We start from the raw sequence: 288,358 nt of genomic DNA on the forward strand, positions 1-288,358 counted from the left end.
TTTTCCACATAATCAAAACACATAATAATACAAGTCAATATTTTGTTAAAAAACCCTGAACCTACAATGTACAAAATAAGTTATTCATAAATATTAAAAATATTAAGATCAGTGTGATATAAAAGAGTAATCATTAATCTGGAGCAAGGTGCCTGGTTTTAGAACGATACTTATTTATGCGTGCGCCTGCAACCAAAAAACTGGCAACATGAAATGCTACTTTTAAATTGGGAAGAAGTTGCAGGAACATCATAGCTGGTTTTACCTGCGTAAAACCCAGATTGCACAATATAGGAAGCAAGTATTTTTTTCTAATCTCAGTATAATGGCCGCAGAACAAGATAAAATGAGTCGTATCCTGGGTAGAAAAGTGATCACAATCACATGGTACGGCATTTTCAGGTCTAATCCAGGTTTTAAGATTACCCAGGATAAAGGGAATCAGATCCAGACGAAATCTCGTTAGAAGGCAACGGTGGTATGGTTTAGTTGCCAAAAAAAGATATGGTTCCATACCTGGGACAGATGTTAACATGCAATGTTTCCTAACCGTAGATTTATTTAACTCTATAGCTTCCCTCTCCAAAACATAGAAATTTATCAGGATGTTTTTAACTGTTTTTATATCTTCCTGATTTATCAAATGTGGAGAAGAAAAAAGTTCAGGTCGGCCAGCTAAAGTTAAGTGCGTCTGTACGTATTTTAGCCACGGGATGTTATGAGCTCTGTCCAGGGCTAAACAATCTTTTAAGATAGTGTGATTTAATGTAAGCTCCTGGTTGAGCCAAATTTTCAGCCAACCAATAACTGGGGCTAATTTTAAAATGTCGGTAATGTAGCCCAGTCCAAGCTCTGTGTGTGTTATATAGGTGGAGGTCGATTGAGGGACAGAAAGCAGAGTTCTCAGAAATTTATTTTCTACTTTCTGGATTTTATCATGATTAGTGTACCCCCAAATAACAGAGCCGTATTGGGCAACCGACAAACATTTAGATTTGTAGACCTTTATAATGCTTTCCATGGGGCGTGCTCCAAGTTTTTTAGCAAAACCAAGCAACCCAGCGGCCGCTCTTGCCACAGCGTTGCTTTTAACGGAGTGCTGGGGGCCCCACGTGCCCTTTTCATCAAAGGTCACTCCTAAATAGGGAAAAGATGGAACTCTCCTAACCTCTTTACCAGCACAGAAAAATGTTTTCAACTTTCTTTTCCTGCCTGCGGCTCCTGCAATCATTACATGAGATTTTTCTGCATTGGTTTTCATGTCCAACGAGGACATGAAATCCCCAAAAGCTAAAAGAAGTTTGTTTAATGCCACTCCAGAGCGTGCCAAGAGGACAGCATCATCCGCGTACAGGAGGACAGGTATCTTTGTCTCTCCTGCGCGCGGGATGTCGGTGTGGGAAGCTGCCAGGACTGCCTCAATATCATTTATGTAAAGAGTAAAGAGAAGGGGGGCAAGGATACACCCTTGCCTGACCCCCCTCTCTGACTTAAAGTGGCAAGTACATCTTCCTTCCCTGGTCACTCTGACCGAGGTCTTAAGATCTCTATGTAACTCGGCCAGATACCTAACCAAAGGAGCATCAATGCCCATGGTCAAAAGGACCCCCCACAGCTTAGCCCTGTTGACCAGGTCAAAAGCTGAGGAGAGGTCCATGAAGGCCATGTACAGAGAGCCCCCCTTGGCAATTACATATTTATTTATGATCAGTTCTAAATTTAGGCACTGATCTAAAGTTCCTCTTTTGGCTCTAAAACCATATTGTGCATTTGATAGGGCACCCTTCCCTTCTAAAAGCTGAGTCAGTCTTCCTAAAAGGACTCTCCCCAGGATTTTGACACTGGAATCAATGAGAGAAATTGGCCTATAACAGGTCGGGTCTGTTCTCTGTCCTTTTTTAAAAATCGGTATTATGGTGGACTTAGCCCAGCTAGTAGGAAAAGTAAAATCCCTTGTAGCGTTAAAAATATTTGTGAGAATTTTGGCGCTTAGTTCAGGGGCACTCTTAAAGAAATCAGCAGGAACCCCGTCGGGGCCCGGTGCCTTTTTAGAGAGTGTGTCATTTATCGCTTTCTTCACCTCCTCTATGTTAAAAGGAGAGATGGTGGTTTCTGGTTGTGTGAATTGCATTCCACATCCTTGAGTGATATCGGGGCAGCTATAAATGTTACTGAAATGTGTGACCCACTGTTCATCAGGTATGGTGCAGTCTGCTCTCTGCTTCTCTAATCCCACAAAAAATGGATGGTTTATTATCGCCCAAAATCTAGCACTATCTCTCTGAATATCAGGCGACAATAAGTCATTCCAGGCCTCCTTTTTAATCTCGGATTTCCTCATCCTGATAGCATAACTGTATTGTTTCCTCAGTGATGCTATCAGTTCTTTGTCTCTTGGTTTATTTTTTAAAGCTTTCAAGAGGATTGAGTGAGCCTTGGAACAATTTGAATCAAACCATTTGGGGCCCTTATGTATATAAGGCTTGTTCTTTACGGTCAGGTCTAAGTTGACCTGACGGCAAATAACATTGAACGCCTCTATCAATGTAGTTACAGAGTTATTAATATCCAAGCAGATTGCGACCTCCCCCTCAACTTTGGCCAGGGTATCCTGTAGAAAGGTAATTGGGGTTACTTGGTCCCATTTCAGTTTACGATTCTGGTCTCTCGGGACTAAATCTGTCACACATAAAGCTTCAATCACTCTCTTTCCCAAAACTCCCCGTGATACAGTCTCTAAAATTACAGGGTTATGATCACTAAAAGCTGAAGTTTCTACCTTGTAATTAAGCACTTCAGACAGAATACTGGACGATAAAAAAATATAATCCACAATTGTGCCTGTGTTGTTACCCACGTATGTTGGTAACCTCGAGCCTATATGGCTACTATATGATTCATAAAGATTAAAAATTGCTAGGAGCGATTCCAAAGCCTCTCCATGTGGTGAGTGTTCAAAATGTGGAGTAGAGGAGTAGGGGGAAAAATCCTCATGTTCCACACGGCAATCCATATTACATGGGTGGATGTTGTAGTCACCCAAAAGGATCACCTCAAACCCATGAACACTATTCTCACTGTGGGTAGACAGGAATTCCTCTAAAGTTACCAGATGCTCATTCAAGATTTGACTGACGGGAGAATTATAAAAATTAACGACTAATATAGGCTGTGAGTTTGGTGTAGTTAGTTCAACCGCTAAGATATTTATTGAATTAGTTTTAATCTGTCTTGGCTTTCCTTGAATATCTAGGGAGATGTATATAGCCAAGCCCCCCTTTGCCCTTCCTGAGTTGCTAGGTACTGCCGGTACAAAGAAATGGGAAAAGCCGTCCAGAACAAGTCTGTCTGACGTTTCCCAAGTTTCTTGGAAAGCAAGAATGTCATTAGATCTAATAATCTCCAACCAGTTCTTATCGTTGAATTTGGCTCTGATGCCAGCTACATTCCAACTCATAATTCTGCAGACCCTAATACCTGTAAGTTTTGGATCTAATGATCTAAGAGCAAGCGAAGGACCCTCACCAATAGTATCTTTTCTGGGAGAGAGTCAATCGTTTTGATCCATGAAGGATAATGGGGCATAGCGATTAAACAATTGAAGGGGTTCTACAAAAGGATTGTGCTGTGGTAAGAGGGGATGATGGGCTACTGCATTATGCCTTATGTCCTGCCCCCATCTGAGATTTGAGTTCCAAGCTCTATCCCACCCTGGTGCGGGAGTCCTTGGGTGGGTAACGTTCTGCTGTTCACCGTAAAAGAACTTTAGGGTTAGGGGTACAACAGTACCCTGTCTGCGTTGGGGAGGAAATAGGTTAGCAAGTATATTAGGCAGGACGTCTTGATTTGAGAGGCTCACTGCCACACAGTCCCCTTTAAACTTTTTCGGCCGGTTTCCCAGCCAGGGGACCCTAGTTGCTGACTTAATTACGCTTGCCAAATGGTACTTTCCCCCTGGAGCTAACCGCATGTTACTGGTTAACCAGTGCAGAGCCTTGCTTGTGAGAGAGGTAGGGCTTTCCACTGTTCCCCCTTCCAAAGGAGGGACATTCGCTAACACTAGGACCACTGGTGTGGCCTCGACTAAAAATTGAAGGGGGTCCGTTGAGTGAGCAATAACTGGGGGGAAGCTAACAGAGGGGGTACTATCTGTTGGGATGTTAACTAACAGAGGACCCTCGCTGATAGTGGTCGCTGATGTTGATGGTTGGGGCGGTAAGTTCTCATCAGGCGACTGGTTCCCTGCGCCATCGCTTACAACCTCTCTGGCCACAATTCCCTCTGTATTATTGCTCAAGTTTGTAACTAACGTAGTTATGTTTTCTATCCCACCTGCAACCGTAGTGTGGAGTCCCCCCAATCTCTTAATCTCGGCTTGCAGTTTGTCAATTTTTGATGTTAAAGGTTTAACAATGGCATTAATTTTCAACTCAAGAAAGTCAGCAATCCTTTCAAAAAAAGCGTCCTCAAAAGTATGATTATGTTTATCTTCCACAATGTTTACTTGCTTTGACTTTGGGGTAAGAGCCCTCTTCCTTCTTGCCCCCGGGCGTGGACCACCCTGCTTGGGTGGGTTTTTAGTACATAATCGTCTTGGCCTTGTAGCACGCCCTTTGGGTGTCTGCTCGTCAGAAGAAACTCGAGTCTGTTTCTCCTGATCAGAGTCAATGTCACTCTCAACCTCTACGTTGGAAACCTCAGAGGCCGGGACTACGTTAACAGGTGTGCCGCTTAATCCTTGGGAAATAGGGCCACTAGTTATGTTCTCCTGATGAGCTTCCTGCAAAATAGTGTCATCAATCAGAATAGATGCAGTGGGGGACAGACAACGTAGATCAGGGGATTGGCTCAACCCCAGAGAATTTCTCCTCTGCGTGTTTATTTTTTTCACGGTTTGGACAAGGTAGTTGTCAAGAGTGTTTTGTGGGGCTTCCTTCGATTTCGTAGACATCTTTGCAATGTACACTCAAACTCACTTTTTATACGATTTTAGTGGTTAATAGGAGAGACTTAGAGCCAAAAGTCTTACTTGCGGTGATGATTCCTGCAGCGTTTCTGGCCCTGCCTCTGCCTCCTCCTGCCGATGAGGGCCGTAGAGGGCCCGCCCTTTGCCCGGGCTTAGCCCCGGGCGTCCCGCGACGCGGGGGTGTCGGGGAATTTGTAGCGCCTCCTGGCGCGTTCTCCCCGCGTCCCTGGTCACGTGCTGTGCGCCGCCGCGTGGCCTGCCGGGTGTTGTGGTCCCCGAAGCGGCGGCGCGGTCTTTGTAAGTTTGGTGACTCTTGGCGGTGGCAGCTGAGACCTGCTGCGGACTCTCAGCGGTGGCGGCGGTAAGTTTAGCTGTCTCCCCCGCTCTGCCGGGGTGTCGGGGAATTTGTAGCGTCTCCTGGCGCGTTCTCCCCGCGTCCCTGGTCACGTGCTGTGCGCCGCCGCGTGGCCTGCCGGGTGTTGTGGTCCCCGGAGCGGCGGCGCGGTCTTTGTAAGTTTGGTGACTCTTGGCGGTGGCGGCTGGGACCTGCTGCGGACTCTCAGCGGTGGCGGCGGTAAGTTTAGCTGTCTCCCCCGCTCTGCCGGGGTGTCGGGGAATTTATAGCGCCTCCTGGCGCGTTCTCCCCGCGTCCCTGGTCACGTGCTGTGCGCCGCCGCGTGGCCTGCCGGGTGTTGTGGTCCCCGGAGCGGCGGCGCGGTCTTTGTAAGTTTGGTGACTCTTGGCGGTGGCGGCTGGGACCTGCTGCGGACTCTCAGCGGTGGCGGCGGTAAGTTTAGCTGTCTCCCCCGCTCTGCCGGGGTGTCGGGGAATTTGTAGCGCCTCCTGGCGTGTTCTCCCCGCGTCCCTGGTCACGTGCTGTGCGCCGCCGCGTGGCCTGCCGGGTGTTGTGGTCCCCGGAGCGGCGGCGCGGTCTTTGTAAGTTTGGTGACTCTTGGCGGTGGCGGCTGGGACCTGCTGCGGACTCTTAGCGGTGGCGGCGGTAAGTTTAGCTGTCTCCCCCGCTCTGCCGGGGTGTCGGGGAATTTATAGCGCCTCCTGGCGCGTTCTCCCCGCGTCCCTGGTCACGTGCTGTGCGCCGCCGCGTGGCCTGCCGGGTGTTGTGGTCCCCGGAGCGGCGGCGCGGTCTTTGTAAGTTTGGTGACTCTTGGCGGTGGCGGCTGGGACCTGCTGCGGACTCTCAGCGGTGGCGGCGGTAAGTTTAGGAGTCAATGGATATGTGGTCATCATCCTCCTCAAAGTCAACGTCCTCATGATCTTGATCCTCCTCTTGGGCATGATTTGCTGCCGACATCACTGCCTGGAGGATCAGGGGATTCTCCCCTCTGATTCCCCGTCGACCAGCACTGGTTGTCGGTCTGTCATCCTCTCCCTCAGCATCATCTGAAACACAGAGGTTGCAACCATATTAGTGATTAACCAGGTATTACATGTACTGCAACACCAGAGTTGTATTAACTGTACTTTGCATCAGCAGATGAGGATCATGTGATCTGGTTAGGGTACTACCACAAATGACCGCTCACACCATAGCACTGAGGTGTTACATGGAGATGTACATAATACTAGCAAACTCACCAGCTCCAGCCAAAACTCTCTATCCCTTTACGTTCACCCCTGGTGTATCCTGCTGCACCTGTCTCCTCATAGTTATTGTAGACATAGCTGTCGAGGGTAGAAACAACATTCTCAATGATCTGTCTCACCAATTGACAGACAGCCATATGTGATACTCCTGGTTTGTATTTCATTTTGTAAACAACAACTGTTGATTCCATGCAGAAGGGGATCTCGATCTGTCATGGCTTTATCTAAGCTGGTGACACACCTCATGCCCGATTTACCTGAAGGACAGGTGCGCGATGGTTTCACAGCTGCAGCCAGGATGTCATGCATCCCCCGGTATGGTGTCCGCTGCAGTGGTCTCATCCTGTCAGCACCTGTGATGAGAAATACATGTCCATATTTTAGTACAACGGATTGTAGCTATGAGCCAACATGTCATTCTCATTGACCATTTGCGGATAATCAAGGACGATGTGCAGCATGTTTACCTCATTGACTTTACATGTGGGCACCTGCTCACAAGCAGCATTTGCCAGCTGTTACATCCATGCAGCACTGACATAAATAAGATGACACATCAACTAACAAACTTGTATGAGAAGGTTACTGATATTTCAAGGAAGGGGATAAATGACCCAGACTCGTCTGCATCACACTGATTACACCTTTACCATTGAGACTAACTTTTTTCCTGGGTGTAATATTGTCTGTTTACAAGTCAGAAAGGAGTTCATGTGTGAGATGTGCAGTTGTCAGGGACATGTTGTTGCCCATTTGTGCTTCCTTACCCATGAGGTCACACAGCTCGTTTTTGAATTAGAGAACACAGATTATTTATGTCCATCCTTTGAGTGTTCTCTGTTCCCAAACTCCATTTCCAACGTCATGGTACTACTTACATGACAACGGATGGTGTCTTGTGCAGCAGACATCCAAACCTCATATGTCAAACACTCACCTATACATGTGAATACGATAGAAGGGAGACAAGCAGAAAACAACATTTGGTTATGATCACACATTGCAGATGAGGTGAGAAGCTCTGAGGCTTCCTGCCTGCACTGGATTATCGTGTTGCTCTTCAGCCAATTCATTTTGCAGGTGTAACTGCATAAAGAGTCACCTTAGCAGCCCCTACACCCATCTCAAAGGTACACAACTGACACCAGTGTGTGCCTCAGCCATACCTCATTCATTTAGATTTAACCATGGACATTTTGCAAGGGATTTATCCTATCATTGAATTGAAAGCCTGTTGTGTTTTGGTCAGTTCATATGACACATTGTTCTATTGTATTTCCATTCTGCACACTCTTGGCATACATTTTGTGTCAGCCTCTCATTTGCCTTCAGGGTCTGATCGGCCATGTGTTCAAATGCCCTATGTGAGCATATTGTGATGCAGGACAACAGTGTTGTTCAAAACATAAGGTGGAGGTGAAAGGCACAATTAATGATGCACTCAATTTCAGGCACAGAGGATGAGCACAAGCAGTTGTGGGCACCACCGTTGCCGAAGTGTGTCATACATAATGTAATGAGTGATCCCACATATAACTTAGAATGGGCCCACTACCTTGATGCTACCTATATCACAATCACATGCCTACGAAACCAGAGATACCACATTGGTACTGGCGCTTCACTGCTAATATTTGTCAATTGCTACTTTATATTTTTAACTTTATTTAGCATTTCCATATATCATTGCACATTTTCAGTCAATATGAACAGTTATTGAATTAGCAGGGTTGTGTATGTATGGCAGCAGTTCTTGGCCTATGTTTTTAATAGGGGGGAGTGATTAGCCTTTTCTGATGCAAAGGATTCTGGGACTTGTGGTGCTACGTAGAGGGTGACACATGAGTCTCTGAATGACTACATTTTTATATACACTTTGGAAAAGTTCCATAATCACAATGACAGAGTAACACAGACAATCTTTTCATGCACTTTTTCTTTTCATTCCATTTACCTGGTACCACGTAGCGGACGTCACTGACAGGCAGCCCATGGACCAAGTGGGGGTGTATTGTTGTGAGGATATCCTCCTCCAGTGGGGTGAGACGGATGTGGGGTCCAGGGCATGCAGCAGGGAGGATCCTGCTTAATTCGATCCTGGAGTATTTCTCCTTCACCCTCTGCCTTTCGCCCTGCCACTTTGTTTTGTATGTCCTGTACTGTGCGCCTCTCCTCCCCCAAGGGTAACACAGCAGTGGCTATCTGCTGCCATAGGTCTGCCTTCTGTGTACCACTGGTGCAGTAGGGTGGAAGTCCATATAGTCGCTTGTGGTGTCTGACTATGAACTCCACAAGCATGGTGGTCTCCTCTGCTGTAAAGTTCCTTTTTCTCCTCATTTCCATTTTCTGTGGCACTGTGAGCGTTGTAGGCACAAACTCTCTCTGGCCAAACCTGTTCCTTCAATGTGTGCTGCTTTTATGTGTTTTGTGGTGCTGGTCAATTAGTATTAATTGGCTTCAGCTGGAGCGTGGTGGGGATGGTAGGCACTGGCAACATTCACCATGGCAAAATGGAGCTGTTGGCTGGGATTGGCTGCAGTGTGTCAGCTGATCCATGGTGGGGGATGGTAGGCACTTGGACAGGTGTTTACCCTTGGCTAACATGACCAACTGCCAAAATTAGTATCTTCCGGCCCGGAATCGGATTTTCCGGCCCGGAATCGTAAATTACGGCACTAAGCCGTAAATTACGGTCCGGAATCGTAAATTACGGTCCGGAATCGTAAATTCCGCCGCAGAGCCGTAAATTTCGGCCCGGTGGCGGAAATACGGCCCGGGTGCGGACGTAAAGTTAGTAGTCTGTCACGGGGTCAAGACCTGCCCCGTAATGGGCTCTCGCTCTCGATTACAGGACTGGTCGGGGCCCTTTAAGGACGGCCTGGACTTTCCTGACTGGAGCTCTGCCCCTGTGACGACGAGTTCCACAAGCCTATCAGGAGCGCGCACTGGGAGGCAAAAGGAGGACCCGGAAGACACGGAGCCATAGACGGTGCGGCGCGAGTTGCAGGAGGAGAAACCAAGTCGTAGTGAAGCCAACCACCTCGGAGGTCCGGACGGAGAGTACACCGGAGAGGGGAGAACCGCCATTGGTACAACGACCCACGAAGAGGCAGAAGTCAGGGACGCCACTGATCGAGGGAACGTTCCGGAGGCATCAACCCAGGAGGAGCCAGGAGGCCAACGTCCCCACGCTTCGCCCAGCCACGCGCAGGAAGACGCGTGGCTCCCACAGGTACGGGAACGCTTGCGTGCCTTACTCACTTTTAACCGGGCGGGAACGGGGTAGCAGAGGGAGGAGGGAGGGAAAGGACCGGGCACTTGTCTTTTGAGCACGAACACCCTGCACTGCTCGGGTAGAGCGCTCCAACATCAGGTGAAGGTCGCTTACCTCCTCACGAGTGTTACCCTCACGCCCCCTTCGCATTTCATTTGTAGTATTGAGCTGTGCCCTAACAGCCGCGTTTCTTTTCCTTTCATGTTGGGTTCGAGCGATACTGGCAGAAGAGGAGGAATACCCACCTATAACGCAGGCCTACCCCTATCAAGAGGATCTCTGTCCCGTGGACCCGGATTGTGCACAAGCAGCCTGTTAACTCTGTGAAACCCTTTAATAAACCTAAGAAACTATACTTCAGAGTTGGCTCCTTCCCTCCTTGTTAACCCCAAAGGTTACAAGTGCGAGCCAGCCAGGAGTATCCGTCTGCCAAGATGGAGGCCTTACTAAATCAGATGAACGAAGGGCAGTACAAACTTGAGTGGGCTACCGGACAGTCTACTGAACAGGCTGACAATGACCGCGCCACCTTTACTGCTGCCATTCAGCAACAGGCGGACCATCTAACTAAACTGGCTGAAGGACAAACCTAACTGTTAGCCACCCTAGGTCAACATTGTGCTGCAGCTCCCCCAGGAGCCATGGTCCCCTTACAAAAATATGTGGCCGGAGACGACCCCATCTCCTTCTTTTTGAATTTCGAGAGGGCTGCTTGAGCCAGTGCCTGGCCAGGAGAGAGATGGCCTTTCTATTTGGCCCCCTTTTAACGGGGGAGGCACAAGCAGCATATCAATTGGCTAACAAAGACGGGACAGCTGCCTACGGTCATGTAAAACAAATTGTCCTGGTTAGACTCGGGGTCGACGATGAAAGTCATAGAATTGCGATTCCGGCAAGAAAGAGGACAACCCAATGATATCCCAAAGACTTTGTTCTATAAACTAAAGGATGCAGCCGACCATTGGCTGAAGCCACAAGACGGTAACCTGGAAGAGGTAATGAACAAAATATACTTAGAACAGTTCCTTGAAGCCCTTCCCTTTGGAACTCAAAGATGGCTTAGACAGCATACAGGGCTAACCCTGGACCATGCCATCGAGATGGCTAATTCCTATGCTCGGGCTCAAGCCCGACCTGCCTTTCGGGAAACCGAAAAAACCAACCAGAGCAAAATACCCGGAAAAATCAACAAGAAACCTATAACGGGCATACCTGAACCCCTCCTGAAACCACGGCTAGTAAAACCTGAACCTCCAATACTGACCGGTCCACAGTGCTGCAAATGCGGCGAGTGGGGACATATCGCCAGGTTCTGTCGAAAAAGAGAAGGAGGAAGAACCGATGGAGGTCGGCTATATCCCCCGCGCCATCATGTACGCGCAAGAAACAGGTCCAGCCTTTTATGTAAGTGTCCTACTGGATGGCCAGAAAACCCGGGCTTTGTTGGATTCAGGGTGTCGACATTCCGTGGTTAGGGAAATCTCCCTGTCTGACTCCTCAACATTGCTGACACGCACAGTTAGGATAAAATGTGTGCATGGGGACATACGTACGTATCCTCTAGCTAGCGTGAACGTTGTTACAGAAAGGGGTACCATCGTGAAATGTGAGGTAGCGGTACTCCCAACCCCAAGGTTACCTGAAGCCCTCATAATAGGGACCGACATCAAGCTATTCTCCACTCTCATGTCAGAAGCCCTACAAAAAAAACAGAAAACAAGACAGAAGTATACCCAATCTCTTGGTGGAAGAGCCATGGGCTTCCGACTCCAACTTTCGTGCGGCCCAATTGAATGATGCTTCTTTATCACAAGCCTGGAAAAACGCCCATGAGAACAAGGACCGAGATGGTTTACTTTTCCCTTGTTTTATAGAGAAAAAAGGACTCCTGTATAGATTAGGGGATAAGAACGACACCCCCCAGTTGATCGTGCCCACTGTATTTCGTGACCAAGTCATGTTCTTCGCACATGCACACCTATTGGCGGGTCACTCAGGGGCTGAAAAAAACGCGCGTTCCATCACCCAACACTTCTATTGGCCTGGTGTATACGCCCAAGTAAAGAAGTATTGCCAGGAATGCCAGATTTGCCAAAAACGTAATCCTTACCTTCCACCAGAAGTCCCTCTTGTTCCCCTCCCTATTATAGGCAAACCTTTTGAAAGGATCGGGTGGATATAATAGGCCCTCTCCCCAAGTCTCATCGGGGTTATCAATACGTAATGGTTGTCGTGGACTACGCTACACGTTATCCTGAGGCGTTCCCTCTATGAGCAGCCACTACCAATGCCATTTCCCAGAAACTGATTGACCTATTCGCTAGAATGGGCTTCCCCAAGGACCTTATTACCGACCAGGGAACCCCCTTTGTTTCTTGTCTTATGAAACAAGTCAGTGTCCTCTTAAACATAAAACACCTGCGTACCTCGGTGTACCATCCACAAACCAATGGGTTGGTTGAACGCTATAATGGCCTGATAAAAACCACGTTAAAAAATTTGTTGACAGGAGACGGGAAACAATGGGACCAATTGCTTCCCCTAGCCCTTTTTGTCTTAAGAAGCCAATATCAGAGTAGTTTGGGGGCCTCACCCTTCGAACTCCTTTTTGGAAGAAAGCCCCGCACACTATTGGAGATCACTAGAGACAGCTGGGAAAGGGAAAGGGCCCTAGAGGCCCAGGAATTGTTGGATTATTCCCAACAATTGAAAAGCTGATTGTCTAAACTAAGAACTCTATCCTTTGACACCCTGGAGAAAGCACAGGTAAAACAGAAAACCTTCTACGATAAGGGGAAAAAGTGGAGAGAATTGTCCATAGGCGATTGGGCCCTTGTTCTTCTCCCCACCTCTACCCACAAATTCGCAAGGAGTGGCAGGGGCCTTTCCCAGTGATAAGATAAATAGGAAGAACCACCTATACTCTTCAACTGTCTCCCACCAGAACCCAAATATACCGCATCAATATATTGAAGAAGTGGTTGGGTCCACCACCCAAAACTCCCGCGTCTGTATCCCTCGCCACGACAACCCCACATACTATAGAGCAAACGGTGGTGAACACTGATCTTCCTGAAACAAGGAAGAAGGAACTGTTGAACGTATTGTTCAAACATCCAGCTATTTTCTCTGACCAACCTGGCAGGACGACTTAAGCTCAACACTGTATACCCACCCCAGAAGGTGTCACTGTTAAACAGAAACCCTACAGGGTTCCCGAGGCCCGCAGGTTGTTAATGAGGACTGAAGTGAGGAAAATGTTGGAAGCCAGTATCATTGTACCATCCAAAAGTAACTGGTCGTCCCCGGTGGTTCTAGTACCAAAACCCGATGGGAGTACTAGATTTTGCATCGATTTTCGGGCCGTCAACAAGGTGTCCAAACAAGACGGGTATCCGTTACCAAGGGTAGATGAGCTGATTGAGCGCCTTGGTGAGGCTCAATACATAACAACCATTGATCTCACCAAGGGCTATTGGCAGGTGCCCCTTTCCCCCCAAGATCAGGAAAAAACGGCCTTCACAACACCAGACGGTCTGTTTCACTTCACAGTGTTGCCGTTTGGCTTGCATGGAGCACCTGCGACGTTTCAACGTCTTATGGACTCTCTCCTTGCCCCCTATACCCGGTTTGCGGCTGCTTATTTGGACGACATCGTCGTCCATAGCCCCGACTAGGAGACACACTTGAATCACCTAGAACTGATATTGAAGGCCCTGGAGGACTCAGGATTACACATTAATTCCAAAAAGTCCCGCATAGCGTTTACACGGGTTAAATATCTAGGGTATGTCCTGGGTAACGGTCAGCTATACCCTCAACAAGAAAAAGTGAAAGCCATTCAGTCACAAACCTTTCCAACCACCAGGAGGGATCTGCGGGCCTTTCTCGGCCTTGTCGGTTACTACCGACGGTACATACCCCACTTCGCGTCTATCTCTGCCCTGTTGACGGACTTGCTTAAGAAAACAGCTAGTTCCCGACATTTCAGAGAACCCTCCCCTCAGGCCTGTGCAGCCTTCCAAACCCTTAAAGATGTCCTGTCCTCGGCTCCTGTATTGGTGACACCTGACTTTGACAAGCCTTTCTATTTACAAACCGATGAATCAGGTGTCGGACTGGGAGCTGTGTTATCGCAGTTAGATAAGGAAGGCAGAGAAAAACCCATCTTGTACCTGAGTAGGAATCTATTCCCTAGAGAGGTGGCATACCCCACCATAGAAAAAGAATGCCTTGCGGTGAAGTGGACATTGAAAAACTCCGGTATTACCTAGAGGGCCGCCATTTAATCCTGTTTACGGACCATGCCCCCTTAACCTGGCTTCACCAGAACAAAGGTAAGAACGACCGCGTGTTGCGTTGGTTCCTTTCACTGCAACCCTACGAGTTCGAGGTACATCATAGGAAGGGAACCCACCAGACGAATGCTGACTTTCTATCACGCTATCCACTTTCCCCTGAACGGGAAAAGTCGGGGGGAAATGTGTCACGGGGTCAAGACCTGCCCCGTAACGGGCTCTCGCTCTCGATTACAAGACTGGTCGGGGCCCTTTAAGGACGGCCTGGACTTTCCTGACTGGAGCTCCGCCCCTGTTATGACGGGTTCCACTAGCCTATCAGGAGCGCGCACTGGGAGGCAAAAGGAGGACCCGGAAGACGCGAAGCCGTGGACGGCACAGCGCGAGTTGCAGGAGGAGAAACCGAGTTGTAGTGAAGCTGACCACCTCGGAGGTCCGGACGGAGAGTACACCGGAGAGGGGAGAACCGCCATTGGTACAACGACCCACGAAGAGGCAGAAGTCATGGACGCCACTGATCGAGGGAACGTTCCGGAGGCATCAACCCAGGAGGAGCCAGGAGGCCAACGTCCCCACGCTTCGCCCAGCCACGCGCAGGAAGACGCGTGGCTCCCCCAGGTACGGGAACGCTTGCATGCCTTACTCACTTTTAACCGGGCAGGAACGGGGTAGCAGAGGGAGGAGGGAGGGAAAGGACCGGGCACTTGTCTTTTGAGCATGAACACCCTGCACTGCTCGGGTAGAGTGCTCCAGCATCAGGTGAAGGTCGCTTACCTCCTCACGAGTGTTACCCTCACGCCCCCTTCCCATATCATTTGTAGTATTGAGCTGTGCCCTAACAGCCGCATTTCTTTTCCTTTCATGTTGGGTTCGAGCGATACTGGCAGAAGAGGAGGAATACCCACCTATAACACAGGCCTACCCCTATCAAGAGGATCTCTGTCCCGTGGACCCGGATTGTGCACAAGCAGCCTGTTAACTCTGTGAAACCCTTTAATAAACCTAAGAAACTACACTTCAGTGTTGGATTCTTCCCTCCTTGTCAACCCCAAAGGTTACATAGTCGTAAGTCTGTTCTGTGAATACCGAAAGTAGTAAGTTCATTCTGTGAATCCCGAAAGTAGTAAGTTCATTCTGTAAATACCAGAAGTAGTAAGTGCATTCTGTGAATACCAAATGGTAGTACATTTAGGATTTAGTCTAAAGTTCATTCTGTGAATCGGGCCCTTAGTTCCCACATTGTGCAAAACCTTATCTCTTTTCTCTATAAAACTTCCATCCATAATGTTTTAAACTGCGGACGGTAGTGTGAGTGGTGTGAGTGGTGTTAGTGGTGCTAGTGCAGAGGAAGCTGAGCAGGAAGGTGCTCTAAACATTTCAGAACATTGCAGAAATGCACTTACTTCAAAATTAGCAGAATATGGAGTCCCAGCATTAGGTGGGACTGGTACCTTGATGATTGAGGCACCCGAGGCATTCAGGACAGAGGTGTTCCGTTCTTGGGTTAAGTTTCCACCTGTTGATGCACACACACATACGTTTCATATACCACATGAAGAATATTCTCCATAAGAGGACGTACAAGTCCTGTTAACTTACCAAGAGCATATAAATTAGTTTAAAGGTGCCCTCTCATATACCCCAGAAAAAGTGAGACTTGGTCCGCTCAGTAGAAACGGAGCAACTTGACCAGTCCTAGCTGCTTACACACCATATCCAGAGATTGACACACTGACATTAGCAGACTTACATTCACTTCACAAAGAAATTAATGAAGTTATTCAGAAAACTTACACAGTTTGTTATACGAACACTCACACTTCAACCTACAAGGGTCATCCAAGCAGGTCAATTACAAGGGACAGCAACTAAAAACACCCCACACACGCTAAACGTGATTATGGGAACAATGTCTACTAAACATGAACAAAAGCCATTTTGGACAGCACAGAAAATAGCACAGCTTGAGGCAGTGTTTCCACACACAGGTCCGCAAGAAAAACACAGAATACTGACAATCTGCTTGCTAAGTGAGATAGCTCGCCTGATAGAATATTGTTCCACTTGGAGTACAGTTTTTGCTGCTATCTATAACAGAACACATGGTACCCCCTCAATTGCAGTCATACCAGAAGTATAGAAAACGAATACAGAATGTGTATGGAGCAGAAGCAGCCCTGGATTTAGGGATGAAATTGATAAGCAATTTCGACCAGGTATCGACAATTTTGTTCAACAACATAAAAGGGGAGGTAGCAGCTGTGGCTATACGCCAATGCCTGAGGGAACACACACACTGATTCTTCTAAAAAGAAATGGGATTATAAACAATAAAAGAACAAGTGGAATGCATCACAATCACGGGGTAGATCTCCTCAACAGGAAGGAGCCCTCTGACAGGAAATATAACCTTAAAACTGTGATAATTTTAAAAAACCTGACAGGTACCAGGATACTATTACATGTTCCTCTCCTTCCTTTCAGGGTCCATCAAAAAACTCTGAGAGGGAAGGACGGTCAGGAAGGCGATCAGAAGAGAGAGCAAAGCTAAGAAACGCACATCACACTTCAGACTATATTATCAAAAAAAGAAGATAAACCAAAAAGTAAACCTCAATTTAAAAAGTAGTACGTAGCCAGCCTTAAAATAAGAAATGCCCATGAGGCTGTGAACTCAACTACGGAACGTACGGTAATGGGCTCTGGTGATGCTAGACAGCGCAGCAGTAGTAACAGTAGCGGCCAGAACCTTTTGGAATTTCTGGTAACAGCAGTGTTGAAAGAACATATCACATTGGAAACACCTGATATTAGAGTAAGTGTCCCACATCAGTTATATGAAATAACACTCTAAATGGAGGGGGACATATCCAGGAAAGTGAAAGGTCTTTTTTGGGAGAACCTAACATGTGGATTGAAGGGAAGATCATTCCAGAGTCCTGAGGCTGCTACACCGAATGCTCTTCCACCTGTCCTGGTCTTCTTAAATGTTGTGGTGGTTACCAGATTTGCGCTTGATGAACGGAGATTCCTCTTAGGAGTGTACCAGGTAAATTTCTCCTGCATGGACATTGGACCTAGGCCATGTACTGCTCTAAACACAATACAGAGGGACTTGAATTGAATTCTCTCATTGATGGGTAACCAGTGAATCCTTTAAAGCTAAAGTCGTTGAGGACCTGCGCTGCCTATTTAATGCCAATTTGGCTGCTATAGATTGGATCCTTTGTAGCTTCAGTAACACTGATTGTGGTGCTTTCAAATACAAAGAGTTAAAATAATCCAACCTGCTCAATAATATACTCCTCACTACTAGAGATCTAGTAGCAACGGGCAGTAGTGGAAGGATCTGGCGTTATGCTTTTATCAAGGAGAAACAGATTCTAACTGTTTTGTTGACTTGTGACTCCAGTTGAAGATTATCATCCATTAAAACCCCCAAGTTACGCACTGTTCTAGCTGGGATCAGTGGTTTATCGGGGTGAGTCTAATCTCGTAGGGAAAAGGCTTCGCAATCTTGGCCGCAGAGCAGTATACTATCTCCGTTTTATCTCCATTAAATTGTGAGGAGATTTCCTGAGCCAGTTGGAGGTATTGTGCATGCACTCCTAGAATTTATCTAGGGATACTGCTTGATTTCATTCCAGAGAGAACACCAGTTGTGTGTCATCTGCATAATTGACTAGATCAATGCCAAAGGACTTGATAATTGGGATCAGAGGGCGCAAATAGATATTAACCCCTTCAGCGCTAATGACAAGGGTAACTCGTCATGGACTTTCCATTGATTTCAATGGAAAGTCAATGAGAGAGTTGGGCATGCCTTAGCGTCCAAGTGGTTAAATAAGATTGGGCTTATTGCTGAGCCCTGTGGCACCCCGTGTCGCACAGGGGTCTTTGGTGATGTAAATGGTGGAATAGTTACCGCCTGTTGCCTGCCCGTCAGATATGATTACAGCCACTTCAGTACCCGTCCTTTCACTCCAATGTCCTCTAGTCTTTTCAGCAGGATACTGTGATTCACCGTATCGAATGCAGCCAACATATCCAAAAGCACTATTATGGATGAATTACCATTGTCTACTCGCATTCTCATGTTATCAAGTACCGTCACTAGGGCCATTTCTGTTCCATGCCCTGGTTGAAAAACAAAATTGAGCCTTGTCTAACATGTGGTTTTCTTCTAAATAAAGGGACAGGGATTTACTAACTGCCCGCTCCAGAATTTTTACTGGGTACGACAAAAGGGAAATTGGTCTGAAACTCGATGGACATTTAGAATCCAGTGACGGTTTCATGAGCAGCGGAGTCACCACTGCCTGCTTCCAGACTCCTGGAACAGTTCCCTTTTCTAGTGATTGGCAGCAAATCTGCCGCAACCAGGGGAATAGTTCTAACTGAAACACTTTCCATATCCCCTGCGGAAGGGGACCCAAAGGGGGCCAGAAGATACACTTTGAGCTAAGTTATTAAATATATCCTCAGTGGGAATTTGAATGCACTCTAAAGCAGGCGGTTGATGGCTGTTGAATGCCTCTGCCTGTTGCTCTACTGCTAGTATCGTAGGTCGTACCTTTTCCTCATCCAGACTGCTATTGTTGTTGGAGTTTAAGCCACCAACAATCTTATTGATCTTTTCATCAAAGTAGACAGCGATGTCATCCCAGAGTTTTTGTGTAGCATTAACCTTCTTGCTCATACATGCTGGATTAGATAGGTCCTCTGTAATGTTAAAGAGCGTTTTTTGTACTATTAGGTGCCTGCAAGATGGTTTTGTAAAGTAATATAACAATCGTGGGAGAGCTACCATCTTGGAGATGGCTATTCTGCACATCACAGAGAGAGGCAGAGAAACCGAGAATGAAACCTGGGACCGTAGTGCTCTAATCGCTCTCACCACGTTGCCTTCTATGAGATCTTATGGGGACCTGTATATCTGTATACCCAGGTATTTGAAAGTATGTGGGACGGCTGCCAGAGTGAGCTGTCCAAACTTGCCAGTTTCAATGTGTTTTATCGGGTAGATAAAACATGCATGTAATTTCTTCTCGTTTATGGCAAGCCCAAATATACGTTCAAAGTACTGAAAAATGCTCAGTATGGGTTCTAGGTTGTCTGTCAGGTCCTGTAGGTATAGACTGATGTAATCAGTGTCTGCTGACAATACATGCATCGTGTTTCCTATCCGGATCCCCTTTGCCGCTGCCTCCTGTCGGAGTTTGATCGCAAGAGGTTCTAGGGCCAGTACAAATAGTAGCTGGGAAAGGGGGCAACCCTGCTGTGTTCCTCTGGCCATTGGGTAGGATCGTGAGATATGGGAACCAGTGCGGACTCGTGCTCTAGGGGCCATATATAAAATCTTGTCCAAGCTCGTAAATCCCAGTGGGGTGCCAAATTTGTCCATGTCTGCTACCATGTATTCCCAATTTAAGGTGCCAAAGGCTTGACGCAGATCAAAGGAAATACATCCAGCCTCTTGGAAAACCCCGGGATGGCTTCAATGAAATAGTCTAGGTGCCTCATGTTAAGGGAAGTACTACGGGCTAGGATAAAGCCGCACTGATCGGTATGAATTAATTCTTGGGAGATAAGAAAGTAATCGACGGGCCAAGACTTTACTGAGGATTTTATATTCCGGTGCTAAGAGGGATAACGGACGGTATCCCTACATGTCACGTAGGTCTCTGCATGGTTTTGGAAGGGAGGTGACTAAAGCCTGCATGGTGGATAAATGGAGGTTACGGGCCTCATGGGATGATTGGTAGAGGCGTTCCAGGTGAGGCGTTAATTTATCTGTAAAGGTCTGAAAGAACTCGGCCGGTAGTCCGTCCAGGCCCAGAGTTTTATTGCGGGGCCATTACAGCGGAGAGAGCCTCATTTACTGCTTCACGGCAGAATAGCGAATAGCGATCCCAGTGGTTGGAGGAGCAAGGCGCAAGGGGCTGTGTAACGAGCAACGACGAGCTAGCCGCCGCTGTAACCCGCTGCTGTAACTCGCTGTGGAGAAGTGGGGCCATGGAGCCGAACCGAACCTAACCGTCCTACCGTCTCACCGATCAGCCGCGACCCAGACGTGATTCTACCGCGACCCAGGCAGCAGGTGACGGGCAGCAGTTTTTCGGTACTAGCGTCTGCACCGGCATTGGATCAGGAGATACCGAGCCTCCTCCCTGCAGAAGCCGCTTCCTCCCGCCTACACCACAAACGCCGGCATCAGAGGACAAGGAGGTGAGGCCGACTTTGAGCGAGGGGAAGGACCAAGGCACGAGCGCGGCTGCCGATAGAGGCAGCCGCAAAGTAAGAGCCTTGGGGGTTGTCTAGGCAGACCTGACCAGGTCCGATCTTGCCTGCAGCTCCCCCTGAGTGCCCCGCTCGCACCCAGTCCCCAGCTCTCTTGAGTGCCTATCTGTGCTTGCCTGTTGCCCATTGTACCCATTAGAACCCCCCACAGCCTTTTGTCAGCCTTTTGTCAGCCTTTTGTCAGCAGGGGAGGGGGAGTTTTGTTAACATCTATTCCCGCCACTCAAACCTTCAAGGAAGCCAAGGTACCCCACGAGACACTAGATCTCGTTAACAGCCCAGTGGGGGGTACAGGCTGCCAAATAGCCTCACAGGATCCGCAGAACATTTTTGGAATTAACCAAACTGACCTCAATGGTCACATCTGATGCGCAGCTACACAAGAGCTTGCCTCCTTGCCACGCACTACCTGCAATTGCCGCATGCCACATACCAGGAAAATTGCCGCATATCTCTACTTCCGACTGTACTGCTCACTTTTGCCCCACCACATCTCAAAAAATAAGCGATTGCCTGGAGGTTGCCTGGAGGGAGTAAAGAGAAACCGAGAGTGTGTCTACCCCGGTGATATCCGGCATTTCGACAGACCTCCCCCCGGCGAATATATGGTTCAAAGGAGCAACAAGGAGCATTAGGGGGAATATCGAAGAAAGGGGCAAGAAGAACTTGAGTCCCCCTACCCGCCCAGTGAAAGTGAACTACAAGGGAAATCATCTGAGCCCGGATTTGCCCCTGCAATCACAATTGCAACTTTCACCGGTCACCAGCAACCAGTAACTTTTTGCATCAGTCCACCACGTTGACAAACTGCACGACGACTAGGGGGAAGCCCTTTTGGAACGATCTCTCGGGGCCCAAGTCTGAACCAAAAGCAAATATCGAGCAGGGCACTCTGCCCAACAGAGAACAGAGAACAGAGAACCGGTGAGCGCAGCTGCCATTAGAGGCAGTTGCAAAGTAAGAGCGGGGGGTTTGGGGGCTTGGCTGGTCCGACTAGGTCTGATTTTGCCGATGGTCTCCCCCTGTGTGCTCCGCTCGCTCTCGTTCTTGCTTCCACTCAGTCGGTCCCTACTAAAGGCTACAGACGCTGAAAGAAAACGCCGGACCCACTCAAAACTGACCGATTTGAAAGAAAACGCCGAACCCACCCAAAACTGAGGGCTTTACATCTTTAAGTTGTTACAACCACTTCCGCACCTTGAAGACACCCTTGCTGCATCCTCGACTAATTACAACTTTACTAAGCTCTTACTAGAATGCGTACTAGGAGCTGTCTTCAACTGCAACCCACACACCGTCCACATAAGTCTGCCAAGCGTCAGAAATCAAAGCTGCTGTATTCCCAGGTGGCAGGCCGTGGCCACCAGTCTCCCTCCCGATCACCACAACCGGAACAAACTGAAGAGGCTGCTGAAAATTTCTCAAGCGGCTCAATGGAAATCTTCAAGGACGGAAACAAGCCAATCAGCCTCTCTGTGCAAATGACGCAAACGGCCTGTCCTTCGCATCTACCAAAAGTTAAAAATAGTGGAACTGCTGATATCAGAGATCATTTTCCCCGGATCGACCAGTCAAACAACGTTGCTTCCCAATCTTCACGAAAGAAGAATGTGAACACACAACAGCAATCAACAAACTTATCAGTTCTCCCCAATTCAATGTCTCTCTACCCTGAAATAACTATTACCCGCAAGTCCAACAAACATATCGGGTAGTCAATCCCCCCTTTCAAAATCACTACCCCTTCCCCCAGAAGAATTTCCTACGCATTCAAGTATGAGGAAAACGTCTAATGTGACTCCACCCATGTCAACGCCTGCTTTCTTTGTTCCCTCACCTGTTAATGCCCTTGTCATTGCTACTGACTTAGAGAAAGAAATCCCACCTTCCCAGCTGGGAAAAGAGAAGTATAATGTTAAAGCCACGGCACGTATCTCAGCTGACTCTACAATTTGGATTTCATCGTCAGATTCCTTGACTCAACCATCAAAGCTCTCATCCCAACAAAGTTTACTACTGCATGAAAATATGACACATTTGATAAAGGATGCCTCAAACGACTACATTCAAAAACGCAGCCTTGACTTCCTATCACAAACATCTACCCCAATTCCTAATAGGGTACCTCATTTTTCTCCTCTCAGCAATATTGCCTCACCTGAGGCGGTGTCGAAAGCAAGTCCACCCATAGTGTCAACTGCAAACGTCAGCAATGTTAAAACTGGAATTAAAGACTACTGTTCCAATTATGATCCTAACAAAAATCCTCAAAAATATCAACCTAATCTACCTACCAACTCGTCCTTCGCTTGCAACCATCCCACTGAAAAAAATCCCGATTCGGCAGGTTTTAGACAAAGGTCTTCCCAAGCAAGCCCAGGAATGCCTAAAGTTGAATTGCTTCTCGCAGTCACCAATCAAGCATTGCACTCCATGGCTAATGCTACCCATACGCATGCCGACAAACTGGAGACACAGATAGCTATTCTTCAACTATTGGCAGACTCTATAATGGGTATAGACTCTAAACTGGAACAGCTAAACGCATTGATACGAAGAGTCCAAAATGACGCGGGCCAAAATTACACCTCCGCATCACATTTAAGTCAGGAACTGCCCGAAAATATAATCCCGTATCCAAATCACACTCAGATCAACTGCCCTTGTGAGCCTTTATTAAAAAAACTTGAGTCCCTGCCTGAAATAATGTCTACTTTAATAGAAGATTTAAGGGTAAAGTCTCAAACTACATCGCAGAAAACAAATTTCTCGACCCAACCTCAAACCCAAGAAACTTCTCGAACGCCAAAATTAAATCTCATTAACCCAGCCAACCCAGTCAGCTCAGGTGATAATTATAATAACCTGAAACTAGATCAACAATGACTTACTAGTACAATAAATACCCAGCTTGATCAACCATCTACCACAATAAATTCCTCTACGCCTCTAATTGAGTCCAAACAAATTCTGAAGGAAGGAACCACGATGTCCAGAAAGAACAAGAAAAAATTGAAGAAATTAAACAAAGAAAAAAAAAAGAGCAATGTATTACTGCAATGGCTCGGAACAAACAAGAGGGATCATATTACAAATCAGGCAGAGGAGCCAGAAAAATCAATTGACCCGCAAAAAGATTCCTCTGAAAATCCGAAACCATCTCTAAATTTCACGCAGAAATTATTAGATTCAAAGGAGGATAAAGCATCTAATAATAGCAGTAATAATAAAAAATCTGGTATTAATCACTCCATACAAAATGATAAGTCTATTAAATTCGTGATCAAAAACCCTTCCGCCGCCACCGACGGAAAAAGCATATCTACTACTGAAGACCCAGGACAAATAAAAAGAACTTTTATTAGAGAAATTACATTACCAAGAAGAGACGAAAAACTAGAGGATGCTCGACCAGACAACAAGACACCCCTCACCCAGGAACTAGTTACGAGCAATTTGTCTATAAACAACTGCTGCACGTTTCTAAAGCAAACTACTCAAGACAATCCAGAGCATCTAGACGATGAAAAGCTCAAAACAGATCGATTAACATGTAGCTCGACCTGGACACAACCGCACAAAGCCAATAGCAATAATCAAGAGTCTCGCCCAACACAGTTAGAGTGCAAAAAAGTACTTCTATACCCGGAATATGAATCTCAGGGCCAATGGGATATCCTAAACAGGGGAAATTTTTTAAAGCTATGCCAACATCTTCCAGGCTTAGAAAATGTCAACACACAGCGGACATTGAAACAGTGGCCTTTATAGACCCTGTTATGGGCCATAAGTCCACCTTGGTAACCTTTTTCAACTCAGAACTGGCTGCAACTTTATTTAGGAATACAAAGCAACTGAGCGAATGGGGCATTCAAGCTAGCCTTCATACTACCATTAACTATCCGACCTTTTTAAAAAAACACCCCTGAACCCCTATTGACCAACAACATTAGCCCTGACTTAAATCTGGAAGAGAGCAAGCAACAGCTACCCCCGATGTTACTCGGCCACAGACAGGAATCAAAAGCAGCACCCTGGATTGACACTCCGCTTCAAGTAACAGCCACAACAGCAGGCGGCCCACGTAAATGTGTATTTAAATCAAACAAATCCCAAGACTGGTCCTGGCTTTCCAAGGCCTTAGGGTAGTAGTGTACAGACAATTCAGCATGAAAACGAACCAAAGTATGATACAGCCGGTTGCTTAAACATTTGCTCCTGGAACATCCGGGGCCTAACAAAAGAGAAAATAGGCCGATTAACCACGAAACTTCGGAATTCAAACGATGTCTTTGCCATTCAAGAAACCTGGGCCCTGGAGAACACCATCTGGGAAGACTTCACTGTAGCCGAATCCTTTGCTATCCCATCTACAGCAGGTGGCCATGCATCTGGAGGCGTGCTGATCGCCGTAAAGAATACATTGGTTGCAAAATTATAGACACTTTACAACGGCGAAGGCAACTACATTTTCCTCAGCATTGAGATTAAGAGTCAGGTTAAGGGGAAAATAAAGCAAAAAATAATTCTTGGCTGTGTCTACCTACATCCCGCAAAAATTCGTCGAGAGACTACTTTAATCAACTTGCTTCCTATAATAAATAAACTTGAAGCTTTATTCCCAAATGATCTGTGGCTGATAACGGGTGACTTCAACTCCAATTTAATGGATATTGACCCCACCCAATCCTCCCAAATATCACTAGTAAATGAAGAGTGGGCAATCCCGGAGATAAAGTCCCAATTTCAACGGAAGGAGGCCAATGGAACAATGTTAGCAACAAAGTTAAATCAATCAGGCCTCCGCATTCTCATCGGAAGGTTAGCCTCTGATCAACCAGCTGCATATACCCATATATCCTCATCCCGCATGGCGACTTTAGACTACATATGGATATCCTTCACTGCCTTCCATCTGGCACAACAGCTCTCGATAATACCATTCTTAGACAGCGATCATGCCATTCTAGTATGCAAGATTGCCCTTAGGCAGCAACACCGCCCGATAACTCCCCTGATTGGAAGGGAATCACACCTTCAGAATGTAAGGAAATTAAGATGTCTGAAGGGAATCGTGAAGCAATTGAAGCGGAAGTTGACAGTCTTCTCTCCGAACAGCGTCTGGATGGCACTGATTACCTGACAGGATTTTCCTGGGAGACAAGGCTAAGCGAATTCAGAGACCAATTAGCATTAAAACTTCCAGATAGCCCTCCGAAGGACCTCTCGGTCCCAACTACTTTGTTAGAGCAAAAACAACTTATAATCTCCGCAAAGAGTAAATTAAATAAGTTGCAACGAGTCCATGCGAGCAACAAAAGTGAATATAAATCCCTGAGGAGTGACATATCTGCCGCCAGAAAAAATTACAGAAAGGCCAGACTCGCCCTAAAAAGACAGGAAGAAGAGCTCCGTTGGGCGACAGCCTTTGAGATAATTAAAACCAAGGACCAAAGAAAATTTGGGAATTGGGTAAATGAGGCTACTAAAGCCACTAAACCACCCACTGCAGCTAATATCTCCCCCGCAGACTGGGAGAATTACGTCAAAATATTATATACAGCACCGTATACATCAAATAACAGCAGTAGTACCCAACCTACGCCCGATCAGCTCATCACTGAGGATGGCACAACCGCCACCATCACGATAACCACAGAAGAAATAGTAGAAGTCATAAAGAAAATGCGCTCTAGCGGTGCACCCGGACCCAACGGGATCCCTACGCAAGTACTCAAAGCCTCCGCTCAAAAATGGGCTGCGATACTGACCCCCCTCTTTAAAGATGCAATACTGGGAAACACAATCCCGCCCTCTTGGGAAGGATCATTCCTTGCACCTTTTCATAAAAAAGGCTCGCGTTCCAATCCCGATAACTATCGAATGATAGCCCTGCTTGATGTGGATGGGAAAGCCTACGCAAGTATACTTTTAAAAGAACTTACAAAATGGGTGGAAATGAAAAACGTAATCCCTTTTAGCCAAACCGGCTTCCGTAAAGGTTGCCACATCGAGGACAACTTGATCTCCATAGCCCACCTGATGGAAACAACACTAGCTGCAAAAGGCAAATCAATGTATATGGGATTCATCGACTTTCGTAAAGCATTCGACAGCGTTAGTCGGCCTAAATTGTGGGAAAAACTGGCAAGATGGGGCATCCCACGGGCACTACTATACGCAGATGATACCATTCTTCTAGACCAAACCCAGGTGGGCCTCCAAAGACTGCTCAATTACCTCGCCCAGTATTGTAAAAACAATATGCTAGGGATAAACGTTAGTAAAACCAAAACGATGGCAATCTCACCTGCGAATGGAAAAAAGACCAAGTGGTATATAGAAGGGAAACCATTGGAGACTGTCACCGCATATAAATATCTGGGCGTCTGGATTGACCATAAAGGGAGATGCTCGGTGCATACAACAGAGATGCAGGCAGTGGCTCGCAGTTTAGAGGGGGCCTTCATGAGAACGAAGAGTGCTCTGCATTCCCAAGATTTTGTCCCTTTGATAAAATTAATCAACGCAAAATTCCTGTCCACAATCTCCTTTGGCGCAATAATCTTCAAAGACAAAATGAACAACTGGCTAGATAGAGCACTATCATCATGCTATCGCCGGGTCTTCCGATTGCCAAATTCGATCTCCCATGCCCAAATCCGGAAAGAATTTTCCTTATCCTCTATGCGCTGGATTATGGGAGCAAGATACGTCTCATACTGTCTGAAAGCGAAACAAGCTAACCCCCACTCGCTGAAGGGTTGCATATGGCTCCTGCTTAGCAACCCAACTACACCATGGAATAAGTATCTGACATTCTGCCTCAATTCCCTTGAAGCGAGGAACATATGGTCCTCTCCCTTGCCCGATGAAACGAAAGCAAAGCTTTTTACCAAGCAAGCCAAAATTCTATCAAATCAATCGGACATGCAACAGGTTCTCCAACTTTATCACGGTCCCTGGGCTGCCAAACTATATGCCCCAAAAACATCACCATCTTATCTCGCATCAGCAATGAAGCCGTATATCAAACATCAATTAATGAGATTTCGCTTTGGCTTAATTCCGTTGAAGGCATACAAGTTTGGCCAAGGATACATGAAAGAAGCGTCCTCACAGTGTTGTTTCTGCAATCAGGGAGAGGAAAGCCTAATCCACATTCTGTGCATTTGCCATCACCAACGGGCGCAAAGAATATTTTGGCTGAGACCAATTTGGCTTTTTCTAGGCATCAGGACTTGTCAAGAAGCGCTCGAGGCCTGTATGAGGGAAGACTCGCCACAATTGGCGACTCGCTTTGTAAAATTCATCACAGAAATTAACTCCTCGATTCAATCATCCGAGCAAGTTTGAATTTTCACCTCCCTATGTGCCAGTCCCTTGGCTTTTCTGCTTTCCCTTCCCTTTACCCAATCCATTATTTTTATTGTCTTTTTTAACAGATTTGAATTCTTCTTTTCTATTTAAAATGTCATTTTCTAGATGTGCATATTGCAATGATTTTAACAATTGCGCAATAAAAAAATGTACTTACTTTACTTTACTTTATTGCGGGGGAGCGAACAGATAGCCTGCCTGAATTCAGCCTGGGTGATTGGAACGGATAGGTCCTCTCAGGCAGCCATCGTTAGCTTAGGGTAAATTAGGTTAACTGGGAAGGCTGCCATGGGCTCCGCTATTGCATTATGTGGGGCACGGTATAGTATTTCATAGTATTTACTGAAGGCCAGATTTATCTTGTGTTGTGTGTGTACCATGGTGCCGCCCTGCAAGGCGACTTTATGCATAGGGGTTGGGGAGGGTACGTCCTGTATCAGCCGTGTGAGCAATGTTCCAGCTCTATCTGCCTCTGTATGTTTATGTTGTGTGAATGAATGGTAATCTTATACATGGAACCACTTTCTATGACTTAATTAGACCTGATTTTTCGGTCCAACATTAGACATAGGAACACATAGAAATACTACGTTCCCTACAAGCTGACATGATAGCTTCCAAACACTTAAACACACGTATATACACCACAAATTTGGTGATCCATGTAATCGCGGGTCAATCAGGACACAAGTACCTAACCTTCAATAAAGATGAACGGGTACCAGTTGCATACAAATCTCATTTGTACACAAACACTGAAATGCGTTTTGCATCCACGGGAAAAAATATTGGCATACAGACTGCTGTAGTAAGAGAAAGAGCACTGGGTCTGGTGAGTCGCATAATTGTCATGACTCTAGTACCAATCTTAGAGGCTGTTACAAAAGCAAGCATTCCAAGTGCAAAAGCATTGCATCCACGGTGTGTACAATGGGCTAATTCTCTCACTGAAGCAGATGTAGACTACAAGTTTGATTCTACATTAAAAACACAAGCATTCCTGCAGTATGAACAAGAATATCCTATCTCGAATGAAATAATGCCTTTAGATCAGTATGAACACATAATTTACACTGACGGACCTGCTCAACCTGCCGTAGGAAGTAAACAGCAATACAGCGCTGCATGTGCGATTGTGAAGGGACATATGCAGGATGGCAAGTTCCGTCCTAGCAGTACGCAGACACAGTCTCTAAGAGATTGCACGGAACAACTGGCAGAGCTACAAGCCCTAATACTGGCATTAGAAAATACGGATCAGGATTTCTCCACACTTATTATGTGCGATTCATTTAACTGTGTCCAATCATACAATGAGTATCTTCACTATTGGGGCCAAAATGGGCTTAGAGGTTCCAAAGGTTGCACAATTAAGCACAAGATGCTTTAAGAACAAGTGGCTGAGCTGAAAACAGGCTTGCCACAGGCTCACATGATTCATATGCTGAGTCCTCAGCATTTTGGTGTGCACATTCAAGGGAATCTTCATATCATCCCAAGGGAAATTGTGGAGAGGAAACACTGAGACTTAAAGCAATCCTTAACAGTGAGGGTATTAGGTTTGGGTGGCGGTTGGGTCAATCACTTATATGGGGTCCACAAGGCACTTAATAACATGCCAAGAAGTTCCCTCGGATGCTGTACTACTTATTAGGTCCTGTTTAGGACTAGAATGTGGGTACCCAACCTCGATTGTGGCAGCCCAGTGGTAGATGGAAAAGCATTTGACATCAATTATTATTTGGCTGTTTTACAGGAACTCACTGAATTCCGGACCCTACAAAGCAATGTCCAAGTAAAACCCACCTCTACTGGGGAAGTAAAAGCTATTTCGGCAAGACCTGCCTGCGTCCCAAAAATCCGGGACCTGGTCAGAGAACAGATTGTGGACAAAACAAATTTGGGCTATCTTACAGAGCGCCTGTCCTGGCTGTTGAAGGAACAAGAACAGTTCTTCTTCCGAACCTTTCCGGCAAGAAAGAAAAGAGATTTGTCTCCATTGATCTGATCAAACTACGCTATGTGGCCGATACTGAATAGCAGGCCGCGTAGGCTCCTGGGTAGCTGCTGATCTCCTCTCACTACCATTACGGAAGTTCAGACAGAAAGATTAATAACGTTTGAAGATTCTGTACAAAGTAATGGAGTTACCAACAACAGAATGGAACTCGTGCCTGATGAAAATGAACAGCAACAAAATATAACTGAAACATAGATCTTAATTCAGCCTACTACCGACATCTATGTGAATATGTCTCGAAATGAGTCATCTGTCAATTCTAAAAAACATGCTGAGCTACCAAAGATAGATCGAACTGCATCTGGCTACTTCATCGATTTTGATACTTTCTTATTGGATCCAAGTGAACCTGAGTCACTGCCAGCTGCTGTTCCCCACAAAGAAAAAATATATGAGCTCAACATTGGGCTGAAAAATACTTACTTTGTTTCACACTGGTTACAGCTATGGATTACAATTGGTCTACTTTTCCTCGTCCTTTGGATACGTCTAGAAACTGTCCTTTTCCTGCTATTGAATGGACATTTTCTCCCAGAATGCTCCGCAGTACAACATGTGAATTTGGTCCTGAAACTACATACATCATCTTATCGTGAACAAAGAGACTTGTCCATAGTGAACATTACAGCAATTCCAGTTCCTGAAGGAATAGTTTGGAATGGGGTTGCATAAGATGTATATGAACCAACTGAACTTTTAAAAATACTACACTTATTTAAAATTTCCTTAAGTGATATCATCACCTCCAGTACTTTCTCTGAGGATTAGGACTTTGAGACTGTAAAAATTATGCTGTCTGATTTAGAACAATCTGCTGCACTCTCCAGTAATGATTTTTGGAAAACAAACAGGCCCCTGAAATTAGGATACAACCCTGACAGGAAAAATACTTGTTTGGATAACAGTAACACCGGGCAGAGTGTATTTTACTTAGAATGGCATATTAACTCTAGGCAAACAGAACAAGCATTGAAAATGCAATAGGTCTCGCCTTTGATTAAGTTAAAGCCATTTGCTTTGCTAATGGTATTGTATTCTAGCTTTGCAGTATTTAGTGTATATTTGTGCATATATTTGCTCTCCCCTTGCCCCTTCTATCTGCCTTATGTAATCCTCACTATACGAAATTAACACATACTAGTCTTCTATTTATTCACCTCCAAAATCTGAAACACTGCTCATTTCCTACTAACGCTAAGCTTTAAACTACTACACAGCTAACAAAACAATTCTAACTAGATACAACTACAACAGTTCACAAATATACACTAAATAATGCAAAGCTAGAATACAATACCATTAGCAAAGCAAATGGCTTTAACTTAATCAAAGGCGATCCCTATTGCATTTTCAATGCTGGTTTTCTTTCTTTTCTTTCTCTTCCCCATATGCTCTGCTGGTCTCCGTCCATATTTTTGTCTGTCTCCTTCAACGGACTTGGGTCACTTCATAGCCCTTAACTCCCACCACTCTGCCCTGCAATTTTCTTAAGGCATTTTATAAGCTTTTGTTTTTAGTACTGCAGACTGAGGAGGTCAGTCTAAAACTAATCAACTTTGAGTTGCAGGCAAATTGCCAGGCCATCCGCTATAGTGGCTGCCCCCACCTAAGCTGCTAAAAAAAAGTGCATGCCTGGGTGGAGGGGGAAATGTCAATGAGCCCTCCTTATGTTGGAGTCTCATCCTGGTCGGGAGCTATTTGGAGCTGAACACCTTGATGCCAATGCAATGAAGGGAAACAAAGGCACTCAGCTTGTTACAAGCACTTACGAGAAACTATGTCAGGTTTTTGTCTTTGTTTGACCCCTAATACATATGCTTGAACTGTAAGAATGTCAGATGCATCTGTAATGGGAAAGATACGCATAATAAAGCAAGTAGCAGCTACTATTTTTTTAACTTAATTTCTGTTATAGCACAACCCATGCAACTCAAGGATGTTGGAGCGCTTTACATCACACGATATGAAAAGACAATAAAGCATACATGTCTAAATCAATGTACAGGAAATGTTACATAAGATAATGAGGGTTACAAGGAGTAGGAATCACATCATCCATACTCGTAGGCATCTTATGCAAAAAGTTCTTGGTCTGGGCAAACACAAAGTCAGGATTTAAAACATTGGGTTGTCTGTACTAATTAAAACATTACTACTCATATGCCCACCTTTTAGCAACCACAGAATAATCAGAACTAATTGTGAAAAAAAGCAATAACGTTCTAACACTATACCTTGAAGTTTGCATACAGCTTCTTGATGCTGGTTTATAGCTCACTGTGCTATATTAGAAGGACTGCAGCATACTTTTTTCAATGAACAAAGGGATCTCTTCGACAAAAGCAGTAATTCACTGATCTTTTATCATATAAATCTAATTTGTGATATTCATATTACAGGTTGTGCTTTGCAGCAGGAGCATTCACCATACAGGGCAGCTCATTTGTTCTAGCTGACCTGTGCTGCACAGTCCGAGACCAAAAGTGGGCACAGGCCCATCTCATCCTGCTAGCTTTGCCCTCTCTCTCTGGGGTCTCACTGTCACACAGCGACTTCTCTATCCTGATGAGTGGGGTGTTTGAGGTAATGGGCGCAGCTAAAATTCAAACGGTCACTGGTAGTCAAGGTGATCCTTATATAGAACCCATGTGTTAAAACATCTCTATCTACAACCAAGTGCTATGAAACACCCAACCACAAATGAGAAAAAAGAAAAAAGTTTTAAACCATTTATGCACAAATTCAGAACCATTGAGCAAACCACGAGGTGCAACAGCATGCAATGCCTGAAATGGCTATATCCATACTGAGGCACTGCAACTCAAAATAACTTGCTGGCAAATCAGGTACATTTCAGAGTGAAAGTTGGCATTTTCCTGCTGTAGCCAGTTAAAGCCTGCAACCTGTCTCTGGGTCACATACCTGGTAATAGCGGACAGCTGGGCTTTGTGTATTTCTCCTACACAGCCTAGGTGTGCATGTATGGGCCATCACTGGCACGATGGGAAGGCGGAGCTGGGCGCAGCTCTACTTTCACTTGACTAGGCTGTGTCCTGCCGCCACACAAACTGCATATCCCCAGTAGTTAGTCTGATATCAGGAAACCTATGCGCTTCTCCCACTTCAAAGGAGGCACCAGGGATACATATTGGACCTCTTCAGTACACCTCTGGACCTATGGCCAAGAAGGGCAGCGGTGCTGCTGAAAAAACTTCCACTCTGCTGGACTGCTACTCTGAAGGATTGCTGCCCTGTTATGCTGACCTACTACCCTCTTGCCTGTGGATGAAGGACTGAGCCTGCATCTGTTGAACCCAGGAGTGACTCCAAGGGCTAGTTGGCTGGCCTCCTGACTAGAGCCTCAGGGACAGAAGGCTCCCAATAACTTTGAACCCAGCATCTGGACTTTGCCATCTGTGAGTCCTACCCAGCCAAGTGGTGCCACTCCAGTCCTGGACCCTTGGAAATGAGCCTGAAGGTGCCCTGCTAGCCCATCTGTGGGTGCAACAAAACGGACGCATCTCCTTTGCCGCACGGCACAACCCTAAGCAGAACTGATGCGTTGCCTCTGTTCTGAGGATTCTCCCAGCGTAAGGACTATGCTTCAACCTTGCAATCCGCATCGGAAACGCTGCTACGTGATGCTATCCTGACGTAGACCTTCGCATCACATGTCTCGTATCGACAGCTGACTCGACAACGCAGGTTCTTGCATCACAGCTCCTCATAATCACTGCATCACCTCAGCTACACGACCCATCTTTGACGCAGAACATTTCAACACTCCGCAGTCAGGATTTAAGGTACTCTTGTTCAGCGGGCCCAACTGGGTCCCTGTAGACGGCCTGCGCTCCATCACGGTATGCCTGAACTTGTGATTATGTCCCGGTCCGACGTGACCGGATGCCTACAGCAACTTATTTGTGCTCTTTGGCACTATTTTCATTGAAATCATCACAACTGCATATCTCCGGTTCTACTGATTGGATTTGTGTCATTTTAGTCTTGTTTTATTTACTAAATTCTACCCTACGTTTCCAAGTTGGTGTAGGATTTTTCTTGTGTGGTGTTTTTCCTTTATTACTGTTTGAAGAGCTGCAGCAAAACTATACACATTTTCTCGAAGTGAAGCCCGACTGCTCTGTGCCAAGGTATCAGAGGGTTGAGTACAGGTTAATTTGTGGGGTTTGCTTGTGCCCCACCCTGAATAGGATTGTCGTTCCTGCTGGAGTAGGGGTTCCAGCTCCCTCAACCAGTAACCCATATTTCTAACAGGTATCAGCAGGGAAGGTATAGACGTATGGTCACTCGGGAAAACCACCCTGTCCCAGGATTCTAATGTAGCTCTGATTACCAGGAAAGAGTATGGTTCCCAAGGTAGGGCTATGCTCCTTAGCTAGTTTTGAACCTTCCAAATATGGATGTCTGCAATAGAATGGTCTATTAAACACTTGTATTTCTCTGAAGTTGGTCTGTGCTGCTCTACAATATACAGGAGTTTCGCCGCAATAGATCAGTGCATTAAGTATGGAACTTACAATCCACTCTGCGCTGGTGCAAGGTATGCTTGTCTTTTCAGTAAGTGGCCTTCGTCCCACTCCAAATTAAATTATACATTAGTTTCTACTGTTTGTCCACCATGCCCGGAGGGGGCTCCAGTTACATTACCTGCATTGTATAAAAGATTTTTTGGACCAGTGTCATCTTGATTAATGTGATTCAACCCATCCAGGAGAGCTGGCCAATCTGCCAGGTTTGTAAATCTGTACGAGGTTATTAATAGGTCATTGTAATTCTGTTAGACCGTTTTCTCAGTTGTAGGGCATACTTTCCAGGTAATTTACATGGTGTTGATTCCAAGAGAAGGGGTATGGTCTCTGTAGGCCATATTGAATGTCTCAGGTGAATTAAGGTCCAGAGTCTGTGATTTTTTTATATTTATTTTGAACCCCGAAACTTTGCCAAAGGTTTCTAGCTCATATAGGAGTACCAGGAGGAAGGTCAGTGAGTTAGTTAACATAAACATGGTCCTCTACTTACAATCCGTAAATAAAAAAGCACTTCATTCACTCTCACTCTGGGACTGGGATGTAAGTAGCCGCTCATTACGGAGGCCCTGTATTTGGGGTCAACACCTCCTGTAGAAAATGCCAGAAAACCAGTTCCAAAGCATTTTTGGCACCTATAGATAGCAAGAAGGCTGGCAGCTCAGATGGTACAGTCTTGCAGAGAATGTGTAGGGTCCATTTTGTGTTATCATTGCAATCTCTCTCCAAGATAGAAACGGTTTAATCAGGGTTGATTAGTCCCTGCATATAGGGGCCATAAAGATATTGGCATCCACATTAAGGAGAGAGATGGGACAATATGAGGTGCACTGTACATGGTCTTGGTCTAGTTTCTGAATCACCATGATAACGGCTTCCTTCATTGTGGGCCAGAGGGCACCTGTAACTGCAAATGAATTATGCAAGAAGTTCCATATTTGTGCAAATAGGGAGCAAAATAGGTTATAGATCAAAGTGGCGAAGCCATCTGGGCCGGGGACTTTGCCAAGGCGTAATTTGGCTATACCGGAAAGGACTTCGTCCAGTCCAATATCCTTTTCTATTGTGGTGGCCTGTTTGTTGTGCAGTAAATGTCTGGGTCTCTACAGCATCTAGGTAAGTGTTAATATCATATTAAGAGAAATTCCACTGAACATAAGTTTGTGTAAAATTGTTGAAAAGCTTCAGTATTCCTGTCATTTTCGTAGAACACTTCCCCTTGTCAATAGTAATTTGTTCTATAGTTCCCCTCGGACTCTTGGCTCTCATTCTTACCAGCGCCCCCCCCCCCCCAATTATTGTAGAGAGCAGAACATACTCCTCACTGTCCATAGCTAAGGATTTGAGTTCCTGTTTGGTTTGTATATGCTAGCACCATATTATTTATGAGCCTGCGAGTCTATGCTGACCCTCTAATTCCTTCGACTACTCCTCCAGCTTCAACCTTTTATCCAGTCTCTCCACATTAGGTTTTGCCACAAGTAAGATCAGTTCCTCCCATATCACGGACTAAAAGGTATCCCAGAGGACAGCAACGTGGGACACCGAACAACTCATTCTCCTGTAGAACATCAGCAATTCTATTCCTAATTGGTACGCGCATGTTCTTGCTTTTCAGGAGGTTGTCTTTTAATTGCCACATCTGGTTAAGTGCAGGGGTATGGTGGTCCTGCAATGATATTGTGATGGTAATTGGTCAGACAAGGAGGAGACCCATGATGTCTAAGTGTCATGTTTTTGAGTCTCTGCAAAGTGTCCACGCAGTAGTCTAACCTTGCGAAAGTTGATGTGACGCATAGAAGAAAATGCAGTCCCTCCATATAGGATTTCGTGTTCTCATCGATTCCCGCCTTGGATAGAGCTACCGAATGTCCAACCTACTGGGCGTAGCAATCTAGAGAGGGTTCAATTAGCACATTCAGATCCTCCTACCACAGGACTTAAAAATCCAGCCAGGCCATGGTTTGTGCTAGGGATTCTCTCAGGAACCCCTCCTGGTTGTCATTGGGGCATAGGTAGAAGTCAGCCTGAAAATGTGGGTTACCATAGAAATCTGCACTGCCAGCAGGCTCTGGTGTTTCAGCAGGAGTGTATAGATCCTTCCCCTTAAATGTGTTTGGCAATAAAATAACCCCCCTCTTTTTATTGGGACTGGAAGAGAGAAACTGTCAGAAGAACCAGCTGGATATTCGTCACTTCCAGTCTTGCTTCAGGAGATGCTTCTCTTGTAAGATCCATATCACATTTTTACTACAGCATGTTCCGGAAGAATAAATGTTAAGCTGGGACATTAAGTCCCTGAACACTGAGGCTCATCATTTTCACCACTGTGGACTTTCACTGGGATTTTGATGACTAAGTAGGTCGGTGGTCATTCCAAGTGTGTCCTCCACTGTTCACAATTCCTCTGTCTGCCCGACACCACCATTCCGCCATGCTACTTATAAACCTGTTAGTGCATCCGCATTTCCTTTTTCATATGGGTGGCAGTGTCGTGCTGAGGCCAGCTAACCGTTTGTAGCATGGGGCTGCAAGCCTCCATTTGTTCAATGTTTTCTCGGGCAAGAGAGGTGTCATATGTTTCAATCCTTGCTCTCCACTTTGTCGTCTTATACCTTTTCTAGGATTGCCTTCCTTTTGTGTTGCATTTCTTCTTACAACAGTTTGAGTGACGATTTTGAGGAAGGATCCATGTTCCATCTCCCTGGACGGCATTTCCAGATCTTGGACGTGCAGGAGAGGTGACCTCTTGAGATTTCAGCAGCTTCAGCACAGTTATGGCCTCTGGTGGAGTGTGAATAGTGTGGGTATCTCCATTCCAGTTAAATATCAAGCAGAAGGGGTGGCCCCAGCGATGGAGTAGAGAAAACTGTACAGTTGGAACAGTGAAATCTTTATAACAATTTCACAATAAGCTACAGAATCTAGAAGAGCTTTTGCCAGAGACGACCTTTCTTGCACATTGATCCTTTTAAAATAGATTTCAATCAAAAACCCCATTATTAGAATTGCCAGTGGGAAAATATTCCTGGCCCAGATGGATTAAAAAACTAAATGTATAAAAACGTTCAAGGCTTCATATCACATAATTTGGTTACATTGTAGACTCATATTTAGCAGACAGGATGGAATGTATTTTACGTTTATTCCTGAAACCAAAGAAAATCCCTAAACAATGTATCTTCCTCGACACTGAGTAGAAGACTAACATATGTGCTGCTTGTGAAAAAGATAAACCAATTACTGAAATGGGACCAGAAACTATGTTCATTAATTTGAGAATGAATCTGGTTAATATGACTGTTTTTTTCTCAATACCTTTTTCTATTTCAAATTATTACATGTTTAACAAAGGGATTATTTAATTGAGCTAAATGTGATTATTACCAAATTTATCTGGGCCAGTAAAACAAGTAGAATCAGATGTTGTAACATATCCCACACTGTATTAAATGGGGGCTATGCCCCAACACATTTTGAAAACTATTATATTGTTAGTTCAACCGGTTATCTAAAACAATTGATAATAACTAGATCCACCCTAACATGGACACAAGCATATAAGACGCGATGACTTGGCAAGAGGTGCTAACTGGCATCCATTTCAATATGGCCAGTACCACCGCAATTTTTTAAAGAAATTCCGATTTAAAATGAAACATAACTGCATTATGATATTTAGGGCCATCACCAAATCACATACTATCCCATCACTACAGGAGGTAATCCCCGTATGGGAGAAACCAAATATAAACTCAGAAGTAGAAGAAGGAAGCAAGTTTTGGCAACTACAAGGGCATTTCATTTTTAGGGTGATTTAATGAAGGGGTCAGAGTACAAATCAATTTCACAGACACAAGAACAATTCATTCTACCAGCCAAGGGTATTTATTTTGAATAATTTGCAGTTAAGGGATTGGTTTAGTGGTAAAATATTTGAATGCATGGCTGTTTGTCAAAAAGGAAGATTAAAAGGATTACTCAGTAAGGTGTGGATATCTTCACTCTTTAAAATAAGGATAGAGGAAGAAGAGTCATTTAGGGAGATTCCGGATAAGTGGAAAGCAGTACTCATAAAATCAAATGAAGGGCAAAGTCAATGGTGTTTGAAAATGAAGAAGTTAACTAGGGGATCAAATTAACTTGTACCTTATTTTACCCTATTTAGGTGCTAGTACACAGCGGTTAAATTTCAGGAACGGTTTCCAGAGGCTGATCCAAAATGTCCCAATTTAGTGCTAAGGGTTCATGGGAATACTTATTTGTGGAAAGTCAGAAGGTCCAAGAAATAGGACTAGAAGAGCAAAACTACTTAACAGCTTTAATGTGGCAAAAATTAGTGATAGTAAAGAAAACTGCTATAATTGGTCTTCTTTCAAAGTACAAAGAAAAGTCAAGTTTTAAAGAGAATATAGGGGCGTGGCTAAGATGGCGGCAGAGTAGGACGTGTCCTGCTGTCCCTCCGGCGCAGTTTGTTCTCCGCTTTGAGTATCAACCCGCCTGGTGCCCATCCACGCCGGTGCGGGAGAGTGGAGGTTGCCTGCGGACCCAGCGCTCCAGTGGAGGGGTTATTTTGGTGGTGGAGGCCATTGATTTTTTTTTTTTTTTAAACTCTTTATTCGTGACTGGATCAGATATTACATTTTGTAACACATTTCTTTTAACATACTGTCAGTCTTTTCCGTTTTCTGAAACATAACTTTGGCGCAGTGCTCCATACATCAAATCGTACATCACGGTTCGTGAAATTCCAGATATCAAACCAGAGTATCATATATCACTTATTACATGTCAGTAGGATACTGTATCGCCCAACCATTCCCCGTTCCCTCCCACCTCCCCCCACCCCGTTCCCGTCTTCTGGTCATTCCCTTGTACAGTTTCATAACGCTCGTCTAATAGTGATGTGACGGTGTAAATGGACAGTACAGGGCATAGGTGTGGTCACCAGTGTATCTAGGCAGTCGGCCTCACACATCTCCTCCCCCCATCTCCAAGGAGCACTCAGGTACCCTCCTCCCCGGGCAAACTCAGGTCCTCATCCTCCAACTCCAATAGCATGCGATCCCAATCCTGTGCTACAGGGTATTTCCGGTGGCCCTTCTCCTCCTCCCTACGCAAATCCGTTGCCTCCGCCTTCCCCCACTTCAGCATATCGGATCTCCACACCTCTATGGCTGGGGGCCTAAGGGACTTCCATCTCATAGTGAGGGTCCGGAGTGCCAACAAGAGGGCTAGGTCTGTAAATTTCAGCTGTGCCCTACAGGCCTTGGGTCTCTTCCTATTCCCTATCAGGCAGGGTAAAGCGCCCACCGGGACCTGCATACCCGTTATGGTGTGAAGTGCGTGCCGGATTGTCTCCCAATATGTGCGCAGTCTCGGGCACGCCCACAGCATGTGGACAATATCAGCGTCATCACCCTGACACCTAGGGCAGCAGAGGGAGACGGTGGGAAATATCCTATGCAATCTTTGTGGAGTGAGGTAAGCCCTATGTAGCACCATGGCTTGTATAAATTTGAATTTAGCATTCCTGGACACTCTCCTGGGATGTCCGAGGATGATCTTCCATTCCCCGTCTGTAATTCCCTCTCCTGTGTCCGTGCTCCAGGCCTCCCTAAGTGGGGTGAGGGATCCAGCTGCGTGTTCTCTAATGCCCACATATAACCATTTTACTAAATGACCACCCGACCCCATATAGTGGAGAAGATGGACCAATTCGTGTTGTGGTGGTTTAGTACGTTGTGTAGCCCAAGTGCGCCTCACAAAATGGGAGACCGTGGCGTGTAGAAGATACAACCGTTGCGGGGCTCCTGTGGATTGTGTAAAGGTGGCATGGTCTAGCAAATTGTCGTCCCCAAATAAGTCTCCAACCCTGTCTACCCCAGCATCTATCCAGGGTTGTAATCTACGTCTCGTCAGGGGTCCCTGTGGAGTTGGTAGGCCCAGTAGAGGAATGTTGTCTGCATAAGGAGGGGTCCCTGCCGTGTATTTAAGTGCATTCCGCCAGCACTTCAATGCCACGAGCAATAAGGGGTGGCAGTCTCTCGGAGTCTTGGCCGCAGGCAGCAGGAGGGAATGGAGAGCCCCTCGCGCCAGCTCTTGTGGTGTGAAAGCAATCTCGTGAAGGTTTCTGCCCGCCACCCACCTAGCCAGCCACTGTAGTTGGCTAGCGTAGTAGTAGCCACGTAAATCAGGCACTCCCAGGCCCCCTTGTCTGGTAGACAGTTGTAGTTTCTTGAGGCTTATCCGTCTCCTCCCCGAACCCCAAACCAGGGTGATCAATAACGAGTTCAACATGGTAAAAATGGGTTGTGGCAGAAGGACCGGTAGATTCACAAAATAATACAGGATTCGGGGAAGCAGGACCATCTTTGAAAGTGCCACCCGGCCCATGACGGACAGAGGCAGAGACGTCCAGAAGTTCACACTACCGCGGAGGCCAGTAATTGCTCTCCGCACATTACCCTCAATTTGGTCGTCAGGGTTCCGATAAACATTAATGCCGAGGTACTTGAAGGTAGTCGGGGCCACCTGGATCTCGTGCTCCCCAAACTGTATGTGGGTGGGTAGTTGCCCGTCGCGGAAAAAGAACCCCAGTGATTTCACGGGGTTAATCGCCAGGCCCGATATCCGTTCGAACCGCTCAAAGGTATGCGCCAGGAGGGTATGGTCGCCCTGCAGGTCTCGTAGGAACAGCAATATGTCATCAGCGTAGACGGAAACCAGATTATGGGTGTCCCCAACCCGGATTCCCGTCCCCGCCGCCCTAGTCCGGAGTGCAATTGCTAGGGGTTCTAGCGTAAGGACAAATAACAGCGGTGACAGTGGGCAACCCTGTCGGGTGCCCCTGTGTACGCCATAACTGTCCGACGTGTGTCGGCCGGTGCGTGCCCGGGCCGTTGGGTTGGTATATAGTAGACGAACCCATTTGATTAGGGTGTCAGGAAGACCAAAGCAACGTAAAACTTCAAACATAAAGTCCCAGGTCAGGGAGTCAAACGCCTGCCGCAGATCTAGGGTTATACATCCCGCCTGCGGCAAGTCCGGGGGGGTCGTGGACATGAGGGCATGGAGACGTCTCGTATTTTGAGAGGTGCTCCTCTCCGGGAGGAAGCCACACTGATCCGAGTGGATCAGGCCAGGGAGGTGGGCTTGTAGTCTCAGGGCTATAATTTTACTAAGGATTTTATACTCCGAGGGGAGCATAGACAGAGGCCTATAGTTACTCCCGTCCAGTGCATCCCTGCCGGGCTTCGGGATCGAGATGACCAAGGCCTGCATAGTCGAAGCCGGTAGGTGGCCAGTCTCGTACGCTGTTTTGTAGATCTTTTCTAGAATAGGGGCTAGCGTATCACAGTAAGTTTGGTAAAACTCACCCGGCAGACCGTCCATGCCTGGGGTCTTGCCTCGGTTTAAAGAGTGGATGGCTATTTTAATTTCTTGCTGTGTAACAGGCCCCGCTAGGATCGTCTGGATATCTCGGGGGAGGACCGGGATCGGAAGCTCATCCAGGAATTCTAACATGGCATCTCTAGTATCAGTATGGGGTGGGGCGTACAGTCTCTCCAAATGGGCCTTAAACACATTATTGATCTCTATCTGCATATTTACCTGCCTGCCCGTGTCGTCTCTGACACTCGTGATTACCGGGGTCTCAGGGGTGTCTCTAATCAGGCGAGCCAGCAGTGCACCCGACCTGTCCGCCTCCGCCTGTTGCCGTCGCAAGTATTCTCTGTAGTCCATTACCCTTAGGGTCTCCAAGAGCTCTGCATGCTCAATATTGCACAATTGGAGATCCCCCCTACGTTCAGGGTCCGTCCCCACTGCGGTCTCAAGCATTGCCAGCCTGTCCTCAGTCGTACGGAGTCTATCATATACCTCCTGCCTGGCGCCCACCAGCCGGCCAATCGCAGCACCCCTCACCACCGCCTTCATAGCGTCCCACACAACCAGATTCGAGGACGCAGAGTCCCAGTTATCCCCGAAGTAGTCTGCTAGCGTGTTCTCCATGTGGGCACGGAACGGGCCATCCTCAAGTAGTGATGGGTTGAGCCTCCAGGTGGGCACCGGAGAGGGGATCCTGCCCCAGTTCAAGTCTAGTGTTAGCGGCCTATGATCCGAAAAAGTCTTGGCGAGGTAGGCCGAGGACGAGCATTGTGCCATCAGGGACCTGGTGCAAACAAATCTGTCCAGGCGTGTATGCAAGTTATGTAGTGGGGAATAGTATGAATACTCCTTGTGTGTCGGGTACAGTGTACGCCACATATCTGCCAACCCCCACCCTTGCAGCCATATTCGAAAGGAGTCAGACAATTTGTGAACCCCTGCCCCTTGAAGCGGAGGGTGCGATCTGTCCAGCCCCGTGTCCAGTATCATATTCCAGTCCCCACCCAGGATCCAGGGGGTGTCCGCCCAGTCTGCTAAGGCCCTACTCACAATTGGGAGGAATCTGTCCTGGTCGTGATTTGGGGCGTAAATACTGCCCAGGACTACCAACACCCCATCCAGTGTGCCCTTAACCAGAAGGTATCGCCCTTGGACATCTGTCTTCCTATCTACTTCCACGAAAGGGACACCATAACGCACCCAGATCGTAGCTCCTCTAGAGAAGGCAGAATATGTTGTGGAAAAGACAGTCCCCCTCCATTTCTTCCGCAGGGTGTGTACTTCGGGCTGCGTCAGATGGGACTCCTGGAGGAACACAATGTGTGCTCCCTGGCGGAGCAGGAAGGCGTGCACTCTGTGTCGTTTCTGTATCGCCCCTAATCCTCTCGCATTCCACGTAACCAGCCTATACTTCTCTTTCGTGTCAGCCATAATCAGATACCGATGTTCGAGTAGACAACAAAATATAGTGCAGTGTGTGCAGTCGCCACGGTGACCAGAAGACGGTTCCCTCCCATCCCCAAACCCCAACTCTGGAGGCGCAGCCTCGGAACCCAGCTGTGCCGAACATGAAACAGAACAACAAAAGCAAACAATGAACCATGCATACGCTCTTGGGGGGTCTGCTGCACTTAAGCCACATCCAATGGACCATGTCAATCGGTGTCGCCTGCTCAACGGCGCCGCCGGGAGGGACATTGCTTATAATCAGTCACTGTTACCGGCCTTCACTTGGGAGGGGGGGCCCCCCTTTCAATCCCGCAGAACCAGTGAGGTATGTCTCGCCTGCTCAACGGCGCCGCCGGGAGGGACATTGCTTATAATCAGTCACTGTTACCGGCCTTCACTTGGGAGGGGGGGCCCCCCTTTCAATCCCGCAGAACCAGTGAGGTATGTCAGTGATAATTCAGGGTGGTGGCCTAGTTCAGTTCACCCTGTAGGGGGCAGCAGACAGGATCATAACATTGCAAGAGCACTCATTTACTGCAAAACAACATGCATGGCTCCTGTTCTCAGGGTCCCTCGCACCCCACTCCCTCTCCTCCTCCCCCCCCCCCCCACGGAGCCTCATGAAGGTTACAAGAGTAAAAAGGATACCAGGGGGACTCAGCGAGTCAGAGTACATTCACAGCAGCCGTTATTCCAAGGCAGTGTCTAAGATTTCATCCGCCGCTCGGGGCGTCACATTCGGGAAAAGTACCAAGCTGTTCTCAGAATCCGAATGTACAGTGCTGTCCTCCGTGTCCGTATTCACTTGTTCTCGGTCTTCTCTGAAGGAACCCACCATCGCAATGGCATCCACTTGACCCTGTTTTTGCTCGTGGGCCGGAGGCCTCCGACCCCTCGATTCCGAGCCTCCCAGATCCGCTCCGCCAGTCTTCGGGGCCGCTCCGTCTCCAGCTCCACTGGACATCGAGCCCGGAGTCTGGGTCACATCTCGTTCGATGTCCATCACTTCCAGCCACTCTTCCGCGTCTGTAGGGCTGTCAAAGAAGTGGGTCTTATTGTCATGGATTACTTTGAGTCGCGCCGGGAACAGTAGGGCGTAGCGGAGCCTGGCTTTCTGGAGTTTCCTCTTAATCTCATAGTATGAGGACCGCTGTTTCTGCACTAGATTGGTGTAATCCGGGTAAAGTGAGATGCGTTTGTTTTCATATTCTATGACAGCTTTTAGCCGGGCCTGTCGAAGTAACGTGTCCCTATCCCGGTAATTGAGGATCCTCACAATCAGGAGCCGGGGCGGTCGGCCCGGGCTCGGCTGACCCGTAGGAATCCTGTGTGCCCTCTCCACACAAAAGTACGGGGACAGGCCGTCCGTAGCAACATGCTCCCGGAACCAGGCCTCCATGAATTCCGCTGCGTGGGGCTCCTCACAACTTTCCGGCAGGCCTATGACGCGGATATTATTTCGTCTATTGCGTCCTTCCGCATCTTCCACCCTGTCCAAAAGAGTCTGTACCTGACGCTGGATACGCTGAATAGAATCTGTGTGCTCAGCCACCGTCGGGGTAAGATCCGTCAGCGCCAGACACTGGTCCTTGACTTTGTCCGACAACTTGGAGTGATCGGCTTTAAGCAGGGAAAGATTTGAGGTAAGGGTACCCAGTTGCATCTCCATCGCAGTTCTGGAATCCCTAATTTCTTTTAGGATTAGGTCTAGTTTGTCACCCTGTTGGATAGTAGCCGCAGTCCCGGGCGCGGGATCGCCGGGGGTCTCATCCGAGACATTGTCGGTAGGAGTACCATCTTTAATATCGGCCGCTTTTACCCCCCTCCGCCCCATACTGTTCGTCGTAGGGCAACCTCCTAATCGCCTTGCAAGGTGCAGGGGTCAGTATCTCAGCCCTGTCCGTTGGCACTGACCAGTCTCAACAGTCGGGCTGCGTCGCTGTAGCCCTCACGTTTGTAGGCGCGAATATGCAGGGGGCCAGGGGGGGGGGGGGGGGCAGCCGCTGTTCGGTGGCCTGCTGTGTAGGCCCGGTTCAAGTTCAGCCCACAAAGCTCCTCACAAGTCGCGGACCTGTGCTCAGTCCGCTGCCCCAGCCGACGCAGCAGAATCAACAGGGCGTCGCAAGCTCAGTCCTCCAGCAAGCGCCCTCCTCGTAGATGGAGAGGGGGTGGGGGGGAGCCCAGGGAGGGGGCCGCCGGTGTAGCGCAGCGCCAGCCTCCGTGTCCCCAGAACCCTCCAGAAAAGATGGCTGCCTCGTCTCCAAATTTACATCCAGGAGGCCCTCGGGCCAGGGGGGAGGGCAGGGGGTCAGTCAAGGGGGGGGCCGCCAAAGGTGTAGGGTCGGCTTCCCCAATCCCGCCAGATGCAGGGTCGCCCCTCGTACCTCAATGAGCAGGCGGGTCCTCCGCGAAGTAGCAAGAGGCGACGCCACGGCCCGGCCGCCGTCCGCGGCCGAATCCGGAGTAGTCCGTTCCTCTATCGGGCTCCGCCGGTCTTTCCTCGTAGTTCTCAATCGCCTCGGGGGCCCTCCGTGCAGTCGGATCTCCGCAGGTAGTTCCGGTCACCGCGGAGCAGCTTCCAGCCCCACGTAGGCCGCACCAGATCTCGGGCAGGTCCGGCCGGCCGCAAACTTGAGGCCCCGGCTTTCGACCAGGGACTAGGCCGCAACAGCGCCCGGACTCGCCGCACCGCCCCCTTGCCTGCCGGATGCTCCAAACTCGGCTCAAAGCTCCCGGGAGGGCAGTGCATTCATGAGCGTCCTTTCCTGGGCGATGTTCAGCTCCGTAGCGGCCGTCGCAGGATAATGGCTTCCCGGCAGCACCGGAGCTCTAACGACCTCCGACCGCCATCGTGGCCAGCTAGCCACGCCCCCGGTGGAGGCCATTGATGTGCCCTGTCCTGCCCCGGCCTCGCTGCAGCCCGGCCGGGAATCTTGAGAGACGCCGACGGTGGGGGACCCTCCTGCTGGAGAGCCGGGGATTGCGCAGTGGTAGCGATCAGGCGCTGTGGTGAAATATCGGCCTCCCCGGTGTTGGGTAGATCAGAGCACTGTGTCCCCTGCCTCGCCCTGTGGAGGAGGTCGGTCAGAAGGAGGCTGCGGGACTACCTCCGGGCCGCCATTTTGTGAGGCGAGCGACCCGGGCCTACGGTTGCGCGGCAGACCCAACGGGCATTCGGCAGCTGTGGTGATTGCAGTGAGAAGAGGCGCCCGGGGTCGGAGCCCGCACCGAGGGAGGAGAGGTGACGCTGTGGTGTGCAGGCGGCAGGTGAGGAGCACAGTGGGCTGTGTGTGGCGGATCACGGTCCGCGCATCGGCAGACGGTGAGCGTAAGGGTGGTGGAGGAGTGCAGAGCCCGGAGCACGGAGGGAGCTGCTCGGCTGGCAGGGGTGATTCCTGGGCAGCTGCGGCTTGTGGGGCTGGTTGCGTGGCCCGGTTAAAGACTGCTTACGGGTGCTGAGAGCTGAGGAGCAAGGCACTGCTGATGAGACTGGGCTCCATTCTTGTGCTCCCTTGACGCCACTATATCTGCGCTGCTGCCTAAGGTTTCTCTGTCTGTGCAGTCTGCCTAACCAATACTACGGACTCACCGGCTTGGCCGCTGTTGGGGGCATTGAAGGCTGCTCTGCAGGTGGGGCAGGCCCGTGGTCGGCCCGTGTGTCGGAGGGGGCCGCCCATCCGTAGTGAGGCCTAGCGGTGGTGTGACTGCCCTGTACTCAAGGCCTATATCTGGTCTGCGCACTGGAGGCATGGAGCTCTGGTTGGTCCCCCTGACCGGTGGTGGAGTGCTGTATCCCCCCCACGCCCTGTGGGGGCTGAGAATGTGAGCGAGGCTGACCCTGGGAGAGGCCCTGCCAGCGGAGTGATAACTGGCCCATGCTGCTGCACCGAGGCCTGTGAAGCTGGGGCCGCTGGGTGCTTGGGGCCTGCTTGCTGATCTACTAAGCTGCTTAGCGGAGGTATTGCCCTGGCCTCTCTGGAGTGCTCTCCTCCTTCTGACACCTGCTTGCTGAGGCCCTGGGTGGCGGCTGTGCTGTTGAGGCAAGCAGTGGACTCCTAGAGGTACTTTCTAAGAGTTGGTGGCGTCCCTACCTTGCTGCTGCGTTTTGGAGCATCGGTGCTGCCGGGGGTGCCATGGCGGACTACAGGAACCTTAAGGGAGCTGAGGCTGGGGCCTCCCTTTAAACGGGCCCTGGTGGGAGTGTGCCTCTCGCCCATGAGTTGAGTCCAAGGAGCTACATCCTCAGGAGTGGGGGGGGGGGGGGCGAAAGTCCGCTGCCTTCTTCTTCCTCTGGGCTGGAGGCTTGGTTTTGATCTGCCCTTGACTGTGCTGGCCCTCTCCTGGTGGCGGCGGTCCGCGACGTTCAAGGCGGGCTGCTGCTGGGTAGATGTGACACTGCCTGTCCTTCGAGCGCGAAGTAAATCAGCCCTCTTCCGCCCCCTACGCTTTGGAGATCTCGGTGGAGCTGGACTGGTGTCTGAGGGCAGAGGAGCTGACACTCGGCTGGGGCCCGGCCCGGTGGCTGCGCTTGCTGCATAGCCCTAACTGCTTGGTCGCAGATTCCCTCAAGGGGCATGATGGCGGCGGCCAGAAATGGGAAGGACAAGCCCCCGAAAGACATGCCCCAGAAAGTGGCTGGGCAGCCTGCCTCGCCGGCTGCTGATAAGTCCCCGCAGCCTGATGATAACGATGCACCGGCAACCAAAGCCTTCATGATAGAGTGCTTTACTGCCATCAAGGAGAATATCTCAGAATTGCGCTCTCAGCTCGCGTCTGATCTGAGGGAGGTGAGGCGCGATGTGGACGCTGTGGGGGAGCGGGTGGCGACGCTGGAGGAACACGATCTGGGAACGGCGGAGGATATACATCAACTCCAGCAAGATGTGATTCGCCTGACAGAGCAGAACTTGGACCTTCAGGCACATGCTGAGGACTTAGAGAATAGATCTCGACAAAATAATATCCGGATCCGGGCTGTTCCGTGGAAAGGCGAGGGGGCGGGTCTCCACGAATACGTGGGAGCCCATTTTCGTCAGATCCTGGACGAGGAGGACCTGCAAGATATTCAAATGGACCGGATCCACCGTGTAGGTCTGCCACGGGGGCCCAAAGCCCCTCCCCCAACATATTGGCGTGTGTGCATGACTTTCAGTTCAAAGAAAGGATTCTGCGGAAAGCACGCAATCTCAACCCCCTCCAATTCCGCGACCACCATCCTGCGTTTTTCCAAGACCTAGCGGCCTCCACGCTTGTCAAACGCAGGGAATTCAAGCCCATCACTAACCACCTAAGGGAGCAGGGCATTCCCTATTCGTGGGGGCACCCGTTCAGGCATATTTTTAAATTTAAGGGCAAGCTGATTCAGGTCCGCTCCCTGGAGTCGGCCCTAGACATTTTGGGACTGGCACGGACCGCTCCCTTGTCTGGAGAAGATAAGTCTCCCAGCAGACAGCGTAGACGCTCCGCGGAGTGGCAACGGGTCGGTAAGCCTGCTTCCGGAGGGCTTAGCTTGGCACTCACTGGGCCAGTAGCTGGCGCCGGAGGAGACTGTTTACTTGATGCAGATTCCTACTTGATGCAGATTGGTGACACTCTTATGTCCTTGGTTGGAGATGAGTCCTGTATCAGGAATTGGGTGAGTGGGAGGTTGGAGCCATGTTCCCCTGCTATTGGGCCTGTTTAACGGACTGTCGTTTGCTCTTTTCTACTGTGAATGTTGAGTCTTGTGTTTTTGGGGTTTACTTGTGCGGGGGTAGGGGGTGGGAGGGGGTGGGGAATGGGAGTTGGGGGGTTTGGGGTTGTTTTTGGGACTCCACATCAGCTTTCGGGGGAACTAGCCGAGGATTCAGGGGACAGTTGGGGCAAAGTGGTACCATAGAAGCTTCAGAATAGGAATGTGCATAGGCGATCTGTCCCACTTATTGACATGCTGAATAGGGAGCTGAAGGTAGTGAGCCTCAAAGTCAGAGGCCTCAATAGCCCAGTGAAACGCGCTATTTTATCCCTACTGGAAAGTGCGGAGAGAAGTGTGTGCCTGCTACAAGAGACCCATCTCCTCTCTAAAGATATCCGGCGCATGGCAGACAAGCGCTTCCCGCTTCAGCTGTGGTCTTCGGGGCCTAATAAAAAGAACAGGGTGGCCATTCTTTTTAGTGCGCGCGCACATTGTAAAATTATCTCCCAAGTGGTGGACATTAAAGGTAGATTTCTGGCTGTGCGTGTGCAATGGGGTGAGGCACAGTTCACTGTTGGGTCCATTTATGCTCAAATACTAACCAGGAGTCCTTCTTGCATGCAGCGCTTTCGCAGGTACTGGCGTCACTGGACGCCCTGATTCTGGTGGGTTGTGATCTGAACATTGTAATGGAGGCAGGGGTTGACAGATCGGAGCAGCGGTCCCACCAGACAGGGGCAATGTCACGGGGGGGAAGCAGTGGCTGTTGGAGGGAGGGTTGCACGATGTATGGTGCGTTCAGCATCCCCAGGAGCACGACTAAACCTTCTATTCAGCAGCCCATAAGACTTATTCGCGCTTGGATCATGCGCTTCTTTCTGTAGTCTTTACTTCTAGCGGTGCTAGGCCGCCGCCGGCGGACTGGCGCCTTTGCGACTCCCTGCTCCACTCAGACTCGGTGGTGGCAAAGATCCGAGATACTATCGTTCATTACCTTGCTGAAAATGAGGTGGGGGAAACGCCTCTCTTATCGGTCTGGGAGGCACTGAAATTGGTAGTAAGGGGTGAATTTATAGCGATTGCAGCGACATACTCCCATCTGCGCAAGGAGAAACGAGCTGAGTTAGAGGGGAGGTTAGTGGCCTGGAGGTGATTCATAAGAGGACTGGGGCGCCGAGGGTTTGGAGGGAGTTAGAGGTGAAGCGGCACATGTTGAAACACCTTTACATGGATAGATAGAGCTATGCATGCCTTATTACGCCTGCGACACAAGTTCTATCAAGATAAAGCGGGGCGGATGCTTGCGCACAGGCTACGGGCGCGCACTCAATTGACCACTATACACACCGTTAGGGGCCCGCAAGCGACGGAGCACACCACAGATGCTGCCATTGTAGACACTTTTCGCCAATTTTATCAGACCCTATATCAGAAGGAGGGAGTGTCCTCTAAGGGAGTGGCGGACTATCTCGAATCATGCGGAGTTACACCCCTCCATCGGGAATCGGCGGAGGCTTTAGACTCGGCGATCCACATTGAGGAAGTCATCTCGGCTATTGCAAAACTGAAGGTGGCGAAATCACCTGGGCCAGATGGCTTTTCTGCTATCTTCTACAAAACTTTCTGTATGGAGCTGGCTCCGCTCTTGACCCGCCTTTTTTATTATTTTCTTGATGTGGGAGCGGTGGCTCCGTCCATGGCAGAGGCGGCTATCACGGTCAACAAACCAGGGAAAGACTCCAAAGAGTGCGGATCGTATAGGCCGATTTCGCTGCTCAACATTGACGCCAAGTTATTTGCGGGTGTGCTGGCGGCTAGGCTTAGACCGTTGATGGACGGAATCATCCAGCCTGATCAAGCGGGATTTATTCCTATACGGCAAGGAGGAGATAACACTAAACGGTTGCTTCACCTCATGGATTTAGTCCATCGCTCTCGGACGCAGGCTTTCCTGCTCGCCATAGATGGGGAGAAAGCCTTCGACCGTGTAGATTGGGACTACTTGTTCACTGTGTTGAGGGCTTTTGGGGTGGGGGATAATTTCCTACGGTGGATTCAGTGCCTCTATGCAGCCCCCAAGGCGGCTGTGCGTGTAAAATGGCTGCAGACATGCTCTTTTCCCCATTACGAGGGGAAAGCGACAGGGGTGCCCCCTCTCCCCATTGCTTTTTGCGCTCTATATGGAGCCCTTTGCTCAGCGCGTTCGGTCTAAAGTGGACATCACCGGGATCAAATTTGGGGCTGTTATGCATAAGATCAGTCTGTATGCGATTATGTCATTCTCGCACTCACCCACCCCCACTACTCTTTGCGGAGCCTCTCGAAGGAGCTATCGGAGTTCCAGAAAGTGGCGGGCTTCAAAGTTAACTTCTCCAAATCGCAAATTCTTAACCTTTCCATCCCTGAGGCAGACGTCCTGGACCTGAGGCAGGACTTTGAGTTCCAGTGGGCACAATCTGACATCCCGTACTTGGGTGTCCGATTGGCCCCTTCTATTGCTAAAACCGTGTCCTTGAACTATAAAGTGCTGGTAGATCAGAGCCCTCTCGGATTGGTCCCGTCTTAAGTTGGCCTGGTACAGGAGACTAGCGGTTCTGAAAATGACTGTACTCCCCCGCATACTGTACCTTTTTCAAATGCTACCGTTGAATCCTCCGCAGGGCACTCTACGGAACCTGCAGGGGCTCCTCAATAGGTTCTTATGGAACAATAAACGGCCGCGACAGGCATTGTCCATAGCGGTCACCCCGAAGACGGCTGGGGGCCTGGCTTTCCTCTGCTGACAGCCTACTTTCAAGCATCCAGCCTTAGGTATATAGTCGAATGGAATAGGCCCATGTCTAGTAAAAATTGGAACTTTATGGACCAGACTGTGGCAAGTTACAATATCTGGCGGGAGTTGTGGCTGCAACGCAAGCACAGAGCCTGGGGCCTTTACTCTTCCCCGGTGACGTCCCCGACCCTCAAGGCATGGGATCAGCTGGCGCAACGCAAAGGGTGGACTACGTTCCCCTCCCCAATGACGCCTATCGTCGATATCCCGGACTTCCCGCCGGGCCGTGCGTCCTCGGTCTTCCATCGCTGGAGAGAGGAAGGCTGTAAGAGGGAGGGTTCCCTCTTTGACTTAGATGGCTTGATTCCGTTCACCCGGCTACGCACGGAGTTCTTCCAGTTGCCGATGGCGGATGCTTTTCACTACTCGCAGGTGGCATATTAGGTCACCCAACCAGCCAACGTTGTCTCCATGTCCCGGCCATTGACGGTGTTTGAAAAATGGTTGGTCTGCAAGAAGGACGAACAGAGACTCATCTCGGAGCTATATGCGATGATTGTGAGTGAGCCCAGGAGGCAGCGTACACCTGCGCAGGTTCAATGGAAACGGAGTTGGGACGTCTGTTGACGAAAAAAGAGTGGGAGCACGTTTTCTACTGCGCACAGCACACGGCCTCTAATGCCGTGGGCACCGAATCAGCCTAATAAGGAGCAGCATATTGGAGCTACACTCCGGCGAACGTTAGAGCATGGGATGCCACCAAGTCGGGCCTCTGCTGGCGGGAGTGTGGTCTGTCAGGGACACTGGCGCATTTGTTATGGCACTGCCCGAAGCTGGGGAGGTATTGGACCACGATCTTGGATGAATTGGATGCTGCGTTTCAGATTACATTCCCTCGGTTGCCGGAGAATACTCTGTTGGGGCTTCCCTACCCTAAGTTTTTTTCCCCTGCGCTCACTGAAGGGTAGGCAGATTGCGCTGGCTCTGTTAGCTGCGAGGCAGGTGGTCCTGGCGCACTGGGGTTCCCAGACTGTGCCTGACCCTCGAGATTGGTTTCAAAGACTCTGGCACATTTTAGCGATGGAATGACTCTCGATGGGAATGGATGGGAAGGGTTCGAATACGCTAAACTTTGGGGCCCGTTCCTACAGCTCTTATCCAAAGACCTCTGAGAAGTAACTTGCTCGAAGTATTTACAGATCTTGCAACTCATTCCTTTAGAATCAGAAGGGGTTAAGCCTGTGGACTGAATTTTACCTGGTAGAGCTGGTGGATCCTGTGAAGTAAGCAGCGCAGATAGAAGCTGATGCGGGGTGGGGTGGGAATGGGAGGGGGGCTGTTTTGTGGGGGAGGAGGGTGGGAGAGGGGTTCTGATTTTTCTTTCTTGTTCGCTACTTGATAAAAGGCGGAGGTCATAGTACAGGTGGGGCTGCTCCTCAAGTTCGTAGGAATACGCTGGGTCGTCCTCCGGGATGTAGGCCCAGACGCTGTGTCATTGCACTGAGTTTACGCCCTGCCGGCAAGATGATGTAGGCAGCTGGGCTGTGTACCATACTACATTCCCACATAATAAAAATGATTGACTCTAAAGAGAATATACTGTATATTGCAAACTAAGTAGTGAGAAATCTGATTGACAAGAAACAGAAGGATAAATATCTACCTTCTATTCAGAAATGGTACATAGAAACTAAAATATTGATGAGTTGGGGTAAACTTATCATAAGCGCTTGAATTTTAATACAAAAGGAAAAACAATACCAAAAATGTATTGAACAATGAAGGCTAATTAACTGTTTTACAAGGACATCAATCATAAATGTATTGATAGACGCTCCAACCATAGCAGAAATGTAATTATTTTGTACTGTGGTAGTAAGCAAGTTAGTATTTTGTGTTCTAACTCAACTTTATGAGAACAATTAAAAACAAAATAATAATGACAAATGAATATTTCACTCTAAGGACCAGTTTAGATACCAGCTCAGGAGATGACAAATCCTGCAATGTTGAGATGAAAGTGCACAAATGCACATGTATGTGTCTTGCCACCATTGTGGTACTGACAATCGAAGCTAAGCATGAACAGCTTTAGAAACAATTTGCCATATGGCCACAAAGTGGATACCCACACAATGAGAATAAATACGCTTGACAAAAATAAGGAACAGCAAAGTCTCCGAAGCACTAATCTTTTGCTAGGCCTGACACACAAGAGGTAGACAAGGTAGCGCATATGTAGTTTTTATAGTCAATGAACCAAAACTGAGATTTCTTTTGAATATCTTTGCTGAAACATGCAGGCAAGGTTTGGGCAAACTGTGGCTGAAGCATTATCGAGTTTTCATTCATGTCAGTCATGCAGTTTGTGACTTGGACAACCAATACGTTTATTTTGCTATTAAAAAAAGTAATTTACTTCCAGCAGACTTTTCTTCAGAGTAATCCAATCACAAAATGCCAGTGCCTAATAACAGAACAAATAAATGTAGTGCTACCCTATTTACGTGGTGATGTAAGAAGTTGTTGTCTTCTTGGTCCACAGTTCCTAGTTTTTTTAAACCTTTGTTAAGTTAAAGAACTATGCATCCAGTTGGATGAGGTGGGAGTTTATCTAGGGCATGCACCCTTCATGCATATGCCCTTTTTAATGATAATAAAACCTTTCCTTTTTGCCATTAGGTCTGTTTAATTTTTGTAGGCTGGTGGCCAGGTACTCAGTCAGTCAGTCAAAATACTCTTTATTCGATTTTTGTTAAAATCATAAAAGACATAAAGCAAACACAAATACAATTACTTTAAAACATCACTCGATCTCATTACAAAAAGTTTTCTGCTCAATGATTACATTTCATCAGGTTGTTTCTCAAAAGTACAAATCTATTTACAAATTTAAGAATTAATCTTTAAGAACAAATTTGAGTTTAAGACAGGTCTATCTGGGGTAATCTTTTTTTCCTAGATCTAAATGCAGCAGTTAAATAGCAAGCAACGCTAAACATGGTGTAGGTATCTGCTAACATTTGGAGAAAGATTGAGCCTGGCCTTATTTGAGAAAAGCCCGCCGCTTTCAAGACAGGGAATAAATATTTTTTCCTTTCGCTACTATAAAAGTCACAAAAAAATATAAAATGAAGAGTGTCTTGAACTGAAAATTGATCACATCCGCATGGCGGACCATCATCAGGTTTTGACCACACCGGAAAATTTCCTAGAGAGTAATGGATTAAGTTCATCCTGAATTTAGTTAAGAGGAGTCTATGAAGAGGATTAGTCACAATTTTTAAATATGGTTCCATGGTGGGCGAAGTCGTTAGAACAATATGTGCCCTCACCATGGGTTTCCTCAATTCCAATTCTTCTCTATCCATACAAACCCTCTCCAGAAACATCTGCTTAATCAATCTGACATCCTCCCTCCTGATGCTAGATGGGTCATTAAAAAGTTCCGGTCTCCCCAACATTAGTAATGTAGATTTAATATATTTTAGCCAGGGAATTCTCATGGCGTTATCCCTTGCAATGACGTCCTTAAGAATGGCATGGTTTAACGTCAGCTCGGGGTTCAGCCATGTTTTGACCCAGAAAAGGAGGGGGGCTAATTTTAGTTTGTCAGAGATATATGGTAAACCTATTTCCTCATGAATAGAGAAAGTGGGTGTGGAATCAGGGACAGATAAAATATTCCTAATGATACCATTTTCTATCCTCTGTAGCTTTGCCGTCTCTACATAGCCCCAAATCGCAGATCCATACATAGCGATTGGAACGCACTTGCTGTTGTATATTTTAATCAGCGCCTCCATTGGTTTGGCTCCCAGTCTTTTTGTAAAGGCCAACAGGGCTGATGAGGATCGTGCTAAGCTAAGACTTTTTGCTTTGATCTGGGGGGCCCAGGACCCTCGTTGGTCAAAGAGGACTCCCAGGTAAGGAAAGACTGGAACCCTAGAAAGAATCTCCCCTTTGCAAATAAAAGTTTTTTTCTGCAACATATTCACTTTGCGACCAATAATCATGGTGTGGGACTTGGCGACGTTGATTTTCAAGTCTAGATTCTCCATGAAGGAACCAAAACGGTCCAGAAGAATCTGTAGGCTAATCCCTGTACGTGCTATCAGGACGGCATCGTCCGCGTATAGGAGGGCTGGGATCTGAGCTCCTCCTACACGGGGAACATCAGCCAATCCTGTTTCTAGGTGTTTCCCCAGGCCATTTATATAAATAGTAAAAAGAAGGGGGGCCAGGATACAACCCTGGCGCACCCCTTTTTCAGATTTAAAACTTTCCGTGCACCTTCCATCCCTGGTGACTCTTATTTTTGCCTTAAGATCTTGGTGTAACCTTGCCATAAATGCCACCAAAGACTCCTCTATACCTAGCTCTAGTAGAATAGTCCATAACTTACTTCTATTCACCAGGTCGAAGGCCGAGGAGAGGTCCATAAAGGCCAAATAAACTGACCCCTCCCCGACCACCGTATACCTGGAGACTAGAAGGTGGAGATTGGAACATTGTTCCAATGTCCCCCTATTCTCGCGAAAGCCATATTGAATATTCGAGAGTCCCCCATTCAATTCTAAATTTTCCCTTAGTTGGACCAAAAGGACTCTACCTAAGATTTTAAAAGTAGAGTCGATAAGGGAGATTGGGCGATAACACCCGGGGTCCTCCCGATTTCCCTTCTTAAAGATGGGAACTATTATGGATGTTGCCCATGTTTGAGGTAGGAATCCTTCGGCTGCTGCTCTAAACACTCTGGTCAGTACTTTACTCCATATTACTGGGCAAAATTTAAACAAGTCTGCCGGGACACCATCAGGGCCAGGTGCCTTATTTTTTGTCGTGTCCATAATGGCTTTTAGGACTTGCTCTTCCGTAAATACCACTGTGGCTGCGCAATGGGCCGCCACAGTAGTAATTGGGCAGACTAATGGTTCACCCCCATAAATAGAGCTAAAATGCTGTACCCATCTCTCATCGGGAATTACACAATCTGTGTTCAGATTGTTCTCCCCTATAAAAAAGGGGTGGTTAATGATTTCCCACAACTGTTTACTGTTTTTTAGAACATCTACATTAAGTAGATCGTTCCATGCATTGTTCTTGATCTCATCCTTCCTTGCCCTCACGTTGGCTTTGTAGGCCCGTCTCAAATGAGAGATTAACTCTTTATCCCTTTCCTTGGCCTTAAGGGCCAGTTTCAATTCTCTATGTGACCTTGAGCATTTGCTATCAAACCATTTGTGGGGCATTGTGGGGTACTTTGATTTGGGTTTTGTAAGATCCCTGACAGTTTGTGCACAGATACAATTAAAAGCTGTAACAACCTGAAGGTTCGAGGCAGTTTGGTCAAGACAAGTTTCTATTGGTCCCTCAATTTTGGGGAGTAAGGTTTCCATAAACCGTTCCTCCATAGCCATACCCCATCTAAGCCGTCTGCCCTGATCACTGGGCACCGCCAAGGCGCAAACCCGGGGCTGATCCACCTGTCTGCGCCATAAGTCACTCCAGTGTATTACAGTTGACAGAGGGTTATGATCGCTATGGGGTGAGACAGTAACCTTATAGTCACTTGTCTTTGAGATTAAGCCTATGGACATAAATATGTAATCAATTATCGTCCCCTTAATTGTGCCTTTAAAGGTGGGGACCTTCTCATTAGAAGCAGTTTTGTATGATTCGTAAATATTAAAATTAGCACACAATAGGTCAAGTGACTCCCCCATTTTGGTATGTTCAAAGTGAGGAATGCAGACTCCAGCCGGAGAATCTACATCTAGTGATTGGCAGGGCAATTGACATTTGTGGCTATTAAAATCACCCATTAAAAAAATTTCGAAAGGAGTATGTGAATTTTGACTGTATTTATTTATCAAGTTCTCCAAACAATGCACATGTTCAAATTCATTTGGTCCACCCCAGGCATTGTAAAAATTAATTACTAGTATGGTACAGCTTGGGGAGGCTATCCATTCTATCGCTAAAATGTTTGGGGAACCTGAATTCAAAAGATTAAAAGTTCCTGCTAAGTCCAAAGAAAAAAATGTAATAAGCCCCCCTTTTGCTCTCCCCGCGTTACTGGTACTAGCGGGTATTATGAAACTTAGGAAGCCATCTAGGGAAAAAGAAAGTGAAGTGTCCCATGTTTCTTGCAGAGCTATGACCTTATGTTTAGAAATATGTTGTATCCAAGTAGGGTCCGATCTTTTAGCTCTTATTCCTGCAACGTTCCAGGTCATAAATGAGCATGATAGGGAAGTTACCCTCTCAGGCATAGCTATTGTAGGCGCTGTTAAAAGTGTGGGTAGTCAACCGTTAATGTTCAGATCACTTAAAGGATTAAAACGATTAACCAAATCCATAATAGGGCCTGTGTTATGGTACGTTGGTAAGTTTCCACAGTATCCCCATCTCGTGTAACCTGCGCCACCATCAGAATTATATACCTGATTGTAACCATCATGTGGACGCAAGAAGGGAGCAGGGAGAGAGCTAGCCTCTACCCGTGGAGGCAAACTAAATCTCAGTGACTCATTCCCCCCTGGGTAGGATGACTGAGTTCTTGGATAAAAAAAGGTCAAATCCACAACGCCAATCCCACCAATGCTAATATTCCATCCAGGTTTCGTAATTAACCCTACTACCCTTGGGTCTTGAAAATTAATTATAATACACTCACCCCCCTGCTTTTTATAAGTGTTCCCAATCCAATTGACCCTTCTGACCCCAATGATCAAGCCATCCACATCTCCTGGCAGGGGTCTATTTACCCGCAGCCAATGCATGGCTTTATTTTTTAGCATATCATATGTTTCCCTTTGGCCATCTGGTAGGGGAGGAACATTGGTGAGAATGGCCACATATGGATAGGAATCAGGGGTAAGTTGGACCGGGGGAATCCGAGTTAAAGGTTTATTAGCATAAGGTTTTGGTGGGCGGCGTTCTGGGGCAGCAACACTCGCGGGAACACTATTTCCCACAGGCATACTAGCATTGTTTCCACTGGCTGTGTGATTACCATTTCCTACATGGCCACCCTTATTTACTAACTGAGAGACAGGCGGCCCATTTAATCCATCAATAGTTATAGCGGGGTTTTTATCTGTATCAATCAATGTACCCTGCACATGGTCCATAGTAGATGGTAAAGGTGGACACTTTTTCTGAACCACAGGGGCACAGTTTTTTATACTATCCTTAGTGCTGTTGGCCGTTGTGCTAGTGCAGTTGGTATTAGTACGCCCAGGGCCACTATTGTTTACCGATGTTCGGGGTACTGCTAATTTTTTTTTATTATTATCCAGTCCCTGTTTCTGCTGAGTAGAAACCCCACTTGCTTTAGCGGGAAACAACTCGACCCCCGTAACACCCAAATCCTGCTCAACTGGGTTATTTTGTCGCCCATTCTCATCCAATTTGTTCTGAGCCTTAATTAATGATTTTACTGAGAAAAAATTATCCAAACTAGCTTGTTCAAAATGGTCAAGTTGTTTTGCTAACTTCTCCAGTTTAGTTTCAAGGGGACTTAAGAGGGAGCGTATAAGTTTTTCCAAATCCAATAAATGATCCGGATGAATCCTCATTTTCCCTGGAGATGCTATGGCAATGGGGATTATTTCTGTTATTGGTGATGCCGGAATCTGGGGATTTTCTACGTCTATTAGGGTAACCAATTCCTCCCCCCTTGTTACCCCATTCTGTTGTTCAGCTAGTGCATGGGTTATGGGTGTTTTGATGGCCAATTTCCTAATCTTCCTTGCTGGGTTAGGGACTATGGATTTTTTTAAAGTTGTAACCCTCTTCCTCTTTGAGCATACTTTGGGCTTAACAGCGTGTACTTGAACAATTACTTTTGGTGTAACATTTTGTCCTATACGCGCAGCATTAGAAGCCTTTAAATGCTCTGATGATAGGGCGGTAACCACTGTATCTATAGGAGAGGCGCCCAACAGCTCATTACATACAGATATATCATACAGTGTTTCTTGTGTAAGTGGCAATACTGTAGAAGATAACGGGGTGACTAGTGCAGGGAAACTTTGTCCTATGTGTTTTTCAAGGGGATTTTTCATCAATTCGATCGATAACCTTCGTCCAGCGCGTCTTTCCGCCAAGGCAATTTCCCTGTCAATATCTTGGGGCAAACGCTTAAAATACGAATCCAGAGGCCCCATCACCGCGGTTTCAGCATCACCCATGGAAGTCAATAAGGCAGAGGTATTTAAGGTATTCGCCATAGTTTTCAACCCCCTGCTGTCCTCGAATGACTAGCTGATCCTGGAAAACAATTAAGTGCTGAATTGTAATCAAACACAAGCCTGTAAATGGAAAAGGGGTGGCCCAGCCCGGCCTCCTGCGGCCCCGGACGGCCACAGACGGTCCCGCCCTTGTCCCGGGCTTCTCCCGGCGCCCTCCCGCGCGCTCCCGCGCCGCGGGGGAAGCTGCACCTAATATAGGGAGTGGGTGTTTATGGGGCGTGTCCAGCAGGGAGAGGGAGAGCGTCCAGGTGCAGGGAATGATGGCAGCACAGGGACTCCTGGGCAATGGAGTCCCTGATCCTCACCTGGCGCTCGCAGCCCTCTTCCCGAGTTTCCAGCAGCTTCCCTTGTCCACACGCAGTAATGGTGCGCCCAGTCACACAGGCGAAGCGGGACCCGCGGAGCGGGTACCGCGAGGTAAATCAGCAGAACAAAGCAGACAAATCCAAACAGGACAAATCCAAACATTAATTGTAATCGCCCTAATTATCCATACCTCTTACAGAATTTCATCTTATATCAAGTCCACAAGGGCACGTTTATCCGTGGACAAAGATCTCCCTTCAATCCAGGTAAAAGAAGAAGAGCATGGAAGTGAAAAAATTAGGCATGGCTGTCAGCATGACTACCAACAGAGTACACAACTTCCAGATGCTTCGTAGATGCACTTTTAAGAGAAACATTTTAAACCAAAACTAAGTGCCATCCAAATAAAAACACAAAACTAAATCCAGAATTGTGTCAAAATAATTACTCTATGTGTTCCACCCAGAGCGATCAATTTTAAAGCCGAATGGAGCTAGATGAGACGTTCCAATATCCTGACAACACAATTCATTCTTCACTGGTTTGATGGTCAACCAGGAAAAAGGAACCTGGAAAGGAAATATTCAAAGTAGCATATGTTTTAAACTGATTTGTCATTTATACAAAGTAAAGACATCTACACAAAACTGTTGAGGAACTAACCAAGTAAATGAAGCAGCGTACACACCTAATCTGTATGCATATTATCTGCATATGTATATATATATGATGATTTATTAGTTGAGGTAAAGATGAGCATGTGAGAATGTTATGTAATGTTGTTCCTGAATCAATTTGCCTGTAACATGACTTTAGTGCCCTGTTGTGAAAAAGGTGGGGCATATGATCAGACTAATGCACTCTGCTGCACGCAATCCATTGTACAATTTGATTCAGCTCTTAACATACATGAATAACTTTATAATATTGCCAAATTGAAAGGACTGAACAGGGTTAATTTATTTTTTACTTAAGACAGTGGAAAATGTTATTTTCTTATTATCAAGGCCTGTGGTGGTAGCCGAGAAATGTTTTCCTTTGGCTAAGCAAATTTCATAATACTTGTACCAGAGAATCAAGACACAACAAGCATTGGAAATGCAATAGGTCTCGCAGCATTAGAGTTAGTGCTTTTAGAATTGTTTATGGTTTTTTTTTGTAAATCTTTAGCATTTTTGTTTCCTGTAGCCAATGCTAAAGAATTACAAATAAAAAAAGCCATAAACAAATCTAAAAGCTCTAACTCAAATGCTCCGAGACCTATTGCACTGTGTGAGGGTGAGGGGTTGAGGGTGAGTGAGGGTGAGTGAGGGTGAGTGAGGGGTTGAGGGTGAGTGAGAGTGAGGGTGAGTGAGGGTGAGGGTGAGTGAGTTAGGGTGAGGGGTTGAGGGTGGGTGAGGGTGAGGGGTTGAGGGTGAGTGAGGATGAGTGAGGGTGAGTGAGGGGTTGAGGGTGAGTGAGGGTGAGTGAGGGTGAGTGAGGGTGAGTGAGGGTGAAGAGTGGTATACAATTACAATAGGGTGTGGCTACACCCAATGTTTAGCCCAGGTACCACCTTGCGGGCCTAGCAGCAGTGCGCATGGAGGACTGCATTGCCCCCAGCGCGATGGTTCATATGGCAGCAGGAGTGGAGCAATATGCGGGAGGGTAGGTTAATGATGTGTGAGGATAGGAGGGTTGAAGTGTTTTGTCTGGGGCTGGCTCAATGGTTGTTAGAAAATTGCAATTCGTGAGGGGCAGGCTAAGCTCGGAGGGCGGACAGGATCACAGAAGACGCAAGTTAGTCAATGGGGCCCGCTAGGCAACCGTAGGCTATAGTGGGGACCATAGGGGAAGTGATGTGGCCTATGCACAGAGCTGCCGACTTGGGAGTGGCTCAACATCCTGTGATCCTGCGCAGATGATTTACTCTTCTCGGAGTAAAACAAACCAGGTATTTGGCATGGGGTGACGCACCGAGTATCAGGAAGAAGGTTTCAATGGGGAGTCGGGTTAAAGGGTAGACAAAGGCGCACGAGGGGCGAGCGCGAGTGGCGGGGGGCTGCTGCAGGAGCCTCAGCTTAGGAGTTGTCTCCCAGAGTACTGACGAAGAGGAATTTGGCCTGGAGAGACACAACGGGGGGAGGGTGGGGGGCATAAAACGCTTCAATTTCGGAGGCAGGTTAGAGGGAGAAAAAGCACAGGAGTGGGAGCGAAGAGAGTGGAGGGGTATGGGGGGCCTCGTTTTGGTGGCTTAAGGAAGGGCAGCAAAGCGTCTAATTACAAGGTTAAGGCGGGGAACCAGGCTGCGCACGAGGAGGCTCGTGCAGATAAGAATGGAGTGGGTCGGTCGGGTTACAGTACATTGGGTGTTCCCCCACATGGGGGATGGGGGGGCGTTGCGCCCCCACCCCCATGTCACATGACCGGGGTCTGCTGGAGCAGGTAGGAGCCCTTTAAACTCCAGCAGTTTCATTAGCTGGATGCCTGCTAGGTGAGTCACCGTTGAGGGGGCGGGCCCTTAAGGAGGATGAGATCTGGGGGGAGGGGAGAGAGATGTACGTGAGAGAGAGAGAAGGCACACGAGGCAGAGAGACACCAATCACACGCACTCGATGAATCCTGATGAGTGGCGCTAAGTTTCCAAGGCGTTTCTTGCGACAGAGCAGCTCTGCAGGGGCCCCTGGCAGGGGCCCGGGACAGAGACTCACTCCCTCCAGCCCGCAGTGAATAACAAGCGTTGCAGTGAAAATAACGCGCTTATGTTATGCGCGCCTTGCTGTTCAGAAGTAAATAAGTTGTAAGTAAATGGGATGCACTGACCCCATTCTGCAATTTAAAATCCTGTAAGAGATGGTCTCACACTGCCGCTGAAAATGGACCCTAAAAAGGGACTAATGTCTTAAAGAAATGTCTTAAACTCTTTTAACCTAATAAATAATGGTTCCGCTGTCACCTCTGGTAGAAACCTCTGAGCTAAGAAATCACAAATGTTAAATGCAACTACGGCGATGTGCTGCGACTTAAGGAGGGGTAATTTTATGCGCTTACCTATTCGCCAACTAGTGGTTCTGCACTCGTGGCTGCTGGCCTGCGACTCCGTGTCTGCTGTTGGGAGTCGAATAAGCGTGTGATGCAAGGGGGCGTGTTTAGATCCGGAAACGGCGTTGCGCGAGTGCTGTGTATAATAAAGTTATGTGCGTAAGAGATAGTGTAAGCCACGATAAAAACAATAATGAATAAAAAAGAGAAGTGACATATGTTGTTAATCGGACGCTGTGTGCGCTGGGCAAAATAATAATAAAATAAAAACAAGACGGAGGGAAGAGAGGGGAGGGGGGAGGAGAAATGCGACACGGCGGGAAGGGGAGGGGGCGGAGCGGGTAAAATAAACAAGACGGAGGGAAGAGAGGGGAGGGGGGAGGAGAAATGCGACACGGCGGGAAGGGGAGGGGGCGGAGCGGGTAAACAAAGACGGACGTGCACGCGCTTTTAAGCTCAATGCGCATGCGCATTGAGCTTAAAAGTCACGGGCACTGCAAGGAATCGCCACGATTCCTTGCAGTGTGGATAAAGAGTGGATAAGTCCCAATACTCTCGCCTTGCTCGATGCGCATGCGCATCGACAGGCGAGACCTAAAAATTATGTAATCATAAATGCAATGACTAGTGAATGATGAATTTAAATATTTTATTATTTTTTCATTGATATTATTTTATCTTTTTTGCATAGAAAATATTTTTTATATAAATAACGTATAAAAATTAATATACAATCTCAATAAGATAGTGTGAACCACATGCATGCTCTTCCTAAGACAATGGATACAATTCTGATTGAAAACATGATTTTATATTTCTGATAGCACAATTCATGATTTTATATTTCTAATAACACAATTGCCTCGATTATAATTCATTTGCATGCAACTCACTTAGACTTATTATCAATTTACTCTAAATGTACAGAGACTGGTGGCTTGTTGAAAAACCAACGCATTTCAGCTAGGCCTTCATCAGGACTCCGTCATAGTGTTTACTAAACGAAAGGTATATGAACATAATTATCGTCTAGAGTTTAGAAGCCCTTTCAAATAATCAAAAACATTTGTTAAAACCTAGGATAACCACTTTAATAAAGGGATACAGTCAAAGGTTTCTTTCCTTGAGTTAGTACATGAAAATAACTGAATTTAACAAATAATTATAATAAAACATTGAATTTCCAAAATAGCCTAAACAAAAGATGACAAGCTGTTAATATGAGAGAAAAAGAGAAAAAGAAAAGAGGCAATCCCAAAATGTGGATTCATGCATGTTACAACTGCAAGTATTATCAATGGTTATAACCAAACTTCCCAACATGAAGACATATAGTAGACAAAGCAGATGGAAGCTTCCTACTCTTATTAGTATGCCTTTACATGCTTTAAATAGTGTCAAATATACTGAAAGTATTATTTTTCTACAGTCTGCCTCGTAGATGTCAAGATGTGACTGGTTTCAAGTAGTATTACGAAATTGAATATTTCTATCCTGAATATACAATGACTGTATTGAAAAACATAAGAATGAGAGGGTCAGAGTTATGACCTGGTGGTGCACCACCGCGTTGTTGGTTACAATGCAATGAAATGCAAATTCTACTGAATCTAATGATTAGTACCTTATCTTAAAATCTTCTCTTCAAACCTATGGATTAATAGCGATTCAATATAGCGAAGATCCTAATCAGAAAGATATATAGTAGATTTATAACCTGGAAAACAACATAATACTTAAGAAGATGAATGGGTCTCAAATATTAGGAAAAGAAAATGAACAGACAATTAGAAATGATTCTCTATCCTTTCTGAATCAATGAAACCCATTAGGTACATTACTACGAAGCCGTCAAGTTGTAATACTTATTTTTACCTCTCTACATTTTTTAGCTCATCTTGTGGTGAGGACCCTTTGTGTCAATTACTGACACGATCGATCAGGAGATCATGATCGACTGTGTCAAAGGCAGCAGACAAATCCAGGAGTACCAGAGCCTGGGTGGTGTTTTGATCGGCTCCCTTGTAGTGTAGTTCCTATATTCCCAATAGGCTCTGCGCACTGGAATAATATATCTTATATATTAGACGTAGGACTGAGGTCAACTAGGTCTCTATCGAATATACTAAACTTAATTGTGTGTGCCAGCTAACTCAGAGGTCATTAGACACGTTCTCGAATTCACAAGAAGGGATCAGTTTTTGACAACCACATAAACATTACAACTTTGTTTCCCAAGAATAAGAATATATCTCTCAGAGTCGCGGAAACAATAGATAAGTATTTCACTCAGTCAATCGTGCATGCTTCGTTTCTACAGAGTTGCAGAGAAATAGAGAGACAGGCGTTTTCAATAAAATGTTTATTGAACAGTCTTCTTTCTCATGCAAGAGAAGTGAACTGCTACACTCGTTATGCAGACTGCAAAGTATAATGCGTACAGCGGGAATAGTATTATAAAATAATACTGTAAGAGCATTGTATGGTTTCTAAGCCATATAAAAATACATACATAAATACACAGACTAAAATACTCAACTGGTGCTTCTAAAATACGCCTACCCCAATGTACCTAACTTAAGTCTAGTAGTAGAAGAAGTAAGTATTGTGTAGCATAGGTTTTAGTTGTCTTTGCCAAGAATCTACCAAAGGTTTCTCTAGGTTCTAATCAGCTCTATACCTTAGGTAGAATGAAGGAGGTCTGGTAGCTCTCTCTCGGGACTCGATTTCCCAATACCCCGCAAGGGGAGCTTGGAAACACTGGAGCTGGATTCTCTGCAGGAGAAGGGCCGCTTACTGATCAGTGCATCAGCTGGAGAGTCTGCTTCCTTCTGCACTTGCTGCAACGAGCTGCGTCGGGCAAGTAGATAGTTGAACTGCTCCAAACCACCGTAGTTTGCTATAGCAAGTGAAGGTATATTACCTTGAAGGTGTTTAGGAATGCCATAGTTTGGCGTAAAGTCGAGCATAAGAACGTCATAATGAACCCCTTGGGAATAGTTGTTCATTGTAAAGTAACTGAGTTCTTGGAGAATTCAATATTCAAGCAAGGGGAAGTTCCCTGACTGCTTAAGCCGATTTTTCATGAAATCGATGTGATGTTTGGTATGGGTGGAAGTTGCCATGCCTGTATTTGGGTAGAATGGGCTATGCCTCAATAAGGGCTTGATGTCTATGCCTATATAAGGGCAATGTGAATTGTACCTATATAAGGGCATGAATCGGGAACATTTACTCGGAGCCTAAAACGCCACACAACACCCTTCCTGAGTTCATCCATGACTGCAAGGATGACCAGCTCCGTAGAGTGTGCTGGGCTAAATCCTCTTTGCTGAGAGTCAAGAAATTGTGAATGTTCAATAAAAGAACTGAGGCAGTTAGCTACATGAGCTTCTAAAATCTTACTAAGTAGGGAAGTAACGAAATAGGGCGGAAGTTGCTCAATATCAGAGGCTCGGCGTTGGGTTTCTTCAGGATGGGAACAATTCCAGCGAGTTTGAAAATATCAGGGACAATGCCTTGTCTGAGAGAATTGTTGAGGAGTTATTAAAATAAGCTTGCACCTACACCTGCAAAGAAAAATATGCACACTATTACCAAACAGATATACTCTACATCATTTATTTCCCAATTGTCTGAACAGGGTTTCGACTTATAGAAAGACGCCATTGACACAAAATCTGTCTGGGGGACTAAAGAGTGGCAATCTCAGGGAACTGAGGCCTTATTTAGGGCGTGCCTCATACCAGATCAGAGTATCTTCCTGAACGACACAGTGCAACAGACTTCCTCTCTTAGACTAGCCAAGGTCCAGGATTTAAACACACTGCGGATTACCTTGCTTTCACACTTTGATGGTTAATAATAATAATCCACATTTGTAAAGCGCACAATCACCCGTAAGGGTCTCTAGGCGCTGGGGGCCGTCGGGAAGATTAAGCGAGCTATTGCCCAGAGTCACATGGTGCTGGGCTAACCTGCCGCCGGAGCCGGGGATCGAACCCTGATCCCCAGATTCCAGCGTCAGTCGCCCTGGCCGCGGCGCCACACCTCTCCCACTAAGGTTGGCAAAATTATGCATCATGCAGTGATGATACATTAGATACTATCTTACATACTTAACAATTCATCAGATCCCAATTGGAAGGGATGGTTGGTTTGTCCTATTGACACAAATAGGTGTCAGTCAAGATTAAGGGGTACCACTGAAAGGTTTAGTATCCATAAGCCTGACCAAAGCTACATACAACAATAACACACAGGGGTGGTGACATCTTACAGTGTTGGGAAGTTATGCCTAGAGTGGCTAAAAACCTCAACACTATCCATGGTGAAACAACACTTGTCCCTACTCTCAGAGTTGAACATGTCCCGGTGTCTGAAAATTACACCGGGACACCTTCAGCATATTTCTGAGCAGCGCCGCTTCTTGGCAGTCGGGAGGCAGCCACTCTGTTAAAAGAGTGGGGGGACACCGTGTACCTGCGTGTACCCCCGACTCGTGTCCTGCTCACAAAGCAGAAGTGTTTAAAGAACTGAAAACTGAGGAAAGCCTGAAAGCAGGTGGGGGGATGGGCTGGCGCGGACAACTCTAAGGAAGCCACCACAAATCAGAGCTCTTCATTCTGGCAAGGCAGTTGTCACATTGTTCACACAATAGGAGGCGAGGGGAGGGCTGACTTTGAGAGGAACTGTTTTAGGACTGCACTCCCCCAAAAGTGTATTTCGGGGTGGTTGATTGAACGCTAACCCTTTGCTATTGAAAGACTCTGCTTAGAAACAAATCAGCTGAAAGGCTTGTTAACTTGCTTGCTTGCGGAAACTGGGTTGCATTCGGCCGCTCTGGGCAACTCTGGCACTTGGAGCTTTGCTACAGAGGAGGCACAACGACAAAAGAGGAAGGGCAATCATGCGGATCCGGACAGGTAGGGCCTGCTTTAATCAAATGCTCATTTTCTTCCCGTGAGGAATTAGTTAGAAGTTGGCACTGCTGGACACTGCTTTCTCAGTGAATGAGTACGAAATAGATTTTAAAACATTCTGCCTCAAAAGTGATCAGTCTGGAAATGGTACTTGGGAAATTTTGGAGGAAGGTGTGAGGTTTGTTGTTTGTCTAGTGAGGTTAAAAGCAAAATATCTGGGGCTAAGGCTGAAGTGTCCTATTCTGTTACTGCACAACGACGGGGCTTCACTGGTGGCTTATCACTTCAGTACAGTGGTGAAGGTAACTCTCAAGCAATGTAGGACAGGTCACAGGTAGTTTGAAGCGTACTGTTTACATATAGGTGCGGCATTGGATGTTTGGCATCTGGTGCACCGAGAGTCAGCAGTGTGAAGGTGGGCAGCTGGAAGTCTCAGTGCTTAATTTAGATCTTGGCAGAGGGGAATACTCAGTCACAAACGTGACAGAGATCCCGTCCGCTGTATTACGATCCCATTATATCCTATAGAGATCAGAATACGGTGGGCAGGATCTCAGCCACAACTGTGTCAGAGTATTCCACCCACAGAGATATAAATAAACCCCATATTGTTTCCAGGATGCTGTGTTGAGATGCGTACCCCAATGAGAGGAAGCGCGGACTCTGCCCTGTGGTGCACAATGGGTCAGGACTCCCCTCCTCCCAGGACCTCAGCTATCAATGGTTCTGCACTGTTTATTCGCTCACCATGCCATCCCAGTTTAGACCCAGTCATATGCAAATCAGCCCTGACCCTGCTCCTCATGGGAACAGTCACAGCCTAAACTGCCAAGCCAGGTCCTCCCTGGACCAGAAATAAGCATCCTGCGACCGGTTTCAAAGATTCACTCCTCATCAGCCAGGCTAGCTTGATTTTAATGAGCCTGGGACCCACTTCTGGCATACTCAACACATTTAGGGCGAGAAAGCAAAAGACACACAAATGATGGACGGACTGCGGGACAAGTCAAACCTTCACCCCCAGTCAAGAGATCTGGGTTAAATCCATCATTCTTTTGCTGAGGATCAAAACATTGCTTCATCCTGTCAGTATTTGAACCTGTCACAAACGGATTACCCTGCTAAAAATATTTGCAGCATTGCCCACAGAACGACATCACCAGTGCTGGCCTCCCCGCCAGACACGTTGCGGTGTTTTGGCCTCGTGGAAACAAACGGGAAAGTGTCTTCCCCTCCCACGCTTTATCTGATCCGGGATAGGAGTGTTTGTGGCATGTTTCTGTCCGGGCTTTCCTCAGTCCACGTGCTTGCCTCGGTGTCTGATGGCTGGTGCCCCTCCTGGGCGGTGAGCGATGCGGAGTATATAAGGAGTCCCCTGCACTCACACACAGAGAGAGCCCGGCCCCTCTGCTGTCAGACACGCTGCCTGCTGCTGAAGGAAGGACAGGCACGCTCCCCCCACACGGTTCCCGGGCTGCTGTAAGTCCCTGGAGGTACGCCTCCCGTCGCATGAACTTTTTAACTTTAGTTTGAAACGGGAGGACGCATTTTTTCTAGTATTAACGATATTCCTAGGCTGAGTGCGAGCGCCTTATTTATATACCTTTTTTTTTTTTTACCTATAATGGATCGCTTTTCTTTAATTGTAATCATTGCCGTTAGGAATTTAGGTAATTGTGTTCGTTTTCTGTGAGATTTTAGGTATGTAAGAAAAGTATGAGAGAGGTCGTGTAAACTTTTACGTTGCTCCAGGCAAGTGAAAGAGAGCCGTGGAGATCTAATACCAGCAATATCCAGATCCTCGAGGGTCAACTGTGGCGCAGAAGAGAGAGAGGAGGAAAGGCGGGGTGCGCTTTGTTAAGCACACGGCCCACCATCCCCCTCTTAAAGAATTACCCGTCAGTGCCAGTTCCTCAAACTGCTCACAGAGCAAGTTCCTCATCCAAATCCCTCCAGTGCATGTTTCCCATGCAGCCCACCGATGCTAGCGCCTCACGCGAGGAGCTAGCGCCATATCGTTCACTGACCGGTAGAACCAGCGTCTCGCACAGCTCCGCAGTGCCATTCGCTCATACTGCCGACAGGATTCCTGTAGTGGGCATTAATGGAAGTCCCTTACGCATCCCGTCAATTTCACCCTCTCAGACTTCTCCCCAGTTCCATTTTATGACACAAACCCACAGGGCTAGCAAATACTGCCCATCATTGTCAGATTTTCACAGAGACCCAATGGTTCAGCTCTTCATACTGCCCACCAGTGTCTTCTTCTCACACTGATTCCCAGTTTCAGTTTTTATTGTTCACCAGTGCCAGCTTCTCACGCTGAATCCCAGGTTCAGCTTTTATTGTTCGCCAGTGTCATCTTCTCACACTGACCCCCAGTTTCGGCTTTTATTGTTCACCAGTACCAGATTCTCATACTGACCCCCAGCTCTAGTTACTCATACTGCCCACCAGTATCAGCTTCTCACAATGACCCCCAGTTTCAGATTGTATTGTTCACCAGTGTCAGCTTCTCACACTGACCCCCAGTTTCAGATGTTATTGTTCACCAGTGTCATCTTCTCACACTGACCCCCAGTTTCAGCTTTTATTGTTCACCAGTGCCAGCTTTTCACACTGACCCTCTGCTCCAGCTACTCATACTCCTCACCAGTGTCAGCTTTTCACACTCACACACAGCTCCAGCTCCCCACACTTCCCACCAGTGTCATTTTCTCACACTGGTGAACAGTTCCAGCTTCTCATACTGCCCACCAGTGTCATTTCCATACGCTGGTCACATACCCAGCTCTAACTGCCCACCAGTGTCAGCTTCTCACACTGACCCCCGTCTCAGATTTTATTGTTTACCAGTGCCAGCTTCTCACGCTGACCCCAGTTTCAGCTTTTATTGTTCACCAGTGTCAGCTTCTCACGCTGACCCGTTTCAGATTTTATTATTCACCAGTGTCATCTTCTCACACTGACGACCAGTTTCAGCTTTTTTTGCTCTCCAGCATCAGCTTCTCACACTGCCCCCCCAGTTTCAGATGTTATTGTTCACCAGTGTCAGCTCCCCACACTGAACCCCCGTTTCAGCTTTTATTGTTTACCAGTGCCAGCTTCTCACACTGACCCTCTGCTCCAGCTACTCATACTCCTCACCAGTGTCAGCTTTTCACTCTCACACACAGCTCCAGCTCCTCACACTTCCCACCAGTGTCATTTTCTCACACTGGTCCACAGTTTCAGCTTCTCATACTGCCCACCAGTGTCATTTCCATACACTGGCCACATACCCAGCTCTAATTGCCCACCAGTGCCAGCTTCTGACACTGACCCCCAGCTCTAATTACTCATACTGCCCACCAGTGTCATCTTCTCACGCTGACCCCCAGTTTCAGCTTTTATTGTTCACCAGTGTCAGCTTCTCACGCTGACCCCAGTTTCAGCTTTTATTATTCACCAGTGTCATCTTCTCACACTGACCCCCAGTTTCAGATTTGGTTGTTCACCAGTGTCATCTTCTCACACTGACCACCAGTTTCAGCTTTTATTGTTCACCAGTGTCATCTTCTCACACTGACCACCAGTTTCAGCTTTTATTGTTCACCTGCATCAGCTTTTCACACTGACCCCCAGTTTCAGATTTTATTGTTCACCAGTGTCAGTTTACCACACCTACCCCCAGTTTCAGCTTTTATTGTTCACCAGTGCCAGCTTCTCACACTGACTCCCAGTTTCAGATTTTATTGTTCACCAGTGTCAGCTTCCCACACCTACCCCCAGTTTCAGCTTTTATTGTTCACCAGTGCCAGCTTCTCACACTGACTCCCAGTTTCAGCTTTTATTGGTCACCAGTGTCATCTTCTCACACTGACCCCCAGTTTCAGCTTTTATTGTTCACCAGTGTCATCTTCTCACACTGACCCCCAGTTTCAGCTATTATTGTTCACAAGTGTCAGCATCTCACACTGACCCTCTGCTCCAGATTCTCATACTCCTCACCGGTGTCAGCTTTTCACACTCACGCAGAGCTCCAGCTCCTCACACTTCCCACCAGTCTCATTTTCTCACACTGATCCACAGTGCCAGCTTCTCACACTGACCACCAGCTCTAGTTACTCATACTGCCCGCAGTGCCAGCTTCTCACACTGACCCCCTGCTCCAGCTACTCATACTGCTCACTCATGCACAGGTAAGAGCGAGGGATGCCGCCCCCAAAACTCGTGCCACCTGGGGCAGACCGCCCCCCTTGCTACTCCACTGTAACAATGTCAGATTCTCATACTATTGCTCTGCTCATTATACTAACTCCTAGTGTCACCTTCTCACGCCCACCTCCTGCTCTTCATACTGCCCACCAGTATCATTTTCTTACAATGATCCTCAGTTCCAGCTTATTGTCCACCCATGCCAGTTTCTCACACTGACCCCCCAGCTCATTACTCATACTCCCTTACCCCGTCAGCTTCTCACACTCACGCCCAGCAGCAGCTCCTCTCACTTCCCACCAGTGCCAGCTTCTCACACTGACCCCCAGTTCCATGTCCTTATACTGCCCACTAGTGTCATCTTCTTACTCTGACCCCCTGTGCCAGCCTCTCATACTGCCCGCTAGTGCCAGCTTCAAACACTCACGTCCAGCTCTCCATGTTTGCTACTCAGGTGTGGACCTGGGATCCCTGAGAGTTATTTGATGAAGTACAGCTTGTGACCCATTGGATGAGGAGGGATAATGCCATTTCTGCTGTACCTACGCGTGAGTGGCACTCCTGGCCCTTGTTCTTTCTTTACATTGTGGTGCTTGCAATACTGGGCTGATGATTCTGAATAAACTACAAAAGAAAAATGAAAAGAAGAAAACAGGAGTGGATTAATAAATTACAGGTGGCAAAGCACAAGTTGAGATCCTGGAGACAGAGTTATATTTGAATTATTCTGCAGTAGGTCCCAGTGTAGTTCAAGTGGACCTTGCTTCTAATCACACATTGTATTACATTCATAATCATAGCAAGGAGAAACATTGAATTTACTGAGCCTGTGTAATCTTAGCCATTCACGTTGTAATCAAGGAAATAGATCTTTCACTCCTGTAATATGGACATCTGATCCTAACATCATCCTTGCAAAATATTTTCAGCAAGATTTCAATACTATCAAATGCTGTATGCAACCACGAAGCACCACAGCATCATTTAAAAAATGTTGACTGCAGCTGCATGATCCACTTCTGGTGCAAGATTTGCGACATCGATCAATGCTGCAAAGAAGCCATGTTTGCAGATCTGGGCTGTCATTGGAGAGCCTGATGGCTAGTGACAGATATAGACGTGGTTGCTTTCTTTGAATCACTTAACACCTGGCTAGACGTCAATCACTTGTCACTGCACACTTGCTAGCAATGTAACAGAAAGGCCCTTTGTGGGAAACAGTGTTTCCTGATGGCAAATAACTAGACTGCAACCCCACTGAAAGGTACTTTCAAATTCTATCCCAAAAAACAATGATCTTGGTCAACCCAGTCACCTTCTGTCAACGCCCAATGAGTGGGAAATGGTTTAGTATGTCAGACCCGGTGTTGGTATTGAATACGTTAATAGATGGGACTGGGACCTTTTCAGGCCAATTTGATTAGGGCCGGAGACAGTTATATAAAAATCAAAGATACCCCCAACGAGCTTTTCCATTACAACTCACAATTTAAAATAAACTTAACGAACGATTCAGGCAAATCATCAACTGTCCCAACAGTATTAATTGCAAAGAATAATTCTGAATATTGAAGGATTTGCTGTCACCTGTGATACAAGTTGGTAAATCAAGGCAAACATTTATAGGTGTTTTTTGAGAAAGAATATTTATGTTATGTTATGTTACGTTATGGTGCGCTACGTTACATTATGTTAAGTTACTTTACGTTATTCTGATTAGTATAGCGACTAGTCACCAGAGAGGGTATCCAGGCGCTTGAGCAGGTGTGTAGTTGTGTGGTACCCAAGGTGCTTATAGGAAGAGCCAGGTCTTCATCTTCTTGCAGATCTCGAGAAGTGAGGAGGCGGCTCTGATGTGTTGAGGGAGGTCGTTCCATGTCTTGAGTGTGAGTTAGGAGAATGAGCGCCCTTCAGTTTTTCTTTTGCAAATGCAGGGAAAGTGTGAGAGTGAGAGTGAGACAGAGCGTAGGTGTCTGGTGAGTTGGTGAAAGTGTATGTGGCTTTTCAGGTATTCTGGTCCTGTGTTGTATATGGCTTTTTATCTGTGTGATAGGGGTTTGAATTGTCTGAGCTTGTTAATCCGAAGGTGCAGTGTGATGTGTGTGAGGCATGGGAGTATGAATCTTGCAGCAGTGTTCTGGATGGTCTGGAGTCTGTCTAGGAGTTATTTGGAGATTCTGACATAAAGAGTGTTGCCATACTCCAGCCTGCTGGTGATGAGTGCTTGCGTGGTGGTCTGTCTGGTGTTCTGAGGCAACCATTTCAAGATCTTTTAGAGCATGCGCAGGCTGTGGAAGCATAACGTGAACACTGTATTGACTTGAGCCGAAATGTTGAGCTTCTCATCTAGTATGATCCTTAGATTACTTGAGTGGTATGTGGGTGTTGGTCCTAACTCCAATGGCTCACAGGTGGGGTCCCAAGGGAAGGTCTTGTTGCTGAAGACCAGTAATTACATCTTGTCAGAGTTGTGCTCCAGGCAGTTGTTTCACATTGAGTCCGCTACCATGGTCATGCAGTTAGTGAAGTTGGTTCTGGTAGAGGTTGTCTTGTCCATCAGGGAGAGGTTGAGATGGGTGTCATCAGCATAGGAGATGACGGTGATGCCTTGTGATCAGATGATGTTGGTGAGCAGTGTCTTATATATGTTGAAAAGGGTGGGGCTACGGGACAATCCCTGTGGGACTCCGCATATCAGTTCCTTGGTCTGTAATCTGAAGGATGGCAGTCTGACCATTTGGGCTCTTCCTGTGAGGATGGAACAGGTCCATTTGAGAACCGATACTTGTATGTCAGTCTTGTAGAGTCTTCTGATGAAGGTATTATGAGAGACAGCATCAAAGGCCACGGAAAGGTCAAGCAGGATGAGGGCCACTGTTTCTCCTCAGTCCAGGATGATTTGAATATCGTCGGTGGCTGCAATAACTTGTGTTTCGGTGCTGTGGTTCTTTCTGAATACTGATTGTTGTCTAGAAGATGGTGAAGTACGAGGTGGGGTTTGAGTTGCTTGTTGGTAGCCTTCTCAATCACTTTAGCTGGATAGGGGAGCAGGGTGATGGGTCCGAAACTGCTCAATTCATTCTGGTCGGCTGTGGGTTTCTTGAGGAGGACATTGATTTCTGTAAGTTTCCATTCATCCGGAAAAGTGGCAGACATTATGGAGGTGTTGATGATGTCAATCAGGGTGGTATGACTAGTGATATTCCCAGGTTGAAGAAATGATGAGGGCATGGGTACTGTTGGGGCCCCTGAGTGAATGGTTCGCATGATTGCCGTTTCTGCCATTTCTGGCAAGGGTTGTCCATTCAGTCAGGTGGCCATCTTGGTTGGTAGTGGTTAGATTAGCAATAAGTTCTCTGGGGTAGAGTTGGTGTGCGAAGTTGCTGTATATGTTTGCAATTTTGCTATGGGAGAAGTTGGATAGGTTGTCACAGAGTTGTTGGAGGCAGCGATGTTGTTGACAGTGGCTGAGATAAAAACCTTAATCAAGAATATCTCCTTGCAGTTGTTGGAGCTTCCTTTGATGCAGTCCAGTTGTGATATTTTCTTGGTGTCTTATATGCTGATGATCGGGTCTGAGTGCAGCCTTGTAGGTAGTTTTGTCTGTGGTGTTGTGGCTGGCTCTTCATTTTCTTTCTAGCTTTTTACAGTGCCATGTGGTGTCTCAGAGGTCTTCTGTATAGCAGCAGGAGTGCTTGTTTGATCTACTATGCTTGTTGGGTTTGATGCAGTTCTTGATCCAGTTGTTGATCTCCTTATCAAGCTTGTCTGTGGGGCTAGGTTGATCCGTGCTGTGGGTGCTGAGCCAGTCTGCTTCTGTGATTTTATTTTAGCTATATGTCCTCACTGCCATCTCCTTACCAGATGAACCGATAACTGTTTTATAGCAAAAACTATATAACCTCTACCTCTTCTTATTTATCGATATAGATAGGATATAAGCTAAGCCTTATCCACCTTTTATTGTTAATTGCACATGCGTTTGGAATATATATATTTATGCACCCCCTCATAGCCATAAGTCTTTCTACCTCATATCTGTTTGGTTCTATAATTGTTATTGTACTGCCAATTTGTAACCGATCTCGATGTTAAGCGCTCTGATACCCTTGGGTCTTGTTCGCGCTATATAAAACACTATAATAAATAAATAAATAAATATAGCTTGGAATGCTGTACCTGAAGGGGGTATTGACTTGAGGCATGTTGAATTAGAAGTGGATTATGGAGTTGTCACTCCATGTGAGCGGTGTGTTGGAGTTGTATTTGGTGCTGTCACCTGTGGTGAAGATGGGGTCCAGTGTGTATCATGCAGTATGTATTGGTTCTGAGATGAGCAGGGTGAATCCAATGTTGCTCAAGCTTTCAAGGAGTGCTGTGGAGCAGAGGTCGTTTCGATCTTCCAGCTGAAAGTTGAGGTCACCAAGGAGAATGCAGGCTCTAGAGTCGATGGTGAGCCCCGCAACAAAGTCCTCCTCCTGGCATGTGAAGGTTGGCCTGTTGAGCAATTCTCTAGCCCAATGGGATTGCCTTTGCCATATTGGGAGTCAATGAGGGGTTGAGCCAGGTTTATGTGATGAAGAGGATGTTGGGTACATTGATGCTCAGCAGGTTTCAGTTGTGTGTTTGTTGAATGATCATATGTTGATAAGCATGCATGCAAGTGGGTTGTGACATGCGGGTTTACTGTGGCATGTGGTGTAGGCGTTGTTGGTGCTTGTTTGACATTTGTGTTGGGAGGGAGTGTTGTGGGCTTTGTTAGTATTTGTGCAGGGGGTGTGGGTGGATGGCTGCTGGAGAGCCCGCAGTGGGTGCATCTAAACACTCCTACCATGGTGTGAGGCATGGCACAGCAGCAGTTGGAGAAACGGCGTCCAGAGGAGTGCTGCAAAGTATCACTGTGTGTTGATCGGACCAGGGTTCCTGGCGCTGGGCATGGTCCAGGTGTGGGCAGGTGCTGACAGGCTAGCTTTTGGGGTGCCTTCAGCACGCCAGTGGCGTGTCCGCTGCGTTTCCATGTTGCAGCTGCCATTAGGTAGGTCCTGGGAGTGGGAAGGAGTGTAGGGTGCTGTGAAGTCGTTTTCTGTGTTAATGGGTGATGGCAAATAAAGTCCTCTTGCTCAGCGTCTCCTTTTAAACATTGTTTTGGTGGGAAAACCAGTAATGTCACTTCCTGCCCAGATAGATAATGGGAGATCCATTTATGTCACTTCCTGTGCTGTTGCGTGATGGGAAATTAAGTTCTCTTGTTTGGCTTCTACTTTTAAAGATTGTTTTGGTGGGCAAACCAGTAATATCTCTTCTTTTCCAGATGGATGATGCAAAATTCCATTTAACGAACAAGATTTAGCAACATAGATGATATTACAGCATGTATTAGAAAGCTCAGTTATGTAACTGGATGTGCATAATTTTGAGTGGATTAACAGAATATATTTAAACCACTTTTCACGTAGAAATATTTGCCCTACAGTAGTTCACGTAGTTGCAATCAATTTCTATTCTAATGCCACATAGAATTAATGCTACCTAATGTTAAGTGGGGGCTCAAGGTGGAATCAACAGGTAGAGTCATTTTGGGGTCACTTTTATTGTGAGTTGGGGAGCTGAATGGTGTGAAAATAGGTGAAGTAGGTAAGTTGTAGTTCTCTTTCTTCACCTATGGTAATCTGTCCTTTATTGGGACCATTCTCTGTCTGTGAACTATCAACCCAAAACAACCTTAAAATAGTTGTGGGTCTCCTCAGGACACAGACCAGGTAGTGGAAGAATTGCTTCCTAAGAGCTCCGTTATGACATCTCAAGTGATGGCCATTCTCATTCCATACACCCCTGGTCATTTAGGGATCTTAAATGGAGGTGCGACTTTCACTTGTGTGCCCTCAATGTAGCTGTAGCTCTTGTAAATGTTTCTATATGCCTGCTATGTTTGAATGGGTCTCCAGTCTATATACAGAAGCTCCAATTCTCCCCTCGTGCTGCACTTTTGGGGCACGGACCCACTGCAAGTGATGATAACCGAATCTTCTGTATTTAGGCTGGAGACCCTCAGTAGGGAGCATTGGAGCTCCAGGAGACAGAGACACTGAATGACAATTGACTGTCGAAATGCCCTATAAATTGAAATTTGCTAAATCTGTATATTGTTCATGGCTTAATGTGCCCCCCCCCAACCCGGCTCCACCATCCCACTGCTCTTAACTGCACGGGCCGCGGCTGTACACAAACACTACACAGATTCCTGGCCTGACTGAATTTGTCCTGTTTTTCATATCCATACAATATCAACCGCTGTTAAACAATATATTGGCCAAACCAATTTTCACTAACCAAACCCAACCGGCTGATGAAAATCTGAGAACTGCATGGAAAGGAGACCCAGATTATAGAGAGCGAGGGTGCCATGCAGATGGAAGAAGTGCGCTATACGGATGGTAATGACTCATCATAACTAACGTAACATAACATATAACATACCATTACATAACAAAACATAAAAATATAGTAAAATGGTCATTACACATTCCTTTCAATCCATGCAAGCTGATAACTACACAGCTCCTGTTTGCCTGGTTCATGGAGGGGAAAGCAGCCTCCTCTGGGCTTTACCACTAGCCAATACTCTGCTCAGGTTCAAGAGCAAAGGAAAACAACTCCCAGATCAGGAAAACTATAGAAATAAACTAGGCAGGGCCTGCACCATAACTCTTCCCAACCATGGCGGAGCAGATAGCTTATGGGAAAGCGAATGGTTGCCTACCTCACAAAAGCAGGAGGCATCCTTCTCAGTTGATCTGTAATATGATATGTATGCGCTATCAGTCATGCGTAGTATTGACTTTAGGCTTGTGCAAAAAAGTATTACGACGGTCAAATTTGTAAAGTTTGTAAAATTTCACAAATGTTATTTGTGTGAAGTTTCGCACAATTTTTAGTCTCGAAGAAGGAGTTTGAGGAGAGAAAATCTCAACGGAGACTCGTTCAAATAGAAAATATTGCAGGAGACATTTTCTCTTCAGCCAGTCCACTTGCCAGTATCTTGTGTGACTTTTGAGCACGAGGTGTGCCCTTGCATTTAATTTGTTGTGAGATACGATGAATTTAGTTTCGTGAAATTTCATAATTTGTAATGATTTTTGTAAACTGTTTTTTTAAAAAAATGTAAATTTCTTCCATACCCCTTCACGTGCACATTAACCAAGTGCACATCAAACCACCTCTGCACTTTCATATCCATCAGCATATTGCCTCCAAACAATCCACATGCTTATTCCATCCATTGTAGCAGATGACATCACGCTTTCTCTTGCACCCCACTATATGGTTTGCAAGGTAGCAGCATCCAACACAAGGTGCTCGAGTGCCTCTGCAGAATCACCGTATTTGTGTGCCATTGCCTTTGGAAAATGTAAGCGTGCACTTGAACGAAATTACAAAAATAAACATACACTCATTAACTCTTAAATTAGACAAGAGTGCAAGATAGTAAAAGAGTAAATCAGTCCAAATTATGTAATTTCATATATAGATTCACGACTTACAGAAAGATCTACTCGAATGTAAAGACTGTGAAATCTTGACTTTCAATAACTATCTCAACGTAAATATTTTGACATATTTTAAATTGCACTTGCAAAATCTAGAAAACCTCACTTCCCATCTACTGTATTAATGCGTTATATTTAGTGTTGTATGTTTAGCCCCAATTAGGGTGGAAGTGGTAGGTAATGGGCGTCATTGATTATTTTGTAGAGAGATATTTATGTAAATTTTAGATTTCGCGCTCTATATTTCTGATTCAGTATTATTCCTTCTATTGTTTCAGTCTATGCTCCACCAGCTATTTATTTAAATTTATATATTAGCGCACAGCTACCCACAAGGGTTTCCCGGCGCTATACGAAACAGAAGAAGTTAGAGAGACCTATTGGCTGAAAAGCAGTGTTTTAAGAGTCTACGGAATAGAAGAAGGTTTGATTGCACATGGAGAGGCAGAGGCAGGGCATTCCATAAGGTGGGGCCCAAGTAGGCAAATGAGCGTCCTCCCATTCGAGCAAGTCTAACTTTAGGGACATGGAATTTCTCTTGGGTGGAAGACCGGAGGGTGCGGGAAGGACATAGGGACTTGCTAGATGTTGTAAGTAACGGGGAGACTTCGCATGCTTGATACGAAACATGTAAGTCAGAGCCTTGAACTTGACCCGTTTCTCCATTGGAAGCCAGTGGAGGTCTACCAGCAGCCCGGACGTCGGGGGAATTTTTGGTGCTCGGCAGAGCAGTCTAGCAGCCGAGTTTTGTACTCATTGCAGTTTGCGTGTTACCTCTTTGTTGGCACCCAAATACAGAATATTCCCGTAATCCAGCCTAGATGTTACAAGGGCTTGAATTACGGTACGCTGGGCGTCAAGTGGAAGCATCCACACAATCTTCCTCAACCATTTTAAGATGGTGAAGCAAGTGGCAGCAACCTTGGTGGCTTGTTGCTGCATAGAGAGAGTGTCATCGATAATGAAGCCGAGGTTACGTACTTGGGTAGAGGGTTGAGCGAACAAGCCCATTTCTGGCGGCCAATGTTGAGGGCCCCAGAGACCACGATCTTTGCCCAGAATCAGGACCTCAGTTTTATCGCCATTAAGTTTTAACAAGTTGGCGTTCATCCAGGCCACAACTTTACTAAGGCTAGATCAGAGTGCGGATGGCTCAGAGGTTTTTTCGGCTGAGAGGGAGAAGATAATCTGGGTATCATCCGCATATGAAAAAAGCGACTGCCCAGATTCTTCAACCAGAACTGCCAGAGGTCTGACGTAAATGTTGAACAACAGGGGGCTGATAATAGAACCTTGGGGGACCCCGTATGGTGAAGAGTGAGGCTTGGATTTGGAGGTGGATGAAAAGACCTGAAAGGTGCGGTCCGAAAGAAAAGAACTAAGCCAGTTCAGAGCCGTCCCAGTGACACCAGAGGATTGGAGGGCCTTTAAGAGTACGCTATGAGAGACCGTATCAAAGGCCGCACTCAGGTCAAGCAGTACCAAGGCCATGGTTCTGCCCGCATCAATGTTGCTTCGAAGCATTTCAGTAATCCCAAGGAGGGTGGACTCAGTGGAGTGACCAGTCCTAAAACCAGACTGGGAAGGGTGCAACAGCCCATTGGTTTCAATACACTTTGATAAATTCCCGTTAATATGTCTCTCGAATCTTTGAGAGGGCGGGCAGAAGTGAAATTGGACTGAAATTAGATGGGAGAGCAGGGTCAGAGTCCATTTTGTTAAATAATGGGACAACCATTGCATGTTTCCAGTCTGGGGGAACTGTGGAAGTCGTTAAGGATGTGTTGAGAAGTTGAAGGATGTGGTTAAGTGCAGGTGGTTTAATTTTCTGTAAAACCGCAATGGGCAATAAATCACATGGGGATCCTGACTTAATTTGACTGAGGTGTTGTGTGATTGTTACAATATCCAGGAGTGGCCAGGTGTCAAGAGTGATCATGTGTGATTGAACAGTGCAGGTTTCGGGCACTGAGGCAAAGTAATCCATGCTAGCATTAGGTAGGGGAGAGGAAGGGAGGATGGTGCTAGCCAAATTGGAATAGATCGTTTCCACTTTATTAATGAAGAATTGGGCAAGATTCTCACATTGAGTCGTGTTTAGACTGGGATGGGGTTGCATTGTAGCAGAGCTAGGTAGATCTTTGACCATGTTGAATAAGGTTTTAGGACAATTTTTGGCCTGGATGATGGATGTGGAAACATATGTGGCATGTGCCAACCTATAATGAGAATGATAAGCCCGTTTGTTAGTGAGATAGGCAATTTTGGCATCAGGTGCATAGGTCTTTCGCCGTCGACGCTCCGAATTTTTACATTGGGTTTTTGCCATTTTTATATCATCGGTGAACCACGGGGCGGGTGGGCAATGACTGTTGAACTTTCTAACTGAGGTTGGAAGGCAGGTATCAAGAACTAGTTGAATCCACTCTTGAAATGCTACCTGGTCCAGCGCCACATTGTTTTGGAAAGTAGGAGCATTATTGGACAAGAATAGATCACTTGGTGAGGTCAAGAATTTTCCAGTTCGTAGAAGGTAAAGCAGCGATATGACTATTCACCTGTGCGAGGCGAGGGACTTTAAGACTGAAACCCACTAAGAAGTGGTCAGACCAGCACAGCGGAGTGGCTGGTGGGCAATGAAGGGAAGGTAGATTTGAAAAAATGGGGTCAAGGAGGTGACCAGCTTTGTGTGTGGGCCCTCTGTTATGAAGTAAAATGTTCATAGCCCCGAAGTCAGAGACAAAAGTGCTACAGGTGGTACAGTTGGAATCCTCAAGGTGGAGATTAAGATCACCTATAATAGTAAAATTAGCTGAGTGGAGCAGTAGAGGGGAGACGTGGTCAGGGAAATTCATTGCCCAAGAGCCAGCAGGGCCTGGGGTGCGGTATACCAGCAACCCAGAGAGAGTGAAGTGAGGAGTCAGAGTTAATTTAAAAACTGCAGCTTCACAAACGGGAATCAGTACTACATCGAACTTACAGCCAAATGTGTATTTAAAAATGATGGCAATCCCTCCTCCCAACCTATCTTCTCTGTCCTTCCTGACGATAGCATAATTAGATGGCAAAGCTCTAGCTACGTCGGGTCCAGAGTAGCTGTTAAGCCAAGTCTCCGTTAGGAAGATAGCTTCAGGTTGTGAGTCCACAAGGATATCGAAAATATCTGCCTGATGTTTAGAGAGAGAGCGGCAGTTAATACTGAAGAAAGAGAAGTTGTTGGGGAGAGATAGCTTAGGTTTCTTCACATTTTGTGCTTGCTGGTGGGCTATGGTATCAGGTGAGTTAGCATTACCTGGCTCATCTAGGTGGGGTTTAAATTTGAAGTTGCATCCCGGGCAGGCGGAGGAATTATCATCTGTGTCAAGGCGAGCACAGTTAGGAAGGAAATTTGTGCGGTATTTCAGTAGCTGGGTGGAAGAGAACTGTATCTTACCGCTACTGCGAGAGGCAGGGGTTTGGGCCCCAGGTCCAAGCCTGGCGCGGACGGGCGCAGACGGGCTTGCCTTCTAGTTCCCTAGGCTGCTTTTGAAGGGCCCTCCTCGGGAAGGGAACGCAACCACTAGAGCGTCCCTTGCCTGAAAATGGCGGTTGCGAGTGGCACAACCACTTGGGTTGGGGAATCAGTGTGCCGAGTTGCCCTGTGACTTCCCTCCACTCAAACAGTCCGCTCTTGACTGCGGTGGACCGGGGGGGTCACAGGTAACAGCGCACGATCCCTCACAAGCAGCGAGGTAAGAGCAGAGCCAAAAATGTGTACAAAGGCAGTTGAGTATTTTAAAAATCAAGGAGAACCTTTCCCTCAAATTAAAAACAATGCATTATACCTTCCTAAACAATATGTTAAAAACTAGATAAATCAGAATTTAGCAATAGCAATAGGCAGCTCACAACAATTAGTTGTTTCAAGGGTGAAATTTGACGCGCGAGTCCCGCAGCCTCCCTTTGAAGGGCCCGCCTCGGGAAGGGAACGCAACCAGTAGAACGTCCCTTGCCTGAAAATGGCAGTAGCGAGTGGCACAACCCAGAAGTGGGTTGGGGAATTAGTGTGCCGAGTTGCCCTGTGACTTCCCTCCACTCAAACAGTCTGCTCTTGACTGCGGTGGACCGGGGGGGTCACAGGTAACAGCGCACGATCCCTCACAAGCAGCGAGGTAAGAGCAAAGCAAAAAATGTGTACAAAGGCAGTCGAGTATTTTAAAAATGTGTAAAAAGGCAGTTGAGTATTTTAAAAATATGTACAAAGGCAGTCGAGTATTTTAAAAATCAAGGAGCACCTTTCCCTGAAATTAAAAACATTGCATTATACCTTCCTAAACAATATGTTAAAAACTAGATAAAGCAGAATTCAGCAGCAGCAATAGGCAGCTCACAACGATGAGCTGTTTCCAGGGTGAAATCCCACTTATGATAAGACCAGTGGATGGCACTTATAAGGAGAAACAGCAACAATCTGAATCCAGTCTGAAAGGAAACAACACTGTCAGTCTAAACCTGTCCTCATTAACTCAGAGATCATGCCTTGGCTAGATGGGGGCATTGATGCCCCCTTGAGGACGAAGTGGGACATTGTATCTCAGATAGTGCCCTTGCAGTCAAACATAGTTGAGATTAGGAAACTGATCCTAATTTTGGAAAGAATTATACTAAAATGTATTTTTTTTATTTCACATATTTTATTTAAAACATTTTTTACATGACCATCTTGACGGATCTGTTACAGCAGTGGTTACCAAACTTTTGACTCCTGAGGACCCCCACTAAATCACTACTGGAAGCCGGGGACCCCCAAGCAATTTGTACAATTTAAATTTCTTTTTAAAAACGCCTTTTGAAGCAGAGGCAATTTCAAGAGGGAGACAGCCTGAATTGGGTCTATTGGCATGGGTATGTATGCATACAGCAGTGTATTATTTAATGGTACAAGTCTCCTGCTCTCAGCCATAGCAGCACCTCTACATTCTCATTCCAGAGCCTTGGAATGGTGACCCTTCCTTACAGCAACAGGTTGAATGATTGTGAATTATTAGCATTTTTACCTATTCACAGTTTAAGAAGGTCTAAAATATTATACAGTTATGAAGCATTTTATAATAAAGACATGCCCCAAGGAGCAACGAATATTGTGAAAATTCTAACAAGATAATGCACAAAGCGTTGAGTCCAGTGTACAGAGCAAATTCTGGTTCTATATTAGGAGTTCATCATGGAAGTGCAAGAGATGGCAGGAAGGTATCTGCACAGGAGGCATATTGTTTCAGCAAGATCATGGAACAATGCTATGCCAATTACCATAAACCCATTAGACATAATCTTTAGTCACAGACAGCAGAACAACATTTTACCACCAAGGGGTGAACAGTGCAGTTAAGGCATATTTCAGAGAGGCTTCGCGTGGCACCTGACATGACCCTCTCCTGTTAGGATGCCCACTGCCCCGTCCCTTGCCAACAACAAACTACAAAGGCTACACAGAATAAGAGCTTGATATGTCCGAATATGAAAGCTTGATAGCACACATAATTCACCCAAAGGCTTGCGGAAAGTGAGCAATCAGACAGCAGCACGAGAATCCTACTGCTGATCCTGGCTGCATCTATTTTTACCTGCCTGCCTAGTAACGGTAACCTATACACATGTGCCTTTCAACGCTTTATTGCTTTTATTGTATTGTCTGTATTTTCATTGTTGTGTCTGTGACTGATGTTGTCTGTTTACCCCCGCTGCCTGTACGTGGTCCGTGCACCTTTTTCTTCCCTCTGTTCCCCTCGCTGTCCCCGTGCTTTCTCTGCCCGGTCTTTCCTTCTGTACCCCTCGCTGCCCCGTGTTTCTGCCCGGTTTTCCCATCTGTTCCCCTCGCTGCCCCCGTGCCTCTCTGCCCTCTGTTCTTAGCTACTTAGATATTTCTGTGTTCTGTATTTTGCCTCTGAGCCACTCGTTTTTTATGCCCGTCTGCCCTCTGTGCCACTCATTTTCCCTCGTTTTTGTGCCCCTTTTGCCTTCTGTTCCACTCGTTATATGTGCCCTTCTGCCTTCTGTTCCACTCATTTTTCCCTCGTTTATTGTGCCCTTCTGCCTTCTGTTCCACTCCTTTTTCCCTTGGTTTTTGTGCCTTTCTGCCCTCTGTTCCACTTGTTTTTCCCTTGTTTTTTGTGCCTTTCTGCCCTCTGTGCCACTCGTTTTTCCCTTGTTTTTTGTACCCTTCTGCCCTCTGTGCCACTCGTTTTTCCCTCGTTTTTTGTGCCCTTCTGCCCTCTGTGCCATTCATTTTTCCCTCGTTTTTTTGTGCCTTTCTGTCCTCTGTTCCACTCGTTTTTCCCTTGTTTTTTGTACCCTTCTGCACTCTGTTCCACTTGTTTTTGTGCCTTTCTGCTCTCTCTTCCACTCGTTTTTTGTGCCCTTCTGCCTTCTGTTCCGCTCGTTTTTCCCTCGTTTTTTGTGCCTTTCTGCCCTCTGTTCCACTCGTTTTTTGTGCCTTTCTGCCCTCTGTTCCACTCGTTTTTCCCTCATTTTTTGTGCCTTTCTGCCCTCTGTTCCACTCGTTTTCCCCTCATTTTTCGTGCCTTTCTGCCCTCTGTGCCACTCGTTTTTCCCTCATTTGTTGTGCCCTTGTGCCCTGTTCCACTCATTTTTTGTGCCTTTCTGCCCTCTGTTCCACTTGTTTTTTGTACCTTTCTGCCCTCTGTGCCACTGGTTTTTCCATCGTTTTTTGTACCTTTCTGCCCTCTGTGCCACTGGTTTTTCCCTCGTTTTTTGTGCCTTTCTGCCCTCTGTTCCACTCGTTTTTCCCTAGTTTTTTGTGCCCTTCTGCCCTCTGTTCCACTCATGTTTTTTTGCCCTTCTGCCTTCTGAGCCACTCGTTTTTCCCTTGTTTTTGTGCCCCTTTTGCCTTCTGTTCCACTTGTTTCCCCAGCTGTTGTGCCCCCTGCGGCCCCGCCACCCTGACTGCCTACTGCCCAATCGCTGCCACCGCCTCCCGATTGTATTGTTGTGGTCTCGCCGTCCCTGCACCAACATTCCAGTCCTGCAGACCCCCCGGGAATGTCTCACGGACCCCTGGGGGTCCGCGGACCACAGTTTGGGAAACGCTGTGTTACAGGGTTAGCAGTGTTTTTTCAGGCACGTTTTATACTTTGATATGTAGGGAAGTGCAAGTCCCAAATGTTTAGCTAACCCCACCTGACGGTAGTTGGAGGAGAAGAAGAGAAAGAGAAAGAATAAAAAGAGAAAGGGTGAGAAAGGGGATAGATACAAGGGGGGGAGGGAGACAGGCAGCGAGAATTACATTTCTTAACTATTCCGTGTGGCCTCTGTTACATATGACATCCTGTGGGGTGATTGGCATTGATGAAGGATGCGTGCTATCGGTACCTTATTACTAAAATGTCTTTGATGATGGAAAATATCAGACAAAACAGTGCTATTTTGACAGACTGTCAGTGTTTGAAAACTTTGAGCACTTTTCATTTCATGTTAGGCATCGCTTTGCACAAAAGAGGAACAGTGCACCATGCTTAGCATTGTATTCTGCATGAAGTACAAAGATGGAGCCAGCCTTTGCGAATATGCATTAAACATGTAGCATCTTGTAACAGGATTTGTAGCAAACACTATGCTGTCAATGTATAATTAACATAACATAGAGAGGTGCTCCGTTCTGAAGGTAGAAACAACTTGAAATGTCAGTGGGACTACACACATTTCCAGTCACAAACCATTGATACACGCCATTAAAAATTGCAATTTGACAATTTGGGAAGAGTCTCAAAGCCCTTCGAACAGTTAGAAACATTTCACTGACTCATGAAGGGGCTTTGGAACATTGTTAAAGGCCCTATTGCGGTCGCAAACGTTGTGATTTCTCGCAGGCGCGCAACACCCAGAGGGCTAAAAGGGCATCAGCACCTGACCCCTCCCCCCCCATCATGTGTCTCAGCACGGGCTGCTGCAGTTCGAACTGCTGTGGGCTCGGCTGGGAGGTGTCTGGAGTCTTGTCTCTGCCACGCCCTAGTTTTTCACAGGTCTTTAAAGACCATTTGCATATTTACTCACCTTAGTTAACTAGTTACCCGAGGCTTAGTTTTCTTCTGGTTCCAGTACCTCATGGGCCCCCACTCTGCCTAATCCTTACATTTGGATTTTACATTTACTGCCATAGTCTGAGAACGCATTTCATGAAAAGAAATTTAAAGTAGGGTGGGCAAAAGGAAAATGCCAGCCATGTGTTGTTTAAAGAGCCCACAAAGGCCTCGTATTGACACTAAATAGGGTTATAAATAAAAAAAGTATGTATTCATTTGTAATGTGACTTTTCTCTCATTGTTCCCTTTAATTATCAGTCATGGACCATTCAGGCAGCCCTAGAACACAATTAAAAGTGATTTCTAATTATATTTGCTGTTTGAAGTATACACAGATAAGTGCTGAAAATACAGCTTAGGTGACTGCTTATTTTTGTACTGTCTGGGACATCAAAATAATGAGGTGGCAACCCTAATCATAAGACTGGAAGTTTGTTGCAGGATCAGAACATTATTTATTTCCTCCACCCCCGATCCCTGATTAACGCCATAATAGCAATAGTTTAACTTGTACCTGAAACCCTACGCCGCCGTCAATAAACATGCTGAGTTACCTCAAGTGTCTGGGAATGCACGCTACATTCAGACAACTCACTCCTCCTTCTCGCCCTTCTCTTTCACACTCACCCTGCCCTCACAGCGATCACAATGCACTCACACTGATCACCATGCGCTCACACCATTCACCCGCTCACCCTGCACTCAGTGATCATTCTACACTCACAATGCACTTTTGCTGTTCACCCTGTACCTCATCCTGAAGTCTCACGAGCACGGTACTCACCCAGACCCAGCACTGGCCTGAGCTGGGCATAGCAATTCAAACAGTTTGCAAGTTTTCAGTAAACGTCAGCCACCTCAAGTCCCCTGAACGTCCTTCACTTACAAGAGGAGCTCAGGTTTCCTGATTCTGTGGGAAAATTCAACACAATGGGAGGCCAGAAAAGTTTTGGTTTGGAAATAGTTGTTGTGTCTGTAACTGAGATCCTAATGCATTTTCCAGACTCCAGTGCTTGACTGGAGCAGCTGTAGGAGGGGCTTTCAGATCCAGTTCCCAAGTTTGAAGCAACTGTGGATTTCACTGACTGAGCCTTTGTTGATCTAGGTGGCATGGCCAACCGGCTAATTTAGTTCAGTGGGTTAATGCACCGGCCGTAAATCTTTCTATGCAGTGCTTAGTACTGCTGCTGAATGTGGACGTGGTCTAGTCTTGATTCTGTTTGAAGCTGTGACCCTCAACCCTTTATCTCACTCTTGTGGGTTCTTTCCCTCTGTCACTGGTTTTGCATCCTTCACTTCCCAATACCTTCCACCTCAGCTGCTTTTCTCTCTTTTGAAGGTGAAAAACAAGTTCTTGTGCCCAAAAATTGGCGCCGGTGGGCCCCACCTGCAGCCACGGGCTCGAATTATGCTCTTTTTGTATGTAAACTCTAGATCAGAGGTTTGAAAGGCAACAGGGCTGACAGGGGCTCTCAGCTGTCAGATGTGCTGAGTCCTAAGTTTTTCACAACCTTGGAAGAGGAAGTTCTTGCACCTTTTTCATACCATCCCCTCTCACCAGAACCGGAAATGACGTGATGGCCAGGCATGCAGGGGCACAGTAGCTGATCATGGCAGGAGGGTCTTTGGAGTTAGTGATTGCAAATGTGATGCATACGTCTTTTTTTGATTTCCATTCCATCTGTTATCGGAGTCTATACGATTGTGACATTATTTATTATATACACCTGGGACTGCAATTCCTGTATAAAAGCCTGTATCTGGTTTTCTTATTACAGGTGACTTGTGACGTATCTAGTCACCTGTAATAATGAAATGATGTAGCTGCTCCACTGTAATAATTTATTAAAGGTGAGATCTGAGTCACATTTATGTTTTTAATTAAATTAGGTGAGCATGATACATACATACATCTATATTCCTATGTGAGAACCAGTGTATGAAATTGTTTTATTTTTATTTGTTGGGCTAATAACGCAGTTAAGCGTAGTTCTGCCTCGAAGTAATGAGACTTTCTGCCAAAGTACGCGTGGAAATGTACCGTGCGCTGAACAGTAAGGTTCAGTTCCTTGAACAGATGGTGCAGTATTGTGGGATGTTATGTACCTTGTGGTCGACACGCATTCACAGTTTCACCTTTAGAGATTGCGGTCATCGTCTTCACTACTGCTTGTCGCAGGGGATGTTCGCGCCTCTAGGCGCTATGTCGTAAAGGTGCATTAAAATACCGAAAGGACCGACCACCTCCCTGTTGATGGAGAGTCAGCGTTAAAAAAAAAGAAGCGGAAATCTGCAATGTTGTCTGGAATACGATTTATGCGCAGCCCTGTTCTGAGCCCCTCAAACAGACAGAAAGTCTATCTGCAAAATCTATTAGGAGACGTCGGTGGTGTGCGAGAGGGGGGCTGGGTTACCTTCGCCTTGAAGAGTGAACCCAAGGGGTCAGCAGCGCTGGATGCATTTCTCATTAAAAGATTATTTCCTGGGACAGGAAACATTAGCTGTTCCTTCCACTTCTTCAATGTAAGTTCCAGGCCTCATTTTTAGAAAAAATAAATAAATGTGCTTAGTGGGTGGAACAAATATTTCCTGCCCGTGTTGAAGCCTATAATGTATATATATATATATATTAAAGTAAACCCGCCTGGCAATAGCACGGGTCACAAGAGGGGGAGGTCTCACTGCAGACAGTCTCCTACCAGAGGTCAGAGGTCACATCTGTGCAACTTTTACTCTGTGTGTCCACTGTGAGTTCAGCTGGTGGTGTCACCAGTACTCGGTATTTCCATCTCCTGGGCATCTGTTCCATTGCCTCTGTACTACGTGTTAACAGTGTAAGATCTCGCCGGATGCAACGTCATCACAATCACGTCATGCGCGATTGCGTTATCGTTTCACAGCAGTGATGTATTGTATATAAAGCGCTCTCCATTATAGTACTGTAGCATTTATCAAACGCCATTGCGGGGTGCCAGGCACATTTTCAAGGAAAGAGGTGGAGGGGAGGGCATACTGCGTTGGCAAGATGAGCAAAAACTTTAAAAGGCCCGGATCGCTACACCTACCCCTGCTAGGCTTAAGACAGATTGAGTGCGGCTTTGGGCACCATCACTCTTTTATGGTCCCAAAAATGGACGAGCACCAGCTGGGTGGGCTATCTCTAATCAGGACAGGGCGCACATTCTAGTCAGACTGTCACCCTCTACCAGTACTTAATTTGTCACATTATAAGTGCCATGGCCCTCGTTAGAAGGCCACTGCGGCTTGCACTATCCATTGCTCCTTCCAGCCAATGATATGACCTACACAACTATCAACCATCATATTCCTACAGGTGTGACAATTCAGACTATTCCAGGCCACCCAAAGCTATAAGAATGGCTGGGTGGGAAGTACTACTCAATGTTAACGTATATTAAAATGTTAAACAACTGTTGTTAACTTATTTCGAAATTAGTCAAACAGCGCCTCAATGTGGTGGACTATAGCAAGTGCTCGTGGTGTCAATTAAATACCGATGCCGAGCACCGGAAACCCTCGGATCAAATTAAGCACTGCCCTCCACATGCAAGGGTAAGAGTCGAAGCCCATATTTAGTTGTGCTGTGGCAGCTCTAGAATGAATCGGCCTATCTGGAGCTGCCCTCCTGTTCTCGCCTCTCCATGCAACCCTTCAATGAAGCCCAATACTTTCATTACACCCAGAGACCCTTGCTCTTTCTACTTTACATGACATGTCAACATCCTGCCCTTCAGGAACTTCTCCCCAACATTTGCTTCGTTATTAGTAGTGAATAGCATTTTAGGGTAAAATGGAGTTGCTTCCACTTTTTCAGCTAGGACAGGAGCCTGCCATGGATTCTCCTTTGGCTCAATCTTACCCCACCACTTCTTTGACCTGCAAGCCTTGTGAAAAGCAGCTTTTATAAGCTTCTTGGTGCGTTAACCTTCATTCTGCTGTCCTCTGCCTGCTCTCTCCCTATTAACTCTGCCATCACTTGTAACAAGTGGTCTTTGATGCAGAACAAAACTAACCAACAGGTGTCATTTCCTGTTGTAGATTATCTCTGAATGTGGCTGTAGCCAGCAAAGTGCTGATTGAGTCTGCTGGGTACTGCGGCCCACATCTGCCCTGGCAGAGGGAAGCCCTTGTCTGTCTTATTCATCCAAGAACTCTGTAGAAACATTTATGGAAAAATCAAAAAATACCCTGCTGCTTCAAGGCTGGTCCCAATCTCTGGGTCAAGCCTTCCTGAATCCTGGGCACTTGGTAGCACCTTGCTGACCATCACCATTGCCAAAATGCCACCCCAACCTGCTTCTATCGGTCTTGGAAGTGGCAGTGCTAAACACACACAATCTAACCTAACCCTGGGTTTACTTCGCCTTTGTTTTATTTCTGGCGGACTCACTGATGCCATGGCCCAGTTACAGCCTCTGCAGGTGGCTGTAAGGATGCTGGTACCGTGTCAGCTGTGATGATTTCTCCTGTGACAGCTCAGGGTCAGAAAGGCAGGGCAGTGCGAGTGAGTGAGGTCTGTATCCTGTGGCAGTCGAGGATGGACTGTGGCTGAGGGAGTCGCAGTGATGTTTGTATCTTGTTTCAGCGATTGATGCATTGCCCTCGTGGGAGCCCCAGTATTCACATCACCCCGCAGCAGGAGTGTGTATTGTGTCTTTGGCTGTTTCGGTGCTGTCTTCATTCCCCATCAGGGGTGTGTAATGTATCCCTAACAGTCCCAGCAATGTCTTCATGCCTTGAGAGGCGAGTGTGTTTTAACCCTCGGTAGCCCAAATAACGCCCCTATCATGCGACAGCCGTGGGTGTATTACACCTGTTGTAAGCCCATTGACGCTACCTCCAAGGGCTATTTTCCGGGTGCAGCTGTGGGTGCACTGTGCCCTGATCAGCAGCAGTGATGTCATCATTCTAGCACAGACGTGGATGCGTTGTACTTAATGTGCACCTGGGTAATTATCCCATGTATGATTAGCACATAGGCAGATACAACCCTAAATGGAATTTTACAAATTTTATAGAGAAATGTTATCTTTTCATATGCTGATGTGTTATTTGATGTGCATTTTTTAAAGGAAAATATTAATAGTTGTAAGTTCATGTATATTGTGTGTAATTTATAAGGGTTATTTCCTTTTTGTGTATCTGATGTGTTTTGTGTTATTCTTTTATGATCCTAAGTTATGGAAATAAATTTCTTTGATTTGTTTCAGATGTATGTGGTGCTTATTCCTATTCTAGTAATCAAGGTTTGGCTTAAGTTATTTAAGCGAGCACAGTTTGATGTAGTTTGTTTCATTTTTTTATATATTAAATTGACAACAATTTATGGACATTTTCAAAGATTTAATTCTATTTCTTTAAAGGCTTTGCCAATTTTCTGACCAAAATTTGAAAACATTTCCACAGAGCAGTCGACCGCTTTTAAGTCATGTGTGCCATCTAAAGCCTCCTTAACTTTTAAGCAGGGCCTTTTCTCCGCCACTGGAGTCTGGTTTAGAATGCCCAGGGCGGGCGCTGATGCTGTGTCTGTCACTTGCCCAAACTCCCTGAGGTTAATTGCAGCAGGCATGGGGCCATCGAGATAAGACAGAGAGAGAAACAAAGAAGTAGGAGGTAGGTGGAAAGACACAGAGAGAGAAGAGAACGAGGAGAGAGAGAGAGAGAGAGAGAGAAGAGAACGAGGAGAGAGAGAGAGAGAGAGAGAGAGAGAGAGAGAGAGAGAAGACAACTTAAAGAGAGAGAGAGAGAAAAGAGGAAGAGATCAGGGTTGTTGGAGCATGTTTGCCAGGCTCCTAAGTCTGGTCCTGTTTTAAACCAGCCTCCTAGGACATCAGGTTTCATTTCTCACATTACATCTATGGGTTTCAAAGTGTTAGCAGGCAAAGAGCAGTTGGCTTAAAGGTCAGGATTGGCTGAAGGAGGCATACACAAGCTGTTATGACATAATGCCGAACTTCACATCTCATCAGGTCATATTTACAATAATATGGCTCACCCTGCATTTCTCAGTGCTCTAGTGTTAAATTTGGCTGCCTAGCCCCAACGTTGGCACCCTTGCGGGTTCCTTCGTTGAGGGAATGATTATGCGCAGAACGGTGTCCCTTCCAGCACATATACAATCCAGAATGGCGATTTATAACTGCTGTGTGTGATGCATTGTACATTAAGTGGCTTAATGCCTTCTTGTAAATAAGGTGAAGCTCCTATTGCCACAGGAATGTTGTTCAAAGTGAAGTTCCTGCGTTGATAGGGGCTTGTAAATATACCCCTTAGTCTAGGGTGACCAGACGTCCCGGTTTTCCTCGGACGGTCCTGGTTTTTGGAGCAGTGTCCCGACACTTTGCTCCAAATTAAAGAAAAGTCCTGGTTTTTAGGCAGTGCCCGGGTTAAACAGATACATGTCCCAGTTTTTAAATAGTGTCTCGGTGCACCTCCATTACTTCTCACTAGTGCTGAGGCAGGTCTCTATTGGGCTCTTCATTTTTGCCCTCACAGTGAAAAAAATGATCTTACTGCTGCAGCAGTGCCACCCTTCACAGCCTCCAAAGAGAACTGTTATAGTTCTTTCACAATATCTTCATTCCAGAACTGAAGCATTTTCAATGTTATGTACAACAAAGCCAATGTTGTTGCTTATTTAGCTTATGCAGCTAACAACAATTGACAAAGCCAATAGTCCTGGCCTATTTTAGGTGTAATGTTACTTGTTGTATTATATATCTGGATACAATGACACAAGCAGCAAATTTATTGGGTGAGCGCTATGCTAAGCACAGATGTTTTTAGCTTATGTGTTTTAAGCCACGTCCTTAATTACATTGACCACGCCCCTTGAGAGATCCTCCTCAACCGCATTTTTTTCAACCCACTTAAAGCCCTGGGTACTTCTGTCAGTCCTACTTCTATGTCTATGACCTGTCCCGGTTTTTTGTTTTGAGAATCTGGTCACCCTACCTAAGTCCCACCACAAATCTTCGGAATCCTGTACTCACTGAAAAGCACTCATTTACCAAGCCTATTTAACCTTTTTTCCCATTGAGGCTTGTAGCATTACACCAGCACCTACAAGTCACTTTGAAAAAAGGTTGTTTGTAATGGAGTGAAAATTACTAAACAGATTCCAATTCACACTATCTGAGACCTCAATCTATCTAATTCACCATTTGTTTTTAGCTTTTTCATAAAGCAGTGAATCTTTGGTAAGAAAATAATGTAACACAACACAACACAGCATGATTCATTTTGAAGGTACCTCTTCTATTGTTCAAATGAATGGAAATTCTATAAATAATATGTGTACATTTAGAACCACAACTCAATTTTTAGAAAAACAAACTTTCTCAGCCAACCTACCTTTAATGGACATGAGGCGGTTTTAAAATGTAACTAAAGCATCTTGTGGTAGCGCATTGTCATTTACAGATTGCAAATTTTCATTGACATGGCCACTAAATTTGAACAGTCATACAGTTTTATTGATCAAACTCTATAGCACACAAAAATGTGTGGAAATCAAGTTTTTTTCAGAATATTTATCATTTGTGCATTGCCAGGTAAAGTGTCTTGATTTGTTTTGATTGCATTACAATCTGTTTCCACCACACTTCAGAATAACCAAAAAAGTGCTTCGTTTTTGCTCTCCTAACCGCTGAATGCATACATTTCATTTACATGTATTTACATTTTGTTGTGTTGCAAAAAAATTACATCCTAAAGATTTCCTTACACACTCCATGTAGTCCAGCAAGATTGTCACATATTTTACTTTAAAAACTCCTCTCACTTTGCTGTCAGAAAATAAAAGTACCAAAAAACAAAGGGGGGGGGGGTTGTAGCTCTTGAACAGCACGGCTGAGCCTAATTCCAACAAAAACGACAGAAATGCCAATACTGGTACGCAATAGTTACCTTACAACCATTGCATTGAAATAAAACAATGCCACCATATAACGTCTTTTTCCATTTGACTTAATCAACATTTATTATAGACTTCACATAAATAAATCACCCACAAAGTACATCCAATTTAAAAGTTTTGAAAACGACCAAGCTCCCCTTACCCACACACTTTCTTATGATCCATCTTTTCACCCATCCAAACTTCTCTTTTGCAAACCCTTCATGCACCCTCTCTGCCAATCACTTCTGTTCAATCATACATTCATTACACTTCCCTCACATACCAGCACACCCATACCCATATCTCAATATAACAAATTTATACAAATACAAGATTCAGCCATATACACAATGGCCAACCAGACAAAAAATCTCAAAATACAGCGCTTTCAATTTTTAACATCAATTTGTATACTTGATTGGCCCAACAAAAAAGGTCATTTTTTTGTGGGGCCAATCAACTATACAAATTTTCAAAACTTTTAAATTGGATGTACTTTGTTGGTGTTTTATTTATGTGAAGTCTATAATAAATTTTGATTAAGTCAAACGGAAAAAGAGGTTTTGTGGTGGCATTGTTTTATTACAATGCACCGTTTGTAAGGTACGAATTGCGTACCAGTATTGGCATTTCTGTCATTATGAAGCATCAATCTGATGTTAAAAGAATCAGCAGAATTTTGTTAGAAGACATAGCATGACATTTGATCTCTGTCTTTGAAGCGCCAAATGTGATAAGATAAACCCAGAATTTAAAGTCATATTTATTTATTGCTTGGACTTACCAACCAGAAATCAGCTAGCAACGAACAGTTTGGGAAATGCTGTAATAGAGACATTATTGATGCATTTTCTAAGTCTTCCTTTCCAAACCCAGGGACCTGAGAGAAGAGATTTCAAAGATTAAGCATAACTATGGGAAGCCATTCAAGTCAAAATTATAGCTAAACAAAATAAGATATCTAGTGAAATGAATTAAACATAGCAAAAGTAATTTAATACACACCAGAATCAATATAACATATTTAAAAACAAATGTGATACATGGCAGAGTCAATATACAATGTAACCCAACACAACAGAAGGAATATATTACTCAGTGAACAAATATGAATAACTTGCAGGCTAAATTCAACAAAACATATACTAAAATGTTTTAACCATCCTAAAATGTATCTGACACTTATTTAAAAGAATATAGAAAACACTGATGTGAATTAGACTAGCACTAAAAATAATTGACAGTGGCTGAAGTGACTGACTCGTGTTAAGAGGAATTTAATACATGTTCAAATGAGTATGATGCACTGAAATAAACATAACATTCAATTAAATAAATATGCCACATTTTACAATAGACATAGTGCATTTTGAAATGTATATAATACAAGTTGCAAAGAATATGGCAGACTTTGAAATGAGCATTACACCTATTGTAATGAATGTGGTATGATTTGAAATATATATGACCTATATTGTAATTAATCTGACTCCTATTCAAATGAATATGACACACTTTAAACTGACCAAACCACACATGAATATTAATACAAGACATGCTGAAATAAGCATAAGCCACATTGAAATGAATGCAACACATGTTCACATGAATATGAAATTCCCTGAAATAAGTGGGACACATGTTATAATCATTGTGGCCTACGCCAAAATGTAATGTTGCATGCCCTGAAATGAATATGGAATGCATTGAGATGAAAATGGCACTCTGAAATTAGCATGGCATGTGCTGAATCAATATCATCTACACCTAAATGAACATGGCATGCGATGAAAGTAATATGACCACATGGAAATAAATATGACATTCATTGAACTAAGAATGGTTTGTTGACGTGCTAAAATGAATAAGGCCAGTATCAAAATGAATATGATGTGCATTAAAATTAATCAAACAGCCAAATCCTTTAAGTTAATTTGAAATCCTGTGAGATAAATGTGAGATACAATGAAACGAAAAAGGCACATGTTAAAATAAATATGACCCGTGCCTTAATGAATATGGCATGCATTGAAAAGACGATGAGGTGCTCTGAAACAAATGTGACATGTTGAAATTTACTTACATGTACTAAAATGGATATGACATACCCTGAAAATAAAATGCAACACACTGACATACAATATAAAGAATATGAGTGTGCCAACAATAGAAGAACAACCTATCTGGCGACGACGACCAGGGTAGTCTAACTAGAATCCAACAATTGTCCAGTGGGGCTCATTTAGAACTCTGAAGTTTAATGAAATCATTCAGTACCTATTAAATAATGACAAAACGTTCATGACGCTTTCCTTTTTTTTAGATCCTTGAAATGCTTTATAGGAACCTGGTGCAATATATATAGTTTAATAATAGTGCAGATGATGCAGTGCTCAAATGGTGAAAACATATATAAATGTACAAACATACACATGGAAACTGTGAAGAATCCCCGGTTTTAAGATCATTGTAAACAGTTAGAATAACTATCTGTCTGCCACGAAGAATTCAATCCTAAAACAAACAGGAGAGGGTGTTGATGTTTTGACCCATTTTAATTTTCTGGTCCCATCAGGACCAAATGTCATCTGACTAACGCGCTTGTAACAAAAGAGAAAAGTAAACCATTGTCCATCATTTAAAACGAACTAGCCAACAAATTCATCAAAAACCACACTCTGTATTGAATTCTGGAGGAGATATTGTATACAGACAGATACGCATTCCAACTGTTGAGAATGATCTTACAACTGGGGATTCTGTACAGTTTGTCAGTGTATGTTGTGTGTGTGTATATATATTACCTATATCTATTACCTACTGGCGGTCGCCAGTAGGTAGTTATAGTTAGGACCAAAGTTTCCATAGGAAAAATGTGTTTTGCCAATAACTTTGGCGCAGTTTCAAGAATCTTTGCGAAATTTTCACAAAGCTTCCCCTTTTAGGTTCAGCTGCTGTGTTGAAAGTTTCGGGGTGAATCGGCAAGCAGGGCACGAGAAAAAAGGGGGTCCCAAAACACGTTTTCCCCATGTTATGTCTATGGGGTGTTTTCATTTTTATAACACACTACAGCCAGAGCTGCTGAACGGAATTACACAAAATTTGCCAGAAAGCTAGATGTTGGTCCAGAAAGCGTGCTTTTTATGACTTAGTGTAAATCTGTTCAGCAGTTTCAGAGATATTTAAGGTTAAAAATATAGATCTCTGTGGACGCGAGGATCCTTCTAAAATTTAATTGGCTGCCAACACTTCAACCAGGAAGTGTTGGCAGCCATTTTATGTCCCACAATAATTATTTAAAAAAAGAATAGGGGCCAGGGTAGGGACACCCTGAGCCCCTGGCTGTGGGGTCTCTCCCAGAGACCCCACCACGGCTAAAAAGCATTAAAAAAACAAATATCGGAAAATACGCGCAGGCAGATCCACTAATGCTTCAGTGATTTTAGAAAAAAGACAACACTGACCCGCTTTCAGTTTAGTTGACCCCCGGGTGGGCATGTCCAAAGGGCATTGGGCTCTGAAAAAGGAGCGGGGCATAAATGTGGCCCCCCTCCTGGAGCTCAAAGTAGCCCCGGGGGCCTCCACCTTTCCGGAGCTTTATGACAAATCTGTGCGGGGGCTGCGTGGACCCCCCACTCCCCTGAGGATCACCACCCCTGGGGGCTTCATTTTAATATAGTGTGGGAGTGCACAGACACCACACTGCCCCCAGGACCGCCACCTCCTGTGGGCTTCAATAAGATTCAATGTAGGGGGCCTCATGGACCCCTTGAAGCTGTGGGGACCGCCACCTCCCCGGAATATTAATTTAATACATTGTGGGGGGCCTCATGGACCCCCCACCCCACACACACAGTCCTGGGAACCCCCACTTCCTCAGGGCTTTCATTTAGTACATTGCAGGGAGCCCGCATTGCCCTGCCCCAGCCCTAGAGACCACCACCTTCCCGGAGCAAATACCATAAAATAATGATGGGGGTCCTTTGAGGACCCTGATCCCAGAGACCACCACCTCCTGGGGCAAAACAATGGAAGGGGCAATGCGGCCACCTCCAAGAGCCAATAATGGGCCAGGAGACTGCCACCCCCCAGGGCCGGCTCCTGCAATGTCCCCGGTACCCAACCCCTGGACATTGCAGTTTGCTATGGCTTGCTCCTGCCAAGCCATAGCAACAGTGCTCAGCTTTGAGCAAGCACAAGCATTTTGCTCTCACTTCTTCAAAGTGGAGCACACTTTGCTTTTACACACAGGGAGCTGCATGTTAGCAGCTCCTTATGTGTAAAAGCAATGCTGGCTCCCGCAAGAGGCGGCGAGCTGGCAGGGACCGTAGGGGCCTTCAGGCTCACCCCACAGTCCCCATCTTTGGCGAGTGGGTGCACTGGGTGGGAGCAGAAGACCCATATTAAAGACCGGGCCCCTGAGGATGGGGTCCCTGGGACCGAAAGCGGACCGAAAGGGGGTCACACAACCTCCCTCCTTTGTTAGATAAAAATAAATAATTAAAAAGGGCTGGCCTCGGGGGATGGAACCCCGTGGCCAAAATCGGCCCAGGGAAGAGGGGCCATGCGGCCCCCCTTTCTTTCATGTAAAAAAAACAATAAAAAAAAAAGAAACGCCGGGTCCCGGGGGATGAGGTCCCCAGGGCGGTAATCGGCCCAGGGAGGGGGGCAGCGTGTACCCCCTTTCCCATTCCATTAAAGACTGACCCCTGGGAATGGGGTCCCCGGGGTCGAAATCGGCCCAAGGAACGGGGGGCATGCACCCCTCCTTCCCTAAGTAGCACATCTGTATGTAATGTATGAATCACAAAATTGATAAAGTTTGTTTAGGAAAAAACTGACTACAGACAAATATCTCAGATATGATACAATTGGGTTCAAGTTTGTCTGAGCCAACTTTTCAATGTCATTGGCAACTATGTGGCTAGTTTACTTAGAGTGATGGTGAATGGTGATAGGTGCTGGCCAGGATCAGACTCCCCACCTGGATCAACACCACCTGCTAGTCAGTCCCTCTAGGATGTTATAGTTGATGATACTTCCAACCCTATCCTACAAAGTCTCCAGTTGCAAGTTAGGGGCTGGTGAGCTGCTGGTGGAAATCAAAACATAGTCCGTCATTTACAAGTCCATTACGCTGGGGGTACATCACTTTTTAGACTCACCGGTAGCACAGTTTGCCTGTCCATATTTAAAAGGTAACGTAAAGTCACCCTGCTTGTCTTTTCATGGCCTTGTAGTTATGGGCCCCATTAACGCATTACCCTGCGTGAAAGGGGTATTCCATGGGTGTTGCTGCAGGTGTTCCCACGCAACATCCATAGAGCCTGACACATTCCCCTTCCTGCACATAAACAATCATCCCTGCAACACAGGCACCCTTGCACCAAGGTGCAAGTGTGACTGCATTGGCACACGGCTGCTGTTTGTGCGCGATGCAGGGGAGAAGGACAGGAATGCGCTGTATCTTGTAGATACGGTGCATTCCTACCCTTTTATTTTGACGGACAGCAGGAAGGCATGCTTCACTGCAGTGCATCAAAATATAGTAAATAATGCCATAGTTTATTTGCAGTTAAATCCCAGACCTGGCACTTCAGATCAATGAAGCATTTTTTACAATCCTATGCTGTTTTGCCATTGAAGTACCTCACATTAATACTGTCTGATATTGTTTGCCACATTTAGTCCATACCTTCCCACTGGTCTCGGCCATCAATTGTCTTATGAGGTGTGACTTCTCGCTGACCACTTCCTCAGCAAGTACCTAGAGCTCAAACCCTTTCAATTTAATCTTCCTGGGCCTTGCTGAAGCCATGGTGGTGTTCTGGGTATTTTTGTTGACTAAATGGGTTTTGTAGAGAGAGGATGCTACTGGATCCTCTTCTTCAGCGCAACTGATTTCATAAAAAGGAGGCACATAGTGCCTTTTTTATTTTTGCTTTAGATGTAGAAAGAGCATATCAACGTTTGTACATCGTAAGACACGACATTCTGAAAAAGCCTTCATGTGTTTTTGGCCACTCTTTATGATGTTTAACTTTCGTTGTAAGTTTCTATGCATCCACAATAATAGATGGCCCAGTAACACCAGCCCCAGCATTTCTAGGCCTGATATTTCCAGCTCTAAAAATGTCCAGGCCCAGAATTGCCCCAGGTAATAAAAGGCCTGGTAATTTCAATTCCATCACATCTAGGAAAATGTGTAATTCACATTATTGTGTGCTGGATTACTGGCACGCAATGGTAAATCTAGATGGGATATTACCACACCCATTTATCGCAAAACCTGTGATGAGGACCTGGGTATCTTTACCAAATTTAAAGTGTTTATAGACTTGCTGTGCATGCATAGGCAGAGAGTAAATTGCAACACATGGACACACAGTGAGGGCTTTGGGGCAGATGTGCATACTACACAACGAGTATGTGACATACGGAAATACAGCATAGTCAGAATGTTTGAGGAGTTTGGGTGCATGCAGTCTGGGGAGATTGAGTAATAAGGTAATAAGGGGGGAATGTGAGGAGCTTGGTGACACAAACAGTATAGAGATCTGGGCATCCGAATAGACAGTTTGAAGAACTTGTGGCTCACGTTCATCTAGGGGTCCATTTACAAGTCAGGCAGAGTGGAATCACATCATGGTCTCGCGCGTTCATGTTATTCTGCCCGATTACACGTTTTTCCACAAGCGGTTTTACATCAGTGCAGTATATCACCTGATTTCGCCAGTTGTGAAATTACTGTGCAATATGACCAGGCTCAAATTCAGTATGTAGTTTAATTATACGCAGAAAAAAAGCATGTTCTTGGTAATACAAGATGTGGGAAGGTTAGAAAGAACTGTGCACATTCCTCCAAAGTCTTCTTCCTGCTCAGAGCAGATGGTAACCGTTCCAACACCGCCATAACCCCCAGAAATTGTGACAGCACCGAATCATGACATACAAACATCAAGGTCAACACTTAAAATCATGTGCCACACAAACATTCAGTGTTGCACCTATTCCAAAAGACACTGCATAAATACAGTGCAACCACTTTGCACAGGTTAACCCCTGCATGTGGGCTTGTGGCCTGCATGGCTAGCCATTTCCACACTCCTCCCCTTTCTTCACGATGACATCAGCTACAGGGTGGGAAATGTGATCAAATGAGCTGATGCAACAGTGACTGCAGTTGGGTAGAGATGGTCGTAGATTTTAGGAGACTGAAGCAGTTGTCAACTCCAGGGCACAGGAGTCTTTGACTACTGTGAACCTGATGCATGTTGTGCACTGCTGACTGGCACAGAGGCAGACTAGCTGACTGTAGCTTGGGTGGGTATTGCAGGGAGTTGAAGGTGGGGTGGCATGTGAGCAGCACTGGAGGTAAAAGTGGTAGTGATTGTTTCATGACATGACACTAGCAACTCAGGACATGCAATGCTGTGACTTTATGCCATGAGAAATGTCTTACTTTAAGCTACATCTAAACAATGTTTCTTCTGCTTCCACTTTGAGATGCAATGCCCAACATTTCAATGGACTGCCACCTGCATGCACTGTCTCCTCTTTTTGTCATGAGTGATATCTTCCACAACAGTACAATGTTGGCGTGCATTCCTGTGCCTTATATTTCAAAGGAGCATTTCATATATGCCTCCCAAGCGTTGCACTGGGGCATGCCATTTGTCTCTCACGCAGTTATAGTAGAATAATGATGCAAGATTGCCCAGTGCTAGATATGTAGTTACATCTAGCAGGCATATCACAAATATTATAAGTGGGTATTAGTGTTCCCTAATGCACATGTCATATGTACCTGGAGTGTGTTAGTGCAACTGCACTCAAAGTGCTGGTATGCCAGGCTTTGATATCAGTGCTGAAATTCCTCCTGCTTCAGCCCTATCCTATATGACCTCAGTGCTGATCAGGCTTCATATGTTGTGACTCTGCTCCTCCCTGGGAGTCAGGTTAAACTCTGCTCCAGTTCCTGCCTGAGTTGCAAGGCTCTGAGATCTGATTCTTAGAGGTCATTGACACGAGGTTCAAAGTTTTAAAACCTTTCCTTGCAATCTTTCACCATCCAGGTGTGAAAGGAGACTGCATTGACCTTATGCGTTACCTGCTGCCAGATCTTTCCTCTCACCTGGGCCATGAACGTTTGCAGCAACTAGCCAGGGCTCCTTTTTCACAGCCTGCAGTTCAGGCACACTGAGAACGTGTTCATGTGGTCAGAGGCCCTGGTAGACAGTTACCCGGTTTGCAGAAGTGGATAGCTGTTTCATGGGTAGAAATGGATTAAAACTCCTTATAATGGCTGCAAGGAGATATTCTATTTGGAGCTAGTCTCCACAAATGATGGATGCCTCCAGGATGGTGCTCAGGTATATCAGTGATGTAAGGACTATAGAATCACAATTATGTTTAGAGAAGAAATGCAAAGTGAAGCAAAGAGCAATGCTTTGTAAAAACTGCCCTCACCCACGACGAGTTGTGGCATGGTTCATCATAGGGCTGCTACAACACCTCTGCGCAGATCAACGCTGGAGGTGGAGCAATAAGGTAGAGAAGACAATTCAAACACACACAAAAGGAAAAGGATCCCAGAAATGATAAGTGCAGATGGAAAATCTAAAACTAACTAAGGGATATCCTCGTAATAATTGTATTCCTGTATACCCTTGTTAGGGTTAAAAGGTATCTCCCTACCAAAGGATGGTGGTGAGGTGAGAGTATTAAGCACCCTTCACCCCTCCATTCTGCGAAATGGTTGACATGTTTCTGCCGGATTGCGTGTCTCTCCCGGCTTTCGTCAGGACTGTCGGAACCCTCTGCTAAATCCCTTTCAATCTGTATTCAAGTTGTATTACTAATTACTCCAGCGTTACTAGTTACAGGAGGAGAGGTCGCCCTCTCCTCCCGTGCCATGTCTAGCAGTTCATTAATATAAACTCAATCCTAACAGGAGTGTGATTACGGTACCCACCACTCTTACTAGTACCAGGTGGGGTTATGGTGTGTAGAATGCAGCATACATAGAAGTTGCAACTCGTTATTTTGTTTAATTATTGTTTATGTGCAGGAAGGGAGACATTCCTGTACATAAACAATCAATGGCGTTTTGCTGTTTCTATGTGCACTGCACTGCACAACGCAGCACACATGGAAAAAGCAAAAACGAGGAGAAATAAAGCATTTCTCCTCGTTGCGCCTGTTTAAGTCCAGGTTTTCTCTGATCTTAACTGGACAAGGCGGTTTGCCAGTCCTCATCATCCAATTCTAGACCGTCGGCGGTCCACGAAGCCCTTTTGGCACTGTCCCATATTTACACCACCCTTGTTAATATGGGTCAGCGTCAAAATCAATGGGTGTTGGGGTGGATTGCCCACTGCAACACCCATTGCCCGCCACTTTCACGCTAATTATAGCGTGAAAGGGTGCCTTATTTACAAGGCCGCTTTAAGCCATTTCATTAATGATGCCTTGTAAATAAGACGAAGCCCCTATCACCACAGGAACGTCACTACAAATGACGTTGTGGTGGCGATAGGGGCTTGTAAATATGCCCCTTAACCCTTTCCATGCTCATGATGGCTTGGAGCCGTCATCAACTTTCGCTCCACCCAGGCTCCACCTGCGCGGCACTAATTCCCCTCCTGTGCGGGCAAATTAGTGAGTGGGCGGGGTCATGACGGCTCCACTCCGTCATGAGCACACACCGCCCGTGACTCATGACAGCGTGGAGCCGTCATGAGTAAGGGAGCGCCACGCCCAACCCCTAGCCCCACCAGCGCCGCGGCCGAATTTGCACCGCGGCGAAGGGGTTAATGCCTGTTCCACTCATAATCAGGGCCCTAGTGTGGGGAATGTGGTATTTGCTTACGAACTCTTGAGAAAGTAAAGGAAAGAGGGCAGAGCTTGAGGCACTTTGTGTTTGGGTTCCCTAAATGTGCAGTGTGGTGTACTACGCAACACTGGCATCAAGTGCAGTGATTCTGATAATCAGAAAGTGCAAAGGGAAATACACAATGACTACCTTAAGGCTCCTGGATATGGAATACAAGGTGCTAAGGGGTAGTGGGCATGCAGAGTGAAGAGACCAACCACATGTAAATACTGTATGAGGAATGTAGAGTGAGGGATCATGAGGGATAGGGTGTGAGAGGTGGAGGATGTATGAGCCATGAGGGATAAGAGGTGAGTGTTGAGCAATGAGGAATGAGGACTGTTAAGTGACAGTGGGGGAGTGAGGGATAAGGAGAGATGAGGGTTGAGAATCAAAGGACGAAGAATGAGGGACGACGATTTATGTCTAATGAGTGAGGGAAAAGGAGAGTGTTGAGCGTGAGGGAGGAGAGGTGGAGGATAAGAGTTGAGAAATAGAGAATGGGAAGTGAGAAGTGTGTAATGGTGATGTCATAAAAATAGCTTTACAAAGGGGGTGTAAATTATGTGCCTTTTAACCAATTTCTTTGTAACATTGCGCTGTAAAATGTACTTGATTTTCTAATTTGTATTAAAGTTTTCATTGTGGGCGGAGATCTCCCATTTTCCCCGCTTAAAGGAGGCCTTAGAGCCTCGGTATGAGCACCTCAAATGTGCTCCATTAAGTCCACATCCAGGAGTTACCACTATCAGGGGGTACCGGCCATTTTCAGTAACAGAGGTAATGAGGATTGCACGTGGAACACTGAGTTTTCCATGAATAATGAGCAATTGTGGAGGAAAGCCGTAATTCCAGGCATGATTCCCCTCCATTCTATTCCAGAATTGTACTCAAGGATTTCTGCTGCTTTTAGCATACCGGACCCCCTGTCCTGTGTCGAGGGTTTACCAGTCCTGTGGATTTACTACTGACCATGTATGACTGATCTTATCAGAATTACAAGGTCAATGGTAAAACAAAGGCCCAGTACATTTCACCATCCATGTTCTTTTCACCAACTCGTTTCACCAAGATAAGCAGAAGTTCTGTGAGAGTCTAAGATGGAAGAGAAGCAGGGGCAGGGTTGCTAGGTTTAAGGATGTTTGTGACATTGATGGGAGTTTATCGGGGACTAAGGAATATTCAAGTGATGCACGTGGCTGAATGGAGTTTTGTCAGGCAGAGTTTGCTATGCTAATGCATCCGGTGAGCAACTCTTGTGCCATATACGGAAGTGCGCTGGTTTGTGGGAGTAGCATTGATCCTGGTGAATGTAAAATGCATTAGGATAACGCAAGAATCAGTCATGACTAAGGCTCCCAGTTTTCCTTTCCTACTTAGTTTTACAAATAAATACAGTCAGAAAACAAATTTGTGAATTTGTTTTCTGTATGCATTTATTTCTAAAAGTGGAAAAATACAGGACATTTGGCCCTTTTAAATGACTCTTCGTGCTGTGTTTCATGAATTCCAGTCCATCAGCTGAGCAGATAGATGGCATTCTGAGTTAAAAAACCGGATGAAATGTCACCATATGCTAAAATGTACCAGTGGGTGCTTTTTTCTGTTCTATTTGGCTGCTTGATTTACTAAAACACGAAAGGCATCAAAGTATGAGTGCCTGTTTGTTCAGTTAAATGTCAAAATATACAATTTTATAGCTTCATTTATTCACAACAAATAAAAATAAACATGGATAAATGCCAAAAAATATATATGAATAAATACATACAGAATGTTTAAAAAAATACAATAAAACAGGGAGCCCTAATCATGACCCATGTTTGCCTTGTCTCCATAGTTGGACTAATGATGATGATGAGGGCAAGCCATGTTACGTGTGAATGAGCAACATTAAAGGATGAGATATGTTCTGCAAATGAGTCGCCTATTCTTAGTAGGTCCAACAGAGTTAGTAGGAAACCTAATTACTTAGATACACATGAAATGTGTTGAAGTCTTACAGGTAGATTCATCAAAGACCTGTTTTGCGAGTCTTTAATAGCGATTCATAAGGAATCGCTATTAAGGACTTGCAAAACGGGATTCATGTAGGAATCGCTAAATAAATTGCGATTCCTACACATTCCTTATTTGCGATTAGCAAATTGCTAATCGCAAATAAGGAATAACTTCCCATTCATTCCTATGGCCCTACAGGCCCATAGGAATGAATGGGGAGTTATTCCTTATTTGCGAGTAGCAATTTGCTAATCGCAAATAAGGATGCGATTTCAAGGGTGCCAGGGGTGTCCAAAGGACACCCTGTAGCACCCCTGAAATGCAAATTTACACAGGAGTTGCGCACACACATGTCCAAAGGACATGTGTGTGTGTGTGTGTAACATGCAACTGAGGAAAATGCACTAAAGTGTTTTCTTCTTTTTTTTCGCTTTTTACCACGAAGTCTGACTTCGTGGTAAATAGCGACCAAATATTGCGAATTTGCAATTTAAAATTGGTTAATGAATTGCATTTAAGGAATCTCAAATAGAGATTCCTTAAATGCAATTCCTCGCAAATATGCGATTTCGCTATTACCGATTTTTGCATTTGGGATGATGAATCCCAAATGCAAAAATTGCGCTCGCAAAGGGCCAGATTCTGAGAATCTGGCCCTTTGCGAGCCGATTTTTGTTTCATGAATCTAGCTGCTAGTTCTTTCTTTGTCTTTGTTTTTCTAACTTAGGTTTCATGATTGCTTATTATGTTCTGCCTTTACAAAGTGGCATCTTTATTTACAAAGTGTTTTCATGTTGTCTGACATTAACTACAAGCCTTTATGTTTTTTACTGGTTGTTCACATTGTATTATGATTCTGGTTTAATTGTATAAGGGTAAGACTTTTTTATACCAGGCATGACATTTTATTTGGAACTATCAGGTTCAATGTAGGATGTTGCGATTCCTTAATTGCGATTAATAAGGAATCGCAATTAAGGAATTGCAAAAGCCTATGCATGTAGGAATTGCCATAAAATTAGCGATTCCCAAACATTCCTTAATTGCGACTTGTAAATTGCGAGTCGCAATTAAGGAATGCCTTTCCATTCATTCCTATGGGCCTTCATGCCCATAGGAATGAATGGGAGATTACATGCGCAATCAGTGGGCTCGGCCAACTTCACGATATTAGGAGATCTTAATCTCCATTTTGACTTGACTCAAGACCCCACCATCAAAAACCTCCTGGCTGACTTTGCAGCCTTACAATTAAATCCCTTAATCCAGGCTGCCACACACTCGGCTGGGCATATATTAGACCCTGTCTTCACCAACATCCCGTAGGTTAGGACAGAAGTGCCTAAACCTATGGGGTGGACAGACCACTATCTAATCAAAATCACCATGATGGTTAGGGAAACGTTCAACAAAGACGAGCCTACTCGATGCCTAAAGAGGCCGTGGCATAAACTTTTAGTCAGCAACCTCCACGCCACTCTAGGAGAATTCCAGTATGAGGCAAACATGAATATCGATATGACATACGCTGCCTACCATGATTGGATTACTAGAGGACTAGATGCCCTCATCCCAGCCAAATGGACTAAGGGGCGCAGTTCCCCCTCCAACCCATGGTACAATGACACGTTGAAATCCATGCGAAAAGAATGCAAAAAAGCCGAGCTAATCTGGAAAAAGGATTACAATGATAGGGATGAAGCATCTTATTTAGCCAAACAAAAACTCTATCATAAAGCTATTTGCTCCACACGCGCCTCCTTTTACGCAGAAGAAATCAACTCTAGCCCAAATCCACCAAAGTTATTTTTAAATTGGTGCAAGAACTGCAGAGTAGCAGAACCTCAGCCTCCAGCATTACCTCTGCGCAGCAGTGTGACGACCTTGCCACTTTCTTCGTAGAAAAAGTACAAAAAATCTACAGATCATTCCCACAGCACCCTTCTGACCCGCCTAACTCCACTAAATCCCTTACTGATGGCACCATGCTGATGCTTATACCAGAAATCTCATATGAGGATCTAACTAAACTCAGCAGGAAGGTTAAGTCTGGTTCCCCAGCAGACCCAATGAGGCGGCTCAATTTATTGAATCTTTAGAATTTTTCCTACCTTCCCTGGCCTCTATACTCAACCCTTCTTTTTCTTCGGCTAGTGTCCCGACTGTTTGGAAACAAGCCTGGGTCTCCCCCATTATTAAGAAGCCTACCTTAGACCCTTCCAAACTGGAAAACTTTAGACCCATCTCGCTGCTCCCATGGCTGTCTAAACTTGCGGAGGCTCATGTAAACAACGTTCTGTCCCAACATATGGACCATAATAACATCTTGGACCCATCTCAAAACGGGTTCAGGCCGGGCCACAGCACTGAGTCTGCCCTCCTGTCCTCGACTGAACATCTCAGGACAATCCTTGATGCCGGTCAGAGTGCTGCGCTGATTTTATTAGACCTCAGCGCAGCCTTTGATACGGTCTCTCATAACATTCTGGTAAATCGTCTGGTGACAGTAGGGATTACTGGTCTTGCCCTGGAATGGTTCCGCTCATTCCTGAAGGACAGATCCTTCCAGGTGTCAGCTCCCCCGTTTCTCTCCCAGTCCCATTCCATCGGCCAAGGAGTCCCTCAGGGCTCTGCATTTAGCCTATCCCTTTTTAATCTATATGTGCAGCCACTTGCGGCAGTGGCTAAAGAGTGGGACCTAACGCTGGTGTCATATGCAGATGACACGCAGCTGGTCATCACTCTCACTAAAGGCCCGTCCACTTCGGCCTCGAGATTTAGGGATGGCCTGGCGGCAGTAGCCCAGTGGATGACGGACAACTGCCTGCAGCTTAATGCAGGCAAGACAGAGGTGCTGCTCCTCGGGAAGAACTCCAGCTATTGGAATGAACACTGGTGGCCCTCGTCGTTGGGCACCATTCCATCACCTAAAACCTTGGTCAAAAATCTCGGCATCTGGATGGACTCCTCGCTTAGTTTCCAGACCCACACAAAAAAAGTGGCAGCTACTTGTGTGGGCCTGTTGAGGAGTCTCAACCCGATACTCGGTTTCTTTGACTCCAAAGTCTGCCAACTCATTGTTCAATCCACAATCCTCTCCCGTTTAGACTATGCCAATGTCTTACTCTTGAGCGCCAACAAAGCGGAGATAGTGCGATTGCAACGCGTGCCGAACTCTGCGGCAAGAGCCTTGGTTGGTCTTCCCCGAAGATGCTCGGTCCGAGCTACCATCCGAAATCTGCATTGGCTGCCCATTGAATCTCGTATTCAGTTCAAAACCCTCATCATGGCATTTAAGATCCTCAAACTCGGCTGTCCAGAACTTTTGTGCCCGCTTCTAACATGTTATGTGCCACAACGCAATTTGCACTCATTAGGCCAGCACCTCCTGACTGTACCCCGTACTAAGCTTTGCCGAATCGGCGGCCGCTCCTTTAGGGTTTTGGGAGCCAAGCTCTGGAATTCCTTGCCACTGAACATTCGCTCTCTGGAAAACTTGTCTGCCTTCCGGAAAGCTATTAAGACCCATCTGTTCCCCTCTCCTTAGGACTCTGTATGCCTTCCTTCTTCTCTTTGTACAGCTTTGGTTGGTTTCTTAGCGCCGGGACGCCTCTTTGCTGGGGCAGCTGTTGCGCTTTATCAAAATGTTAACATAACATAACATTTGCGAGTACCAATAGGTACTCCCAAATTGTGCATGCATTTTCAAGAGTGTCAAAAGGACACCCTGTTGCACCCCTGAAATTACTCTGTGCACATATGTTGCGCACACACATGACCCAAGAGCATGTGTGTGTGTAACCTACAACTTTGAAAATTGCACTTTAGTGCATTTTTCAAAGTTTTTGCAAATTACCATCAAGTTCAACTTGATGGTAATTTGCGCCCCCTAGTAGCGAAATCGCTATTCTAAAGTGGTTATTGCATTGCATTTAAGGAATTGCAAATTGTGATTCCCTTAAATGGAATCGCAATTTGAGAAAGCACAATTAATTGCGAATTCTCAAATTGCGAGTGCCTTGAACCTTGAAGCATCGCAAATGCCCTTTTTGCGGGTGCAAACGGATGATTTTTGCTCATCACACCATTTGCGCTCGCAAAAATGGTTGATGCATGTGCCTGTATACTTTAGCAGGAACTATTATGACTTGCTCATGGAGTCTGACGTGAAAGGGGTTGAATGGACAACTGTGAGCCCTCGTTTGGATCTTCTCACTAGTATGCCCGACTTTGTTCTTTGGAGCTCTTCACACAGAAAGAAATTACACTCCTGACTTATGATATTCCCTTCGGCTATTCCTACTTCACACAGTTCTATTTTCAAGACAGGACGGCAGCTCTTATTTTTCTTATCTGAAATGAACATGTTGAGACCACAGTCAGTAAATGTGTCTTTGAGTGAACGGCTTCATGCCAGTCTTAATACTCAGGATCTTCAGCAGGGTTTTTGGTGAAGGGTCCCTGTCCATTTCTGCAGGCTACTTAGAGTACTCCAGAGGCCCAGCCCAACCTTTGGTGTAATCTGAGGCAGTGTTTACCCATCCACTCTCTGACATTCTATAAGCTGTTGTTCTAAAAGTGCTAGCTGATGCTGCATTGCTTTCAGGCTGGAAAATAAGCTGTGTGTCATCAACACGCACAAACAAGAGGTCAGGGAGGGTATGAGGGTAGTCAAGAGAGCCACATAAATAAGGAACAGTTGGGTGAAAGAGGGGAGCTCAGGAGAATGCATCAGGACATGGAGAATGCTGTGGATGAAAAACAAGGTATAGAGACTCGCTGAGGCAGGTTTACCAAAACCAGGAAAACCCAAACCATGATTTCAAAAGCATAGATGTCAAAAGGCCGTTGAAACGGTGCCCTCTAGCACAAAGTCCTACTCTCAGAGTCCTCCAAGAACCAAAGCCTGGTTGATTCCGCAGAGTAATAACAAGCTACCCAATTACACATGCTTGTTACCTCTGACAAGTATTAGTTACTAAGACTTGATTTTCAGATATCCCAAATTGTCAGTTTCTCTCTTGAGGCATTCCCCCATCATCTCATGCAGTCATTTTTAGCAAAGGCCAAAGCACTGCAATTAGAAGGGCCAAACAGTGGACTCTAAAATACAAGACATAGGTGGTGGGTGAGGGCCTTCCTTAACATCCCAGTGTGGTTGTTCTGATGCTCCCGTGAACGGCTTAGACCTTTCTTCATGGACACTCTTCTTTTTGTTAATTGAATATTGACCGGGGAACAAGAGTGTCAGAGTACTCTCCCTACCTCTCTCTTTGTCATACAGACATTCGGTCTCTTTGGTGGGGCCCGATGATGAAGCATGTCATCACTAGGTGGTGAGTGAGGGCCTTCCTTAACATCCCAGTGTGGTTGTTCTGATGCTCCCGTGAACGGCTTAGACCTTTCTTCATGGACACTCTTCTTTTTGTTAATTGAATATTGACCGGGGAACAAGAGTGTCAGAGTACTCTCCCTACCTCTCTCTTTGTCATACAGACATTCGGTCTCTTTGGTGGGGCCCGATGATGAAGCATGTCATCACTAGGTGGTGAGTGAGGGCCTTCCTTAACATCCCAGTGTGGTTGTTCTGATGCTCCCGTGAACGGCTTAGACCTTTTCTTCATGGACACTCTTCTTTTTGTTAATTGAATATTGACCGGGGAACAAGAGTGTCAGAGTACTCTCCCTACCTCTCTCTTTGTCATACAGACTGGGAAAAGCCTTTGTTCTCCTTCAAGAAAGGGCGCAGCCTAAAGGACACCCTTGTCCATACTCGACCCAGAACTGAGGCAGCAACCACAGAAAGATCAATCACCGAAATGTGGGGCCTGCCACAAATCACTGGACACTTCCCCTGTGCTAACTGCAGTGTTTGTCATTTGACGACACACACAAAAACTCTGGAGCTTGAACCTGGGAAGGTGTGGACACAGAGATGCCACACCAATTGCAACACGCAAAATGTTGTCTACCTCATCACCTGTGTCTGTAACCTACGATACGTGGGAATGACGACCCGAAAAGTGAAGCAAAGGATAGGGGAACATCGTTCCAACATCAGGTTAAAAAAATTGACTACCAAAATGAGCCGCCACTTTTTGGAACAAAATCACACTCCCAACGATCTGCGTTGGACTATAATTGAGCATGTAACTGGCACCCAGAACCTTCCCACTCTCCTTTTCGAAAAGGAACAAAGGTGGGTCTACAGATTGGGCACCCACCATGTAGGGCTTAATGACGATATTCCGTGGAATGCTATAACCAAATGAAAATGATCTGTGTTTTTGAATGAAAATGATCTGTGTTTTTGATCTGTGTTTTTGAGTCAGGACGTAAGACAACATATCAGTACCAACCAGGGTTTTTTTGAAATATAACCTAAACCCCTTTTTCATCTATTTTGACGGGTTCTGTTTAAAATACTCATGATCCCTCTTTCTATTGAGTTTACCTGTGTACAATTGCCATCTGTGGATAGCTGCCTGCACGCATCAAACACTCACGGGCCAACTCTGATGAATTTGATTTTTATCGTATTATCGACAGTCAGAGCGAGCACGGCGTTCATCCGCCAATCAGAGGGCAGCGCCTAAGCATGTGACCAGTGACGCTACTTGCACAATTCCTTCTATGTTTATAGGAGGCACCTAGCAACCAATAACCTCGTGACCGCCGTCTGATCCAATCGAACGCTCTGGCCGGCAACACGTCATGCGGCCACACCCACCCGGAAGCGACTGCCACTTTGCCGTTCTGCTTTTTAAGCATCGAACCGAGCCCGCGCTGACATCGTCGGGGTCCAGTTCGAGGCAGACGTAGGTGCACTACGGGTGCCGAGCGTCGAGGGCGTAAGTGGAAATCCTCTGCAGGAAACAGAGCTAAGTACTGATCGCGCTCCGCTTTCCAAGGGGCTTACTCCATTATAATACTGTCTTAAAGTTTCTGATGGAATCATTATTAGCACCACAGCACCAGGATTTCGAAACTGCTATTGTTGTCGCCATCATGAAGATGTAGCAGTGCTAGTGCCATTGAATGAGGACTCCGATGTAATCCAGAATGCTTCCCAGATTGCAGGACCGTAACCCTTTTGTGTTTCAGAAATATCAATGATGGGTCTCCAGGGGTTTCAGCCACGTTCTAAGTAGGGTGGTGTTGTAGAATCGTCTTAAACACCTTAGTCCTATCTTTTATAAACAAAGTTTTATCTACTTTTGAGAAAAAGGATTCCGCTTTGTATCCAGTGATAGGAATAGTGATCTATCCCTAGCATGCCATCATAAGTATTAATTAGGCAGGTCATTCTGTGACTTCTGCGATTCAATTCAGAAGCAGAGGTGCGTGACGAAATGTGTAGAGTTGATATTGTATTGTATTGTATTGAAATTGTATTTATAAAGCGCTTACTACCCTTGACGAGGCATTGAAGTGCTTTTAGGCGAGAAGCACGCTACCTCGGAAATCAAAAAGGATTAGTGGTGGATTAGTATAGGAAAATATGAGTTAATTTGAGTGCTAGACATACGAGTCTGTTAGTTGGATTGAATAGGATAATGGAGGGATAGAAGGGGAAAGAGTCTAGAAAGTGTCATTTTTGAGATAATAATACCAAAATGAGGTATGGGATAGGTGAAAGGAGAGATGGAGGAAAGAAGAGTCTCTAGAAAGGGATTAGGAAGATCATAGTAGTAAAATGAGGTTTGGGATGAGTCAAAGCAGGGATTCATGAGGGAAGAATTTAGAAAGGGTTGTTTGGGAGATCATAGTAGTAAACTGAGGGCTGGGGTGAGCCAAGATGGGGGGATAGAGGGGGAAAGAGTCTACAAAGGGTTATTTTGGAGATCATGGTAGTAGAATGAGGTTTGGGATGGATCAGAGAGTGAAGGTAAAGGATATATTGAGAGAGATGTAGGGTGAGACATCAAGCAGTGCATTGGAGAGAGTCGAAGGTTTTTTATTCCCTTCTTCTACGGTAGGAGTAAAGTAATAAATATATAGATACATAACTACATAGATATAAGTTGTTAGAGTCAAGAAAAGAAGAGTCATAATAAGTGAAAGAAAGTTATAGATTAAAGTCACCACAAACTGTTTATTTCATTGTGGAAATAAAACCACCAAACCAAGAGACTGGAGTTTACCAACCAAAATGTGATTTTATGGTAGTGGTTACACAGAAACAGTGACAGCATATTCATTTTACTTTATTGATTTCTATAATGTGCTCTGTAGAAAGTTAAAGGAAGATCGCAATGTTGTTAGTCTTATCAAAAATGAAAAGAAAGGAACTGACCCATGTCCTACATCCTCTAGTGAAGAGGCAGTGAACCCGAAGGCGCTCCCATTGGTGGGACATCGCAGGCAGGAGTCGTGAGCAGATCAGCAAAGCCAGAGATGATCACCACAAAGGGATGGGCCCTCTGCCTACTTCTGCTGGACGTCTTGAGTGTTTCAGTTCAAGGTAAGTGGTACCAAAAAGGGTCGCCACAGGAAAGTCTCACTCTGGGTAATAAGAACTTGTCATTTGACTATCTTTGGAATCTTAATCCTCCTCTAGGATCTTGGTATGTTGGGCAGCTGACAATAGCAATGGCAACCAAGTCAAACAGAATTTACGGGCAGGCTGCGTAACTGATATTGTTGAAAGACCAGGGCCGTTTCTACCATTAGGCAGGACTAGGCGGCTGCCTAGGGCGGCAAAAGGGCTGTGGCGGCAAAAGGGGGAAAAATGTTGTAGGCCTTGATGTCACGTTTGGCGCCACTGGAGGGGGCTGTGTGCGCTGCGATCTGTGCATTGCCAGCATTGCTGCGCTGCACGTGCCATTAGGGTGACAGTACAGACAGAACAGACAGAGAGGCAGGGAAACAGTCGGGTAAGCAGCAAGGCAGGGGTGCGCCAGGGGGTGACAAGTGGGGCGACGCACAGCTGGCAACTAATAGCTCTCCTGGCAGTAAAAAGCGATTGTGTGATCTGGTGCCTCCGTCTCTGGACAGGCCTCGCTCTGCCCCTCCAATCCCCCACTCAGTGGAAGGAGTTACTGTTCTCAGAACTGTGACCACAAAGACAGCAGAGACCCCCTCCCCGGATAAATATACACGCAGGACTACACCATACCTATCTATTCTAAATAACATCGCTGAGGAGAGTAAAACATGGGGGCACATGGCCTCATGAAGACAGAACATAAAACGAGGGATCGCAAAGACCAGAAGAGAGATAGAAAAGGTAAGAACAAAAGCTGAAACATTCCGTGGGGCGAACGGACATGGAGGGCCTGGCAGAGTCATGGAGGTACAGGTGGACACAGAGATAAGAACGAGAGCAGATGCACATTGAGGTGGGAGCTGGGGGGGTGGAGTGGCAAGGTGCAAATGGTTATGGCACCTGAGTGAGAGAGGAGGGTTGAGCGCAGGGTGGGGGGTGAGGAGAGGAGAGATGACATGACAGGCCTGGGTGCTGCAATTACCATGTGAGCTTGAAGCACTTACAGGCAAAGTGAGGAGACCTTGCAGCCCCAAGGACACAGCCATAGGGGGGAGCTGCAGAAGGACTATGGTATTGGGAGGCAGTGGGTAGGTGGTACAGAGACAGGGAAAGATACAGGGGGCTGTGTGAGGAGGGACAAGGGGAGGGGTGAGGAGAGAACTGCTTAAGTAGATGAGGGAGAAAGAAAAGAGGGGACGGAGGAGAGAACAGGTCAAGGAGATGGGGCAGGCAGTCAAAGGCCGGCTCTTGTTTCTCCGTGTCATTCCAAGCCTTCCTGCATCTGGCAGTGTGTATGTGAAAGAATAAAGTTATAGAAGCATAATGGGGAGAATAAGGGTTATCTGTAATTCGAAAAATAAACGGCCCTGCTATTGAGAGATAATTTGCCATTCTAGGATATAAGTAGACCTGAGTGAAAGTTTCATTACGGCTGCCAAATATCAAGAAATTCGAATATTGGCATTACATGAATTTTATAAATACATTTTTGCCATTTTGTTATTGTGAAATTTTGCTTAGTGGTGAAAAAACTCTGCATTCTGGTTAAACTCCCTGTTGTTCTTCGTTGTTAATGGTAATGATAGGGAGTTGTGAATACTTTCGCTGTCAGTAAGGAGTGTACAACATCCAGCTATCCAGTCTACTTGCTACTAGCCCCTAATACAAGTTCCTTTATATCTAATGCTTTTTATAGCTAATTCTTCTAGCCTGGATGACCGGGAGAGAGAGTCGGTAGTAAAAGGGGGGGGGGGGCATTTTCAATTCTCGCCTAGGGCGGCAAAACACCTAGAAACGGCCCTGTGAAAGACCATACAAGCTTCATTGAGTTCAACTTGCTTTCACTTTCACTTACCACATATTAGGTGCTTTCCCAGTAATGATCCATAGAAAGGCAACACAAAGAACCAGTCTGGAAACGTAAGACTTATACCAAAGAATGTAAGGGGTGATTTATCCAGACTTTGTGCTGCAAAGAGTCACAGAGTGGCTCAAAGTGACACAAAGTCTGGGAAGAGAGTTTACTTTCCAGTGCAAAAGGGATTTTGTGCTGGAAAGGTGCCATTTTCAAATTGAGCTTTGCGCTGCTTTGCTTTAAGCGGTGAATTACATGGCTGGAACTTGGGCGGATCAGCGCAAGCATCCATCTTTTATGCAAAGACCATCAAGCCAAACGAGGCTATGCATCAAAAAATAATGCCTCCTTGAGCAGGTGCAAAGTCGGAGGAATGTTGTAATTTCTCCAAACAATCAACACATCGCGTGTGTAGGATCCAAGAGACAGTTTAAAAGTGTGTAGTAAATAAGTGATTGCAGCAACTGTGAAAGAGCTATAAACGCATCTTTGGTACCGCGAGTCCTCAAGACACCATTCATTAAAATTCAGTCACATTTCAGAATGAGCCAAAAATATGCAGAAAAAAAAATTACATGTACATTTTTCTCATACATGATAATTGTAGACAGCCTGCATGACAGATTGCATTTTACTCTTCGTTGAGTCGGTGAGCCCAGCACTCCATGTTACTTTTTGATTAGGACCGAGCATACCTGTAGTTTCCCTACAATTTTAATAAGGAAGGTCGAGACATAGCCTTGCAGATCAATCAAAGTCATTTTTGTCTAGTATCTGAAGTTAATCAAAGCACTCGAACTCCCTGTTTTTTCTTTCCCCTGCTGTGCCTCTACAGGAGTTCTTTCGCATTGATGAGGCTAGCCTTGAGACCCTTAAACAGAATGATTTCCTCTTCAGAAACCTACAGAGAGGAAGCAGCCATTACTGTATTTTCCTAGAGTGATAATTTCCCCAGAGTCGAATCATCCCCTCATGAATTATGCGGCAGAGACAAGACCTTTGCCTCCCACAATCAGCGGAGAGCGTCAGTGAGGACGGAAGTGCTGCTGCACGGGTACCAGAGACCTCTCTCTTCTGCATTATAATGTAGATCTGCCTCTCTTGGAGTCCTCTAGTCTTGATAATCTGTAATCATGTCAGTTCATGTATTTTTGTAAACTCGTGGGCCTGCAGAGCTTCTCTCCCTTATGGAAAGTAGGGGCATATTTACAATAAAGTGGCGAAGCGTGTCGTTAAGCCATGAAGGCTAACAACACGCATTGTCACTTTAGAAACGCAGGGCTGCACCATATTTATTAGACTATGGTGCAGCCCTGCGTTTCCCTCTGTGCTGGTGCTAAATCTGTGTTGAGGAGAAGATTCTGTATGTGCAAGAAGGTGTCTTTAAATGCCGTTTTGTAATTTCTAAAATGATTGTTTATGTGCAGAAAGGGGCACCTTCCTACACCTAAACAAGCATTGGTGTTTCGCTGTTTCTATGTAAACAGCAAACACGAGGAGAAATAAAAGCATTTCTCCTCATTTCGCATGTTTAAGACCAGGTTTTCCCTGGTCTTAATTCTGGCGTTGCTGCCTATTTACGCTGCTCATGTACATGGGAAGCAGCTTCAAAATCAATAGGTGTTGTGGTGGAACGCCCACCACAACACCCATTGCCCACCCCTTTTCACAAAGCTCCTATCGCCATCACAGGGTCATCAAAAGTGACGTTGTGGTGGCGATAGGAGCTTGCAAATATGCCTCTGAGTCTTTCAATATAACACATAGGTTTCATTTGACAACCTACCTGTTACATTGAAGAAAGTACTCTGGCAGGTAAGCAATCCAGTAGCCGTAGGTGTAATTAAGTAGGTTTATTAGTCATAAGTTAGATGGTAAAGAAGACCCCACCGGGAGCAACATTCAGCTGCTCAGCCCCACTCACTCAAACTGACCACACATTCAAACCATGCATCCACGAACATTCTGATGACATCACACACACAGGCTGAGCAGCAGGGAAGGAGAAGACCAGAATATAACACTACCTGTTATAGGGAGCCACTCGATTTCACCATCACAGGTAGTGACGTCGACAAGCATCTGTTTGTCTGGGCACAGCCAACCAGATAAATAAAGGGAGCTGGACCACTTGAATCCATTCCCTTAGCTGTAACCATTGTGTGTTTGTTATACTGGTGTTCACCCCCTTTAGGCCGAGCTAGCCGAACAAACCTTGGTGCTACGCCCCTATTACCTCCACCGCGTGTCACTGTTTCACACCTGACAACATTCAGATGAACAAAAAGTAAATATTCATGATGACAGCAATTTTGTAATCTTTTATTTAAGAGTGAATAAAACTAGTCTTATGAAGTGTTCCTACAGCAGCGTAGGTTAGATAGGATTATGGATGCACGATTGATGATGCTTAAGTCACGCCATACTGAGCCTGATATATTTGCATATCCTGCAATTCCTAAACGTAGCCAGTATGTCTGCAAAATTCATGGATCCCACATGTAAGTATATTAGGAAAAGTTAGAATGAACTCCGTGCTGCTTCCCAGCAATCCCAGCCATCCATGGATCCATAGGCCGGGGCTGCTTTTGCAGCTGCAAACCCTTGATGTGTCATCGAAAAAGAAATTCACAAAGTAGAAGCTTTCTGTGAGTGACGGCGTCCAATTATTGAATGTAGGCTGTGGGCATTGAAGGAAGTATGCTCCCCCCATTGTCCTTAACACCATGACAATTTGTTTCATTGCAGCTTTCCAGTGGATGGGATAGAAGTAAAAATAATGGCATTTTGCGATTAGAAAGTAGGTCTCGTGTCCCTTGTAGGCAACCATCCCTTCATTCAATGCCCATTTCAATGTTTTCACATACAGAATTCTGTACCATTACAGTGTTGGTGCACAAGGCAGGAAATCCTACCAAAAGGTCTTTTTAGCTTTGTGATGGATTTGTACATGCGTCACTGTGCGAAAGTATTCTCTGGTAACAAACCAGTCACTGTTTTTGCTCACCGATTGTTTTTCAATCTGACGATAAGACATTAGACCAATTATTATTATGTATCCCCAAATTAAACCTTTCCATGATTCTACTGCCAAGCAGCATAGTAGGTATGCATTTTGACCTAGATAGCACAAGCATAGCCAGGGAGTTCTTAAGTAAAGTGCATAATATTTGTGGGTGTAGCAAACAATTCAGGGTGAGTGCTAAAGAGGGTAGCGAGGGGAGAATGAGTATATAGTGTGTTGTCAGGCCAGGCAGCAGGGACGGCTCTAGGCTCATTGCGGCCCGGGGCAGGAAGCGTAGGTAGGGGGCCCCGGAAGAGGGGGTCTGGGCGGGGCAGAGCGTGGAGGCCCGTGATGAGGGGGGTCAGGGTGTTTGGAAGTGGAACAGAGCTGGGGGCCACCCAATCCCTGCCAGGGGCCGCCACGCAAATATGTATCCAGCCTCAGAGGATTATTATATTAAGGATATATATTGGCGTGGTGGCCCCTGGGGTTGGGTGGCCCTGTGCAGGTGCACAGCTTGCACATGCCTAAGGCCGCCCCTGCAGGCAGAGAAGGTAGCAGGAAGGTTCCTGAATGGAGGTAAGGGAGGTGCTCTTTGAAGCAATATTTCATGGTTGTTTCTGAAGCGGAGGGCTGTAGAGGGTTAGCTGGTGTGGTGAAGGTTGCTGTTCCAGGTCATAAGAGTAGGGCTTGAGAAGAGTTGCCTTCTGGTCACTTCCTTCTTCCAATCTTGAGTTCAGGTCTGGCTGTGTCATCACTTATTGTGCAATCTTGGCCTTCACGGATGGTGAGAGTGGCATGAAAGACTGTCTCTAGGGAGCCAAAATGCAGTAAAGGGTGCAGGCAAGTGGTGCAATACCACCATCCAACTAGGGGAGGACCAGTGCTTGAGCAGTAATTCTGAAGTATGACTCAGGAATGCAGGGTCCTTTAATGCTTAGGGAGAGTGGTAACCAGGCAGTCAAAGCTTTTAAGAATAGGTTTGTGTTAGAAAAGAAAGATTAGAATAAAGGACCGAAAGGTGCAGAGGTCCATAGAAGCGATTCGACTCCAGTTCCGTGGCGGTCACTTTCAGAAATTTGGCCTGGTTTTCCAACTCGAATTTCATCATTACAATGATCACATTTGATTTTCAGAATATTTGCCTGCTGGCTAAAGGTTTAGACTATTTTTAACCGAGTTTTTATTGCAAAATAGTGAAGGGGCTTTTATCTCACATAACATATATTTTCCTTAACAAGCCACCTTAATCCTTTTCCTGCTTTTTGATAGTATAGAAATGCATCAATAAAAAAAACAATTCCATAAGCATGCAAATCTTGTGCAGGGAAGTTAATAAATGCTAATAGAAGTATCAAGGTTTGAGTAACCCTGCAACAAGCTTTTCAAATATGCTCAACCACATGGGCATGCAAAGACAATGGCAGCTAAATGGAGAAATGCTGTCTGAACTCCAAATTACTTTTAGAGAGATCTTCTGTCTAACCTCTCTACCCTGTACTGGTTGAGAATCAGCAATCACATTTAATTAATGTAGGAACCGATTCTTTATACATATGTTTGGCAGGACCATGATGTTTTGTTTCTAAGTGGAAGCCATTACATGACACTACGCCCTCCATCGTCAGAGAAAAAAAACCTAAGTGGAGGAATGGAGAATGCAAGTAAGAAGTTGGATCCAAGGTCTCATGTGGTTTTATCAGCTGGAATTACTGGCGGGTAAAATCTGGTCCAGAGTTGCTGTACATCCTATTCCAACTGACTGGATTTCATGGTATCCAAGGGGTTTCACTCATAATTGAACGGTACTGGCAAGTTCTTAACGCACTGTAACAATAATTATATGTGCATAGCTTGCACCCCACTAGTACCATGAACCTTGTAATCGGACTTAATGGAGTACAGAAAATGATTTTAATGTCCATCTAAAGACAATGGTTGTCTACATTCTTGAAGACCTAAAAAATTTGCCATCAGTGGGTCTGTCCTCAAAATGACTGCTTGTGCTGTGAAATTTACAGCTGCAAATTGACATTCTGGTTCTTAAATGTAAAGATTTCAGCTCGACCAGAGAGAAGGGGGATGTATGTCTGTGTTCATGTATATGGTATTTCTTCAGCACATACCTAGCCAATAGGAGGCAGACTGCTTTACAGGGTCAAAGACAACCATAAAGTCAACCAGTGATAGGAAAGGTAGCTGGGTTATGGACAGGTAATGCACTCTGATGTATTATTCTTTAAAGAGGTGTGTCTTGAACTCTTTCCTAAACCAGAGCAGCATTGTGGCAGTCCTGATGATTACCGGGACATTGTTCCACACCCTGGGTGCATACATGGAAAAGGCAAATTTGCTTTTTCTTTAGTACACTTCTTAGTCTGAATCCTGGTGGTGTCCTACCTGCAGGAGTGAGAAGAACCATCAGGGATGGTGCACTGGTCTGCAAGATAGGCAGGTGTGCTGGTCATAATGGCTTTGTAAATCATGCAGCTATTTTTTAATAGAGTGCAAGCTGACATGAGGAGCGAATGGAGCTCCATTGGATCGGGGATGATGTGATCATACTTCTTCAAGCCCTGGTGAGATGTCTGCAATATGTTTGAAGCATTTAAGGTGTACAAGTATAGAGTATGGAAGACAGTGGTTAATTTGTAAAAAAATAAGTGCTGCTGCTTTCATCGGGAGGCAGCTTTGACCAGCCCATTTCTCAAATTAGCCCTTCCTACACAGAACCAATTACTAACAATAACCCCTACAAGTGGGGAGAGCATGTGGCCTGATGGCCACAGCTGCCAACTTTGAAGCTGGGGAACCAGGGTTGGGTCTTGGCATCGGCTCAACATCCTGTGATTGTGGGCAAATTTCTTAATTTTCCTGTGCCTCCCAAATATGAATGTGTCCTTTACTGGGGCTTAGGCACTGGTTTTGATGATTAAGTGCCGGTGCTCAGCACCGGAAACAACAGGTTCAGATTAAGCACTGATGGAAGACCATGGAGCAGGCATTACCTCCAGATGCAAGATTATAAGGGCTTGAATTGCCTTGTACTAAATTGGCTTTCTGGAAAAAAAGGGTTTCTCTTTGTTCAGAAGATAGAGCTAGTAAGAGGCCATCTTTGGAGTTTTTTCGGTAATGTGTTGCTTGAGGATAAGGTTGGTGTCCAGGATAAATCTAAGTGACTTGGTATTCACTTATTCACTGAAGGTTGGGGTTGGAAGTCATCAAGGTTCAGGTCATCGAGCCAGGTTTATTCTGTTTCTTGTTTGTTGTTCTTGAAATATAACCGGAATTCAGTGTTGGGAAAAGCATCAGGTAGGTGCTGGACATCCAGGTCTGGATGATGTGCAGGCATTGTTTGAAGCATCAGATGTCTGAAGCAGAGGCGACTTCAAGTAGAGTTGTAAATCATCAGTATACTGGTGAATCATGATGCTGTTACATGTGAGTAGGGGAAACAGGAAAGGCTTGGACCTTATCACAATCTGGTATGGGCCAATCAATAACTCTCCAACAAAACAATGACCAGATAGGAATTGACTTAGGCAAAAAATACTAAGTTCATGTGATTTATTTCATGACATTTGTGACTTATTTCATGCACATGTCAGTTTAAAATATTCATTGATGTCATAAGATAGACAACACAATATTCAATTTACCATGCTTATGACATTATCAATGATCCAGTAAATGAGTGATGGGTTTATCTAATGTGCAAAGGCTGCATAGCTGACCGTGAAAACAAAGCACCATTAAGTGAAAGTGCTTCCCAGAGCAGAGAAATAGAAATCCCTAATAAAATGTCACAAGTTAAGGAACCAATAAACAGCTGTTGTTTTAAATGGAGACTCTAATATGAACTACAGTGTTTGTCATTTACGTCTACAACATCTTTCAACTGTGGGGGGCGCTAGGTGGCGCTTGACCTTCATGGCCGCGCTGTAGAAAGGCTCCCGCCGACTCGGGCGGTTTCCTACACATAAACCCCATCCTTAAAAACCTAATTGGGGAGATTCGCCACCAACGGGCAGCGGAACATCTGCGGCTGCTGGGGCACTGACTCTGAGGGCCGTGCGATGCTGCTGTGCGACGAGGAGAGCTGTGGACACTTGGAGGCGGACTGAGGAGGCGAAGAAGCTGGTGAGCCCGCCTGCTGCCCGACACTACGCGAGGCCGGGGATTTACGGGCCCAGTCGCGGCGCCGCTTGTGGACCTTGGCGGCGGATGGGTGCTTGGTGCCGTGACGAAGCCCACAGGTGAGAAGCGGACTCTCACTGCTGACCGAGGGGACCTGGGGCTCTGCTGCAGTGGGCGCCCGAGCTCCTGGGGAGGCGCGGGGAGAGCTGCGAGAGGCCCGGAGACTACACGCTGTGCTAATTGGTACCTGAAGGCATCGGGGGAGATCCTAGTTTAAGCCCTAGAACCCGGAGACAGGCTTAACGGAAGGCAGCAACTGCGGGAGGCAAAAATTGCAAGCGGTAATGGCCTAAGTGACATCGGCGCTTCCAGCGGGGCCTCGGGACGCCATTTTGAGTGCAAGACGTTGCACCCGCGTTTGGCAGACATTTGAGAAAACAAAACGCCTCCTCTTCCGGCTGTGAATACAGCTTGACTCTATGCCTGGAGGACTGTGCTGAGGCGTAGTGGGCCAGACACTGTCCTTGTACCCAGAAGGAGGAGAAGTAAACCGCGGATCCTGGGAACTGATACGGCCCGCGAAGGGGGGGAGCGAGGCTGGAGAAGATCCCCTACTGCATCTACCCTATTATACCCACGCGAAGTGCACACCAACCCTTCTGGCAGCACACTATGGGGTGCACCGAGCCCAAGCAGGCGAAGCTGTCCTTTGATGCCAGGAAGACAACGGGCTCCAGCTCCAAAGATCGAACTGACCCGGATCCCCTAGAAGCATGGGATGAGGACTGGAAAGCCCTCCTGATAGGAAAGCAGCAGATCCTCACCTCCATTGACTCCAAAATGGATGCCATGAATAGCCGGCTGGAAAAAGTGGTGGAGAAATTGGATCAGCATGAGGAGCGAATTAAGGAGGCAGAACAAAGAGTGTCAACACTAGAGGATGGGGCAGGCACAACTAAGCAACACATGCTGCAAATGGATAAACTATTAAGGGTCATCGCGGAAAAGAATGAGGAGTTGGAGGCACGTTCCCGAAGGAACAATGTGAGGATCCTGGGCCTGGCCGAATCGACCAACACTGGCAGACTGGAAGACTTTATGAAACGGCTGCTGGGGGAACTCTTTGGCAAAGACTCTTTCCCCGCCCATATGACTATTGAGAGGGCACACAGATCTTTGGCGGCGCGACCTCCTCCCGGGGCCCCACCTCGGCCGGTGATAGTGAGATTTCTAAATTACCGGGACCGGGACACTGTTCTATGCCAGGCCCGAGAGAAAGGGGAAGTGCGCAATAACAACACTACCTTGGCCTTCTACGCCGATTTTACCCAGGCTGTGCAGGAAGCCCGTCGAAAGTTCACGGCCATGAAGAAAAAGCTACAGGCTAAAGAGATCATGTACGCTATGTTATATCATGCAAGATTGAAGATCAGCCACCGGGGACACTAGCACCTCTTCAATTCTCCCCAGCAAGTTGAGGAGTATTTGAAGCAAGATAGCAACGCGGAGCGGAGGGAAGAAGCTGCCCGGAGGCGATCCAGATCCCACTCTCCTCTGTCGGAACTTGGCTGATGGAATACCCCTATGACAGCGGGCAATAGTAGCCCTGAACTGCACAGACTTCTGACTGCTGCTCCAAGTTGGTGATGTACCACTATTGTTTGTTGAATGTTGTGATAAATATTGCCGCCTGGGCGCTCGCCGTCGCCCCGTCATAGAGTACCCCGCTTTCACGGGGGGACTGGATGGGTGAAATAGTGCGGTGGAGTGAAGTGCGGGAGCCCCTAGCGGTCCCCTTTGGAGGGCATTCCTCTGATTTAGAGTTCGGATTCGGACAACATGGAGGAGATGAATGTGGATGTGTTGGATGAATGGGGGGGGAGGGAGGGACATTCCTGGCAAGTTGGGGTTGCCGGTGTGGGTGGGGTTAGGGGGTGGGGAGGGAGGGCTCAGGCACACTATTGGACTGGGCACAACGGGAATGCTTATTGCAACAGACTGATTGCGTTTGGTATGACTCATGGCCAATAGCAACGGCACTTCTAATGATATGAATGTAATGTCCTGGAATGTTAGGGGTCTGAATGACCCACGTAAGCGGAGGCAGATACTGGGATATTTAGATCGCCATCAAATCCATATTGCCCTGTTACAGGAGACACATCTCCCACATGGCGGGTCGCCTCCATTCGCCACACGCTGGGCCTCTCACCGCTGCTTCACCTCCTACTCCAGTTACTCCAGGGGGGTCGCCATCCTTATTAAAAAGGGGGTGCGATTTGTACAGGGAGGTGTGGATCTCGACCCTGAAGGGAGATACTGTCTGCTGTGGGGGAGGCTGAACTGTTGTGATTGGGAATTATTACGGTCCTAATATAGATGATGCTCGACCCCCTTCTGGCACTTAGAGGCAAGCTTAACACGCTGGGAATCACCTATGTCATATGGGGGGGCTTTTAACACTGTTATGGATCCCAAAATTGACCGTTCCCATGCTGTAGCGGCGCATTACACCACTACGCAACGTACACTACAGGACATTTTACAGTCAGACTATATATTAGATACGTGGCGTCACCTGCACCCCTCTAGGAGAGAAGGAACACACCACTCAGCAGTACATAACACGTGGGCCAGACTAGATTATATGTTGGTGGCACTGGGAACGGCGCATTGGATAGGCAAAGCAATGCATTTGGCCCACACATACTCTGACCACTCCCCTATAATTGTAACGATTAACCCCCCGGTACACCTTTCCCCCTTTCTGGGCTGGCAGCTGAATCCACAACACTTACAGGATGCAGTGTTCAAAACGGAGATGGAACTAGACATTCAGGATTTTTTTACTAGGAATACTGACTCGGTTAATAGCCTCACAACGGTCTGGGAGGCATTTAAAGTGACAGTACTGGGGTGGTGCATGGCTAAGGGAGGCGGTATACTTCGAGACATTAGGCGGGAGCTACATAAATTAGAAGGGGAACTGAAAACACTGGAAAGGGACATAAGTGAAGGGAGAGATTCCTGGGAACTGCGCGCTAAAATGAGAGAGAACATTTCGGAGTATGAGGAGGCAGCAAACAGGGAATGCAAATTCCGGTGGAAACACCATGTGGCCCGAGTATATGGCGAAGGGGATAGACCAGGTAAAGCACTGGCCGGCGCGATACGAGCCCCTAGGTTTCAGAACTACGTCACGGAATTGCAAGACGAACAGGGGAGCGTGCATCAAAATCTCCCGGATCAAATGGAAATATTGATGAAGTATTACACAACGCTTTATACAACACAAAGGGGCATTCCACTCGACCTTAAAAGCTATTGGGAGGACGTAGCCCTGGCTTGGCTTGGGAAAGCGCCTCGTAAGTTCCTAGCACACGACCTAGAGGTTGACGAGATCACTGAGGCTATCATGTCCAAGTCGTCAGGGAAGGCACCGGTATCTGACGGGCTTCCTATAGATTTTTACAAAGCCTTTGTGACTACCCTGGCACCTGTACTTAAAGCAGTGTTTTATGCAGCCCTGGAGGAAGGTCGCTTACCCGCTGCAATGAGGGAGGCACAAATAATGTCACTGTTAAAGCCCGGTAAGACACCGCTGCTTTGCGATCCATATCGGCCTTTATCGGCCTTTATCGCTACTCAATAGTGATATCAAGATCCTGGCCAAAGTTCTCGCGACGCGGCTTAATTTACTTCTAGAAAAATTGGTGTTGCCTGATCAAGCGGGCTTTGTGCCCCATCGGGCTACAGCTCATAATCTACGCACCCTCTTAGCAGTCCTACAAGACATTGACCCAAATAGCGCGGCGGTGGCAGTCTTTTTGGACGCCACCAAAGCGTTTGACTCTGTCGAATGGGACTACCTGATAGGGGTCCTTCTCCATATGGGGATGCCCTTTTCCTTTGTTAATTGGATTCAGCTATTATACACCCAGCCATGTGCAAGAGTTCTCCTTAACAGCTCTAGATCTGCTAGCTTTCCGGTTGCCAGAGGCACAAGGCAGGGGTGCCCACTCTCCCCAGTCTTATTCGCCCTAGCGATAGAGCCCCTTGCTTGCGAAGTTACGTCAGCACCACAACCATAGGAGCCTTATATACCCATCCAGGCAACTACTGGTATCACTTTATGCAGATGACATAACGTTGTATGTTCACAAGCCACAGGATAACTTAAACCCAGTATTTAGGGAAATCACTAAGTTCGGTGCAGTGGCCGGAGTGCAAATAAACTGGAATAAATCTGCGGTTTTCCCCTTGACTGGTCACACTAGACCACATCCGCTGGATTATCCCCTGACGTGGGAGATGGATGACTTTAAGTATCTGGGCATCCACGTTACCAGGGATAAGGACGCCCTGCTGAGGCTTAATTATGGACAAGGTGACAGATAATGGCTCTAAATGGATTAAACTACCTCTTTCAATGGCAGGGAGGATGTTGTTGATTAAAATGAACATACTCCCGAAATGTTTATATTTATTCATAAACATTCCGTACTACCCCGGATCCTGCTTTTTTCATACGCTTAATTCACAGCTAGTCTGCCTCATTTAGGTGGGTAAACAGGCCCGATTGAAATTGACTACACTCATGCTGCCATATCGCGAGGGCGGATTTGATGTCCCTAATTTTGAACAATACTATTATAGTGCCCATGGACATTTTGTGGTATACTGGTTTCACCCACCCCCGTATATGCCTCACCTCGCGGTAGAGGACGGCCACATGGCCCCTACTCCTACACCTGAGTATGTGTATACGCCCTCTAAGGAGCGACAAGAGGACCCCTCCACAGTGGACTGCACAGTCCAGGCGTGGAATTGGTTAGCGAAAGCTGAGGGTGTACACCTGATGTACTCCCCTAGAGTGTCCTTGCGCCACTGTCCGTTGTTACCTGTCACAAGTGAAAGGATTTGCCAACGTATGCTTGATAGACTAAAGCTGGTAACATGGGGAGACCTGTATATTGGAGGGAAATTCCGCACGAAAGAACAGTTTTTTGGAGACCAAGAACATTCCTTCATGGATGTGTTCCTATACACGTACCTGAGGCAGAGTGTTAGGGCTCAAACCCCGGCGTTTCCGCAGGAACCGGAAACATTTACGTAATTACACTTAATGTTGCGGCCGGAAGCCCCCACACATGTCATTTCCATGTGGTATAAATGGGTGCGCAGCGCACCCCCCAATCACTCTTTTCGGGCCCGCCGGGAGTGGGATGTGGATCTAGACAGCCCCCTAATGGAGGATCAGTGGGAGACGGCCTGCCTTCAAACGGAAGCCATATCCAGTAGCTGTTGGTTACGGTTGGTACACTATAAATTCTTGCACCGACTTTATCACACCCCGGCGCGCCTCCATAAGATTCACCTTAGAGAAGATGGCAGTTGTCTACGATGTGGACAAAGGGAGGCGGATTTTATGCATTTGGCCTGGAGATGCCCCCGCGCGGCTTCTTTCTGGGAGGAAGTATTCACGGGGTTAACTAGCATGGTAGGCCAAACACTGACGCTGACACCTTTTAAGAGCCCTATTGGGACTGACTGGTGACATACAAACACCACACAAGCAGTTCCTTGCCACGGGTATTCTCCTAACATGAAGACAAGTGGCCTGTAGATGGGGTAGAGCCCCTAAATTTAAGGATTGGCTTCACGATATGTCCATCTGGCAGGAGTACCTTCATGTGTATGCAGAGCAACTGCCGCTGAGGTCGCGGCCCCGGGACATATGGGGCCCCTTGATGACTAATTTATTGAGGCAGGGGAGCAGTGAGGAAGAAACCGAGGGCGGAGCGCAGGGGGAGTGATTGAGATGTAATGAGAAGCTGGAAGGGTGTAGATGAGCGAATGGTTATGGTGGAACAACGGGGGAGGGAGGTAGGGTAGGAGGGCCGCAGGCCCTATTGTGTTGATGGCCGAGGACCCAGAGTCAATCTCTCGCAAGGCGAGCGGACTATTGGACCTTGAAACTACATATGGCCGAACTGATGAACTATGCTCTCCCTAGTGTGCCGGGGGAGGAGGGCGGGGAGGGTGCTGGGGTAGGAGGGGGAAATGTTAGAGTTGGGGGGAAGAGGGGAGGTTGTTTGTCTTTTTTGATATGAGATTGTACATGTAAACGCTGCTGAGGAACAGATTGCTCTGTGTGAAACTGTATCACATTATCCTTTGCACAATAAAGGTTTTTGAAATTAAAAAAAAAAAAATCCATCTTTCAACTGTTGTACAAATGTACACATCCTCTTAATGCATATTTGCTGCACCTTCTGGAGTCTAACAAGTTAACAGAGGAATAAAGTGAACATCCTCACATCCACGGTGGACATGGACGTACCTGGTAAAATGGGGTGACCGGTGTGTCTATCTGGTACGTCGTCTTTTGGAGCAATGTGTAGAGCTGCCGGGCAAACACCAACACTCCTGTCTTTCATGCTGGAGCACGGCACATAAGGACTGCTGTCTACAAATATATCCGCAGGAAGCCACATAAGAAACGTTAGTGAGCAACCATTTTATTAATGAAGTGAGTCTTTCCTGGCCATTTATGACAACAGATCTGAATTATAATTCTCCATAATTTCCATTGTATCTTTGATCCAAGCCCAAATGTTGACAGTAAAAATTTCTTGTGAAGTTTCAAACTCGTACACTTGTGATTTATACGCAAAAGCTAAAACTGGGTTAAATCAACATTGTGGCTTTCGCAACAAACTTGCGAAAGTTAGGAGATGTACATGTTAATACGGCTGACAGAGTGCCCTGCCTTCCTCCAGTATTTCTCTTCTGGTAAGAGTCCTTTGGAGCTCTGATCTGAATTGGTTACTCAGAACTAGCTGGAATCGGAGTGAGTTCCGGCTGCATTGGGAATCTAAAATGGCTGAGTATACTCTCCTCTCTGCCTTGCAAGGTCACTGTTGAGCATCTGTTTGGAATGTGAGGTTATTAAGACTGTGGAGGTTGACGGTACTGTCTGGTATGGAGTACCGGCACTTTTTTATTTTGGGATGGAGAGTACCGGCACTTCACAAGAGAAATGCTATACTTTTAATTGGAGAGTACCAGCACCTCTCAGAAACAAGCAGGTACTCTGCTACAGAGTACCTGCACTTCTATGTTTCCATTTCAAACACTGTTTAGAACGGTTGACTACCAGAGACAAGGCATTCCATTCCCGAAGACCTTGCTAGAATGCAGCAGCTGCAGCTTCATCGGTCTAGGCTGCAACTGTAGCAAGTGGATTATATAACTAACAACTTCCTTGTTGACGTATTGTATTGTAAACAATCCGACATGAGCCAATTGGGTTGTGTGCCATGTACAATAAAAGTGCCTTGAACTATGCAAGAAATTGATTCCAAGTTAACCAAGAACTTTAATTTCAAATCAGAAGTGTTGCCCATGTATTGATGTCTTTGTTCAAACACAATAATGCGAAGGCTACTTTGGACATATCTTGAATGAATGAAATATTAAAAAGTGCCACAGCTACCGTAGTAGGATGTATCAGCAAAACTGATCAGCCAAGGCACAAAATACAGCTGACACTCTGCTAAACAAATATCTGAAACTGATGAGGGTCTCCTCCAAATTTATCCCAAGGTGCTAAAACTAAGGTGTTAAGTGGCATAATGGTTCTTTTGGTCCCTGTTCTTAGATTAATGCTATTTTCAGTGGCATTGCTGTTACATGCAGGAATAGTTTGAACAGCGCGTGTGGAAGTAGCAGTAGTAACGGACCTGGGTGTCAGTGGATTGATTCATTTTAGGAAAACTGCACTCTCTTGGCAAGCACTATCTACGTATTCATGGATCTTGGCAATGGCGTTAGCCATTGCTCGAATGGGGTTTTCAATTGAGTGAAAGGAGGGCTTGGCGGACTGTCAGGTTCCTAGTGAGTAGACTCGCTGAACACATACTTGGATTTGAAAAGATGGTTTATTCACCTGCAGAAGGAATCAAGGATGGGGGACACAGGGAAAGGAAGCCAACGAGAATGACTGGACTGGATCACACTCTCAGAACGGTTCAGTCAAAGGCAAGGAGTGGCACAGAACACCCTGCTGTTTGAGGAATGGAAGGTCACTGATCTGGCTGCAGGGAAGAGGACTACAGGTAAGCATGCAGGTACTAACCAGAGTAAACTCATGAAACAGACGCAATGCAAGCTGACTGGTTTCGGCAGCGGGTGTTGCTATATTGAGCCTTCAAAAAAACAAAACTGCAGGACGCCAGCACAAACCAGACAGATGAGAGGCTGAAGAGGTAAGTGGGAGATAGATACCTGAAGGTACCAAGCACAGAAAAGCACAAAATAGGGAAGGGATAACTAGAGGGGAACCTAACACACAAAACCAGTGAAAAAAGAAAGCAACAACCATGAAAGCGAATAACATGTCGAACTGGTCCAAAGCCAAGATCCACAACTACTCATGACACCTTGTCAGGAAAAAGCTCCATTTGAAAAACAGCCTATAATATTGGTTTTACTCATTACTCCCCAGACGTGTACCAGTAACAAGGAAAATAGTGTATCAGTGCTTCAGTTAGGTAGTGGTCTACCTTTTCCAAACGCTTTAGTTTCCATTGCCATGTTCTCCTCAATTCTCAGCCCCTGTTTGGCCTTTGTTTGATCACTTATCTGTGCAGAACCTGTTTCCTAACAACCCGGAACGCCTCCCTTGAAGAGTGAAGCAGTTACCATGCTTCTGAAACCTCCAACAAGCCATGGGAGGAGCCAGAGTGATTGCCAACAGATTGAACATTTTCAAGCATTCCATCAGCACCTCCTGTTGTTTCGTTGTGGTAGCCTCTCCTGTGCCATCTACAGAATATCCTATCCTGAGGCGAAGATGATGAAGGCCTTTTGCATGCTAGGTTTTGACTGTTTTGTCTCACCTCAGCTAGTTTCTCATTCAATCATTAGTTAGTAGATTCGATGCACTGTTTTGATTTTCTGGCTAGGAGCAACAGTGGATATAATGTGATAGCAGGTGTTCAGCAAGGCTTCAGGGTCAACTGAGTTCAGGGTGATTGTTTTAGTTGAATTGTAGATCCCCACCAACTGATCTGCTCAAATGCTCTTCCAAAGTCGAAATCAGATGGCAGATGAGCTGCATCTGCTGCAGTACATGGAGCGAGCGGCGTTTCTTGTATTGGAGGCAGACCGGGATGAATGAGTGGTCCGACCATATGTGTAGTTATACTGTGGTTGGCCCATTGTTTTTGAGATATCTTGTTTATTGTGTCAACTCAATGTTGAGCAGGTGACTGTTACTGCATGTGAGGCCACTAGGTATCTGGTGGAAGCCCAGGGCCTTTATGTCTTTGAGGTAGTCAGTTGTGGTTCATACTCAAGTCTCTCGACTGAGAGCTAGAAATTCTGTATGATCACTATTTGCTTTTCTAGGGTTTGCGGTGCAAATGGAGTGTGGTTTCTTGGAATGATGAGTTGCATCCGTCTGGTCAGTTTGCATATGCAACGATAACTGATCTGCTACAGTTTAAAGTGTTGTCGGTAGTACAAGGAGGCCATTTAATATAAGAGTTGAGCTGCTGTCAAACTAAGTCTTTTTAAGACTTAAAATGTGACAGTTGGCTTCAAACCAGAGGTCACAGGTGTCTAAGGCCTGCTTATGTACAGAGCAAATGTCAATGAGACTTCATTTTGTAAAGCATCTGAGATCGATGTGGGAGGTACAACTGACCTCCGCCCAGGCTATCGAAAACTCGGTTCCGGCATCCTGATGGTCTAAAATCATATGAGAGTATAACAGCACCACAGGCTGTCGGAGGGAGGAGTTTTTTTCTCTGAGGATTTAGTGGAAAGAAGGCTACTCTTGATGACCATCAACCGAACGAGTAAAACGTGGAGCCATGGTATATTCGATGCTGAGGTATATGTTGGTGTATATTCCAAACAAAAGGTCACAGGGGACATGTTTGCATCAGAAAATCCCACCTAACTTTTAGAGGAATCCTAAAACAGATTAGAAATGAAGGTCTGTCCTAACTGAAATGTACAAAGGCAAACGAATCTGGGTTTCTGTTACAATTGTAGTACATCAATCCATGTGCAGAACAATATATTTTATGGTCGTATCAGTGGAATAAGTTCAGGCAACGCAGTGCTGATATAGTGATCATATTTAAAATATATAGCATACAAGACACTGTACAAACCCAAATGGTTGCGAGATGATTGTCTAAGTAAAATCGAGAGAGAAATGGGGACTGAATTATCAGTCACGTAACTAGTTAATCCTCAACAGCAATCAATTGGAGGGGATTGTCAACGTTTTGACCCCAAACTATTCATAGTGTCTCATCAGGACGTAGTCATTTGACTGATACACCAGCACATGTTGAAAAACCCCAGAAAAACCTAAGTCACACTATCATACCAAATCCAGTCAAAAGAAAAGTAGTCAACACTGTCCAGTTGACTCACCACAGTGTGGTATAAAGGTATGTCTGGTAAATTATTTATACCGTCCACACATTCCAAATGCTCTGTGACCAAATCAAACTGATGCTATTATTTCTGCAACACAGTTACCATCAGTGTACATAAAATAAAGTAAGGGACCCCAATTTTACACCCAGGTTATGATGCATATCCATGTGAATGATTGCTATACTGCTAATCTAGTATCGCGGTTAAGGTTCCTTCCCAATGTGCAACCACATAGTTTGAAAAGTGACCCTCCCCCGGACTCACTACCTTCTATAGCAATCAAAACACCTGTCTCACTGGGATTGGTGTCCATGCGTTTACTACCACCACCAATTATGAGTTTGCATGCCTAGTAGGTTAAGTACCCATAGCAGAGGTAGATGTACAACCTGAAGAACAGTGGTTTGAGAATTTGCAACAAGGCTGACTCATGTCCAAGGTTTATAAAATCTGTTTCACTGATTTCCTTATTACTAAAAACACTTACAGATAAAAACACTACGAAAATAGAGATATGTGCGGTAGTAAGTGACATATATTAGGGATAAAATACAGCTTGCCGTACATTATAAGGATATTGCAAGTCACCAAGGAGTTCCATAACCGTATAGAGGAATGATGCATATGGCTAAGTTCCTCTATAAGGTTATGGAACTGCAAGGTGACTTGCAATATCCTTAGCAAGTACGTCATGGGGTACTTTATCCCATATAATACATGGTCACAGCATCACCTTTCCCACAAACCAATTAAAACTTTGGTGCATAGCTCTTTCATATGAAAGAGCAAGCATGTTTGCAAACATGAAGAAAAAAAATAAAACCTCTAGTGCAAAATTAAAAGCAACAAATTCCTGTTGGATATTTGGATATATGATGTTGGATAGTTTTCTGCACCAGGTGTCTTATCTCACTATTTACGGTGCACTAGAACTATCTCAGATATTAGGGACTTACTGGACAAAGACAAATGTTTATTTCACAAACACAATCCTAAATATTCACGCCAACTGCTTCTCTTAGCATGTTCAGGCTCAACCACAAACCTCAAACCATTCAGAATCAAGCAACACTCATCTACAGCAAATCTGGGTTCAGTTTGCAGGAAAACCATACTAGATGTGTACAATACCAAAGCCAGAAAAATAACATGTAAAACAAAATAATCTTTATGCTCAGCATGCCAAAGTTGTTCCCTATAAATACAAGATAACGTTTTTTTTTCTACAGTGTTGCATTCTCAGATTGCATGTGGCATCATAAATCCTCTTATATGGTCTTAAAGCCCTGCATGAACACTTATGTTTACTTAAAGAGTTCAGATTTCCAACTCTCCTTTTTCCTTCAAATGACTCTTTTCTACTTTCCATCCCCGCATGCCTTCTTCCTCTCTCCAAACACAGCCTACGGTGTAAGGGATGTTTGCCTTAATCTCTATTATTGCTTTTCTGCAAACTACCAGCACCTCATTTAAGAGATTACAATAAACCCATTTGTAATATCCATGGCTCCCCTCTTGTTCATTTATTAATACCACGTACTGTCTACACAACTCACATATCCCCTATAAATGATCATAGCTAATTTTGCCCAAATAAGTGCATGGCATGGTTCCCTTGAGGGCACACGAATAATGGCAATAACCAACAATAATCAATAAACACCGGACTGAACACTAACTCTGGGTTCCCGAATCAGTGTACTGACTGACGTAAGGTGTTTCGACACCGTCAAGCGTGGTAAGAGCTATATAAATACAATTACATCAGAATACAATACCAGACTACCTGGCATTGTCTTACCTGTTCTGAAATTAGTTTGCTTGTCTTTTTTTCACGGAAAGGCAGTCTGCTGAGTAACCTGTAGATGGCGGTACATGTCAACTGATATTGCCAAACAAAATAGGACGTGCGTTTACAAGTAGGATAGTCGGTGAGATGAAGATGGCTCTAAAACACTAGGCTACCGTTTTACAAATTGACACACTAATACTGGCAAAACGTATACACGCAGCAGAAAATAGCATAACGCAGTGATTCGAGACACGCCCAGTGCAGTATGTTAAGCACTTGCCTGCCACGTGTGTGGCAATATAGTGCTTTTGGAGGGACGCGGTTTCCATTTGGCGCAGAGGCTTTCGTCAGCTGGAGTCAGTGTTGGGTTCCAGGTGCTTTAATAGTTCACAGGGGTGTTCACAACCTGGCACAACTGCTGGGAAACGTTCCACTGAATTTGCCGTGAAAATTCTAGATCTTCAGAAATGTGCGTAACTGACTGACTGGTTTACATGCATAATGATACCATCAATTACTCGAGGTCTGTGCATATGCTGCAGTGCTGCTCAGACATGTCAGTAATTAAAATCTGAAACTGAAACGGACCCCTAACGGGCCCTATACTCATTTCCTCAACTACACAGGTAATAACCGAGCGATTTCTGAACAATGATTGTAAAAACTTAAAATCCTCCATGTCAGCGGGGGCGTGGCTTGCGCGCCGCTTCTGCATGGCGTGTCGCGCTTGAGCTCCGAGGCGAGTTCGGCCCGTCGAGCTAATTTCTCCGTTACTACCTGCCCCTAGTAGCGGAAAAGGCAGACTTCAACAGCGGAACATGCGAGGAACTGCTTGATGGGGTTTTTCTGATGGTCTGGACACCGGCTGCATGACTTCTATTTCACGCTCCTGAGAAGCTCGTTTTTCCTCACGGACAGCCGCCATTTTACCGCTCTTGACGCTGCTGCAGTTTCTCCTCAGAAGCGCCGCTTTGGCTACCATATTACAGTTGGAAGTGGCTGTCCAGGGCGTTTTGTCTTTGATGCCTGCAGTTGGTAACATTTATTACTTTTTTCTGTTATTTTCTTGCTGCTTGGCTGGGAGTTCAGCTGTCCACGCGCTGTTTCTTTCAGTGCAGTTCTCTCATGTAGGTGTAGTTCTTTTTTTCTACGAACTTATTACTGTGCTCCCCTGCTTTATTGTAGCTATTTACTATTTTGCTACTTGCTTGCCCTGCATATAAGTCCGCCGCTATTACTAAGTAGCGTCCATTGCGCTCAGTGTGCTATATCTTTTCTGATACAGGCTGCGCAGCTATTCCTCTTTTCAAGCGGTTGAATATTCTCTTTTGGAGGCTGTTTCTTAATGGCTGCAAATATGGGGCGTTCCTCGACCAACAAAGACTCCAAAGATACTGCTTTGTCGCTAAAAAGACTTAAGTCAGTGTCTCCTACACCTGAGTCTTCTCAGTCAGACACCACTTCCACGTTGGACACAATACTTGCGCGCCTCAATGAAGTACATGATATTGCGCAGTCAACAAAAACTAACACGGATTTATTACAAGTAGAGGTGTCTGCTATCAGGAATGATTTTAAAGCCCTCTCTCTTCGTGTTTCTGCTACTGAATCACGAATCAGTTGTGCTGAAGATGGTATACAAAAACAATCCAAATCCCTCAACCACTTAGAGCGCTCAATGGCGGCATTGCGCAGAGACCTCACTGAGCAGGAGGACCGTAATCGTAGATCTAACCTACGTATTTTTGGTTTGCCGGAAGATTCAGAGAAATCATCTTCCTCTATGATAGAGTTCTTATCCCATTGGTTTCCAGACACCTTACAAATCTCATTCAACAGAGACTTTGAGATAGAAAGAGCACACCGTGTTCCAACGTTTCGATCTAAGACGGCTGCCCAGCCAAGAGCAATCATTTTTAAGCCATTGCGGCATCAACATACTGAACTGATTCTCTCTCATATGCGGAAAGCTAAACAAGTCATCTGGGACGGACACTGGATCTCAATTTCTCAGGACTTTGCCAGAGATACCGTTATAAGGAGGAAAGGCTTCCTAAATCTTCGGAAGCGTCTTTCTGAGATGGGTATTCCCTTTTCGTTTTCTGGTCCATCGAAGTTCCGCATTACTTATAAAGGTCGTTCCAGAATTTTCCATGAGCCGGCTGACCTAGCTACTTTCCTGGACAACCAGCTGGAAATAGAGATGGAGATTCAGAAAGCGACCTCGCAGTCTCCTGGTGCCTCGGGCACTTGAACTCTCTCCTTCTTTTTCTATTGATATATTTTTCTGTATGCCTGGTTCTCTGCTCTCTCTTGGTGTGCTTATATGTCGGTCTTAACTTCCAAGATTGTTAATGGTATTTTTCTGTTCTTCATATGTCCATTCTCATTTCTGTTCTAGCCTTCTTCCTTACATTTATACTTGTTCGTTCTTTCTATTCTTCTCCTCTTACAAGTACTTCTTCTTATTTCTATATGGTTCTATTACTCATCTTTTTTATTCCGCTCGTTGTCTTCCTCTTTTCTTTATTATTCTTCTTTTGCACCATGCTTTCTATTTTGTCTCTATAAGTTAACTCTACCTTTTTTATTTCTGTCTTTTGCCATTTTTTTTCCTTCATATCACTTTTCTTCTCTCTTGCCCTTTATCTCTTAAATGGGTATATTGCTTTTTCTGCTGTGCATCATCTTCTTTCTTTCTTTTTTCTTCTTTTCGGATGTTGTATTACCTTTCTTTTCTCACATTTCCGTATATTCCTCTTTTTTCCACATCGAATTCATAGTGTTAATATATACAGGTATACATTGTTTATTAAATATACAGTTATTTTATGTAGAATATTCATTTTGTTTGTCATGCTGTAATCTAGTGTTCATGATTTACCTCATGCTGATTGTTTCTTAGATTTTGTTCTATTCTATTTGATACTATAACTATGTTTTCTCATCATTAGACTGTTAGCTAAATGTGTTTATATATTTTCTTAGCTATAGTTTAACTATTTACATTATTAAGTTGTTGTGCGATGCTACTTTTGTTTCTTACCAGTTACCCTATTCCTGCTATCTGGTTACCATATTTCTTTGGGGCTATTGCTATTAATTATTTATTCGCCTAGTACGGGTCCCTTACTCGCCTTTCCACGTTCTCCCTAGTATGATGTTGGTCTCTTTTAGGCCTTCCCTCCTGCTTCTTCTCTCCCTCCTTTCTTTTCTCTTTTCTTCTCTTCTTCCTTTCTCTTTTTCTTGGATTCCCCAATTGGACCTTCCCATAATGTTTCTTTTGTTTGATGATTGGCTCCTTGTAGTTCTGTCGTTGGTCTTGTTTCTGTCATCCTTGTTGTCGTTTTTCGATTTTTATGTTTTTCCATGCCGGGTTTAAATGTATTATCCCTTAATGTTAAGGGGTTAAATCATCCGGTGAAGAGGTCGAAAATTTTAGATTATTGTAAATCCCTGTCGTCTGATTTGGTTCTTTTTCAAGAGACCAAGGTCACTAACGAAGAGGCGTTGTTTTTGAGGAAGGAATGGGTTTCGGATGTTTGCTGCTCCGATGCCCTGGGTAAACGAAATGGAGTTATTACATTAGTCTCAAAGAATTCTGGTTTATCGCTACTTTCTTCTGAACATGACTCTGAGGGTCGTTGGTTGTTATCTAAATTGTCGGATAGCCAGCATCATTTGTATGTGATGAATATCTATGCACCTAATATTGATGATCCGTCCTTTTGGAAATCGGTTACCAAAAAACTAAATGACACCCCGCGCTCTGGCAATCTTATTGTTGGTGGTGATTTTAATTTACCAATGGACCCTTTGTTAGACAGGAATTTTGCATTCCAGTTTCGTCCTCCTAAATCCCACAAACAAATGCTTAACATGTGCTCCATTACTCATCTTCAAGACATTTGGCGTCTTCATAACCCCACTGGTAGTGATTTCTCTTTCTTCTCTTCGCCTCACTCTTCCTTCTCTCGTATTGACTATCTCTTAGTTCACTCTTCTCTTGTTTCTTCTTCTTCTTCTCCGCTTATACATCCTATTTTAATCTCTGATCATGCTGCGGTTACTTTTACTTTATCATCGTTTGCCCCTAAATCACGCGCTCGCTCGTGGAGGTTGAATACCGAAGTTTTACATGACTCTTCTCAGGTTGATGAATTCTCTAAAGCTATAGATACCTTTTTTAATGAGAACGAAGGCTCTGTCTCTTCCCCAATTGTTCTATGGGATTCCTTTAAATGTACTTTCCGTGGTCAGGTCATTAAATGTATGTCCAAACGTAATTCGGATCTTAAGAAAGAACTTACGGACTTGTCATCTGAAATAAAGACTTTGGAAGCTTCCTTCAGGCATTCTAAGGATCCAACTTGTTTACAGCAAATAAAGTTACTTAAATACAAATATAATACCATTGTTACGAAAAGAGCCTATATTGGGGTACAAGCTCAAAAATCAAAGAAGTTGCTGTTAAAAAATCGAGCTGGGAAAATCTTGGCTGCTACATTAAAGTTTCAGGACTTCTCTTTTAAATCCTCGCAGATCTCTTCTATTACTGACCACGCCGGTTCTAAAAAATTCCAAACACAAGAAATACTTGAAGTTTTTCGTGACTTTTATAATAAGTTGTATACTCCTTCTAATCAGTCCTCTTTTGATCAGTGTCAAGCTTTTTTAAAATCGGTTCCGATTCAGTCGGTCTCTGATGCTGATCGCTCTTTTTTAAATAAACCTATTTCCCCCGACGAAATTGAGTCTGCGATTAAAGCTATTCGGTCTGGCAAAGCTCCAGGCCCTGATGGGTATCCAATCTTATTTTATAAAACTTTTCTCTCTCCACTTGTCCCCAAATTAAAATCTGTCTTTGACTCTTTTATTAAAGGTGGGTCTGTCTCTGGTACGGCTGCTGAAGCTACTATAGTAGTGATCCCGAAAGAGGGGAAAGATCATTCGGATCCTAAAAACTTCCGTCCTATCTCTCTCCTTAACATGGAAGCAAAGATTTTTGCTAAAATCCTGGCCAAAAGACTAGAATCCTTTGTCCCTCTTCTTGTTCATCCTTCCCAAACTGGTTTTGTGAAAGGCCGTCTTGCGCGAGACAATATACGCACTTTCTGTCATGTTCTCGGTGTTGCCAAACGCTCTCAACTTCCTGCCGCGACCTTGGCCCTTGATGCGGAAAAAGCTTTCGACAAGGTCTCTTGGCCGTTTCTTCGTGCTGTTTTATGTGCGCACAATCTTGGCGATTCTTTCATTAATATGATTATGTCCTTATATTCTCAACCCAAAGCTAACATTAGAGTTAATGGTGCTACGTCCTCTTTTTTCAATCTTAGTCAGGGCACTCGACAGGGTTGTCCCTTATCCCCGCTCATATTTTTATTATCCATTGATCCTCTTCTTCGTTTGATTGACCTACATCCTGATATCAAAGGTTTCTCTTTTGGCCCTCATTGTATTAAAACTGCTGCATACGCAGATGATGTTCTTATTTTTTCAGATGATATCGCTCTGGCAATCCCGGCTATTTCTAACATCATTTCCCTATTCTCTTCGGTTTCAGGGTATACCCTAAATAAAGACAAGACGGAAATGTTCCCTTTGAATGCCTATTGTTTCCCCTCGCATATGGGATCAGCGGGTTTTAAGTGGCAGTCTACACACTTGAAATACTTAGGAATTTATTTTTGTTCTACTTTGTCTACCACTATTGCTTATAATGAATCTCAGACTATACTTAAAGTGCGTCGTCTTTTGGATACATGGTCTCCGAAACATATTTCTTGGTGGGGTCGCCTCCAAACTCTCAAAATGATGATCACGCCGATTATTAATTTTGTTTCATCCATGCTGCCGATTAAATTGTCAGATTCCTTTTTCCGCGAAATCGATATTTTGACTTCTAAATTTTTGTGGAATGACAAACGTGCTCGACTTGCATACAAATTTTTGCGTCATCCTTGTGTTATGGGAGGTTGTAATTTTCCTGACTGGGAGAAATATCAGACTGCTTTTTTGGCGTCTCAAGGTGCTTTATGGTTTTCTCCGCCATCTCTTCATGTTCCTTCTTGGCTGCTCATAGAACAGCATTTAGCATCTCCTTTGCCTACTGCCTCTTTTTGTACTGCATCTACTTTGCATATCCTATTTTCCCGGTCTATCATTCTTGATACAATTGCGGCGGTCAGGAAAATAGACAAGAAGGTGGCAATTCCGTTGCATAAAACCAGGTGGACATCTATCTGGCGGAATTCCAAATATAAGCTTATCATTTCTCCCACCCTCATCTCCTATTGGGCAGACAAAGGAATCTCTCTTGTTAAACATCTATATGGTGCTTCTGACGAACCATTACCCTTCTCTACCTTGGCTCAGAAGCATTCCTTAACAAATCTTGATTTTTATACTTTTCTTAAAATTAAGGTGGCCATTGCCAAAGTTTGTCTTCATCCTACTTCTTCTACCATCTCACTTTTTCATATTTGGATCAAATCTGGTCATGTTGCCTCCAAAATTTATAAATTTTTGTCCTCTGCTTCACTCCCCGAACAGACGGTTGCTCATCAAAAATGGTCACATCATTTTGATCATGCCATTACAGAGCATATTTCCTCTGAAACTTGGCAATCAATTGGTAAATTCTCTCTGCGTAATAAAATCGCACCTTCTTTAATGCAGTCGAAGTTTTTTTCTATTAATCTCCTCCACTGGACGCCTGTGCGTCTTCACTCACTTAACCTTAAAGAGGACAACTTATGCTGGAGCTGTGGTCTGATGGCAGGCGATTTTCCTCATATGTTTTTTCATTGTTCCTTGCTTCAACCTTTTTGGAACCTCATTCAGAAACATCTCTCTCTTATCTTTGGTTTTGAGCTTCAACTTTCCTTCCCCGTAATTTTATTAGGCCCACTGGCTGCCCCTACTCCTCTCCCTTTAGATCCATTGGAGTTACAGTTGTTGGATCTTCTCCTGACTGTAGCGGTGAAAATTATTCTTATGGAGTGGAAATCCTTTTCATCAGTTTCCTATCATACGTGGTGGGCTTGGGTTTCCTTTTTACGCAGTGCACACACTTCGGTTGATCAAGCTCACCTCTCTCCGTCTATTTCTAGTGGGGTTTGGAAAGCTTTGGATGACTATATGGAGTTGTCTTCCAAAGGGTGGGTTCCTCAGTTTCCTTTTGATGTGCTTGTCTAATTGTTGTCTGCTATTTGGTCTCTCGGCTGGGTTAGTCCTGTGGGAATCCTTCTTTTCTCTTTTTTCTCTTCTCTCTTTCCTGTCTTCTCTTCCTACTCATCCTCTCTTTACTCTTTCTCTTTTCTCCTCTCTTCTTCTTTTCTGTTTCCTCCCCTATCCCCTTTTCCACATTTTGATAGTGGTACGGTTGTTTTATTGCCTTGATAGAGGCTTTTACTTAAATGTAATCTATATCTCTCACAGGCTAATGTTCCTTATATATATATAATCTCTTGGTTTACCTATCAACTTTAGCCCTTTTTGCATATGTTTATTGCATCGATTGTATCACTTGTATTGTATTTTATATTCATTATTCTTACCATTATTCTCATCAATAAAATTTTCTTGAAATAAAAAAAAAATCCTCCATGTCAGCATGTAGTTCCTGTTTATATTTCACGTTTTCCTTTATCTTGCATTCCCTTAGATGGAGTGTTTTTCAGGTCTGCACTGCATGCGCCCTAGCTTGCGAAAGATATTTTAAATAACAAAGGGATTGCAGCCCCTACCCCTATTGTTTACCATTCTTTGGCTTCACTGTCACTCTTATCTGCTACCTTTTAATTGGCCAGCGCATGCTGACTTCACTTCCTCTTCTTTTGGCTGGAGCATGGAACAAGCACTGATTGCTTCCACTTGATTGATGTCCTTCCTCTGATCACGCTGTGACTGAGGTACTACTTTAATTTTTTCCTCTTCCCTGTCGTTCTTGTTGAACCTCTTGCCAGTTGTAAGTGTGTTTTACTATGCCTCACACACTTCAAAGAAGCCCTTTTCTTCCTTGAAATGTATGTTTATTGTGACAACAGATGTTATCTGCTTCCAAATGTATTTGCCCTAAGAAATGGACATGGCATAATTGGTTTCTTTATGTGAAAGTATTTTTTGTCAAATTAAATTTTTTCTCTTTTTTATGAATGGGTAGATTGCTCGGAATCATAGGGGTGTCGTGCCAAGACATACCAAGCATTGGCAAAGCCAGTGGATCTTGCCTTTGAGACTATTTGCTCTGCCAGTGCCTTTTGTTCCTTCTGTACAGCGTGGGCTTTGCTGCCTTTGGCAATGACTTGTAGCCATGCTGCCCAGCAATGTGGCTTCTGTGCAGCATGGCTAGAATAATAATAACACGCATTGGCATAGCCAATAGGCCTTGCCTTTGGGACCTTATAAGTGTTTAGCCATGCAACAGTTGATGTTGCACCAATGATAGTATGCTGGATCACTTAACACCCCAGTGGGTGAGAGGGCAGAGATAGCAGTTCAAATGCAAATCACTGTTAATTGGCTAACATTAACACACCTCAGAAAACCGACAGGCTAAAAAAATCATGTTCTTTGCCAGAAGAGTAGCATCAGCTGGGCGAGTATTAAGGGAAACTGAGAAAGGAAAAAAAACAGTCAACTGCCCACCCCTCTTCCGAAGGAAGTTTTTTGTGACTTAGGTGAAGCGCCAGCAGTGCCCCGGTGATGCCCTGCCTTGAACAGGTGAAGCACATGCTGCCGCGCGAGGGCCACCAATGAGAGGAGAGTATCGAAAAGTATTGTAGGTTTTTTGGTTGGCATGGGGATCAGCTTAGAAATAAGTCAAGTACCCCCGGATAGAGGGGGAGTTCGGTTGAAACTGGAGATTCTATGGAAGAAAAGAGCCTTCGCTGGATTTACACTTTGTAAAGCAAAAGACATTTGAAACTTAGTGAAGTACAAACTGTGTGTAAAGTGATACTGAGTATAGTATCAAACTCAACAATAGCGTGCATTTACTGTTGTTTATCTGGTGCACAAATATGTGAGCTTGAAAAGCGGGCATTTAATCTGCTAATATCCTGGTGTAATGAATCCACAGTCCGTTCTTTTCCACCCAGTGTTGTTTTTCATGGCCATGATGGGGTACATGACGTCCTGTAGTCCTTGGGTGACCGTGAGTGCTCCGGTTTCCAATGTAACTGAACCCGCGGCGTGTGCTGACTCAGCAGATATATTACTGAATCCTTGACCTCCTGAGTTCTTTGTCCTCCTCCAGGATCCCTAGGTTCCTGGCACTCTTGGTAGGTGCTGGCACCAGCACAGAGCCTTTGCTATGCACTCTCGTCAGGGTTTGGAAAGTAGACCTTAGATAAGCCTTGTGCAGAGTGGCAGTAGTAGTGAAAACCGGCCCACCAGAGTAGCGTGTCATTGGCGCACACCGTCAAAGTTTACTGGATCACGATGCAGTCGGAGAGAGCAGCCTTTGTTAGACTAAAGCTCCCAGCAGTGGCGCATCAAAGGCGCCATGGGCACTAAAGTAAGCAATGAAGAGGGGACCTCCTCCAATCCTCCCCGACAAGCCTTGTTTGAGATGTAAAACCTAAGTGCAGCGAGCTCCTGGCAAAACAGTGCCCTGCTGAAACTGCACCTTCCCAGCTAATGATAGCAGGGTGGGGAACGGGGGCGCGGCTTTGAGGCTCAATCCATGTACAGTGTTTACCTTGTGGGAGCGAGCAGCGGCGCCATCTGTTTCCAAAGCGCAGGCGTGATAAATGCAAACAGATGGCACTGATGCTCGCTCCCGCAAGGTAAACGCCGTACATGCACGAGTGATCATTGGAAACAGTGCAGTACATGCACGAGTTTCCGAAAAAGTCCGGAGTGATTCTAAGAGGTCACTCCAAAGTAGCGCTTGCGCGCTGCGTAGGCAAGACCCGAAAAATTACCATGATGCATCCAGTGCTGATGCACTTAAAAAAAGCACATTAGCACTGACTTTGTCATAGCACTTTCTACAATTAGTTTTAGCATTACACTCCAAAGCATCCGTGCTCCTGTACAGAATGGCTACAAAACATTGCCAAAGCCATTAGCTCTAATCTGCGCAACATATTGCTTTGCCAGTGCTGTCTTCCATGACACTGTTTCTGTAGTTTATTTTTAAAAACATAGCTTATTGCTCTTGTGTAGTGCCTAATGTTAACTGAGTTGCCTATAGATGTCTGTGTGAGTTGAGGTTGTGATTATTTATAACGTACCATGATTTAGAGAGCTGAAGATGAGTCTGACGGTAGTGCCAGTTTCTCACAGTGCCTGTCGGTGGCTCATAAGGGTATTCAGAGCACATGCTCATCCAGTCCTTGGGCTCTATGCAGATCGCACAGAGCAGTAATCATGTGTGGCAATTATATTCTGTGAAAGCGTGTGAAGGATGTGCACAGCTACTGAAAAATTGACAGGGTGAAACTAAAGAAAATGCAGTTCTTACTAATGAGTGGGTGCCTTGTGTGTTTAGGGGGATGTTGAATTGAAGGAGATGCAAGGAAGTGCATGCAGGAGCGAGTGTAAAGAGAATGGATGTGATTTTGGGGTCACCAGGGGTCCCAGCTGTGACACTTGGCTTGCCTCATGTGACCCCTGACACTGCCTTTGCGACCCCTGGCCTCAGAGGTGGCAAAACCAGTGCCCGGAACACAGAGCAAGTTCGACCTTATGGAGGCTGTTTGGGCTCCACTTTCCTTGTTTTCTGTTGATATTTAATGTGACCTTAATAGTGAATAATATCAAATTATTCACTATCAGTGTAATACAAATTGAAAATGAATTAGCTGTACTATGACCTCTAGTAGCTGGGGTAAGTAAAAAATGTGTGTGTATGAGTAAGTGTGTGACTGAAAGTAAAGGTCAAATGGTGTGGGATGTCGCTTACGTTACCCCAGCTATTTTGGTGAATTGACATCCATTGTAAAGAGGTTGCTGAAGAGGAAATAAATCAGGTGTGCAGTATGCATGTGGAGGATTTCAGTAAGGTGGGGGAAAGGCAATTAGGGCCCCATTAGGATGGTGGGCGGACCACCCCCGCCGGGCCGGTGTTAGTCACCGCAGGCCCGGCGGGGGCGATCCGCCCGCCATCCTTGCAGCAAAGACCTCCCGCCATATTACAATGGCTGGGGGGGTCCGCAGCGGACGGAAAGACTGTCCGCCGCTTTTCCACCCGGTCGACAAGTCGATCGGACGAAAAAGGTTTTAATATGGTTGCGGTGTCTGTTATACACCACCAGCCATATTACAATGTGGGCGGGAACATGCCTTTCCGTGGCAAGGCATCCAGAGTTTGCATGGGGGGGGCCGTTGCGGGCCCCCAGGGACTCTGGGGTTGTGGGGAGGTGCACATGGGGGGTACCTGTGGTACCCTCCTGTATTTCAATGTACAATGTGGCAGGCACCGCACGGTGCCTGTAACATTGTGCATTGAAAGGCACAACCTGCCTTTGTGGCATTGCCGCGGGCAGTACTATTAGCACCGCCTGCCGCAACGTCACAAATGCGCCATGGGCCCGCCAGTGTGGCAGGCGCATCGTAATTGGGAGTGCGGGACCGCCGCACCCTCAGCGGGCAGTCCCGTTTCCCGGGCGTATGTCATACCAATGACCCCCTAAGTGTCTAACAGAGAGACTGTAGAAGAAAGTACGGGAAGAACATGAGTCATTGTAGTTACTCATTTTCTGGTGCTTCTAACGGTAACTAGGCAAAATATCGAAAAAAATATATAGAATGGACAAAATATCGAGTTCACAATATGGAATGGACATAATATCAAATGGACATAATATAGTGGTTAAAAATATAGAAATGCAGGTAAGTAATATCAATTGTTAAAATATCGAAGTACATAATATAGGCATTACAATATATCGATTTTTTTATAATATCACATTTTTTAAAGTGTTTTGTATGTTAGTAGTATATGTGTTAAAAGTATATATTATTTTTGTAATGTATGTTTAATTCTTTTAAAGTAATTAATTTTATGTTATTTAATTTTTGCATAATTTAATTCCGTAGCGGGTTGTGGGTTTATAGGGGAATAGGTTGGAAAGTAATTTAATGATAGTAAATTAAATATTGATTTTTAGGAATTATTAATTATTTTTAATTTAATTTAGCATTTTAGTTCTGTAGCGGGTTGTGGGTTTATAGGGGAATAGGGTGGGAAGTAATTTAACTGTAATTAAGTAAATATTATTTTTTATTTATTTGTATTGATAAATAATGTATTGTTAATTATTAATTGGTCATTAATTTTTATTAATTTATTAATTGATAATTATGTTCATTGTATTAATTTATTATTCGGAGCGGGTTGTGGGTTTATAGGGAAAAAGGGTGGCAAGTAATTTAATTGTAATTAAGTAATTATTGAAATTATTTTTGTGTATTGATAATTAATTTATTGTTAATTAATTATTAATTGGTAATTTTTGTATTACTTATTACATTTTTGGTATTGAAAATTAATTGGTTGTTAATTATTAATAGGTAGTTAAGTTTTTAATACATCCTATTTATTGATATTTATATCTAATTATTTTTTAAATATTTTGTAATTGGTAAGTAATTGTAATTACGTTTTTTATTGGTATTAATAATTAATTTATTTTTATTTCAATATTAAATCATTACTTTCCCTACTGTTGTACTTACTGGAGCGGGAATAGTAATTTTTACCCCTACGCTATCCAACGCTTTCCCTACTGTTGCACTCTCTGGAGTGGGAATAGTATTTTTTACCCCTACGCTATCCAACACTTTCCCTACTGTTGCACTCTCTGGAGTGGGAATAGTATTTTTTACTCCTACGCTATCCAACGCTTTCTCTACTGTTGCACTCTCTGGAGTGGGAATAGTATTTTTTACTCCTACGCTATCCAACGCTTTCCCTACTGTTGCACTCTCTGGAGTGGGAATAGTAATTTTTACCCCTATGCTATCCAACGCTTTCCCTACTGTTGTACTCACTGGAGTGTGAATAGTAATTTTTACCCCTACGCTATCCAATGCTTTCCCTACTGTTGCACTCTCTGGAGTAGGAATAGTAATTATTACCCCTACGCTATCCAACGCTTTCCCTACTGTTGCTCTCACTGGAGTAGTAATAGTAGTTTTTACCCTCCCGCTATCCAACACTTTCCCTACTGATGCACTCACTGGAGTGGGAATAGTAAATGTTACCCTCCCACTATCCTCCGCTAAAAATATTGATTTTATTTTTAAATATTAAGTCAATAAATATATATGTATTAAAAAATAAAAATGCATGTTTCTTTTTTTTACTTACATTAATGATTTATTAATTTTAGGGTTATTTAAGTATTTTTAAGTATTCTTTAGTTAATTATATTTATTTTATTAATTTTAAATTACTTTTAATACATTTAAAAAAATTCGATATTTTAACAAACTATATTATTTACAATGATATTTTGGATTCGATATTTTTGTACTTACCTGTTTGTAGATAGGAACTCGATATTTTGGCATTCTATATTTTGTCCACGATATTTTGGCAGGTCGATATTTTGCTCCTCGATATTCTGTCTGTGATCCGCTCCTAACATGCATTGGCGAAGCCAATAGGTTTGGTTTGTTTCAGGTGCATGTCCATTCAAGTGCAATATGTCTAACTACAGTAACAGAAAGTACACAGAGAAGCACCAAAATACTGGTCGGTGTTATGCTATGTGAAGAACTGGATGGTATTTTACATGTTTTAAACATTGGCCTTAATTATACTGATCATGCCTCTTGGAAAGAAATTCTAGTTACCCTTCTTAGGCCACGTCTTTTTTAGGGTGAACAGCCTTTACGACGCGGCTGTTACACCGCCGTGCCGTTACAATGCGTTCTTTTCAATGCAAGTCGTTACCACGACTTGTGCTGGAGGGCGCTGCAGGACAAGGAATTTTTAAATTTACTATCCAACACCTTCCCTACTGTACGTAGGCTGGTGTTGGAATAGTAAATTAAAAAATTCCTAAGTCCGCACCCCCTCCAACGCAAGTCGTGGTAACGACTTGCGTTGAAAAAAACGCGTTGTAATGGCACGCGTTGTAACAGTACACGTCGTAATGCCGTACATCCCTTTTTTAGGGACCGCCACATTTTTTATCCTACTTAGAGATCTGGTGCTGCTTTGTGCAGAATTCCTCCAAGGTGGACAGCATCCATGTACAAGCCCACAGTCAATCCCATAGTAGCAATAGATATACCTATCCTACCCTGGTAGAATACTCCGCTCAGGTCTACGTTGTGGTTCCCCTAATGGACGCACATCAGATGAATTGGTACTATGGACATGACTATGCAGTACATTCTGAAGACCATATTGTTTCCGGGTTCGGACTTCCAAACTTTTGAGGTGCTCGTGCTGTGAAGAGTCTTTGCAGAGCTGTTGTTATGAACCTAAGAGAATGCCACCTTTTATATTGTGAACAATTTACAATCTAAAAATCCACACATCGGGTTTGTGAGAAGCGGGTGTTTGCCATCTTTTCAGCATTTCCACCAGCTCAGAGTTGGCGGTACCTGTTAAACTACTTTAAGTCTTGACCAAAGGTACTAATGAAAGCCAAATACCTTTTATTTATGTTTTTGTATTTTGCTGGGCATGAGAATCGGAATGGCTCGGCTAGAGTTTATCTGAAAAGTATGTGGGAATTTAGCAGTAGTTGAAAACAAAATTTGTATGTAAGGGAGGGCCGGAATTACTATAAAGCAAGGTAATGAAGCAGACGTAGGGTGCTACACCAGACAGCGTCCAAGCACAAGATCAACAAATTGCTTTTTTATTAGGTGACAAGGAGTGCTGCAACAACAAATTTATATTTTGTGTGTAACAAAGACAATCCTACAACTGGTTCTGGCTTAGGAGAGGGAGGTGGACAATCTTTGGTAAACAAGTATACATATTACAAGAGGTGCTATACATTAACGTCCAGGAGTGATCAATACATCTGTGCACATGAAGTCAGCTTCGCAGGTTTGTGAAGCTCGGCAGACGCTTTACGTTGGAGGAGTCAGTGCTTGATGATCATTTTGACAATGTGCTCTAGGACGTTGCAGATCTTTAGTTGGCAGGGCTAGAACAACAACCCAGAGCAGCCCTGGGAGCCGTCATAGCAGCTTCGGATGTCACTAAGCAAACTAAAGTTTCAATAGCACCGAATGCTGGATACATTGGGGCTCATTAGGATGACGGGCGGACTTTGTCCGCCCGCCATCCAGTCGGAATTCGCGATTGCCCGCCATAAGGGCGGGGGTCCCGTGGGGAGTATTAGGATGTGCCCGCCACAGTGGCGGGCACATCCTGCATTTTTAGCATTGTGGCGGGCAGTGCTCTCTGCACCGCCCGCCACAATGCTAAAAATGCATTGATGCATTTGCATACACAAAGCGGCAGGCACCGCGCGGTGCCTTGTTTATACAAATGAAGGGTGGTACCACAGGTACCCCAGTGTGCACCCCCCACCTCTCCATCACTCTGGGGGCCCGCAGGGGGCCTCCAGAGTGAAGACCGCATGCCTTTCCGTGGCGGCATCGCCGCCACGGAAAGGCACCTACAGACGCCCATCATAATATGACTGGTGGTGTCTGATAGAAAATGTTTCCAGCAACATTGGGCAAAGTTGGAAAATTCATTTCAACAACACCAGCTGAAGTTATCTGGCATCATCCTATGGGAAAACACTGTACCCTGCCTGCTGCAAACCTGGATCTCCTGCTGTAAATGTCTCTTGGGCAGAACGTCCGCCACCAGGAAAGCTTTGCTTGCTGGCACAATCCACCTTATGGAGGCACAACTGTGAGGGGGTGCAGGGGATCAGCATGGAGTCTGGAAACGATGGCACAGTAGAGAGCTTGGATGGTGGATCTCCTGACGGGTATCATGGGGTCAGCAGTCCACCTGCCACTTAGTTGCTCTTCGCTGCATCAATAAAGGTTTCCCGCTGCTATGATAGGCGCTGAGGCTGATCCTAAAAAAAAAGTCCTGAAGGAGTAATTATGCATGCATAATGACACAAAGTTGCAAAGTTACAAGATAGTGGATTTGCAAACTAGCATACCCATATATTTGTTCACTCAAGTACTAGCACATTGTACTTGCTAGTATTTGACCATGCGAGTCACAATGCTAGTGGTACTGATGTGTGCACAATGACACAGTTGCCATTTCCACACATTATTCCCAATTTTAAACCCAGGTCTCTGAATTGAGAGCACAAACACATGGAGCATACCGCATACATTTGACGGACATTAATGTTCAGGTCTAAAGAGCACCCTTGGTGCTCACATTGTTAACCTGTTTTTGTGTCCCGCTATTGGGCAACAAGTTGCAAAATGCAAATACAACATCCATGTTTTCAGTTACTTTTTTGTGCCAAACATACATTTGGTGATTAGGATTCTGTCTTATTTTATATTCCTAGTGTCAGATAAATAAAAAGTGCTTCAGAGATGTGTTCCATGGTTTCTGAAACGTTTACCAACCTGTTTAGTCTGCTTAGATTTGGTTTGTAAAATCGGATTTGTGTTTCCTAACTGGAAGTGTAGTGAGGTACCAGTTTTTGCTGGTATTGATGGTCGTGTAACTCGTAAACACTGATGATGGTAAATAGTTTAAAATTGATCCTTTACTCCTCTTGGGGCCCACTGAGGTCCTTCGGGGCCCGAGTTATGCAGTTTGGCATCTTTGGGGTTTATCAGATTCCCACTGCTTGTAAGCTCTGGAGCTTCTGCGTGTGATTGGCCAGTTTGAAGCAGTCTAGATAAGGCTTGGACAATACCTTCATTATCAGTGTGATGTGATGGCTCATCTGGAGGAGGGGGATCAACCTTTTAGCTTTATAAACTGACAACTGATGTTTCGCATGGCAACTGTGGTCTGACGAATGAAAGAAAGCTATATGTCAAGCCAGACTCTTATAGTTTTGTTTTTATTATTTGGCTTTCATTACTCTATTTAATACAATCTCTCCTAATTTGTTTTTAAAATGATAAGGCTTGGTTGTCTAAAGACACAATATCACCGGTTTCCTAAGGCTGTGCATGTAATACCTTGGTAAAAGTCTTCCCTAGTGACTAAACTTAATTTATATAACACCCCTTGGTTGAAGCCGTTTATGTTATTTTAGACAATATTTAAAAATATGATGGACTCAGGGCAAAAAATATAAAGCTACGTGATCGTGTGTGTGAATTCTACAGTTTTCTGGTGCCTGGTACTGAATTTTGCAGGCTACAGCAAAACATTAGTGTTGTAAATAGAAGCCTTGAACCGGGTGTATTATTGTGGTTCCTTTATTAAAGTTAGTTGCAAGTCAAGTCTTCAAGATGATAATGTAAAAGACCCGCCAAGAGTGACCTCCTTGTCACTCAGCCTGCCTGGTGCCAACTGCCAGTTGAGACCAGGCTAAGCCACCAGCACTCCATGATGTCACCAAACATTCTAGTGGTGACATCATGTGAGTGACAATGAAATCCCACAGACAGAAAAGAGACAGACTAAGTATAACAATTAGTGTATAAATAGGGACCTCCTGTAAACAGATAACGTTCTCAGGGCAGGGAAATTACTAATGTAAGAACAACACCCCTGAGCAAGTAAGCCAATATCCTGTTTCCTGTGATGCTGAGGCGTGGGAGTGCGAGTGCAGTCAACGAAGAGCAGTAGAGGCCGCTGCGTTCACCTGGTTCTGTGTGGAGAGCCTCGGGCAGTGGTCATAAAGCGCCCTAAAGAGATTTGAGTCTTTCTCTAGAAAGAGACATTTCCATTCCTTTCTCGAAATCTATTGTGCTGAAATTCCCCCTACTTAGTCATATGCGCTAGAATATATTTCCGTAAATAAATGGCATATCTTGAGTACGTATGAAGAGAAATAACTACAATGAGTCAAGCTACACCGGTTTAAGCACTATGTCTAGAGCTCTCGATAGCTAGTGCTCACTCAAGAGCCTTGGTCAACTTAATTAGATGGGCGTTTAACCTATTGCATGCGGAATAAGGCTCTCTGAGAGCCCTCTTAAATAACAAAACTTTTAAGGTCGAAACAAGATTATATACTTTTAGTGAAAATCTTACAGCAGCATTGGAGCACTTTCAATGCTCTATAACATTCTAACAGTCTTGGTCACCCTCACATCTGAAGTTATTTTTTAAAAACATGACTCCGTGACTTAGTTTTGATCTAGACATTGCACACTGCTCCCAGTTATCACACCATAGGCCTTTTACTGCTACTTTAGAATATAAGACTTGTCAAAAATACTTGAGATTTACCCTAGAACACAGCGTTTGATTCTGCATCATTATGCTCCATTTAGTGATCTTACTAATAAAGGCAAACACAAAATACTGTAGTGATACAGGTGACAAAACAGGATTTTGTGAACTATGTAGAGGAGTCCAAGATTCAGCCCATGTGCTATATATTTATCCCAACAAAGTCCTGGAAGAAGCTCGACATTGTTTCTTAAAATCGATATGCTTTAGATATAATCTAGTTATAATCAACGATCTGATCGCTTTAATTAGATCACCTCCAAATGAATTTGTCTGTTACAATTTGTTTACATTTTTAAAAAAATGTTATCCGTTTTTAAGAAGAAATTATGTATATGGATTGTTATATTTAAACAACGTATTGTTTTTGTATTCATTTTAAATTGTTGGTCTCTGAAGAGGTCTAACTGCTTCGACGCGGCTGGAATTCCCCTGCTGTGCAGGAGAATTCCAAGCGTGCCCGGAACGGACGGCCATCGGCCGTCCTCTACACACGCCCAGATGACGCATGGAAGAGGTTAAATTAAGAAAGTGAATTGAATTGAATTGATCAACTAAGAATGCATGCACAAGATATGATTACTCTAGATATAGGCAAACATGCTAAGACTTATAATTGAAATATTTTTTATTATTTGTATAATACATCATCCAAGTACAATGATACAATAATAGTAATTGTCCTAAATTGATTTAGGACAATTACTATCATTGTACTTGGATGATGTATTATAGAACGATTGTGTGACTGTGGATAATTATTTATTGTCTTTATACTCCACTGTCTTGTTGTGACTAATCCATTATATTCTGTATGTAAAAAATTTTAAAGAGGTAATGAACAAATAATAAAACATATTTCAATTTAAGTCTTAGTCTGTAGGGCTAGATATAGAGTAATCATATATTGTGCATGCATTCTTAGTTGCTCGGTGTTGTTGTTCTCACAACAGCAAAACACTAATACATTAAACCTTCCCTTCAGCTGCCAACCAAGGCTCCAATTTCTTGAACACATTTAAGATGCTGTTAGCGGTATACCGTAAAACCATGAAAATTATTATGGCTTCTTTGTACAGTCTGTAATCTAAGGGTGACATCTCTTGCAGGAACTCAGAAAGATGCAGGTCTGTTCAGCCACTCGGCCAAAAAACTACAAACCGGCAAAAGACACATTCAAATAAGACTGAAGAACAGCACGTCAGGTGAGATACGCAACATGGCGCCCTGTAAAACAGCCCAGGATGCGTGCGAAATGTGATTGCATTTATTGTTAGGATTCCAATGTGCATGGATAAAGCTTGAAAATATATGAAAAAAGGACATTCATTAACTTTTAATATCATTGATAAAGAATTGAACAAATCCTGAGATGAGTATTAATACTACTAGTAGATCAAACCATGAGTATTTGAATCAGTCAGCAGACACACTCATTCCTAAAGCCATGTTTTAACAAATGGCATGGTAAACAACTCTTAATCAATGTGTTCCAGCTAACTATTTCTAAATGGAAACGGGTTCATCTATTTATGTCTTTGGTGTTGTTGGGGTCAGTTTAGGTATTAAGGCGCTGTACAGGAGTTACGTCAGCAGTAAAAGAATATAGCATTTTAGCCTGCAGCTGCAGGTTGTAGGCAATTTGGGCCGACTCCACAATTATTAGTGGAGGACCAATAACAAGAGAGTGGGACTTTGATGGTAGGTACAGCCGCCTGTGCCAGGCTATCCATCTATTACAATATTGCCACACAAGAAAGTGGACTGAGGTTCTCTGTAGCTTCTCTCTCCTTCCACAGCTCCTGCTCTCCATGACTGAGGGTTACTGTCACATACGCAGGCCAGGCAGGAACTGACAAACGTGCAGTAGTAGCTGAGAAAGGAGGGAGGCTCTCCAGAGGTCAATCTGTTGGGAACAGCATTCACAATTTTATTTTTACATTTTACCAAAACAGTTCACAAAGTATCCTGAGTGGTCAATGTTGACCTTGACTTGCCTCAAAGTAGGGGATCACCTGTACTGTGAAGCAAGAGTTGGGACAGAAAGTTAAAGAAGCAGCAAGCCTTGTCTCTGTGGTGCTTGCTACGGAAAAATAATTCATGTAAATGTGAGTGATAGGTTAATAAGCAAATTTAAAGGCTACTTGGGAGCCTATTACAGACTTTAATTGATAGAATCATTTGAAGCTTCATGGGTATTCTTTTTGAAAGGTATTCTAAGAGGGCTCATCAATACCCAGATTACCATGGACACAATACATGGTAGGGAACTAGAGGCTGTGGGGCCTCAAGGGTGAGCTGGCCTCCAATCACAACCATTAAACACAACTGAGCCACCCGAGAAACTATTTAAACCAATGCTACACCTTACACTTGTCTATATCTGGGTATACACAAAAATGTGACAGGATGTTCTCACACACCACCAGGTGTCATGCTTCATCATAGGACTCCGCATGCTCTTCAAAACCCAGGTTTGATGAAGAGCGGGCCCACACCTGGAGATTAGGAAGTAACTTCTAACTAAGAATGGACCTGTGACATAGTATAATTAAAAAACAATGTGATATGCCAAACTGACCTTTATATCAAATGAAATACCAGTTGGTTTTAAAAACCAACGGGGAGAAAAGGCGATCTGGTACCCTATCACCACTCAAGCCGTCAACATGTTTCTGCCTGTTGGCTCATGCGAGTCCGTGGCATTCTTCAGGACGGAGACACGGGATCCCTGCATAGCACACACCCCTGTGCATGCCACTATCAGTATATGACCTTTGTCGACCCTCTCAAATCTTAGGTCCCTAAGTACCCCAACTTTGGGTCATCTGGGCCCCATGGAGGAAGGGCTCAGGAGTTGTCCCATGGTCAAGGTTGGAAACTGAAGGTGTGGAGGATGTAAAGAGAGTTGAAGACAATGCCCTTTCGCCAACTGATCAGTGGAAACCAGAGAGGAGACCAATACGGGGCACTCCGTATTACCACCACAATCTCACTCCGAATCTTTTGTGAGACCTTCAGATGGGGAGGTATTGGGGGCAATGCAAAAGTCCTGGCACCAAAATACCAGGCGTATCAGAGGTGTTGTCTCCCAACCTTTACAGGATTCAGGAGTACAAAGGGCTGCTTCACCTGGCTGCTCATGTATCTGTATGAATATTACTTGATATCAGAAAGTGATAGCCAGGTTGTGCTGTAGTTTACCAGATGGATACACCATTCCGTAACATCTGGTGATACATTTACTGGTTTTACAAGAATTTACTCTTAAGAACCCAAAGTGGTAAGCCGATCACAGTGCGAAGATAGTTTGTAATGCATACATTTAATCCTCAGTTTTATGACTTAAGAAAAACAATTTATAAAAAGTATTATTATTGCAACTCATTCATCGGATATGTCACTAAAGGTTTAGTATGCCGGAAATTTCTAAGACTAAACCCTTACTCCACACTCGCTGTTTTCACACAAGCTTCTGAATATACTGCTGCATTCCCATGCTAATTTATATTAATTTATTTTGAAACTGATATAATTTAAATCATTTTATTAGGTTAAGTTGTTACCTTTGTAATAGAATACAGTGTGTAAGTAAATGTAATACTGTGACAATGGACTGAAACTTGAGAACTTTTCGTTGCCTCGTGGTGCTCTGGATTTCTCCTTGTTTTTGTAATACGTAGTCACGCTTGTTGTACGCTCCATTTTCCTTCTTAGAGCCCTGGGAATGGACGAACTGGTTCAATGTCGACCACCCTGGTGGTAATGGAGACTACGAACGCCTGGACGCAATTCGGTTTTACTACCGGGACAAAGTGTGCAAGGCGCCAATTAGGGTCGAAGCCAGAACGGCTGACTGGATCCCAGCAGAGAGGACGGGGGAAGTGGTGCACGCCAGCCTGGCCCGGGGCTTCTGGTGCATCAACAAGGAGCAGGTGGATGGCAGGAACTGCTCCAACTACGCTGTCCGCTTCCTGTGTCCTAAAGGTAAGTGCCAAGCTGATTCATGAGGGTTTCAAAAACCTTTACTGCCATGACAGTCAATCGGATTGGTATGGCCAGGGCCGGACATGCCGTAGCGGGCGACGGGTATTTTTTTCCGGTAGCCCAGAAGGGTGGAGGCCGGTTTTTGAGTGGTGGCGGGCTTTTTTTTTTACTGGGGACCGGTTTTGCAGCAGTGCTCCAATATCAGCCCCCTCTAACAAAAGGAGTTGCAGTGCTTCTCAATAAAACCCTTGCCTCAGGCTGGTCTAATTGAATTGCCAGTCTGGCCATGGGAATGGCTCAGAGGTGGATTGACCTACTTGAAAAATAGAAGAATGCTGTCAGCCCAGTGGCTGCTGGTCAGTATGGCTGGAGCAGAGGTCAATTTATATGTCTATGTCCTCTAATACCACGGACTATGTATTAACTTACCACTTCTGATGCATTAGAATTTTAGTAGAAAATCCATGGAATAGTTCCACTGCAGACACTCTGAAGTCATGCAGCAAGAGCATTGGAATCACACCAGAGATGCACAGTTTCACTGCACTTCTAATGCACCTGCTACAATCACACTTCACATGTTTCTAAGTAGCACAGCAGTTTGACTGTAGTTGTACTCTGACGCGTTGAGTTACAAGTCCTTTGTGCCACCGGTGCATCACTCTTTCTGGTGCATCAGCGTGACTTTTCATGGCCTTGTATATATGGGTCTCTTTCACTCGTTACTCTGTGTGAAAGGGGTGTTCCATGGGTGTTGCTATGGATGTTCCCAATCAACATCAATGAAACTTGACGCATTCCCAGATGTACAAAATGTTGCAGAACTGGGAATCGTCAGAATCCTATGCTTCCACAGTGGAGACATAGGAATGGCGCAAGGAGAAGTACTTTTATTTCTCCTCGTTTTTTCCTCTTTCTATGCATGCTGCATTCTGCAGAATGCATAGTAAGGAAAATGCCATTAATGATTGTTGTTGGGCAGGACAGTGTACCTTCCTGCACTAAAACAATCACCCCCACAGAGCAGGCACCCTTGCAAAATGATGCAAGGGTGCCTGCGCTAGCGAATGACAGTCAATTGTGTGCTAGTGCAGGGGAAAGCACAGGGATGCATCATATTGTTGTTAATACAAAACATCCCTGTGCTTTGAAAATCACACAGTACGGTGCATCTAAATAGCTTGCGGCGCTGAGCTGCGCCATTTTCCTGTAGATGAGACCCTAAATATGCTAGAATCATACAGTGGTCCACTTCAGAGTCCCCACATTTCTCACATGCCTGTACTGGAATCACAGCTCGAGTGCAATGGAATAATACATTACGGCAGGATTTTTGGCAATGTAAGGAAATGTGAGGAATTCAGTGGGACAGTAGACACCACACATGGTGTAATGTTCCTTGCAGGGCACAAGTCCTAAAAAGGAAGTGGGGGGATTAACAAAGTTAGACAGTATGCAAGTGACATCATGGAGAATGCATCACAGTGCATGACATCACGATGCGTGACATCACACATGACATCACTGGAAGTGACCTCACTGAAAGTGACAGCACAAGAAGTAACATCAGATATTAAGACCTCACGCATGTTTTTCAGGTAAATCATGAGTCCATAAGTGCATTTTGAGATTTAACAATTGAGATTTTGCATTGGGGCTGTGCCAAAAAGTGGTCCAACCCCAATGCAAAATCTGGGCCTCAACTAACATATATATTTTTTTAAACCCTGCCACAAAGAAATTTGCAACAAGGGGAAACAGGGCAGTAAATCTGTACTGCTTAATTGGCTGCAAAGTCTTCACAGTAAATCTCGGGGAATAATAATAATGGTAAGATAACTCTGCATTGGGTTAAGGCATCTTCTGCAAAGGGGCACAGTAAATCTCAGGCAATATTAATAATGATAAGATAACTCTGGAGGTGAAAGCACACGTGTCCCTTACACCTTGTGACCCTCATTGTCTCATGTAACACATATTGTACATTGATTTACACATATACATGATTTATTGTCAATGTATAATGTACATGCTACATAAAGCGCTCTGACACCCTGCACTAGGATGAGTAGCGCTAAAAAAGAAATACAATAGTGCCATTTAAATTACTATTTGTGTAAATACTGGGTCAGACCATCACATCTGGCATTCTTACATTGCAATTACTTATATACAGGGACTGAACAAAGCCAAAAGCATTTCTCTCTTAAGTACATGTGAAGTGATAACAAGCTGTGTGTTTTTGTTCCTCCTCTGTTGCATTTCATTTATGTGTGAGCTTCCAGGCTGCATCCAATCAGGGTACTGGATCAAAAGGAGGCCTGATGTGCCCTTTACTTCGGCCTTCATGTTTTTGCCCAGCTGGAGGTGAAAATAAAAAAATCCCCCCTCGCTGCCTGCACATTGCTGCTGGGAACGGAAACCAGACAACGTACAGGCGCTGCTGAATGTGTCCCGGTGTCTGAAAATTGCACTGGTACAAGTTCAGCAAATATCAGTGGGGCCCAACTTCTTGGCAAGGAGGACGGTGTCTTCCCTGTGTAAATATTTGGTGGACTCCGTGGGCCTTATTTATGAAGACCTTGCGCCGCCGGTGCGCCACTTTTAAAATGGGAAAAAGTGACGTACCGGCGGCGCAAGGCCTTCATAAATAAGGCCCTGTGTACCTGTGTGTACCTTCGACTTGTGCCCTGGTTCCTTTATTGAGTGAACACTTGTATGCCGTCCCTTCACATCCCACTTCCTTTCTCTCGAGAACCCTGCCCTAATGTTACTGTATTTCAGGTTCAGCGCCTGCAGGCACGAAAGCGGACTGGGCTCCGTGGTCCTCCTGGAGCGAGTGTCCAGTAAAGTGTGGAGAAGCTGGTATTCAAACCCGCACCAGGACCTGCCTGGCAGGAAGTCAGCTGGAGGCCCATTGCACTGGGCCAAGCGTGGAGGGTCGTCTCTGCGAGGGAGTCTCCTGTCAAGCAGGTACTACGCCCCCACCAGGAGAAACCACAGAGTGCTGTGGCTGTCCTTAGACAAAAAGTATATCATGTTTTACAGGTGTGTGCCTGCATTGAGGTAATGCCCTTCTGCACGTCATTCTTCCCCGTGCTTTATGGTTAATGTAGTCCTTTAATTGCAAACTCATTATCATTTAATCTCCATTCGAAAAATCTTACACAGAGTTTTTCCTTCAAGCTGAGCAAAGGACCAGGGGCCTCATTTATGAAAAGTGACGCATCGCTGCGTGAAAACAGTGATGCGTCACTTTTCACTGCGCTCTCCCTGCGACACTAACGATGCGTCATAATTACAGTATGGCGCATCATGTCGCAAGGAGTTACAGATACGTCAGTATTTTTGACGTATCTGTAGGCAAAAAAGTGACGCAATGCTGGAGTACTCCAGCAATGTGTAATTTCACATGGGCAAGTCCCATGTTGTTAGTGCCTGCGTCAGTCTTACGTCTGCCATGAGGCAGGTGTAAGATTTTGACGCATTAGCATCCAAGAAATGGCGCAGTGAAATCTTATAGATTTCACTGCGTCACTTCTATGACTCTTCCTTGCGTCAAAACACCCCCCTTGCATACATTATACCTGACGCAGGTACAATGTGGTGCAGGGGTTTACAAAGTGACGCATCTACCTAGATGCGTCACTTTGTAAATATGGTGCAACAAGGCACATTTTTTACTCCGCTGGTGCATCACAAAAAGTGACGCACCAGCGGCGTAAAAGTGACGCAAGGGCTCATAAATGAGCCCCCAGGACTTTAATATAAAAGTGCAGATTTCAATGTATGTGAATATGACCTTTAAATTAGTTTGGCAGCTTAGTGTCTGGTATGAGATGCATAAACTGTGCACACTCTTGCCATCTAGCGGTTCTGTCAGAAAAGTATGCTTCTTTTTTAGCTAAAGTTTAAAATGTGGGAGTAGATCTTGAGTCTCTGCTTGTTTTTAAAAAATATATTTTTATTTGGTTTATATTTGTTTTGTTCCCTCGAATAAAACATAAACACAAAGCAATAGTACTGCTTATACAACAAAACATGGGATACTGACAGCCCTGTAAGTAAGAGAGGGATGAGATGACCATAAAGCAAGTGATACAAAAATATATGATTATACAATTCATCAGAATATACAGGAATGTCAAGCCTCCAGACCATATTGAATAGCCACAGTAAAAAAGTTCATACCACTATATGCATACCACAAATGCTTTGAGAAATTAAATGATTCATTATTTCCTTAGTTCATTTCAATGACAAAAGAAAACTGATTAGGCAAATCAAAATTAGAATATCCTTTAATCGACCAAAACGGCAATAGGAGCCCAGATTCGCTGCCCCAACGCTTTCTTCCTATGGCCTCTTAATTTATAAAGTGAAGATCGATATTGTATGCAGCCAATAGCCTTGCGCACCAGTTAGAGAAAGTTGGAGGGTCAGTACGTATCCATTGGGAAGTGATACACAAGCGGGCAATAGCCATAGCAATGAACACAAATCCTGTCTCAGATCTTACCCTACTACCCACTTCAGTATGATTCCCTACTCCCAGAATGAGAAGAGCTGGTGTAACAGAGACTGATACCTCCAAAGTCGTAGTCAAGAATGTTTCTATACCATGTATGAAAACAGGCAGTTTTGGACAGGAATAGAACATATGGACGGTATCCGCTGCCTTGGGATCACATCTATTACATTTCCCTCCCCTCATTCCCCTCCATTTAGCAATGTTCGCAGGGGTATAGTACAGGTCGAAGACTGACATAACATGTGGACTCCTGAGACTCCCAGTAATCAAAATCTGGCTCGCTAGAAACAGAGAATCCTCAATATCCATTACTTCCTCCCCACACTTGCTTGCCCATTTATCTGAGTGTGCTGACATATCATAAGGGAAGGAATCAAGCAAGATTTGGTAAATTTTCCCTAGACGAGACTTCTTTTGAACAGCTTCCACCAGGGGTATCTTTTCCAAATTTGAAGCCACTCTGCGTATATTTTCCCCAAAAAAGCTCTGGATCTGCAAATACTTGAAAAAATCACCCCTGCCGAGACCGTATTATTCCTGCAATTTTGCAAACGTTGCAAGTTGCGCATCCCTATGAAAATCCCCCAGCGAATAGATACTCTTATTAGCCCACTCAAAAGTGACCGAATCCCAAAAAATTGGTGGCAGCGTACCTGGATCTAAAAGTGGAGTGTATGCATTCAGATTAGAAATCTTAAGCTTCCGCTGAACATGTTTCCACACCTTATATGCTGCTCTCACGATTTTAAATCTGGTCTTTTTATAATAACTAGGTTCAAGATCCGAAACCAGACAGCCCTTAGCTTGGTTTCCCAACCCCAGTTCATATATAGATGGGCTACTCTCCGCTGACATATCAGCCTTAGGACCAACCAGTAAAATGGCCATATGCTTCAGAATAGCTGCCCAGTAATAAAGCAGAAAGCTGGGAATTGCCAGACCCCCTCGATGTCTTGGGAGAATCATCCATTTACTCGCCCTTCTAGACCTACGTTAACCCCAAAGAAACCTAGAACACATCTTTCCTAACCTTACAAAACTGGAAGAAGAAAACTCAAGAGGGGTAGTCCTAAAAAGGTATAGAAATGTGGGTAAGATCGACATCCTAATAATATTGCTTCGCCCAAAAAGAGAGAGGTGTAAATGATCCAACCTCTCCAACTGATATTTAAGTCGGGTATTCTATCAACCGCAGCCGTAATTGTAATCCTCAAATAGGTAGCCTCTGAGATGACTCGAAAGTCTGAGGGGCAGATCATCCCTGAACAGAGAATTTGAGTCTTATCCACATTCAGTTTGTACCCTGAAAGGGTGCCAAACTGATCTGCTAAATCTTTGACCACTGGGAAGGCAGAGACAACCTCGCTCGTAAGTACTACTATGTCGTCTGCGTACGCCAATGCCCTGTACTCGACCTCCCTAATCCTGACCGCTTTAATATGGACACTTAGCTCAAGTTTTCTTAGGAAGGGGTCAATATACAGGGCGAAAAACAGAGGTGAACAGGGACACCCTGCCTTGTGCCTCTGCTGATAGTAAATTGCTTGGAATTCTGCTCTGAAATGCAGATCACCGCCTCTGGAGATAGATATAATGCCTTAACTGCTTGTATAAAGCCCCACCTAGCCCCTTCCAACATAGGACAGACCACAGGAACTGCCAGGAGACCCTATTGAATGCTTTCTCAGCGTCCAAGAGGAGAACCCCCAGCGGTGACCCTGTGGCCTGTGCCCAGTCGAGAAGGGCTATTACACAACGGACATGATCTGATGTGTCCCTCCCTGGGATAAACCCATGTTGGCTTAGAGAGACCAGAGGGTTAATAACCTTTCCAAGTCTAATTGCCAAAAGCTTCAAATTGATTTTACTATCACAGTTAATCAACGTTATAGGCCTAAATTACGCTGGATTGAGTTCTGATTTATCTTTTTTCCTAAAAACGATAATAGTTGTTTTCCGCCAAGAATCAAAAATGTGATTTTTTTTTAGCCTGTTGAAATAGGAGCATAATATCATATTTAAGTACTTGTCGAAATGTCCTATAAAATTCCAGTGGAATACCGTCCGGACTGACAGCCTTACCCATGATTAAAGAAGTTATTGCATAGAGTATTTCTTCCCATGTAGGCTGGGCTTCAAGTGCCTCATTTTGAACCTGAGTAACCTTCGTTGTTTTCATACCATTAAAAAATTCTTCCAAAGGATCTATCCCTGTCAAGGTTGATCCCTCAGCATAAAGTTGACTATTAAAATTCTGAAAAACATTCAAGATTCCTGCCGGGGAAACCTGGACCAGCCCTAAATGATCCTTAATTTTGCAGATACGAATGGCTACTTCACGCTGTTGCAACCGTTTGACCAATACCCTGCCTGTGTTTTCCCCCAGCTCATATGACTCAGCCCTCTGCTGCATATAGCTGCCACCTCCGCACCGAAATGGCGATGAATTTTAGATTTTATAATTGCTATACACTGATGACATTCCTCTATGCTTGTACCCCCCTGTATTCTGCTCATTAAATAGCACTCCGCTGACCTTAATTGTTTTACCCAATTTTTAATTTCTTCCTGTATTATTTTTTGCCGGGCTATGGAAAAGCTTAGAGTCTCCCCTCAGACGGCTTCTTTAAAAGCATCCCACACAATACAGACTGAAGCTGTATTGCGGTTAATAGAGAACAATTCCTCAATCCATTCAGCCATAAGGGTACAATATACCTCATCCAGCAAGAGTTTCCTTTCAAAGGTCCAAGGCCTCTGAACCTTTGAAATGCCCCTCAATTGAATCTCAATCATTAAGGGGTTGTGATCTGAGATGATTCTCGGAAAGCTCTTAATCTTACTTGTCTCAACCAGTTGACTAGATAAAAAAAAAATAGTCCAACAAACTGGCTTATTGTGGGGAACGGAGTAAAACGTTAACCCGGGATCGGATGATTTGAGTTTATGCCTGCTATCAAGCAGCCCATGTTCCTTCACCAATCCTTGAAGAGCCTTAAAGACACTAGCTTTTCTGCCTTGATATGGAAGAGTATCACATAGATCAAACTTACTATCTGAAGGAATATTAAAATCACCACAAAATATTAAAGGATGAGACCATAGGGCAAGTTCAACACTTAGAAAATTTAAGAAATATCAGGGTCATCTAAGTTAGATCCATAAATTGAACAGATCTACATAGGGGTATTATTCACTATAATTTCAGCAATCGCCCAGCGGCCCAGATTATCTACTTTAACTCGTTTACAAGAACCCACCCCCGCCTGGCTAAGATAGCCACCCCCTTAATTGTTGTGCCCTGCTGAGTACAAGCCAGCACCTCAAGCCCTAGATCCCTCAACCAGCACCGCTTACTCCACGGTATACGGGTCTCTTGAAGGCATTAAAAGATCAATCGGCATATAACGAGGCAGTTTGGCTAACATGCCCGCTTTCTCCTGTCATTGAGACCGCCTATATTAAGTGAGCAAATACGCAGACTACCTGTCATCCTTGTAGTTGATACACTCAGAGCCACACATTACAAAATGAAACGAAACATTGGGCATAGTCGCATAGTAATAAAGGTCCTCTGTGATGGAGAGCTGGCTATGACCCCTCTCTTCTCTGAGCTCTCCCCCCCTGCCAAGAAAAGAAAAAAAAGGGGGGGGAGATCCCCTCCACCAATATAGATCCAAAACAGATTTAGGATAGGCTACCTTTAAGCCAGCATAAGCATAAGCGGATCAGAATGCACCCCCTGCCCATCCTACAATGTGTGCAAAAATTATTTTGCTAAAGCTTCAGAAAGAAAAACTTTCGTCTCCCCCTTAAAGGCCACTTTCAACTTAGCAGAGTTAAGCAAAAAGACTTTGGCCCCTTTTTCCTGAAATCGTGGAATTAATTGGTGGAACTGCCATCTTTTCCCGACTATTGCCTGACAATAGTCAGGTCTCACAAAAAAATCACACCCCTTTCCCACCCTTTTCCTGTCTGGCCTAGCCAGATCATATCATGCCTCTCGGGTCAGTTTCCATAATGTATCCGTCTTCTGGGCTTCCAGGGAATAGGTAAGGGCCTTTTGCACTACAAGTTCATCCTCCAGTGTGGAGATTCTTGCTTTCACTTCTCCAATCCTAGCGGCAAAATCAGAACAGGTCTTAGCCACCCTGCGTATTGAATTCTGCAATTTACGGTATGCCCCCTGATCCAACAGGTGATATGTTGTTGGTTGAAGGAGGTGACTTGCCTAAGGAACCACATATGTTGTTTCCGACATAAGATCCTGGATCTGTAAAAAATGGCAGGCTATCACATCCTGTAAAGATAGTATTTTGTAACACTTCATTCTGTACAGACTGAATTTTGATTTCTAAAATGGAACATTCGCATCTTCTGGGTGTCTTTGGGTGTCCCAATTAATGTTTTGTTCAGCTCCATTAGAAGATTGGACATCTGAAACATTATGATGAACTACATGTTCTAGGCAGAAATATACTCCCATCACAACGGACTCCACCTGCAAAAAAGAAGAGTCGGTCATCAAGGTATGGAAATGAGTGTATACCCTGTACTTGCAGGGATGCCACAATTTGTGGCAGTACCTTTGTAAACACATGTGGTGATGATGCCAGTCTGAAAGGGAGCACTCTGTACTGAAATAGCTGCTCCTGGATCACAAATCTAAGATATTGCTAACTGGTCTCTCTTATCGGCACATGGAAATATGTGTCCTCTAAATCCAAGGTCGCAAGTAAGCCGCCTTTGACAATGTTGGAATTACCATCTTAAGTGTCAACATCCTGAAGGAAGTGTAACAGATACATTTGTTGAGCTATTTTACGCCCAGAATTGGCTTCTACTTTCTCCATGGTTTTCGGTACATCTTCTCTACCAATGCCCTACCAGGACTATGGCACCTTTCTGTAACAAAGTTTGCACTCCCAAAATTATTGCATGTCTTTTGGTTGGAATTCTGGGAATCGGAGTGGAGCAGAAGTGACGGTCTTGAGGGCGACCTGAAAACTCTGTGGCATACCCATTTCTTATGATATCTAGAACCCATTGAATTTTTTTCATGCAGTACCCATTCAGGATAATACTTTTTGTGAAGATGTATATGTTTGCTAATTATCAGGATTGACGGGATTGACCTCACACCCTGCCTCGAAAGGGAGAATCCTTGTCCTGTAGTATTTGAAAAGGCAAAATATTTAATTGCTGTAGGGGCTCAAAATGGATTAAACAGTTTCCTCACTTCAGCTGACTTCTTCACTTTTTTATCAAGTTGAGAATTAAACAATGTATCACAGTTTAACAGGATAAGGTGAATTAATGATCACTGTGATTTCTCCACCTTCCAGAGCTTAAGCCGCAATATCATCCTGCCGGCTACTGATGCTCAAGCTGACATTGTGGCTGTTCATAAAGAGTCAAAAGTGGTGTCACATCAAAACTGAGTTCAAAGTTCCACCTTAACTTCAGTGGGATTTTTCCTCTCCTGTAAAAAATCAAATAACCCTTGAAAGTCCTATCATCGCTTTTGAGGCATATGCAGAATATAAGTGGGCTCTCAGAGAGAAATGTGTTGTTGAATATCCCCTTTTAAAAGCACTTTCGTGCTTCCTGTCCATCATAATTCTCCTCATGTGGCTAGGGGGTGTTACTTCTCTTATATGTGCTGCAACCTCCAATAACTGCCTCCCATGGATGTATTTTACTTTTGGATGACTATCCAGATCTTCATCTGCATCCATACATTGTCTCTCATCAGGAGATTGCAGCATTACTGTATTCACCACTTCTTTAATCAGAGATTCCAGCTCTGATCTTGATATCAAAACCACTGCCACCCTTTTGGGAGCTCTTTCTTTGCTTTATGTCGGCAGGAACTAAATCCATTATTGGGCAAGTAAGCGCAGAATAACCAGGCCAATGTAAGAGCAAAAGGCCACTTTATTAGGACAGGAACATAGACTGTGAACTTTTAAATTTCACAAACATTTTATCAAAATCCCTCCTCCCTAATACAATCATTTTCTGAGTCCTCCCCACCCCTAAACCTCCCCCATTAGTAAACAGTCCCCAAGCCATCATCAAAACATTCATTGCTTGCGATCCCTTTTCCTTCCATTCGTTTTACTTCACACGTGACCCAACATCGCTCTCCTGTATTCTTTCTGCCATGACTACCCTGCAAGGCCCCAAATCCTTCTGGCCTGTCGGGAGCTCCTCCATTTTTGCAACAGAAACAAAGAGTGTTTCCTTCCACCCCATACTGTTCTTTCTTTCAGGATATCTGTCAGCAATACAAGTACTGGCTGTCACCACTCCAGCCTTCTTTATTCCACCTTTGCAAACAACAGCAAAATTGGCTGTCACTATAACAGCCTTTTTATCGCCCTACTCTTCATCGCCAATGCCATGCCTAACCTTTCCCTGATTTCCAATAAGTATAATTCATTACCCATAAAGGAGAGATTAACTCCATCCTGCCTAAAGAACCTGGAATCTTATTTCTTGATATGATTGTGTCCTAGCCAACCCACTCCATTCACCTTACAGAATCTCTCTATTCACCTTCATACTTGCTTTCTCAACTGCTGATTATTTCAAAGCCCCATACCAGATCCTTCTTGGTACCAATGCTGTCCAGAAGCCATGAGTACCCAAACACGACCTACCAATCAAATCCAAATCCTTCTTGATTTTAGTAACCCCAAGCCCACAATCAAAATGGTATACACACATAATATCGATTCCAAAATATCGACTGGACATAATATCGAGGTAAAAATATAGACTAGACAAAATATCGACCAGACATAATATAGACTAAAAAAATATCGAGTAATATCGATATTAATAGCCAAAATATCGAATCAAAAATATAGACTAGACATAATATCGACTAGATAGAATATAGACAACAAAAAAAATCGAAAATAAGGTACGTTTTTAATAATTTGTAATAATTGTGTAATATAAATCTGTAGCGGGTTGTGGGTTTATAGGGGAATAGGGTGGGAAGTAATTTAATTATAATTAATTAAATCTGTAATATAATTGTAATTGTTAATTAAATATTAAATGTTAATTAATTAAAATATAATTGGTAATTAATAATAATTGATTAATTGATCAATAATTAATTTTTAGTAAATTATTTTCTGTTGCGGGTTGTGGGTTTATAGGGAATAAGGTGGGAAGTAATTTAAATATAATTAATTAATTATGTAAAATAATTATAATTGTTAATTAATTATTAATTGGTAAATAATTAAAAATTAATTGGTAAATAATTATAATTGAATAATTGATAAATCATTATTTTCTAGTAAATTATTTTCTGTAGCTGGTTGTGGGTTTATAGGGGAATAGGGTGGGAAGTAATTTAAATATAATTAATTAATTATGTACATTAATAATAATTGTTAATTAATTATTAATTGGTAATTAATTAAAATATAATTGGTAAATAATTATAAATATTTAATTGATAAATAATTAATATTTAGTAACTTATTTTCTGTAGTGCGTTGTGAGTTTATGGGGGATAGGGTGGGAAGTAATTTAATAATAATTAATTAATTATGTAAATTAATTAAAATTGTAAATTAATTAATAAATGTCCATTAAATAAAATTTATTTGGTAAATAAAAGTAATTGGTATTGCAAATTAAATTTAATTGGTAATAATATTTCTATTAATAATATTTATTTATTACGTTTTAACTTTTTCTACTGTTGCACTCACTGGAGTGGGAATAGTAATTTTTACCCCTATGCTATCCATCGTTTTCTCTACTGTTGCACCCACTGGTGTGGGAATAGAAATTGTTACCCCTACGCTATCCAACGCTTTCCCTACTGTTGCACTCTTTGGAGTGGGAATAGTAATTTTTACCCCTACGCTATTCAACGCTTTCCCTACTGTTGCACCCACTGGAGTGGGAATAGTAAATTTAACCCCTACGCTATCCAACGCTTTCCCTACTGTTGCACCCACTGGAGTGGGAATATTAATCTTTACCCCTACGCTATCCAGCGCTTTCCCTACTGTTGCACCCACTGGAGTGGGAATAGTAATTTTAACCTGTACGCTATGCAGCGCTTTCCCTACTGTTGCACCCACTGGAGTGGGAATAGTAATTTTAACCCCTACGCTATCCAGCGCTTTCACTACTGTTGCACCCACTGGAGTGGGGATAGTAATTTTAACCCCTAGGCTATCCATCACTTTCCCTACTGTTGCACCCACTGGAGTGGGAATAGTAATTTTTACCCCTACGCTATCCAGCACTTTCCCTACTGTTGCACCCACTGGAGTGGGAATAGTAATTTTAACCCCTACGCTATCCATCGTTTTCTCTACTGTTGCACCCACTTGAGTGGGAATAGTAATTTTTACCACAACGCTATCCAACGCTTTCCCTACTGTTGCACCCACTGGAGTGGGAATAGAAATTGTTACCCCTACGCTATCCAACGCTTTCCCTACTGTTGCACTCTTTGGAGTGGGAATAGTAATTTTAACCCCTACGCTATCCAGCGCTTTCCCTACTGTTGCACCCACTGGAGTGGGGATAGTAATTTTAACCCCTACGCTATCCAGCACTTTCCCTACTGTTGCACCCACTGGAGTGGGAATAGTAATTTTTACCCCTACGCTATCCAGCGCTTTCCCTACTGTTGCACCCACTGGAGTGGGAATAGTAATTTTAACCCCTACGCTATCCAGCGCTTTCCCTACTGTTGCACCCACTGGAGTGGGAATAGTAATTTTACCCCTACGCTATCCAGCGCTTTCCCTACTGTTGCACCCACTGGAGTTGTAATAGTAATTTTTACCCCTACGCTATCCAACGCTTTCCCTACTGTTGCACCCACTGGTGTGGGAATAGTAAATTTTACCCCTACGCTATCCAACGCTTTTGCTACTGTTGAACTCACTAGAGTTGTTACAATACATTTTAACCAATTTGGCTATGCTACGATAAAAATATTATATATGTTTATTTAATAATATGTTTATATATATATATATATATATATATATATATATATATATATATATATATATATATGTATTATTTTTGTTATTTTTTTTAAATTTACATTAATTATTTATTAATATTACATTTATTTAAAAAATTTAACTACGTTTATATTAATATATGTATTATTATACTAGTTTTTGCTTAATTTAAAGACATTTAAAAAAAACGATATTTTGACAGTCTATATTGTTGTAACTCGATATTTTTGAGTCGATATTTTAGTACTTACCTGTTTGAAGATAGCCAGTCGATATTTTGTCCCTCGATATTTTATCCTCGATATTAATGTATCTCGATATTTTTGTCGTCGATATAATTTCAGTGATCCAATCAAAATATATGGACATGGTTCTCTGACAACAAATCTGATAAACAGGGCAGCAATTGACCCTACTTTTTAATATCCCTCCCGCACCATTCATTGTTTATCGCATCAAATCAAAAACCCAAATTTAATTCACAAGGTCTCTTCTCTGCTTGCTTTGCTGCCCACTTAATGAATGAATGACCCACAATCCAAATTGTCGGTCCACCACGCAACGTAGAATAAAAGAAAATAACGCATAAACAGTAAGCATATAAGTTATCCAAATTGCGGTTGTAACTTAAGCAGCAATCCGAAGACTATCTGCCTAATGTTCTCACCTCCCTTAATGAACCTGGTGGACTCTTATGCCGCACTGATCCTGAAAGAATGGGTACCAAAATATTATGGAATTTCCCCTCTTTGGACATGTATCTTCCTCATGACCACCAGGACCTATGCTGCTACCAGCCTGCACTGATCTATATGTAGAAAGACTAGCTCACCCTTAGCCCCTTGCTGCCATAAACTCCTGCCAGGCTTCCACCAGGCACATTCGGCCCCCATTGCTCTAGAACAATATCCGTGCCCCTTTACCAGCCTGGTCCATTTTGGACTTCACCAGAAAAATTCTCACTGAATTTTCAGACGGAACAATGTTCTCAACTCTTATTCCTCTTTCCTTACCTCTACCTGGTAGCTCCAAAATCCTAAAAGCTCCCACAAAAAGACAAAGACATGCATAACATGAACAATAAACTTTCAATAGGGGAATAACAAAACTTTGAAAGTCCTTTTACAAACAACACCAGCTTTTCCATGGACACTGGTTTCTTCCTAAACTGATCTCTCTTGAATTCTGTAAACCATCCTGTTAAAATTCTCTTACCCATCTCACCTGCTATACCCCAGAATTGTTTTTCATGAAAGCATATTCCTGCTAGTTTTTCTGATATTGTGGTGGCTGACACTCTTCTGTCAATGTTACCCATAATGAACCTCACCACGTCCTCTTGCCTCTCTGCATCTTGGTTCCTGCAAATTGCACCATTTACCAAGACTTCTTCCCATGCAAACCTGGAATTTTCCACCAGTTTAATAATCGTCAATCTGCTACATCCTAAACCTCCTTTGGTACCCGAGTTTTCTGCAAATCTTCTCTGGGCACAAAACGGCGGAATCTCAGCCACTGTGAACGAGACAAAGTGTCTGTGGTGTGATTGTTCACCCCTGACACTTGTTTGGCTCTAAAGACAAAGTTATACATTAAGCAGCCTAACATAAAGCTCTGCTGTAGCTTCAACTGCATTTTGTCCTTTGCTTTTTTGGCCATTTACCAAATCCACCACTGTTCTATTGTCCACATGAAAAGTCACTGTTTTATTTGCCAAAGTATGTCAACAAACTGCCAGCACCACCTGCAAAGGGAAGAACTAAAAAAAAATGCGATGCTTCTACCCCCCCCTTTCCATTTCAGAGGCCACTATTCTGCACACCACCAATCCTCCCAGCAGAAAAGGCCAACACCTTCTGATCCTGCTGCATCTGAGTAGATTTGAACAAATCATACAAAGTCATCCTCCACTGACCATATTATAACACCACTAAAACCTTTCATAAACATCGGCCAGAATTCAAAATCGGCCCTCAATGCACCTGAAATCTGAACTCTATGATGTGGCAACTTCGCTCCTGCCATTGCAAAACCAAGTCTGCTGCAAAGTGCTCTGTCTGCTATCACCTAAATGCAAAGTTGGGATGAGTCAGCAATTGTTGAAGCTGACCGTGTTGGAGTGTGTGAGCTTTAATGGTGTTCTCCAGCAACGCCACTATTTCTTGCACTTTCTGACAAGGCAACCTAGCTCCCATCCTGATGGTATCCGTTTCTATGCCAAAAAAGACTGAACAGATACTTGGTCCATATACTTCTCTGGTGCTAAAGGAACTCCCATTTCATCTGCCAAATTCTGACAGCTCTGCAATGAGGCTCGGCATGCATTATTATCACTTGCACCAACAAACAAAAAGTTGCCCAAATAATGAGTGAGTAGGGCATGAGCTGATCTGAACATAATTTTTTAAGAAAACAAGGGGGACCCAAACGGTAGCTGAGGACCAAGGGTATAAGTCATTTGAAAAACAAAGGTCCTGAGCAAATTGAAGGATACCAACAAATGTAATATAGACCACAATAGGTACTATATAGTTATCCTGTCCAGCCGGACCAGGAATTTATTTTAATTGGAATAACACAATAAAATTTGAGTAAAAAGACATCAAATGATAGTAGGCCACAGTCCTGTACCGTACTAATGGAAATGACACAGTGATAGAGAAAAAGTACAGAAAAAGAGTTTCACAGGCAAAAGAAAGTGAGCAACCTGGACACTTTTTAAATCAGTGTAGGTAGTGTTCTCCAGAGTAGAACATACACAAAATTATACAATGGTTACATGTATGTCCACTTAAAAAAGTCGACGTTTCGATCCATAGCTCTAATTAGAAAGGATCATCATCAGGACTAGAAACAAGATTATTTTGCCTGGTATGAACAATGCGCCTGTTTAGAGAAAGAACAGGGAAAGAGAAAGAACAATAAAGTTTTGAGAAGTCAGCATTTTAAACAATGTGTACACATTTGCAATTTCTGGAACCGCAGTGAGCCTGTTGAAGGCATGTGCACAGGTGAGCCATACCGTGCATACTGCATAAATCCATCGAGTGGCAACACATTATAAGAACCATTTTGTGAGGTAAGTGACTGTCAGGATTGAACGTGTGAGTGACGTGAGTATAGCTCGTGGTGTTCGTTGATGGCGAAAAATTGCTAGCGAAAATTAATTCAACAATTGAGTTAAAACTCCGACCGGGCGCATAAGTGCATGCAATTTCGTGGAGCTACGACCAATTGTGCACATAGTCATATAGCTGGGCCTGTGAAGGGCTGCCGGGGTCGGTGCGGGATGGTCACGAGACAGCCAATGTGACTGTGGGGCTTACCTCGAGTTGGAAGGTGATTAGTACTGAGCGTGGCAAGCTATGCGGAAGTTTCAGCGGTTGCTTGGGCTATGGATACAGGCTGGCGCTGTGAGGGCAAAAAAGGGGGGAGAACAGTGAGCTGAGGAGGGCAGATCAAGCATCGGTAGCCGACGATAATGAACCTGAGGACCTACCAGGGATTTAGGCGGTCATCAGCGTTTTACGATAATGAGGAGCGGCTTCCGTGTAAGGTTACACGTTGCTTCCGGCGTTCTTATTTGGATAGACGATACGCTGTGATGGATGAAAAAAGTATTAAAGCAGCCGGACCAAAGGATCCATAAGGGGTGGGGAGCGGGAGGCCATGAGGAAACTTACCCAAGTACTGATCAGTGTCAGGGTCTCTGGGCAAAGGTAACGCAGGTCCGCCGAGGTGCCCTTACCGCCCGATTAGCGAAAGAGTCACAAAGCAGCCATGTTGTTATGCCCTAGGCTCGGCAGTCAGGTGATCGCGAACGTAGGTCACGTGTCTATCAAGTGTGTAAAATGTAAATGTAAATGTACCGGTATTTATAGAGTGCACAGCTACTTCCCTGAGGTAGTGTCCCGGCGCTGTCCGTATACCGCTTAGGAACCCTTCCTGGTTTTCCCTGTGAGTGTCCACTCCTGGGCACCCCCAGGGTGAAACCAGGCATCCCAGCGCTTTTGGGGCCATTGTGGAGACTAAGCAAGCTATTGCCCAGAGTCGCAGAGTGGGACCCATGATTAGAATAGGCACCGAGGCGAGAATTATCAGGTCCGAGGAAATTGAGCCCAAGATCCACCAAGGCGGGTATTGAACCCTGGTCCCGGGCCAGACCTCTGTATCAGGGGCTGCCTCTCTAACCATTTGAGCCACACTTCTCCACAAAAGCACGTAATTTCAGTCACAATGATGTTACTGTTGAATTGAAATCCTTTTCCAATTGTAATTCTAATAATGTTGTTTATGCGATACTGTGCCCTTGCCCAAAAATGTATGTTGGTCAGACAACTCAGAAAGCCAAGACCCGGATTTGTCAGCATAGGAGTCGCATTAGATGCAGGACTCCAAATGCACCATTGGTCGAACATTTCTCAGAAAAGAACCATACAGAGGATGATATTCGATGGACTATCCTGAAAGTTGTTAAATTGCCACAAAGGGGTGGCAACCTAGCCCAGCTCCTAAACCGCGAGAAACTTAAGAGCATCATCCAATTTGATACTATACGCACTGGGCTGAACAGGAGTGAGGACTGGACTACTTTGCTTTAGTCTGTAATCCACAAATGAACTTGACCATCCAAATGGGCTTTGCACCTTGATCAAATGACCTAGAATTGGTCGCTGGTTGTACTGAACTTTCTGCACATTACAGTAACTGTCGCTTTGTCCACCAATTGTGAATGTGAAATATGCTCTTGACTTGTGTATACTCCTATATGTTTTAACTGAATGTCACTAATGCTTGCCCTTCACTTGCGCCGGTTTAATATACTTTATTATCCATTCACATCCCAATTCCCATCCATCCTTCATCGTTATAAGATGGCCGCCACGATTGCATGTTCAAATCGGCCCTGCCTCACACACTTGATAGACACGTGACCTACGTTCGTGATCACCTGACTGCCGAGCCCAGGGCATAACAACATGGCTGCGTTGTGACTCTTTCGCTAATCGGGCAGTAAGGGCACCTCGGCGGACCTGCGCTCCCTTTGCCCAGAGACCCTGACACTGATCAGTACTTGGGTAAGTTTCCTCATGGCCTCCCGCTCCCCGCCCCTTATGGATCCTTTGCTCCGGCTGCTTTAATACTTTTTTCATCCATCACAGCGTATCGTCTATCCAAATAAGAACGCCGGAAGCTACGTGTAACCTTACACGGAAGCCGCTCCTCATTATCGTAAAACGCTGATGACCGCCTAAATCCCTGGTAGGTCCTCAGGTTCATTATCGTCGGCTACCGATGCTTGATCTGCCCTCCTCAGCTCACTGTCCTCCCCCCTTTTTGCCCTCACAGCGCCAGCCTGTATCCATAACCCAAGCAACCACTGAAACTTCCGCATAGCTTGCCACGCTCAGTACTAAGCACCTTCCAACTCGAGGTAAGCCCCACAGTCACATTGGCTGTCTCGTGACCATCCCGCACCGACCCCGGCAGCCCTTCACTGGCTCAGCTATATGACTATGTGCACAATTGGTCGTAGCTCCACGAAATTGCATGCACTTATGCGCCCGGTCGCAGTTTTAACGCAATTGTTGAATTAATTTTCGCTAGCAATTTTTCGCCATCAACGAACACCACAAGCTACACTCACGTCACTCACACGTTCAATCCTGACAGTCACTTACCTCACAAAATGGTTCTTATAATGTGTTGCCACTCGATGGATTTATGCAGTATGCACGGTATGACTCACCTGTGCACATGCCTTCAACAGGCTCACTGCGGTTCCGAAAATTGCAAATGTGTACAAATTGTTTAAAATGCTGACTTCTCAAAACGGTATTGTTCTTTCTCTTTCCCTGTTCCTTCTCTAAACAGGCGCATTGTTCATACCAGGCAAAATAATCTTGTTTCTAGTCCTGATGATGATCCTTTCTAATTAGAGCTATGGATCGAAACGTCGACTTTTTTAAGTGGACATACATGTAACCATTGTATAATTTTGTGTATGTTCTACTCTGGAGAACACTACTTACACTGATTTAAAAAGTGTCCAGGTTGCTCACTTTCTTTTGCCTGCGAAACTCTTTTTCTGTACTTTTTCTCTATCACTGTGTCGTTTCCATTAGTACGGTACAGGACTGTGCCCTACTATCATTTGATGTCTTTTTACTCAAATTTTATTGTGTTATTCCAATTAAAATAAATTCCTGGTCCGGCTGGACAGGATAACTATATAGTACCTATTGTGGTCTATATTACATTTGTTTGTATCCTTCAATTTGCTCAGGACCTTTGTTTTTCAACTGATCTGAACATAAAGCACCACTGTAGGAATGTCCTGAAGGTTTAAAATAATTTGCAAGATATACTACAGCTCATGCGCAGCACTTTATTCACATATAACTGGTTCTCAAATTGAATGCCCAATAGAGAAAATGTTTTGGGTGAACAGGGAGAAGGCGAAGTGCAAACCTTACATAGCATTTTGCCAGTACGGCACCAGGGCCCACATTAGGCACCAAGGCAAAAGCTTCGTCCAGTGAGGCAAATTGTACTGCTATATCCTCCCGAGAGATTAAAATCATTTCCAGATGACCCACACGCCAAGACAAATGATGAATCAACTAGAATTCGCCTGCATTTTTCTTAGATCACCCCCAAATGGAAAACCATCAAGTCTGGCAATGGCCATGATGTAGATGGGCCTGCCATCCTCCCTTCCATGACCTCCTTGGTTAGCTTCTGTCTCACTGTTTATGGGGGTTTCTTAGTAACAGTACTTAATTTGTAAATAAGTATGTGCCAGGGCCCTTGTGAGGAGACCACAGCAGCTTGCACCACTCGTTGTGTTACAAATGACAAATCAGAATTTTTATACATTAAAAAATAGTAATACCTGCCACCCAAGCTATCTTTCTTGCTTTGGGTGGCAGATATTAGTCATTTTAATTTGTATAGAATTGTTAAAGACTGTTGTTGTGTTCATCACAAAATTGAAAAACAGCGCCACCATATGGCTGGCTGTCATGAGTCCCGGTGTTGGCAATTACATGCCGGTGCCGAGCAGTGAAACCCACCGGCTCAAATTAAGTACTGCTTAGCAGACTTCAAATTTTCAGCAAACCTTCTAAGTCTGGGACCTTGATATTGTAGCAGAAAACCTATCTCAAACCCCCATTTCAAAATCAGTGCTTCTTCTCTATTGGGTTACAATAACAGCCACGGATTTAAGATCTCAATTTTAATTGGTGTAAAAGTCGTTGTTCCCAGGTGAGTAGGATTCCGTGCCTTTTCCACTGCTGCTGAAATGTGCCTGCTCCCCGAAACATGTAAGACTGCATGCCACACTTGACACACTTGTGCTTATATTTGCATGGGTTCCTTGAGCAAAAGCCTCTGCTGAAGCTCCAGCACACCCCTGGATTTGAATTTTTACCTCTGCCCCAGTTCCCCCAGCCCTCCCAAGGTAGGTCGCCCACAAAGAGGTGATACTTACTGCTAAACTACTTGCTCTGTGTAATGTGGGACGTGGTCTTTGTAGATACATCCATTGGACCCATAGTTGTTTATCTACCTCCCACCATGGTTTGTCTGGTTTTAGAACAATCCTTGCCTTGAATTATTCATCCAGCCAGGCAAACTCCCGAACAACCATGTGTGATTCTGCAAATTGTGGCCAAATATTTGAATATTGACACTGATCCCTCTGAAAATTTCTTGCAATAGACGCTGGCAAAAATTAGGAAAGCCGATTGTCGTGTGTCAATTGTCTTAGGCACCCGTGGCGTCTTAGCCAATTCACACTCTTATTCCATGGACCCCTCCCTTGACTGTAATTCTCTGTGTAATAATTTAAATACATCCGCGAATTCCCCTTTCCAAATTTGTTCTTTTGTCACATTAGATGAATGCACCCCCACAGGTATTGACTATCTGTTGTATTTCTCTTTCTCTGTGCACACCTCGCCTGACATGCAATGGCTTTCCTGGTAGAATTCCTAGGGGATTCTAGCTGGAATGCCAGACAGAGAATACCGTTGACGACAGCTGGCTGGCAGTTCTCTCCTTGCATTACTGCACCATTACCTAAAAGTAAATAAATGTCCTTATTTCACTTACTTGGTTATCATCGACTTTTCACTGGCGACGAGTAGACTACGCAGCTGCAGGGAAGAGAGGATCCGGGCAGAGCCAGCGATGTCGGAGCTGTTTAGCAGTAAGCCAGCAGTGTCGGAGTTGTTCAGCGACTGCGGTGGCGGGGATTCCTGCTGATTGTATTTGTTGAAGCGGTAGCGTTATTCAGAGGGAATAGCTGTGCAGATATATTTATTGCAGAATTTGGTTGTCTACAGCTCAGGTACGGTCATAACTCCTGCGCGTGCTTGCTCCATGGTGAAGTACCTCGTTGAGGCCGTGTCGCTGCCAGATGCGTCACCTAGCAACAGCCGCAAATTCAACAGGTGCAGTTGCGCTTTGGCAAAGCAGTGCAGCACCTGATGTGCCCCGAGCACCGAATATTAATAAAAGTAAACAAGGAACCCGATGGAAGTGGGTGTAACCCAGCAACCTCTGCTACGCTGCTGGCAAACAATGAGTCAAAAAACACTGAAGCCTATGGCTTATGACAATTAAAGAATCAATTCACCACAGCAAATATAAATGAGAGAAACTTATAATTAACCTACTGGAGACACACTCACTCTAGAGAAACAGGTTAATTAAAGGAAAGAAAATAATAAATATATACATTAAATATATACTTACATATATTTTCTCCACATGAAAGAAATGATTGCACCAACAGTACTTTTGAACTCACCAATAGAGCCAGTTGTAGCAAGGGAGAATTGGAAGTAAGGTTTCCATATCTATGTGGAAGAAGTGGGAGGTGATGTTTTTACTGCTTCATGCTAATTATTTATGCTCAAGCACTGTCTGGAAACTAAAGGACAACGCATATTGAAACATCTTTCTCCATGGCCTGAAGAAAATGATGAGTATTTAGAAGGGGATTCATACAAGATAGCAGAGTTGTAATTGGATCACAATTTTGGAATAAGAAGCAATGAGGTAGTAGAGAGGTTTAAGTTCTTGAAAATAACTCAACGACCTAGGGAGTCAGTTGCATGACAGCTCTACAATCATTAGTGTCCACTTGTAATTACAAGAGTTTTCTAGATGACATGCAAAGGGAGCAACTCAAGCAAAAAGTGTCTGACAAGAGGATTTAGTAGAACCTTTTAAATACGGATGGGTTAACACTACAAACGGCCATTGGTATTGCCAAAAGGGCAGAGTACACCAAAGAAGGACTAAAAGAGATGGTGACAGGTGACTCCAAGAAAGTGGAAACATGTATGGAATTGCATGCAAAAAGTCAGGAGAGAAAAAAGATGTAACAGTTTCCTCTAGAAGATATAACCAAGCAAATGGAAAGAACACTGTTTGTTACAAGTGTGGATTGAAAGGTCATATTGCTACTGACGTGTTGTCCTGCAGTGGATCAAGTGTGCAGGAAATGTAAAATGAAGGGACCTTTGGCAAGAGTTTGTAGAAAGAGAGATAACATGGCAATGAATAATCAAAGCATAAGGGATAATTTGGATGAGGAGTAAGGCACAAAAGCGTTTCTGTTACATGTGGGGGAGGTCAGGAGCTCCAACAACAGAAACCACCTATTTTGTAACATTAAGATTGATGGAGTAAAAGTGCATCTTAAGGCTGACCTGGGGGCAGTTTACACGTTGATTGTGGAGGAGCAACTTGGCACGTTTCCAGGTCACATGTTGTGTACTCCAGACATAAAATTGGTGGCTTATGGAAACACCCCTATTGATCTGGTAGGGTATTTTGAAGGGTTATTGGAAATTTAGGGCATCAAAACTAACTCCAAAGTATATATTGCAAGGGAAGATTCCTGTTTTTTGGGATGGCCTCAGCAGAGGAACCTGCTAATCAAACTGGATCCCAACCATTCTGATCAGATTCTAGGTGCTAGTCCAGGTGTGAACACAACAGACAAAAAGACGTGAGTTGACAAATTTACACAGGTCTTCGAGAAAGATTTGTGTTTACTAAAGGGGTTTGAACATAAAAGTGTTTCAAAGCATGGAGTGTGTCCCAGAGCACATAAGCAGCAAACTGTGCCTGTGGTGTTGAGAGAGCCTTTGTGGAATGAACTCAAAGTATTGCGTAAGGAAGGGATTATTGTAGAGGTCAAGGACTCTGAAGTGTTATCCCCTGTGGTTTTGGCATGGAAAGTAAATGGGGATCTATGGCTTTGTGTGGATCTCCGGGATCTCAAAAAAGCCATTTGGGTGGATCGGCACCCCATGCCAAACATTGGTAATATGCTGTCGACATCCAATGGGGTGAAAACATTTTCCACATTGAATTTGTCATATAGGAATAAGTACCAACTTGCATTCATTCCTGGGTTTGGTCGAGTAGTATTCTCGTTTTGTCCAGATATTCTCTTACAGAACGAAAAACATGCAGTAGTGGATGGTACAGAATGTCAAGTTCAAGTGGAGTGAAGAATGCAAAATTTAGTTTATGCTGCTGAAAAAGTGTAAAGCTTTGGCTCTGGCTTTAAAACCTTTTGACATGCACAACAAAAACATAATTTGTACTGATGCTAGTAGAGGTGGTTTAGGGGCAGTTTTAATGCAGTATGTGGATGGTACAGGGGTGGCCATTGTATACACTTCACAACCTGTAAGGGGGCAGAGCTATCGTACTCCACATTTGAAAACTAAGGATTGGCTTGCCGGTGGAGAGTAAATCACTTCAGGAAGTTTGTGTGGGATACAGATTTCATAAGTCATACTGATCATTGCCCGTTGGTAGAGTTTTCACCAAAAAAGGGACATGACAAGCTTCAACTAGAATTACATGTTGGGTTTTAAAAATGTTGGAGTTCACTTTCAGGATAGACTATGTTAGTGGGAATAAGAATGTAGTGGGAGACTGCCTGTCCAGATTACCAGTTGACAATCCTGCTGAGGTAGGTGAAAGTGAGGAGGAGTGGCTGGTAGCAGGGGTAACTGTACTCAGGGAGGGACGAATATCTTATGGTATGTGGGTACAGGTGGTTAAGGAAGATGGCATATTACAGGAGGTCAAAGTTTACATGTCAGGAGGATGGTCAATGAAAGGGAGGGCATCAGATGGAGCGGAATTTTTCCGGTGTGTGAGTGTGGAGTTAGCTGTCGTCAGGGAGGTAATTTTGAAAGGAGAATTATTAGTTGTGCCGGAGCATTAAGGAGCCATATACTCAAGTTAGCGCATGAAGGTCACACTGGCATGTGTGCTACCAAGAGTAGAATAAGGACGAAATATTGGTGGTAAGGGTTAGATAAAGATGTGGAGAGAGCAGTTAGTGAATGTGTGCAGTGTGCCTGGAGTGATAAGTCCCAAAGAATGGTGGATTACCTGCCTGTGGAGAGTGACAAGAAAGATGCTCCATGGAAAAATATTGAGTTGGATATCTCTGGCCCTTATAGAGTGCTCGGGAGGGGACATGTCCCGAGTATGCTTTAGTCGTCATCGACTATTTTTCAAGATGACAAGTAGTCAAATCTATTGATCAAATGACCATGAGGGGTGTTGTAGGGTTTTTGAAAAAGTTATGAGACAAGGAGTGAATACCAGAATGCGTGGTTACTGACAATGGGGTACAGTTTGTCTCCCATGAAGTAAGGGACTTTTTAAAAAATCAAGGGTGTGGAATACGTAAGATCAATGTTGTATTACCCCCAGATTAATGGTCTTGTTGAGAGGTGGAATAGAACTCTCAAGGAGGGTTTACAATTGGCGTTGTCAAGGTAACCAGTGGAGGTGCGCCGTAAGGAAATTGGTGTGGTAGTACTGCACCACACCTAACAGTATAAGGGGAAAAGAACCTTTTGAAGTTATGTGATGAAGGAAAGCAAGAGATGTGATATCCAAGAGAGTGGAAAATAGGAGTTCTGCTGATGGTGTGTTGGGTGTATTGAATAAACACCAAGAGAATTAGGGTCAGAGGGATATTTTAACGACCTGCCACAGTTCTCTCTCCCAAATAATTCATATCAAATGCACATTAAAGTGGGGACCTCCATCCCTGACTCAGGCACCGTCAGAGGCAACGACTGACAGAGCAGGGCCTCGTAGTCCTGCATGAGGTACCAGGAGAGGTGAGGTCCATTCCCCGATCAAGACTGGTGCCATCTGCATCCCTTAAGTGGAGGATCTGTAGAGAAAGGTTGTATTAATTCCAACCAAGACAATTTGTCATAAAACTTTTTCATTTTACACTTAACACTATTTAGATCACATTTTGTTTTTGATGCAGTAGCAATCTATTAATATAGACAGGTCCTGAAGAAAGCCTCGGGCATTTTTACCCCAATGGCTGAAACATGGTGACCTTAATAGTAATCAGTTATTTGTGAACTCTGCTTTTTGCACTGTTTTTATTGATAATGATAAGGGATATCTATAATAAAGACTGTTTCTCTCTTATCAATTCTCTTTTAACCTTGTACTCACTGTTTCTGCACTGCACTATTCTCATGGTTACTTGCAAAACCATCTGTGATCACCTTTGAAGAACATAGGAATAGTTCTTCCTTTTTCCTGGATCTCCTTTCTTGACCCACTTGAGAGGTTGTTCCGAAGGAGATAGCCTCTATGATCAAGAGGTATATCGGTTGTTTGGGAGAATACCCAGATGATGATACTGATCACCAAGGTAATTGATGGGAATCCAATCTATGATTAAGGATCCCCTTTTGGTTCTTTCATAGTACACCTACTTTTCTCTTTGGCATTTGTTGGGTGTATTGACAGGTGTCAGTCAGAACTCTGTGGTAGGAGAATAGTTGCCCGTGAAGAGAGGATGGAAGGAGGACAAAGGTTTGGCAACATTTTCAGATTTCTTACAGGTAAAGAAAGTGTATCCCTACACGGTACTGTTGCATGGTGGTAATGTGTGGAATTACAAGAAAGTAGTGAAGATGTCGGATTATTTGTTGAGAGAAAAAGTGGACAGTGAAAAAGAGAAGGCGTTGAGAATGGGAAAGACAGCAGGGGTAATGAGAGGGCCCTGGCGAGCACCAGTCTGGAATGATGATGATTGTCTGGTGGGTAAACACTTGATAGTCTGATTTATTTTTTATTTTTCTTTGGATTGAGGTCCTTTATTGTGGGATTGTGTTTTCAGGTAACCTAGCATTGTTATAGTATGTTTTTCTTCTTTTGCTTCGTTGTACATTTAAGTGCGATCTAGTCTTTGATATTTGTTTGGCCGCATGGTTTTATATATGTGTATGTATGGATGGAAATGTGTTGAAATTCTCTTACTCAGTGCGCGCCTCGCCTGACATGCAATTGCGTTCCAGGTAGAAATCCTAGGGGATTCTAGCTATAGTGCCAGACTCCCTCCTTGTTTATTGCACCTTTAACTAAAAGTAAATAAATATCGCCACTCGTCCAGAGAACCCCGGGGGCTGACATCTTGTGGATGCCATCCCCAGAAATCCCCATTTTACAAACGAAGGAAATATTGCCAGGAAGGGAGTCTGCAGCCTATGAGCAACTGCTCTTGGCATGTTATAAAGGGTGAAGAAAAAAAGAGTCTCATGAGTGCTAATTAACTAAAACTAGACTCCCCTAGCTGTTTGCTTTTATCTCCATGTGCACTTAATTTGATTGGCACGCAGGGACCGGGATTCTAACAAGGATGCTCTCTCACACTGCATGAAGCCCACTGCCTACACCTAGCTCCATTCCCGAGCCAAGCCCATGTTTGGAGAGGGCAAAAGACTGCATTGCCAGGTAGGCCACCAGTGATGCATAAATACAATACAAAATGAACTTAAAAATAAATCTTGCAATACCTTTTTGTTGGGCTCAGGCAGAAACCAGCCTGATGTGTCAGTGGGAAGGAGAGGCCATATAGGAAAGCCTTAACTAGTAGTAGGACTAAGGTTGAAATCGAACTGAGGTGTAAGAGGGTTGTCTGGGGACAGAGCAACCACACTCTTTATGACTGTAACCAGGCGGAATGATAATAAAGGTACCCTGTGATGGAAGAGTAACATGGGCACTCTGGAAGCCTCCGATTGGGAAGAAGGGTTTATGCATTCTAGGGACATTACAGTTAGGTCTGGTTTTCGCCTTCTGCAATTTCAAACCTACACAGGGTATATTGGACACGCACATTCCTCTACAAAATGCATCTGTAGAGATGCAACATTTAAGGTTCTCTATTCGAAACTATTTGATTATGCCCTAAAAGTCATAGCTTTTACTTATCAATATTCATCACTATCCAGGCGGTCACTGTGTTATCAATACCCAAGGCAGGTAGAAGAGTAATACTGGGGATATCAGTAACAAACCTACCCCAGAATACTGCTTGAAACCTGGGGCTCGCATTAGCGCATACGGATCTGGAAAAAGTGTTGGACACATATGAAGTACTGAGATTCTAGATATCGTGTGTAAATACGGACTGGGTTATGGGGGCCGTAAATAATATTTGAAGCAAGTGGGTGACAGAAGAAATCTGGGAGAGTGTGGGGAAAGTGAATGCATTATTACAAACTGAATTAAAATGTGCATGGAGAAGAAATGTGACAACAACCAACAGTTATGGGAAATCTTTGGCCTTTCAGGACCAATGTGTTGCTTTTCTGGTGCGTTTGTGCTCACCCAATATGCTCACCCAATATGTTTGTTTTCATGACTTTATATAGTTGAATGAAACATTGCATACCAATTAAATGTTGTTTGAAGAAAAGAAAGTATTGAGGACCAAACTAATCCCTTAAACCTTTCTTCCAAATGATCCAAGTCCTTACAGGAATGGCAAGAGAAGCCAGGGTAGATGAAGGGGTTTACCAAGGCTGACATCTCTTGGTCAAGGGGGGAAGAGAGGATTAGGAAACAAATCAGAGATGAGGATTTAACTATTAGATTGCATCCTTTTCCTAGTGAGTTGATGCCAAAACCAGCTTCTCAACTAGCTTCAATTAAAGGTATCACATATACATACAACCAATGGAAGTTCCGGCTCTGAAAACCCCACAAGGTCCATGAAAGTGACCCACATAGTGCTGTATGATGTTTTATGAACTCTGCTTTACAGAATCCTTTTGATTACACCTGACTTTCTCTTTCAGCCTGCAACTTGACCTGCACAATGGGCCAATTGAATGCCGATTGTGATTCATGCCTATGTGAAGGGTACCAGCTAAACGGGGCGGTCTACCTTCCGGATGGGGCGCCAGCAGAGGGGGCCATTGTCTATCTCCAGGCCCAACAACTTAAGCATATGGCGGAGTCGGACAGTCTGGGGAAGTTCAGCATCCCTGGTCTTTGCCCAGATGGAAACACTATATTGAAAATCAAGAAGGAAAAGTATTCAACTATTACCTTCACTATGCCCAAGAGCAGCAACAAGACATATTCTGCCAAGGTGAATTTCCGAAGAGAAGGTTAGTTGGAGAATCTCTTATAAGTGATAATTCCAAATGGTCATTGATTGTTAACCAGAAACACTCTGTGTGTTAGTACAGGTAGGCCCATACATATAGTGCGAAAATGCAAAGTATATTTTCCCATTACCTCTCATTCTTTTCAGTATGTTTATGGCCCCGTTATTAGAGCCTATATATAGTCAGGGCCTCAGATCCATGCATATAAAGATGATACACAGCACTATCTGACTATCTGTTTGCTCCTGAAATTCAGAAAATAATTGAAAACAAATCTCTTCAAAGAATACCACCACCCTACACATTAGGATCCTATTTACAATCTGACGCACTTTAAGGAATCTTGGATTATATCCTAGACTCTGCATGATGTTTTTTACCCCACTGTTCTCCAACAAGTTTCACACTATACAACTACCACTGAAGGCATACGGATATACATTGATCTTTTTTCCTTGATGCCAGTGGAGCATGACTTGATGCAGTTTGAAGTTAAATGCAGGACAGGGAGAGATTATTATATGAGGAATCTGAAAGCATCTAAGGTCATGGTTACATGACAAGCAGAGGAGTATCTCTGCAGGTTATGGGGAAGCTGTTCTACCTGAACACAACTTGCTTCTGCATAAAACACGTCATTACAGACTTACTGTGTAATCCCCGTGCTGCTCTCATTGTATGAGAGCAGCGCAGGGATTGGCCTGAACAGGCCAGTTTGATTCTCCTCTCAGGCACAGGAGTCTGTGTAGTTTCTCCAACCCAGCTGTGCAATGCAGCCGGGTTGTAGAAACCTAAGTTCGCCTGTGTTTTTGGGCGGCCTAAGACGGCCGGCCAAACACACAGGTGCACTTATAAATGCACCAACGACTCCTCACATGGCCCTGACCAGCCCCTCCCTATAGCGCTGGCTCAGAGCCAGCAGCTGAAAAATAAAATGATGTTAAAATATTGTTATATATTTCAGCTCTGGCTCTGAGCCAGTGGGGTGACGCTCCTCGCCATTGCGGAGGAGCTGCCCCTATGGGTTTTATGAACTCAGTCACCTTTGGTGAATTAGGACCTGAGTTAGAATTTTGCAGTAAAGGAAAATCTTTAAATTCTTTGAAGAAAAGTTAACTGCAGAAGAGACTTCAGTTACCAAATTTCCTCCTGACAGAAATATAAGGATGGAAGAAATGTATCAAGTGCATCTCACTCCTTATTTAAGAGTTTTTTTTCAGAATCTAGATGATTTTCCATTTCCATCAATCTCTAAATTAAGCTCTCAGTTTGTGATTGCAGCTCTCTAAGAAATTCTTTCTGCTGTCCTTTGCAGAAGGCTAACATCAGTTAGTTCTTTTATGAACCAAAAGCATTAAGAGGTTGTACGGTCGAATATGCTACAAGTAAAGAAAATATTTGATGAGCGTCATTTTAAACATGAATAAAGGTTACTTTTCTGGGCTAAGCTCCCATCATAAGAGCTGAGCTCCAGTTGAGAGAGAGCAGATCCATGCCATGCTGAGGGAACCCGGCACTTTCTAGACTGAGGCTGTATTTCTGCTGTTTGCCTTCAGAAATGTGTTTTTTGTCCTCAGAACTAATGGACACAACTTGCTTTCATCACATACTGTGTAGTGCAGAGCCCCGAAGAAACATGCTTTACTTTACTAATACAATGAAAGACATATATACACATTATTAAGTGAAACGCAAGCAATATTTATAATAATGGTTTACAGTGGTCCTCTTTGTGAGTCAACGACTGCTGCAAAGGGAGACACTTGTGCAATGGGCTGATGCTATAGCAGCTAATAATGCAAAATGTAAGCGCCTTCTGTCACATTTTCCATAAATGGAGGGACGTATCCCTGGCCTTGTTGGCATATTATCGATCCTAGTGTCGGGTCCAACATGGCCCTTCCTCAGGGTAACCAGAAAGGTGCAGCTAACAACAATATATGCAGAGAAAAGAAACATGTGCCAATTCTTAGCAAGGGCCAGATCAGGCCCAGTGGAGCACTCGGAGTAGTTTCATCACAGTGCCATGGGATGATTCATAATAACAATAAGTGAAAACCCTGAGTAACTATAATCCTCTGTTTTTCATTATTGGAACAATGAAATTGTATTTATTATTTACATGCTGATGGCAAGCATGGACAGGTTTGCGTATTAATACAAATAAGGCACACTTTTTCATTGTTTGAGAATTTTTCAGCCTCTGCCAAAATTGGGAAGATTTGTTGAAGCTTAAAAAGTATTTGAGAAAAAACACAAATACTCTTAAAAGACACAAATTGTTCTCAAGAATACAAGTGACTCAGAAGATGAAAGAGTGGCTTGTGCTGTGCACATTGACAGATGTGGAAGAAGAATACCCGAGAGAATAATCAATGCTGCATGCCTTTAATTCTAAGCTACAAGAACGATTGTGGACAGTTGAGAATCCAAATCTTCAATTCGCCATGGATATTGCTCAATGGATTGAGTTTTTCCTTTAAATGTCCGCCGCGGCGAGTGCCGTTTGAGGGTAGGGACGAGGTACCGCCAGCCATTCTTCCTGCCACATCTTGAGGTTAGCAGTCTAGTTGCTGCTGATCTCTCCCGCCCACTCCCACCGGCTCATAAGCAGGGGTGCAGTCTGGACGCGTAATGGACGCACGCCGAAGGTGCGCCAAAGGCAAGCCCATCTGCACCCGTCCACACCTGGCCGCCGACTGTGACGCTGCCCGTTACATTTCACTGTTTATTTTTCTTATCTGCATACATTTGGTGATCCTCATATCGATGGACATCATACGATATACAAATAAGCAGCTCTATTCTCTGAACAACTCTCCCCCTCTGAACAAAATATTAACCTCCCTCACATACCTGAAACCAGAAGGAGTCATGTTAGCATACCCCTTATCTTAACGGGTCAAAACAGGCCAGTCACAAACATCCATAAGCCTAATCTTAAAAATATTACAGGGTTATATTGTAGCGCTCAATCCCTCCCCAAACATGCCTTAGAAATCTGGACTCAACTTGACTTTGAGAAGCCAGACATCTTCTTTATAACGGAGACCTGGTTTCAAGAATTCTCTACCACAGATATTTCTCTAGCCTTTCCCCAGGACTACCAGTTGAGTAGAGTGGACAGAAAGGACACGAGGGGTGGAGGACTAGCTATCGCATTTAGAGCTAATATCAAATTCACCTTCATTGATTCTCTCAGCACAGACTGGGTAGAAATTGGCATTTTCAAAATTAATAGCCTATCCAAGGGACCATGGAAAGGGACCATACTCTGCCACCCTCCAGGCAGCAAAGTTCACTTTTTCAGTCGCCTCACGGAGATAATCGCTCCCCACGTGCTAACAACTGATAATTTTCTTCTGTTGGGAGATTTTGACTGTCATATTGACCTTCCTAATGATCCACATTCAATTGATCTCATCTCTAGTCTAAGTACCCTAGGGCTCAAACAAACAGTGAATGGTCCCACCCATACAGCTGACCTCACTCTAGACATTTTATTTACAATTTCCCCTAACATAACAGTTGACTCACCTCTGCCTGTTCTGTGGACTGACAACTATCCGTTGAAATTTAATATACCAGCCACATCCTCCTGCCAAACATATTCTGTATCAGAATCAATATTGCACTTCGCACTACGCGTGCTACGCGTAGCACTAGGCGAACTGCGTAGTACCCTGTTCGCACTGTGAAAGATGCGGTTTTCAATGATTACACAGTGCGGATAAGCATCCGGGACTGTGCAATCATTGTAAACAGCATCTTGCCCAGTGCGAGCTGTAGTTTTCTGCCGCTCGAGTAGATTTTTACTCGACGCGGACTGGTAGTTTCTCATCGCGAGCGGTCGCGAGCATACGCGACCACTCTCAATGAGAAACCTGACATCCCCGCATTGAGAATCTCGCCGGGAGGTTTATTTTCCACGCTCGCGATCTGCAACTTGATGTTGCTGATCGCGAACGTGGAAAAAGTCACGCCGGGATGTCATTTTGCTTGCTTGCAGTCGCCAACTTGACGTTGAGGACCGCGAGCAAGCAAAAAATGACCGCTGCACTACGCTACACTACGCGTGTTTTCACTGTGCTATGTGCAGTTCGCATAGTGCGAAGTAGCGCAAACTTCGCAAAGTATGCGAGGGTAAAATCAGGCTCTCCCACTGACACAGTATCTTCCCTATCTTCCCGGGTTCTATTAAAAATGAGTCCAGCTATCACCCCTAGTCTAACTAGGCTCTTCAACCTTTCACTATTACATTTGTTGGTACCCACAAGGTGGAAGGAGGCCATAGTTAGACCCATTCTAAAGAAACCCAATTCAGATCCTGAACAACCAAACAATTACCGACCAATATCTCTTCTCCCTTTGTTTGGTAAAATCCAAGTGTCATTGATAAATGGTCAACTAATTAAACATCTGGAAAAAAATAAAGTGCTGGATCCCTCTCAGTCGGGGTTTTGAGCTTTTCACAGCACCGAAACAGCCCTACTTGAAGTGGTGGATAGCATCAGACTCTCTTTGGACAATCGAAGATCAGCCTTCTTAGTGTTGTTAGATCTGTCGGCCACCTTCAACACCATCTCCCTTTCCATCCTTTTGGAGCGCCTGAGAGAGGCGGGTGTCGGAGGCCCCTTACTGGTCTGGTTCAGTAGTTATTTGAGTGACGGTACTTCCCGAGTCCAAATTGGGGCTTTCACATCCAAGAGCTAACCCGTTAACAGGGGCGTCCCCCCAGGGATCCATTTTGAGCCCTACGCTCTTTCATCTATATGTATCCCCCCTGGCTAAAATTATCAAGGATCACGGCTTCGACACATTGTCGTACGCCGATGATACGCAACTGTTAATTACTCTTGGACCTGATGTCGTTAATACTAAACACAGATTTGGGCAATGCATGCTGGAAATAAACAACTGAATGTTAACAAACAACCTCCAGCTAAACACAAATAAAACTGATGTTGTTCTCTTTGGTAATGCACAGACGCTGTGGACAACCGATAGGTGGCCTCCTACCTTAGGTACCTGCCCCCTTCCGAAAGTAACAGCCTGTAATCTCGGCGTAATGATTGACAATCAACTTTCCATGCGTGATCATGTCAATCTAGTAAAACATACTTGTTATGGGCTAATGCACGCACTTAGTAACATTTTCAAATGGGTCCCACTGCTTTCCCGTCTGCCATTGATTCAGGGTCTGATTTTCAATCGCCTGGATTATGGAAATGCTCTATTGGCATCCATAAATAAAGAACTTCTTGGTTCTACAGGTTCTGCAGAATACAGCAGCTAGACTGGTCTTGAACCTTCCTGCCCGTTTTCCTTCTGCACCTAGCCTGAGGACTCTCCATTGGCTGCCAATCAAGAAGCAAATAGATTTTAAAATTTGCTGTCTTGTTCATAAAACCCTAAATGGACAGGGCCCCCAGTACTTGGCAAATAAACTGAAGAAGTATCAGCCACCAAGGACACTTCGTTCTGCAAGCAAATACCTACTAATAATCCCGAAGGTTCGAACAGTCAAGTATGGCAGTAAATCCTTTTCGAAATTAGCCCCCACTCTCTGGAACTCCCTGCCACTGCACCTACGAATCGTGACAGATCATAAAAAGTTTTGTAAATCCCTTAAGACCTGGCTATTTTAACCTGTCCTATTCCCAGCCATCTTTTTCTGTCTGTTCCTGAGTCTCTGCAAAGCGCTCTGAGACCCTAGGGTTATATATGCGCTTAACAAGAAACAGTACATAGACATAGACATTTGAGTGTTCTAAGTCAATTCTAAGGGTTAAAAGTTACGAGTGAAAATGCAAAGAAACTTTTCCAGTAGGTATTCAACATGTAGTTAGGCAAGGTGAGAGGGTTCTGCCGTTTGAATATTCTCAAGTATGGTGATGTCAGTGACATAGCTAGAAAGAGTACTAGTGAAGAACTGACTAATGACTTTTGATGGTGGACCTAAACAGGTTGTGTGTGATGAGTGCAATAGAAGAAAATGAACCCTTGAATATTTAGTTCTGATCATTTTGGCCCTAGATGTTGCTGGGAAATGAGAATGAGTGTCAATGTCTTCAACCTAAACAAAAAAATACGGATGATTAAACATCTAGTGACTAACAGTGCATAAACTCTTAAAAACCTGAGTCACCAGAATTGATTCACTACACTGGACTTTTTATCTCACTGCATCCAAAATCGCAGTATCTCACATGCTTTATGATGTCTTTAGGAGTGTATGGATTCCCCTGTATTGGAGCCCATGTTTTCTTTAACATATTTTTTTATCGATGTTGACTGGTTGTACAATAGCAATCTGCATCATCTCTTTAGGTGTTTTCATTACATTAGATAACGAAGTAAACAAGCCACGGTGGTCAGGCATTGTTTCCCCCACCTCCCCAATCCCCACCTCCACCCCTAAAGCCATCCCTCCCCGTCCGAGTGTCTCCTGTTAAGCAGGGGCCTATGAGTGTTCTCCGTATCACAGGTGTTTCTTATAGTTCCTGATTTCTTTGTCTTGTGTCTCAGCCATGGAACGTATCGATTCCAAGCATATTCCCTGGTAATCAGCCCATGTCTGCCAGATCTTGCCATATTTCCTACGGCAGCCACTGGCCACATATACAGATCTCACCATACTCATAGTCATCAATGCCCTTTTTCCACTCCACAATCGGTGGGGGACCTATGTCCTTCCAATGCTGGGCTACGTCCCATTTGGTGATTGATTAAAAGCCCCAGCTGGAGTAGCGCCAACTCGTATCTATTACTGTCAAGGTCTTCACTTGTGTGAAGTAGGACCAATTTAGGGTTGATTGGGTCCCTCCAGCCCAGGACAGAGTTGAGGCAAGAGCGGACTTTCTTCCAAAACAGTTTCAGCCTGTCACAGCCCCTGACCGTGTGAAGGAAGGCCACCTCATAGGCATGAGATCAGAGGCAGGAGGAGAAAGTGATCACCCTCATCCCTCAACCTCTGTCTGGTGAGGTACACTCTGTGGAGATACTTTATTTGTATCAGGCCAAGTCTAGCCGCTATGGCTGAGCTACGGGCGACTCTCTGGCCTCTGTTCATTTCTCATCCGTGAGTTCCCCCGCGTCCCAGCATAGCATGCTGAAGGGGTCGTCAGTTTATAGTTTCCCAACTTGCCCATAAGTAGTTTGCCCTCTAGCGGGTTGAATTTGGGGAATTTCTCCTGCTCTGTAATGTATGGCGCATGTTGGAGCTACAGGTATCAGAAAAAGTGCGTTCATTTGAGGTGTATTCTGTCTGTAGGGCTTGGAATGATTTAAGGGTAGTTCTCTCCATTACGTCCCCCAATGTGGTGATGCCTATAAGGTCCCGTTGTCAGAAACCCTCCAAGCGCCGCCACTTGTCACAGCAAAGTCCCTCCACACATTGGTGTATGTTTCGTGAGTCTGCCCTCCCACCTCATCTGCATCAGGTTGGATTACCACAGCTTTACCACCACTGCTGTCGCAGGCGGGAGTTTGAGCCGTCCCCGTCCATATAGGAGGAAATGGAATGGGATGCCCCCAAAGATCCGCTACTTTAAGGTGTTTGCTGGGTTGCCCTTGGGTATCACTCCGCCACTCATTAATGAGCAGTAGATGTGATACCACCTAGTAGTGTTCAACGTTTGCAGTGGCAATGCCCCCTAAGTATGTAAATTGGAAGCATTTGTCCTACAGGAAGTTAAGTTTCTCGAAAAGGGAGCACATAACTCCATTGGGGTAGTTCTATAGCTGATGTATAATTCTCAGCAGGGACACCATCTTAAGAATGGCAGACCAGCCTAGTAGCGACAAAGGCAGCGGGGACCACATTTTGGTGTCGGAGGCCAGCCTCTCCATGAGTGGCTGAGTGTTGCATTCCCAAGCCACCCCTGTGTCCAAAGTGATATACACCCCAAGGTATTTGGACTTCTGGTGGACCACCTGAAGGTCCGCCATCTTCCCGAGGAGTTAGCTGGGAACACCGGGGACTTAGCCGCGTTGAGATGTAGGCCTGTAGTCTGACTGTAGTCTGACCAAACACTTAAGGATCTGTAATGCTCTTGGGCCTGTAACCTCGGAGTCCATAAGGAAGATCAGGAAATCATCTGCATATAATGCCACTCTCTCTGAGACTCCTTCTCCCCATTCGAACCCCTGTACCTGGGCATCCATCCAGAGCCACACCGCAGGGGTCCACAGCAATAACAGATAGGAGAAGGGACAGGGGGCAGTCCTATCTTGTGCCACTTTATATCAAGAATGTTTCTGAGCAATCAATCCCCACTCTCACCACTGCTGTAAGATCAGTGTATAATATCCAGACATAGGCGATAAACCTGACCCCGAAGTTTAGGTGGCACAGAAAGGCAAATACATATGTCTAGCATACCAAATCAAAGGCCTTCTGCATGTAGGCTAGGAAGACCACTGCTTGTCTCTCCAGATTTTGCACCCAAGCCAGTAAGTTCTGAGGTCGCCTAATATTGTGCCTGGTGGCTCTGTGGGCATAAAACCAGATTGGTCTGGGTGTAACAGTGTGGGGCTCACCCTCAGTAGCCTGTCAGCTAATGATTTGGCAAATATTTTAACCTGTAAGTTAAGCAATGATGTAAGGTGATACGACGAACACCTGTCCCATGACTGGGCTCGGGATGACCGCTATTTTGGCTTTCCGGTAGTCTGGAGGAAGTTGGCCAAAGGGTCCTTCAGTTTATTCATACATTTTTTAAGAATTCGGCTGTGCGGCCATTTAGGTTGGTGGTCTTCCCTGGTGTAAGTTGGTTCAGGGCCTGTGATAGCTCCAGGGAGGCCCATTCACTTGTCGAGAGACACAGTAGGGAGAGGTTGGAAATAAACTCCTCTATTTGTTCTGTCAACACAACGTTTCTCTGGGAAATAGCCTTTGGTAGTACGATGCAAATTGTTGGGCAATTAGTCTGGTGTCGATAATTTTCCAACCGTTCAGTCTGTGATGTACGGAATCAGTGTTTGAGCACTGTCATGTAGTTTCCACTCTACGGTAGAAACTGCGCGTTTGTGGACAGCATAATCATTGGGATGGTGCCAGACTGATTCAATGTACCACCTCAGGATACGTTGTCCTACAGGCTAGCTAGCACACAGTGCCACCATAAGCCAACCCAACCCTAGGTGCGTAACAAATGATTCTGGTAACCACTGAACATGACAACCCTCATCAGCCAGGAATTGTGGTAACAGATTTAAAACACTGTTGCTCAGTCACTAATGCTCCCTTTCGGTCAGAGAAATTTACAAGGAATAAATAATGGGATGTTTTCAATATTTATTGAACCAACGAGATACTTGGATAAAATATATGTGCTGCAATGATCAATAGACAGAACCAAATGAAAGTTATTAGAAGTATTAGGACAGTGAACAGAATGAAAAGTTCCACCATAGTGTTAAAACAATGTATATATGCAAGGATATACATTAATATAAAAATCTGGCGTACACCTACAATGCGTCTCTTAACCTAAGTGTTTAGGGCATGGGCGTGTGTTCTGCCATGAATCCCAGTACTGGGTGATCCAACCTCTGTTACCTGAAGGGTAAGAATGTAGGTTCCCATCTTGGTCACGAGCTGGACTCCCCTCAGAGATATCAGCAGGCTGCTGGGCTGAAGTATCAGCATATTGAGACCTCGCAAATGATAGCAATGCATTCCTCTGCCAACACCCGGAAACTGATGTTTACATATAACAAAAGGCATCCTTGCCTTGGGGCGAGATCTTGGTCAGGCCCTCATTGTTTATTTGTTAATGATAGCTCTGTCACCTTATGTATGAAACAAATAATCACATTTGCACAGTGTAGCATTAACCTTGTACATGATGTGTCAAGGTATCATAATAGTGTTCTTGTGAAGTTGGTTTGTAAGCAAGTATAGTTTATTAGAAACTAATCCGCACTGTCATGGTTGCAAATGTGTGGCAAAAGTTATTGTGTGAGATTGAAGGCAACTTTAGGAAGAAACCTGTGTATATTTAAAAATGGCAGTGTTTCCCTCTGGGCCCAACTGTGACACATGACAGAACAGCTGGTGAAGTAGTTTGCTGGTCCCCCCATTGGTAAAGATGTTGGATATACTTCAGTACCCCTCAGGCCATGTGGTATGAGCTTTGCCGGCTCTGTGCCTAAAGGGAGTAAATGCTGGATTCTGAAAGGGTAATGGATTGCACCCATCGCTGCTTCTCCCCATTGAGTAACTGAAAAGTGTCTCTAGGAGGATGGCTTTCAAAGGCCTCCTCAAGAGTGCCCGGGGAGTCTACCAATCCCTTCTTAGAAGCGAAATAGGAGGAAATGGATTGACCTATTTCTTTCACTTACTACGTGTCTTGTTGGGACCATGCGGCCATAGCACCAGTACTGTGTGGGGTACTGGTGCCACAATTGCAAGTGGAGTCTGAGTGGTAGTGATCCTACAATCCGCTGGCCAGTATACATATCTGTGTGACATTGTGAGTCTGTGACCATGGTAGTAAGCAGTAGAATGATTCGTGTGTGTAAGAGTAAAAAGTGTACCCTCTTCTCCTGGGTGTGCCTCCACCTTGTTCAGCTCCAAAGGGTGAATCTGTTTGGAGCTTATTCCCACCTTCAGCTTATCAGTGTCTGTTCTGAGGCCGGGCGGTCCTCTGTGTCAGTTGCCATTTTGTCTGCCTACTCATCATATTAGTCCGATTATCCAATGGGTCTTCTCTATCAGAATCTCCAGGTCAAGCGAGACTTGTATCTGCCGCATGTTCACCTCCCGGGTCGACCGCAGTAGTGCAGCAACCCCTTCCACCGAGGGCACGCCGCCCCTTCCCAGTGGGGTGTGGGCTTAATGTGGATTCTTTTGTCAGTCCAGGTAAAAACTCAATTCAAAGAAGAGTGTCTGGGATTTGTATATGACCTCGAGTTTGACTGGGTATAGGAGCATGAACCTCATGTTATGGTCTCAAACACACAAAAAGGACAGGTGACAGGAACTCTGTCGAGGAGTGTGGATTGGAAAATATTAAAGGGGGAGTTCCTCCTTGTTAATGAAGTGCCCTCACACACCCAAGCGGGTGTCATGCTTCATCATCGGGTGTTGCTCCTCGTGAGGGTGGTGCTGCAGTCTCCCACAGGCCCTGCAAGAGGGCTCTTTGTCAGAGATCTTTTCCACGAACGTCGCAGTGGTGAGTGCGGGTGTGTGGGGTGTGGTGCTTAGTGGGTTTAGAATATCACACTGGTACCTGGAGAGACTTTATTCTGGGGTCCGTGTAATAAGGTTCAAAACTAAAAGCAAAAGGAATACTCTTGACAGGATGGTCAGGATAGGGAGTATTCTCCTTCTGAATATTTGTAGTACAAGTGATGGCATAAAATAATGGTATCAGGTCTACATGTTTCACGCCTCTCATGGTCCTTAGTGGATTCAGTGGCATTTCTTCAGGACCGTGCAAAAGTGTATAAAGTGAAGAAAAAGGGGTCTGGGACGTCGACACCCAGTACACTTTTGCACGGTCCTGGAGAAACGTCACTGGATCCAATTGGTACCACGAGAGGCGTGAAACATGTTGACCTGATACCATTATTGTATAGTCTCACAGGGAGAGATGAGGGGCTTGGTAGGTCCAGCATTCAGGCCCCGAGGATGTACATCTGGGGACAGACGGCCATGGGTAGGTATCACACTAGGAACCACTTGGACTAAAATTAGTTCCTCTCGCAATGCTAGCGAGCATCCTGGCCTGTCTCTGCTTGGGCAGAACAATCCACATTTTTAGGTGCACAATTTTCCAGAAGGTATAACTGTACCTCCTATTTTTATAGATTACCAGTAAGGAGAGAAAGGGTATTCGCCTAAGAAGGCAGGAGAGGGACTCCCTGTCCCCTTAGATATATCAGTAAACAACAATAAGGGAGTTACACCTGGGGGATACACCCAACCTCAGTAGAGGCGAGTCTGTGTGTTAGCCACAATCCAAAGAAAGGACGTCCTTTGTCCTTAAGAAGACCCCTCACTCACCAACCTAGTTGGTGACATGCTTCATCATCGGGGTCCCACCCGGACAGCCGAATGCCATCCAGGTGTGCTGCGACACCTGATTACAGTGGAGCTGGTTTTATTTCTTTTATGTGTGCAAGGGAAGAACTAAGTGTTATTAAAAATATCCGGAACTGCCCACTTACGTGATTTATTCTGGGGTGTAACGGATATAGTTAAAGGAAGGAGGCACCTGTTGCCCAATTAGGAGAGCTGTCGGTGAAAAAAACTATATGGTGTGTGGGATTAAAAGGTCTACATGTTTCTACCTATGTGTCAAATTAACAGGTATTCGTCAAGATCGTGGGGTACCTTCGGGACGGTATGCGCACGCTAAGGCGCACCCTATCCTCGTAGGTAGCAGTAGGAGAAACAAAATGAATCTCCAAAAACTGGTTTCTACTTTAGTCTGTTGAAAAAACTAGGAGCTTTATATTCAATGCTCCATGAGCCACTCCGGGACTGGCGTTTTCCTCGTTACGATTTGTAAGAGGAAAAAGGGGCGCCGTTTGCACCTAAACCGTCACCGCGAGTGCTCCGTGGGCTCCTATTTTTATCACATATTAGGACTACTGTGGAATACTGACTTGAGTGGATGTGACTCCTAGCTCCCTTTGGCTAAACACCACTTGCCGCTCCCTTGGAGTAGATGAGGATAAATAGGTCCTGAAGAAATCCATCGATCCTTATGGACCGATTAAGGCATGAAACATATTGACCCCCTGCACAACTCACTGGAACTGATACATGTTTAATTCTCCCTTCTCATTCCACAACTATATAGTGATGTTTTTGCTCATGGCCCCAGTACTCCTCGAATAAACTGCCTCTGGAGAATCCAGGAGCCATTTTTAAACCTCACATACACGATCTCACTTCTACTCACTACACATAGACACCCTCAGATAACTTAATTTAGCTTTGCAACGGCAAACCGAGAAGACATCCGGCAAAGAGGCCCCCTCTGGGGCCCGTTGGCCATTGCAATGCCGGCCAAACGAGGAGCTTCCCTATGATGAAGCATGATACCCCTCGGGGTATGTGAGGGCTCTTACTCCTTATTGGAGCTATCCCTGGATGATCACCAACTATCTTGTCCTATTTAGCACCTACTGGTAACAGCCATTACCGACATGACCTGTCACAATATTCATCCTACCCCATCTCTAGGAACCGGTCCTCGGAAGCTTGTTTCCGGTCCAGGGAAGGCATGGCTTGGCAGTTCGGGCTGGACTGTTCCCATGAGGCACAGGGTCAGACTGATTTGTATATGGCCATGACTGAACTGGGGTGGCAGAGTGGGCTAAAGAACGGTGATGTATTAAACCCAGATCTTTTGATTGGGTGTGAGTGTTTGATTGGTTCAGATGCTCCGTCCATCACCACCCCCTTTTGTACCAATTTGGCCGCCATAAGTGTGGCAGGGTATGCTCAGACGTGAGTCCCTTGCTCACTTTGCCACTGGATTCAAGCAAGCCGGGCTGAAGACGGCTGTAATGCCAGAAACCGGTCCTCGGAAGCTTGTTTCCGGTCCAGGGAAGGCATGGCTTGGCAGTTCGGGCTGGACTGTTCCCATGAGGCACAGGGTCAGACTGATTTGCATATGGCCATGACTGAACTGGGGTGGCAGAGTGGGCTAAAGAACGGTGATGGATTAAACCCAGATCTTTTGATTGGGTGTGAGTGTTTGATTGGTTCAGATGCTCCGTCCATCACCACCCCCTTTTGTACCACTTTGGCCGCCATAAGTGTGGCAGGGTATCCTCAGACGTGAGTCCCTTGCTCACTTTGCCACTGGATTCAAGCAAGCCGGGCTGAAGACGGCTGTAATGCCAGAAACCGGTCCTCGGAAGCTTGTTTCCAGTCCAGGGAAGGCATGGCTTGGCAGTTCCGGCTGGACTGTTCCCATGAGGCACAGGGTCAGACTGATTTGCATATTGCCATGACTGAACTGGGGTGGCAGAGTGGGCTAAAGAACGGTGATGGATTAAACCCAGATCTTTTGATTGGGTGTGAGTGTTTGATTGGTTCAGATGCTCCGTCCATCACCTCCCCCTTTTGTACCATCTCTAGGAACAGCATACTTCTTTTCTTTCCCTTTATGTTATACCATCACTTGCACTACAAATACACAGAAGGAGAATACTCCCTATCCTGACCACCCTGTCAAGAGTATAAAGTCTCTCCAGGGTACCAGTGTGATATGTTTAACCAACTGAGCACCATACCCCACACACCCACCGCTGTGACGTTCCTTGAATAGATCTCAGACAAAGAGCCGTCCTGGAGGGCCCGTGGGGCACAGCAGTACCACCCCCATGAGGAGCAACGCCTGATGATGAAGCACGACACCCACTTGGGTGTGTGAGGGCATTACATTAACAAGGAGGAATTCTCCTCTTTAATATTTTCCAACCTAAACTCCTCAACAGAATTCCTGTCACCTGTCCTTCTTGCGACCGTACTGGTCCACTCTATTTAGGAACAGCTACGCTCTAGTGATTGATCCTTATGTTAAGGTCTCATAGTTATTTCTTGGTGGCCGCTAGGAAGTTTTTCGTTTGCTGCTGGACCAATATTGTGAAGCCAGGTGTTAGAAACGGGACCCCCGGCCGGTCACGGCTCACGCCAAGTCAGTCAGGGATCGCCATTTCTAAGGTCAGGGCAAGGGAGTCACACACCAAGATAACCCCTGCTCACCCTCTAGGTAACGTGACGCGAGCAGCAAGGCTAATCTCGGAGGCGATGTGTAAAGCGTTTGCGCGCGCACCCCAGCGACAACACCCTAGGCCCACCACAAAGGAAACTCCACACAAGGTTATATCAAAAATAGCCTTTGTATTATAATAATAAAAACACATTAGATAACACACACACTTTACAATGTGCCAACAGGCACGGGCAAGATTTACAAGGGATTATGTACAGGACAGGGCCACCTGGACCACTGTCAGGGGTATGCACTTTTTAGAAATAGCACTTGTAGGTATAACACTTAGCACATAAACATATAATGACTGTAACACAGAAATAGTAAATGTAGCATACAACCAGTAACTACTGGTAAAGGGAAAATACCTCCTACGCCACCCTAAACACTGTAGGGAAATCCCGCAGGGAACTAGGACCTTATCATCAGGACCTATGGAAGGAAAACCTATCACCTAAGCAAGTCACATTTAGCAAAGGGAAGGAAACCTAAAATAATCACCTAAGCAAGTCACATTTAGCAAAGGCAATAACACATCAACATTCCTCTAAGCAGGTCACTTTTAGCAAAGGGAAATAAACCATAAACAATTACCTAAGCAGGTCACTTTTAGCAAAGGTAAAACAAACATTCCTCTAAGCAGGTCACTTTTAGCAAAGGGGAATAAAACATAAAGAATCACCTAAGCAGGTCACTTTTAGCAAAGGTAATAACAAACATTCCTCTAAGCAGGTCACTTTTAGCAAAGGGGAATAAAACATAAAGAATCACCTAAGCAGGTCACTTTTAGCAAAGGTAGTAACAAACAATTGCACATGAAACATTAAAACACATTCAGAGGTGCAGGTAGAACATTTGCGCAGGCATCAAATAAGCAGTAAATCATAAAATGCGCAGGGTGCACGTAGCACAACACTAGAATTGTCTCTCTGGCCAACTGGCCTCGCAAGGGCTGAAATGCCCTGAGTCCAATGTCAGGGAAGGCTGCGCAGGCAGCCAAGAACACAAGCCTAAACGTAGCAACTGTCCACTAAGTGCTGGACAGTTGTAAATACAGCTGGGCAACGTTGGAGCCTCGTGGGCTCAAGAACAATGATTGGCACCCAAGAGCCTCTCTGGGGCTCTAGAACAAATGTGGGCGCTGTGAGCCTTCTCTGGCTCAACGAACAACTGGGGGCCAAGAGCCTCTCAGGGCTCAATAAACAAATGCCCCCTCGAGCCTTCTCTGGCTCTCAATACTAACTGTGCCCGCTGTGAGCCTCTCGCAGGACTCTAAAACAAATGGGGCGACACCAGGGGGAGCGACCCGCTGCCACGTGGGACCGCTCTATCACCCCTTGTGCCCTTCACAACGATGGAGTCCCTCACGGGGGACTCTAAAATCAAATGTGCCCTTCAGAGCCTCTCTAGGCTCGAAATACGGGATGCGGCCGTGGGGGGGAGCCTCCTAGGCTCAACAAAGGCATGCCCCCGGAGCCTCGTGGCTCCCAAACAAGCCACAGTGCGGGATCGTGCTACGGGGGGGCGGACCCCGACAATGGGTCCCGGCGCCCCTCCTGTCTATCAGCACTCACCGGTCTTTTGCTCCGGATGCGTCTCCTCTCTTGGCACCGGGGATCTCCTTTCGCTCCTCGGAGCCCGGGATGGGGAAAGAACGACGACGCTGGCTCCTCGGGTGCTTCCTGCCTCTCAGGCAGGCAGCCAATCACGTCGCGAGTCACCCGGCGAGCCTCCGGCAGCTGTAACCAATCACAGCGCGGCTCTCCGGGTGACGTCAGCGGCTGCACTCGCTCGGTCCCGGGGCTGTGGCGGTGATCTGCTGGGCAAACGAGGGGTGGGCTCCCTCGATAATGAAGTCACGACCACGGGACAATGCCGGGTGGGCACCGGCCTCAAATTAAAATATAAAGCGAGGTAGGCACTCGCTATGCCTGGCAAAGCGCTCAAAAGCGCTATCATCAAAATAAGGCGCACCCAGCGCTTAGGGGGGCAAAGCACACGGCAAAAATGCGGCGTGGGCAGCCGTGAAAGTCAAATAAAGCGCTCCACAGCGCTAGCCGGCAATTTAAGCGCTCTCAAGCGCTAGGGGCATGAAAGCAAAGCTCCAGCAGGGACTGGAGGCAGGCAGGGGGGCAAGGCTGGGCCAGAGCCAGCTCACTGGGTCTCCAGGCAGGGAGACAAGCCAAGTGGCGGTCCTCTTGGCCCCAGCAGCAGCAACAGCCCCCTCTGGCAAGGATCCAAAAGTAGAACAAATTGTAAGGGGACACAGCCCCTTCTTATACTGTGAAATCCTTTGTTTCAGGGTGCAGGGTGGGGGGAAACCAGTTGCAGCTGGCTTGGGAGTACCCTTGATGGCCCAACCACCCCTTTCATTTACTGGGGAGACTTGGGTCGTTAGACAAACCACAGGGGGGCGGAGCCAGCATTGTGTGGGGAAAAACCCAGCCTATCCAGGACCCAGGTGCACTCCTCCCACACATCACTCATGCTGATCTCACACTCACCACCGGGCAGACCCATCCAGACTTCCTGGAGCCTGGCATGCCAGCCAGCTCCAGCCAATCACGCTCCAGTATCCTCACTGCACACATACATCAATGTCCAGAAGTAGCACTTCCCTTCTAGACACATACATGCCTCATACACCATCTCGCAGCATTCATTCTCACGAGTTCACACATACGAAACTCGAGCCTGCACTCCCCACACATCAGGAACTAATATGGACACACACATTCTCCATGCATTCCTATGGGAGGGCAGGCCAGCCATACTACACGCACGCACTTTACTCTGGGACACAGGGAAAAAGTGCGCCAAGACCCAAAAATCACTAACACTGGGTCACAAATAAAAGCAAAAAGATTAGGGGTGAACCTGCCCTAAGGCCCAAGTCCAACACAACCCCCTTCCAGCCAAAACGCAGGGCAGACCAATCACCACCGTGATGGACTTCCCTGCTTGGGGCGATAAAACACGGACGCGGGCCCACAACTGCAGGGACACCGTCCTGTTTTACGCCACGGTGAACCCCTAGGGTTCCTTCTAAAACTACTGTAGGGACTAACTGGGGTACCCCACTGGTACTCTCCAGCTGCCCTCGGCCAGGACCAGGCCCTAGGCCACCCAGGTGCCACTGGATCCTGCCTACTCACAAAGTGGGGGGTAGTAACCCCTGGCACATAATAGCCATTCTCCACCCTTCCTGTCTGCAAGACAGGGCTAGACTGCCACTGGTTCTCCAGCCTAGGGTCTACAACCTTAGGTGGACCAGGAGTCTCAAGAAAGGCTCTCCTCCCCCTACCTCTTCTTCTTGGGTTCCTCCTCCTCCTGCGAGGGGTACCCTCTAAACACCATCCTTCCAACCTAGGGTTTAACCCCTCAGGTTGCACCGGGGTCAGAGGTGGGCTCTCCCACCCTCTGCACCCCCTTCCAGAGTCCTGCTCCCTCCCAACCGGGGCGGTACCTCTGGAAAAAGAACTGGTCAGGACACTGATTACAGTAGTCCCACCCTTCAGGTCAGGCGGATCCTGAACCTGGCCTTCCAACCTCTGGTCTAGAACCTTTGGTGGAACCAATGCCTGGCACTCCAGGACTTCTGGGGACTCACATACTATCCCCCAATCACTCCTTTCGCTGGACTCCTGTACCCTCCCTACCGGAGCGGTACTGCCAGACTCTAGAACCATAGAAGCTCCGCTTACAGATGCTCCAGGTCCTCCACACACTAGGAGATCTCCCTCAAGTGAACTAACAGGCAAGCCTAGGTTCCCATCCTGGTGTTCCCTAAAGAAACCATCCAGGCTCTGTGACAGGGCTTCGGGCGTCTGGGGACTCTCGGTCACACACTCACTCCTGCTCCACTGAGACAGGCAGTCAGCCCCTACACCCTCCTCACTAACCTGGGACCTAGCTGGGCTACTCTCACCCTCCTCCACCACGCTGGGCTGGAGGACACCTGACCCACTATTGTTGGAATCACTCACTAATGACTCCAGAGAACCTCTCGCACTGTCCCAGCGCTCTGCTTCTTCTGCAAGGTCCCAAGGACAAAAACATTTCAACTTCAGCAGGTGCTGGCGCAACTCTGGACACACAACACTGAGCAACTGCTCTTTGAGGAACATATTCACCACTTCGTCCACCTCATTGTCCGAGTTAGCCCTCAGCCAATCCCACATTGCATCAGAACAGTCATCCACAAAATACGCCCACCTCTGGTGAGGTGGTTTCCTAAGGTTCCTAAACTTCAACCTGTTCTCCTCTTCTGGGGAAACAGGCACCACACTCAGGAAACTGGGAGTGGGACTGTCTACACTAACACTTAAATAGCTGCCACCACTGGACTCAACCCTCCCTGGGGAATCCAGACAATCAAAATTGCACTAAGGGGATAACCTACCCTCTAGGGTTACCTTCTCCCTGAACAAGGCCCTTTCAGCCTCTAGCTTGGCGTGCTCCAACCTGAGCTGTTCCATCGCTAGCTGATGCTCCCGCTCTTCCCTCCTATCCAACCACTCCTCTGGGGACAGGACAAGGGATGGGGCGCTGGTACTGACACTGGACCCAGCAAGGGACTCCCTATCTATGGGGTCCTCACTATCTGCTGGTGCCCAATCACTGTCATCCTCATTCACTTCACATTTTTCAGGGCTCCCCACAGACTCACCACCCTCATGGCGTGCGGCCCGGGCCCTCTCCTCACTGCGCTCAAGATCCCTTTGTACCTTACACCATTGGACCAGGTAGTTCCTAAGTTCGTACTTGGTATCTGACCCATCCACCCCTATGTCTCTCTCTCTACAGAACCCTTCCAACTCCTGCGTATTGTACCAAACTAGATCACTGAGATCAAAGACAAGCTCCATCTTGGCAGGACGTTCTCAAGAAGAGTTTGACACAGGGAACCTGGGGGTCTGAGCTTACGCAGGAGTACACAATTACAAAATTCAGCAAGATTCCTATCTCAGAGAACTTGCACTCCTCTGTCCAGTGTAACACACCACTCATTCACACACACCCTCCCCTCGGACTGGTAAGGCAGTTTCTACCACCCCTGACTTCTCAACCTGACCATAAAGACACAGGTACCAAACTCTGGAAGCAGGGCGGGGAACAAATGTACTGGACAGAAATTACAAAATGACACCTTTCAGGAGAAGCAAAACTGAACTTCCCTAAAAAACAATAATCCCCAAAATGTGGTTATCTAAAATTGCAGAGTTTTGTAATGTGGCCTGTCGCCACTGTGGTACAGCGCAAACGCAAGTCCAATCCGCACCGCTTGCCGCCAATGTTAGAAACGGGACCCCCGGCCGGCCACGGCTCACGCCAAGTCAGTCAGGGATCGCCATTTCTAAGGTCAGGGCAAGGGAGTCACACACCAAGATAACCCCTGCTCACCCTCTAGGTAACGTGACGCGAGCAGCAAGGCTAATCTCGGAGGCGACGTGTAAAGCGTTTGCGCGCGCACCCCAGCGACAACACCCTAGGCCCACCACAAAGGAAACTCCACACAAGGTTATATCAAAAATAGCCTTTGCATTATAATAATAAAAACACATTAGATAACACACACACTTTACAATGTGCCAACAGGCACGGGCAAGATTTACAAGGGATTATGTACAGGACAGGGCCACCTGGACCACTGTCAGGGGTATGGACTTTTTAGAAATAGCACTTGTAGGTATAACACTTAGCACATAAACATATAATGACTGTAACACAGAAATAGTAAATGTAGCATACAACCAGTAACTACTGGTAAAGGGAAAATACCTCCTACGCCACCCTAAACACTGTAGGGAAATCACACAGGGAACTAGGACCTTATCATCAGGACCTATGGAAGGAAAACCTATCACCTAAGCAAGTCACATTTAGCAAAGGGAAGGAAACCTAAAATAATCACCTAAGCAAGTCACATTTAGCAAAGACAATAACACATCAACATTCCTCTAAGCAGGTCACTTTTAGCAAAGGGAAATAAACCATAAACAATTACCTAAGCAGGTCACTTTTAGCAAAGGTAAAACAAACATTCCTCTAAGCAGGTCACTTTTAGCAAAGGGGAATAAAACATAAAGAATCACCTAAGCAGGTCACTTTTAGCAAAGGTAATAACAAACATTCCTCTAAGCAGGTCACTTTTAGCAAAGGGGAATAAAACATAAAGAATCACCTAAGCAGGTCACTTTTAGCAAAGGTAATAACAAACAATTGCACATGAAACATTAAAACACATTCAGAGGTGCAGGTAGAACATTTGCGCAGGCATCAAATAAGCAGTAAATCATAAAATGCGCAGGGTGCACGTAGCACAACACTAGAATTGTCCCTCAGGCCAACTGGCCTCGCAAGGGCTGAAATGCCCTGAGTCCAATGTCAGGGAAGGCTGCGCAGGCAGCCAAGAACACAAGCCTAAACGTAGCAACTGTCCACTAAGTGCTGGACAGTTGTAAATACAGCTGGGCAACGTTGGAGCCTCGTGGGCTCAAGAACAATGATTGGCACCCAAGAGCCTCTCTGGGGCTCTAGAACAAATGTGGGCACTGTGAGCCTTCTCTGGCTCAACGAACAACTGGGGGCCAAGAGCCTCTCAGGGTTCAATAAACAAATGCCCCCTCGAGCCTTCTCTGGCTCTCAATACTAACTGTGCCCGCTGTGAGCCTCTCGCAGGACTCTAAAACAAATGGGGCGACACCAGGGGGAGCGACCCGCTGCCACGTGGGACCGCTCTATCACCCCTTGTGCCCTTCACAACGATGGAGTCCCTCACGGGGGACTCTAAAATCAAATGTGCCCTTCAGAGCCTCTCTAGGCTCGAAATACGGGATGCGGCTGTGGGGGGGAGCCTCCTAGGCTCAACAAAGGCATGCCCCCGGAGCCTCGTGGCTCCCAAACAAGCCACAGTGCGGGATCGTGCTACGGGGGGGGGCGGACCCCGACAATGGGTCCCGGCGCCCCTCCTGTCTATCGGCACTCACCGGTCTTTTGCTCCGGATGCGTCTCCTCTCTTGGCACCGGGGATCTCCTTTCGCTCCTCGGAGCCCGGGATGGGGAAAGAACGATGACGCTGGCTCCTCGGGTGCTTCCTGCCTCTCAGGCAGGCAGCCAATCACGTCGCGAGTCACCCGGCGAGCCTCCGGCAGCTGTAACCAATCCTAGCGCGGCTCTCCGGGTGACGTCAGCGGCTGCACTCGCTCGGTCCCGGGGCTTTGGCGGTGATCTGCTGGGCAAACGAGGGGTGGGCTCCCTCGATAATGAAGTCACGACCACGGGGCAATGCCGGGTGGGCACCGGCCTCAAATTAAAATATAAAGCGAGGTAGGCACTCGCTATGCCTGGCAAAGCGCTCAAAAGCGCTATCATCAAAATAAGGCGGACCCAACGCTTAGGAGGGCAAAGCACACGGCAAAAATGCGGCGTGGCCCGCCGTGAAAGTCAAATAAAGCGCTCCACAGTGCTAGCAGGCAATTTAAGCGCTCTCAAGCGCTAGGGGCATGAAAGCAAAGCTCCAGCAGGGACTGGAGGCAGGCAGGGGGGCAAGGCTGGGCCAGAGCCAGCTCACTGGGTCTCCAGGCAGGGAGACAAGCCAAGTGGCGGTCCTCTTGGCCCCAGCAGCAGCAACAGCCCCCTCTGGCAAGGATCCAAAAGTAGAACAAATTGTAAGGGGACACAGCCCCTTCTTATACTGTGAAATCCTTTGTTTCAGGGTGCAGGGTGGGGGGGAAACCAGTTGCAGCTGGCTTGGGAGTACCCTTGATGGCCCAACCACCCCTTTCATTCACTGGGGAGACTTGGGTTGTTAGACAAACCACAGGGGGCGGAGCCAGCATTGTGTGGGGAAAAACCCAGCCCATCCAGGACCCAGGTGCACTCCTCCCACACATCACTCATGCTGATCTCACACTCAGCACCGGGCAGACCCATCCAGACTTCCTGGAGCCTGGCATGCCAGCCAGCTCCAGCCAATCACGCTCCAGTATCCTCACTGCACACATACATCAATGTCCAGAAGTAGCACTTCCCTTCTAGACACATACATGCCGCATACACCATCTCACAGCATTCATTCTCACGAGTTCACACATACTAAACTCGAGCCTGCACTCCCCACACATCAGGAACTAATATGGACACACACATTCTCCATGCATTCCTATGGGAGGGCAGGCCAGCCATACTACACGCACGCACTTTACTCTGGGACACAGGGAAAAAGTGCGCCAAGACCCAAAAATCACTAACACTGGGTCACAAATAAAAGCAAAAAGATTAGGGGTGAACCTGCCCTAAGGCCCAAGTCCAACACCAGGAAAGATCATTATGGAGCAGAAATCATACTGTATCGGGTCTTGAGTCCGAAAGCATTTCAGTGTAGCATCCCTGTCCAAATAGTTGACGATTTGGGTGATAACTCCAGCAGGAGGTTTAGCGGCTAGGTCCCGGTGCGCTCTCTTTATTGAGAAACCAGGGGGCATAAAGGATTTGAGTCAATGGTCTAGGAGTTTCTCATGGAATCCCACAAAACGTAAATGGTTCCTCCTCGCCTGTCCCTCCATGTCCTCTACACTAGCAGCAAGTTTACTGCTACCCTTTGTTGCAGGGTGCAAACTGAATCTTCTTTCTTGAAGATTCAGGTTTCTGCCTCAGTGATTCTTCCCACTGTGTTTTGGAGGTTCTTGTTGTAAAAGCATCCCATTGCTGCTGACCATGCCTATTTTTACTTCTAGTTTTTCTCTAGATTGATTTATGACAGCAAAGATGACAACAGTGTCTGAAAGGGCTGCAGCGTTCCCAGTCTTGTCTCCTCCCATTGCTCCCAGACCTTGGGGCAACACTGCACACCCAGGCTGTATACATTTGTCAAGTTAATCATATTTGGTCATGTGGGATGTTTTATCTTTAGCCATGCTTTTCACAGTGGATGATTGGGCGCCATGTGGTGTCTTACAGGTCACCTCATTGCCTCAAGGACCCACAAACTCCTGTGTTCCCCTTTCAGAGTGGCACAAGCAGTCCATCACCCGTCTCCAGACACATTTCCCCTGCCTGATATAAATGAGTTGGTGTTTGCCCTGGGTGGTGGCAGGTATTTCTCCAAACTTGATCTGAAGATTGCCTATCATCAGATCAAGTTGAATGAGGATTCGTAGTCACTTACCTCATTACTATGCAGGGAACATTTACACATATGCCCTTTGGCCTGTGCTCTGCTGCCAGCATGTTTCAAAGGATGATGAAGGAGGTATTTAAAGCTATGAAATACGCCTTATGACATTTTGATCTTTGGAGACACTGTGCAGCAAGATGCCCTGGCGCTCAGGCAGGCATACACTGAAGGATGCTGGTTTAACCCTACATCAAGACAAGTGTAAATTCTTGTCGAATAAGTGAATTATTTGGGATACAGCATCACTGCGGAAGGAGTTAAGCCTAAGTATAATCTACTGAAGGCGATTAAGATCGCTTTGCCTACCACAGACAAAAACATGTTGTGGTCATTCTTGGGCCTCATTGAGTACAATGCCAAGTTTGTTGAAGGGTTCTGAGAAAAACAAGTAAGTACAAGAACATTTATTGAAGAAAGGGGTTGCGTATCATTGGGGGGTGGAGTAACAACAATGTTTTGAGTTCATCAAAAAAGAGATTTGTAATGCAGCAATTCTAACCCCTTTCAATACGAAGTTGAAGTCAATTCTTACATTTGATGCAAGCGCCTCTGGAATTGGGGCGGTGCTGTCACAGGTACATGCCAGGGTTGAGAGGATGGTGGCCTTTGCTTCCGACATGCTGACCACCTCTGAAAATAACTATTTTGTTATTGAGCGTTAGGTGCTCGCTGAAGCTTGGGGAGTGGAGTATTTTAGGACCTATCTTTGGGGTACTAAATTTCTCATATTTACGGACCATAAGCCTTTGATCAAGGTCCTGCAGGCAGGTGAGGGAAGGAACAGTTCAGCAAGGTTGGCTAGATCGGCAGCAAGGCTCCAAGAAATTTGCTATGTGGTGGAGCACATCCCAGCTGACTGTATGTCGAGATTGTCCTCCGATTGGAGAGTGGTGGATGGTCCAGCTGTCTCATCTAAAGAGAAGGAAGTGGCTGTTGCCACTGTGCCTGTTGTCTTGGAGTTGAATAACTTACATGCCATTAGCAAATCAGAATGGTTGGAGGCTACAGCTGTGGATCCAGTGCTTGGTAAGGTCAAGAGATTGTTGAAACTTGGTGGAAGGAGAGAAAGCACTATATCGATGCGTGTCAGACCTTACTTAAATATTATTGATGAATTTATGTTTAGTGATGATGTGGTATTGATGAGAGGGAAGACGTTTGTACCACCCAGGGGTCTTTGTTCCACGTTGATATCCATGGCAATGAAGGGCATCTGGGACAGTCTAAAATCAAGAAGAGGTTGCGAGAGAGTTGGTGGTGGCCTGGCATGGACGAGCAGATGGATAGGTGGGTTGGTGAATGTGCGGTGTGCAGGGAAGGAGAAAAAAGACTCAATGTGGGTGTTAAATCAGGCATGGGACACTTAATTGGTCCTGGTAGTCCTTGGCACACTTTGAGCCTGGACTTTATTGGACCGATACATGAGTTAAGACGTGACATGAGGAATGCCATGTTAGTGGTAGATGTCTACTCTAAGTGGCTTTTTGTTGAGATTTTAAGGGAGATTACCACCAGAGCCACTATTCAAGCATTGAAGGAGATTTTTCGGGAGGAGGGTGTACCTTGTGTCATCATGACAGACAATGGTAATCAGTTGATCTCTGCAGATATGAGTGTCTTTTTGGAGTCTTGTGGGGATAATCGCACATCCTTTTACAACCCACAAAGAAATGCCATTGTGGAGAGAGCTAATAGATTGGTCAAGGGCTCTATTCAAATGGCTGTTGCAGGGGCCATGATGTCAGTAGTATGATGCTGGACTCCGCATATCGTACAAGTATTCATGAAGCAATTCAGAAATCCCCTTTTGAGTTGATAAGAGGAAGGGCTGCAGGCTCTAAACTGTTACCAGCTTGGATGAAGGATAGGATTTGGCTTGCTGCTGAGGTGAAGAGTGACACTGGGGTTAACAGAAGGAATTCTAACAATATGCGTCTCCAGGTTGGAGATTGGGTCAAAGTTCAGTGTCCTCGGTGAGAAGGAGGGCTGTCCAAGTGTAAAGGCCGATTTAGAGTCAAGGATGTGCGCCGCTTCCCTGTGTCATTCGAGAATGGGGATAATTGGAATAATAGACGTGTAGCTTTGTATCAGAGAGGTGGTCAGTGTTGTGGTGGATAGGAGCAAGGGGGCAGCGCGTTCATGCCCATGGGTGATGATGACCTGAGATTTTCTCAAGGGGATACCAAGAGTTCTCCCTCATTGAGCACCGGTGATCCTGGGGTTACAGATTGGAGGGGTGTAGGCCATGCTGCTCCGAGGAATCCCTGATTTTGCAGGCCACCTCTGTATTTGAGTGATTTTGTTCAATAATATGGGTACATTGTGTTCAATTAAAAGCAATGCTTTTGCTCCTGTGCTATATTTGTTGTTGTTGTTTTGTTTGTTATATTTGCGTTTGTTGTAAAGGGGGAGATGTGTTGTAATCCTGTATCTGGGTGTTTTCTGGATACAGGGTGAGGAATGGGAATGTGGAGTGTGGACAGCAGTCTGCGTTCTGGCGGCTTGGTGTAGGGGAAGTGTTCCTAGTGAGTCAGTTGTTCAAGGCTGGCTGTGAAGCGGGCTGCGCTCTGGTTTGCAGGAGGTCTCTCAACAGAAATAAACTTCCTTCAACGTACCTGTGGCTTTGTGTCGTTCCTGAGGGTCACTAGACTCAGTTACTCTTTACTATCTAGTTCTGGCTTAAATTGTAGGTTCTTCTAAGTGACATGATAGTCTTTGCCGGATGAAGGTTACACTATATAAAAAAGTGTTATCATTTGTCTCCGCGCATGTTGAGATATTGGAGTTCCTTCATTAAAAACTGGACCACTGTAACTGTGCATTTTTAATGATACACAATCTTTCCACTTTGAAAGAAATAGATTTTCCCTTCTGTCACTTGTTTTTTTTTTTGGAGCCAGCAATGCAGATGCATTGCATTGGCGACTTGATGATCCTGTGATGCGTCGTTTGTATCCTTGCCAGGAATTAGGGCAGGTTTTATCAGTATATGTCAGGGATGACCATTACTTTCTGTCTGTCCATCCTCAAGACGAGTCTCTACAAACTCATTCCAAGGGTAGCAATTCGCTGATTGAACCTTCCGTTTACTCACCTTAGTTTCATCTCTGGGGATAATAGATACAAATGTATTCTGACGTATATTTTGGACCATTTTATGACTTGAAAATGTAGTGTTTCTGTTTTGTTTTCTGCATATAATATGAATTAATTTAACATAATAAGCTTTTCGGAGTACTACCCATCTATGACTGCATATTACTGTTTTAATCAGACTGGTTTCTTTCATCCAAATGTGTTAGCACTTGTAGTCTATGGTCTCAATTTCTTTCAAACTCCTAAATACATTTGATAAACTTTTAATTAACAACTGCATTTTTTTAAACACGCTGAGAAAACTGTTATTTTTGTACTATCATTTACTGTGTTTCTCAATTGCTAAATCATAATTAGGGCTCCCGTTTACACTTCATACTGATTTTACAGAAACCCTTCCATTTCTTTATCTATATATTTTTTGTAATTATATATATTTTTAAACATGGAAAAAGATGGAAAGAAAATAGGTTTTCTTTTAAGTGATCTTTGATTGTGTCAATCATGACTGGTTGACTAATAACTGTGTTCAAAAAGAAAGACCCAAGTTTTCCTAATGAAGATTTAAACAGTTGCAGACAATGTTGTGATGAGTTGTTTACACCTCTGTGAGACATCAAATGCTAAACGACCATTACCTTCTACAGAGAAGCCGTACGTAGTGGAGAACCCAGAGGACAAGGCACGGAGAGAAGGCGAGAGCGTCACCTTCTGCTGCGATGCCATGGGGGAGCCCACACCTCACCAATATCTCTGGTAAGGAAGCACTCTCTGGTTCTCAAAACTTCACTGACCGACTTGGAGACAAGGACCAAGTGAGTTTTTGGTCAGGTATTTTCGTCCTAAATCCTGCACTAATAAGCTGGGAATGTATCTCACAGGCAGAGAATCTTGTGGGGAAATGGGGACATTGCCAACAGGCCCACTGCCTCGGGAAGACAGGTATGGAAGGGGCTACATCCTAAGAAGAATGAAAAGCCAAGTTTGACCACGGATTGACAGAGCATATAACAATTAATGGAAAGTACATTCCAGTGCTCTCTAAGCAATGATCACTTCATCATTCTAGCCAATTTTACTTGTCAACAAACTCCTGCACTATTAGCCTATTCATAATCTATGAACCTCTACCACCAAATATTTAGTAGTTCCAAATTCTTGCTGGCCAGAGCGAGCAGTAGATCCTTTTAAGTCTACACAGAAATGGTCTGGTAACGAACGACCGAAAGCAGCCATCTTAAACTTTAGCAAGTCTTTTCACGCTATAGTATTTAGTACAGTAGACTAGCCTGTCTTCTCCGCCGCTCACCTGTTTTAGTATACAGCAGAGAGTCACTTTGCACTTACAAGGTCACTAACATAACAAGAACAGAACTGGATGCACTTAAGTATCTGCAGCTGGATCTTGACCCTCAACCTACAGAGGAATTTGATGCATGTGTGAGGTTCCCCCACTTGCTTAATCATTACATTCATAAATGCTCTCAATGGTACAGAAAAAGTGAAAAAAACTATTCTGTTGGTATCGCATGCTATTAACAGACTGATAATATTACTGATAATATTACGGCAGTGTATGAATAAACAGAGCTGAGTTGAGGGCAGAAGAGGTAGAACAACAACAGCCCTACCATGGACTTTAATAAATTGTAGGCTCTTTTCTCTTTGAACTATAGGTACCACAACGGAACCCTACTGGACCACGCAGTGTACCGGTACAACAATAACCTGGTACTAAGGAACATAGACATGACCCAGAATGGGGATTACTACTGCCTGGCGAAAAATGAAGCAGGTTCTACTAAGTCCAAGGTTGCCAAGCTGGCTGTCATTGGTAAGGATAAAAACAGCCCCTCTGATGTTGACATCAAACTTGGATCAGAAAGCAAAGTGAAAACAAAGGTTGAAGAAAGTTGAGAGAGAGAGTGAGAACATATATATGTGTGTGTGTGTGTGTGCGTGTGCAGTGAAAACAGATTTCAAAATTTCTTACTGTAGGGAAAATGGCAAGGCCCTCTCTAATGACCATTCCTATGGCCATTCTTCCAAGGACATTCCAGTTTCGCATTCTTGTCAGACTGACGAGGGGGACTCTTCCTCTGGCACACCTTCGGACCAGGAAGACTCTCCTCCTCCAGCTAAAAAGACTCGTAAGGAGCATTTTGTTGATGCACCAACGCATGCTCAACTCCTTACCTTTGATCCAACCGAAATTGTACACCCTAATTCATCTTCCTGGCTCCCTTCCACAGAAGTAGCGGATTAGGTGCAATCCCATATTCGCCAACCTTTTGAGGCCCATAGGAATGAATGGGAAGACAATCTCAATTTGCGATTAGCAATTAGAGAATCGCAAATTGAGAATGCAATTTCAAGGGTGCAAGGGTGTCAAAAGGACACCCTGTTGCACCCCTGAAATAAGCACGGGTGCACATGTGGCACCCTAAGGGCATGTATGCTTCACATTGCACTTTGTAAAATGCAAAAAAGTGCAGTTGGTGGTAATTTGCGCTTCCTTAAGGCCAAATTGCACTTTTTTGGTGGTTCTTACATTGCATTTAAGGAATCACAATATTTGTGATTCCTTAAATGCAATTGCAAAATAAGGATTCGCAAATTTTGCAATTCCTTATTTTGCACGCAGATTTGCCTTCATACATACCATTTAGCAAAATTGCAATCGCAAACGCAAACCCCGAAATTCTGCGAACTTCGGCCTTTGCGATTGCAATTTTGCTTGATACATATGGCCCTAGGATCCTTATTGCCACTATTATAGTATAATTGTGTTTTTGTTGGGCATCTAGGCCCATAGGAATGAATGGGGAGGTATTCCTTAATTGCGAATCGCAATTTGAGATTTGCAATTAAGGAATATGTAGGATTCGTAAAATTTATTGCAAATCATACATACATAGCATTTTGCGATTCTCAAATAGCGATTCGCAAAAAATCCCTATTTGAGAATCGCAAAAGAGGATTTTGATACATATGGCCCTTAGTCATTAAGATCAGCAATCAAACTCTTGATCTTTACTGGTTCACACTATGGGTCTAAGTAGGGTACTCTGGGTCGGCATAAAACCCTTCTTTATAACGATGGGAGTAGACATGAACACAAAATATTCCCTTCTTTGAACCATAGCCTAAATGGCATTGTGTGGAACAAGTGAGAATTCATTGGTTGCTTGAAACAGCAGCAATGTCTGCCAATCATTTGAGAAATAAGTGTTTTTGTTGGGCATAATGTGCTAATATTTACAATGTGTTTTATGTAATATGTGTATTATTGTAATTCATATTTTATAAGCAAAGCACCTCTAAGGAAATTAAAAGCATGAATTCTAAAATCAGCTTTTCTCTTTTAGTACATTGACATTATAGCATAGGTATTTATATAATATATAAAAAAAAAGAAAATTTGGCACTAGAGGTGGGCGAGTCACTGAAAGCTCAAGCGAAGCTTCAGCAAGGTGCCTGGCACTGGCTCAGCTCGAGGTCCTAAATGAACTGAGCTTTCAAAGAGTAAAATCAAAGCAGTAACATTCGAAGTGAAAAGGAGAGAAAGAAAGATACAGAGTTAGTGATTGATTTGTTCAAACACAAACCAGAAAATCTGGGATTAATCCCGGCTTCCTGCTTAACCAAACTGTATGATCTTAGGCCAATATTTTATTTCACTGATCCTCCTTTTACTTCATTATCATATATGAAAGCACCTTCAAATATGCGAGTTCTGAATACGAGCTTTACAAAAACGTATTGTGTTCGATTATATAGGCTATAATGTTGCTCTAACTGTATGAATCTGGGCCCTATACAGGGTGCACTCAGGTCACAAAAGGCATTGCCGCCAAGACAGAGGGGGGGCTGAATGGGTCTAAGTTAATCTTTAAAACCTTTTAATAAGAAACTCTACGTGCAGTGATATAATGTGACTTATTATTGTCAAAGCTTCTGCATGTTAAAGAATACACTTGTTTCAATTTTTAGGAGGCTTTGTCATACTTTACCTGATGTTTGGTGCATGGTTTACATAGCAACCATTTTCAGGTCTTAGCTCGTGTATGGGCTTTTAGCCCATGTACAGTGTTGTTATCAATGATTGTATGTCAGATGTCATTAAGGGTTTTATCAATGCAGTCATTGAACATGTCCTAAGTGATATAATATATGAGGGTACAAGCAATGCATGTTTAGGTGTGAGTTATAGTTATTTTGGGCCATGAGTTATTGTTACTTGATATAACTATAATATCTAAATTTCAGTAATTTTGTTCACAATGTTATTTTTTAAATGACATTTTCCCCTATCTGTAACATCCCTTTAACCTTGGTGTTTGTCAGTACATTTCTAAGGTGTTCCTTTAATGGAAAGTAAGATATTATTACAATTCCTGTCTATAACGTCACTTTAAACTTTGTTTTTTACAGGAATTATTTTTCAAACTAAAAGTAAGATTTCCATTGTGGCCCAAACCCTTTCCCCCTTTTGTTTTCATTTTGTTGTGCCATGGATCCGGATCTGCTGCAATGTACCAGGGGCAAGACTGGGGCACAGGGTAGATGTGCGTATCAATATATCCCCTAAACCTGCCTTCCATCTGGTCCAAAGGGTCAGGGTAACCCTACAGTGACCCCTAATATCCTATTTATTTTATTTTGTAGGGCTCCTGGACCGAGTCCGTTAGTCCTAAGATGGTGGCTTCAACTTTTCCTTCGGGTTGCGGCCAGCCAATCACAATGCGCGGTTGAGCTTGCAGATCTACCACGATGGATCCTTTGATCTTGCACAACAGGAATTGGGATCAGGGCTGTAGCTAATTATATTGTGTAGTGTGTATTTTTTTCTTTAAAAAGGCATATAACATTTGAAAGCCTAAAGGTTGGCGTGGGAGTTAAGGGCGACTTAGTACAACAGGATTCTGACACGAGGCAAAAGTAGCACCTTAATTCATGACGTTTTCAGTTTTTAAGGCATGTTACTATATTAGTCACAATCACCTCCTTTTAAACTTTAGCTTTTCAGAGACTTTGATTCATTTTTTTTTCTCCTGCCCAACGTGGACTCAATTTTCCAATAGATTGTAAGCTAGTGAGCCGCTTTCAGAGCTGGATAGGTTGCCATGATCCAAGCATACCCTGAGGCCCATTCTAGTCAAGGCTTTCTCAAGTGAAGGCTGGGTTGACAGTGTTGAAAGGGCTGATTTCAGTGTCCAGTCTAGCCTACCCCTGTTTGTTCTTCAGTCTTCTGTGTGTGCCGCCACCTACACCACCTCTACACACCACCCTGATTCACACCTACAGCACCTCTATGTGCCCAGCCCCTCTAAGCAGCTCTTCTGTGTGCCAAACCCTCCCCTCTTTATGCCATCTGCCCCTGTACTGCCGTGTGTCCCCTCCTCCACCCTCTGCCGCCTCTCTGTGCTTCCCCACCTGCCTGTAGCTCCTCTGTGCCACTTGCCCCCTGCAGTCCCTCTATGTTCCGCCATGATTCACTCCTGCAACCCCTCTGTGTGCCCTCCTCACCTCCAAGTGTCCTCGGACACCTGTTGCCTCTCTGTGTGCCCCAACACCCTGCAGCTGCTGTGTGCCATCTGGCCCCGGCACTACAGCCCTTCTGTATGTCTATATCCCCCTTTTCAGGTTCTCTCCATGACTATCACCCCCAACAACTCCTAAATGTGCCACTGAGCTCTGCCCTGAGCTCCTCTGTGTGCCTTCCAGCCAGCACAATTGCCCAAGCCAATAGGCCATCTTCAAAGTTAAACTGCAAGCCAGAACTATTGACTTTGCCAAATTTGTAAACAATGTTTCTCGATTTTCGCAAACGTGAATTTTTAACCCCGGGATCGATGCATTAGCTCCTCCATACCACACAATTTACAGGCTTTTCGAATATGTGTGAATGTCAAAAAAGAATTGAATACAAATCCTGGTAGTCACTGTATATTATAAACCCCAAAAGGACATTAGAGGATACAGCTTCCTCATGTTACCCAAGAGTGAGGGTGGATGCAAATAAGAATTATTATCTTGCCTTGCCCAAGTGCGAGGTAGAATGTGCGCTTATTCCTCCATCTTGCCCAAGGACAGATAGACTGGGGAGTTTCTTAATCAAAATACTTCAATCTTGACCAAGGACCAGAGCATTACTTGCCCCATTGCTACCCTCTCGCCATGCACCCATCTCATTGGAGATTAGGATGTGGTCTGGCAGTTATGGAAAAATAGCTAGTCCAGGGTAAAAGGCAAATGGGAGATTTTACCTCAAGTTAGACCTTCTAAAAAATGAGACGGGCTTGGACAGAGTTAGGACTATGCTATGTATTTGTTTTAATTTCATACATCTGCCATTTCCACTTTGCAAAACAGTAACAATATTTTTACTTAATTTGAATGTTACGATGTGTCTTCTTCATATCATATTGGTTTATTCAGATGAGTTAGAAGAGGTTGAGTGAGGGAAAGGAGTAAAGATAAACTTAATTAAATGTTTTTTAAACTATTTATAGACCAGACTTGCGGTAGCACTGATACTCACAGTTATAACATCTATGGTTGATATTTTATCTTACAGCAAAAACTGGCCCCTCTTGTGAGCTGACGCCTGAAAGCCACCTCATAAGACTTCCACAAGACTGCTTCCAAAACACGACCAACTCCTTCTACTATGATGTGGGGAAATGCCCTTCAAGCACGTGTGCAGGAGAGCCTGAAAAAGGAATTCGCTGCAAAGACTCAGTGGCCTACTGCTGTGGTGTCACCAAAACAGAAACCAGGGAGATCACATGTCAAGGGTACACACTACCCACAAAAGTAGCAACAGAATGTGGCTGTCAAAAATGCACTGAGACGAAGATCATCGTACGAGGACGGGCCATTGCCTCTGATAACGGGGAACCTCTGAGGTTTGGCCATATCTATCTTGGGAAAAATAGAGTGAGTATAACGGGATACAAAGGAACTTTCTCTGTCCAAGTTCCAGTAGGCACTGAGAGGCTGGTTCTCACATTTGTGGATCAATTGCAAAGGTTTGTCAACACCACTAAAGTTTTGCCTTTCAATAAGAAAGGAGGAGCAGTCTTCCATGAGGTTCAACTCTTGAGGAAGAAAGCCCCAATCACCATTGACTCTTCCCGGTCCAACCAGATTCCACTTGGTGAGGTAGCAGGAACAGACCCCATTGCTGAACTGGAAATCCCCCCGAACACATTCTATAAGCAAAATGGACAAATTTATACTGGCAAAGTTAAAGCCAGTGTGTCTTTCCTGGATCCGAGGGACATTGCCACTGCTGCTGCAGCACAAAGTGACCTTAACTTCATCAATGAAGAAGGTGACACCTTCCCGCTTCGCTCATATGGTATGTTCTCATTGGACTTCACAGATGAAGCAGCGACTGAAACGCTTAATGCTGGTGAGGTAAAGGTATTCATGGATTCCACACAAATAAAGATGCCAGAACACCTGGAGAAAATGAAGCTCTGGTCACTCAACCCTGAGACCGGCTTATGGGAAGAAGAAGGAGATTTTCAATTCCAAACTAGAAAACGTGGGAAGAGGGAGGACAGAATCTTTCTGGTTGGAAACATGGAAATTCGAGAGAGAAGGCTTTTCAACTTAGATGTCCCCGAAAGCAGAAGGTGTTATGTCAAGATCAGGGCATATAGAAGTGAGAGGTTCTTGCCAAGTGAACAAATTGAAGGTGTTGTGATTAATCTAATTAACATGGAACCTGAATCTGGTTTTTCTACCAACCCTAGAGCCTGGGGTAGATTTGACAGCGTGATCACAGGTTCCAATGGGGCATGCTTGCCAGCTTTCTGTGATGACCAAAAGTCTGATGCCTACTCAGCCTATGTGACAGCAACCCTCGGAGGAGGAGAAGAACTGGAAGCTGTTGCATCTGCTCCTAAATTCAACCCTAATGCCATTGGTGTTCCACAGCCCTACCTCAACAAGCTTAGCTATAGGAGAACAGATCATGAGGATCCTAAAATTAAAAAGACTGCTTTCAGGATCAATGTGGCCAAGCCATCCCCCAATGCTGCTGAAGAAAGTAATGGCCCCATATATGCCTTTGAGCATGCAAGACAGTGTGATGAAGCACCCTATGGCGATGCACATTTTAGGTTCTACAGAGTGGAAGGTGACCGATACGAATACAATACAGTTCCTTTTACTGAAGATGACCCGATGAGTTGGACCGCAGATTATCTCGCCTGGTGGCCTAAGCCCCTGGAGTTCAGGGCATGTTACATCAAGGTAAAAGTCATTGGACCCCATGAAGTCAATCTAAGGTCTCGCAATATGGGTGGTACGCATCCACAAACTGTGGGTAAACTATACGGTATCCGAGATGTGCGGAGCATCAGGGATATGGACCAGCCAAATCTTTCCACAGCCTGTTTAGAATTCAAGTGCAGTGGCATGCTATATGATCAAGACAGAGTAGATCGCACAATGGTGAAAATTCTTCCACAAGGAAGTTGCCGCAGGGAAAACGTGAACAGCATGCTTCATGAGTATCTTGTCAACCACTTACCTCTCCCTGTGAATAATGACACCAATGAATACACTATGCTTGCTCCTCTAGACCCACTTGGACATAACTATGGCATTTACACTGTTACTGACCAAGACCCCAGAACAGCAAAAGAAATTGCCTTGGGTAGATGTTTTGATGGCACTTCTGATGGGTCATCCAGGGTAATGAAAAGTAACGTGGGCATTGCATTAACTTTTAACTGTGTGGAGAAAGAGGCAGGCCAACAAAGTGTGTTTCAACCCCAACAGAATGTGTTAAGCCAGTCTGTGGTGAGTCCTAGGAGAACAAGAGCTGGAAACAACCGGCGGCAGAGAGCTAGTGCCACAAACCAATCTACCCGCAGACTTTCTTCTTCCGCAAGTAATACAAGGCAAACTTGAGTATTTTCCGAGACATTAAGCAGAGAAATGTAGATGTCATCCATTCCTATTTCCTTTTTACCCCAAAATATTTCTCTTTTTGCTCCTAAGACCACCTCTCTCTAATACAAGTGGGAGAAAATGGCATCTCTCTCGCTCTTTGGATTGCACACATGTTGGCAAGCATGTAGGCACAGACCTAGAATGACAGGACTTCAGTAACACGTCACCATCCTTGACCCTGCATAAATCAAAGAGCCATGTTGATAGTAATGTTTTCTATGTCATGAAAATTGAGCTTTAACTGTATGGAGAAAGTGAAAACAAATGTGTCATTTTAAATTAATCTGCAATGCAGGTACCTGTTTTTTTATAAGTATTAATATTGTCAATTATTCTAATAAAGAAAATTAAAGCTCTGTTTCCTTTTTAACAAGAAAGGATCATTTTTACACTTCATAAGTACTACACGGTTTCGGGTTTTCTTACTTAAATTTGATAGGTCCTGTGACAGCAGTCAGCGAGAACTGCAAAGAAAAACTATCCGAAATTAGCAAAAAAAACATAGGTAGGGCAGCATTTTTCAAAGTGCCGTCATCCATCCCTACCTCCACAAATGTGCAGGACGGGCGCAGTGAGAGAAAATTCTGAATTTAATCATTAGCATCTTTTCAAAGACAGCTATTACGTCCACATTAGAGAAGTTTGTTTAGGATCCATAATTGCTAAACCTCTGTCAGCACAACAGAAGACTGTCATGCGAGTCCAAGGCTTAGTAATTACATATGTAGTCACACTTGATTTGAATTAAAACATGTTTAAAGTTGTCCCTTTTGACCAATCTGCAGGTTTCGTAATGCCCTACTACTAGGTAACATTTGGCCACCAACGCCCCTGACCAAATGAGTTTCAAAAACCTGCCCATATTAATTCCTGTCTCGGCCACTATACCGGCAGCTCTCTCACACGCATCACCAGTAGTCACTCACTACCACCCCCACAGAGTAGCAGTCACATACCACTGGAATTATTCTTACACCCCTTCACAGATACAATCCTTGCATGTTTTGAAAGTTTTCTTTTTTTTACCTTCTCATACTGAGGTTTGATTACATTTTTGCTTATTTTTTCTGCTAGAAAGGCTTAATGTGGATAGGGTTGGAACCACTATGTTTCGGGGGCTATGGTGACCAGATGTTATCCAGTGGTTGGTTTTGGTATGGTTGCAAATTTAATTGTTAAGCCACACCAGCGTTTGAAAGCTGGTGTGGCTATTAAAACCACTTCTCAAAAAGCCCGGTCTAGATAAGGACATGCTGAAAAATTACAGACCTATCACCAGCTTGCCTTTTTTAGCCAAGGTGGCTGAGAGAGTAATGAATGATCAACTGTCAGAGTATATTGAACAAAATACATTACTCGACGACTCACAGTTTGGGTTTCGGAAAATGCACGGGACCGAGACCGCGCTTATTAAAGCCGCTGATGACATCAGAACTATCAGAGACCAGGGGGGTACGGCGGTACTGGTCCTGCTGGATTTGTCTGCGGCGTTCGACACGGTCAATCACTCCATCTTGATTGACCATGTCGGAGAGTTGGGCATCCAATCCAGGGCCAGGGCCTTGCTTGCCTCCTTTCTCTCTGGTAGAACTCAGGCCGTAACACTGGGACCTTTTAAATCGGCCGACTTGGCTTTACCCTGTGGGGTTCCTCAAGGCTCATCCCTAAGTCCGACACTTTTCAACATCTATGTGTCGGACTTAGCTAGGGTTATTAAAATCTACCGGATGAGCCTTACCACATATGCCGATGACACCCAGTTAGTGCTAGCCATCAATAATGATGGAGAAAAGGTGGCAGCTCGGTTTCAAGAAGGCATGTTGGCAATCAAGGAGTGGATGGCCTGTAATTGCTTAAGGCTCAATTCAGAGAAGACCGAGGTGATTATTTTCGGGAAATTGTCACCTATGTGGTCATCAGTCTGGTGGCCCCCATCACTCGGAGCTTTACCAACCCCCGTTCAGAAGGTCAGGAATCTGGGGGTAATCTTTGATGAAAAACTGAATTTTATTAATCATGCCAATCAGATAGCTTCCTCAGCATTCCACAAGCTCAGACTTTTAAGAAAAATTATACCATTTCTTCCAGAAAGTGCTGGGAAAACGGTGGTGAGTTCACTGGTACTATCATCCCTGGATTACTGTAATGGTTTATTCGCAAATTACAACTGGTCCAGAATGCAGCGGCAAGACTGCTATCTGGTACCCCCAAATTCAAACCAATTAAGCAAGTAATCAGGAATTATCATTGGTTGACGGTCAAAAATCGGATCAGATTTAAAACTTTATGCCTTACCTTCAAAGCTTTTCATCGTCTTGGGCTGGAGTTTCTCAAACAGAAGCTCATTCTCTATCGCCCTACCAGACAATTAAGATCCATAAACTTGCACTAACTAGTGGTGCCACGGACCAGAACTGTTACCTGGGGAGACAGATGTTTTACTAACACTGCAGCCAGACTTTGGAATACCCTTCCGCTGGTGATTAGATCTACTCCTTCACTGTTTCAATTTAGAAAACTGTTGAAGACTTGGTTGTTTGACCAGTAATCTTCCTCTTTACTTCACTACTTTTGGATCCCAACACTGTTCCTACTGAGACAATAAGTTGAGCTATAGCGCCAAGACGCCTATGGGTATACGTCGCGCTTTACAAATCTTAAAAAATAAATTGAAGTGCCACCATGCAATTTTCACACAAGAAAGTTTGGAGATGTTACATTTTAAATGCCACCTAATAGAAGGAGGCTTTTAATGCCCTTTTGTTCTTAACAATAGGAATAGCATGATCAGGTAACCTTGACATGACACCAAACTACATTGGGAAGTGCTCTAATCCAAGATGGCTGCCACGGCCCCTTATAAAATGGGATTTAACAAATCTGAAGGCCAATTTCCACTACAACTATTGGCATTCTTGTAGTAAATCGACAAATTAGCTTTCAGAAAGTTGTAATGTGGCCTGATATCCAAGTGCTTAGATTTTGGGTTACATAACTACGTTTTCTGTCTGATAATGTTTAGGTGATGCTTAGTAGGGTCAACACATTTCTGTCCTGCTGCAGCATTTCTTTGAAATTATAAGCATGACATTTGTGCCTTTCCAGTTGATACACTTAGCTAAAACAAATGGCTGAGGGAAGGCTTGTCCAACATTGAAGTGGCCTCCCAAGGCATTTCATGCAGCCTGCACGGCAAGCAGCATAGAAGTAAGTATGATTGGTGGTCAAAGGTGCAAAAGGCACCTTCTGATAACCTAAGAAAGTTAGCAGTGTTAAGCTACTGAGCTTCTGGTTGGGAGCGGGCATGGACACTTTATACTTTGTGGGTCTCTTTCAGGGAAGCACGTGTAGATGAACCAGACTAGGCAGCAACATGCAGTGGCACTCTGTTGCGCATGATACACCAATCTTTGTGCAAGCAGGCTGGCTGACATTCGACTCACATTCAGAGAGTGTAGCAAACACCACCTCAATCAATCAATCAATCATAGCATTTGTATAGCGCGCTACTCACCCCGGCGGGTCTCAAGGCGCTGGGGGGAGGGGTCCGTTTACTGCTCGAAAAGCCAGGTCTTGAGTTGCTTCCTGAAGGCGAGATGGTCCTGGGTTCGCCGAAGGTGGGTGGGGAGTAAGTTCCATGACTTGGCTGCCAGGTAGGAGAAGGGTCTTCCTCCGGCGGTGGCTCTGCGGATGCGCGAAACGGTGGCGACGGCGAGGTTGGTCGATCGTAGCAGGCGGGTGGGCGTGTAGAAGGTCGGTCGGTTGTTGAGGTACTTGGGGCCCAGGTCATGTAGAGGTTTGTGTGCGTGGGTGAGGAGTCGGAACGTGATCCTCTTGCTGACGGGGAGCCAGTGCAGGTCTCTCAGGTGGTCGGAGATGTGGCTGCGTCGGGGGATGTCCAGGATGAGACGTGCTGAGGCGTTTTGGATGCATTGGAGTCTTTTCTGAAGTTTGGCTGTGGTTCCGGCGTAGAGGGTGTTTCCGTAGTCGAGTCGGCTGGTGACGAGTGCTTGGGTGACCGTCTTCCTGGTATCGGTGGGGATCCATCGGAAGATCTTGCGGAGCATGCGCAGGGTATTGAAGCATGATGATGTTACGGCGTTGACTTGTCTGGTCATCGAGAGGAAGGAGTCCAGGATGAAGCCCAGGTTGCGTGCGTGGTCCGTTGGCTTGGGAGTGGTGGCCAGGGCGGGGGGCCACCAGGAGTCGTCCCAGGCGGTGGGTGATGATCCCAGGATGAGGACTTCCGTCTTGTCTGAGTTCAGTTTCAGGCGGCTGTTCTTCATCCAGTCGGCGACATCTTTCATCCCTTCGTGTAGGCTGGTTCTGGCGGTGGCGGGGTCGTTGGTGAGGGAGAGGTTCAGCTGGGTGTCGTCGGCGCAGGAGATGATGTTGAGGTTGTGTTGGCGTGTGATGGCTGCGAGGGGGCTCATCTAGATGTTGAAGAGAGTGGGGCTGAGTGATGATCCTTGTGGTACGCCGCTGATGACTTCGGTGGCCTCTGATCTGAACGGGGGGAGTCGGACTCTCTGGGTTCTTCCGGCGAGAAACGAGAGGATCCATTCCAGTGCCTTCTCTTGGATTCCGGTGTTGCTGAGGTGCTGCACTAGGGTGCGGTGGCAGACGGTGTCGAATGCTGCGGAGAGGTCCAGGAGGATGAGGGCCACCGTTTCCCCGTTGTCGAGCAGGGATCTGATGTCGTCTGTGGCTGCGATGAGGGCGGTCTCGGTGCTGTGGTTGGCTCGGAAGCCGGACTGTGACTGGTCGAGGGATCCATTTGTCTCGAGGAAGGCGGCGAGCTGTCTGTTGACGGTCTTTTCGATGACCTTGGCCGGAAACGGGAGGAGCGAGATGGGGCGGAGGTTCTTGAGGTCGGAGGGGTCAGCTGTTGGTTATTTCAGGAGGGCGCTGATCTCGGCGTGCTTCCAGCTCTCCGGGAAGGTGGCGGTGTTGAAGGAAGTATTGATGATGTCCCGGAGTTTGGGTGCGATGGTGGAGTCGGCCTTGTTGAAAACGTGGTGGAGGCAGGGGTCGGTAGGGGATCCGGAGTGGATGGTGTTCATCGTGCTGATGGTGTCTTAGGTGCTGACCGGGGTCCAGGCGCGGAGGGTGCTGGTGGGGGGCGTTGGTTCGGTGGTGGTGTGCGTGGTTGGTGCGCCGAAGCTGTTGTGTATTTCGGCGATCTTGCGGTGGAAGAATGAGGCGAGCGAGTCGCAGAGGTCTTGCGAGGGAGCGATGTTGTTGTTTCCGGCGCTGGGGTTGGAGAGCTCTTTGACGATGCTGAAGAGTTCCTTGCTGTTGTGGGCGTTGTTGTCCAGTCGTTCTTGGAGTGCTGACTTCTTGGTGGTGCGGATCAGCTGGTGGTGATTGCGGGCGGCGTTCTTGAGGGCAGTCATGTTGTCTGTGGTCTGGTCGATGTGCCAGGCCTTCTCGAGGGTGCGGCAGTTCTTCTTGGAGTTCTTGAGTTTGTCGGTGAACCATGAGGCTTTCTTGCTGCCGGGTCTGCTGGGAGGGGTCTTTAGTGGTGCGAGTTCATCTGCGCAGTCAGTGATCCACTGTGTGAGGTTGTTGGCTGCTTCGTTGGGGTCCGTTGTGCTGGCGGGGGAGTTCCGGCTGAGGGAGGTGGTGAGCTGGTCAGCGGTGATCTTGCTCCAGTTTCTGCGAGGGACCTGTTTGGGGTGGTGGTGGGTCGTGGTTCTTCTGAAGCTGAAGTGGACGCAGCTGTGGTCAGTCCAATGGAGTCCGGTGGAGTGGCTGAAGGAGATGTGTTTGCTGGAGGAGAAGACTGGGTCAAGCGTGTGGGTGGGGGTGTTCACCAGTTGCTTGAGTCCGAGGTTGGCGAGGTTGTCCAGCAGGGTGGCGGTGTTGCAGTCCTTGTTGTTATCCAGGTGGAAGTTGAGGTCCCCTAGGAGGATGTAGTCGGTGGATGTGAGGGCGTGTGGGCTGATGAAGTCTGCGATGTCTTCGCTGAATTGTGTGCGGGGTCCCGGGGGTCTGTAGATGAGGGTGCCTCTGAGTGTGGTCTTGGGGTCGGTGTGTATCTTGAAGTGGAGGTGTTCAGCGGTGGTCAGGGTGTCGTCGGAGTTGGTTGTGATGCGGATGGTGTTCTTGTGAACGATGGCGATTCCTCCTCCCGTCTGGTTGACGCGGTCCCTCCGGGTGATCTTGTATCCGTCCGGGATGGCGATGGCGATGTCGGGCGCTAAGGAGGCGTTCATCCAGGTTTCCGTGAGGAAGGCGACGTCTGGTGAGGTCGTGTCGAGCAGGTTCCAGAGTTCGACGGCGTGTCTGTGGACGGAGTGGGTGTTGAGCAGGATGCACTTGAGGTGGTTGCTGCTGGTGCTTGGCTTTGCGGGTGCGGTGCAGGTCCGGAGGCAGGTGTATTTGCAGGCTTGGCAGGTGAATGGTCCTTGGGTGAGTTTCGGGGCGGCGCGGTAGCAGGCGGCTGTTCGGCCGGTGTTGAGTGCGTGGAGGCTTGCAGCGTCGTATGTTCGTCGGGCGCGTTGGCATCGTCGAGATCCAGGGTTTGTGGCGCTGGGCGCGGTCCAGGCGCGGACGGGTGCAGACGGGCTTGCCTTTGGCGCGCCCGCTGCGCGTGAACGCTGCGCCTACTTGCGGACTCTGCCATAAATGGAGAGTGAGGGGGCGGAGCGAGGGAGGAGCAGCTGGGAGGCGGGAGCGGGGTGGCGAGTGGGGAGGGGAGCGGTGCGGTGAAGCTGAAGGAAACGGGGGTAGGGCCGCGGGGGAGCAGCGGCAGGGAGCTGGGAGCGGGGTGGAACAGCGTGAGAAAAACGGCGATAGAGCACCAAAAACAATCAGGGGCACAACAGTGGACGAGAAATACAGATTACTGGCACAACAGTGGAAGAAACGATATCAGGGGCACAACAGTGGAGGCGCAATACAAATACAGGCACAACAGTGGAAGAAACGAAATCAGGGGCACAACAGTGGACGCGTAATACAAATAGTGGGGCAGATACAATTACTGGCAGTGGTGGCGGCAAATGGGGACCGGGCACACGCAGGATGGGCCACGCGGCGGGTGGAGCGACCGGCTCTGACCAGGCCAGGTCAGGTCACAGCTCCCCGCCTCGCGGACACCACCTTAAGTATCCAGTGGGAGGGAGGAGCAGCTGGGAGGCGGGAGCGGGGTGGCGAGTGGGGAGGGGAGCGGTGGGGTGAAGCTGAAGGAAACGGGGGTGGGGCCGCGGGGAGCAGCGGCAGGGAGCGGGGTGGAACAGCGGGAGAAAAACAGCGATAGAGCACAAAAAACAATCAGGGGCACAACAGGGGACGAGAAATACAGATTACTGGCACAACAGTGGAAGAAACGATATCAGGGGCACAACAGTGGACGCGCAATACAAATACAGGCACAACAGTGGAAGAAACGAAATCAGGGGCACAACAGTGGACGCGTAATACAAATAGTGGGGCAGATACAATTACTGGCAGTGGCGGCGGCAAATGGGGACCGGGCACACGCAGGATGGGCCACGCGGCGGGTGGACCGACCGGCTCTGATCAGGTCAGGTCAGGTCACAGCTCCTCGCCTCGCGGACACCACTTTAAGTATCCAGTGGGAGGGAGGAGCAGCTGGGAGGCAGGAGCGGGGTGGCGAGTGGGGAGGGGAGCGGTGCGGTGAAGCTGAAGGAAACGGGGGTGGGGCCGCAGGGGGGGCAGCGGCAGGGAGCGGGGTGGAACAGCGGGAGAAAAACGGCGATAGAGCACAAAAAACAATCAGGGGCACAACAGTAGACGAGAAATACAGATTACTGGCACAACAGTGGAAGAAACGATATCAGGGGCACAACAGTGGACGCGCAATACAAATACAGGCACAACAGTGGAAGAAACGAAATCAGGGACACAACAGTGGACGCGTAATACAAATAGTGGGGCAGATACAATTACTGGCAGTGGCGGCGGCAAACGGGGACCGGGCACACGCAGGATGGGCCACGCGGCGGGTGGAGTGACCGGCTCTGACCAGGTCAGGTCAGGTCACCTAATGAAAGTGTGCATGTCCCATCTTCACTTTATATTACACTTCGTTGGTTTCTGAAAATGTTCATTCTGTTAAGGACACAGAGACAGTTAGTATGATTGTCTCGTTCTTTACTTCTAGAATATCCTCTTTATCAACATATTTCAACAATAATACCATTTGGATGGAATAAAAATATGACATTTACATACTATATTAATCCATCAAAAATCAGTTCATCAAATTATACAGGGTGGGACAATACTCACCTTAGTGTCTTAACAGAATAAAACGTTTAGACGTGGAAGCAGGCAGCAGTTGCTTTCTGTGTTAGCGTTGGAAGCTAGTATTTTGTGTGATCAAAGCTTAGCAATTCTCTCAGAAGCCATACTAGCAATATATTTGAATATAGATTCATTGAAAACACTCAGCTGAACCCACAATGTCTTCCAACCTCACACACACCGATTACTATTTGGAGGTGTCTCTAACAGAATAGGTTCCAAATCGGTCGCTGTCAATCCCTGATTGAGACCTAATTAATTTCACTAATTTTGTTAATGATTAAGTAGAAACAGGTGCAGACACCTTTACATGCTAAATCAATAACTGATGTATTCATCTAGGTGTAAATGTTCTTATTCTGCACTCATATCCTTTTAAACATTGCATTACGCACAGTCTGGGGTTATTAGGAAAAGAAACATAACATTCTGACCTGATAGACGTTTTGGTTCTCCTGAAATGTGGCAAAAGTGACCCTGTTGGGGTGAACATTCTATGTTATGTTGTTATGTTCTGTGTATTCGTATTTCTTAAGCACATTATCAACCGTTAGGGTTCCCTGGCACTGAGCAGGTGAGTGAGCATCGCTCTACCTATTGTAGGTTGGTTAATTGACACGCCAGGTTTTCAGTTTCTCTGGAATGCAAGAAGAGAGGAGGAGGTGAATCTGGTGTGGGAGGGGGGGGTGATTCCATGCTTTAGGAACGGTGTAAGAGAATGTCCGTCCTCCTGATCAGGTTCTGTGCATGCATCGAATGTGTGCCAGTAGGAGTCCTGTGGAGTGGAGGGGTCTGGGTATTGGGTGGAAGGAGATGTGACTGCTCAGGCAGGTGGGGCCTGAGTTGTGTAGTGCCTTGATTGTGTTTGTGTGCGAGGAGTTTGAATTGAGCGTCTTTGTGTTTGTTGGAAGCCTGTGCCGTTCCTTGAGGTGTGGTGTGATGTGAGTTCTGTGTGTGGTTGAGGACGTGTCTGGTTGAATTTGAATTAGAATTTAAAAATATTTATTGAGCGCTCGTACACCAAGCGGTTTCATGGCGCTGTAGAGGAAAGTGATACCTGAGTGAGAGGGTAATGCGGTTTAGATTTTAAAAACCTGTGCAAACAAATTGGTTTTCAGAGCGCTCCGGAACTCCAGATACGAGGGTGTTGATCTCATTTGGAAAGGTAGAGAATTCCAAAATTGCGGAGCAAGAGCGGAGAACATTGAGCCTCCCATTCTGCTCTTCTTGAATCTGGGCACCACCAGTAGGGACATAGAGGAGGATCAGAGTTGTCTGCTGGGGATGTAGGGGACGATTTTTGACATGATAAAAGATGGGGCTGTTCCCACAAGAGCCTGGAACGTGATACATCCCACCTTGAAGAGGGCCCTTTCTCTAATTGGGAGCCAATGGAGGGATCTGAGAAGGGGAGTGGTATGGTGTGACTTGGGTAAACCATAGGCCAGGCGGGCAGCTTGGTTTTGCACTAGTTGGAGTCTCCAGATGGCGTATGCGGGGGCGCCGTTGTATAGGGCATTCCCATAATCCAGCCGGGAGAGGACCATAGCCATCAAGATCAGTTTAAGGGTTGAAAAGGAAAAAAACGTGAGATCTTGCGAATGGTGCGCAAAGTAAAAAAGCAGGAGGAGACCACTGTGCTGATCTGAGAGTGTAGGGTCAGTTGTTGGTTAAGGGTGATTCCCAATATCTTAACGGAGGGAGAGGGAGAAGGGGGGTGACCAAAGGAGGGGGGCCAGAAGATGGGGAACCAAGGGTTGAATTTGCCGCCAGTGAGAAGAAGTTCGGTCTTATCAGGGTTGAGCTTCAGGTGGTTGCCGAGTTCTGGATGGTTTGTAGTCTTTGAGTGAGTTGCTAGGTGATCCCGGAAAAGAATGTGTCCCATAGTTCAACTTGCTGGTTAACAGGGCCTGAGTGACAGTTTTTCTCACGTTGCTTTGGAGCCATTTGAAGATCTTCCTCAGCGTTTTCAGGGTCTGGAAGCAGGATGCAGTTATAGCATTGACTTATGCATTCATTTTCAGTTTGCTGTTGATGAGTATTCTGAGATTCCTAGCATGGGTTCTGGGTGTGGCCTGAGTTTCTTCGGTCACCAGTTGGAGTCCCAAGGTGAAGTATTCTTGCCAAAAATCAATACTTCTGTTTTGTTGCTGTTGAGCTTGCGACAGTTAGCTTTCATCCAGTTGGCGACTTCGGTCATGAGGGGGTGAACCTGTTTCTTGTGTTGGGGGTCTTGTCTGAGAGGGAGAGTATGAGTTGTGTGTCATATGAGAAGGAGAGGATGTTAATGTTGTTGTACGTGGATGACATTGCCCACCGGGATCATGTATGGGTTGAAGAGGTTGGGTTTGAGCGATAAACTTTGAGATACACTGTAGATAAGTTTGCAAGTTTCTGTGGAGTAAGATGAGAGTCTGACAGCTTGTGTTCCATCCATTAAGAAGGAGCAGGTCCAGCAGGAGAGTGGGTCTTTGGATGCCAATCTCGTGCAGGCTCCTGTTGAGGACGGGGTGTGAGACTGTGTCAAATGCTACAGAAAGGTCGAGAAGAATAAGGGCTGCTGTGTTTCCTCACTGTCACGGGTCATGTGGATGTAGTCTGTAGTAGAGATGAGTGTTGTGTCTGTACTGTGGTTGGGCCTGCATCTGGACTGCATGGGACTGAGGAACTGGTGGTTGCGTAGGTCGTCAGTAAGGTGTCTGGGTATGGTTGGAATGAGGCAGGTCGATAGTTGGAAAGTGTGGCTGGGTCAGGGGATGATTTCCTGAGCAGGGGCATGATGGTTGCATGTTTCTAGGTGTCCTGGATTGTGGCTGAGTCAATGGAGGAATGAAGGATGGTGTTAGTGCTTCGCTGATTTGTATGAGACCTTTTGTGAAGGAGTGGTGGGGCAAGGGTCAAACGAAACCCCGTAGGTGATGGTCTTCATGTTAGTAGTGATTTAGACGGTGGTGAGGACAGGCCACAAAGGCGGGGTTTTTTCATCAGCTGTGATGGGTGGTTGAGTTGTGATGGCGGTAGAGTCCGTTTGAGGGTCAAGTTTCTGTATATGGAGGTGACTTTGTTATAGAAGAATTCCAACAGCTTCTTGCAAAGGCCTTCTGAGGGGTTGATGTTACTGAAGGCAGCAGGAGGCGTGGTGAAATCATTGATGATGGCAAAGATTTCCTTGCTGCTTTTAGTGCTGATGTTGATGCAATCTACAAGAGCTGTGCACATGGTGTTACATATCTGCTGTTGGCAGCATATTAGAGCTGAGGTGAAGATGTCTTTCTCTGTGGTCTTTTGACTTGTTCTCTGTTTGCGCTCCAGTTACTTGTAGTGGTGTTTCATCAACCTGTGTTCCTCTGTGTACTTGCTGGCCTGTTGTCGGGCTCTTGCCATTGGCTTGTGCTTGAGTGCGAGCCAGAGTGTTGGTACATGCAGGGATCCAGCTGCTGAGGTTTTTGGTGGCTTTCAGCAAGTTACTGGTGTGCTTGAGCTGCTGCTCAGAACGGGCAGAAGCCCACTGCCCTTCTGAGATCGTTTTCCAGCTGCGGCAGGCGGTCCTGGTGGTGGTAGTTCTGTGATGGTGTGGGATGGGGCGCAGAAACTGACAAGGGCGTGGTCTATCAGAGTCATGGTTGCTTGCTCTTCAACTGTGATGTTGCTGATATAGGAGAAAATCGGGTCAAATAGGTGTCCGGTGGTGTGGGTGAGTTAGGTAACATGTTGGGTGAGGCCAAGGTTTCTGAGGTTTTCTAGAAGGGTCATAGAGTTTAGGTTGGTGCCGTCTTCTAGGTAAAGTGAAGGTTCTGAGGAAAATGAAGGTGCTGGCATTAATTAAGTGGGATAAGATGAAGTCCATGATGTCGCTGGTGAAATTGGTACGGTTCCTGGTGGTCTGTTTATGAGGGTTCTGCCCAGGGAGAAGTTGGCTGTGATGTGTATCTTGAACGTGAGGTGCTCCATGTAGCTGGTGGGGGTGCCTGTGTAGGGGGTGAAACTGCTGGTATATTTGAAAATGATGGTGAGTGACTCCACTTCCTGGCTTGTGCTGATGGTCTTACCTAATGATCTTGTAGCCAACAGCAATGGCTGTAGAAATTTCTAGCGCCGAGGTTGGCTTTAAGCAGGTTTCCAGAGAAAGAGCAGGTCCGAAGTGTGGTCTTGCAGTAGGTCTCATACCTCCATGTCATGATTAGAGAGGACTGAAAAAAAGGGGGAGTAGAGCCCATGGGACAGAAGGGTTGGCTGGGCCAAATGAAGTTGCAAAAAAAGAGATTTGCCTACCCCTCATATATTTTGAGTTTTGCAATTACTAAGGCAACAATGATAAACACTTTTCTTCTGTTTATCATAGACATTTATTTGTCATTTCATACAAAATTTGCGTTATTTTTTGAACATGTATGTATGTGGAAAAAGAAACAATTGCACTTCCAACTTCTGCTCACATATCACAAATAATGAATTTCATAAGAAACAAGTGATTTTTATACAGTGAAAAATTAAACAATATGTGATTTATGTACAGTGACAAAAAAGTGATGATATTTGTCAAAACAACGATGCAAGATAATGATTTCAATCAAGCATATACCGCTTTTATACAATTTAGTACATTGCGAACAATGAAGTTATTTTTGAAAGAACTCAAAGTGAAAGACCAACTTGTCTATTTAAAACAGACATAAATCAGTGCGCCTCGTTTTATTACTAGGCTTGTGCCGACGCGTTTCGAGTCCAGACAATCAATCGCCAAACTCTCATCAGGGCTTTATTGTTCTGATCTGAATGAATGACGCGTTTCGAGTCCAGACAATCAATCGCCAAACTCTCATCAGGGCTTTATTGTTCTGATCTACAAAATGAAATGTTTTGACAACATTAGGACGGAACCTCTCTTTGTGATTACTGCACTAACTACCGTTACGTTAAAAAGGGGGTACCTGAATGAATGGTTTCGTCTTTCAATGTAATTTAGGAGCGTTGTGGCCATCCAACAAGCACCTGCAGGGGAACATATTTAAAACACTCTCAGTGTTTTGATTCTTTTCTGTGAGTTAATGTTTATGAGGCATGCAGGGAAGAGTACATACCGACAGAGGGTGCTCCTGGACCTTGATTTACTCACGAAGTTGATCAAAAATTGGGGACTATGTTGTGTGTATCTGAATTTCAAAAACGTTTTGGTTTTTGATTACATGTCCATTCCTTAATCATCGTTATAAGTGAACCACAAGGATAGAGTACGGCGCAATGGTACCTGGATTAGTCGTTATTAAGTTGTAACATTGCTGGGGATCGCTTAACCACACCCGGTTGGCCAGAGGGATTATACTTCAATTGCTGTCTGCAATAAAGTGACAACACAATTTTGAGTAATCTCTTCTCCTAATAGTGTCATAGTTGCGTGTATTTAGGCTGGAGAAACTCACCGCACTTAGGCGCTCGTTTTCCTGGTAATCAGTCTCTCCTGCCAAAAACGCCATTACTCCTTCACCAAGTGTTTGCTCAAAGTGTTGTTTCTATAGGGTCATGTGATCAATCATGTGACCTGATATTTCCCCTAGGCATTGTGGGATGTGTAGTCCCTCTGTTGTGCCACTGCTGAGTTTCAAGTATTCAAAACCTATTTACTTCGCTCATGCTGTTCAATCCACTCAGTACACTGTCAAATTTCATTATTAGGTAGGCCTCCCTGCGCAATAATGTAGATTCAATATCAGTGGAACTGGGAGCATTTATGACTGACAGCACAGTCCACTGAAATTCGTTTTCACCATGTTTTTCTTCCATAAAGTGTTCCACCATGGGTGCAGTGGACACCTTATTTTTTATGCGTGATCTGTGCTGCGTGATCCTTGCATTCACTTGCTGATTAGTTTTGCCAATATATATTCGACTGCAGGGGCAGCGGATGGCATACACAACGTTTTTCATTCTGCAATTAGTAAATTGCTCATGTTTCCACCTTATTCCATTGTGGGCAAATTCTATACCTTCAATAGTCTGGCTACAAGCCACGCAGTTCCCACACTTGCGATGGCCTTGTATAGGAATGGACAGAATGCAGAACAGCTGTTGGTTTTGCATTTGTCACCCCGCGTGGGATGGGTATGCTCAGACGTGATTCCCATGCTCTCCACACCACTGGAGTCAAGCTATCTTGGCTGAAGACGGCTGATAGCCAGAAACCGGTCCTAGAAAGCTTGATTCCGGTCCAGGAAAGACATGGCTTGGCAGTTCGGGCTGGACTGTTCCCATGAGGCACAGGGTCAAGGCTGATTTGCATATGGCCATGTCTGAACTGGGATGGTGTGGAGTGCAAAAAAACGATGGATTTAGGCCCAGATCTCTGTACTGGGGTGAATGTATGACATTGTTCTGCATTCTGTCCATCAACTGTTGGTTTTGCATTTGTCACCCCGAGTGGGATGGGTATGCTCAGACGTGAGTCCCATGCTCTCCACACCACTGGAGTCAAGCTATCCTGGCTGAAGACGGCTGATAGCCAGAAACCGGTCCTAGGATGCTTGATTCCGGTCCAGAAAATACATGACTTGGCATTTCGGGCTGGACTGTTCCCATGAGGCACAGGGTCAAGGCTGATTTGCATATGGCCATGTCTGAACTGGGGTGGTGGGAGTGCAAACAACGATGGATTTAGGCCCAGATCTCTGTACTGGGGTGAATGTATGACATTGTTCTGCATTCTGTCCATCAACTGTTGGTTTTGCATTTGTCACCCCGAGTGGGATGGGTATGCTCAGACGTGAGTCCCATGCTCTCCACACCACTGGAGTCAAGCTATCCTGCCGGAAGACGGGTGATAGCCAGAAACCGGTCCTAGGATGCTTGATTCCAGTCCAGGAAAGACATGGCTTGGCAGTTCGGACTGGACTGTTCCCATGAGGCACAGGGTCAAGGCTGATTTGCATATGGCCATGTCTGAACTGGGGTGGTGTGGAGTGCAAAAAACGATGGATTTAAGCCCAGATCTCTGTACTGGGGTGAATGTAGGACATTGTTCTGCATTCTGTCCATCAACTGTTCGTTTTGCATTTGTCACCCCGAGTGGGATGGGTATGCTCAGACGTGAGTTCCATGCTCTCCACACCACTGGAGTCAAGCTATCCTGGCTGAAGACGGGTGATAGCCAGAAACCGGTCCTAGGATGCTTGATTCCGGTCCAGGAAAGACATGGCTTGGCAGTTCGGGCTGGACTGTTCCCATGAGGCACAGGGTCAATGCTGATTTGCATATGGCCATGTCTGAACTGGGGTGGTGTGGAGTGCAAAAAAACGATGGATTTAGGCCCAGATCTCTCTACTGGGGTGAATGTATGACATTGTTTTGTATTCTGCCCATCAACTGTTGGTTTTGCATTTGTCACCCCGAGTGGGATGGGTATGCTCAGACGTGACTCCCATGCTCTCCACACCACTGGAGTCAAGCTATCCTGGCTGAAGACGGCTGATAGCCAGAAACCGGTCCTAGGATGCTTGATTCCGGTCCAGGAAAGACATGGCTTGGCAGTTCCGGCTGGACTGTTCCCATGAGGCACAGGGTCAAGGCTGATTTGCATATGGCCATGTCTGAACTGGGGTGGTGTGGAGTGCAAAAAAATGATGGATTTAGGCCCAGATCTCTGTACTGGGGTGAATGTATGACATTGTTCTGCATTCTGTCCATCAACTGTTGGTTTTGCATTTGTCACCCCGAGTGGGATGGGTATGCTCAGACGTGAGTCCCATGCTCTCCACACCACTGGGGTCAAGCTATCCTGGCTGAAGACGGGTGATAGCCAGAAACCGGTCCTAGGATGCTTGATTCCGGTCCAGGAAAGACATGGCTTGGCAGTTTGGGCTGGACTGTTTCCATGAGGCACAGGGTCAAGGCTGATTTGCATATGGCCATGTCTGAACTGGGGTGGTGTGGAGTGCAAAAAAAACAATGGATTTAGGCCCAGATCTCTGTACTGGGGTGAATGTATGACATTGTTTTGTATTCTGTCCATCAACTGTTGGTTTTGCATTTGTCACCCCGAGTGGGATGGGTATGCTCAGACGTGAGTCCCATGCTCTCCACACCACTGGAGTCAAGCTATCCTGGCTGAAGATGGCTGATAGCCAGAAACCGGTCCTAGGATGCTTGATTCCGGTCCAGGAAAGACATGGCTTGGCAGTTCGGGCTGGACTGTTCCCATGAGGCACAGGGTCAGGGCTGATTTGCATATGGCCATGTCTGAACTGGGGTGGTGTGGAGTGCAAAAAAACGATGGATTTAGGCCCAGATCTCTGTACTGGGGTGAATGTATGATATTGTTCTGCATTCTGTCCATCAACTGTTGGTTTTGCATTTATCACCCCGAGTGGGATGGGTATGCTCAGACGTGAGTCCCATGCTCTCCACACCACTAGGGTCAAGCTATCCTGGCTGAAGACGGGTGATAGCCAGAAACCGGTCCTAGGATACTTGATTCCGGTCCAGGAAAGACATGGCTTGGCAGTTCGGGCTGGACTGTTCCCATGAGGCACAGGGTCAAGGCTGATTTGCATATGGCCATGTCTGAACTGGGGTGGTGTGGAGTGCAAAAAAACGATGGATTTAGGCCCAGATCTCTGTACTGGGGTGAATGTATGACATTGTTTTGTATTCTGTCCATCAACTGTTGGTTTTGCATTTGTCACCCGAGTGGGATGGGTATGCTCAGACGTGAGTCCCATGCTCTCCACACCACTGGAGTCAAGCTATCCTGGCTGAAGGTGGCTGATAGCCAGAAACCGGTCCTAGGATGCTTGATTCCGGTCCAGGAAAGACATGGCTTGGCAGTTCGGGCTGGACTGTTCCCATGAGGCACAGGTTCAAGGCTGATTTGCATATGGCCATGTCTGAACTGGGGTGGTGTGGAGTGCACAAAAAAACGATGGATTTAGGCCCAGATCTCTTTACTGGGGTGAATGTATGATATTGTTCTGCATTCTGTCCATCAACTGTTGGTTTTGCATTTGTCACCCCGAGTGGGATGGGTATGCTCAGACGTGAGTCCCATGCTCTCCAAACCACTGGAGTCAAGCTATCCTGGCTGAAGACGGCTGATAGCCAGAAACCGGTCCCAGGATGCTTGATTCCGGTCCAGGAAAGACATGGCTTGGCAGTTCGGGCTGGACTGTTCCCATGAGGCACAGGGTCAAGGTTGATTTGCATATGGCCATGTCTGAACTGGGGTGGTGTGGAGTGCAAAAAAACGATGAATTTAGGCCCAGATCTCTGTACTGGGGTGAATGTATGACATTGTTCTGCATTCTGTCCATCAACTGTTAGTTTTGCATTTGTCACCCCGAGTGGGATGGGTATGCTCAGACATGAGTCCCATGCTCTCCACACCACTGGAGTCAAGCTATCCTGCCTGAAGACGGCTGATAGCCAGAAACTGGTCCTAGGATGCTTCATTCCGGTCCAGGAAAGACATGGCTTGGCAGTTCGGGCTGGACTGTTCCCATGAGGCACAGGGTCAAGGCTGATTTGTATATGGCCATGTCTGAACTGGGGTGGTGTGGAGTGCAAAAAAACGATGGATTTAGGCCCAGATCTCTGTACTGGGGTGAATGTATGACATTGTTTTGTATTCTGTCCATCAACTGTTGGTTTTGCATTTGTCACCCCGAGTGGGATGGGTATGCTCAGACGTGAGTCCCATGCTCTCCACACCACTGGAGTCAAGCTATCCTGGCTGAAGACGGCTGATAGCCAGAAACCGGTCCTAGCAAGCTTGATTCCGGTCCAGGAAAGACATGGCTTGGCAGTTCGGGCTGGACTGTTCCCATGAGGCACAGGGTCAAGGCTGATTTGCATATGGCCATGTCTGTACTGGGGTGGTGTGGAGTGTAAAAAAACAATGGATTTAGGCCCAGATCTCTGTACTGGGGTGAATGTATGACATTGTTCTGCATTCTATCCATCAAGTGTTGGTTTTGCATTCGTCACCCCGAGTGGGATGGGTATGCTCAGACGTGAGTCCCATGCTCTCCACACCACTGGAGTCAAGCTATCCTGGCTGAAGACGGCTGATAGCCAGAAACCGGTCCTAGGATGCTTGATTCCGGTCCAGGAAAGACATGGCTTGGCAGTTCGGGCTGGACTGTTCCCATGAGGCACAGGGTCAAGGCTGATTTGCATATGGCCATGTCTGAACTGGGGTGGTGTGGAGTGCAAAAAAACGATGGATTTAGGCCCAGCTCTCTGTACTGGGGTGAATGTATGACATTGTTCTGCATTCTGTCCATCAACTGTTGGTTTTGCATGTATCCTGAAAGTTGTCATGAAGAGACCTTGCACCTTGACAAACGGGTCTCCATACAACACAGCCACAAGTGAAGGCAAATCTCCCATTTTGGGGTCCAGTCATACACGGATTCCCCGGAGAGCAAAACTGCAGAAAGAGTAATCAGAAGACTGCTTGCTTAGTGAGCAAGCCAAAGTATAGGAAGTACCCATAGATAACACTTTATGTTTCTCACAAAACGCAAATCAGGAGTATGACCTTTGGCATGTGATGGGCAGTGGAGCATTTGCTTACAGGCTTTTGGTGGTAGGTTGTCCAATAGGACTGGAGATAATTAGGCTTGGGAAACCAGCCTCCACCGCTAAACGAAAATTGCCTAGCGTTATGGCTAAATGACACTTCAAATATGTTAGAAACCTCAACATCCAGAGTGAACAACAACAGTGCTGTTCATTTAACATTTGTACACAAATAAATGTCAGTGGAGCCATGCACTTTCACAATCGATGCATTTTTTTTTCTGATGAAAATGTACAGCTAGATGTCTCTGTCCACTAGTCTAACCTCCATCAGCTATCATGGGTTGCATCAGGGAATTTGACGTACACTTGCACAGTATGTGTCATGGAATCACTATTCTCTTGAACATTGCTTAATTGCAATGGTGGTGAATATGGCACAGATGGTGGCTCTGTCATGCACAGACTATTGCGTGATGACTTGCTGATGTGCAGAGTTACTAATACAATACAGCACAGACTTTGGCACTGGCTAGGCTAAGAGATGCTTCCCGTAAATCCTCTGATATCTAAAGGAGTCAGTAGGCAAAAAAATAACATAAGGTGGGTATGGGAGGAAGAGTTTGTGAATTTAAGCTCACCCTCTCAATCTGTTACTACTACCCGAATCTTATGGGAAAGAAGTGAAAGCTCAACAACATCTCTTCTGCTTTTGGTATTTTGCTATGTTGGAGAAGCATGGTTGAGTGTGGGAGATTGTCAGTCTGTACTTCTCTTTTATTAATGTTCTCATTGGAGTTGTCTTTCAAAAAAACTTTTCTTCAAGATTGACATAGGTTTGGCATGTAGTTTGATGGGTGTAAAGCTACCCGTATAGACTTCCTCCAGGATCATGAGTGGGGCTGTTAGAGTACGTTCCACTAAAACATTTGGGTGCTAGGGTACAATGGAGATACCATTTCCTTCACCAAGCCTAAGAAAAACCTTGAAAAGGTTTATGCTAAGTTGAAGAGGAACAGTAGAGATGAAAGAGCGCAAATCTCACTCTCTATCCAAGTAATTTACTGGTGCTGCATAGTCTTCCCTCTCCTAGGCCAAAGACATATCCAAGCACCACTATGCAATGTTATGAAGTGAATTATATCCCCAATGCTGATAGTATTGTATGATGTCTGTGATCTCATCCACCCTGATGTGGGAGGTGCTGTGCGCCGCTCAAAAGTCAGTAATACAGCTTATGTGCAACAATCTCGCTTCCCTGTGTACCTTTCCTTTGACAGTGTTCTGCTTTTTTATTTTCTGATCTCTAAGGTTTATGCTTTTCTTCTTTACATTTGCTGTCTACCTTGTAAAGTGCTCAATTTCCTTGTTGATCACTAATAAATATTAGAATGTTGGAATGTTGGGTGCTCCATTGAAAACAATGGAGTGCTCTGGGCTTATAATGGCTGGTATAAGCCTGGAGCTCCAACATTCCAATGTTTCTTTGTTTACAGCTCTGGCTGTGAACAAAGGCTTCAAGGAGCCTGAGGGGATTCCAATTTCCTCACGCTCCCATAAAGGCTTTGGTTTTTTTTTGTTAAAACATTCTGCCCTCTAGTGGCAGAATGTTCTAATAGCCTTATAGCCCTTCGTAGCTGGGCTATACTATTAAAGTCCCTCTCCCTTGTTAAAGGCCCTCGTCTTCGGCTCAGGCCTTTAACGCTGGAGAGGGCCTTTAATAGCCGGTATAGCCCTTTACGGCAGACTATAAGGCTATAGTATTTATTGGAAAAAGAGTCTGTATACCCTAGAGCTGCTTGCATGTCTTGTAGTGTAGATCTGTAGATCCTGCCTCCTTTGTGCCAGAAAGACAGCTCTGGACTTGGGCACGGCATAGTCTTAAACAGATATGTGATTTTATTACAAGACCAGAGGCTCATATTATGTAGTTTATTTTCTCACTGTTTATTTATCACAGTACTTACCACACTACAACACCCACAATACTGGAGGTCCCTGCAGGAAGTGACATATAACAAATCAATCATAGTACAAATAGCACCAATAACTGTACCCTTTTCCTACTGTGAACATATGTTTGTGGTGCGTGGGGCTGTGGGACATTTTTTAGTGTTTTGTTATGTAATATTTGGCTTGTTAATTGTTGTGGGCTTTTCTACGAGGCGGTGCTCGGGAAGGATTTCATTGGTAAAGCTTATTGGACAGTTACTTTGAATCGAAAGAGATAGAGCAGTTGCCTTTTTGCTTATCGGTGCTTGTGATACATTGTAGCCGGCAAGACGCGTGGTAGGAGCGGCGCAGTCCCACAGATTTAAAAAATATATTTTCTTTTGAAATTTCAATGTGCATAGAGATTTAGTGATACACTTCTAGTATCTCTATTTTAATTCTGCAATTTTATTGCTGATTTTTATGCGTGTTGTGAACCCACTAATTATGAGTGAAAGCGAATTTAATCTTGCTTTAATAGTAGCATGAGAATGTGCTGCGTCTACAAATTAAGATTTAAAGAAGGCCATTTACATATGCTATTCTTGATGGTAGTTCAGTTCCCTGGGGGTTGTGACTAGCTAATAATGGATAATAAGATCAGCAGAGACCATGCAGGAAAAATGGAAGAGACAGAGGAAGAAATATTTAATAGCTACTTTTGTGGGTTTTTAGATATCTCAGTTTCAAATTCGATCTCAAAGGTGCTATCTTTATTTTTAAGTCTGTAGCAACAGATCCAGGCAATTCCGTATTGACCGCCATATGTACTTCCCTAACTATGCCTGCAGGGGGCAGAAACTATCAAAGAGTAAACAGTGGTAACTGATGGTGCCACATCGTAACAAGCCTACGATAACTGGTAGAGGTTCAATTGCACAAGATGAAATGGATTTTGGGTCCAAATGGTATTATTCATTCCTAGGATAGGATGGGTGTCAAAAGAAAAGGCCATATGAAGAAGTGAATGACGTTTCCATCGATTATTTGTATTATGAAGATGTCGGGGGTAGCCGCGCGCTTAACAAATTTCAATAATAATAATACTTGCTGCAAATAAGAAAGCATAAATTGATAAACCATAGTAAGTTATTTTGGATTGGGAGGAAAAACCTACGATGGATCCCACTTTATTACAACACCCAAATTATGTGGAGTGGTTCCCTCTGTCTTTTGTGGGTGATTAGTTAAAGGCCAGATAGGGCTACTAGAGCCAAAATGAGGGTTGAATGCCCCAGACCTACAATATCTGATGAAATGATGCTAACACCTACACTGGATGCAAAACTCGTTACTTTGTTTAGTAAAGGGGGTCAGGACCCTAGAAAAGAGGTGGACAAAACCTGGGCTACAGTCAGTATACATTGCTGGACACTCTGGGTCCACTAGCTAGAATAGTATGCACAGCAGAACAAGCAAAATCTATAGAGGAGTCCCTAGACCTGGAGGTTATACCAAGGTTGGCCCAAAGGGCTATTTGTTTCCTAGGAAGCCCTATCCTTAGAGAGGAGGAAGAGGCTGTTGTTGAGAATTGACCTGAAATCGGGAGAATTGGCTGGTTTTGATGTCTCTCTAAATACAGATGGCACCCTTTTTGGGGATGAATTTATAGAAGGAGTAGGTTGCTACATTCAGACTGTTTCGTCTCTAGACATATCCTACTCTTCATTGAAAAGTTTTTTTTTACAGGTTTGTCCCAGAGCCAGCAGATACCGTGGTGGCTACCCTGGCAGATGATTGCCCTTCAGACCCTATTACACCTGAGAGTTTAAATACACCAGACCAGTGTTCTTCCAGCAAAGAAAGGACAGACGTTTTGCATTTGGCTACTATGACAAACAAACAAGGGGAAGGGGAACACAAGGTGAGAGTGCACTCTCTGCCTTTGCAAACATTGGGGGCAGTTTAGCTCTATTTGTGCAGGAGTGGAAAGAAATTTTCAATAACCTATGAGTTTTGCAGCCAGTAAAGGGCTTCCAAACAGACTTCCATGCAATTCCCGTTCAGCGCAGACTGTCAATGCCAATGAAGTTCTCCCAGGAAGGCGGTGGATTTGATATCAGCAGGGTTGTATGATAGAGGCACGCATGGCTAAACCACGCGTGCCTCTACCACGCAGTCCGAACCACAAATGCATCTTAACCACGCATTCCTTTACCATGCATACCATTATCACACAATGTTGTGGTAAAAGCATGAGTGGTAAAGGGGTATGCGTGGCTAAGGTCGCCACTACTCTGACCCCCACCCTCCTGCCCTAATCTACAAACCCCCCTACCTGCCCCCTTGCCCTGAGACCCAAAACCTTACCTGAAACCTACCCATTGACCTCCCCGCCCAAGCCCTAAAACCCGCCCCATTTCAAACATATACTGACTTTGCTACGCAGCCTACCTGTGCCCCAGATTGCAGTGAGCAGAGTCCAGGAAGTGGTAAGGAGACAAACTAGTGCTGTCTCTTCCCAAAACAAAAGTTGTTTAAAAAACGATTTTCCCTTTCTGTGATTACTGTCTTTGCATGTGGTTGTTACAGTTTAAAATTGCAGTTTTGACCTGCCTGTGATTGCATATTTTATCACCTGTTTTGTGTTTTAAACTTGTGGTTTTCCCTGCCCATGATTGCTTGCATTTAACGTGTTGAATTGTGGGATTTGCAGTCCAACCTCTGTAGTTTGTCCCTCTCATTCCTTGGTGACAAATCTGTTTTCCCTCCAAATTTCTCCTTTGCTCTGGGCTAAGACCTGTGTGTTAAAACAGTGCACCCCAGCCACCATTTTGTGTTCACAAGCCAGTGAGGCCAGCCCCCCCCCTTCCCCCCCCCCCCAGCAACAGGGATATTCTACATCAGAGGGTGCTTCTGTGAGCTGTTTAAGCTGTATTTACTGGGGTCTGTGCACTTCCTTTTTTGGCCAGTAGGGGGAGTAACGTTTCATCCAAACAGTATTGTTAGATTTAGAGTTAGTGAAGCCTTTTCCTGCAGAAGTCCAAAGTGTGGATTGAGCCTGTCTGTCTCCTAGGAGATTCTGAACAGGAGAAGCAACTTCCAACTCCCTGGCCAGCAAACCTTGTCTGAGGTTGCTGGGACCTCCTTATATGGTCTGCTAGTGTTGGCACATGTGTACACTGATTGGTTGTTGTATCTGGTGTTTCTATTGGGTTAGGGTTAATGTCCTCATTGGTGGGGTATTTGAGGGTTCTGATTGGTTTCTGGGTCTGTGATTCAATCATTGTAGGGTTGGGACTAGGGCTAGGGTTAGGATTTCTATTGGAAGTAGGGACTAGGGCTACCTGTACCATTGGCTGCTTGGACTTGGGTTGGGACTACTGGTAGGACTAAGGCCTTTATTGGACGAAGAGATCAGGGTTTTTGAACTGATCGGGTGCTTGACTTGGGCTAAGATTGGCAGTAAGGTCCTGGTCTCCTATTGGTTCTAGATTTTAGGGCTAGTGTTGTGATTGGATAGTGTTAGGGCTAGGGTTCCCATTGGCTGAAGGGGTCACCTGATTACTAGGGCTACACAAGGCCAGGGTTAGTGGGTCTCAGCCCGGGCATCGAGGCTAAGGGCGGAGAGGACAAGGGTAGTTGCCTGTTTGAGCCTGTTCGGGTCTAGGGCCAGAAATGCTGCCCTTTTTCTCATTTCTCTTCCTACTGCTAAGACCTAAAAAAATAAAATAAAAAACTTTCCCTCTTTTATCCCTCCACTATCCTTTTCAATCAAAATTAACAGACTAACATGTTCACTTCTCAAATTCCATATTCAAATATACTAATATACTGCCCAAATAACTGAATAACATATCTACTACTCAAATGACTTCATATTTATACTATACTAATTTTAAACACAAATCCTTTATGGGTTCTGAAGTGGCGTGCTACTTGCCAGAAAAGCGCTTCAACATCCATCAGGGGTAACAAGTGCTATATGAATGCTAATCTTTCTTCCCCTTTTATCCCTCCTCTATCCTTCTCACTCCAAGTAACAGACTAATATCCACCAGTGAAATTACCTCATATTTCACCATATTAATTCACCACTAATCTTTTGTAGGCTTCCGGAATAGCGTGCGTCAACAAGCGATAAATAAATACAAACCTTTGTCCTCCTCTATCCTTCTGCTATCATTTCATATCCAAATAACTGACTAACCTGTCCACCACATAAAATGTACTTGCATGTTTCACTATACTAATTCAACACTAATCCTCTATGGGTCCCGGAGTAGCGTGCTACCCGCCGAAAAAGCGCTTCGACGCCTCGTCAGGGGTAGTAAGCGCTATATAAATGCAATTACAATACAATACAATACCCTGACCCCCTCTCACCACCGCACTGTCTCTAACCCTTAACACAAACTACCCTGACCAACTCCCTCCCCCCCCCACGCTGTCCCAAAAACTACCCCAACCCCTTCCACTGCACTTAGGCCTAACGTCCTAACCCCTCATTAAAAAAACTACCCAACCTCCCCAGCCCTGCAAACTCCCCCAATACTCCCCCAGCCCTGAAAACTACCCCAAGCCCCCAATCCTGAAAACTAACCCTCCAGCCCGCTAGAAGTGGTGTTTAGATCTGTTTCCCCACCCGCGGTGATGCGGGCAGGGAAACACATCTAAATATAGCTCTCGCCTGTGGGGAGAAACATTATTAGCTGCTCCCTGCTAGTAAAAGCAATGCGGGCTCCCGCTGAATGAGGGGAGCCGGTTGGGGCTGCTGCCTCCCTCGCTTACCCTACAACAGTGTGGTGGGTGCCCCAAGGCACCCACCTTTTTCTCATGCTAGCCACTGGGAATGGCATCCCCATGGCTGAAATTGGCCTAGGGAGGGGGCCACCCACCATCCCCCTTCAGTTTGGTGCCTGGCCCCAGGGGATGAGGTCCCTGGGGCCACAATCAGCCAGTGAGGGGAGTCGCGTGCCCCCCCTAGCCCTTCAATATGTCACCAGGCCCTAGGGTGTGGTGTCCCCGGAGGCAAAATCAGCCCTGGGAGGGGGGCCTCGTGCCCCCTCCCATTCAATATGTTGCCAACCCCAGGGGTATGGGGTTCCTGGGGTTGAAATGAGCCCGGAAAAGGTGGCTTTGGGCCCCCTTCCCCTTTCCCCCTTAAAAATTGCATTGGCCCCAGTAGATGGAGTCCCCAGGGCCAAAATCAGCCAAGGAAAGGGGCAAAATGAAACTTTCACCATACAAATTGTGCAAGTCCCCAGGGTATGGGGTGCTTAGGGCCGAACTCGGCTGGGAGGGGGGGCTGCGTGCCCCGCTCCCCAAACAAGCTCACCTGGCCTTGAGGAATGGTGTCCCCAGAGACAAATAAGTACACTGGGCCCTGGGGATCAGGATAAAAGAGTGGCCCTGGAGGATGTAGCCCCCAGGGTCTAACAAGGCTTGGGGAGGGGGATGTGGTCCCTGGGGCCAATAATGGCTTGGGGAGGGTGGGCTGTGAAGCCTCCTTCCCCTTTAATTGTAAAAAAGTGGCCATGGTGGAGGGGATCCCCAGCACAAAGCCCAATGGCCATCCCCCCACTGCACACAGCCGAAGATGATGAGGTCCTCAATTATGTCATTGGAGTTGTCATGAGTGATGTCATAAATGATGTCATAGAACATGTCATGAGTGATGTCATATGTGAGGTCATAAGCAGAACAAGGCGGGGCGCAAGTTATTGTTAGCGCTACTAACTATAACAGATTAATTTCTGTGATTTTCTTTAGCTCAAAATGTTAATGTTGTCACTGAAAAATTCACCTAACTATAAGGTTACTTTAACCTTTGGATGTGAATATCAACTGCGGCTTCTAAGTAGGGGCTTAGGGGCGTTGACCACCTGAGTACAGCCATTACTTACATGCAGTGCTTCTGTGCATCACAGCGCTTCGGAGCATCACAGCGCTTCTGTGCATCACAGCATCCCACCACACTGAGCTGCTTCTCCCAGCAGACAGTTATGTTATGTTAGTTATGTTATGTTATGTTAATAACACTTCTATAGCGCACAGCTGCCCCAGCCAAAGGGCGCCCCGGCGCTTCAGACAGAGTACACATACACAACACAGCAGAGCAAAGACAGCCACACACAGAACAAAGAACTAAGATGGATGAGGGAACAAGTACGTTTTTATCGCCCTCCTAAACTTCAAGAGCTCATCAAGTTCACAAATGTGGGACGGGAGAGAGTTCCACAATTTAGCAGCCAGAACTCGAAAGGATCGACCTCCCGCCCTGCACAACCTGAACCGAGGGACTATGACCAAGTTTTGGCCCGAAGATCTTAGAGAGCGCGTAGGCACATAAGGCACCAGAAGGTTGTCGAGGATCTGAGGAGAGGCCAGCTTAAGGTTCTTAAAAGCTAGGCACAAGGTCTTGAAATGGATCCTCTGTGCCATAGGCAGCCAGTGCAGAGAACGGATGGTATTTTCCGCAGAGCAGAACCTCGGTAAGCCTACCAATGCTCTGGCTGTGGCGTTCTGAACACGTTGCATCCTGGCGATTTCAGCCTGGTTGGCCGTAAAAGGTGTGGCTTTACTGATGAGCAGCAGCTTGGCTCTTTGACTAAACTGCACATGTGGAGAAGCGTGGCTCAGTGGTTAGAGACGGCAGACCCGGAAGCTGAGATCAGCCGTGGACCAGGGTTCGATTCCCCGCCTCGGCGGGTCTCGGGCTCAAAAATTCCACGGACTTGACAATTCTCGCTCCGGTGCCTACTCGACTCACGGGGTCACACTCTGCGACTCTGGGCAATAGCTTGCTTAATCTCCACTACGGCCCCTCGCGGCGGGATGCCTGGCTTTCACCTTGTGAATACCCTGCCGGGGTATCTCACAGGGGAATACCAGGACGGGTTCCCTAAGCAAGCGCCTTGAGACCCCTGGGTGATTAGTGCGCTATATAAATTGAAACACATTTACATTTACATGTCAGGTTGGCCAGTATTTTGCTTATGGCCAAACAGACATGCTCAGTTTATGGTTTCACCCTAGACATAGCTAGTAATGAGCTGGACAAGCAACACAGCCCCATCGGTCTCAGATGGAGCGCTGTGGTCACCTGTCCCAATCCTTGCACTGCACTTATGCTGTTTATTTACTATTATAAACAGCATAAGAGCAGTGCTTTCAATGGCTGAGATGCATGGTGTTTTAGTCCCACTTTGTCCTAACAGCATGCATTGCTCAGCTCTTCTTGAGAGTTATGGATTCCAAAGAGCTGGGGTGCAGGAATAGAAGATGGATTGCTGAGGTAAGCTTATTATTTATTTTCTTAATTTTTTTTATAATGTGTCTTGTCTTGTTTTGTTTCTTTCTTGCTATGGCAAAGCGCTAGAATACTGTTCACAGAGGTTGCGCTTAAAAGCTGAAACATTAACGTTGACATGGTAGCAGCTGCTACCATAACGTTATCTTTGCAGTTTTTACTTGCTGGCAGTTTTGCTGCCAACAAGTACCCTATGCCTCACTATTTTCAAGAGTTACCAGCCGCCAATATACATATATACTACAGGATAATGATATTTGCAAAATCATGGGAAAGAGACCACTAGTGACCTACAGAAAGGCGAGGTCTTTGAAAGACCAGATAGTCCAAAGTCACTTCCAGACCCCAGTAAAGGAAACATGGCTGACACAAAAACAGATGGGATTCAGGAAATGCTCCAATTGCAAAGCCTGCAAAATTGCTACCAATAAAAAAGAGATATTCGATCCAGAAGGAAAAGTTGTAAGAATAACTAAAAGAATCACATGTACAACACAATTTGTGGTTTATGTAATCGAATGTGCATGTGGAAAGAGATACATTGGAAGCACCACATGCATGCTAAAGAAACGTATATTGGATCACATTAGAGCTGTGAAAAATAAGGATACCAATTATGCCACAGCCAAACATTCGGCAAAATGTCAAGAGAATGATTGGAGGAAGATGGAGTTTGTCGGACTGGATACAATCCTGCCCCATGAACGTTTGGGCGATAGGAAAAAGACACTGCGACAATTGGAGTCCAAATATATCATACGTATGCGTACAAAGACTCCAAAAGGTTTGAATAATGATGAGGAAATGTACACTCGCCTATGAAGCAGAAACTGAAACAATGTGGACATACAAAATCATAAAAAATAAAAAACAACAAAAATAGACTGCTCTTCGAACTGAAACTCAGAGGCATTGTGTGATATGCATGGTGGGGATGACCGTGGATACTAATCCAATACCATCATTTAATATTATAATAACACTAGATATGTGATGTACTATACATACACTGCATCAGTATGAAAAGTTATTTCATTTTGCTTTAATTGATACAAATCAGAGCAGAACTCAAATTACATCACAAAGAATGCATAAAAAATATGTGGTTAAATAATATGTGGTTTGAAATTCAGATGTCTCCCCATGACATACACAAGCCTATGAAAATGTAATATAAAATTTGTTTCTCTGTCAGTTTGAGACATTATGTTTAAACAACTACAACTCCCATAATGCAATGGTATCGTTTTTAACAGGAAATGCTATTTAACAGATGATAGTAGTGTCTCCCTACCGTGCAAAGGCCGCCAGGCCGAAACACGTCGGTTGACAGACTGGCTCTGTTGTGAAAATAAATCCTTGAAAATACGAGAACTGGTGTGTGCGACTAAAACGTAAAAAAATATATACATATATATTTTTTTTATTGAAAAAGCCGCGAGGCGAAATGCGCTGAGCACCGAATAAAGCATCTTGAAGCTTTAAATCAATACTCCGAGTGTGCCTTTCATTTTCGTAAGCTGGAGGAGTGCTTGCTGTTTGAAGTATATATATATATATATATATATATATATATATATATATATATATATATATATATATATATATTACCTACTGGCGGTCGCCAGTAGGTAGTTATAGTTAGGACCTACTTTCCATATGAAATCCACAACATTCTATTTGGAATAACTTTGGCGCCGGTGGACGAATCTTCGTGCATTTCCCCAAGAAATTGGCCTGCTCGGTTTCGCTCCTTCCCTAAAAGTTTGGGGGTGATTCGTGAAGTGGGTGCAGAGAAAAAAGGGGCATCCCAAAACGTGTTTTCCCCATGCAGTTTTCCATAGGGACCTTTAGCCAGGGCTACAACCCGAACGGCTGAACGGAATTACACCAAATTTGGCAGACAGGTAGAGTTTGGTTCGCAGATTGTGCTTTTTCGTTAAATGGTGTAAATCTGTTCAGTAGTTTCTGAGAAAATTACAAGTAAAATCATAGCGATATTCAGAGACAGAGTTCTACACGCGGACTGAGATCCGTTCAATTACGAGCGCGAGCTGCATGCTGATTGGCTGTCAACTGTCTGTCAACACTCAAAACCAGGAAGTGTTGGTGGCCATCTTGTGCCTCGGTAGAACCGAGTCACAAGAAAACAGTAAAACAAAGTTGAGAAATAAGGGAAGGGGGCAGGCTAGAAACATTCTGACCCTCTAGGCTTGCTATGGGGATCGTACATGGATGTTTGGGCTCTATTTTGTTTTTGTTTTTAAAGAAAAAATGCAGCGTACGCGTACGGAAATCCATACAATTACGAGCACGAGCTGCATGCTGATTAGCTGTCAACACTCCAAACCAGGAAGTGTTGGCAGCCATCTTGTTTGTCGCGAGAACCGAGTTACAAGAAAACAGTAAAATAAAGTTGAGAAATAAGGAAAGGGGGCAGGGTAGAAACATTCTGACCCTATAGTCTTGCTCAGGGGGTGGTACATGGATCTTTATGCTCAATTTTTATTTTTTTAAATAAAAATCGCGGGGTACTCGTGCAGTACTCGTGCAGTACTCGTACGCGGTGGAAAAGGTTAAAAAAAAACTAGAAGTTCGTACTATTCATTAGGTCCCGGGGGGGCAAATTACGGGGGCAATTTTTTTTTTGCATAATGGGGGCTTGTAAGGTGCCCCGAGCACTGGGGAACGCCACTCCTCTGGTTTTATTTTGAAGTATGCGGGGGGGTTACGGCCCTACTCCCCGCAGCCTCGGGGAGCGGCACCCCTCTGGGCTTTTAAAAAATATATATGTTTTGAGCTCTCCTTCCCTCTCTCCCCACGTCACGGGGAACGCCACCTTTCTGGGGCAGTAATATGTAAAATGACCTTCCAGCTCCGGGTACCTGCACTGTCTGTTTTTTTTTTATTAATGTTGGGAGGGTGGGCTTGATAATACGTCCTTGTTAATTCCCATGGAAGCCCATGTTCTGGTGTTAACATGGGCTTCTATGGGAAATAACAAGGCCGTATTATCAAGCTCATTATCGCCGTTTTATCGGCAGTTTTATGCCGATAAAACGGCGATAATTTTAACACCGGTCGTTGATAATATGCACCTAAGTTTACTTGTAAAAAAAAGAGCTATATTTCTATGATAGTATGTAAGACTTTACGTTTTTTTTGTGCAGCAGTTGTACTCTCTACGCATGCGCAGCCTCGTTTCGAAGCCCACGTTTTTTTCTTTTTGTTCAAGTTCAACAAGCAAACCTTTCTTTATTTCAGGTATTAAATTTGCCGCTTTCTTTTCCCGGGTCGTGTGTGTCATCATTAATAATCATATTTTATCTATATTTATTTGAAACGTAGTACCGAGGTGCCAAACGTTGATTACGTACTCCGTCCACCGCAATTTTAGTAGTTTTTCACCGTTATTTCTATTATATCTGTTACTTTCATTTTACCGTCCTCCTATTTTCTCTGTGATCGATGAGATTTCCTGCCACAGACACCATGGTATTTGTCCTTGGCCTCTGATGTTATCAGACTTGGTCACACGTATACCTAAAAACTAATTTGAAGGACGTAAGCCACAGCCATTACAACGCGTGTTCGTCAACACAAAGACATTATTAAGATTATGCGTTTATCATGCGTGGTAAATGCATACTAGTTGTAAAAGCATGCGTGGTAAAGGCATGCGTGGTAAAGCTATATGTGTGCTAATGGCTTCGTGGTGACGATCACGTGTGCTTATGACCGCATTGTAATGGCTGTTTCTCCCCAATGGACACTGCAGCAACCGGGTCTGGGCGTCGTAGACTCCAGGGCAGTAGGCGGAGGGCCACGCAGCTCCTCATACAATATAGAAATGTTTGGGGTGATTGTTTCTGTGGTTTGAGGGGCGTGATTGAGGCCCACACATTTAATTTTGTAAGGGGGTAGGTTTGCACGGGAAAATGTCGCATGAGGTTTGTAAATGTGGTACACATTGTTTCGTATTATTTTGATTTCTTTTCTAAGTTGTAGTCTATCCATAGGAAATATAACTCAGTAGTTTTCAATCCTAGTCTTGAACATCTTACTTTAGTATTTCAACATTATTTTTATTGTGGACCGTCATCCCCCCCCACAAAATAAAAGAAGTATGTAGTTTTTTAAATTAACTTTTATTAAAACAATAACTGTATACGAAACTTAATTATAACTATATTAGAAGCAACTAGAAAACTAACTTTAACAAAATCCAATATTATAAATAAATTGTTAAATGGACTCCAAAAGATGTCCGATTGGTAATCTGCAAAACAAAAAAGAAAATTAGAGTTTAGAATTATATAGATGTGAGTAAATGAGCTGAAGCGTTACAAGTCAAGGTAACTCTACGGTTTTACGTGTGCAGTGTGCCCGGTACATTTCACTTCTGTTATAGTGCCGCGTTCAAGTGGAGTCTCTATGGAAGAGCCTACTGCGTTAGTGACACAAAAGTGGCATAACGGGATTATAAATATGCCGACTTATTTCTAATGTATTGCTATGAAGGCTTTGTTGATCTAGGCCTCTGTGCTTACCGTTGTATAAACACTGGGGCCAAACACTTCAGCCAGTGGAATTCACAACTTGTCTTGAGCAATTCTTCTACACATCCAAGCAGACAGCAGTGTCTATAAGTTTAAGAGAGAAAGAGAAATGATATCACAGAGAGTGAGAGAGAGAAAGAGAGAGAAAACAACATTAAAATTATCTCGCAGAGTCTGGAGTTGAGATTTTTTTTGAAAAGTTAGACGTAGATTTACAAGCTCCTTGCGTCACTTTCCTCATGTTAAAAGTGACAACAAAGTGGCGTAATAAGTTTGTAGATCTGTTTGTCAGACTGTTGAAACCTATCTGTTGTCACTGGTCGGAGATAATTATAGGTTTTACACAGAGAAGCTGCTGTACACTACGCACTCTCTCCTTTCACAAATAAAGGTAACACTACGGTTTTACGAGTGCAGTGTGTCTGGTACATTTCACTTGTTATAGTGCCGCGTTCAAGTGGAGCCTATATGGAAGTGCCTACTGCGTTACTGACGCAAAAGTGGCATAACGGGATTGTAAATATGCCGACTTATTTCTAATGCATTGCTATGAAGGCTTTGTAGATCTAGGCCTGTGTCCTTACCGTTATATAAACACTGCGGCCAAACACTTCAGCCAGTTGAATTCACAACTTGTTTTGAGCAATTGTTCTACACGTCCAAGTAGACAGCATTGTCCATAAGTTTAAGAGAGAAAGAGAAATGACGTCACAGAGAGTGAGAGAGAGAAAGAGAGGAAAAACAACATTAAAACTGTCTCGCAGAGTCTGGAGTTGAGATTTCTTCTTGAAAAGTTAGACGTAGATTTACAAGCTCCTTGCGTCACTTTCCTCATGGTAAAAGTGACAGAAAAGGGGCGTAATAAGCTTGTAGATCTGTTTGTCAGACTGTTGTAACCTATCTGTTGTCACTGCTCGGAGGTAATTATAGGTTTTACACAGAGAAGCTGCTGTACACTACGCACTCTCTGCTTTCACAAATAAAGGTAACACTTCGGTTTTACGAGTGCAGTGTGTCTGGTACATTTCACTTGTTATAGTGCCGCGTTCAAGTGGAGCCTATATGGAGATGCCTACTGCGTTACTGACGCAAAAGTGGCATAACGGGATTGTAAATATGCCGACTTATTTCTAATGCATTGCTATGAAGGCTTTGTAGATCTAGGCCTCTGTGCTTACCGTTGTATAAACACTGCGGCCAAACACTTCAGCCAGTTGAATTCACAACTTGTTTTGAGCAATTGTTCTACACGTCCAAGTAGACAGCAGTGCCCATAAGTTTAAGAGAGAAAGAGAAATGATGTCACAGAGAGTGAGAGAGAGAAAGAGAGGGAAAACAACATTAAAACTGTCTTGCAGAGTCTGGAGTTGAGATTTCTTCTTGAAAAGTTAGACGTAGATTTGCAAGCTCCTTGCGTCACTTTCCTCATGGTAAAAGTGACAGAAAAGTGGCGTAATAAGCTTGTAGATCTGTTTGTCAGACTGTTGTAACCTATCTGTTGTCACTGCTTGGAGGTAATTATAGGTTTTACACAGAGAAGCTGCTGTACACTACGCACTCTCTCCTTTCCCAAATAAAGGTAACACTACGGTTTTATGAGTGCAGTGTATCTGGTACATTTCACTTGTTATAGTGCCGCGTTCAAGTGGAGTCTATATGGAAGTGCCTACTGTGTTACTGCCGCAAAAGTGGCATAACGGGATTGTAAATATGCCGACTTATTTCTAATGCATTGCTATGAAGGCTTTGTAGATCTAGGCCTCTGTGCTTACCGTTGTATAAACGCTGCGGCCAAACACTTCAGGCAGTGGGATTCAAAACTTCAGTTGGGCTGTTCTTCTACATGTGCAAGTAGACAGCAGTGTCTATAAGTTTAAGAGAGAGAAAGAGAGAGAAAACAAAATTAAAACTGTCTCGCAGAGTCTGGAGTTGACATTTTTTCTTGAAAAGTCAGACGTAGATTTACAAGCTCCTTGCGTCACTTTACCCATGTTAAAAGTGACTCAAAAGTGGCGTAGTAAGCTCGTAGATCTGTTTGTCAGACTGTTATAACCTATCGGTTGTCACTGCTCGGAGGTAATTATAGGTTTTACACAGAGAAGCTGCTGTACACTACGCACTCTCTCCTTTCACAAATAAAGGTAACACTACGGTTTTAGGAGTGCAGTGTGCCTGGTACATTTCACTTATTATAGTGCCGCATTCAAGTGGTGTCTATATGGAAGTGCTTACTGCGTTACTGACGCAAAAGTGGCATAACGGGATTGTAAATATGTCGACTTATTTCTAATGCATTGCTATGAAGGCATTGTATATGTAGGCTGCTGTGCTTACCTTGTATAAACCGGAGTTCACCACTTGACTTGAACTCTGCTTCTATACGTCAAAGTATATTCAATACTTTGCAGACAATTCCATTGCTGTTGCTCGATAGGCCGTGATTGCTTCTCAAGGATGTTTGGTGAAGGAAACAAAAGGACATTTTGATTAATCATCGTAAACTGAGTTGCGAAACTACTGTCAAAAGTGAATTTTAATGTGGGTTCTTAATATTCCGTACTTGGACTGTTGCAGCCCATTGAGTCGCAGAGTTTGGAGTTGAGAGTTTTTAATGAAAAGTCAGATGCAGATTTACAAGCTCCTTGCGTCACTTTCCTCATGTTAAAAGTGACAGAAAAGTGGCGTAATAAGCTTGTAGATCTGTTTGTCAGACTGTTGTAACCTATCTGTTGTTACTGCTCGGAGGTAATTATACATTTCTACACAGTGAAGCTGCTGCAGACTACCTAGTCTTTCATTCCACAAATAATTTGTTGTTGTTTCGGAATCAAAGGGCTATATTATCAAGCAAGGGCGATACATTCTCGCCGCTTTTATCGGCAGGAAACTGCTGATAAAGTGGCAATGATGGGCTTGGTAGTATACCCTTGTGAATTCCCATAGCAGCCCAGGTTAACACAAGAACCTGGGGTGCAATGGGAATTCACAAGGGCAATTATCGAGCCCATTATCGCCGCTTTATCAGCAGTTTCCTGTCGATAAAAGCGCAGATAATGTATCGCCCTTGCTTGATAATATGCCCTCAATTCTTTGTCACCTAGTGCCATCAGTGTGATTGAAAGATGGTGCTCAACGTGTGAAAGAAGTATTCACTGTAATCAAGACAGGTAACTACTTCAATTCAGATAAGGTTGTATACAGCATAGTGGAGATAGTAGCGTCCAAAACTTTAAAAAAGAAAGAGAAACAATGTGAGAGAGTAAGAAAGAGAAAGAGAAAAAAGGACATTAAAACGTGGGAGACACACACAACGGGGGGGGTGCATGTGAAGCCAGAGGCGCAACCACAGTCAAAATTTCCAGGGGGGGGGGGGCTTAAGTTCAAGCAAAAAGAAGAGTAGAGCTGCAGGGGCTGTAAGCGGGGGGGACATCAAAGCCTCATTAACAAGCAAGATGTCTTTAAAAGACCTGTGAAGTACTCGGGTGCGACTGTGTGTGGGCACAGGAAGGCATGTCATCCTAGCTGAAGCCTCGTTAGCCCAATGTGTGTTTTGCGTGCCTGCTGTAAACTATAGATTCTCTCCTTTTACAGATAACTTGTTGTTTCAGAAACAAGCTTCTTTGCTCACCTTGTGCTACTGCCGTCGTCCTTGTTACATAATCCATCGTGAAGTTGTACATCTAAAAGAAAGATGTTATGATTGGTAATTGTTGCTATATTCATTTGGAGTTAGATAACATCGCGCTTTTATAGACGTTCATTGTCATATTTCTACATACCAGGGGGCATATTATCAAGGACCGGTAATAAAATTATCGCTGTTTTATCGGCAAGAAACTGCCGATAAAACTGCGATAATGGGCTTGATAATTCGCCCTTGTTAGTTCCCATAGAAGCCCATGTTCTGGTGTTAACATGGGCTTCTATGGGAAATAATAAGGCCGTATTATCAAGCCCAATAAAGCCGTTTAATCGGCAGTTTCCTGCCGATAAAATTACGATAATTTTAACACCGGTCCTTGATACTATGTCCCTGTTTGTATTTCAGCGATTATAAAAACGTTACTGCTATTGGGAAAAAAAATTAAACATGTAAATTAATACATTATATAGGAGTGCGTTTGTCTAAAATATGAAGTCGCATTTTTGTATGTAGTCAGCTAGAACCGTTTGACTCCTTCTGATGCGTACTCAAGTGTCACTGCTCACCTTTTGTGGAAACAACAGTTTCTTCATGATGTAGTCACGATCTCCAACAAAGAAGTATCATATAAGGTGCCAAGTCTTGATATCTCTATGGCTAACGACATACTCGTGCTCCCATCATCATCATCATCGCAGATTCTTCACCCGCTCAGTGCTTCGGGCACCACTAACTCAGTGACCAAAGAGGCCACACATGTAGTAGTGGGCCCCTTGTTCGGTGCTTTGGGAACAACTCTAAAATGGCGTACAACATGTGCGCTCCGTCTTTTTTATAGATAGGGTCACGTGTGTAGTGACGGATGCGCTGAATGGGTGTGGTGTGGGTGTATACCAGCCATGAGGGAGTGTGTGTGTCGATCTGACAACCAAGAAATCACTACAATGGGAGTTTGGGCCTTGTACTTTTGTTGTGTTTTCCTGGTAGCGTAAGAGTGGCCTTCTTTTTTCTATGTGACGTAATAGAGTCATCATGTATGTACCCTATTTTGTGACGCATTTTATTGTACAATGCGTTTCAAAAACTAGTTGTGGTAGGGTGCTTTTAAATTAAACTGTGTACTCTGCTTATGAGTTTGTTGAGTGTAGAAGTATATACATGTTTTTCTATTATGTATTCTATGATAATTGTGCTGACTTTTCTGCTTTAGCGTGCAGTACTATATTATTTTATAAAATGTATAACAAACTGTTGAAATCATGTTTGAAATTAGAATGTAAGCATGTAAGCTGCTCTCTGTGAGGAATAGCAATGCCGGCTCCCGCAGGAAGTGGGGAGCCGGCTGGGATCGTGGAGGCCTTCTTGGGGCTGTTCCCACGGTCCGCAATGTTAGATTTGAGCCCCGGGGGATGGGGTCCTCGGGAATTATAGAAAATTAGTGATAAAGGCTATTTTTTTCATGGTAGATTTATCGTATGTGTACCAAGCACGTATGGACAACGTACAGATGGAATATTGGAAGTCGTCCGGTAAGCGTACCTAAGCAAGAAAAATAAAAATAATTTTAGATATTTATGAAGTGTATTTGTTTATGTTTTGTGTGGCTCTAAAAAAGAGCCCTTGTGTTTATTGGGAGATTTTAGTACCTATAAGTAAGTACCGATGCAGAGTCTTAAGTTTATGAGGAAGACTCTGTTCCCCTCATCTGTAAAATGTACACCATCTCTCCTATAGATGCCATGCATATTGAAACGCAGATTTTTGTTGTAAATTGACCCCATTCGATAGTCTCGGAGAAAGGCAGAAACAGATTTATTCACATGTTTCCTAGCTTTTTCACTCTGTTGACAATAGTGGTTGGACCAGTTCCATTTCTGCCTTTGGCATATATTAGAATAGACAAAGGCAGTTTGGGGGAAAGTGCCATCAATTCTCTAAAGGACTCCTTCATAAGCATTTCCAGACCTACCCCAGTCAAAGTGCCTAGGTCATTGCCACCACACTGCACAATTATGAGGTCAGGGTGTTGGAGATGTAAAAAGGATTTCACCAATGGCATCAATTGGTGCTACTTTAATACTCTCTGTCCAATCCATTTATTGTCTACATTTGGTAAACCTAGGTCCTTGTGAATTCTTTTCTGTTGTGTGTACCTTTGGCTTCAGAAAATATAGCTGTGTCCCACAATCCACATTGTAAGCATTTTGAAGAGAGGTCTGAATGCACTCTGATGGTCTCTGTAAATTAAATGGCAGTTTGAAAAGTAAGATTTTTCTAAAATGGTGGACAACATGCAGTTTTGAAAAAAGAAAAAAATGATTGGTTGTTTGACAACATTTTACAGAAAACTAGGATGCATGTTTCTGTTTTTTTAAAGCCTTATTTTTATTGGTTAAGAAAAACTGATAGAAAAGAACGTTACATAAGATAAGCTGGTATATTCTCAAGTCAAGCAGACTTGCTGTTTTAATTAGCAACAATGTATGATGAACTTTTCACCTGTGTGCTGAGTTAGGTGTTCCCTGAAGTGTTTCTATGGTAACTGGCAGATTGTGGAATGGGGGAAGGGTTGAAAGTTTTGTCAGTTGGAAAAGGTGCAAAAGTTCAAGCAATATAAAAGTGTGTTTCGTTTTGAATTTAATGTGGGAATAAATGTGATTTTTTATTTATTTGTATATGTGTGTAGATTGAGTGTGTAGATTGATCGGAAAAGTTTGCTATTTGCTATAGGCCTTCCTGATCCCGTAGGACTGCTTAGGGGAATTTACAATGATCCGAAGGTCAAAATGTTTGATGGGCTTTGTTGAGCCTTTGATGGCTCTGTGGACTACCACCTCCCAGGGCGGCTCTTGTAGTGTTCCTGGGACTCTGCTGTTTGCTATGGTTGGGCGAGAGTTCTCTTTGAGTAGGAAACCAGATTGTTTTTCGTCTGAGAGAGCAGTATGTAAGCTGGTTTCTCTGACCAAAAGGAATTCCGGCTCCTGAAGGACGCAGGTAGCCGGCTGGGACCGTGGGGGATTTGGGGCTCTCCCCACGGTCTTGAACGTTATATTTTAGCCCCGGTGGATGGAGTCTCCGGGGATTGTAAAAAATTAGTGATAGATGCTATTATTTTTTTTTACGGTATATTTATTGTGCGCGTACAGTGCGAATTCTGAAAGTTGTTCCATAAGCGTACGTAAGCAAGAAAAATCAATATTCCCATTATTAAAACAGCGATAATTTTAACAGCGCTCCTTGATAATATGCCCCTATGGGGCATATCATCAAGCCTGGGCGTTAAAATTATCGCCACTTTATCAACAGGAAACTGCCGATGAAGTTGCGATAATGGGCTTTATAATATGCTCAATGGAATTCCAATCGAAGCTCATGTTAGATGTTCTTCACATCTAACATGAGCTTCGAGAACATCTAACATGAGCTTCGATTGGAATTTCATAGAGCATATTATCAAGCCCATTATCGCCACTTTAGCGGCAGTTTCCTGTCGATAAAGTTGCGATAATTGTATCACCCAGGCTTGATAATATGCCCCCATATTCGCTCCTTTTTGAATATTTTCTACACTCTCTTGTTATCCTCCCTCCTCTCTTGTCTTACTCCTTCCTCTCTCATTATACTATCTTCTTTTTCTTATATTCTGTTCACTTTTTATACTTTTTTTTTATACTTGCTACTATTTTTGCATGTTTGTCCTACTGTTTATATTGTCTCTTGTCTTTATATTCACCACTGTCGTCATAGTTGTTACTGTCTTCTCGTAGTACTCCCTCTCTGCTTATACGGTCAATCTTCCTTTATATTTGTCTTTTCTCTATATTTTTGTCTCTGTGTCTTTTTACATTCCTTCGTCTTTCTTCATATATACTCTTCTGTTGGTATATTCTATGTTTCTTCTTATTCTTGCTGTTCTTTGCAGGTATTCCCTATTGTTTTCTCATACTTTCCTTTTTCTTCTAATACTCTTGTGTCTGTTCTCACATTTCTTCTGTCTTTTCTTATACTTTGCTCTCTCTACTAATATTGTCGTCTTTTCTTATTGTGACATTTCTCTCCTCATTTCACCCCCTGTTGTTATACTGCTCCCTGTTTTCATGTTCTCCTCTCTCTTCTCTTACTTCTTAATGTGTCCTCTTACTACTAAGTTTTTCTTATATTGCCTTTTGTCCTATATTCCTTCTCTCTGTGTTCATATTTTCCACTGTTTCTTCATATTTCTTTTCTATTTTCGTTTTCTGTCCTCTCTGTTTATACTTCTTAAATCTGTTCATATTGTTTGCTCACATGTTACTGCTCCTTGATTCACTGTATACACTCTGCAGCACTTTCCGCATATTCTCTGTCTTTTCATACTGACCTCTCTCTTTATATTTGTTTGTCTTGTCATACTTCTGCCTCTTTCGTCATACACTTTTCACTCTTTATAATCCTCCATCTGTTTATACTCCTTCTTTTCACCTCAGGCTGTATCCTCTGTTCTTGTTTACCCCTTTTTTCCTTTTGCTCCACTTTTCCTGACATTGTTCGTGCTTTCTTCTAGTACTGTTCTCTCTGTCCTTATACATACTGTCCTTTGCTAGTATTAATTTTTTCAACATCATCTCCTACGCCGACGACACCCAGTTGATCCTCTCCCTCACCAACGACCCTGCCACCGCCAGAACCAACCTACACGAAGGGATGAAAGAAGTAGCCGAGTGGATGAAGAACAGCCGCCTGAAACTGAACTCAGACAAGACGGAAGTCCTCATCCTTGGATCATCACCCTCTGCATGGGACGACTCCTGGTGGCCCCCGGCCCTGGACAGCGCACCCAAACCAACGGACCACGCACGCAACCTGGGCTTAATCCTGGACTCCTCCCTCTCGATGACCAGACAAGTCAACGCCGTCTCCTCATCGTGCTTCAAAACCCTACGTATGCTCCACAAGATCTTCCGATGGATCCCGACCGAGACCAGGAAGACGGTCACCCAGGCACTCGTCACCAGCCGACTGGACTACGGAAACGCCCTCTACGCCGGAACCACAGCCAAGATACAGAAAAGACTTCAACGCATCCAGAACGCCTCCGCCCGTCTCATCCTGAACATTCCCCGATGCAGCCATATATCCGGCCACCTGAAGGACCTGCACTGGCTCCCCGTCAGCAAGAGGATCACGTTCAGGCTCCTCACCCACGCACACAAATCCCTCCACAACCTGGGACCCTAGTACCTCAACGACCGCCTGACCTTCTACACGCCCACCCGCCAGCTACGTTCGACAAGCCTCGCCTTCGCCGCCATACCTCGCATCCGAAGAGCCACCGCCGGTGGCAGATCCTTCTCCTACCTGGCGGCCAAGACATGGAACTCCCTCCCCATCCATCTTCGACTGACCCAGGACCATCTCGCCTTCAGGAGACAACTCAAAACCTGGTTGTTCGAGCAATAGCAGACCCCTTCCCCCAAGCGCCTTGAGACCCTGCCAGGTGAGTAGCGCGCTATACAAGTGCTATTGATTGATTGATTGATTGATAGGTCTCGACTATTCTATCACGTAAGTGATAAATAGACGAGAGTATTGAGGGCAAACCAAGCTCTGAAACCACCAGGCGGATTACGTCGAGTGCATGTGCCCGGGCACGTGCTCGCCGTAATCAGCCCTCCTCCAAAGACTTGTTTACAGTGCTGTCAGCCTATCGCTTGCCCGCCGCATCAGACTTCAAGGAAAGGCTGCCGCTCCCCCGCCCGCCGCATCAGTCGTCAAAGGAATGCTCCCCACCCTCGCCACAGAAATGCTTTTTTCACTGCCAATTTCACTGCCCCTCACTCACACCCCTTCCCCATATGCTCCTTTCCTCCATCCCTCCCACTCGCTGGCTTCCCCGCCCCCCCACCAGGCTCTCAATGCTTGTTTAGTTTTGTTATGTGCGCCTTGCTAAACTTTTTCAACCACACTGGCATGCCGCGCTTCAGCTGGAACAGTGTCTGCCGCGTGCCTTTCTTATAGTGTGGCTCAACAAATAATTTTTTTTAATTATACTTTGTTATGCACCGGCATGCCATGCTTGAACTTAATGGCGGCAGCTCGCGCTTCTTTAGCTACACAATGTTTACTTTCTGAAACGGATGGAATCGTGCCACCTGAAGATGGCAGCTCTTCTCGGCAGACTACTATGTATGCGATTATGTAATTGCTCATAACCTTGAAGGGTTTCATGGAGCTAATCAACACTTCCGGTGTATAAATATTTGTCGATGTTATATGCCCTGTTTTCCGGTCTACGATCACATAACTTCCTTTTTCGCCTCTCTTGGTGAGACCTTGACTTCCTGTTGTATCAGCTGTGCATGTATTCTACTTTTTTTTTCATAGACTCAACATACAGCGACACTGCAAGGGCATCTGTGGCTTTACTTACCAAAATAAAAAAATCTTGTATCCTCCCCATCAAGCTTGACACGCTTGGACACTATCCTTTACTCCCATTTGATTCCTGCTTCAAACAAATAACCACCCCTGTTTTAGCCTGTCTTTTGTGCCCATTTTGACGAACTTGTCAGAATTTGCACCATGGACCTTTGACCCCACCTCACTACGCCCTTCTCACCTATGATGTACAAAACGCTGCCCTGCGACTGTGAAGCAGATTATCCCATCCAGCCCTTAGCAAACGTTTTTCTGATTGGAGTTTTTTTCTAACAGGAGAGCCAAGAAAGGCGTGCAACTCTCATTGGGCTGGAATAGTTTTACCCCCCTCCTCCGTCATGGACTGGGGGATGCCGCAGGCCATATTTCTGAGTAAAGCATCTTGTTTGGGCCTTCATTATTCTCAAGTCCTTTTATATTTATATATGCCCACTTGCACTTAGAACACGTACTATTTACTTTTTAAATGAAAGGTGCGATACGCTGCCAGATATTTGTAGCCTTTAAAGTCAAAGGGAAAAAAGCAGCCGATTTATAAGATTGCTTCTACCAACCAAGTGAATTGAACATATATATTTTAATTTATATTCTCTGCTATACACATCCTCACACCCACACACCCTCACTCACCATCACACCCTCACACCCTCACCCTCACACACCATCACTCACCATCACACCCTCACTCTCACATCCTCATCCTCACACACCCTCTCTCACCCTCACACCCCCTCACCCTCACACCCCCTCACCCTCACTCACCCTCACACCCTCACCCCCCTCACTATCCCCTCCAATTCCACACTCCAACTCCACACTCCAACTCCACCCTCCAACTCCAACTCCACTCTCCAACTTCACCCTCCAACTCCAAACTCCAACTCCAAACTCCACCCTCCAACTCCACCCTCCAACTCCGTCTCCACCCTCCAACTTAAACTCCACCCTCCAACTCCACCCTCCAACTCCATTGTCTAACTCCACCTTCCAACTCCAAATCCACCTTCCAATTCCACATTCCAATTCCAACTCCACCCTCCAACTCAAACTCCACCCTCCAACTCAAACTCCACCCTCTAACTCCACCCTCCAACTCCACCCTCCAACTCCACCCTCCAACTCCACCCTCCAACTCCACCCTCCAACTCCACCCTCCAACTCAAACTCCACCCTCCAACTCCACCCTCCAAATCCATCCTCCAACTCCACCCTCCAACTCCACCCTCTAACTCCACCCTCTAACTCCACCCTCCAACTCTACCCTCCAACTAAACCCTCCAACTCTACCTTCCAACTCAAGCCTCCAACTCAACCCTCCAACTCCACCCTCCAACCCCAACTCTACCCTCCAACTCAAACTCCACCCTCCAACTCCACCCTCCAACTCCACCCTCTAACTCCACCCTCCAACTCCACCCTCTAACTCCACCCTCCAATTCAAAATCCACCTTCCAACTCCACCCTCCAACTCCAACTCCACCCTCCAACTCCAACTCCACCCTTCAACTCCAACTCCACCCTTCAACTCCACCCTCCAACTCCACCCTCCAGCTCCACCCTCCAACTCCACCCTCCAACTCCACCCTCCAACTCCACCCTCCAACTCCACCCTCTAACTCCACCCTCTAACTCCACCCTCCAATTCAAAATCCACCTTCCAACTCCACACTCCAACTCCACCCTCCAACTCCACCCTCCAACTCCACCCTCCAACCCCAACTCCACCCTCCAACTCCACCCTCCACTCTCCAACTCCACTCTCCAACTCTAACTCCACCCTCCAACTCCACCCTCCAACTCCACCCTCCAAATCTAACTCTACCCTCCAACTCCACCCTCCACCCTCCAACTCCACCCTCCAACTCCACCCTCCAAATCCACCCTCCAACTCCACCCTCCAACTACAACTCCACCCTCCAACTCCACCCTCCAACTCCACCCTCCAACTCCACCATCCGAATCCAACATGAAAAACTAAATCCACCTTCCATAACCAAATACACCCTCTAAATCCAGCCCACGCTCTTTCGCCCACACTCTATCTATTGCCCACACTCTTATCTATCGCCCATAATCTATCTATCACCCTCACTCTATCTATCACCCTCACTCTATCTATTGCCCTCACTCTATCTATCGCTCTCACTCTATCTATCTATCGGCCTCACTCTATTCATCTATCTATCGCTCTCACTCTATCTTTTGCCCTCCCACTATCTATATATCGCCTTCACTCTATCTATCTATCGCACAACGACAGCATCACTCAGGGGCACCACAGCATCACTCAGGGGCACCACAACATCACTATGCGCTACCACAGCATCACTGAACGCCACAGCATCACTCGTCACCACCACATCACTCCGCACCACCACACCATCAATCTGTGTAATCATTCAACAACAACTGGTTCAAATATGTTCTCTCAATGTTTCAGACTTTATTAGAAATGTCACAAAAAGATGTTAATATTTCACTTTTGTTCTTGGATTTTCGTCACAATAAAATACACTGAACATAATCTTCACAAAAGTTATTTACAAAAGTTTAAGCTATTGCCATTATAAATTACAAGAACTTTTATTTAAGTATTAATTATTTAAAAAAATTAAAAGCCATTGTTATTGGTAATATCAATACATCTAAGTCACGTAAATACAAAACATGTTGCATTACAAATGCTATAGGTGTCACATTTGCAAAAATTAAAAGTATTGGCATTGCAAATGACAAAGCTATTAATTTCCCTATTTACAAAACCAAAACATAAATAAAAATGTGTCATTTACAAGACCAATAGCTCAAACTTTCCTAATGCGAGACCTATTGCATTGCAAATGCTTGTTGTTCTTATAGTTGCATATCTTTTCACATATTCCTTCTTTGTTTCTTTAGAGTCTTTTTCTCTCTTCTTAAAGTGCCCCATCTGTCCTCTTACTCTCTTTTTTTCTTCTTATACTCTTCTCCTCATATTTCCATCTTTCTCATCATACTCTCCCTTACCTATTCATACTTTCCAGTTTATTCATACTTCCTTTATTCCGTTATATTGCAGTGTCTGTTTATACTCCCCTTTTTGGTTATATTTTCCCTTGCTTCATACTCCTTCCTCTTTTGTTGTAAGTCCTTTTATTTTTATAGTCCCACGTTTCTCATCATAATCCTCCCTCTGTTCTTGTAAGTAATATAATAGAATATTTGATATATTTATTTTTGTAATGTTATATATTTTTTTATTATAGATTCTGTTTATCGATACTGAAAAAACTGTATGATGCCTACTAAGTTTCAAAAGCGGAAACAACAAAAGAAAGGTGTGTATTTGAAGAGAAGTCATCAACAAGATTTACATGAAGAGCAATGTGTTAACAAAGAGAAAGTAAGTCCTGGTAAGACAAGGAACACTTTTTTGAGGAAAATATTAAAGACTAAGAGTAGTGTGCACAAACAGCAAAATTTTATTAGTGTATGTGCAACGAAAAAGAAAAATACAAATAAAGAGAACAATCATGGAAAATCAAGTGCAGAGAAAACTGTGAATAGTAAAAGGAGGAAAACCAGTTTATGGAAATTAGGAAAAACATGTTTTATAATAGATTTTTTTCAAATGTAATTAAAGAAATTAAGGTATGTAAGAAAAAAACTGTATTTTCTAAGAAGAAGAAAGGTATAGAAAATGTAGTTGAGAAAGCTTTGGAATTGAAAAGAAAATTGTTCATTTTAGTACTCAATAGAATTAGATCACTAGATAAGCCAATCCATTTAATGAAGGCCAAAAGTAAGTGGAGAAGAGTAATTAACAGACGTAATTTTTGTGAGTTTTTTTTGGGTGAATGGAAACATAGTTCAAGTTCTGAGCCTTTTTTAATGAAGAAAGTTATCTTCAGAGTAATGATTTGTTGCATGCAGTTGACACTAGTGGTCGTGCTTATGAGGTTAGAAATGGTTGACCTTTTGAGAAAGAGAAAATTGTTCCTAGAAATGCAGAAGAGGTGTTAGCTGGTGAAGTTTTAAGGTGACGTCCTAAAGCTCCAGTGTACACTTGGAATTGTAGTAGTATTTGCAGTGTGCGGCAAGAGTCTATTGATTTTTTACGCAATTTCTTACGTAACAATACTAAGAAAAGTGTTAAACAAAAGATTAAGATGTTGCAAGGACTAGACCCCTTGCAGAGTGAGAGAAAATACTGGTTTGCAAGGTCATTCTCTGGCTTGTCTTTCTAAAAAAGTATGTCGAAGTGTTTTTCACCATTTCAGGATGTTAGCAGGACATCATTCTGAAATGAGGAAATTAATGAGAACATCGTATTATGCAAAAAGTCCAGCACTAATGTTAAAAAAGTTGAACAGTGCTCTTTTGCGTGGATCTGTATCAGATGTAACAAATGTTTGTGATGAAATTCAGGTTAGTTACTTTGGTCCTCAGGAAGACAGTGCAGAAACTGAGACATTAATAGAAGAAAATGTGGAAGAGAATGTAGAACATTGCAGTGTAGAAAATTTTGAGCAAGAAATTATAAAGTTTAAGGTGATTTCAGGTGAAAGGCCAAATCATTCTTGTATCTGTTGTCAACGAATTCATTATAAAAATCAGACCATGAGTGTTGATTTGTATTTAAAAAGTGAAAAGGAAAATAATAATGAGTGAAAGGATTTTGCAACTTATTTGTTGGTTGAGAATTGTTTTGATTTGGGTTCTGATCAGCGTATTTGTAAATATTGTTATAACAAATTAGATGAGCACAAAATGCCTGCTAGAGCTGTGCATAATAATCTTGAGTTGGTAAATATTCCTTCTGAAATGATGGATTCAAATACCTATGAGTTGCTACATGAACGGATCAGTAACTCAGGGATCGGCTGGTTTGGACTTACTTTTAGCCGGCGAGTGACGGCCGGCGTTTTGTGGCTCAGAAGAATGTCTCCTAAGAATCCGAACCCGATCCCGCCACGCCAAACGAGGAACAGCAAACAGGCGGTGGTGGCGGCGGCCCCTCCCGCAGCCCCCGCCGTTATAGTCATCACGCCCGCAGCAGCAGCACCAGTATCTACAACGGCAGCAGTGGTTTCTCCCCCGCCGATTGTGGAGGCACTTATCGAAAACACCTCATCAGAGGACAGCGGGGGTTCTGCTTTACCGGAGGGAAAGAAAACTACAGCCACAACTGCTAAACAGGTACTGAGGCCACCTATCCTTTTGGCTGGGACACAAATGCAGGGCTCCAAGGGCTCTACCCCTATGACAGTTAAAACGGGGCCCAAACTGACAGCTAAAACAGGGGGGGCAGCGGGAGAGATTGCTTCACAATCTTTGAAAAAAACTTCTATAACCCCAGTGCAATACAGAAGGGGGGAGAAACAGCAATGAATTCAAATAGTCAAGATGTTGATATTAATGCCAAAGCAGATGCTGGTTTGGAAAGTCCTTCTACTGACCCCTCGAGTGTGCAGCTAATGATACTGTGGGACAGCAATGCTGACTGTAATGTTGATGTTGTACAATCACTGCCTAAAGGGGGTAATCCTTCTATCATAACCCATGGACTACGGCCAGATTCTATAAATGCCACCCTACCAGCACTTTGTGACTCAACCCCAAATAATTTAGAGGGGATACCAGAAGTCCACTCGGAGGACATTGAAAGTGGGACACAAAATGAACTCGCAGCACATACAATGGCTTCAGTGGATATCGAGTTGGACTCATACGAGGATTACGAGGTTGAGACAGAGACTGAAGATGACTTTCCCGTCAATCCCTCTACGGGAGGGTGCATCTCTAAGACTAAGACTAAAGCCAAGGGCAAGCAAAAGGCAAGGAGAAGCAGCAAGGCTGGAGCTATCTCTAAACGGCTTAAGTCAAACAATAACTTAGCTCTAAGTAAGAATATTCCAGACAAAAGTCCACTCAGAAAATGGATTGAAGCAAAGGGTCTGGTTAAAACTATGACGTTAAGGTTATCAGGAGCGAGTCCTACAGACTCTATACCAATACCGATCTCTCCGGATAAGAGCATTCTGATTGACCCGGATAATACACTCCTTGTGGACCGGATCGGAGAAGTACAGTCTCAAGAGTAGGATAATGTACCGACTGATAATCAGGAGTCAACACCAGCACATACAAACTACGCTATACATCCAATCACTCAACTCAACTCAACTCAACTATCTGCTCACGCAATAGCCAGCCCTTCTTCTCTGGCGGAGCTTCCCTACGGTTCCGCTCCAACCTCTCTTTCATCTGCTATAGCAAAAAACAGGGGAAACCCACCAGATGAGGGATTATCGAATCAAGAATCAAGAAGTGAAGGAGCCAATAACTCCTCTCTGGATGAAATACTAGCGATTTTAAGTAAGCAATTGAGTAACCAACGTGCGGAAGCACAGGAGTACTATCTCCAACTTAGGGAGGACAATAACAAGATGCAATCCTCTCTAATTGATCTCACTAATAAAATTGGGGGGATCTCACAAGAAACTACGGTACTACAGCAACGGGTGGTACAGGTGGAGGAGTCAAACACTAAAATGGCAGGAGCAGTGGAAAAGCATGATGATCAGTTGAAGGTGTTACAGCTAAAGGTCGAGGACTTGGAGAACAGGCAGAGGCGATCCAACCTAAGACTCTTAGGCATCCCGGAAAGATCAGAGGGCTCAGACCCTAGGGCGTACATTGTAGGGGTGCTCCAGAAGGCCTTTCCTGACTTGCCAGATTGGGACTGGGACTCACAAATCCAGCGGGCTCATCGTCTGCCTTTGTTTCAAAGAAACAGAGAAAATCAGTTCCCACGCCCCTTTCTAATTTATTTTGGCAACTTTCTTTTACGTCAAGCGGTCTGGCAGAGAGCCCGTCTAACTCTCCAATAGCTATAGGGGAGTTTTCGTTCTTTGCACGATCAGATCTTAGCAGGGACACTATGGAAAGGAGGTGGCAGCTTCGTAAATTGATGTTTCCTATTAAGGCCTGCAGAGGGCAGGTGTTTCTCCAAGAACCCGCTCGTCTTAAGGTTATGAGAAACGGGCGGACACACACCTTTAATGACGTTAAGGAAGCAGAGGCTTATCTTTCTAGCATCAGCTCTAGCCAGAGTCAGAGTCAGAGTTAAATAACTACTACAAGGGTGATGAATAAGTTATAAGGGAGGATGGGGAGCACAAACACTTAAAGAAGGGGGAGGAAAAGGTGGACTAAATAGGGGGAAAAATAAGAAAAAGGAAGAGAAAGAATTTCATTTCTCATTTCATTTTTTGTTCGGTATGCACAATGATGTTTGTTAAAGGGGGGGGCAGGAGCCTCTCAGGGTGATTCACCACACGAGCTGCCTCACCAACGGCAGCTGTCACTGGAGGGTGGTTCTTCCCCGGCTGGGGTGAGAGCCAGGGGGGTGGGACCCCTTCTCCGCAGGTTGGGGGCAAGGGGAGGTGGGGGGGTGGGGAATGTATAAAATTTGTTTGCTGGCTGACAGGGGAAAATATTATGAAGAATACGATAAAGACTTCAAATCATTGTGTATCGAATGGTTTATTGGTTGTTTTAGATGTCCGAGAGATGAAGACTTATTATCTGACTATTTGAAGAGGGGTTTAATATTTCTACTATTAGTCAAATGCATGTAATAAAATGTCTAGCTTGGAACGTAGCAGGGCTTAACATTAAAAACAAAAGATCTTTGTTGTCAGAAGAGCTAAAACTACATAATCCCCATTTTTGTTTATTATCAGAAACCCACATCATATGGAAAGATAGGAAAATATTAAGTCAAATGGGGTATGACATTCTGGTCTGCTCTACCTTTGGGAGTCCCACAAGAGGGGTTGCTATCCTCAAGGATAAGCGATTTAGGGTTAAAGTAATGCAAACTGCTCATGATAAGGACGGTAGATGGGCTATCGCGCAAATCAATTATGAAAATAACAAGTATGTTCTATGTGTGGTTTATGGCTCAAATTTAGATGAACCAATGTATTTTGACCAATTAAATATGAAACTTTTGGACTGGGAGGGAGAAATTATTATAATGGGGGATTTTAATTGCATCATGGACTATAAAATCGACACAACAAAGCCGTATCCTCATCATAGGATGCACAAGACCAGGACATCTATATTGGACTTATGTCGGACTCATAATATTAAGGACGCATGGAGATATCTGTATCCAAACACACCAGGGTATACATATTATTCAGCACCCCACAAGATGTGCATTAGATTAGACATGGCATTAGTCAGCGATAAGTTACTGCAAACTGGCTCTATGATTTTATGCCCCCGAATAACTTCTGACCATAATGCACTAATAATTACATTTGATACACTAAGCATCAGGACACCCCCCAGACCATTTTCTTTCCCTAGACACTTAATCGCAGACTTAACTTATATGACGCAGCTCAAAGCCCACCTCAATGAATTTATAAGTACTAATAAGAACTCAACTGGGTGCTGTATGGTATGGGACGCCTGCAAGGCAAGCATTAGGGGTTTTACGCAGGCTGATGTGATCAGGCAAAACGCAGAACGAAGGCAGCACAAGATCATGTTATTAGCAAACATAACTAAACAAGAAGAATTACTGGCCACAGCTCTACAGCTCAACCTCCCAACAATTATAGAAATCAATCTAAAACTTAGCGCACTTAAAAATGACATAAAATCTAATTTCATCCAAAAAAGTAGCGCAAAGATTCATAAATTCAAAATTGCACAATATGAGGGGGGATAAAATCGGCAAAATCTTAGCCTCTAAAGTTGCCGAAGATAGAGCAGACACCCTAATCTCCAATATTCGGGGGCACGGGAATAAACTCTATAATCAGCCACAAGATATACTAGAGCAATTTGCCGAATATTACAGAAACTTATACACTCCAGATAGCCCTGTAGATCAAGATCTAGTCCGGTAATATGTCGACGAATATCCAGTGAGCACAGAGAATCTATCAGGCATGGGCTTAATGTCTGACGATATAACACTGACAGAATTACATCGGGCCATTAACTCCCTACCGACTGGAAAAGCGGCAGGAGAGGATACGATACCTCTTGAACTCTATAAAACCTGTAGATCGGAATTAGAACAGCTACTACTGGAAGTCATGCAATTAATTGGGCTAAACGGTACGGCTCCCAAATCCTGGAACAGGACAAAAATAATTTTTTTTCTAAAGAAAGATAAGCCTAAGGAGGAGAGAGGGTCTTATCGACCTATCTCCCTGATAAATACCGATGCGAAAATATTCGCCAAAATTATGGCACTTAGACTAGCCCCAGTTATGCCCCAAATTGTTAACCCACAACAACACGGGTTCATCTCCGGGAGAGATACAACGACACATGTAAATATGGCTATCACGGCGTTCGATGTCGCGGAGACTGAGTCCACCCCACTCGGCATGATCCTATTAGACGCTGAAAAAGCTTTTGACCGAGTGGGGTGGGACTATATCTGGAGTGTGCTGTCCAAAATGGTTTTTGGGGGGAACTTTTTGAAGGGTATACAAGCACTCTATGACAAGCCTATCGCCTGTATTAGCTACGGGGGCTTGACCTCATCAGAATTTCCCATCATGCGTGGGACTCGTCAAGGTTGCCCCCTTTCACCCCTTTTATTTGCCCTTTCGTTAGAACCATTTTTGCTCGCCCTTCACTCTCAAACCCTGATTGTGCCTTTTAGTTCCGGCTCACAGGTGCTGAAAATGACAGCTTATGCGGACGACATTGCTGTTTTTACTTCTGACATTGCCGAAGCACTGAAAGGAATATCTATAGAGACTGGGAAATTCGGTAAGGTGTCAGGCTACAAGCTTAATCGACAGAAGACACAAGTTATAGCTAATCACTCCCCTACAGTGGCTATCCCCGAGATCTGTAAAGAAGCGACCTACTTAGGGGTTAAATTAACGGGCAGACTACAAGATATTAATAACATAAACTATAATGAGCTGATCAAAAAAACTACTCTCCTATTAAAAAAATGGAACAGATTGCCCCTGAATTTGATTAGTAGAATTAATCTTATAAAGATGAAGGTTTTGCCAAAGTTTGTTTATTTATTCCGATCTATTCCACTCGCACTAAATAATAAGTTCTTCCAGCATCTAGATGGGGTACTGAGTAGCTTTATATGGAGTTATAAAAAGGCTAGAAGGTCACTAAAAATGTTGAAAAATAATACAAATAAGGGAGGGCTGAACTTTCCAGATTTTAAAATGTATTTCTGGTCTGCGTTTTTTACACGTCTACGTTCCTTATTGCATGGAGACAGAGCTCTTTTTTTTCATTTTTTTATGTTGAAACAAGACTCACAATTTTTCTTGCTTAGAGTTAATGACCCGAATTATTACAAGAGGGTGAGATTTAAGACTGCTAGAGACATCGTTAGGATCTGGGTCAATGTACTAAAATTTTGTAAAACAACTTTTTTTCACCGAAGCTGCCGTTGTGGGGCAACCCAAGCCTTCCGGCTATTTTCACGGATGCTATCACTTATAACTGGGCGGCGCTCGGGATTAAGGTATTGGCGGATCTGTACGACATGCAGGGGTTTCTGGAATTCAATACGCTCAAACAGATATATGACTTACCGGAAACCACAAGATACAAACACCTGCAAATGCACGATTATTTGATTAATAAAAAAAAGATTCAAAACATCACTGAATGTGATATATGGACGTGTCTATATTCAAATAAAAATAAATCAGTTATTAGCGAGGCATACAAAATACTTAGTACCTTTAAAACGAATGATGGCGATAAACTGGCCGCGAAGTGGGGCACTCAACTAGGTTTAAATATCACTTCAAATCAAATTGAGCACTCCCTGGCTAACATTAATAAACTAGTACGGTCATCCAGTCTTAGGCTACAACAATTTAGAACGACCTGTATGCTCTATTATACACCTGAAAGAATCTCTAGATGGTCTCATAACGCCTCTTTTAGTAATCGTACTAAATGCCCTAAATTTCTAACCGATGCAGCCAATCTAGTACATATGTTGTTTTCTTGCCCCAAATTTAAGACCTTTTGGGGGGACATACAGAATGTTCTCAGATTAAAAAATATCTTGCTACCCACCATCACGGCTGCCTCGGTTTTACTAGACTTCAACCCTTCTTCACCCCCACAATCTGCCTTAGCCACTATACTCATCTCTTGTGCTAAATTAACCCTGGCTAGGGCCTGGACCGATTCGGAACCACCTACGATTTGGAAGTGGTGGACACTAGTAACAGAGATACATGCCATGGAGTTAGCACTAGCAAATCTTAGGGGAACACGCTCACTGATAAAATTTAATAGAAACTGGGGCACCTTTCTTGAGTAAAATCTTACTTAAACGTTGCATAATTGTTAAATCTCTCCTTTTTTGTAAAGAAAAATATGTCTATAGTTTGATTCTGTAATAGGAATCTTTTTACTGTCTCCATATATCAAATCATTTGTTATACAGCATACATACTCTGACGTCTCTTTGTACATGTATGAAACAATCTATGTATTATTTGTCTTCTTACTTTTTCTTTTTTATTATGTCAGCTGGCTAACAATAATAAAAATATTTAAAAAAAAATAAAAAAATACCTATGAGTCTATTCTTATTCAATGTATGCATCCATTTCAGGCTATTGTTCGTATGGAGCCTAAGACAGGAAAATTGCCTCCTTCATATTTACAGAGAGGATTAAAGGGAAGTGTTGTATATTTGCCTCTAGATTTAAAGAAAAATATTGAAACTATTGGTGTAGAAAATGTAGAGGATGAACCTTTAGTTATTTTTGTTAATGGCGTTCCTACTAAGAGTAAGAAAATCTGGCAAGAATTAGTGGAAGTTAGGAAAGTGAAAAAGGCAAAGTTGTATGTGGTAAAAAATAATCAATATTACAAAAATGTGTATGTGGGAGAAGAAGAAATAACTGTACAAGAAGATAGTGACTTGCCATCTGGACAAATTGAAAAAGTGGATGTGTCCAGAACTGAATAAATCTACGAACATTACAGGGTTCATCCACTGCATTCCAAAGAAATGATGGGGAATGCTATTGAGTTATTCCAAATGAAAGAAGCAAAAGGAAGTCCCATTAGTGTATGGGAAAAAAGCTTGGAAGCTCGTTGTTTCCCTCAGTTGTTTCCTACAGGAAAAGGAGGACGATATGATGAACGACCTGTGCAGATTTCAGCATCTGAATACCGGACATCAATATTATATGCAGAAGAGCCAAGATTTCGACAATGTATTCCATATTTGTTTCATCTTTTGTTTGAGAGTGATTTGTCTGGACTTTCTTATGCAGTAAACCATATATTGAAAACAGGTGTACATCTGCAAAATGTTTCGGCAAAGGAATTTATGGATAAAGTACAGCAGAACGATAATGTTTTTGGGAATGTCAGTTGATTAATCTGATGGCATGTCAGCGTGGTACTAATGAGTACTAGTACCGTCATCACGGAGAACTCAAATGTATGCTAAGGAACTTAGGAACTCCTACATGGTTCCTTACTCTAAGCTGTGCTGAATATGCTTGAGATGATTTACTTCAATTTCTTCGAGAGGCAAATCCAAATATACTAAATATCGAATACAAGACACCTGGAGAATTGTGCTCTTTGGATCCTGTTAATGTATACAGGTACTTCAATCATAGATTCGAAGCTATGATGTCTTTTATCGCCAATAAAAAAAATCCTCCTCTTGGAGAGGTTCTGGATTTCTTTTGGAGAAAGGAGTATCAAGCGAGAGGTGCTCCTCACATACATATGCTATTATGGATCAAAGATGCTCCCAAATTTGGAACAGACTCAGATGATACTGTGTTGTCTTTTATTGAAGAATATGCTACATGTGATGTACCCAAAAGTACACAAGATAAGGACTTAAGACAACAAGTCTTACGATTCCAAAGCCATCGTTGTGGGAAATACTGTCGTTGAAAGTACAAATCTAAGGACAAATTCTACCGCAAATGCCGTTTTGCATTTCCACGACCTGTAATATCGAAAGGAAGAGTGAACAGTTTTATGTCATCTTTGCGACATACTATCACAAGAAAGTCTCCAAAAAATACCTACAACTTAAGGAGAAATGAAGAGTCAAAATACATGAATGACTATAACCCAGTCATGTTGTCCATGCGGAAAGCTAATATGGATATTCAATATGTTGCAGACAATTCCATTGCTGTTGCTCGATGTGTGACATCGTACACAACAAAGTCAGAAAAGACGGAATTGAAGGAAATGTGGGAAGAGATTTCACACGAGAAGAGTCTAAGTAAGAAATTATACAGTTACAGTTTGAAGATGTTATCTCATCGAGAAATTGGAGCGTATGAATGCTCGGATCGCTTATCATCTGCAAGTCTATACTCCAAATCCAGAAGAATCATTTGGGTTAGTCTAGGTCTTGCTGCAACACGAAAGCGAGTACTTAAACCTGTACAAGAAATTGAATATTTAGCTGAAAAAGAGCCAGAAAGTACAGATATTGTGAAAAAAAATATCTTGGATACATATTATCCAAATAGAAGTCATCATCTTGAGAACATTTGTCTCTATGAAGTGCTGCAAAACTATATTTTTAAACGGAATATTACAGAAAACATCAATAATGGTATATATGCGTGATTGGTTCTGAAGGATGTCTGGTGAAAGAAAGAAAAGGACATTTGATTAATCACCGTAAACTGAGTTGCAAAACACCTGACAAAAGGGAATTTTACTATTTAGTTTTTTTGCAACTTTTCAAGCCATGGCGTTCAGAATTGGAATTACTTGGCGATTTTGAGAGCTATGAAGATTCCTTCAATGCAACTAAAGATACTATAGAATGTCCTGTTTTTGCTAATTATGTGAAAATGTTGAACGATGAAATTGAGCAAGAAGCTACAATTGCAGCTGAGATTGCTAGAGATAGTTCTCAAGACAGTGAAACTTCTGCTCCGTTGAGTCAGGAACCACTAGGAGAACCAATTGTTCAAAATGAAGAAGCAACTGCTATGGAAAAGGTGGAAACAGCAATGTATCAAGCTCAAGAAGATGTAACAAACTTAGGAAACTTGGAAGAATAACTAAATCTTGAGCAGAAAGAAATATATGAGCAAGTGAGAGAACAGATTCGGCATGGATTACTTCATGAGAAGAAAGAGTGCTCTTGCTCATCATTTGAACCTATCCGTATGTATGTGAGTGGACAAGCTGGAACAGGAAAAAGTGTTTTAATTAAAGTAATCACAAGTTTTCTACAGAAAAGAACTGAGTCGCATTTGTCTTGTGTTGTCACTGCTCCAACTGGATTAGCAGCGCACAATATTAAAGGAATTACTTTACATCGTTTATTAATGCTACCAGTAGAGTATGAAAACAAATGAGAATACCACAAGCTATTTGGAGAAGCTTCTTGTGAAGTTTCAAGAGTGTTGAGGAAAATGAAACTTCTCATTATTGATGAGGTAAGCATGGTATCACACTTAATGCTTGCCTTTGTGCATTTAAGAATGCAGCAAATTCTTAAAACAGAGTATGATGTATTATTCGGAGGAAAACACGTCATAGTTTTTGGAGATCTTCTACAACGTACTCCTGTAAAAGGACGACCAGTGTTTAAAACACTGGTGCATGAAGATACTAGAAAGTCTTTGGGGAGCATTGGAAATGTAAACATTTGGTCATATTTTCAGTATAAGGAACTTATTACAAATATGCGACAGACAAATGATGCTGATTATGGAACTATTCTTCAAGACATAAGAATTGGAAAAATGACCGAACATGGCAAAGAAGCTTTACAGAGACGATTACTTTCCAATTTGTTTCCAAATGAAAATATTGTCCCAGAGAAAATATACATGAGAATTGCAGAAAACAAATCTGTAATCTGCTTAATGCCAACACTGCGTGAATGTTCTATATTCAATGAAGAAATGTTAAAGTTGGAAAATGAAGAAATTATAAAATTGAAAGGAATTGATAAAATAGAACATGAAGGAATCACTATTATTTTGAGTGAAAAGTTGAAGAGGAAATTGGATTCTTTAGAGAAGTCGATAAGTAAAACTGCTGGTTTAGAAAATAATTTGTATGCATGTGTAAACTGTAGGGTAATTTTACGACGTAATTTGAATGTGGAAAAAGGTTTAGTAAATGAAGCAATGGGTAAAATTGTTGATTTTGTTAATTATGTAAATAGAGATGGGATTGAATTTTTGAAAATCAAATTTGATGAAATTGCTGAAGTACAACAACTTAGTCGTTGTCCAGCTCTATTTTTGCTTGTAAAAGATTTGTATGTCTGCAGAAAACAGTTTCCTATTTCTTTGGCATATGCGGTGACCATTCATAAATCTCAAGGTTTAAGTGTAGATAGTGCTTTAGTGAATATTGAAAGTACAGTGTTTAAAGAAGGTATGGCATATGCTGCTTTGTCTCGAGTCAGAACTTTATCTGGACTGTACTTGATTGATTTTGATGAGACAAAGGTTAGTGCTGATGCAAATTGTGTGAAAGAGTATAATAGGTTAAGAAGAGAATATGCACCCAATTTAGTTCAATATCCAGTATTTGAAAAGCGTGTGGTATGTAGAAGAAGAAGATTTGAGAATATCTGTAGTGAAACTGTAGAGAAAGAAAAAAAACAAGATGAAGTTGCGCCTGCAAGCAAAAAGAGAAAGGACAGCGTTGAAGAGAATGTTGGTTATCGATTTGAAAATAGTTGTGGTGTCAACTGCTATGCTAATGTAGTTGTTAATGTTGTTTTTTTTCTTGAAAGTTTGCAACAGCAAATTGTCAAAATTTGGGACAAAATATTCTGTTCATTGTTGAATTCTGTTTATGAGAAATGTAGTAGTGATAAAAGTAAAATACAAAGTGTTTCTGATATTCGAAATGTTTTGGACATATGTTGTGGTTGTACTCAATTTACGCAGAATATTCAGCAAGATTGTCAGGAATTTTTAATGTTTATGCTTTTTGTACTGGAAGATGAAGGTATAGATGTTGAAAACCTTTTTGGCCTTTCATATAAATGGCAACATGACTGTCAAAATTGTTTGTTTACATGTAGTACTAACATAGACACTGAAAAATTCATAAATTTGACTTACCTAACTGTGAATCAGTGTCTTTTAACAATCTAATTAGAGGAACAAGTCAAAACATGGAGTGTAGCCAATGTAAATCAGAAATGTCATCAACATTACTTATACAAAGATATGGACAGTATGTTATTTTAATGCTGCAACGTTGTAGAGCTGATGGAAGAAAATTGGAAACCAATTAAACATTTTGTAGCTGGTCAATGTTCAATATCAGGAAGAACTTTTGTAGCTGCTGCAATTATTTTTCATGATGGACCTTCTACCACATCTGGACATTACATTGTTTATTTAAAATGTCTGAAAGGTTGGATATATTGTAATGATAGTCAATCAGTTTTTAAGCAACGTTTCCCCAAAGAGTTACCAAATTGTTACCTAAGATTTTTAAAGGCAACATTTTAAGATACCCTGACTCCCTGAAGAACACTCTGGTTAAACCCCTACTGAAGAAAGCCAATTTGGATAAGGACCAACTAAAAAACTATCGCCCCATAGCCAGTCTACCTTTTTTAGCTAAGGTAGTGGAAAAGGCCATAAACATACAACTTTCAGAGTTCATAGAGAAACACCAACTCCTAGACAACACCCAATTTGGCTTCCGCAAGTACCATGGTACGGAGACTGCCTTAATTAAAGCAACTGAGGACATAAGAGTGATCCGGGACCAGGGAGGTACAGCAATACCGGTATTGCTCGATCTGTCCGCAGCCTTCGACACGGTCGACCACAAGATCTTGGTCGATCGTGTCGAAAACATGGGCATCCGCCACTTGGCAAAAAACCTGCTTTCCTCCTTTCTGGCAGCGAGATCACAGGTGGTCACAGTGGGGCACTTTCAATCAGACAAGCTCGCACTACCGTGTGGGGTTCCCCAAGGCTCATCCCTCAGTCCGACACTATTTAATATCTATGTGTCGGACCTGGCCTCTATCATCAAGGCCCATGGGATGAGCCTTACCTCATACGCAGATGATACGCAGCTTGTGTTGGCCATTAACGGGAATGGAGAAAAGGTAGCAGAAAACTTCCAAGAGGGCATGCGGGCGATTGGAGAGTGGGTGGCCTCCAATTGCCTAAAACTAAACTCTGAAAAAACGGAGGTCGTCATATTTGGACATCTTTCACCCGGATGGTCAACTACTTGGTGGCCCCCCACGTATGGAATCCCACCTAAACCTGTCCTCACCGTCAGAAACCTCGGTGTGACATTTGATGATAAACTAAACTTTATGGCCCATTCAAACAAAATAGCAGCTACCACCCACCACAAACTTAGGCTGATCAAGAAAATCATGCCGTTCTTACCAACTGCAGCAAGGAAGATGCTGGTAAGCTCCTTAGTGCTGTCATCCCTTGACTACTGTAATGGCCTATTCATCAATGCCCAAGCCAGAGTGACCAATAAAATGCAGACTATCCAGAATGCTGCAGCCCATCTCCTGTCTGGAACCCCGAAGTTCTCACCTATTTCTGAGACAATAAGGGACCTACATTGGCTCAAGATCCGGAACAGGATCAAGTTCAAAGTGCTGTGCATAGTCTATAAAGCACTGCACAACTATGGTCCGTACTTCCTAAAATCCCAACTCAGGTTCCATTCTTCCATAAGATCGCTTCGATCAAACAACCGTAAACTCCTGCTGATCCCACGAACTAATACAGTCACCTGGGGCGACAGACGCTTTCTAGTGGCAGCTCCCAGATTATGGAACTCCCTACCAACATCTATCAAAGAAAGCCCGTCCTTGATGCAATTCCGCAAAAAAATAAAGACCTGGCTGTTTGATCAAGAATAGTTACAGGCTCAGCCTATGGGAACCCACACACAGTTTCTAGTGCCGAGACGCCTACGGGCAATTGTTCGCGCTGTACAAATCACAAAAATAAATAAATAAAATCAAAATTTGCCCTTTAGGATTACTGCTGTTAAGGTAGATTAGTCTGGTGTTGTAGAGTATTTTGTAAGTGAGGAGCTTGAAGGTGATCCTTTTGTTGATATTGAGGCAGTCTAGGTGTATCAGGTGGTGGGTGATGTGGCTGCAGAAGGGGACATTGATGATCACTCAGGTGGAGGTATTTTGGATTTGTTGTAGTTGTAGGTGTTTGGCTGGAATTCCTGTGTAGAGTGTTTTGCCACAGTGTAGTCTGCTGCTGATGAGTGCCTGTGTCACTGTTCTTCTTCTTTTGGTTAGGATCCACTTGTAAATGTTGCGGAGCATGTGGAGGGTGTCAAAAGCAGTACGAGGAGACGGCGTAGACTTGGTTACACATGGAGAGGGAGGAGTTGAGGTTGAATCCTAGGTTGTGGACATGGTTGGTAGGTGTTGGTACTGTTCACAGTGTAGTCAGGTAGCAGGAGTTGTCCGAGGCTGAGGGGGTGGGTCTGAGGATGAGTACCTTCATCTTGTGCGAGCTTATGTTTACAGTGCTGCTCTTTATGTAGTTGGTGACGTCCTTCATTGAGTTGTGGACGTTGCTTTTGGTGGTATGTGGCTTCTTGGTGAGGAAGAGGAGGAGCTGGTGTTGTTTGTGAAGTTGTGATGGTGGGCTACTTGTGTGAGGGTGGCCATGTAGATGTTGAACAGCGTCAGACTGATGAATGAGTCCTGGGGGACCTGTAGATGATGTTGGTGGTTTTGGAACAGAAGGCTGGGAGGCGGACACTCAGGATTACTATTGAATAACTTTCAAACAAAGGATTTGATGCATACTATTTGGCCGTAAGGAAAAGTATGTGAAACCATTAAGGACTTTTTGTTGTGTATTTTGGCAGCATATATTTGTAAGTAACATTATTAACAGTGTATGAAAATTAATCATAATGTTTTGTTATTTTATGATTGTTTGAGATGTGTCATATTTACGTATGAAATTGCTCTTAGAAAAAAACATTTAAGATATGTTTAATTTCTATTTTTAAATTGTTATTGAGAATGTTGAATGTTTTTTTTAAGACAATCTTATTGATTGTCTATTTTTTGCCCGCTGTTATGTGATGAGTACTATTGAACTCACTGTTTCTAGTGAAATTCAATATATCCTGAGAACAGAAAAAAAGGCAAATGAAATGGTTTACAAATTATTTTGTGTTGTAAAATATATATTATAACTGTATTTTTTGTGTCTTCCACAGGTGATAATTTTATAATATATAATTTTTTTATTATTTATTATGCTTAAGGTAAGTACAAGTAACTGTCAGCCGCGGCCCGTGGAGGGAGTTGCGGTGGGGCAGGCAGGTGGGGTGGGGGAGGGGCAGGGTGGGGGTGATAAACAGCGGAATCTGGATGATTGCAGGTAAGTAAACAATTAAATTAATAAAATGAATTTTGTAGCACGTCCTGCATCGCAAAATGACACGGTCAGTGACATCACTCATGACATCACTGATGACATCTCAAAAGATATCACTGATGACATCACTGATGAGATCATCCTTGTGAAAGAGTGGCAGACCTCCTCTCACCATAATATAACCTTTGATACATACATTCAAAAATAGAAACTAACATTTTCAAAAAAATGGAGATACCAATAGCAGTTACAACAACCTATTCAGTAATTCCAACATCTACATACACATCCACTCATTCACCAACAGTTCTATATAGTTACTCATACATGTACTCACTCATCATAAGTACTCATACACCTATACATCCTGTTACACACTGATACTCATCCATAGAGTTACTCACACACACACTCACACATGCAAATAAACTATCAAACATCCATTTACTTGCATATACAGCTATACACACACCACTACACTTACTTCTACAGAAACGTACACATACTTACTCTCTTAAACAGTCACTTATAGAAACACATACTTATTTATACACAAACTCTTCCAATTTCTCACTCTCACATATACTAACTTACATACATCAAAACTCACATATATTAGTTTAAAACATATGTAGTTACTCATAAAGATACTATTGAGACAGTCATTCACTCACTAACTCACCCATACACACACTCATCCACCCATACAGTCCTGCACACATGCTGTCTTCAAAACACATACAAACAGTGAGTCAGTCATTCATGTATCTGTGCGCTAAGTAATACCCCACTGAACCATACAGATACTCATTCTGATTCTCAAAAAAACAATAACCCCTTATACACATGCATGTAGCTACTCACCAACCCATGCAGCCACTTATATACAAAGTGAGATATTGAAATATTTAAACATTACTCGCTAATACATGTATTCACTAAGATATACTTAATAAGTCAGTTATACAATCAATTTTACAAAAACAACATCCATTTAGACACTTATTTACCCATTTATTCTTCCATCAACCTTTAGATAAACATATATAAAAAATATTTATTTTTCAGAAAGACACACATCCACTGGATGATGTCATCAGTGATGTCATGCGTGATGTCACTGACCATGTCATGAGTGATGTAATATGTGACATCATCAGTAGTGCATTGCGGGCGCGCGAGTTATAGTTAGCTGAACTAACTATAACGGAGGAATTTCAATGGTGTTGTATGAGAGAAATGTCCAGCTAACTATAACATTGGTGAAACCTATGGTTTTTTCAGTGAATTTCTAAGGTTTTTTAAATGCTAATTCCTAACTATAACGTGGCTGAAACCTATGGTTTTTTCAGTGAATTTCTAAGATTTTTTAAATGCTAATTCCTAACTATAACGTGCCTGAAACCTATGGTTTTTTCAGTGAATATATATATATATATATA

The 288,358-nt window shown here is 44.8% G+C and overlaps 1 protein-coding gene across 2 annotated transcripts; it reads left to right on the plus strand.

The window, feature by feature from the left end:
- Window positions 1-69,539: 69,539 nt before the first annotated feature.
- CILP (cartilage intermediate layer protein) lies at window positions 69,540-225,228 on the plus strand. 2 transcript variants are annotated; one of them, XM_078683073.1, is made up of 9 exons: window positions 69,540-69,675; window positions 116,117-116,264; window positions 156,972-157,067; window positions 159,580-159,849; window positions 162,634-162,822; window positions 188,568-188,882; window positions 216,545-216,653; window positions 217,574-217,731; window positions 222,478-225,228. In XM_078683073.1, exons 2-9 carry the CDS (start codon window positions 116,198-116,200, stop codon window positions 224,826-224,828), a joined length of 3,555 nt encoding a protein of 1,184 aa, XP_078539199.1. In that variant the 5' UTR covers window positions 69,540-69,675; window positions 116,117-116,197; the 3' UTR covers window positions 224,829-225,228. The 2 variants fall into 2 exon arrangements, with proteins under 2 accessions (XP_078539199.1, XP_078539200.1); XM_078683074.1 differs by having other exon boundaries at window positions 69,546-69,661.
- Window positions 225,229-288,358: the final 63,130 nt, after the last annotated feature.

The sequence above is a fragment of the Lissotriton helveticus genome, chromosome 3_1, assembly GCF_964261635.1.
Source record: "Lissotriton helveticus chromosome 3_1, aLisHel1.1, whole genome shotgun sequence".
NCBI classification, from domain to species: Eukaryota; Metazoa; Chordata; class Amphibia; order Caudata; family Salamandridae; genus Lissotriton; species Lissotriton helveticus.

What these genes read in the sequence shown, in the direction of transcription:
- CILP (XM_078683073.1), top strand. Translation starts at nt 116,198, where the DNA reads ATGATCACCACAAAGGGATGGGCCCTCTGCCTACTTCTGCTGGACGTC. An exon ending in CCGCTTCCTGTGTCCTAAAG is followed by an intron (nt 159,850 to 162,633) that starts GTAAGTGCCAAG and finishes ACTGTATTTCAG; the next exon opens with GTTCAGCGCCTGCAGGCACG. An exon ending in ACACCTCACCAATATCTCTG is followed by an intron (nt 216,654 to 217,573) that starts GTAAGGAAGCAC and finishes TTTGAACTATAG; the next exon opens with GTACCACAACGGAACCCTAC.